The 216,620-nt window shown below is 40.5% G+C and overlaps 2 protein-coding genes across 11 annotated transcripts; both read left to right on the top strand.

Annotated features, from left to right (window-relative positions):
- The first annotated feature begins 19,575 nt into the window (after positions 1-19,575).
- On the top strand, positions 19,576-169,666 carry KIF1B (kinesin family member 1B). Of its 9 annotated transcripts, none has more exons than XM_081305729.1 (48): positions 19,576-19,919; positions 40,088-40,267; positions 62,246-62,322; positions 64,352-64,531; positions 65,629-65,694; positions 69,144-69,322; positions 69,870-69,981; positions 73,428-73,505; positions 74,198-74,263; positions 77,126-77,201; positions 77,950-78,028; positions 79,398-79,540; positions 80,793-80,834; positions 84,087-84,220; positions 92,209-92,288; positions 93,524-93,599; positions 97,263-97,342; positions 97,816-97,922; positions 98,970-99,053; positions 99,417-99,597; positions 99,717-99,789; positions 120,997-121,090; positions 122,406-122,554; positions 124,388-124,566; positions 126,220-126,357; positions 127,525-127,773; positions 133,028-133,146; positions 134,177-134,262; positions 134,765-134,894; positions 135,041-135,203; positions 138,167-138,257; positions 140,208-140,326; positions 141,733-141,788; positions 144,068-144,176; positions 144,983-145,049; positions 146,140-146,224; positions 148,591-148,696; positions 155,684-155,798; positions 156,402-156,535; positions 157,561-157,622; positions 159,958-160,103; positions 160,294-160,533; positions 162,970-163,041; positions 165,489-165,610; positions 166,640-166,789; positions 167,328-167,520; positions 167,734-167,852; positions 168,325-169,666. In XM_081305729.1, the coding sequence occupies exons 2-48, from the start codon at positions 40,162-40,164 to the stop codon at positions 168,365-168,367; spliced, it is 5,355 nt and encodes a 1,784-aa protein (XP_081161855.1). In that variant the 5' UTR covers positions 19,576-19,919; positions 40,088-40,161; the 3' UTR covers positions 168,368-169,666. The 9 variants fall into 9 exon arrangements, with proteins under 9 accessions (XP_081161855.1, XP_081161852.1, XP_081161853.1 ...); XM_081305726.1 differs by having other exon boundaries at positions 127,432-127,773; XM_081305727.1 differs by having other exon boundaries at positions 84,009-84,220.
- A 22,414-nt stretch (positions 169,667-192,080) lies between these two features.
- Positions 192,081-209,103, top strand: PGD (phosphogluconate dehydrogenase). 2 transcript variants are annotated; one of them, XM_081307335.1, is made up of 13 exons: positions 192,081-192,190; positions 192,662-192,737; positions 194,034-194,213; positions 196,732-196,797; positions 197,631-197,749; positions 199,198-199,267; positions 201,717-201,851; positions 203,599-203,788; positions 206,588-206,718; positions 206,886-207,019; positions 207,773-207,872; positions 208,026-208,148; positions 208,246-209,103. In XM_081307335.1, exons 1-13 carry the CDS (start codon positions 192,183-192,185, stop codon positions 208,363-208,365), a joined length of 1,452 nt encoding a protein of 483 aa, XP_081163461.1. In that variant the 5' UTR covers positions 192,081-192,182; the 3' UTR covers positions 208,366-209,103. The 2 variants fall into 2 exon arrangements, with proteins under 2 accessions (XP_081163461.1, XP_081163462.1); XM_081307336.1 differs by lacking the exons at positions 192,081-192,190; positions 192,662-192,737; positions 194,034-194,213; ... (1 more) ...; positions 197,631-197,749; positions 199,198-199,267 and adding an exon at positions 199,343-199,361.
- Positions 209,104-216,620: the final 7,517 nt, after the last annotated feature.

The raw sequence follows: 216,620 nt of genomic DNA, 5'->3' as shown, positions 1-216,620 counted from the left end.
GGGCTTTAAACACTCCAGGCAAGTGCTCTACCACTGAGCCACATCCCCAGCTCCTAATTTTTGTTCTTTATTTCTCTCACAAATGGATATTGCTTGTTTCCTCTCCACCTGATTATAAACTCTTAGGAGGCACAGAATTGACTTGAGTTCCCCAATCATCCCCCATGAATATAACAAGATGCTGCCTTCTACCTCCATGTGCATTTGGGGTTTTTTGAATATTCACAATTTTGAAGTTTCAAAGACCTCTGGGGCAGGAGCCAGGACAGGGTGTGGATGAAGTCATTCTCTTGCCAGACTCTCAAGAATGAAAATGCTTTGCTTTTCCATTTTTAGAGTCTCAGGGTGACCATATTGCAGAAACTCAGACTTGCCTTCAATCTGTTCATTAGAGATGTTAAAATAAATTCCAGATTATTTCAAAAGAAGGTCTTGACAAAAAGGAAAATTGTCAAAGAAAAAAAAGAATCTTCGAATCATCAGCAAAAGAGAAACAATTCTTGAGGGAAAGACGATTAAAATAACTTCTTGCGTATTGTGACTCACTGGTGTGTGGGTTCTAAAAAGGAGTTGGTAGAATGTCTTTTGAAAAAGTAACTGAGCACATGTGTTGTTCCCTTTAAGTAGTTCCGGGCTATGTACATAAAACTGCAGGAAGTCAATCTGAGGTTGGCTGATAATTTGTGATTCATGAGCATATTCTGTGTGACCTACTCCTACATTTATTAACTCACATGATAGTCAACAACCATGTGAAGGAGAATGTGGGAGAACTGGCACATGAACCTAGGCTGTCTGGCTTCAGACCCCGACCTGTATGGCAATACTCCAGAAATGGTCCAGAATGCCCAAGGAGAAACAGCAGAGCATTCTGGAAGGTGCTTTGTTCTTGGGGTCCAGTCTAGACCTAACCCTCAATTTGAATGGTTGGATTATTTCAATTTCATGGCTTTGATTCATTACCAATCACTCATGGTAGACCCCAAATTTGCATCTCCAGTCCAAGTCCCCTCTGGACTACAGACACTGGACATCTCAGATGTCTAATAGGCCTTCATCACCTGTGACCTGAAATCCTTACATGTCAACCCCAGCTTATTCCTTTTGGTCTCCTGTCTCTAGAAATGTCAACTCCATTCTTCCCAGTCCCTCAAGCCAAACCCTTGAAGTCATCATTGACACCTGTTGGGCTCTCCCCTCCGTTCAGTCTCTCCACAGGGCTCTCAGCCATACTTAAAAAAATGTATTCTAGGGGCTCAGGAAATTTAGGCAGGAGGATCATGAGTTCAAAGCCAGCCTCAGCAACTTAAGTGAGGCCCTAACCAACTTAGACCCTGTCTCTCAATAAAATATAAAAAAGGTCTGGGGATGTGGTTCAGTGGTTCAGTGCCCCTGGGTTCAGTCTCTTACAAAAAAAGAAAAAAATGTATCCCAGAATTCAGCAACCAGATGCACTGCTCTGTTCCTTGGTCTGTTGGTCTGAGTCCGTGGGCTCTCCTGGGTTTTCCAACGGATCTTCCTGCTCATCCCCTCGGCCTTTCTCGAAACGGCAGCTGGCTGCTGAGGGTGTAGCAGCTCACGGGTAGAGCTCTTGCCCAGCATGGGCTAGGCCCTGTGTTGGGTTCCTGAGCCCCACAAGGAAAAAAATTTTTTCTTTTTTCTGTAGTGAGACTTGAACTCAGGGGGCTCTCTGCCACTGAGCCACATTCCCAGCCCTATTTTGTATTTCATTTAGAGACAGGGTCTCACTGAGTTACTTAGCGTCTCACTGTTGCTGAGGCTGGATTTGAACTCAAGATCATCCTGCCTCAGGCTCCAGAGTCACTGGGATTACAGGCATGTGCTACCACGCCTGGCAAGAAAATTTTTTTTTTCATGGTGAAGATTGCTTTATTGGTGGTAGCTGTACAAGTCAACTAGTTGTACTAATCAAGTAAATATTTACCCCCAAAGAAGAGCTCAGTTATTAATAGATTACTAGTCCACAGACCACAGAGAACTGAATGAAACAACCTATGATTGCTGAGATGACTATAGTCAGTCCTGCTTCTTGGGAGATGAAGCCATAAATTGATACATGGTATATGCTGTTCCATCAACTGAAAATTCTGGTAGCTCTACACAGGAGGGCATCAGCCTTTAGATGCACTGCAATTTCACTATCCTCCCCAAATAGCTTTTGTTTCTCTGAACTTTATTTTCAAAATGCCTCTGTGAAATAGTGCTGTTGGTGCTTGGGGCAATCCAATGAAAAATCAGATTTCACAGCATCTTGAGTCAGTTCCTGCCCACCAACGTGACAATTGAATGCTAGGCAAAATATTTTTTAAGTGAATTTTATTTCAGGACAGTGGAAGGGAGAGTTAAGAGTATTGGCTATAAAAAGGAAAGTGCTGGCTGGGTGTGGTGGTGCATGTCCTTTAGCCCAGTGGCTCCGGAGGTGGAGGCACAAATTCAAGGCAGCTTCCGTAACTTAGCGAAACTTTGTCTCAATATACAAAAATAAAGGGGCTGGGGATGTGGTTCAGTGGTAGAATGCCCGGGGTTCAACCCCCAGTACCAAAAAATAGAAAAAGAACGTGTTGAATCTAACAGATTGAGAATTCTTGCTTTAGGGGTCCAGAGATATCATGTTAAAGTAGAACTTGGAAAGAATCCCTGGGTTTGTCATCCCCAAACCTGGCCCACTGTATATACCTGCTTTTCCCCAAAAAGAAATAAACCATTTCTCCATTTCTTAATTTTGGAACCACCTGTTAGTTCTCACATTTATCTATAGACGATGAAAAGTCAAGCAGTAGCTTGCGGTCCCCCAGGGTCCCCCGCGGGCTTGTTCCCTGGGGTAGCAGTACTATTGGCAAATAGGGGCCTTTAGGAGGCGGAACTTAGTGGGAGGTCCTCAGGTCACTGGGTGGCCCTCCATGGGGCTTGGGGGACCTTGCCCCTCCACTTGCTTTCTCCTCTTCTTCCTGGCCATAAGGAAGGCAGCGTTATCCCACTGTGTACTCCTGCCCTGAGGTGTACCTCGTCCTCGGCCCAAGAAACAGGGCCAACTGTCATGGACCGAATGGACCCCAAATGAAGCTTTTCTCTTCTAACATTGATCAACTTAGGCATTGGTGATGGCAACAGGAAACGGAGTGACACATGTACCTTTACTATTCTGCTTCCGAATCTCCTTACCCAGATCACGGAGTTCACTCTTTCCCACGTCGCAGGCAGCAGGGTTGACAGAATCTCTTCGACCTGAGAAGGAGGGTCCCCCTTCTGCCATTTTCCTGCCACGTTTGCTCATTTTCCTCAGTCTCCTGACTGCAATTCTGTCTTCCACCTGCCACTCAGTCCCAATGCCAGTGCCACACACATTACGCTTTGTCACATGGGCACCCAATTCTGAGGACCTGAATCTTGCTGCTGAACAGATTCCCCCGCATTTAGTGGCTTAAAACAGAACCTAAGTTTATCCTCGTCTTTGTGGCTGTGGCTGGCTGGGCTCAGCTAGGCAGGTCTCAGGAATGGAAGAGGTTGCATCCTGGTGGTAGCTGAGGCTGGAGACCCCAGTCACATCTGGCTGTTGGCTGGCACACCTCCACGTGACCTCTCTGTTGCCACCTGGTTTCCACAAGCAGCATAATGACCAGGTTCCAAGAGCTGGCACTCTACAAAGACCAGCGAGAAGCTGTTTTGCTCTGACCTGGCAGCCCCCAAATCCCATAATATGATTCTGCTACAGACACAGGAAGGCTGGGCTTCCAGAAGGGAACATAGGTCCCTCTCCTCAATGGGAGGTGTCAATGTCCCATTTTAAGAACAGCATGAAGGCTGGGAGGTCTCTTAGGCTTATTGTTTTGTTTTTCACTGCTGAGGATGGAACTCAGGGCCTCCTGCCTGCTAAAACCCGGTTCTATCCCCAGGGGCTGTGGCAGCTGTCTGAAAACACAGCCAGCCATGCAGGTTTCTCCCTTCTGTAAACTGCCTATCCTAACGTATTTGCTCTCCTGCCCTTTTTCTTGATGCTTTGTAGATGACTCTTTTTGTTGTTGTTGTTGTTTAGTATTTTTCTAGAATTTCATTTCCTAGTCAGCTTTAGAGTTGCAATTATCTTCTCCCTCTTATATCTTTGTATGATTTCCTTTTTGAAAATAGAAATTCTGAATTGTATTGTTATATCAATGTTTTACTTATAGGTGTTTTTTTCAAATTGAGGTATAATTCACAGAGCATACAATTAATCATTTTCAAGTGCACAGGTCAGTGGCATTTAGTGCATTCAAAATGTGGAGTGACCAGCTCTCTCAAAATCTTGGTCCATGTTCTCTTGATGTCACACAACACCTGAGTCTGGGTGATTTATAAAAAATAGTGGTTTAGCTGGGCGTGGTGGTGTACTTCTGTAATTCCAGTCGCTTGGGAGGCTGAGGCAAGAGGATCATGAGTTCAAAGACAGCCTGGGTAACTTAGACCCTGTCTTGAAATAAAAAAATAAAAGGGGCTGGGGGTGTAGCTCAGTGACAGAAACCCCTGGGTCAATTAAAAAAAAAAAAAGTTCTCAACACTTCTCAACACTGTTGCATTGCATCAGGAACCAAATTTCTTTCTTTCTTTGGTTCCAGGGATTGAACCCCACAGTGCTTACCCATTGAACCACATCCCCAGCTCTTTTTTTGTACTTTAGAGACAAGTTCTCACTGAATTGCTTAGGGTCTTGCTAAGATTCTGAAGCTGTCCTTGAACTTGCGATCCTCCTGCCTCAGCCTCCTGAGCCACTGGGATTACAGATGTGTGCCACCGTGCCTGGCCAGGAACCAAATTTCAACAGGAGTTTTTCAGGGATGAACCACATCAAACCATAGTCCTCTAATTTTAAAACTATGGATGTGGTATGAGAGCCTGAAGAGGTTTTTGTTTGTTTGTTGTTTTTAATCTTTTGAATGAAGAGTATGTACAAAATGCAAGAGAGGAAAAGCAAGTAAGAGGAGCATGACTTTCCCACCCAGTCCTCCACATTCCAAGGCCCCTCCCAGTCCACACGCCTTGGAACTCATCCCTCTTTCCAGCAACACATGTATTCTGCTATTACCATGTCACAAATTGACAGCTCTTGGGCTGATTCCAATTTAGGTTGTGTCCCAAAAGCTCTTCCTAGCTCCGCCTCCACCCACAACCACACCCCATCTTTTGTTCCAAGCTGCCATTACCTCCCCTCCCAGAACCCAGCCACCTGTCTGCTTAGCACGTCTCCATAGTTCCTCAGCCCTCTGCCTCCTGCTCCACTCAGCACTCTCCTGGACTGGGTTCAGTGGTGGATTACAACACCACCTACTTCTCCCAAGAACCCCAGTGTAGATAGGATTATCCATCTCCTTCCCCAGATGAAGAAACTGAAGTTCAGGGAGGTTACATCACTTGCCTGTGACTGCAGAGCTGCTAATTGAAGACACGGGGGCTCACCCGTTTCGTTCTACCCTCAAGTGGCTATAAGCTATTCTTGGGGGTGTTTTGTCTCAGATAATTAAAAACATGGGCAAAAGGTTTGCTTCAGTCATTTCCAAGCCCCAGGGAATCCTGGGATGGATAGAGAAATCTTGGCATTGCTGGTTTCCAGCAGACAGTCTCTAAATCTTCTGTCCTTTTATATCATGTATCATCTTTTATGGTGGTTTAAATAATTGATGTTGTTTTGTTGAAAGCTAAGCACATTGGAGAAATTGCCACTAATGGAAAGGCAGGAAGTGGGCAGGCATGCTGGATTGTGATAGAACATGGGATCTCCAACCGGGTGACCCTGAAACTCCTTTGGTGCAGATTGTGTGCGTGTGCACGTGTGTGTGAGAGTGAGGAGACAGACATAGAGAAATGAATGATGGTCACGGCTTGGCTGGTCACGTGGTCTTTGGTCTCTTCCATTCCACTGGTGGGTTTATAGCTCTTTGGAGATTGTTTTTCTACCTTTCAACCTCTTTATAAAATGCATGGTGCTGGGTGCAGTGGTGCACACCTGTAATCACAGTGACCTAGGAGGCTGAGGCAGGAGGATCTCAAGTTAGAAGTCAGCCTGGGCAACTCAGTGAGACTCTGTCTCAAAATAAAACAAACAAACAAACAAAAAACAGCTGGGGATGTAGTTTAGTGGTACAGCATTCCTGGCTTTAATCCCCAGTACCCCCCACCCCACCCCCGCCAAACTCACATACATGGTACCTGTCAAGAACTCGTGTCTCAAGGGTGGGAGGAAATTGCTGATGTAATGACTTCTTCTTTCTTTGCTTTTTTCTTTTCTTTTTTTTCTTTTTTAACTTTGAGCTCTTGTAAAGAAAAGCACATTATTAATAAATGGGGTTAACATTTAGCCATAAGTGCAGAGTTGGCTGTTTATATAAATGCTATAGATGTAAATGTTTGGCTGTCCCTGGAGACACTTGTCTTAGAAGGCTGTTTTGCTTCCCTTGCATGCCACACCTACCCGGCCTTGGGCTGCAGGAAAACATTTTCTTTTTCAGTGGATTTCTTTAGGATGATGGATAAATGCTTTGGCAGCTGGGAGCCTTGTCCACAGATCTCCCTGCGCTGGTGGCTTTGTACCCCAGAAATCTGGGATGAAAATTTAGAGCATTGCAGACCATCCTCCTATTAGGCCCACTTATTTTAATACTGTGCATATCCATTTAAATGCAAATAAAACAAAAGACTGGGAAGACATAAGGTGAATAAAGTTGGTGGATTAGGGCCATGAGCTGATTAATTTATAAGCACTGAGGATTTATCACAAAGGTCGAGGGTTTGCCTGGCATGCATGAGGTCCTGGGTTTGATCCCTAGCACAGAGAATGAAGAAAGAAGAGAAATTGAGTGAGTGTAAAATGAAATATTTAATGAATGTTAATAGCTTGAACTGACTGTCCATTTCTATAGAGAAAAAAAAATGTAGGTTCATTCCTAGATTAGGTTAAAGTCAAACCCCAAATCTCAACTTTGCACTTAGTTAACATGCTTGGGAACTCAGTCAGGAAGGTAGCAAGTGAGGGGAATAAAAATCAAGTTTCTTAGTTACCCATTTTTCTTTTTCCTTTTACAGTCCTGAGGATTAAACCCAGGCCTAGAGTATGCCAGGCCAGCACTACAGCACTGAGCTACACCCCCAGCCCTCATTTGCCTTTTGAGAAAGTTGAGGACAGAATCCCAATTGAAGGAGATAAGAGAAAACAAATATTTTAAAAAGATAAGCAACTTCTGTTTCTCTGACTGCCAGGAGTGGATTAAGAGCCTGAGATCCACTGCCAAGTAATCTCTTTAGCTGTGAACTAAATATATCATCTTTTCTCTTTTTACAAATTGTGTCTTCTTGTTGAAGTGCACACATTCTTGGCGGTGATGCAGCTATGACCTGACTTTGATGTAAAATGTGGGAGAATGGACTTCCAAAGCAACATCTCTAAAACTGAGATGTTTGCAAAAGAGAGGAGGGATCTGGTTGAAGAGGCCACTTAGAATGTCACCTTCCATCAATATCAAATTTCAGAATTTTTTTCTTTCTTCGTTGGTTAAGACTTAGTCAATTTTTTGTTGGTTTGTTTTGTGTACAATAATGGGAATCGGGTGCTATGCTTAAGAGCATGTGGTTTCAGAGCCAGAGATTCCTGGATTTGCCCCCCCCCCCAACTATTGACTGGGATCATGAATAAATGACTTACCTTGGTATTAGTTTCCAGGGCTGCTATTGCAATCATCACAAAACAGCCTCCTTAAAACTATAGAAATTTATTTATTTTCTCATAGTTCTTAAGGCCAGAAGTCCAAAGTCAGTATTGCTGGGCTGAAATGTAGGTGTTTAAGGACTGCTCAGCTCCCTGGGCTCTGGGGAAGAATCTGTACCTTCCAGTTTCTGGTGCCTGTGTACCTTCCTGGGCTTGTGGCCTCACCCTCCCAATCCCACCTCTGTGGGCACGCTATCTTCTCCACTCCTGTGTGTGTCACCAGAATTCTCTTCCAAGAATCCCTGTGATTGCATTTAGGAGCTACCTGGATAATTTTTGACAAACTACATAAAGTGGTATTTATGCATCCTAATTCCCAGGAATTAGGACCCAATGTGGGGAGGCATTTTTCAGTCTCCACAATTTCTCTGGAGTTTCCTTTTAAGTGCATTTGCAACAATAAAGGATATATTTTTATAAGACTGTGACAATTAAATGAAATAAAGGACACACTAGGGAATGATATTGGCCAAATTATATCATTATATTGTATGAATATCCAATATGTAACAAATCCCATCTTTATGTGCAACTGTAATGCACCAATAAAAAGCATGGAGTGGGAGAAACAAGTCCAGTAAGTGCCGAATGCTAGGATATTAGCACCTGAAGATACTTCAGTTCCTCCTTCCTTCCTTCCTTCCTTCCTTCCTTCCTTCCTTCCTTCCTTCCTTCCTTCCTTCCTTCCTTTCTTTCCTTTGCAGTGCTGAGAATTGAACCTAAGGTCTTACAAAGGCTAGGCAAGTGCTTTACCACTGAGCCACATCCCCAGTCCCTGAAGACACTTTAGAATTCAATTCACCTGCTCTGTGGTCAAATTCTGAAGTCCAGAGACATTGACTTGACCCTAACCCACAGCTAGAGGGTAGCAGGTTGGTTTTAGCACAACATTTTAGATTCTGTGTTTCTGTCATGTGTATTCAGGGAAACCCAAAGCACAGAAGCAATGAGAGATCTCTCAGAGAAAGAGAGAAGGGATATTCAGTGAGAGCCAGTCTCGATGTGGATGAGACTGTGGCTCTATCATTATCTGTGCGCAGGAGTGGACACGCTCTGTGCTCATGACTTCATTTGATTTGCACAATGAGAAGCCTGGGGTAGGTCTACTGTTCATTCCATTTTAGAGATGCAGCTGAGGGCTATGGAGATTCTGCAGCCTGCTCAACAGCACATGCAGGTGACAGAATCCTAACAGTCCAGCTATGTTATGGTTCAGATCTTAAATATCCCCACAGGTCCTTGTGCTGAAGCCTTGGTCCCCAGCCTGTGGTGCTACTGGGAGGTGGGGACCTTTAAGAGATAGGGCATGGTGGAAGGAAGTTAGGTCCCTTGGGCTGCCCTTGAAGGGGATATTGGAATCCTGCCTCTTTCTGTCTCTCTCTCTCTGCTTTCTGGTCACCATAGAGGTGAGCCGCTTTTCTTGCCACACCCTCCCACTGTGATATACTGCCTCTCCACAGGCCCAGAGCAGTCGAGCTAAGAGACCATGGACTGATGCCTCTGAAACCCTGAGCTCAAATCAATCTTCCCCTCTTAGAAGTTGATTCTCTTCCTGGGTGCGGTGGTACATGCCTGCAATCCCAGTGGCTCGGGAGGCTGAAGCAGGAGGATCCCAAGTTCAAAGCCAAATGTAGTGAGGTCCTACGCAATTTAGGGAAAATCTGTCTCAAAATAAAAAGTAAAACGGGCTGGGGATGTAGCTCAGTAGTTAAGTGTCTCTGGGTTCAATCTCTGATACCAAAAAAAAAAAAAAAAGTTGATTCTCTCAAGTATTTGGTCACAGTGACCGAAAGTTGACTAACAGACTAAGGAGGCCAGGTGCTCTCAGTCCTCTCTTACCCCTCCTTGCCAGCAGATGCTTTCTCTCAGTATGAGTCATACCCTAATCTCAAGATGCTGTAAGCCAGAGTGCCATGAGCTTTAGTTCTCAGGAGGCAGTCTGAGAACTGGCATGTTGGGGCGCGCCTGATGTCACCAGAACCATCTCCTCACCTGGGGATTTCAGGAATGATGGAGAAGAGAGTTCATCTGAGATATCATGGCTTCAGTGCCTGGGTCAGCCGTGGGCACTGTGTTCTGAGCTCTCTGTTTGGCCCAGAATGTCCCACTCTTGGGTCCCAGGGATCCCTCCTGGCGGCTGCGCTCACTCTGGGGCTGTAGGGGCCCATTCCAGGCACCGTCTCCTGCCCATGTGTTCCAGGGCCATCTGTCACTGGCACAAAAATTCCGGTAAACAACAATTTAGTTTCTTGAATCATGGCTTTAAGAGTAAGTTAATTGAGACAAGGTTGTTCCTAATTAGTAAAAATGCCTGTTAGAGAAAAATAGCGTACACACTGCAATTCAGAAGAGGGGACTCGACACAGAGTATTCTTATCTGGCCAAAATAATAGATCCCCAGCCACAAGCAGTGAAAACAGCAAGACACACTGATTACAGGGCTTACTGGATGTGGAAAGAGCCAAGAACCAATTAAAACAAAATCTTGAATAAATCATGAGGAATTAAGAAAACATGCCAAATTAAAATTTCCCATTCTTTTAGTCTTCACAAAAATATATTTTTTAATTTTGTGTTTTGTTTTTGCTAGTGCTAGCTAGGGCTTGACTGAATCCAGCTACATATATCCCCACCCCTTTCTCTTTTCTTTCTTTCTTTCTTTTTTTTAGTACTGGGGATTGAAACCAGGGGAGCTTAACCACTGAGCCACACCCCTATTTCCTAATTTTTTAAAAAATATTTATCTGTTTAATTGTAGTTGGACACAAGACCTTTATTTTATTTATTTATTTTTAGATGGTGCTGAGGCTCGAACCCAGGGCCTTGCACATGCTAGGCGAGCTCTCTACTGCTGAACCACAATCCCAGCCTCTTATTGCCTATTTTTAAATTTTGAGACAGATTCTCAGTTGCTTAGGACCTTGCTAAATTGCTGAGGCTGGTCTCAAATTTGCAATCCTCCTGCCTTAGCCTCCTGAGTCACTGAGATTATGGGTGTCACCACCACCTGGCTCCATTTCTATTTTTTAAATTTTGAGACAGGGTCTCCCTGAGTTCCTGATGCTGGCTTTGAACTTGTCATTCTCCTGCCTCAGATTCCTGAGTGGCTGGGATCACAGTCATGCACCACTGTGCCTGGCTGCTGTTTGGTTCTTGATTTGTTCTTTCTGCCTGGATTGTTTGGCACTTGCTGTGTGGTGCTCAGGGCCTGGGTTGTCTTTGTGGTTGTGCTAACCTGTAGTGCAACGTATACATTACTTGGTAAACTGACATTCCTTTAGGTATAACTGAGCATTGGACGACAAGAAAAAATCAACACCAATTGATTTTGCTGTTGCCTTTAGAGATTTCAGAAACCTGTGGTCTCGGCAGGCTCTTTTTCTTTTCAATGTCATCTATAAGGCTAGAAAGTCATTTTCTCAAAGATATCATCTTTGCCCTTTATTCAACATGTTTTAAAAATTACCTTTCTAGAATTGTGTTTATATCCTGCAGCATGATTTCAACTATTTCAGTTAGCATAGGACATTCACAATTTGTATTAACATGATTTTTGAAAATAGTCAAAAGTCATCTGGGCTCACATGTCATCATGTAGATCTTTCTTTTTTTTCTTTCTTCTTCTTCTTTTTTTTTTTTTTTAGGTCTTATGTATGCTTTTCAAATTTTAATCTTTGTTAGCCAGGCGTGTGGTGCACTGTAATCCCAGCATCTTGGGAGGCTGAGGCAGGAGGATTGCGAGTTCAAAGCCAGCCTCAGCCGGCTTTACAAGTCTCAGCAACTTAGCAAGGTGTTAAGCAACTCAGTGAGACCCTGTTTCTAAATAAAATATGAAAAAGGGCTGGGGATGTGGCTCAGTGGTTAAGTGCCTCTGAGTTCAATCCCTAGTACCCTCCCCGCCAAAAAATAATAATCTTTGTTGGAATAAGCCTAGCTTCTTCTTGTATTCCCTCTTTTTGTGTGTTTATGGGGTACTGGGAATTAAGTCAGGATGCTCAACCACTGAGCTACATCCCAGCCCTTTTAATTTTTTTTTTTTGAGACAGGGTTTGCTAAATTGCTGAGGCTGGCCCCTAGCTTGTGATCCTCCTGCCTCAACCTTCTGAGTCACTGGGAGAACTGGCATGTAGCACCACACCTAGCTATACTCCTTATTTCTAATTTTCCCTACCAACCTCTCTAGCTAAGATTTCAGGCAATGGAGCTAATTAGAATTAGCAGGGAGGAGGCTGGAGTTGTGGCTCAATGATAGAGCACTTGCCTCCCTAGCTCGTGTGAGGTACTGGGTTCGATCCTCATCACCACATAAAAATAAATAAGTAAAGATATTGTCCGGCTGGGGACAGCGGTATAGCGCTGGCCTGGCATGTGTGCAGCCCAGGTTCGATCCTCAGCACCACATACAAAAAAACAAAAGATGTTGTGTCCGCCGAAAACTAAAAAAAATAAATATTAAAAATTCTCTCTCTCTCTGTCTCTTAAAAAAAAAAGATATTATGTTCATCTACAACAACAACAAAAAAAAGAATCAGCAGTGAGGCCGACTATGTCTCAGTGATAGAGCATTTGCCCATTATGCACAAGGCCCTGGGTTTGTTTCCCAACAATGAAAAACAAAATTAGCTGTGAAATATCAAAAGAGACATTGAATGTAGACTTAAGGTGCATGAGTTTCATAACATCTACTTTGAATGATTTTCTTTCTTCTGGATTCTGAGTAGTTGAAGTTGCCAAGTCAAAAAAAAAAATCAGTCTTCAGCAAACTATAGGCTTGCAATGCGCATCTTCTGATGGGATGGACTTAAAGCCTTTTTGTGTGTGGATACTGGGAATTCAACCCAGGGGAACTTCACTATGAGAAACCTTACCAGTCTTTTGTTTTGTTTTGTTTTTTATTTTGAGACAGTGTCTCACTAAATTCCCCAGGCTGGCCTCAAATCTGCAATCCTCCTGCCTCAGTCTCCTGAGTTGCTGGGAAGATAGGTGTGCACCAACACACCCTGCCTAAACACATTTTGATTCTCTGATTCCAAATATGGCATATGCAGTGTCACTGTATATTAATATTAGCAAGTTAAGCCAAATTGCATCCTGCTTGTTAAAATACTCTCTGGGGGAAAAAAAAAAAAAACAGCATTGATTGATTTATCACAGGTTCCTTATTGTCACTATTTAACACAGTGTTTAATAGTCGGTAGACACATACTTATAAAAAATAGACACAGATTAATTAAAATTTACAAGGACTTTGTAGAGGAAAACAGATATTTTTGAGCAAGAGACTTGAGTAGAGAGACTTCTAGACTCCTAGGTCCAAAAATATAAGCAGTTCCTATTTTTAATCATGCAACGTGATCCCGAGACTTAAGTACATATGTTACCTGACCTTGGTTAAAATAACTGGAAGATACTTCTCTTTGTGGGCTTGGATAGTCCAGCACAGGATTGCAGTTTTCATTCTCCCAGAAATAAAAATGGGCTCTTCCTACATTTTTTTTTTCACTATCAGTGTTGGCATGCAGTAATTTTGAGTGTGTGGACTGAGTCAGGAAGGGATTTTCTTTACACACTTCTAAGATATTTGGCCAAGCTGAGTGAAGGCTGAGAGACGGGTGCATTTTAAAACCAGGCCAGAGAGAGGATTGTGCCTTCTGTCTCCCACCCCAGCGCCACCCCCAACCCCACCCCTACTCTGCCCCCACCCACCCCGGGCTCAGCTGCTTTCCATCCCTCTGATCCAGCTGCTTGGGATTACTGGTGGTACCACAGCTGATTGTCTCCAGACAAATATAGTTTTTTTAAATATTTATTTTCTAGTTATAGGTGGACATAAATATCTTTATTTTATTTTTATGTGGTGCTGAGGATCGAACCGAGTGCCTCAGGTATGCTAGGTGAGTGCTCTACCTCTGAGCCACAACTCCACCCCAGACAAATATAGTTTTTTTTTTTTTAGAGAGAGTGAGTGAGAGAGAGAGAGAGAGAGAGAGAGAGAGAGAGAGAGAGAGAGAGAATTTTTAATATTTATTTTTCAGTTTTCCGCGGACACAACATCTTTGTTTGTACGTGGTGCTGAGGATCGAACCTGGGCCGCACGCATGCCAGGCGAGCGCGCTACCACTTGAGCCACATCCCCAGCCCACAAATATAGTTTCAATATTATTATTATTATTATTATTATTAAGCAGTGCTGGGCATCAAACCTAGGCCCTTGCATGCACTGGGCAAGCTCTCACCACTGAGCTATATCCTCTAGCTCATGCTTTTTTTTTTTGGTAGGCAGGTGTTCCTGGGGATTGAACCCAGGGCCTCAAACATGCTAGGTGACTGCTGTATCTCTGAGCTACATTTAGGGCCCCACTAATTGCCCAGGCTGGTCTTGAACTTGTGATCCTCCTCACTCATCCTCTTGATTACAAGGTATACATGTGGCGTCCAAGAAATGCTTTTTAACAGGCAGCGACGCACATCGACTAGGTGATGGTACCTATCCATGTACCTACCTCCCAACTCTGCCAACACTTCCAACCTCATGTTTTTTGTTTGTTTGTTTGTTTGTTTCTCAATCAAGAAAACGTTATAGATTCAGTTACAGCTTCCTGTGGCCTTGTCCTGCTCCCTGAAGTCTTTCTCCCTCCTGGGATAACCCCTATCCTGAATTCCATGACTAGGGTTCTCGTGCATATTTTCACACTTGACAACACCTGAATATAGTTCTAAACGACATATTCTTCTTGTGCATCTTTCAAACTTTCTGTATAAACTGCATTATTCCGCAACTATTATTATGATCATTACTATTTTGCTCAGCATTACATTTGGGAGGTTTGGTGGTTGTATTAGGTACTCCCTCACACTAAGGAGCTGTACCTGCCTTTCTTCTTCTTTTGCCCACCCCCATCTATGCACTGGCAATTGAACGAAGGACCTCACGAATGCTAAGTACATGCTCTACCAGGGAGCTACACCCCAGCCCATGTATCTGCCCTTCTGTACTCTGTTCCTTGGGCTTCTTTGATTTCAATTTGGGTTCTGTCAATAGGAGTACTTTAGACATAATGAGGAGAGACAGTATCGTTTTTTCACTTTTTCTTCTCCCTTCTTCTGATGCTTTTTCCTAACACAGCAGCCCTTCCTCCATACCCCCACTCCGTCTGGGCCCCTTTCAGCCCTTCTAGCTTCAGTAATCCCCCCTCCTCATTTTCTACCCCAACCATAGGTTTGTGGAGTCTTGCTTCACTTAATCTCCTGTGTTCATAATGCCTATCATGGTCTGTTTTCTGACTGGACCCTGCCTATTGTAGACCTGTTTTTTTTTGTTTGTTTTTTTAAAGAGAGAGAGAATGTTAATATTTATTTTTCAGTTATCAGCCGACACAACATCTTTGTTTTGTATGTGGTGCTGAGGATTGAACCCGGGCCACATGCATGCCAGGCGAGTGCGCTACTGCTTGAGCCACAAGCCCAGCCCTGTAGACCTGTTCTTAAATGGAGCTATGAACTATTTATTCACTTTCAATTGCTACATAGTATTTCATTATACAATCAATATATCACCATGTATTCATCTATTCTCTTGTTGATGGATGGAATGTTCCCCCCCTATTACATGCCAGGTTGCAAATATTTTTTTTTTTTTTAATATATGGTTCTGGGGATTGAATCTGGGGTCTTGTATATGCTTGGCAAATATTCTAACACTAAACTACACCCCCAGCCCTTACTGCTATTTTTAATGTGATTCTTTAAAAATCATATGTTCTAATTGGCTTTTGCTAATGAAAAGGAGCACTTGGATTTCACATCCAGAAGACTTGTGTATCACACTTACAGATCTGCTCATATTACTGTCTCCCTGCACTTCAGGGCTAACCTACTGGTAAATTCAATTTTCTAGCAATTTATGTACTAATTTAAAGCGTTTTTTTTTTTGGTACAGAATTTGTTAACTGAGAAACTAAACAGCTGTGCAAAATGATTCAATTTGTCAGAGGGGCAGAAGGCTTAGGTAGAGCAGGCCCTTAGGCGGTGGGACCTCAATAGGCTTCTCCGCCTCTATTGCCTGTATTGTGTTTTTGTTTATTTCAGCTAGTAGTGATTATCACCCCCCTCCCTTCACTACCCTTCAATTTCTATTTATCATTATTAATTACTATTATTTTATTTTTCAGATTTTTTTTTTTTTTTTTTAGATTGGGCTCCACTAAGCTACCTGTTATTCAGGTTTTTGTAACTTTCCAGGGTGTTTCTCATAACACTATACAGACTGCTCTGAGCTGAGATAAAATGTTGCCTGTTGATGAATTGACTTGCTTCTGTTTATTAGCTCATTGCATTATTTTGTTTAAACAAACTTTTCTATAATGCTTATTAAATACTCAATACTGTCCTGTGTATGCTATTTTACAAATGTTAACTCATTTGTATCAGGTATCAACCTGAAGTAAATATTCCTATAATTCCTACATTTTAAGGATAGGTTCAAAAAGATTTTAATTTGTAAGTGGGAGAAAGATACCCAGAGATTCTGGCTTCAGGGTCAGAGTATACAGGTAAACCATTTAGTAGGTTCTACTATTTTATGTATTTCTTTTGTATCACGTTTGTAAACATGGTATATGTGAATATGAATATACACTCTTGATTGTTCTTTTTTCCCCCACAAAAGCAATTTTTACACTGCTCTGCTACTTGTCCCCCCTCCCCGTTAACTGCATATTTTAGAAATATTTCTATACCAATATGTAGAACACTTCCTTTTTTTAAAAGCTGCATGACATTAATATTTTGTTATGTGAATGTATCATAATTTACTTAAATAATTCCCTGTTATACTTGATGACTTCTATTCTTTTACAATTATAACTTCTATTCTTTTACAATTATATTATTTATTTTTTAAATTTTTTTCTATTTTTAATGTGATTCTTTAAAAATCATATGTTCTAGTTGGCTTTTCCTAATGAAAAGGAGCACTTGGATTTCACATCCAGAAGACTTGTGTATCACACTTACAGACCTGCTCATATTACTGTCTCCTTGCACTTCAGGGCTAACCTACCTGGTAAATTCAATTTTCTAGCAATTTATGTACTAATTTAAAGCGTTTTTTTTTTTTTTTTTGTACAGAATTTGTTAACTGAGAAACTAAACAGCTGTGCAAAGTGATTCAATTTGGCACTGAGGATTGAACCCAGGGGCTAAATCCCTGGTTCTTTTTATTTTATTTATTTATTTATTTTTTTAAAGAGAGAGTAAGAGAGGGGGACAGAGAGAGAGAGAGAGAGAGAGAGAGAGAGAGAGAGAGCGTGCGAGCGAGAATTTTAATATTTATTTATTTTTCCTTAGTTCTGGGGGGGGGGGACACAACATCTTTGTTGGTATGTGGTGCTGAGGCTCGAACCCACGCCAGGCGAGCGCGCTACCGCTTGAGCCACATCCCCAGCCCTCTTTTTATTTTTTTAAATTTCAAATAGGGTCTTACTAAATTGCTGAGACTGGCTTTGAACTTGCCATCCTCTTGCTTCAGCCTCCCAAGTTGCTGGGATTATAGGAGTGTACCATTGCACCTGGCTCTCCATAGCCCTTTAATTTTTTTTCTTCATAATGTTTTATTACTTGTTGTTAAAAAATTATTGGAAGCTGGGTGTGGTGGTGCATGCCTATAATCCCAGTAGCTGGGGAGGCTGACACAGGAGGATCACGAGTTCAAAGCCAGCCTGGGCAATGGTGATACCTTAAGCAACTCAACATAAATAAAATACAAAAAAATAGGTCTGGAATGTGGCTCAGTAGTCAAGTGCCCCTGAGTTCAATACCTAGTACTCCCCCCCCCCAAAAAAAAAAGGCAATCCCTACCTCAATAGATTAACCTGTTTTCTGGCATGTAGTAAATTTTCAACAAATGAGTTTTGAAAAATGTAAATTTATCATTATGGATTTTCTTAAGAGTTTTTTTTTTTTTTTTGGTACTGGAGATTGAACCTAGGGATGACCCACATCCCTAGTCCTGGTTGTTTTTTTTTGTTTTTTTGTTTTTTGTTTTTGCTAAAACCACTTAAATGAAATAATATTGATAAAATACATTAAAATATTTTGTTCAGCTTTTTTTTTTTTTTTTTTTTTTTTTTTTTTTGAGACAGGGTCTTGCTAATTTGCTTAGGGTCTCACTGAGTTGCTGAGGCTGGCCTGGAACCTCTGCCTCAGCCTCCTGAGCTCTGGGATTATATGCTTGCCCAGCTTCATTTATCATTTCGTTATAGTGAAAACTGAAAATTCTTTCTCCCAGCTTTTTGCTGCTATCTATAGTTAATCCTACTGTGCAATAGCACCCAGAACTTCTTGCTCCTATATAACTGTAACTCGATCAACTGTAACTGAGTTAATTGATCAACATGTATAATTGGTCAACATTTCCCTCTACTTGTCTCCTCCTACCTCCTGCTGGGGGTTGAACGCAGGGCCCCTGCACACACTAGGCAGGTGCTCCATCACTGCACTGAGCTATACCTCCAGCCTAGGTTTTTTTTTTTAGTTGTAGATGGACTCAATATCTTTATTTTATTTATTTTTATGTGGGATTGAACCCAGTGCCTCACACATGCTAGGTTAGCCCTCTATCACTGAGCTACAATCCCAGTCCTTTTAGAAAACTTTATTATGAATTTTACTATTTTAAGCAATTTAATTGTTTGTGTGCTTCATTGTAACATGTCACAACCTTTCGTAGGTGGGTGGAGTATAGATTCCAAATGAGAAATGTTCAATAAATGTCTAGGGTTTTAGTGGCAGTGGTGATTTTCCAAAATCATTAGTGTAGAAATCAACTTAGATGGTTTAGCACCTACGCTCGTCATGTGTTTTATATCCAATAATATTTCTTTGAATTCAGGGGGAAAATCTGATTTTATTTTCAGTTTCTGCTAGTAAATTCTAAGACGTTTCACAACCTTACAAAGTAGTGGTGCTTGGCACGGGCGTGACAATTGCACATATTATCACCGTGATATTTTATTAAGTACTGAATCACGCTGTTCATGAACGGTTGTGGGTTTTGCTTTTGAGCTGAGCCTTATTTTCACATCTCTTTTCTACAGCTCTTGTGTTGGAGCTGCAGAGTTCCAGCAGCCCTCCTTCAAGGCATCTCCAGAGGGGGCTCGGTTCGTTACTCAGGGGCGGCACAAAGCGTTTTGTTCCTTTTCCTCACAACCCGCACGTGGTCTCCCGAGGAGACAGCAGAATGCCCACTAACTCATGCTTTTCCATTACTCATTCCGCCTTTTCTCCCAAGGTGGCGTGTGGGAGGTGTTGTGCGCGGGTTCGACAAGAATAGGCCAGGAAGCAATCCGCGGGATGCACTCATCCCTTTGCGCGGTTCCGTTTCCACCGCGCCGTGTTCGGCGGGTTCGCCGTGTGAGATGTTTTCCAAAAGGACAATGACTCCACACTCGGCCGCTCCCCTGTGAATGCCAGCTCTTGCACTGGCGTCTGGACCGTCCAGTCCAGCCCCACCCCCGCAGCCGTCCGTTTACGAGGCGGATTACCCGGCTGCCGGGGCGCGGCCGCTGCCCACGAAGGCCCTTTGCGCGGCACCCGGGAAGGAGCTCCCGGCGCCTGCCTCGCCCACCCAGCAGCCTGGCACCCGCGTCGCCAGGGGGCGCTGAGGAATCTCCGCAGCTCCTCGCAGTTTCCCCGCCCCCTCCCTGGCTTCCCTTGCGATTGGCCCGCTGCGCTCAACTCCGCGCTCTGATTGGTTTGCTTTCACGTCAGTCCGAGAGGGGGCGGGCCGAGGTGACGCTCAGCGCCTTCGCTCGGGGCGGTGTCCGGCGCCGGCGACTGAGGGCGGAGTTTGGTAAGCGGCGACGCTGGGCAGTCAGACGGCAGCAGTCCTGGGAGGTGTCCGTGCGCGTCCGAACCGCTTCTGGTCCGCCGCAGCCGCCACCTCCAGCTCATCGCTGCACCCCGTCTTCCTGCTCTCCGGCCTTCTATCCGCCGACGCTCTCGAATGCAGAGCCCGGCCGCTGCGTGATGGGGCTGCGGAGCGGCGCCCTTCGGCTCGCGGCGGCCGCTGCTCGCGCTGAAGTGCGTCGGTGCCCGGCCCCCCGCGCCCCCGCGCGCCCCGTCCCCTGCTGACCCGGCCTGCCCGTCGGCCTGCAGCGCGGCTGAGGTGAGGCTGCGAGCGAGCGGCGGTTGGCGCCGAGGAGGGGACCGCTCCCGAAGGCAGGGACGCGGGTCGGGGTCCGGGAGGATCCAGGGGAGGGGGCGGCGGGGCCGGGCGAGGCCGGGGTGAGAATGCCGGGGAGGGGCCCCTTCCTGGCCGCGACGCGCCCCGGGCTGGTGTCCAGCGGCCTGCTGCCCCCCGCAGTGCCCTGCGCCGGCCCTGCGTTTCCCGCGAGCTGCCAGGCCCTGGCCCTGTCCACAGGGTCAGCACGCCCGTCGCGGGCCGACAGTGCCCTGGGCAACGGCGCTGCTCCGCTGGATCCGTCCTTTTCGGTCCCCTTTACTGTCCCCCATTATGGTTGGCATCGGGGTTGGGCACGGAATGTGGCTATGCCCCTGTGCCAGCTGAAGGCAGGAAAGGGCATCGCGTGGCCCTGGGGGCACCGAGGGCGCGACGCACGGGGAGGGGGCTTATTGGATGTCGGCCAGCAGTGAGCGAGGCTGGTGTGGTCTAGGCGTTGAGCCGACCAGGATTACTCGGGCAGCCATATTGGGAGGATGATCTGACAAATCCTTTAGGAGCCAAGTCCGGTTGCTGGAAGGCACCGAGTGACAGCCCTGGCAGCTTTCAGGGTGACTGGCCGCGCCAGAAGCCAAGTTGTGGGGGTTGGGAGGCCGCTGGAGCAAGCTAGTCATTGTTCATGTAACACAAAACATTCCCGGCCCGAAACACCAAAATTGAGCTCCAAAATCACCTTTTCTTCTTGGTGAATTGGTAAAGGAGCTGCCAAGATAAAGAGTCCATTCTTGTTGTGATGAAATTGTATGTTTGTGTACTCATCTGATACATCCAGTGCTGTGGACATAGAAAGCCTGTCGATGTGCATAGGCAGATCTGAGGATTGCCAAGGCCACTCTACTAGTCCAAGTAGTATATTTTATTGAATGGTTAGATTTGCAAAGTAGCTCAACAGGCAGAGATTAAGTAAACTGGAATATTTTGACAGTGCTTGTAGCGATTTTTAGAGGATGCAGGTTGTCATCTTTGTGGAATCTCAAGGTAGCTGAAATTAGATCCCTTGCTCATATATCTCTTCATGCTCCAGGCGCTCTTTGGCCAACACTGAGCATGCTGCTTTGTGTCATAATGTGTCCAGCCAAATCAAAGTGCGCGATTGGATTTGAATAATTGTTAAAAAGTGATATCATGGTAGATATTTTATTTAAAGCCTGGCATTTTGTCTGCTTAGCTTAGTCATAACAAAATTTTATCTCCTCTAAGAAGTGAGGTGGTGTTTTCTAATTTTGTTGGTATTGTTGGGTTATGAAGTAAGTGAAGTTGTTAATGTTCCGTTTGGGGTTGGAATATGAAGATTGCAAACATGGGCCTTGTAAGGCCAATCTGGAAATGATCAATAACTGGATTCTGTGTGAGTCTGTAAATCTGTCTTTTCCTACATCCAAGAGGTGGCAGGACCTGGATAGATAGCCTGCCTGCTCCTTTATTTGTACATTGCTTTCATTCAAATCCCATTTCTCTGCTTGCTCTTTATTTCCCTCTTTCTTTCTTTTTCTTGTGGTGTTCGGGATCTAACCCAGGGCCTTATGCATGCTAGGCAAGCAATCTGTCACTGAGCTAGTTCCCAGCCCTCAAACTCCATTTCTTTCTTTTTTCTTTTTTCATTCATTCTTCTTCTTCTTCTTCTTTTTTTTTTTTTTTTTGGTACTAGATTTAACCCAGGGGTGCTTTACTACTGAGCTACATCACTGGCCCTTTTTGTTTTCTATTTTGAGATAGGGTCTCACTAAGTTGCTTAGGGCCTCACTAAGTTGCTGAAGCTTTGAATTGGTAGTTTTCCTGCCTTAGCCTCACTAGTTGCTGGGATTGCAGGTGTGCCCCACCTCCTCTAGGCCCAAACTTCCTTCTTCCCTCCCTTCCTTCCTTTCTTACTGGGGATTAGAACTCAGGGGCACTTAATCACTGAGTCATATCCCTGGCCCTTTTTTTGTATTTTATTTAGAGATAGGGTCTCACTAAGTTACTTAGTGCCTGACAAGTTGTTGAGGCTGACTTTGAACTCCAGATCCTCCTGCCTCAGTCTCCTGAGCGGCTGGGATTACAGACGTGTGCCTAACCACGGTCTATTTCTTAATGCTTCTTAAGTTGAATTACTTAAAAAAAATTTTCCAGTAGGTTTTTCTAAGAAAAATTTTAACATCTTCTATTTTTTTTTTCTTTGCAATTTTTATCATTAGACATTTCCTTTAAAACTTGATTAAATTAAATATGGGTTCAACAGAAACTAGCATTTCTTGCATTATACTAATATGAGAGAAATGCAAAATGTTTGTTTTATAACTCCATGCCCGAAATAAGAAATATTTGTAAGTTTTTAATTTTTAGAGTTTATTTATATAAAGATCTGAAGATTGTGGTTAAACATAATTTGAGCATTTGGTAAAATTGAACCTGTTTGTGAATCTGATATGAAGATAAGACTTTGAGTCTAAGAAGGCTCTGCTTTGATGAATATTTTTCCAGAGTTTATCCAATGAAAAATAGCTTCTGAAGCTTAGGACAGACTCTTTTTCCTTTTCAAGAACAGATATTAATGTGGTTTTCTCTTTCTTCTTTCCCATTTTGAATTTGTGCAAGGAATAAATGCCCAGAATTCTGCCAACAGTTTCCAAGGCCAAAGCTTTCTAGTTCCTTTATCTGCTATGGTCTTGTCCCAGGTACAAAGTAAAAGACAACAATGGTCACTGCCTTGTTTGTCCCAGCTGCTAAATCATAGCAGGTCTTTTCTAGGGGTTTAAAAATATATATAAATATATTTATATATATCCCTTTCGTCTTACAAATAGGTAATTTCACATGGCTCTGAAGTTAAAGGTATCTCATGTGTACTTTATGTAGTTCTCTTTGAAAGAGGGCCTTATCTGAACAAATAAATATACACTTATCTATCTATCTATCTATATTTTTTTGTGCAGGATTGAAGAGAAATTAAACAGGTGATTGTGTTAGGAAAACCTGCAAAAGGTACCTTGGAACTGGGCATTGTGGCGTGTACCTGGCATTCCAGCTACTCGGGAAACTGAGGCAGTAGGATAGATGACAAGTTGGAGGCTATAGCCTAGGCAACTTCTTGGAGAACCTGTCTCAAAATAAAATAAAAAGGGATGGGGACATAGCTTAGTAATAAAGTGCTTACCTAGCCTGCACAGACCCTGGGTTCAGTCCCTGGTACTATAAAAAATATAAAACAAAAGACAATTGCTAGGTGCAGTGGTGCATACCTGTAATCCCAGCTGCTCAGGAGGCTGAGACAGGAGGATTGTCAGTTCAAAACCAGCTTCAGCAAGTTAGTGAGGCTCTATACTGAGTCCCTGTCTATAAATAAAATATTTTTAAAAGGCTGGGGATGTGGCTCGGTGATTAAGTGTCCCTGGGTTCAATTTCTTGTAGCAAAAAAGAAAAAAAAAAAAAAAGAAAAGGAAAGGAAAAGAAAATTACCTTGGGCCTCTCCAAGAGTTGGGATTTATTCCTAACAGCCCAATGATTCATTTTTGCTCATTTAGGTCATCACTAGTTAATTGAGAGTGCTTATAGATTTAACTCTTTACCCTCAAAGAACTTTTAACTTTACCATTTATACAGGTATGGCAAGATAAGGTTGTTAACTCCAACTCCTTTCATTTTAGTACAATCTACTGTTCTGCTACTAATCCCATGGTAGTTTCCACAATTTGCACAGCGCCTCTTTTCCCTTTGTAATGTTACTATTAGAAGCTATTGTGGGGCTGGGGATGTGGCTCAAGCGGTAGCCTGGCATGCGTGCGGCCCGGGTTCGATCCTCAGCACCACATACCAACAAAGATGTTGTGTCCGCTGAGAACTAAAAAAAAAAAAAAAATATATTAAAAATTCTCTCTCTCTCCCTCCCCCTCCCTCCCTCCCCCTCTCTCCCTCCCTCCCTCCCTCCCTCCCTCCCCCTCTCTCCCTCCCTCCCCCTCTCTCCCCTCTCTCACTCTCTCTTTAAAAAAAAAAAGCTATTGTAACATTACTATTATCTAATACACTCATATTATTATGACATTATCATATAATAAGTATTAATATGTTTGTGATTGTTTTGTGGTTATTTGTATATTTTTCAAGTTACAAGACTGTAAATATCTGATGGGTTCAAACATTATTAAGTATTTAACATGGCATTGTTTACAACAAAGCATTCCTTTCAGCTAATACTATCCTCTACCATTGGACAACTTTGATTCTTGGCTTAGTTTTCCCTTCCATCAAATTTTTATTTTTTAATTTGTTTTTGCATTCTGGGGATTGAACCCTGAGCCTTGTACATGTTAGGCAAGTACTCTACCACTGAGCTACACCCCTAACCCCCATTCAGATTTTTGACATCATCTTGGCAGATCAGATGTCAATGACTGTATAAATAAACAACAGCAGCAGCAACAATAATGATAAAATAACTTATTCATATTGAGCACTTTCTATGTGTCAGGCCTTTTTCTAAGAACTTAACATTGGTTAACTAATTTGTAGGCAACCATGTAAAACAGATACTACTATTGATCCTCTTTTTTCAGATGAAGAAACTGAGACAGAGGCTAAGTGACTTCTCTGAGGTTACTAGAACTAGTTTGTAACTACTCTGCCCATAAAATCTCTTAATTTTTGCTCAAGCAAACATTGTCTTGGTTCTGTTCCAGTAACTCAGTATTGTGGCCACATCTTCTAACATTGCTTTCATATCTGAATTTTGCCTCCCTAACTTAAACCATAGTAATTTACAGTTCTTACTGTCATGGTTTCTTTGTTTTTCCATTTCAAGTCTCTTAGCCTGTCAGTCTCTTACAGATTTTACATCTTTCCTTTCTTCTCTACACTGTGACCTGTGAGGTACGTTGCTTCAATTATTTTCTTACTAGCATTTGCAGTTTTTATTGTTCCTACCCATACCTTCTGTTCTTACTCTGTCATGGAGCAACCTCGTAGAGTATGGGGGTTTAGTGCCCCCATTAATATGGAATTGAGTTCTCTTGTCTGCTTTGGTGTCTGCCAAAGCAGTTCTGCTTAGTTCCCTCCTTGGATTTCCACAGTGGCAGTTCTAAAATCTTGATCACTTGACTCAAGCTTTCATTGCCCCAGGCTTGGCAGAAAATTTTGTCTACTGCCTCATAGGGGAGAAAAAAAAAAAAAAAGGCATGAATTCCCTCAGCTTCCCTTTCTTCTACTTAGAAACTTCGCCTTCTTTCTTCCGCTCTTTTCTCTATTCTAAGAACAAGGTTCCTCTCCCTGACTTCTGTTATTTTCTTGACCTGTGTTCTGTATATCTTTGCCTTCTAATCTTTAGGAACTCTTTGTATTAGTTACTTCTTTTTCCCCTTCACTGACCCTCTCTGTTGTTCCTTGAACTTGCCAGACACAGTTCCACCTTAGGACCCTTGCTCTGACTCTTCTGCCTGGAATACTCTTCTTCTGAAATCTGGCCAACTCCTTCACTTCTTTCAGGTCTTTGATTACATCTCACCTCCTCAACAGGCCTATGCTGACCTTGTACCTGAACAGCACCCCTTCCACCATACTCTCTAGATTCCCCTGACTTTGCTGTATTCCCTCCTCAATGCTTATTACATTCTCTGTAGCTTATTTATTATTTTTAATGCCCTGCTACTAGAATGTAAGTTCCTCCATGAGAAGGAATTTATGTATTTTGTTCATTGATTCACCCTAGGAATTTGCTATTACATTTTATTTTATTTTATATTTATATTTTAGTTGTAGCTGGACACAATACTTTTATTTATTTATTTTTATGTGGTTCTGAGGATCAAATCCAGGGCCTTGCATGTGCTAGGCGAGCGCTTTACCGCTGAGCCACAACCCCAGTCCTCACTATTACATTTTAAATACTTAATATATAGTATAGAAAAGTGCCAATCTATTCTATTATATTAAAAAAAAAGACTGGGGGAGAGAAATTCTTCTTTATTTTGATTTTCTTTTCTGATCATCACAGTGAGGTTCTGTCAGTATGGTGAATTCTTGCATTTCTACTTCCATGTCAGCCCAGGACAGAGTGGCTTCAAGGCCTCCCCTGTCTCTGACACTGTTTTTATTGTGGTTTCCAGCCTTTATTGCTGAAACTAGGGGCATGCACACTTCACATTACTGTAACTCTGGAAATGTTGCTCACCTCACACCCTCTGTCCTTGAGCTTTGGGATGTTTCTGTTTTGTAGGGCTATTTTAGTTTCCTGAACATTCACATGGCTATCAAACTTATTGAAAACAAATTTTTGTATAATTTACTGGTATTGTTTGATTTTTGTGTTTAGGAGTCAGAACTTGGACTGATATATATAGTTAAATAGTTGGAATAGACCATTATAAGACATTTTTTATTTATAATTTATACTACTTACTGCTTTGAGGAAATATTTGAGTAGCTTACTACAAATACCACATAAACTGTAAGGCTATTAAAGTGTAAGTGAGAAGCAAAAATTTATGTGAAAAGAGAAAAATGTAAAAATAAATTTGCCTAGGCTAAGGTGGTTTTTATAATTTAGGCTTGTGTGTGTGTTTGTGTGTGTGTGTGTGTGTGTGTGTGTGTGTGTGTGTATGTACTAGTGTTTGAAACCCAGTGCACTGTACTACTGGAGCTATATCCCCAACCATTTTTTATTTTGAGTCAGAGCTCCTTGAGTTGCCAAGGTTGGCCTAGAACTTTTGATCCTCCTGCCTCAGCCTTCTGAGTCACTGGGATTACAGGCATATGTCACCACCTGGTTTGTAATTTAGTTTGCTTTTTTTTTTAAACCTTTATTTTATGTATTTGTTTTTACATGGTGCTGAGGATTAAACCCAGTGCCTTGCACATGCTAGGTGAGTATTCTCTCCTGCTGAGCCACAACCCCAGCCCTATAACTTAGTTTTGAAATTTTTGGAAGTCAAGCAAAAAGGAAAAGATAAATTATAGTTTTCATTTTGGCTACAGAAAGCCTAATGGCTTTTCAAAACAGACTTTTTTTTTTTTTTTTTTGGTATTGGGGATTGAACCCAGAGTTGCTTAATTATTTAGCCACATCCTTACCCAACACCTCTTTTTTTTAAAAGTATTTTTTTAGTTGCAGATGGACACAATATCTTTATTTTTTATTTATTTATTTTTCTGTGGTACTGAGGATCGAACCCAGAGCCTCTACCCCTCCCCTTTTTTTAAAAAAATATTTATTTCTTTAGTTTTAGGTGGACACAGTATCTTTATTGCACATTTATGTGGTGCTGAGAATCGAACCTACTGCCTCATGCATGCTAGGAGAGCGGCTACCACTTGAGCCACATCCCCAGTCCCTCTACCCCCTTTTTTTAAAAAAAAATATTTTTTTAGTTGTTGTTGGACCTTTATGTATTTTTGTTTATTTATATATAGTACTGAGAATCAGTGCCTCACACGTGCAAGGCTCTACCACTGAGCCACAACCCCAGCCCCCACCCTACCCTTTTTATTTATTTATTTATTTATTTGGGAGTACCAGGGATTAAACTCAGGGGCACTTGGCCATTGAGCCACATCCCCAGTCCTATTTTGTATTTTATTTAGAAACAGGGTCTCACTGAGTTGGTTAATACGTCACCATTACTGAGGCTGGCTTTGAATTCAAGATCCTCCTGCCTAAGTCTCCTGAGTGGCTAGGATTACAGGTGTGCACCACTTCACCCAACTTATTTTTTATTTTGAGACAGAACAGGATGTCACTAAGTTGCTTAGGGCCTCACTAAGTTGGTTGATGCTGACTTCAAATTTGTGATCTCTCTGTCTCAGACTCCTGGGTGTTACAGGCATCCTAATACAAGGATGCATGTGCTAGCCGGTCAAGATGTCATACTCCTGTAATCCTGTGACTAGGGAAGCTAAAGCAGGAGAACTGGAAGTTCATTTTGGGTTCATGGCCAGTCTTGGCAATTTAGTGAAACCCTGTCTCAAAAATAAAAAATAAAAAGGGCAGGGGATATAGCTCAATGGTAGAGTTCCCCTGTGTGCATACTTAGTATTTTCAACATTTTTTAAGTGAAAAGAAGAAGTATTCTTCAAACATTACTTTAAAAAAAGTAATTACCTGGTTTCCAAACTGAGAATATAACATTAAAATTTAATGAAACTAAGTCTTCTCTATGAAAAATAAACCTAATATGGTTTAGTTATCTAACTTTATATAAAGATTAATTTGAGTATCCCAGCAGAAAACTCATTATTCAACCTTGGGGAGTGCCTGCAATACTTGTATTCTGTGTTGTTTGATTTTGTGTTTGTCATCTAAAAGAAAACATACCTATTAAACTTTGAGAACCAGTTTATTATATGGCCAAATTAACACCTTTTTATACACAGAAATGTCTAACCTGCATACTTGTCCAGATGGTGAGTTACTTCCCCAAATTGTAGTTGTAAAGGTGTAGTGAGGAGCAGATTTCAGAAAGAAAGTAATCTTGACTAATACTAAACTTGAATTAACCTTTGACTGAAACTTACCATTTCTACCCCATAGCTGAAGTAAATTCAGTCTTTACCTGGACAATTACAAATGCAATTAATTGTTTTTTGGTTCACTTCTTGGTTTATGAGAATAAAATCATGTCATTAGTAAAAAGGAAGATAATTATTTCTTAATAGCAGTGGCAGGAAGACAATGTCTGATGAATCTAAGTGTTGTCATTGATTTTGCCCATAGAAGACTGTGTCAGTGGCATGTTGGGATTTGGGTGTGGTAGAGTCTCGCTGGATTTGCCCCCCCCCCAAAAAAAAAAAAAAAGTAAAAGGTAACCAGAAATAAGAACTAGTTAACTTCCTAGAAAGGGTCTAATACTAAATATCCAAACTTTGGACTTGACCCCACGTGAAAAATTTAAAAAGAAGTGGGGTGCAGTGGTGTACTCACATAAACCCAGCTACTCAGGAGGCTGAGGCAGGAAGGAGGATCCTAAGTTTGAGTCTAACCTAGGCAATTTAGCAGGACCTGCAAGAACTGTAGATTACTTGCCTAACATACATGAAACCCTAGGTGCAATCTCTCATACCACCACCACATCCCCTCTCCCCCCAAAAAGGGAAAGAATAAATTTTATTTAGAATAGCTTATTTTACTCCATGGGCCATAAGCGCTATTGTTTTTTGATGCACTTCTTGGTTTATGAGAATAAAATCATGTCACTAGTAAAAAGGAAGATAATTATTCTTTTTTTTTTAAATATTTATTTATTTTTTAGTTTTCGGCAGACACAACATCTTTGTTTGTATGTGGTGCTGAGGATCGAACCCGGGCCGCACGCATGCCAGGCGAGCGCGCTACCGCTTGAGCCACATCTCCAGCCCCGATAATTATTCTTTTTTTTTTTGGATTACTTATTTTCTTGATAATTATTCTTAATAGCAGTGGCAGGAAGACAATGTCTGATAAATCTAAAAAATGTATTATTTTAGATGGTGGTTGAAACAGTTGGGGAGCCTGTGTAGTTGCATTGGAGACTGGAAATCTGATCTTTTAGGAGACCATTTCCATGTAGTCTGATTCTTGGCATTGAGTTAGATTAGAAAGAAGCTTTCCTAATATGATCTGTATCAGTGTGGCCCATGGCTGATTTTTATTCTAGACTCAAAGATCAAGAGTAGACGAGTATTTCATATACATACACAAATTCTTACATATTTTTTTTTAAAGAGAGAGAGAGAGAGAGAGAGAGAATTTTTTAATATTTATTTTCTAGTTTTCGGCGGACACAACATCTTTGTTTGTATGTGGTGCTGGGGATCGAACCCGGGCCGCACGCATGCCAGGCAAGCGCGCTACTGCTTGAGCCACATCCCCAGCCCTTCTTACATATTTTGAGATCATTTGTTCATTATCGTCGTGGTCATTGGTACCATATTTGGTCCTAAAATCTTCTTGGTCTTCAGAGAAAGTATTAGATGGAGAAAAGCAAAGACATTATAAAAAAGGATTTTTTTCACAGCATCTTTATTTTTAATATTTAATTTTTAGTTGTAGATGGACACAACACCTTTATTTTATTTTTATGTGGTGCTAAGGATCGAACCCGGCACCCCAAGCATGCTAGGCAAGTGCTCCACTTCTGAGCCACAACCCCAGTCCCATAGAATCTTAAAAAAAAAAAAAATTTTTTTTTAGTTGTTGACTGGACCTTTATTTTGCTGAGAATTGAACCCAGTGCCTCACACGTGCTAGGCAAGCACTCTACCACTGAGCCACAACCCTAGCCCTCATAGCATCTTAATAGGAATTCTATATGTGTGTGTACACACACACACACACACACACACACATTTATTTATTTTTTGTAGTTGTAGTTGGACACAATAACTTTATTTATTTTTATGTGGTGCTGAGGATTGAACCCAGGGCCTTGCATGTGCAAGGTGAGCGCTCTACCCCTGAGCCATAACCCAGCCCTTAGTAGGTATTCTTTAGCTATAGAAATTTATTAATTTTTTTTTTGTGGTGCCACAGATAGAACCCACATTCTCAAACATGCTAGGCAAGCTCTCTACTACTTGAGCTGCATACCCAGCCTCGCTTTTTAATTAAATTTAATATTGAGAGAGGATCTCATCAGATTTTCCAGGCTGGTCTCAAACTTGTCATTATCTTTCCTCAGTCTCTCAGTATCTGGGATAATAGTTGTGCACTACCATGCCTGACCAGAAATCTACTTTTGATATCTATTCATTCTTTATTTATTCCTTAAAAATGCAGTTCAACTTGGCATGGCAGTATACCCATGTAATCCCAGTAACTCATGAGGCTGAGATAGGAGGATCACAAGTTCCAGGACCCACGCTGGCAACTTCTAACCCTAACCCTAACCCTAACTATCCCCAAATCAAAACTTAAAAAGATAATTTGGGGAGGGGAGTGGCTGGGTCGGAATGTAGCCCAGTGGTAAAGTGCCCTAGGGTTTAATCTCCAGTACCAAAACAAACAAAAGAACTGGGGATGTAGTTTAGTAGTAAAGCACCTCTAGGTTCAAAACCCAATATAAATAAATAAATAAATAAATAAGGACTGGGGATGTAACTCAGTGGTTAAGACTCCTGGGTTTAATTCCCAGTACACCCCCATGAAATTCAGTGGAAAAGATTATTTTTTAAATACATTGTTTGTTGATGTAAATTTGTTACTGTGTAGTATTTATGTTACTGTATTTAAAAGACTGCATTAAAAAAATCTATATTCTAATAAGCATGGGGTAAATAAACAATGTATGAGTGTTGAATGAACTAACCACAACATAGGGCAGAATGAAGTCAGTAAAAAAATGAATCAATAAAGCAGTCTTAAGGAACAAAGTAAAAGGAGGTAGGTATGACTTTCAACTCAGAAAGGTAGATATTAAGGAATGTATGGTTTAATGCTTCCCACTCCATGGTGACATTTTGACCTTGTCTTTGAAAGATGTGGACTGTGTAATAGTTTGAGAAGGGAGATTGGGTTTCCAACTAACCAAATGTGTGATGTAGAAAGAGGGTGGCTGGTAGAGAAAGGCACTTAAAACTGGGCAGTAAAAGCTGAGACCAGGTAAGTAGGTTGAGTTGTGGGGGCCTTGGAATATTTAGGTTATGCTCTGAGGCCATGGAAACCAGTTAGAGATTTTTAAAAAAAATTTTTTTTAATATTTTTTTTTTAGTTTTCAGCAGACACAACATCTTTGCTTGTATGTGGTGCTGAGGATCGAACCTGGGCCGCACACATGCCAGGCGAGCGTGCTACCGCTTGAGCCACATCCCCAGCCCCAGTTAGAGATTTTTAAGGAGAGGCAATGACGTGAACTAATCTGTTTTAGGAATATAATCTTGGCAGTTTGGAAATGGATATTACAAAAACAAACCAAAATAAAACCAACCCCAAACAAACAAACAAAAAACAAAACAAAACAAAAAACAAAATCCAAAAAACAAAAGTAGTATTATTGCATTATTGTTTATTCACTTTGCTAGAAGATCAATTTGTCCTCTCAGAGTCTGTAATAATCCCATGGTACCTCTGAGAGCAAGTGAAAGTTCTGTAAGATCAAAATTAGGTAATTAGGCAAAAATTAATTGAGAAGTATTTAAATGAATTAGACCAAAAAGTTTTATTGCCCCTTTAATGTTAGTGAATGCTTCTGGAATTTTTGCTCCATTCCACTTTCCTAATGCTTCTAATTATGTGTCATAAGGAAGAAAAGCTGGTGAGAGGAATAGTCTAGAACTGAGGCTGTGTAAGTGATTTAGAGTATGTATTGTTACCTTTCCTGTCTGCCTTTGTTTATTGGCTCTTGAAAGTTTGAAAAATATATTTTATGTGAATTATTAAGAAGGGTTGTTCTCTAGTTGGACATGGTGGCCCCTGCCTGTAATCCCTGTAATCCCAGCAGCTCTGGAGGCTAAGGCAGGAGGATTGCAAGTTCAAAGCCAGACTCAGCAATGTAGTGAGGTCCTAAGCAATTTAGGGAAGCCTAGGGAGCCCCTGTTTCAAAATAAGAAATAAAAAAGGACTGGGGTTTTGACAATGGTTAAGTGCTCCTGGGTTCAATTCCTGGTACCAAAAACCAAACAAACAAATTAATTAATTAATTAAAGAAGTGTGTGTGTGTTTGTTTTGGTAGTAGGGATTGAGCCCAGGATGCTCTATCACTGAGCTGCATTACTAGTCCCTCCCCTCTTTTTTAAATTTTGAGCAAGATCTTGCTAAGTTGCTGAGGCTGGCTTCTAATTTGCATCAATCAGCCTCCTGATCCTCTTGCCTCAGCCTCCTGAGTTGCCATCACCTCTGACTTCTGAAACATTTTTTTTTTTTTTTTTTTTGTACTAGGGATTGAACCCAGGGATACTTAAAAACTGAGCTACATCCTCAGCCTTTTTTTTTTTTTTTTTTTTTTTTTGAGACACTAAGTTACAACCTCATTAATATGCTGAGGCTGCTTTGAATTTGAGCTCCTCCTGCCTCAGCCTCCCAAACTGCTAGGATTACATGTGTTCTTCCACTTCCTGTAACTTCTTAAAAATATTCTGTAATTATTGTTTCTCATTGGACTTTCAACTCCATTTAAGATTTATATAACAAGTTCTTTTTCTTTCTTTCTTTCTTTTTTTTTTTTTTGAGGAGCAAGGAGTTTCAAAACTATTTTGGCAGACATCTATTATTAAAAGTGATACTGTTTATAGTATTAGGGAAGTAACAAAATAACTTTTTTTTTCTTTTTGTACCAGGGATTGAACTCAAGGGTCACATCCCCAGCCCTTTTTTATATTTTATTTAGAGACAGGGTCTCATTGAGTTGCTTAGGCCCTTGCTAAGTTGCTGAGGGCTGGCTTTGAATTCATGATCCTCCTGCCTCAGCCTCCCAAGCTGCTTGGATTACAGACATGGGCTACCAAGCCTGGTTATTAACTCTTTTTATAATACACGCAACCATAGTTTCCAATTACTGTGCAGACGCTTTTTAAAAATATTTTTATTAATTTTTGATGACCCTTATTTTATTTACTTATTTACATGTGGTGCTGAGAATCCCACCCAGTGCCTCACACATGCTAGGCAAGTGTTCTACCACTGAGCCACAACCCTAGCCCTACTGTGCAGACTTTTAACTCACAGCGTAACTTGTGCCAGTTTGTAATCCCAGGTAATTGGGAGGCTGAGGCAGAAGGATCTCAAGTTTGAGGCTACCCTGGGCAATTTAGCAAGACTGTGTCTCAAAATAAAAAATTAAGAGGTCTGAGGGTTTAGCTCAGTGGTAGAGTTCCCCCTGATTCAATTCCCAGTACCAGAAAACAACAACAAAAACAAAACAGTAACATCAACAACAATAACAACAAAAACCTCACTGGTGAAGATGATTAGTTTTACTGAGAGAGTTAAAAAAATGGTGGGCTGGGATTGTGGCTCAGCCGCAGAGCATTTGCCTAGCTTGTGCGAGGCATTGGGTTTGATCCTCATCACCACATAATTAAAAAAAAATAATAAAATAAAGGTATTTAAAAACAATGGGAAAAATATGTATTTAGATTCAGATTGTTATGTGAAAGTAATTGTTATGTGAAAGTAATTTAAAAATTACTTTCACATAACAATCTGAATGTATTGCTTCCAAAAAGCAATCTGAATGTATTGCTTCCAAAAAAGGATGGCTATTAGCTTTTTAAATTAGAAATGAAATTGAATTAATCTTTTCCTTGTGATGACATAACCTCTTTTTTTTTTGAAATTTTTTCTTAATGCCATTTAAACATTAGTCTGTTGATACATAGTAACCAGGAACTCAACAATAAAATTGCTATCTCCAGCACCTTGTGTTTTAGAGGATTAGAAATTTAAGATTGTGTTCTTGTTTTCAGGGAATTTAAAATCTATAGCAGGAACAAAAATAATTTATTCTGCCTGGGGTAAGGTCAAAGAATTGAAAAGTTGGATTCATTCATTCGTTTGTTTGTTTATTTAGTTTTTCAGCACTAGGGATTAAACTCGGGGACTTCATATGCTAGGCAAGTATTCTACCACTAAGCGATATCCCCAGCTCTCTATAAAGTATTAGAAGAAACAGTTGCTTTTAATTCAGGAATGTGTAAAGGTCTTGAAAGAATAAATTGGAGTTTGGAAAGAACAGGAGAAGAGGAAGGCATTGTGGGAGAATATTACAGAATAGGCAGAGAACACTTGACCAAATAATCAGTCTTAACTTCATTTTTAAGGCACAGAGGCAAGAAAACACAAGAAGATTCTGAAGCTCTCTGGTGGGGGATGGTTAGGGAATGTGGATGGAAGGCTGTGTTTTGTGGTCCTGCAAAAATAGTTTGTTTATGTTTCAGAACAATTTAAAGCTAGTGTGGGGAGTTCCTCCATTGAGTGTAGGGAAAATCAAGATTTTTAAGTGGACGGTGACAGGAATAGACCTGTATTTCAGAGAGACAAATCTGACAGTATTGTGTAGATGGAACAGATAAAAATGGGAATGTTGTGTAGTATGAATGGGGTAGAAGGAAGAAAGAGATAAAGCTGCTTAAGAGGGCCTTGGAGGGGCTCAGTGGTACAGCACCTGCCTAGCATGTGCCAGGACCCCATGTCTATTCCACGGCACCACCACATAAATAAATAAATAAATAGGCAGGCCTTCAAAAGTATTGAAGGCCTAATGGGTATGTTGGTAGAAAAGGAAGAGACAGAAGTGGGAACAGAATGGTGGGTACATTAAAAGAAGTAGAAAAGAGGTAAAAGAGGGCTGGGGATATATAGCTCAGTTGGTAGAGTGCTTGTCTTGCATGCATAGGTCTTGGGTTCAATCCCCAGCACCCCCCCCCCCCACACACACACAAAAAAAAAAAAAAAAAAAAAAGAAAAAGGAAAAGAGGTAAAAGATCTGGTAGTGTTTGGAGGAGAGATAGTTTACTGATAAGATAGCTAGATAGAGGAATCAAACAGTCTCCTGAAAACATGAATTGTATAAGGACTTTGATATTGGAAATGTTAGTGTTTTGGTTCATAGTTACAAATGCATACTACCTTATACCTTATATCAGAAGCACAGTAAAAAGAGGATTTAGCCTGGGCTGTCTTGTTTATTAAGTCAGAAGTATTCAACACTCCAGTGGGCCCTGGGTAGAACACACATACACATACATAAATTAATTTAAATACCTATAGTATTTAATAACTGTCGGCTCTTTGGCAACCTTGCTTTTTCTATTCCTGATTATTTTTTAAATTTTTTTGATACTGGGGATTGATCCTAGGGTGCTTTACCACTGAGCCATGTTGCCAGCCCTTTGTTTTTTTGTTTTGAGACAGGGCCTCCCTCACTAAATGGCTTAGGACCTCGCTAAATTGCTGAGGCTGGCCTTGAACTTGGAATGCTCCTACCTCAGCCTCCTGAGCAGCTGGGATTATAGGCGTGCACCACTGCATCTGGCTTTTCTATTCCTGATTGTTTTTTAAAATTAGTTTCTATAGATTTTCTTGACTGAAAAAAAATATTTGCATATGGTTGATAATGCAAGCTTCTTTTATAACATTTCCTCCCCAATTATGCTGTTTATTGGATTAAACAGGGCAACTTGGTCTGTAGATTTTCCCACATTTTGAATTTGGCTGATTGTATCTTTGGCATCTCATCTGAATTGCCTCTTTGCTCCCTATATATCTGGTGAACTGATAGTTAGATCTAAGACTTCATTCTGTTACAACTTCATTTTTTATTTTATGTATATTTTATATTTTGCTAGTTTTCAGAATATTGAGATTTTTCTTTATTATTTTTTTTCTTTATTTTATTCACTTATATGTGGTGCTGAGACTCAAACCCAGTGCCTCATACATGCTAGGCAAGTGCTCTACCACTGATTCACAACCCCAGCCCTGTTACAGTTTCTTTCTAAGGGAGTGGGGCAAGAATACTTCCTAGGTGGTGCTGTGTATTTCTGTGTATTCCATCAAGAGGGGCTATATGGCCTTGGTGTCCTACTTCTAGTGGTTTGAGACTGATCAACTGAGTGGGACATGGTGGTGCATGTCTTGTAATTCCAGCTATTCAGAAGACTGAGTCAGAAGGATTGCAAGTTTGAGGTCAGTCTGGGAAAATCAGTGAGACACTGTCTCAAATATTTTTTTTTCTTTTTTTAAGAAAGAGAGAGAGAATTTTTTTTTAATATTTATTTTTTAGTTTTCAGCGGACACAACATCTTTGTTTGTATGTGGTGCTGAGGATCGAACCCGGGTCGCACACATGCCACGCGAGCGCGCTACCGCTTGAGCCACATCCCCAGCCTGAGATTTTTCTTTATTATTTTTTTTCTTTGGTGGTTCAAAGGGTCAAACCCAGGACCTCATGCATGCTAGGCATACCCCATACCCCAGTTGATAATTTGAGATTTTCTAAAGTGTCATTATAAACTCATAACTTCATGTATTTGATGTTTTCTAATCCATTTGCAGTTTCTTCTTCTTCTTTTTTTAATTATCCGGTTTGGTCAGTGAGAGCTCCTTTAGGCTGGCACCCCTGTCCTTTGGACACGATCCATTCATCTTTGATAGGATTTTGCTCTTGGGCACACAAAATGTTCTAGGATTTCCTTGAAATTTCTTGCCAGACTTGAAATTTTCAAGGAGTGCAAGTTCAAGGAGATTTTTTAAGAAATAAAATTTTCACCTTAAGAAGCCATTAAAAATACAGGTGTAGTGGTGCATGCCTGTAATTCCAGTGGCTTGAAAGGCTGAGGCAGGAGGATCACAAGTTCAAAGCCAGCCTTAGCAACTTAGAGAGACCCTTTCTCAAAATTAAAAATTAAAAAATGGGCTGAAAATGTGGCTCATTGGTTAAGTCCTACTGGGTTCAATCTGTGGTACCAAAAATAAAAGGAATAGTGCAAGATAGAATGCAGTTATGTAAAACGATAGCAGTGTCTCACAGTGTGTTCCAGTGTTTGAAGTGAGGAACCATTGATTGATTCCTGAAATGTTTGGGTAAGGTATTTTGGAAGAGATGAGATTGGGTGAGAGAGAGAGAAAAAAAAAAAAAAAGAGAAAACCTGTATGCCCATTGTTGGGCAGAAATAGGAGGTGTTTGTGGGATAGTGAAGGAGCTTGGCTAGAACAGAGTATTTTGACTTTGGTCTTGATCTTGGAAGCACAGGGGAATATGAGAATGTTCTCACAATTGAGAGCGACAGGGAAAGTCATACTTTAGAAAGGTTGATCTTCTAACATGGTTTAGCAGTAGTTTAAAGCAGTGGTTTTTGTGTAGGGATCTACAACATAATCTTTGAAAGAAAAAACAAAGCAAAAACCCTAATGTCAGGATTCTATCTTTAAAGTGTTGTATTAGATAAGCGACTTGTATTAGATTTGCTTCCAGAGACAATTTGTGTTTACTTTTATAAATAGATTAAGCAGTAGCATCTTTTTAAATCTAGTTTTTCCCCTTTTAATTAGTGGAGGGGGGAGTCTAGGCTCATTTGCTTTTCAAAAGACTGCTGTGTGATTTTGTTTTGTGCAACTCTGTTTGATTCTATTGAGTCAAAGACTAAAATTCAAAGAAGAGTTCATCGGTTTCAAGTATTCTAGGCATGTGGTAGTGAGTCCATGGATTAGGGGAAGGCAATGAGGAGAAGAGGTAGGAGGGACCAGAACAATGCAAATTTCTGTCTGAAAAGTTTTCCTATGGTTTGTCATGAATAATGTCAATACTAATACAAGGATTCTAAGAGAAGAAAACAAAGATGACCCCAGAACTTAAATAATGGGGCCTGGGAGAATGATGTTGGCAGAAATGGGAAGATTGAAAAATCATTAGTTTGGGAAAGAAGATATGGACATGATGAAAGTTGAGATGATGGTTATATATTAAAGGGAACTCTAGGAAGTTGAAATGTGTTTGATATCATGCTTTATCAGAATGCATCATCTTTTTGGCATGGTACTTAACTGGTGAATACAAGATATGCTATATCAATTGGAGGGTATAATAATTCCCAAAGTTTTCATTTTTTTTTAAAGAGAGAGTGAGAGAGGAGAGAGAGAGAGAGAGAGAGAGAGAGAGAGAGAGAGAGAGAATTTTTAATATTTATTTTTTAGTTCTCGGCGGACACAACATCTTTGTTGGTATGTGGTGCTGAGGATCGAACCCGGGCCGCACGCATGCCAGGCGAGCGCGCTACCGCTTGAGCCACATCCCCAGCCCCCCAAAGTTTTAATTTGATAAATGCAATCACAAAAATATTTGATATATTAAATAAAGTACTATTAGTTCCATATAAAGTGAAATGAAAAACAGATTGGAAAAAACATTGCAACATATATATAAAAATATTAGTATTAAAAATATTGTGATCATTTAAAGCAAAACCAAAAATCAGCAAATAGGCAAAGACTCAAACAGATGATTCCCACAGCTCGGTAATCCAGTTCATTAATTTATTTGTTCAACAGACACTGAGCTCTTCAAACAGGTACTGTTCTAACTGCTAGCACATAGGTCAGGAGATCTCTGAATACTTTGGTATGGCCTGAGAGATGGACATTGATACGACTGCTAGGAGAATTAGTGCACTGAGGTAGAGAGTGACTTGGGGTTTTATTTTTTGCCTTTTCCTGGGGAAAACATTGGTAGTGTTGTGCCACTGAAGGTTAGTATTTCTAAACTGTTTAATTATGTGGAAAAAAATTGGTCAGATTTAAATACTGGTTGGGTTCCCTGATAATTGGACTCATAAATACTTTTCTTTTTTAACTTTTCCCTTTTCATTTTATTCATGAATATTAATAGAGTAATGAATAGAGTGTAGACTTCTTCCTGACTAGAGAGAGAGAGAGGTTGCTTCTTGTGGAGATTACATACTTTTTTTTTTTTTTTCACTGAAGAGTGTTGATGTTGTTCTGTTGGGATGGGAATTATTCCTCAGAAAATATTAACATTTTTTTTTTCTGGCTTCTTTTAGTAGTGAAATGTAGTGATTTCACTACATTCTGCCATGAGTCCCTGGCACCTCTGAAGTGTAGGACCTGAGTCTGTGGGAATCTTCTCTGCTTATTGTGTAGAGTGCTCCTGCGGGTCAAATGGGATGCATGCCAAGGAACTTCCAAGTTAATCACTACATAGGGGTAATTAAAGGAGCCAGCACAAACTTATCTCTGTCCTTTGCTGTTTAATTACACATGGTATAACCAAATGGTTCAAACTGTAATTAAAAGTATAAAATTCAATACATTTCTTTAAAGAAAGGAAATAGGGGTTTGCAGATGGGAAGTTAGCTGTTCAAGGAACTCTTTTAACAAATAAACATTGTAAATTTTTCATTTACCTTTGAAGATTGATCCAGAAATACAGAAAGCAAGATAGATGCCTGTTTTTTTTTTTTTTTTTTAGAGTTTTAAAAGTTTAGGGACTTTTTTTTTTTTTTAGATATGAGAAGGAGATAATAGAGTAGGAAACCAAATTTCTTTCTTCAATATTTGATAATTTACTACTAGCTATATGACTTGTCGGGGAGAAAGGGAATGAGATTTCTAGAAATGAAAACAAGTAGAACTCTTAGGCTTCAGTTTGCTTGTGTTTCCTTTAATTTTGACTATCTTGTATGGAACCTTTTTCTTTTTAAAGGAAACTTGAACATAACTTAAAGAAGATTTGATACTTTATTTCTGGACTGCATATACATTACAAAGGCCATCAGAATGTCGGGAGCCTCAGTGAAGGTTGCTGTCCGTGTGAGGCCCTTCAATTCTCGAGAGACCAGCAAGGAGTCCAAGTGCATCATTCAGATGCAAGGCAACTCGACCAGTGAGTGGATATTCTTTTTTATCAGTTCTGTATCTCACCTTCTTCACCTCCCTCCCGGCCCTTCTTTCTGTAATCAGAATAAATGAACATTTGTATGTTGACACTTTGAACTTTGCCATTCTGAATGATCCATTCATTGCTTCCTCCTCTGAGATATTTGCTGCAGTACTTAAATGTGGACAGTGTATTTTGCTCTTTATAATTGGAAACCATGAATAAATGAACTGATTTAGCTATTATTAATGCCTTCTAAGTAGTTGACATCTTAATGACAGTAAAGATGTAAGCAGTGATTTTATTAAATCATGACATAAAATAGCTATGAAAGTCCCGAGAGAGAGAGAGAGAGAGAGAGAGAGAGAGAGAAAGAGAGAGAGAGAATTTTTTTTTTAAAGAGAGAGTGAGAGAGGAGAGAGAGAGAGAGAGAGAGAGAGAGAGAGAATTTTTAATATTTATTTTTTAGTTCTCGGCGGACACAACATCTTTGTTGGTATGTGGTGCTAAGGATCGAACCCGGGCCGCACGCATGCCAGGCAAGCGCGCTACCACTTGAGCCACATCCCCAGCCCGAGAGAGAATTTTTTAATATTTATTTTTCAGTTCTCGGCGGACACAACATCTTTGTTTGTATGTGGTGCTGAGGATCGAACCCGGGCCGCATGCATGCCAGGCGAGCGCACTATTGCTTGAGCCACATCCCCAGCCCTTCTTTCTCTATTTTAAATAGCATTTGAACTTGCCAAGATGGTCTTAAAATTTATCTTCCTAAATAGGCGTGGTGACACATGCCTGTAATCTCAGCAGCTAGAGAGGCTTAGGCCAGAGGATCATGAATTCAAAGCCATCCCCAGCAACTTATCAAGGATCTAAGCAACTCAGTGAGACCCTTTCTCTAAATAAAATATAAAAAAGGGCTGGGGATGTGGCTCAGTGGTTGAGTGCCCCGAGTTTAGTCTCTGGTAACAAAAAAAAAAAAGTTTCTGAGATTGGCTTCAAACTTGCAATACTCCTGCTTCAGCCTCCAGAGTCGCTGGGTCATGGGCATATGCCACTGTGCTTGGCCTTCTTCAGTAACGTTTAAATAAGGTTAAACATATTTATTTCCGCAAACATTTATTTATAAAGAAATTTTTAAAAAGGGGGCAGGTGGGCTGGGGATATGGCTCAGTGGTAAAGCAGTCCTGGGTTTAATCCCCGCTACCAAAAAAAAAAAAAAAAGAGGGCTGGGGATGTGGCTCAAGCGTTAGCGCGCTCGCCTGGCATGCGTGCGGCCCCGGTTCGATCCTCAACACCACATACCAACAAAGATGTTGTGTCTGCCTATAAATAAATAAATAAATATTAAAAAAAAAGAATTACATATAAAAAAAAGAAAGAAAGAATGTAATGTGACTTGGTTCTGTGGGCAAATTATTATTTAAAATACAGGCAGGCTCTTCTATCTTCAAATCTATAATTTTTGCAATAAAGAAGAATCATTGATCTTTCAGACAAAATTCTAAAGTAACCATTTTGACCTCATCTGTCTGCTGGTGGTCAATATTTGTTCCATAAAAGCCAGCTAGATATTGCAGTCCACATTTCAGGATAGTTAATATAGAACTTAAAGTATTTCATTGATAAATGCAGTATAACTTTTCATTTGTCCGATTGTACATGATGTAGAGTTAAACAGGTCATGTAATTATATATGTATAGGGTAATAATGTTTGATTCATTTTACTATCATTCCTACTCCAATATCCCCCCCTAATTTGACGACACCCCCCCCCCATTGGCTTCTGCATATCAGAGAAAACATTTGGCCTTTGGTTCTTTGGGATTGGCTTATTTTGCTTAGCATAATGTTCTCCATTTCCATCCATTTACTGGCTAATTTCATTCTTCTTTAAGGCTGAGTAATGTTCCATTGCATGTATATACTACAGTTTTTTAATCCATTCATCTATTGAAGGGCATCTAGGTTAATTCCATAATTTGACTATTGTGAATTGAGCTGCTATAAACATTGATGTGGCTGTGTCACTGTAGTATGCTGATTGGAAGTCCTATGGGTATAAACCTAGGAGTGGGATGACTGGATCAAGTGATGGTTCCATTCCAAGTTTCAAACTGGTTTTTAAATAAAGATTCAAGTCATGGGTGCGGTGGTGTGTACTTATAGTCCCAGCTGCTCAGGAAGCTGATGCAGGAGGATTGCTTGTGTCCAGGAGTTCAAGGCCGGCTGGGCAACATAACAAGACCCTATCTCAGAAAAAGAAAGAAAGAAAGAGAAAAAGAAAAGATTCAAAAATAGTAGTCTAGCCAGGTATGGTGACACATTGCCATCCTTTTTTGTTTTTTATTTTGAGACAAGGTCTTGCTAAGGGCCTTGGTAAGTTTCTGAGCCTGGCCTTGAAGCTGTGATCCTCCTGCCTCAGCCTCCCAAGTCACTGGGATTACAAGCATGTGCCTCCTGCCTCTCAATATTGTTACATTGGGGACTCAGGCTTCAGTCAGAGTTTTGGTGAGGACAAACCATCTTTAAACTCTTGTAAAAAGTTTTTCTGTAGAGAAATAAATGTGGGTCTGCTTGTTTTCTGATTTTGCCTATTATCCCAGGGTTGCAGGAGGCTGAAACAGGAAGATTACAAGTTGTAGGCCAGCCTGGACAATTTAGTGAGAACCTCCCTCAAAAAATAAAGGGGCTGGGGTTGGGGCTCAGCAGTAGAGCACTTACCTAATATGGGCAAGGCCCTGGGTTCAGTCCTCAGCACCACATAAAAATAAATAAAGATATTGTGTCCAACTATAACTAAACTAAATATTTTTTTTTATAATTTTAAATTTGTTTTAATTAGTTGCACATGACAGTACAATGATATTGACATATCATACATTTGAATCAGATGGGATATATTTTCTCATTTTTCTGAGTGTACAGGTTGCAGATTCACATTGGTCTTGTAGTCACGTATATACACACAGCAATAATAATTTCTATTTTAACTAAATATTTTTTAAAAATAAATAAAAAATAAAAGGGGGTCGAGATGCAGCTCAGTGTCAGGGTGCTTCTGGATTTAATCTCTGGTAACACATAAAAAAGATAGGTGTCTCAAAAGCTATACCCTTATATGTTAACTTTGTCAATTGTGCCAATGGTTCTGTGAATTATATTTTGTGAATAATTGTCAAAGAGACACACAGAAGTCAACATTGAATGTATACTTTATTCATTTATTTTTTAAAATTTGTTCTACTTAGTTGTACATGACAGCAGAATAAATTTCAATTAATCATACACAAATGGAGTGTAACATTTCAATTCTCTGGTTGTACACGGTGTAGAGACGCCCCATTCATGCAATCATATATGTACCTAGGGTAATGATGTCCATCTCATTTAGTCGTCTTTCCTATCCTCATAACCCTTTCCCACCTCTCCTTGAATGTGTACTTTAAATAGGTTAACTTTATGGAATATAAATTACACTTGAATAATCCTTTCTTTTTAATGTAGTGAGGATTGAATCCAGGGGCACCCAACCACTGAGCCAAATCCCCAGCCCTATTTTATATTTTTTATTTAGAGACTGGGTCTCTTTGAGTTGCTTAGTGCTTCGTGGCTGCTAAGGCCAGCTTTGAACTTGCAATCCTTTTGTCTCAGCCTTTCCAGCTGCTGGGATTACAGGCGTGGGCCACTGTGACTGGCTAATTTTTTAAAATTTGGAACAGGGTCTTTATAAATTGTCTAGGCTGGCCTCAGCCTCCTGAGAGGTTGGGATCACAGAAATTTGCCACCACGCTTGGCACAAAGACTTATCCTGTCACATAGTCAACCAGTTCTTTTCCTCATAAGCAACTTATATTAGATTTCCTTCCAGAGACAATTTAAATTTACTTTTATAAATAGATTAAGCAGTAGCTGCTCTGTATTTTGTTTTCTTTTTTTGGTGGTACTGGGGATTGAATCCAGGGATGCTGTATCACTGAAATTTATCCCCATCCTTTTAATTTTTTTTTTTTTTTGAGACAATTAAGGGTTTTCCTTAATTACTGAGGCTGGCCTGAAACTTGTAATCCTCCTGCCTTAACCTTCTGAGTAATTGGGAATACAGTGTGTACCTCTGTGTCCTGCTGCCTTACATGTTTTAAGTATTTGAATAATATAATCCATGTTTATAATTTGTAAAAGTTGTTTCTTTGATTTTAGCATGAAAGACTATCCATATAATTAATAAAAGGTTTTATTTATTAGCAAGTGTGTACTACATGTCTTATGGTATGCTAAGTACTACAAAAAGTGTCAAAAGTAATCTATTGACTATCTAGAACAATAAACTATTGGTCATAGTACAATTAAAAGCTTGTCTTAGTCCATTTTCTGGACTAAGACAGAAAATGTCTGGGTAATTTATAAAGGAAAGAGGTTTATTTTGACTCACAATCTTGAAGTTCAAGAGCATGGTACTGGCACTTGCTTGACTTCTTGAGTTGGTCTCATGCTGCTTCAATAATGGAGGAAAAGTAGAAGGCAAGCAGATGTGTGTGAAGGAGTAAGGGAAGGGCCAGGCTGCTTTATAGCAACCCATTCCTGTGGTAACTGACTGACTGACTCTCACAGAACTACATCAATTGCTTCATGAGGGTGGAGTTGTACTAATTAACCCCCACCCCTGTGGTACCAGAGATTGACCCCAGGAGTGGTGCTTAACCCACCCACATCCCCAGCCCTTTTTGTTTTTTATTTTGAGACAAGGTCTTGCTAAGTTGTTTAGGGCCTCGGTGAGTTACTGAGCCTGGCCTTGAAGCTGTGATCCTCCTGCCTCAGCCTCCCAAGTCACTGGGATTACAAGCATGTGCCTCCTGCCTCTCAATCTTGTTACATTGGGGACTCAGGCTTCAGTCAGAGTTTTGGTGAAGACAAACCATCTTTAAACTCTTGTAAAGTTTTTCTGTAGATAAATAAATGTGGGTCTGCTTGTTTTCTGATTTTGCTAGTATGGATTAAAACTCACTAAAATGGACCGGGGATGTAGCTTGCCTAGCATGCATGAAATTCTGGATTTAATCCCCAGTACTGGGAGAAAAAAAGAAACCTCACTAAGAGATTATGATTATGATTATATTTTTGGTACTGGGGATTGAGCTCAGGGTTTCAAACATGCAAGGCAAGTACTCCATGATTGACCCACATCCCCAGCCCTAAGAGATTGTTGATGGCTAATCAAGAAGGAGTTAGGTCTCCTATCTAGGCTAGGCAACTCACTATTTGACTTTATTATTTTAATTGTATTAAAAATGAAGTCAGGGGCTGGGGATGTGGCTCAAGCGGTAGCACGCTCGCCTGGCATGCGTGCGGCCTGGGTTCGATCCTCAGCACCACATACAAACAAAGATGTTGTGTTTGCCGAAATCGAAAAAATAAATATTAAATTCTCTCTCTCTCTCTGAAAAAAAAAATGAAGTCAGTTTAGAGGATAAAGTGAAATCATCCAAATGTGATATTCAGTCTGGAAGAATTTCAGATGTTTTAATTTGTGTCGAAAGCAAATTGAAGAAGGAAATAAGATTTTTAGTTGAAAATCTTTTGAGAATAGGTCCATAAAATTTTAGAATTGGTTGGGATATAAATTCTACTCACCCATTTTGGCTTATCTACCACAAAAATCTCCAGAATTATTAAAAATATTGATATATCTTTTTTTTTTTTAAAGAGAGAGAGAGATAATTTTTTTAATATTTATTTTTTAGTTCTCTGCAGACACAACATCTTTGTTTGTATGTGGTGCTGAGGATCGAACCTGGGCCGCACGCATGCCAGGCAAGCGAGCTACCGCTTGAGCCACATCCCCAGCCCTTGATATATCTTAAATATTATAGATGAAATGTCTGGGTTCCCAATCTTTTAAAATTATTGCATTATATTTATACATAATAATGGGGTTCATTTTGAACACAAAGTAAATATTCAGTTAGAGAATACTAGTATGTGAAATATACTAGTCCTATACTAGTATGTGAAAACCCATCTCTGGACCACCTCAAGCACATGCTGAACTGCTAATAATTTCTTTTAACATATATTGTTCAAAACTGGACTAATGGCTCTGCTCTGCCTTGCCCTTCCTTTCTTTCCCTTTTACCTTTTTGAGAGTCTGCTGTAAAATGATTCTATAGTAGTTGGAGAGACTAATGTATCATTGGACCCTGTCCTTTTTATGGCGTCCTTAAAGTTTGTGATAGGAGATACCAAGATATACACAAATAACTAATATAGAATGAAAGTGATCAAATGATAATTGCCATTAAAAAAGTGTTTTTAAAAAGTAGAAGTGTGGGGGCTGGGGAAGTGGCTCAAGCGGTAGCGCGCTCGCCTGGCATGCGTGCGGCCCGGGTTCGATCCTCAGCACCACATACCAACAAAGATGTTATGTCCGCCGAGAACTAAAAAATAAATATTAAAAATTCTCTCTCTCTCTCTCTCTCTCTCTCTCTCTCTCTCTCTCACTAAAAAAAAAAAAAAAAAAAAAAAAAAAAAAAAACTCTCTCTCTCTTCTCTCAAAAAAAAAAAAAAAGTAGAAGTGTGAGTTTGGAAAAGAGTAAATGCAAGGAGTTGTTGATGAAAAATAGTGGTTAAACTGAACCTTGAGGAATGAATAGGATTTAACCTAATATACCAGTGTAGTGGATGTTTGGAATATTAATGACTAAGCGGTGGGTTTAGATGGGGAGAGTGCATGCATTCTTGCAGAAATGAGATGAAATGAGTATGCTGTAGCCATGTGTGTTAGCTTCATTAAAAGGCTGCTGTGCTGGCAAACTGGCCTGTATTGCTGCTCACAGGGATTATAGCTGATTGCACGTGGAATGCAGTGGAATATTCCTGCTATCAGATCTTTCATGAAAAAGTAGAAAAGTATAAAGAGTGCTTTAGGGAATGCAAAATCTGAAAACTGAGTAGCAGCCATTTTACTTAAGCACTTTCTGATTTTGAAGGAAATATTTTCCATGGCCTAGATAAATATTACTGCCTTGACATTTTAGAGTCCTGAGTGCATACAAATGTCCTTGTTCAATGATATCATTATATTCCAAGTTTCTCCCACTTAGGAGGCATTTTTTATTTATTTATTTATTTTTAAATTTTGTTATTAGTTTCTTAAGACATTACAATGATCTTGACATCATACATTTGATTCAAATGGGGTACGTAGTCTTATTTTTCCACGTGTACAGATTGCAGGATCACATTGGTTATACGGCAGGAGGCATTTTTTAATTGTCTAATTTGTAAAAAGGGAGCTGGGGATGTGGCTCAAGCGGTAGCGCGCTCGCCTGGCATGCGTGCGGCCCGGGTTCAATCCTCAGCACCACATACCAACAAAGATGTTGTGTCCGCCGAGAACTAAAAAATAAATATTAAAAATTCTCTCTCTCTCTCTCTCTCTCTCTCTCTCTCTCTCTCCTCTCTCACTCTTAAAAAAAAAGTTAATTTGTAAAAAGGAAAATGGGGGAGTTAATGATTTAACTGCTCACGTTTATGAATAAGTTTTATGTGTAAATCTGGAGATAGTGAACCTTCATAAATTGAGAGAAACAGGAGGTATATATAAGCTGGTGTTTCACTTACGATGTGAGATATATACTCCATTGGGTGATTGAGTTGCAGTATTTTGTTTTATTCTTCCTTTGCCCAGGGTCTTCCACTGAGCTATATCCCCTGCCTTTTTTAGGTTTTTTTTTTTTTTTTTTTAAGATAGGGGCTTACTAAATTGCCAGGACTGACCTATACTTTGGAATCCTCTTGCCTCAACCTCCTGAGTAGCTGGAATTACAGACATACTCTGCCATGCCTGGCAAGCCCTTTTTATTTTATTTTGAGACAGGGTCTCCCTAAGTTGCTTAGCCTGGCCTTGAACTTTCAGTCTTCCTCTTTCAGCCTCCCCAGTAGCTAGGATTTAGGCCACCACACCTGGCAATCTTAGTTAATCTTGCAAATAAAGACGTTGTATACATATACCTGCTCATAGTAGGGAATAGGGCATATCATATACAAGGCATGCAAGTCCTTGCTTATAGTATGCTCATTTCAAAACCTTGTAGCCAGGTGTTTGCTCTTTTCCTTTCTAAAGTGGGGAATCTTTAATTTTTTGTATGTTTTTTCCACTTTTTAAATTGGTGAATTATAATTTTATGTAGTGATTGGATTCATTGTTACTTACAGGTACACAATGTAACAGCATAATTTGACCAATGTTATTTCCCAGTATTTTGCTCTCCTCATCCCTCCCCTGGACCCTTCCCTCTACTCTACTGATCTCTCTTCTGTTTTCAAAATATTCCCTCCATCCCCATACCTTTATTCTCCTTTTTCTTATCTAGCTTCCACCTATGAGAGAAAATATTTGACCCTTGACTTTTGGGAGTTTGGCTTATTTTGCTTAGTAGTATTCTCATGTTTTATTCATTTTCTTGCAAATGACATAATTTCATTTGACTTCTTTTTTTAAAATATTTATTTTTTTAGTTGTAGTTGGACACAATACCTTTATTTTATTTATTTATTTTTATGTGGTACTGAGGATCGAACCCAGGGCCTCACACATGCTAGACGAGCACTCTACCTCTGAGCCACAACCCCAGCCCTTATTTGACTTCTTTATGGCTGAATTAATCTTCTTTGGGTATATGTACCACATTTTCTTTATCTGTTCATCCACTGATGAACACCTAGGCTGGTTGGTTCCACAGTTTGGCTCTTGTGAATTTTGCTGCTATAAACATGGAGTAGCATAATTGGATCACATTGGTGGTTCCATTCCTAGTCTTTTGAGGAACCTTCATACTGGAATCTTTACTTTTATAGTCAAATGTTCATTGATTAAATGATTCTCATTTACTGGAATAAAAGAAGGTAAGCAACAAGAATATAAAGAGGTTTATAGGGGCTGGGGTTGTGGCTCAGAGGTACAGCGCTCACCTAGCACATGTGAGGCACTAGGTTTGATCCTCAGCACCACATAAAAATGAAATAAAGATTTTTTTTTTTTAAAAGAAGAGGTTTATAGGGCATAGGGAGAGAGTTTAGTAAACTGTATCGAAATCAGATTGGCTACCAGTGGCAGTAAACTTTTTAAAAATTCTGAAATGCAACACTTTTCTTGTGGTTAGGACTTGCAGCTATAGCAACAAGGGAGTGTGTGTGTGTGTGTGTGTGTGTGTGTGTGGAGATGGTGAGTAAAAATAAAGGTGCCTCTGAAATGATGCTACATTTACTCAACTGGAGTTGGTTAAAAGTAGTTAAAACAGGTCAACAAAGGGGAAAGTCTAGGACCTGGGCCTGATTATCGATGGCTTTCTTTTCCTTCAGGGATATTGACTGTAATTAATAGCACATTTCCTCTGCAGTGTCAGAGTTGGGGAAGACATGATCCTTGAGGCTACCTTTCTTTGTCAGACATGTCTTTTGGCCACTGATTTGGCTGGGGACTATTGTCACACTGATCCTTCTGCCCCCTTTCAGTTTTTAAATTACCACTTCCCTTCCCTTCCCTCATAATTCAACACATACTTTGTTTTCTTCTACATCCAACACAGTTTTATTTAGTAGTTCATGACTTCTCATGTGGCGGATTGCTAAGTTGACATTCTGAAATGTATCTCTATATTTATAATGTTGTTTATTCTGCTTAGATAAAGTTTATGGTCTTAAAGAGGATATTAGATTGTGCCATTTGTAGATATCGGATGTATTTTTTTGTATACATTTAAAAACACTATTGCATTTGATTACTTAGATATATCATAGAAAGGCATTTTGTTTGTAGTAAAAGGAAAATTGTTTTGGTATGTTATATGCATATCTTCTAAATTTATCTGCTTCTGATCTTCTTGATTTTGGAAATGAAGATAACTTTGACATTTGTCAATAAAATGTTGATTGGTTATATGAATACAATTTAATGGCAAATTGGTGTTGAAATCATTTTTTTCTTGGCATATCTTGCAGTTTTTCTCAAGTTCTTGCTGTAGAATTTGTATTTATAGCATTGCCTTGGGAGCAACTGAGGATTGCTGTTTTGGTTGCTTCAGTGAACAAAAGAGGATTCTTTTGACTTAAGTATGGTTTTGCAGCAGTAATTGCTCTCTGTGACTTGTCATTGTTTTCTTTACATTAGGAAAATACTGGGAGTTATTGTTCAGGGAAAAGTATTATTCTGTAATTATCTTGGGTATTTATCTGTTTTCCAGCAAATTAGAATAAGTAGCATGCTTATTTCTTATTTAACAGCTCTTTAATCTGGCTATCAGGGTCCTCCTCTTCTCTGCAGTACTTCAGTCATGTCCTCTTGGACTAAGTGCTGATAAGCAGTTTTCACTTGAAAAAAAGAAAGACAGCAGCCTGAAGGGGAAAAGAAATAGTTCTGAGGTTGTGTTTGATATCTCTTTTACCTTCCTAAAATAAGTGTTCAGTAAATTGAATTTGCTTTACCTTTCTCTTATCATTTGCTATATATAATTTTTCTTCGAATTAGTAACAACTTCTTTCAAATATCTACTGAACTTTTTTTTTTTTTTTTTGCTACTGGGGATTGAACTCAGGGGCACTTGACCACTGAGCCACATCCTCCTTTTGTGTTTTATTTAGAGAAGGGTCTCACTAAGTTGCTTAGCACCTTGCTGTTGCTGAGGCTGGCTTTGAACTCGCAACCTTCCTGTCTCAGCCTGCAGAGCCAGCTGCAGGAATTATAGGTGTGCTCCACCGTGCCTGGCTTTGAACAATATTTTTAAAAATGTTTTTAAAATAGATCAAAATGAGGCTTAGAGTCTCAGGAAACTTTTGTTTGAGGAATGCCAATTTTTTTTTTCTTTTGTAGCAAATAATAGCATATTACTGTTCTTCCAAGACATTGACTGCTTCTCTAACTCTTGTCAAGGAGTTGTCTTCTGGTGTTTTACCTAGTGTCAACTTTACTCCATCAGTATCACAGCTTAACACTGTTAACTAAAAAAAAATACAAAAGGTAGATAATTTGTTAGCTCTCATAGCGCAGGTTCTACCTGTCTTTGTCCCTTGTTTTAGAACACTTTACTGACATATTTAGTATATCCATTAATGAGATAAACCTATTAGCTCTAGAATGTAAAAATACCTTGTTAAAGTCTTTTGTTCTGAAAACAAAAGTAATTGAAAAATTGGAAAATAAAAAAGAAATAAAGAAAAATCATTTCTAATCTTACCACTCAGAGACAGTTACTGTTAACATCTCGATGTGTATGCTGCTCTTTTCCTTTCTTGTACCTGTACACATATTAAATTTTTTGTGCGCGCGCACATGTGCGCGCGCGCACACACACACACACACACACTCACACTACTTTTTAGCTTGCTTTTTCTCATCTGCTGTTTTCAGTATAACTATTTTTCTACATGACTTAGTGACTATATAAAATTCTATAATATGGTCTCTTTTTTTTTGGTAGAGTTCCTTCTAATTCATGTAACATCTCCATAACTTTTTCTTTTTTGGCACTGGCTATTAAACCCAGGGACGCTCTACCCCTGATCTATACTTCCTAGCCCACCCCTTTTAAAAATAATAATTCTATTTATTTATTTATTTATTTATATGAGGTGCTGAGGATCTAGTCCAGTGCTCCACACATGCTAGATAAGCACTCTGCCACTAAGCTACAGCCTAGCCCCCCCTTTTCTTAAATATGCTTAAAAATAAGATTTCAGGGCTGGGGTATACCCATATTTTATTTAATTCATCATGTATTTTCAGGTACTAGAGCTTTAAATTCTTATTAAATGGAGATGTTAGGTTAGGGTGTGTAGTTCAGCATTAGAGTGCATGTTTAGCAGGTGCAACAAACTGGGTTCAATTTCCAGCACACACACGCACACAAAAAGGTGTTGCATGGTTATTGTAAGGATCAAATGAAATAATATGGTATTTTAAAATATTTTGTCATTAACTTTAATTCGTCACTAAATTACTTTCAGTGAGAAAATATAAGGGCAAAAATTATTGAAGCCATCACAAAGTTGGAGGGGGCTTTTTTTTTGTTGTGTAGTTGGAATTGCTTTTTATCATATTATATAATTTAAACTTCCTTAACTACTTAAATAAATTGTTGTCACATCAAATCATCTAAGAGAGACAATGGGAAAATTTTTTTAATAGGAAATCTAGTCTTCTTTCTTTGTTGCTTTTCATCTTACTCTCTAGTCATTTGAGGTCGCTTTGATGAATATCCAAACTGAACTTTATGTTGCTTTTATATGTGCTTTTGTTGGTTTCTCATGTCCAGAGGTTGGTTCATCCCTTTCCTTCCTTCCTTCCTCCTGTCCTTCCTTCTTTGCAACTCTCAAGAGATGCTTTGGAGTTCATTTTTAAAAGTTCATGCCAGTAACATGGTGCTGATTGCTTTTGGTAGTTGCCCAGTGAAATGTGAAGTCTTGTAATGGGAGCCAATAGTCTGGAGAGTGGTTAGTTTTAAAGGAACCACTACTTCTAGTCCTGTTAGGCACAGTGGGCATTCATAGATTTAATTTTTGCTCTTTCAAGGAATGGGTATTATAATAGGCTAAGACTATTTTTAATTGTTGGATGAAGTCTTACAAGTGGTAGGAATAAGAAATATGAAATTATATTTTCAAATGTCTATGGGAAATTAGGTTTTTGATGTTTAGCATACAGGCCACCAAACTTTCAGAGTTTTTAGACTTGTCTTAGATATACATAGTAATGGAAGTAGTGTGATGACTGTTGGTAACGCACTGAGGATGGGCATCCAAATTAAGGAGGGGTGGGGGGCTGGGGATGTGGCTCAAGCGGTAGCGCGCTCGCCTGGCATGTGTGCGGCCCGGGTTCAATCCTCAGCACCACATACAAAACAAAGATGTTGTGTCTGCCAATAAATAAAAAATAAATATTAAAAATTCTCTCACTCTCTCTCCTCTCTCACTCTCTCTTTTAAAAAAACCAAAAAAACCTTAAAAAAAAAAGGAGGGGTGGGAGGGGAAAGGTAGGAAATGTCTGAGAGGCCTTTGTTTTGGAGAACAGGGAACCGAAGGGCCAGAATTAGCAGAAGCTGCACAATGAGGAAATGATTTAACTACATGTATTGTTTCCCCAGACATTGTTCTGGTCTGATACCAGAGTTCCTTTCACTGTGAATAAACTTGAGGAGGCAAAATGGGTGAAAGGAAAAACAAAAACCTTTACTTTTTAAATTGCCTTTTGTTGGGCTGGGGATGTGGCCCAAGCGGTAGCACGCTCGCCTGGCATGCGTGCGTCCCGGGTTCGATCCTCAGCACCACATACCAACAAAGATGTTGTGTCCACCGATAACTAAAAAATAAATATTAAAAAAATTCTCTCTCTCTCTAAAATAAATAAATAAATAAATAAATAAATAAATAAATTGCCTTTTGTTGAGGAAAAATACCATGATTAGTAGCTAACAACAACAAACATTTAAGCTGTGCCAGGCACACTTAGGCACCCTCACAATAATGGTACTTTAATCTTCCTATATTCACAGAAGGTGGCACTGAGGCCTGGGGGTGCTAGCCCACTTGCCTGGGCTCTCACAAATCTGGGAATCGGGAGAACCAGAAAATGTACTTGGCTGCCTGCTCCTCACTTTTTTCTTCTGTCACCTCTTTTTTTTTTTAATGCAGTTTGTTTTTTTTATTATTATGTGGTGCTGAGGATCGAACCCAGGGCCTTGCACATGCTAGGCGAATGCTCTACCACTGAGCCCCAGCCCCAGCCCCTTCTGTCACCTCTTAAGATAGTTTTTCCACTTTTCTGTGCAGCAATCCTGAATGTCTTTGTCTAATTTGAATTTTACTGTTAGGTTAATATTTATCTTGGTGTCTCTTTTTGAAAGAGGAAAGTCATGAAAAAAGGGAGGGGATCATAATTACCAGTATAGAAGTCTTTAGGTCACTTGGATTCATTGGGCTCCAAGCCTTTCAGATTGTCTCTCTTTAAAATTATTAAATTTGTTTAGGAAGAGCAGAACTGTTATGTAAGAGTTTCAAGAATATTATAACTAGTTTATTTTATGTAATAGTGATCACATAATGGCACTAAGGAATTGCAGGTTTTTTTTTCTCATGTTGCATATTTATTTATTTATTTATTTGGTGCCAGGGATTAAACCTAGGGGCACTTAGCTAGATCCCTAGCCTTCCTCGCCATTTTTAAAATTTTTACTTTGAGACTTTTTTGGGGGGTGAATATCAGGGATTGAACTCGGGGGAACTCAGCCACATTCCCAGCCCTATTTCATATTTTATTTAGAGACAGGGTCTTGCTTAGTGCCTTGCTTTTGCTGAGGCTGGCTTTGAACTTGGGTTCCTCCTGCCTCAGCCTCCTGATCCGCTGGGATACATGTATGTGCCACCATGCCCAGCATTTTGAGACTTAAAAGTTTTTTCTTTTTTTTTAGTTGTAGATGGACACAATACCTTTATTTTATTTACTTTTATGTGGTGCTGAGGAGTGAACCCAGTGTCTAAGATGTGCTAGGCAAGAGCTTACCACTGAGCTACGTACAACAGCCCTAATTGTATACCAGCCCCTTGAGACAGTTTGACCAAGTTGCTTTAGGGCCTTGCTACTTTGCTGAGGCTGGCTTTGAGCTTGTGATCCTCCTGCCTCAGCCTCCCAAGTTTCTGGGATTACAGGTGTGTGCCGTTGCATCTGGATATATATTTATTTTCTAGAACTCTGGGATTGAGATTATGATGAACACATATGGTATATTTATGCCTGTTTTGTAAGATTAGAATCTAAGTTTGTTATTTTAAAATGATGAAGGAGCTTTATGATAGGTCTTTTGCTTTATGACAATATGTTTTGTGTAAACATTTTACCTTATTTCCAGAATATATTGCTGTGAGAAGGGGAAGGGGCTGTCTATGGGTTTTGATTTTATGGTTTTAAAATATAATTGGCACACACAGTATTTTTTAATTATATACCCTTTTTTTGTATATATATTTTAGTTGTAGATGGACATAATGTGCTTATTTTATTTATTTTTATGTGGTGCTGAGGATCGAACCCAGGGCCTTGCACGTGTGAGGCGAGCACTCTACCACTGAGCCAAAACCCCAGCCCCCCCATTTATTTTATTTATTTATTTTTTTATGTGGTGCTGAGGATCGAACCCAGTGCCTCATACATGCTGTGCAAGTGCTCTTCTACCGAGCTATAACCTCAGCCCTAATTGTATACCATTTAAAAAAAATTTTTTTCCTTTTAGTTTTTTTTTTAGTTGTCAATAGACTTATTTTATTTATTTATACTCGGTGCTGAGAATCGAACCCAGGGCCTCACACGTTCTAGGCAAGTGCTCTACCACTGGGCTACAGCCCCAGCCTGTATACTATTTTTCTTAATTTTTGTTATTTGAGGATTTTGGAAGAGGATGGTTGTACTGAAGATACCACTGGAATTTTTAACAAGCCGGGAGCATGCTTTGTGAGAAAAGTTAATATAAAGTTACAGTGTTGCTATATTGATATGTTAATTATAGCCACAGACAAAATCTTACTAGTTCGCTAGCAACAGTATAATTACTACATTAGAGACTTTGAGATATTAGATAAACACATTTATCCTGCAGGATAAAAAGGCTTTTAAGTACAAATGTTGTTTTGACTGCCTTATTTTCTAGGGCTCAGTGATGAAAACATCATTTCTGCATAAAGATGGCAAGATAATGAAATTGGAAAAAAGACAAGGAGAAAAAAGGGTTAAATGGAGGCATTTAACAGACTTTATATGGCTAGTAATTTTGACTTGGAGTGGCTCCAAGAAAGAGAACGTGGTCAGCTGAGGTTCATAAGTAACATTTTTGAAGATGTTTCTCATGGATAAGGGTAAAGACAGCCTTGATAGTAAGGACACTATCCTGAGTGTCCTTGGCTTTCCTGAGGTAACCAGTGTTGGCTATAGTATGAGGACAAAATTTGAAGACAGAATGAAGGTATGAGGGTTCTATGGAGAGGAGGAATGGGGGGTCATCCTTTTGGACTTGAGGGGAAAACATTCAGGTCTTACATGTTGTGGCTGCCTTTCAGATTCATGAAGGAAGACTCAAGAAAACAGCTTTGAAAGCAGACAAGATGGGCTGGAGATGTGGCTCAGGTGGTAGCGCGCTCACCTGGCATGCGTGCGGCCCGGGTTTGATCCTCAGCACCACATACAAACAAAGATGTTGTGTCCACCGAAAAAACTAAAAAATAAATAAAATTTGGGCTGGGGATGTGGCTCAAGCGGTAGCGCGCTCGCCTGGCATGCGTGCGGCCTGAGTTCGATCCTCGGCACCACATACCAACAAAGATGTTGTATCCGACGAGAACTAAAAAATAAATATTAAAAAAAAAAAAAAAAAGCAGACAAGATTTGGATGGTTACTGGATCCAGGGCCCAAAGGAGCAGGTTAGCAGAGCAAGGGATTGGAAAATCACGAGACAGTCTGAGCAAAGACTCATTCCCTGGGGAGTCCTGAAGTTGGTTTTAATGAAGATCATTGTAGTAATGGTAGGAAACATAGCTTGCCTGCCTCCTGAATCACTTTCATATCCTGGCTGCCATACCCCGTGCCCTCCCTATTGCCTTCCTCTAGGCCACTCTCAGTTCTTCTTCACCCAAACAGTCCTTTGTCCTTATTTCTCTGTCTCCAGAGAAGACAGACCCTGCAGGTGATTTCATCCAGTCCCAAGCCTTTAAATGCCATTGGAACAATGACTCCCAGGTTAATTTCTTCTGCCTGGATCTTTCTGTAGGACTCTTCCTAGAGTTGTCCACCCAATGCCAGCTTAACTCTACTTGAAAGTCTTAAGAAGTGTCTCAAACCCAACATGTCCTAAACAGAACTGTGGTTTCCCCCTTTCTCACCCAACCAAAGTGGCTGCTCTTTCATTACCTTCTTTTAGTTGCACAGATCAAAAATAGTCATTCTTGGGCTGGGGATGTGGCTCAAGTGGTAGCGCGCTCGCCTGGCGTGCGTGCGGCCCGGGTTCGATCCTCAGCACCACATACCAACAAAGATGTTGTGTCCGCCGAGAACTAAAAAATAAATAAATATTAAAAAAAAAAAATTAAAAAAAAAAAATAGTCATTCTTGCCTTTTCCCTTTTTCTCACAGATTCCATCAGTAAGTCCTATTGTCTTTGCCTTCATAATATATCCTCAATCACTTTTTACCATTTTTACTTTAACCCCAAATCAGTATTACAATAGCTTCTTGTCTCTGCTTTCTATCCATGTCCCCATGTAGTAGCCAGACATATTTTAGAGGTATAAATCAAATATGCTGCCCCTCTGCTTAAAATTCTTCATTAGCTTCTTATTATTTTTAGAGTAAAACTAAAGATCCTTGCCTTGGTCATAAGCCTTCACTGGATTTGGCTTCTTAATTTGATGAGTTAACATCTCTCATCATTTACAGTGTGGTTGTGTTCATTAGCTTTTTGTGACTGTGACAAAAGTTTAGATAAAATCGACTGAAAGGGAGGAAGGATTTATTTTGGTTCATGGTTTCAGTCTGTGGTTGGGCTTGTGATGAGGTAGAACATCATGGCAGCCAGGAAGCAGAAGATGGGCACTGTAATACCCAGAGTCTCACACACAAAAATCTAAGTATAATATTTCTTTATAAACTTATATTAAATGATGTACTAATATGTAGGCACTGATGTTGGTCCTTTATTCCAGACCCATTTTTTTTTAATATTTATTTTTTAGTTTTCAGCGGACACACCATCTTTGTTGGTATGTGGTGCTGAGGATCGAACCCGGGCCGCATGCGTGCCAGGCGAGCGCGCTACCGCTTGAGCCACATCCCCAGCGGTCCTTTATTCCAAATTGAGTGTTCTATTACAAGATAGAATAATACTGTCATCCTCCACCCTTTTGTTGTTTTTTGTTTTGCATACTAGGGATTGAATCCAGTGGCACTTAATTACCAAGCCAAAAATCCCCAGCCCTTTTTATTTTAATTTTGAGGCAAGGTCTAAGTTAGCTTAGAGCCTCGCTAAGTTGTTGAGTCTGGCTTCAAACCTGTGCTTTTTTTTTTGCCTCAGCCTCTTGAACTGCTCCTCTTCCTTTTTTAAAAAATATTTTCCTTTAGTTGTAGTCAGACACAATACCTTTATTTTATTTATTTATTTTTTATGTGGTGCTGAGGATTAAACCCAGCACCCTGCACATGCTAGGTGAGCGCTCCACCGCTGAGCCACAACCCCAGGCCTTCCCCTTCCCTTTTAGGTCAGAATCTTCCAATTTCTTTATTGGGCTAGAGATAGGGAGGTAGACTTCAACCATTATTAATTCAGAAAGAAAAATACTGCTGGGTATGATGGCGTACACCTGTGTTTCTAGCTATTCTAAAATCTGAGGCAGGAGGATCACAAGTTTGTAGCTAGCCTGGGCAACTTAGCAAGACCCTGTCTCAAAATAAAAAATGAAAAGGGCTGGGGATGTAGCTCAGGTAAAGAGCCCCTAGGTTCAATCCTCAGTACTGGTCGGTGGGGAAGAAAAAGAAAAATTGTTTGGCATATTTAAAAACACTAACTTATTGTCCATGGAAATAACCGTGGCCTTTAAGGGCTTTTTTTTAGAGGGTTTAATGAGTGTAAATGCTGTTATTGAGATTTTATCCCTGTAAAAATTTTTTTCGTTTCCAAGTTCTGTTGTTTAAAATTTTTTATTAGGAAAAATGTATTCAAGTTATTTTATTCTTTATAATTATATGATGTATATATAATTATAAAGAATAAAATACCTCTACAGGTACTGATTTTAAGATGTAGAAATCACCAGTGCCTTCTGAAAGAGGTAATAGCGATATTGAATTTCTATATTGTTCTAAAATGTCTTACATTTCTCATTTGGAAATTGAATTCTTTTTAAATATTGTGGGTAAATTTAATGTTGTTTGTCAAATATAAAGAGGCTTTTTTTTTTCTTTGCGTTTCTGGGGATGGGACCCAGGGCCTTGCACTTGCCATGAAAATACTCTACCACAAAGCTCCATCCTCAGTCCTATAAAGAGCTTTTTTTAAAAAAATACCTTTATTTAATTTATTTATTTTTATGTAGTGCTGAGGATCAAATCAAGGGCATCATAAGTACTAGGCAAGTGCTCTACTGCTTGAGCCACAACCCTAGACCTTAAAGAACTTTTCTTTAAAAAACTGTATATTTATGTTAAAAGGTGTTCATTGTTGGTAGGTATAGATTTTTAAAAAAATATTTTTAGATGGGCACAATACCTTTATTTATTTATTTTTAAGAGAGAGAGAGAGACAGAGAAAATTTTTTTAATATTTTTTTTTTTTTTTTTAGTTTTCGGCGGACACAACATCATTGTTTGTATGTGGTGCTGAGGATTGAACCTGGGCCGCATGCATGCCAGGTGGCGTGCTACCGCTTGAGCCACATCCCCAGCCCACCTTTATTTATTTTTATGTGGTGCTAAGGACCAAACCCAATGCCTCACGCTTGCTAGGCAAATGCTCTCCACTGAGCCACAACCACAGTCCATTGTAGATTGGTTTTGAAGATATAAATAAGGAAAAATAACTGGTATCAGAATTTTTACAGATCTGGGAGAAGGGAATCCTGAGAAGGACGGAAGGATCATAGGTAGCTTGAAAAAATTAACTCGTTGGTGTACTTTTCTTTTTCTTTTCTAGAAAAAAGACAACGATGGGATAGGATGTGAGAATTGGTTCTTTCTCAAAAGTTGGTAGCTAAAAGAATGTATGAAATGTGACTTTAAAAAAATTTGCAGAGATTGGAAATGTTTTGTTTTAGAGTGGTAAAGATACTTCAGAGGGAGTACCCTGCATTTCATCTTTTTTTTTTTTTTTGCATAGGGGATTGAAACCAGGGGTGCTTAACCACTGAGCCACATCCCCAGCCTGTTTTTTATTTTATTTTTTTTTAAATTTTGAGAGAGGGTCTTGCTAAGTTGCTATGGCTGGCTTTGAACTTGTGGACCTCCTGCCTCAGCCTCTTGGGCCATGGGGATTACAGGTGTGTGCCACCCTACCTGGCTTTAATGGAGTTCTTATTGCCAAGTCACTGAAATCCAGAATCTGGATCATGCAGTGGGATGCTAATTTCCATTTTGTTGGTAGAGTTTGTATGGTATATGATCCTTGTAATTCCCAGTTTTAAATGGATAGGGGGTTTTAAATAATGGTGGTGGTTTAATTTTGAAATGGTATAATTATGCATATGCACAAAATGCCTTACTGACCTTTGTCTTGGCATTCGCTCACAGACATAAAGAGTAGGCATTTAAATGATGGTATTTGGCTAAAAGTGTGAGCTCTGGAGCCTGTTTCACCTATACAATGAGAATGCGAAAACATTTGCCTCTTGAGCAGTTGGGAGAATTAAAGAGATAAACAAAAAATACTTCTGCCTCTGAGTAACTGCTCTTTATATGTTGGCAGTTATTTAAATCTTGTATATAGTACCTTTTGGTTAGAAGTACATTTCCTTGGGGTTGGGGTTGTGGCTCAGTGGTAGAGCACTCGCCTAGCATACTCAGGGCCCTGGGTTTGATCCTTAGCACCACATAAAAATAAATGAATGGAATAAAGGAATTGTGTCCAACTACAACTAAAAATTAAATATTTTTAAAAGAAGTACACTTCCTTGCTTAGATTACCATTTGTGTTTTGAGAGATGTTCTTTCTAGAACTGTGTCCCCTTGTCACATGATTATGTGCAGTGTGAGCCTTATTAATAGTCTGTCAGCATTTGAGGTTGGAACGTAAGTGTGTGGCTGTACCCAGTGGAATCCAGAGAGAGAGAGAGAGAGAGAGAGCGAGCGAGCGAGCGAGCAATCGAGAGCAAGAGAGGGAGCTAAGCACCATAGCAACTGTTGCTATTTGTGTCCTGAGCAGCAGCTGCCTGAGACAGATTTATTTTTTAATCCTGATCTCACTGATAGTCTAGGATGTGGCCCTGTTTTAGAGAAGCAGATTTGTTGAGATGTCCAGTCTTCCAGATTTCATGACCACATGTTACAAGGATTCTGTTTCATGTGAAATATGAGGAGCTAGAAGCTTTGTGTGTATGAAAAAGGAAGATATTAAGCTTCAGAGTCAGCCCCTGAAGTTTAGGGTGGATTAAATGACAAATCACTTTTAATATGGGCAGTGACTTCATGCTTTTAAGTCAAAAAGTAACTTAACATTCTACAGAAAATTTAGTAGTCTGCAATTCCACTGTATAAACACATATATGTGCATACTTCATATGTAATAACTTACATATTCATTATTGTCAACCAAGGATTTCAACTATGAATGCTTCATTTTCAAATGCTTTTCTGAAGTAGATACTAAGATCTGTAAAAAGAGTTGGTTACAAATTGTGGTTGGATTAATGCAATATTTTTCTAATTATTTCTGATTTGTTGACATATTTCAAACTTTATGAGGTACCTTGAACTTCTAACATGATTCATTTCTAAATTTTGACTGCTACTTTCCTAGGGAGGATGATAAACATTCAATCACAGAATATTTTCTGAGAACTCACTGTATATTTGCCTCTGTTCTAAATACTGGTCAACACCCACTTAACTGTTGTTGGCCTGAGTTTTTTGAAGTTCCATATGTAAATTATGTCTTCAAAATACTTTTGAGGGCTGGGGTTGTGGCTCAGTGGTAGAGTACTTACCTTGCATATGCAAGGCCCTGGGTTGGAGATCCTCAGCACCACATAAAAATTAAATAAATAAAATAAAGATATTATACCCAACTACAACTAAAAAAAAAAACAAAAACAAAACCATGATACTTTTATGTTTTGATTGCCCTATTGAGATTCATTGCTATGAATATACTGATTTAGATATTTTTGAACATACCGTATAATATCATTTTGAATTAATGAACTTGTTACTGAGAGACTTAATGGAAACATTTTCATCCTCTAGGTATTATTAACCCAAAGAACCCAAAGGAAGCACCAAAGTCCTTCAGCTTCGACTACTCCTATTGGTCTCACACCTCGGTGAGTTTCTTTCTTCCTCTTTACTTTCATGTTAGTATTTTCCCTGCTGGAGCTGGTCTTATTCTTGGTTTGTAAGTGTGGTCAAGCATGACTTTTTCTGGGGGTGGTGGTGGTGGTACTGGAATTGACCTCAGGGGCACTCAACCACTGAGTGCGACATCCCTAGTCCTGTTTTGTATTTTGAGACAGGGTCTCACTGAGTTGCTTAGTGTCTCATTTTAGCTGAAGTTGGCTTTGAACTCTCAATCCTCCTGCCTCAGTCTTCTGAGCTGCTGTGATTACAGGCATGTGCCCTATGCTCAGCCATGGCTACATTTTTTTGATATAGTGAATATTATCTAAAGAATAAAACAAAGTATTTTATTTGATGGAAAGTTTATGTATCCCCCATACACACACACACACACACACACATATACATATAAGCATTTAGTTTACACTAAATATGGAACCTAATTTACTCTGATTTAGATATTCCTTGAGGATTTATTTAGAAGTATTTTAGGATTTGCATTATGAATGTTACTGTACTTACAGATCTTAGGTAGTGCCAAATTGCTTAGTGTATTGCCAGTTCGTTTTTTTTTTTTTTTTAGTATTTATTTTTTAGTTTTTGTAGTTGAACACAATACCTTTATTTTATTTATTTATTTTTATGTGGTGCTGAGGATCGAACCCAGGGTTTCACACATGCTAGGGGAGCATACTACTGCTGAGCCACAACCCCAGCCCCAGTGTATTGCTAGTTTTAAGTTAAAATTTTGAAGATGTATCTAGGAAGATTGGAATGACCTCAGTTAAATTGTTGTTCATTTGTTAGTTTGATTTGTGTTACTGGGAATAGATCCAGGGTTGCTCTACCACTGAGCGATATCCTCGGCCCTATCCTCAGTCTTTTTTATTTTTATTTTTTAAATATTTTTTTAGTTGTTATTGGACATAATTTTATTTTTATGTGGTGCCGAGGATTGAACCTAGTACTTCATACATGTGAGGTGAATGTTCTACTTTGCCTACAGCCCCAGCAACAGTGTCTTGCTAAGTTGCTGATGCTGGCCTCCAACTTGTGCTCCTCCTACCTCAGCCTCTAGAGTAGCTGTGGGCCACCACATCTGGCTTGTTTTTTCTTTTCTTTTTTTAAATCATAGTAGATCGGTGTGTTCTGAATGTTTGGAAAGAACCTGCAAATCCACAAGGAAAACAAGATATCATTAACATCTAGGAAAATGGAGAATAGGGGCCACCATGGCACCTTTAATCACTGTATGACCCTAGTGTTTGCTGGCTTTTAGGGATTGTTCTAAACTGGAGTTTGCTTTTGTACCATCCATCTCTGTTGTATGTTTTAGTTTTTGTTTGTCCTGTTTTACATTGAGGAGTAAGAGATGTTTTAAACTGTCAACGAGGGATGGGATTGTGGCTCAGCGGTAGAGCACTCCCCTAGCACTGGTGGGACCTGGGTTCGATCCTCAGCACCACATAAAAATAAAGGCATTGTGTTGTGTCCATCTACACCTAAATAATAGATAAATATTTAAAAAAAAAACTATCAACGAAAGCTAATTGCTAAGGAATAGTCTGGAATGAATTGTAAGCATTCTTCACTGTGAAAGCTATGTTTATTGAAAAGAGCCTCATTAGCTAAGTGAGTTCAAAGAAGTATTTTTTTAATGTGGACCCGACCTTTGATCTTTTATTCCCATTTTCTACTTAAGAAAATCTTCTTAGAGTTCCTTATGAACAGAGTAGTATAAGGTTATGGAAAATGAAACATAATTATGCCAGATAAATTTCACCTTGAAGTTTTTGTGCATGGCTGACCTGGATGCCTCTTAATAGAGCTTAGTTGGGCGGGAAGGAGAAGAATGAGAATAACAACAAAACCTTCAGGTAGTAGGTAGTTAAAAATGTGTGGCATGTTTTGGGTTTCTATTCTGATTCTAAACACTTATTTATTATGGAAGCAATCAAATAAATATGGATTATGAATAGAATGCCATTTATTTTTCTTTATTTTTAATCTTTACAGCCTGAAGATCCCTGTTTTGCATCTCAAAATCGTGTGTACAATGACATTGGAAAGGAAATGCTCTTACATGCCTTTGAGGGTTATAATGTCTGTATTTTTGCCTATGGGCAGACTGGTGCTGGAAAATCTTATACAATGATGGGTAAACAAGAAGAAAGTCAGGCTGGCATCATTCCCCAGGTAAAAAATAAGACAGCAAAAAAACTTAAATTGCTTTAACAGATATTTTTATTTTGCAAATATTTATTCAAGGACTAGGATTTGCTAGATAGAGCACTTGCCTAGCATGTGTGAGGCTCTGGTTAATTTTTTAATTAAAATATGTTTATATTAAGACATGTATTTAGGAATTGTCCTTCTTCGTATATAGTAGTCCCAGTCCTGAAAAAGCGTGTTTTTTTAAATATAATTATTATTTCAAAATTACCATTTGTTGTAAATTTCAAATTCCATTCAGACTTCTAGAGAATCACAAACATATAGTTCATTTTTCAAAGTGTAAATTGCTTTAAAGTATGATTGTCATTGTAGTATATGATTGCCTTATGCTAAAAGTATAGCAAATGAAAATTCAGTAGCATTTTTATTGTTTTTATTAAAATATCACATATTTTACAGAAGAAATACAGGGGATAGGATGAAATTTTCCGGATCAAGAAAAATTTAATGTTTCCTGTCAAGAAATGTCACTTTGCAGTAGAGTAGCATCTCATATAAGGGTGAGGAGTCTTGATGTAGTAGTAAAGGGAAAGTTTTATAGAGGAAGGATTATTCTTAAAAATTCCTTATTTGCCTCTTCCAAATAGTATAAATTCTTCCTCTGTGTCTATAAGTTTATATAGTCACTGATAATATAACAAATTGATGTATAGCATCAGCAATACATCAGTGCAAATGTTGTCCTAGTAGTTTCATTGTTACAGTAATATTGACAGTAGAGTCACAAGTACTACACAGAAGCAGATTCACATGTGTTTAACATGATGGTTAAACATGATACAACTTCTGTAAAAAGCTGACTTTCCCTTTCTCCCCCAAATGTGACTTTCTTCTTCAGAAAACAAAATCAAGTTTCAATTATTGAGGGAGAATACAGATATATAAGAAGAGCGTATTCAAAGTTTTAAAAAATTTCATTCAAAATGTTAATCCTACCTTGAGGTTTATGATGTGGAGAGAGAAAGAGAAAGGGGGTCTTGCTAATTCACTAGCACTTGTGAATAACAGTACTTCTCTGATTTGGGCAACTCATGTTTTCTTTTATTCTGCTTCCTTAGTTGTGTGAAGAGCTCTTTGAGAAGATCAATGACAATTGCAATGAAGAGATGTCTTATTCTGTAGAGGTGAGTGTAGTCGTGGTTGAAATCAGGGGCCTCTGTATTCCTGTTCTTCCAACATTACATTTACTTTTTTGTTCATTCATTCATTAACTGGTATTGAGGATTAATAAATCCAGGAGTACTTGACCACTGACCTACATCCCTAGCCCTTTTTAATTTTATTTTGAGACAGGCTCTCTCTAGGTTATCCAGGCTTACCTGTAACTTGGGTTCCTCCAGTCTCAGCTTCTTTAGTAGCTGGGATTACAGTTGTGACAAGCACATCTGGGGTAGTCCCTGATTTGCATATGTGCTTTCTGAAGCTGCTGTTACACACACACACACACACACACACACACACACACACACACACATTTTTGGTATTAATTTTCATAGTAACTGAAATTGAGGTGTTTTATTAAAGTGAGCCTGTTGTTCTTAGAAATTAAGCTGCCTTTTAAGCAAACTATTTAATAACATTTATTTAGTATGTGTTGTGATTTTCTTTTTCTCTTTGTGGTGCTGAGGATTGAATTCATGGCCTCACACATGCTAGGAAAGTGCTCTACCACCAGGCTATATCCTGCTCTGTGTTGTAATTTTCTGTAGGACTTAATTCCTCATTATTCCACTTAGTGGCCTTGAGTTTTTCTTTAACCTATAAGGCATTGCATGAATTTCTGCCTTGTGACTATCATAGACCAAAAAGTGTATGTGCTCTAAGAATACTTTATGTTGAGATGAATTTTCTAAACAGCTTGGCTCATCCCATAACCATTCTTTTTTTTTAATCAGGTGCTACAGTGTTTGAGCTTATAGATAATAAAAGAAGATGGCATTTCCTTTCAAATTAGAGTCCACAGACTTATTTTGAAGTACAAATTGGATCCCTGGTGGATACTATGGTTCCTTGTCACATTTTCTAACCCCCTTTCCTACTTCTTTCTCTGTTCTCTGCTTCAGCTATATTGGTATTTTGCTGTTTCTAGAATATGCCAGGAGCAGTCCTTCCTCAGGGTTTTTATATTTACTCTTCCTTCCGCTGGAAAGGTTCTTCCCCTGGATTTCTTTCTCTCTCTCTCTTTAATAACTTAAATATATATATATATATATATATATATATATATATATATTTTTTTTTTTTTTTTTGTTGTTGTTGTTTGTTTGTTTGTTTATTTGTTTATTTTTTTATAGTGCAGGGACCAAATGCAGGGCCTTACACATGCTAGGCAAGCTCTCCACCACTGAACCATGCTCTCTGACCTTCCCCTAGATTTATTTTTCTGACTAAGTTTCCCTCTTCTTTCATGTCCTTGCTCAAATCTTACCCTCTCAGCAAGACTGACCTTGACCACTGTATTTAACACTATAACTCTGCCCCAGCAATCCTAAATCCCACTTGTTCTGGTTTTCTTTTTCCTGCAGTATTCATCATGTTCTAATTTACTTCATAAACTATCTACTTATTGCATTTGTTGTTCCTCGTAGTCACCATTGCTAGAATTATAAAGGTCACTAGGGCAGCATTTTTTTTTTTTATACAATAACTTTATTTATTTTTATGTGGTGCTGAGGATTGAACCCAGGGCCTTGCACATGTGAGGCAAGCACTCCACTGCTGAGCCATAACCCCAGTCCCAAGGGCAGCATCTTTGTCTGTTTTATTTATTGATGTCTGTCAGGTGCCTAGACTACGTCTGGAAGATGGTTGGTGAATTGGATTTGCCAAGTGAGGTCTGTCATGGTTGGTTCATAAGTAAAATAAATGACTTTGGATGGATTCACATAGTAGAGAATAAGCAGTGGTGTACACTAACTTCTCTCAAGTTATTTGGGTTCACTTAATCTCACATTTGAGTGAAAAAGATCAACTTTTTGATAGATACATGTATCTTCTGGGAGTTCAGGATTGTGTGAATTTAAGTAGGCAAACATTAAAACAAGTCATTTCACTTTCTAGTGTGAATTGCTGTCAGAAACAAAATTTGTTGTCCTGTTGTTTTACTCCCATAATAGATGATTTACTTTCAGGATTTTTAATTTTTAACTGACTTTTAAAAACCAATATAAAAATACAGATCGAGACTGACAAAAGGAGAAAGGCAGTAGAAATGGAGATAAGGTCCAGTGCAAATACTTGGAAAATGTGTCTGTAGAAATTTAAGTTGAAAAATGCAGTTTATATTGTATTCCTGTAGCACAGTGATGCAGAAGGATCTCATTCCTGGGAAGCATCATAAAGTGGCCTACCATGGTGAATGTATCCCAGATCAGAGACTTATGTGCTTAGAAGGTTGATTTTATAGATACATTGGGAACAAAACCATCCTACAAAGTCAGACTCTTGAGTGAAGCTCATTTGGCTGATGTTAGGAAACCCAAAATATTGGCTCTTATTATTCCATGAGGAATAACTCAGACCAGAACACTCACTTTGCAAGACCTAGTTTATTATCTTTCTGTGCACAAACCTCTTTTGGAATCCTGGTAGTGGTTTGGTAAGCATGAAATTGGAAGGGAATTGATTAGAAAAATTGTGTAATTGCCTCAGGTTAAGCCTAATTCATTCTTCATCGTGGTAGGCATGGTCCTGCTGGTGACACAAGAATTTATGAATTATCTGTTTTCTGAGGCTTCCTCCTCTTTTTAGGTCTCAATTAGGCCACTATGAATTATCAGCCAGCCCTCAGTCCTTCTGGTATATATGTTGTCCGTAGTTCATAACAGTGTGCTCAGTCTTAAAGAATTAGTCACTGGTCTCTTGTCCTCCCTGCTCTGGAATATTAATATTGTTCCTTGGTTTTAACTCTGATAGAATGCTTTTTTTCCAACCCTTGGAGTGACTTCACTTTAAATTTCCATTACTGACAGTAGTATGTACATTTAAAATTGATAACTGATAAATTGCTACTAAAGTATCTTTCCTGCCTAAGACAAGTAGCAACCATTATGTGCCAGAGATAAAACCTTCCTTCCCTGCAAAGTCAGAAGGTGGGTTCTAACCTACACAGGGTGCATACTACTAATAGAAAAAAGGGCCTAGAACTTTTTTTTTTTTTTAAGTTGTAGTTGTACACAATACCTTTATTTCACTTATTTATTTTTATGTGGTGCTGAGTATCGAACCCAGGGTCTCGCACGTGCGAGGCGAGCGCTCTACCACTAAGCCATAACCCAAGCCCCAAGGGCCTAGAACTTTGACATTTCACTTCATAAAGGTTGCTGATCCCTAATTGTAGAGCTTTTTAAAAACTTCTTTAAAAATCTTTTTGCTTTGAGCTGGGGCTGTAGCTTAGTGCTAGAGTGCTTGCCTAGCATGCGTGAGGCACTGGGTTTGATCCTCAGCACCACATAAAAGTAAACAAATAAAGGCATTCTGTCCAACTACAAAAAATAAAAATTAAAAAAATATTTTTGCTGTCTGTGGTTTCTTTTTCCTGGTCCTTTAATGCACTTTAATAATATGTTCCTAGGTGAGCTACATGGAAATTTACTGTGAAAGAGTACGAGATTTGCTGAATCCAAAAAACAAGGGTAATTTGCGTGTGCGTGAACACCCACTTCTTGGACCCTATGTGGAGGATCTGTCGAAACTGGCAGTCACTTCCTACACAGACATTGCTGACCTCATGGATGCTGGGAACAAAGCCAGGTATGGTGGAAAACTGGCTAATGACTGAGGCCTTTGGCACATTTTGGGGCTCGCTCTTCCTATTTATGACTATCCCATGATGATAGTGATAAAAGTTGCTTCAGTTCACTTAGTCTCACATGCTGGAGAGTTGGGGGCCTCTGTCTTTCTTCTCATCAAAACAATACACTACTGAAACAGAACTTTGGTTAAGTTTTACCCTTAAGTTTTAATCAAGCCGTGGTAAAGTATTAGTCATCTTGTCTATGTGTATCGGTGGTAGTAATTGAGTCTGGAATAAATGAGCACCTAATAAAGAGTAAAAATTTAATGCTCTGGTGGTTTCTAAAGGGATAGCTGGAGTATGAAAAATGATTCTGATGGGGCGCTTTTTGAGTTGGAGGGTATCTTGATGGGCTCACAAATAAGACAGTATTAAGAGCAATTGTGTAAGTGACAGTCTAACAGTTTAAGGCCATAACTTGTGATTGTTATGCTTATAATGTAGAGCCTGCTGCTCCACATGTAAGAATTCCATTGTCACGTGGTCACCATTGTGTTTATTTAGGACAGTGGCAGCTACCAACATGAATGAAACAAGTAGCCGTTCCCACGCTGTGTTCACCATTGTTTTCACCCAGAAGAAACATGACTCTGAGACCAACCTTTCCACTGAGAAGGTAGGAGAACATTGTCTCTAGGTTTGAGTTGCAGAGGTGGGAATTTTGAGAAATCCCTTTACTATCCTGTGTATTTTGTGAAAGGGAGGTAGATTGCTCTTTTACTTAATGGAGGGTACTTTATAGCCTGTACTTAACATTTTTCTTCCATCTTGTATCAGTTTCATCATGGGTTCTTAAAGGAAATCACAGAATAGAAAACAAAGTTAAGAAAAAACAGTCTTAAGACTTTGGGTCTCATAAACTGCAAAGCGGATCCGTGGGGAGAAAATCCTTTTCTTCCTGACTGAACCATAATATTAATAATGTTACTACAGAATATTACTGTGGGATTAAATGGTGAAGAAAATGATTAGGCAAGCAGAATATGTTTTATTCCTGGAAAACAAATATAACTCCATGAGAACTCTGGTTTTCTTCAAATACCCGTTCTTGTTAATTTCTCACTTTGTATAGTGTTTAAATATTGCAATCCAGTTGCAGAGGTGCATACCTATTATCCTAGCAGCTCTGGAGATTGAGGCAGGAGGATTGTAAATTCCAGGTCAGTCCCAGCACTGTAGCGAGCCCCTTCAATTTATGGAGACTCTTTCTCAAAATAAAAAATAAAAGGGGCTGGGAATGTAGCTTAGTGTTAAAACACTGCTGGGTTCAATCCCCAATACCAAAACCAAAATTTATAGATTTTGAAATCAAACTTCTTGCTTTGAATTCTGACTGCTACTTTTCAGATATATTAACCTGGGCAAATTATTTAACCTCTTTGTGCCTCATTTTCTTCACCTATAACACCCTTATAGATTGTTAAAAAGGATCAAGTATTGATATAGATTAAGTACATATAATAGTGTCTAGTACAGAGTAGCCACTTAATAAATGTTAATTTTATAGTACTTAGGATGAACCCAGAGGTGCCTCACCACTGAGCTATGTTACCAGTCAGGCCCTACCTCCCCCTTCCCCAATAGTTTTTTTTTTTTTTTTTTTTAATTTTTATTTTGAGACAGGTCTCACTAAGTTGCTGAAGCTGCCTTGAACTTGCAGTTTTTTTGCCTCAGCCTCCCAAGTAAATGTTAATTTTGTTGCTCTTACTGTTAATAATAATAAAAAGTTAAATTCTGCTCTGTGTGCATTCCTAAGTGGCATGCAGTCTTAAATCTGAATTTAGATTTATTGTGCTAGCAGTTACACAGGATCCTTTGCTGTATAAAATTAGTATATTGTGTGTGATACCATTGTCACTAAAAACTAGAATCACCTTTTTTCTTGATGACATTTTATTTGCTTTCATCTAAAAATCATTTAAAAAAATATACTAGTTATAGGTGATCAAATAACTTGCTTTGCCAGAGGTAATAATGTTGATGCTATTTGGTGGTTAGTGATTTTCTGAATGGCACCAAGGGACATTCTATATGAAAACGTTTTGCCTTTTTCCCACAATGTTAAATCTGCAAAATTAATTATGTTATTCCTGTAGCTGTAGTGCTCTCTCTCCCCTTTGGTGCTGTGGTTGAATCTAGTGCCTTGAGCATGCTTGGTAAATGCTCTATCACTGAGTTATACTCCCAGCCCAATATCTTTCTTGATAATCCATTTTGGACCTTTTGTCTAGAGTTTCTTGAAATATAATTTTTTAAAACAACTTTACAGAGATATGCAATAAACTATAAATATTTAAAGTGTAAAATTTGAGCTATGTTTTGAAATATTTTTATAACTATGCAACCAGTTCCACAGTCCAGATTAAGAGAATTTCTGTTACCTAAAAAAGTTGCTTTAGGCCCCTTTGTAATACCTCTGTATACCTCTACTACCCCATTGCAGGCAATTCCTGATCTGCTGGTGTTTGTTTGTTTTTTTTTTTGGGGGGGGGGCGGAGGGGACAGTGTGGAACTGGAACTGGGGATTGAACTCCAGGTGCTTTACCATTGAGCTATATCCCCAGCTACTCTCTCCCCTTTTGAGCAGGGTCTTTCTAAGTTGCCCAGACTAGCCTTGAACTTGAAATCCTCATGCCTTAGCCTCCTGAGTTGCTGGGATCACAGGCCCACTCCATTGCATTGGGCTTCTGATCTGCTTTTGCACTAGAGATTAGCTTGTTTTCTAGAATTTTATGTACATAGAATCATATAGCATGCTCTATTTTTTGCTGGGCTTCTTTGACTTAGTGTAATAATTTTATGACTCAACTATGTTACAGAGTTTATCAGTAGTTTGTTCCTTTTCATTCTGACATATATTACATTATATAGATACATCACAGTTTGTGTATTGAGTCTTATGGTAGATGAGTATTTAGTTTCTTAAGAAACTGCCAAACTACTTTTCAAAGTGACTATAACATTTTACTTCCCCACCAACAGTATATGAGAGTTCTGGTTCCTTGTAGCTTCTTTTTTAACATACCATTTAGTACTACACTAATGAGTTTTATATATTATTTTGACATACTATAGTAAAATGTCATGTTTGTCCTGAAGTTATGAACTGGTTCAGTTTTTGTTAATATAACAAAATACCTGAGGCTGAGTAACTTAATAAAGAAAAGAGGTTGCTGGGCATTGTGGTACACTCCTGTAATCCCAACTACTTAGTAGGCTGAGGCAGGCAGATTGCAAGCTTGAGTCCAGTCTTGGCAACTTAGCAAGTCCCTGTTTCAAAATAAAAAATAAAAAGGGCTGGGGTTGTAGCTTGGTGGTAAAGTGCCTCTGGGTTCATTACCCAATACTAGTGGGAGGAAAAGAAGAAGAAAAGGAAAGTGGAAAGTGGCTTGTTTTACTCATAGTTCTGGAGGTTCAGGGCATTGGCATCCACATCAAATTTGACTCTGATGAGGACCTTATGACAAATGGCATCACAATGGTGGGAGCAGGTATAAAAAGGAGAGATCACATCTCCCACAGGAAGCCAAAGAAGCTGGGGAGTGGCTAGCCTTGTCCTTTTATAACAACTCTCCCTTGAGAACTCACTCAGGGGTCCCACAAGGACCTCCTTAATCTCTTCAAAGAGCAGCACCCCACAGACCTAAGGACTTCCCATTATGTTCCACTTCTCAAAGGTTTCGCACTCTTAATATTGCCACATTGGGGATCAAGTTTTCAGCATATGAACCCTTGGGAGACAGATTACATCCAAGCCACAGTCATTTTACTACTTTAGAACCAAGATAGTCGCTATGAATTTTATGCTCTGTGTGTGTGCGTGCACGTGTTGTGCACGTATGTGCTGAGCTTGCGGTCAGATGTTGAGTCATACCCCCAGCTTTATGTATATGCTCCTTAAACTGATTTTCATATATGTTTGTTGTCTTTGTCATCTTGAGTCATGGTTAAGAGCACTAATATTTTTAATCTTCTTCATACCTTAATCTTTAAAAGAATTTCCTGCCTTTAAATGTTTTCTGCTTCTATTTGAATTGCCCCCATGTTACTGTTCTTTACTAGGTTAGTAAAATCAGCTTGGTGGATCTCGCAGGAAGTGAACGAGCTGATTCAACTGGTGCCAAAGGAACTCGATTAAAGGTATCTATTTTACCAAATAAGTGGTCTTGTCAGTGTTCTGTAACATAGGTCAGCAGACTATGGCAAGTGGGAAAAATCCAGCTAACCACCTGTTTTGTAAATAAAATTGTATTGAAATATAGCTCATCCATCAGTTGATATGTTGTCTATGGATGCTTTTGCAGAGTTGCGACAGATATTACATGACCCACAAACTTATGTTTGACCCTTTATAGAAAATTTTGACCAGCTGAGGATCTTTTGACTTCAAAGAAAGGTTAAGTTGGATAACAAAATAGTTAGGGAAGACATGATGGTCGAGTGAGATCTGAATTGCAGTTTGGGAAACAGGCAGATTTTGACTAGTTAGAAGTAAGACAGTAATGGGAATAGGATATACAAGATCCAGATTTGAGAACAAAAGATTGTTTAACAAGACCAGAAATTTTATGTTGGTGATTTGTGGAAAGAAGGCTGCATCTGTAAGGTTTTGGAATACAAATATCTGGAAAATACTTGGAACTATGAGGTAGGTATGTGGCCTCAGCATGGTATTAAGTGTGAGGAGAAGTTACTGAGGACTAAAGGAAATTTTAGAACTTATGGATATCAACAAATATGCTAGCATATGGCAAGCTTATCTTCTATATGAATGATGTGACAGTAGTAGAAACTCTTAATCCTAATTCTTTCATGTTTGATATTTATTTTAGGAAGGAGCAAATATTAATAAGTCTCTTACAACTTTGGGCAAAGTCATTTCAGCCTTGGCAGAGGTGGTAAGTTTTATACTTCATTTTTTAAAAATAATATTTTACGACTAATATATGTATTAGTTGTAGATAGACTCAATACCTGTATTTATATGTGGTGCCAAGGATTGAACCCAGTGCCTCACATGTGCAAGGCAAGCTCTCCACCACTGAGCTATATCCCCCGCTACTTCATTTTTTATTAAGGGGAAATTGTTTGTACAGCAGGTAGACTTGATGTTACTTAATGCTTGTTTACAAAGGCTGCTGTGTTTTGACCCTATTATGTAGTCTTGCCTTTCTCCTTTTAGAACTTTTCAGGTAAGACAGAAGGTCTGACACAGTTTGAGTCTGTGCTGAACATGGAATGAAAGCACATGTAGATGTATAAAGGCTAGAGCAAAAAAATCAAAGGTTTGACTAATTTTTTGAGCTTTATTTTGTGTCTCACCAAAAAAAAAAAAAAAAAAAAAAAAAGTGTATTTATTGTATGTCCTTTTCCTGTGCAGTTTTTTTCTAGATAGAATACTGGGGATGTAGCTCGGGTAGAGTGCTTGCCTGACATGTGTGAAGCCCTGGGTTTGTTCCCTAGCACTACAAAAGTGAAAAATAAAAATAAACATCACTTAACAAGGAGTGTATGCTTTGGAAAATTCATCATTAGGCAGTTTTGATATTGTGGGTGTGTCATACAGTATGTTCACATAAACCTGATAGTATACAGTTATACAACTTGGCTTTGGTATAGCCTACTGCGCCTACAACTGTGATGAACAGAACAGCATGGGATTAAATCAAGCACAAGAGAATGGTGCAATCAGTGGACAAGGTAAACACAAGATGCATGAGGCTGCTACTGACATATGGCATACTATTTTACAGTAAACTCTTTTTAGGAAGTAGAGAATGCTGTAAAATAATAGAAAAAAGTAGAGTATGGTAAATATTAAACCAGACACTTATGTACTTAATTGTATATGCTGTGTTTTTATACAGCTGATAGTGTAATAGGTTTTAAACAAGTGAGCAGTAGTTGTACTACCACCTAGGAATTTTTCAGCACTATTATAGTTTTATGGGAGTAGCATCATATATGCAGTCTGTACATGGACTGAAATGCCATTATTCAGCACAGAAGTGTAATTTCCCTTCCTGTCTTCCTTTCTGCCTTTCTCTTTCTCTCTTTTTTCTTTTCCCCCTAGTATTGAGGATTGAACTGAGGTTCTTTACCACTTAGCTATATCCCCAGTTTCCTGCCCCTCTCTCCCCCTTCCTTTCTATTTATTTATTTATTTGTTCATTTATTTATTTGGAAACAGGGTTTTGCTAAGTTGCTTTAGGGTCTTACTGAGTTTCTCAAGCTGACCTTGAACTTGCAATACTCCTGCCTTAGCCTCCCCAGTTACAGGGATTACAGGTGTGTGCCACCACACATGGACATGACTGTAACTTCATTCTTTCCTATTCCTTAACAGTGGAACGTAAGAGCTAACACAATTTTTATATAATCATCTTTATTATTTAGGTTAGAAGCCAAGGAAGTATTCATCATGTGTGCTCTGCTGTACACTAATAATCTCATTTAAATTGCTTAAGTAGAATTAAATGTTTTCTTATCTGTGTCTGAGAAGTCATAATCTATGACTTCACTATTTTTTTGTTTGAGGTTTATCCTGTGTTCTTGTTCTCTCCCATAAATGCTTTCGTCTATAGGATAACTGCACCAGCAAGGTATGGTGGGGATTGGTAGAGATGAACTAGTTATAGAATCAACTCATGGTTTTAAATCCTCAGAGAATATATAGAAGCATGGAATGGAACCTTCAAAGAACTTTTTATCATTTGTTTTCTGGCTGTTTAGGGTGACCATAAATCATGAAACTTCACACCAGAATTACTTTAGGAACATGATGTTTTTTGGAAAAGGAATTAAGAATAAAGGAACAAGAGAAATTTGAGGAAGCTTTTACATTGTCTTATCTTATGTTTGTTCTAGTGATCTATAGGACTATCTTTTGACAGTTCTATAAACCTCTTGAAAGGGCAATAAATGAAATTTCTTTATTTAGTGGAAAAGTTTGACTCATCATTCTGTGAAGAACTGAAAGGCTAACTTATCCTAGGAGGCTTGTGCAATTTTAAATTGAGCCTACTTAATGAAAATGACTCTGGTGCCAGGCACGGTGTTAAACGCCGGTATCCCCAGCACTGGGAACGCACAGGATTCATATTTATACCTCTGTAAAAGTAAAACTTATTGTTTGAGAGCTGGAGATAAGACAGTAGTAAGGAATTACTGTTAATTTTGCTAAGTGTGATAATAATCTTTTTTTTTTCTTTTTAAGTCCTTGTCTGTTAGAAATATGTACCTAAAGTACCTAGAGTAAAATGCTGGGTTTGTATTAAACACTGAGACCTACAACAGACATGATATGGGCAGCATATGAAATAACAACATTGGATTGATGTTAAAATTTTTCTGAACTTGGTCATTGTACTCTGTAAAAGAACATCCTTATCTGCTGAAATGTTTAGATATATCTGCATCTTACTACAAAATGTTTCAGGAATATAAAAAAGTATTTGGGAGAGTAACTGAAAGATAATTATGGCAAAATATTGTTAATGGTTGAAGCTGCATGTGGGTATCTGGTAACTCATTATACACTCTCTTGACTGTTGTGTTTGTTATAATAGAAAATTCAAAATTAAGATATAAAATGAAAAAAATAATTGCATGAGATTATGAAGAATTAAAACTGAATGATAAATTTCAACAATGATGGAATTAATCTGTAATTTGATTTGCTTGGGAATTTTAGACTGATTTGCCTTTCAAGTGAATTTTTCCCCTAAACAATACTAAGTCTATTCCTTTTTCTTCAATAGAGTAAAAAAAAGAAGAAAACTGATTTCATTCCTTACAGGGATTCTGTACTCACTTGGCTTCTTCGAGAAAATCTAGGTATGTTGACTACTGACACAAATTCATTTTATAGATATCTTTTGAAATCTGTTTACATATTGGCTAATTTTTCTGTGTCTGTTTTGGGGGAGAATCTTCTTTAGTTATTCATGTTACTAATTGAATGTTCTGCTTTTTTTCATCTTTGCTTCTCATTTCAGCTGATTATATTCACTTTAAAATTTGGGTGTTCTCCTATATTTCATGTATTTCAGAGTATAAACTGTGAAGCATTATCCTCCTGATCCCCTATAGCTTCTTCAGACTTTTGCTTCTTTCTCAAAAGTTCTTTCCAAACCTCATGTTCCTCTGAGGTGCCCATAATCAGATGTTGCCAACTCTTACTTCTCCTTATTGCTGATACTTCTTGACTTTCCAGTCCTGCTTTTCATTCGCTGCTCCTTCTTCTCAGGAAGAAGGAGAGATTAGCCATGTCAGATGTTGATGACTGAAGAAAGAGACTGGGCTGATCCCCAGGCAGTGACTTTCCCATTGCTAACACCAGTTTTAATGGAGTGGCCATCTTGACTGCAGTAGATTCTAGAGAGAGTGAGAGAACAAGAACTGGACCCAGTAGATTCATAGACCAGTAGTTGAGTATAACAGTGCCTGGAATGGGGACTGGTATTTAAGAAAGTTGTTGGCCTTTGATTAAATATTAGGATATGAGTTAAAGTTGTTAGATTTGATACATTCAATAACATTCTTTCTAAATGAGTATAATTTGAGATCTGATTCATTTTCTTAGGTGGCAATTCTCGGACTGCAATGGTTGCTGCTCTTAGCCCAGCAGATATCAACTATGATGAAACTTTGAGCACTCTGAGGTACTCTCATTTGACCTTACTTCCCAAGTAGACCCGCATTCAGTCATTTTGTTATACCATGGATTTTTCTTATGCTGCATTGATAGTCATTTGTGTAAAAGTGATCCCTTTCTCTCTCTCTTTTTTTAATATTTATTTTTTAGTTGTAGTTAGACACAATACCTTTATTTTACTTATTTATTTTTATGTGGTGCTGAGGATTGAACCCAGGGCCTTCTCACATGTGCTAGGCGAGCGCTCTATCACTGAGCCACAACCCCAGCCCCCCTTTCTCTCTTAACAGGGAATATATGGCGGGGGGAATGATTTTTATTATAATGGAATTTACCTGTCTATGGTTGGCAGTTCATTGGGAAAGTCAGGAACTTTTTCAAGGAAAGATGTTCAAATTGCTCAAATGAGAGTTTTGAACAACTTCTATATAATAATAAATATTCCTTATTCATTTCTTTAAAAAGTGTTCCCTTCTGTGAATACAGCTTCTATCTTTATGGAAATGCTCAAGTTGAAAAATTATGTAATACAATTATGAGTACATGTGGCATTAAAAAAACTTTATCAAGCCAGGTATAGTGGCGCACACCTGTAATCCCAATTACACAGGAGGCTGAGGTAGGAGGATTGCAAGTTCAAGGCCATCTGGTACTTTAGCCAGATCCTGTCTCAAAGTAAAAAAGGTTGGGATTGATTGTATCTCTGTGTCAGGGCATTTTCCTAGCATGCATAAGGCTCTCTAGGTTCAAGCTCCCATACTATAAAAAAATTAAAAAATAAATAATTTACCCACAGAATGTTCACTTAACCGAAAATATTTGTATGTGAATGGGTTTTATTACTTTCATCTGGAACTCTCTGTCTTCTTGAGTTTGTAATCATTAAAAAACAAAACAAAACAAAAAAAACTTTTGAAACTGGGTGCAGGGGCACACATCTGTAATTCCAGTGACTCAGGAGGCTGAAGACAGGACAATTTAGCAAGACCCTATCTCAAAACAAAATATAAAAGTCTGGGGATATAGCTCAATGGTAGAGCACCTTGCATTCAATCCTAGTACCACCCTCGGTGGCCCCCCGCACCAAAGGAAGATACCTTGGTATAGTAAAAGAAGTGAAAAAGTACTCTATAATCTAACAAACTGGGTTTGCATTCTCTCTGCTATTTATTTATTTTGTTATCTTGGGAAAATCACTTAAATTCATCTGAGCCTTTTTCATCTTTATAAGGTACTATAAAGCTTTATATAAATATATTATTGGCATATAAAATATATAAATACTCAAGATGTTTGACTTAGAAGTAATGGTATGTTACTTTTATGAAGAAGAATACCTGAGAAATGGCAAGAATGAATTTTCTTCTTAAATCTAGATATGCAGATCGTGCAAAACAAATTAAATGCAATGCTGTTATCAATGAGGACCCCAATGCCAAACTGGTTCGTGAATTAAAGGAGGAAGTGACACGGCTGAAGGACCTTCTACGTGCACAGGGGCTAGGAGATATTATTGATAGTAAGTAAATTAAGGAACAACATAAAATATATATTTAAAATAAATGTTAGGTCTTTATATTTAAAATAAACTTAGATTTAAGGAACTTGGTCACTAGATTGTGCTAAAAGTGGTTTAATGTGTATTTTTTCTTAAAAAGATCCAGTGAGCCAGGTGCAGTCGTGCATACCTGTAATCCCAGCTACCCTGGAGGATGAAGTGGGGGAAATTGCTTGAGCTAAAGGTTTCAGACAGTCTGGGCAACATAGAAAGACCTCCAGTTCAAGAAAAGAAAAATAATGAATATGATCTCAGAATTCCTTTATATAGTATGTACCAGGCTATCCATGGATTGATTGATTGATTGATTTTTTTTAATGTAAAGCTTAATTTCACTGAGTTAATTTATAAAAATATTTATTGGAGCTGGGCATAGTGATACATATCTCCCAGCAATTTGGGAGCTGAGGCAGGAAGATCACAGTTTGGATAACAACCAGCCTCAACAACTTAGTGAGACACTGTCTCAAAACTAAAAGATAAATAAATAAATAAAAATGGATAGAGTTGTAGCTCAGTGGTAGGGCATCCTTGGTTTCAATGCCTGGTATCCCTCCAACCCCTCCTCCAAAAAAAAAGTTTTTGGAGGTTTTTATTTTTGTTTCATGGGTTTATCTGGCAATGGGGATTGAAACCAGGAACACATTACCATTGAGCTACATTCCAAGCTTTTTTTTTTTTTTTTTCATTTTGAGGCATGGTCTCACCAAATTGTTGACAGTGTCCATAAGTTGCTAAGGCCAGCCTCCAACTTGCAATATTCCTGTTTCAGACTCCTGGGTTGCTGGGATTACAGGCATGTGTCACCTCACCCTGCAGAAGTTGTTTTTAGTAAGGGCTAGGGATTTAGCTCAGTGGTAGAGCACTTGCCTAGCATGTGCAAGGCCCTGGGTTTCGTGTCCAACATTTCAAAATGTTCTCTTAAGTATGTAAAATAGATTATTTAGATAAAATAGAATGTTTGTTTAATAAAGCATATTTTTCAGTGTAAAATTAATATTATATCTTTGAAATTCTAATAGATTTTCAAGGCCTGTTTTAGTTTAATTCTTACTGGTTAGAGCTCAAGTTAATTAATATAATTTGTAAAAATGATAATCTAAGTATTAACTTTTTTTATCTTCCCAATGCCAAATATTGCTCTGTTCTTCTCTTATCACTGCTGAACCTGAACTTTGACCCTTCTTGTATTTTCCCTCCTGCTTACCTTCAGTTGATCCATTGATCGATGATTACTCTGGAAGTGGAGGCAAATGTGTGTATTTGATGTATTGGTTATTCCCAGTATGCTGAGTTGCTAATCTGCCTCTGCTGGATCAGCCTTAAAAATGAGCTTTGCATGCCAGTGATCCTAACAGGAAATCCCAGACGGAGCATCCTGTGGAATCGGAAGTTCTCCTGTTTGCCCTTTTCCATTTAGCAAAGCTATCTTTGATGAACTTCAATTTTTTAGCTTGAGTGAAGGCATAAGAATTTCTTACTGTTCTACTTTTTAGATCCCTACCCCTATGTGATTAAGTCCCAAATCATAGATTATGAGGATAGTGATAGCAGCTCACTTTTTTTTTAATTTTTACTTTTTTATTTTATTAGTTGCTCATGACAGTACAATGATCTTGACATATCATATATTTGATTCAAATAGGGTAGCTCACATTTTTTGATATAAGTCTATAATGTACCTGGCCCTGTTCTAGACACCTTAAACATATTATCTCAGTTCTGTCACTGACTCTGAAAAAGTTCCGTTATTCTCATTTTGCCAGTAACCTGGAGTAGTTAGTTTCCTTAGACTTCATGTTTCTTGTATGATCAGTTTGGTAGTATAACTCAGAGCCCTTGGCTTTTAATCATTATACTGGTTTTTGTTGTTGTTGTTGGGTTTTATTTATTTATTTTTGCCTCTTGAGTTGATTATTTAATGAAGAAGTCCTTTTTAATTAGTGTTGTAAATATAAGACTTTTAGAATTAAAAAATCATTTCCACCTGGCCAAACTCTCTGAGGAGCTCTCTTTGAAAGTTGGGTTAGCACTCACCCTATGCTTTTGCAGTTGTGTTTTCATATCTTGAACCTCACTTTACTCAAAGGTTGAATAAACATTTTTCCTCATTTTAAAATTACAGATTAATGAAGAGTCCATATGTGTGAAATGACATAACAGGTCACTCTCTCCACAGGTAGCCCTGAGCTAATGAGGAAATGATTGCTTACCCTTTTAAAATTCACGTAAGCTTTGTTATCTTACAAGATTTAAAGAATAGCCAGGTGCAGTGGTACACATCTGTCATCCCAGGGACTCTAGAGGTGAAGCAGAAGCATCACCGAGTTTGAGGCCAGCCTCAGCAACTTAGTGGGGCCCTAAACAATTTAGTGACTTAAAATAAAAAGGGCTAAGGATGTGACTCAGTGGTAAAGCACCTTTGGGTTCAATCCCCAGTGCTCACATAGACACACATGCACAAAGATGTGAAGAACCTTGTTTTGGGGTTTAATTTTTGGATTCTTATTGATTTAGTTGTGCAGTAAAGCATGTCACACAATGAGGAGAACTGGAATATAGCCCTAGTTGTTGTGATTGGTTAGCCCCCCAGACCTTTAATTGTCCTGATACACATGTGACTCTTGGACTGGAACAGCTCTGTCTGAGATTTCCAAAGGTGAACCATACTGGTGTGGAAAGGATGCCTTTTTGTTTTTGCTCTTATGCTTGAGGTGTTGCTGCTGCCAGCTTGGTGCCTATCTCTTCTCTGAGCAGCTATGGCATTTCCTGAAAATCATGCATGACTAAGTTTGAATTCCTTAACTGCAAAGAAAAGCAGTCCTGACTACTTCTCAGTTTCCATTTGGATCTACTTAACTCCCTTTAGGGCTTGCATGTGTCCATGGGACTTTCTAAGCTTATCCATCTTCCTCTTTCCCACCTTGCTACCATCACCTGGTGGCTGAATTTTTTGCTTTAGTTCCTATCTCCCTTTTAAAACATGCCTCTTTGCTTGTTTCCCTATGTTCTTCTATATTTGCAGATGGTGGTTTTCAAACTGTCTTGAAGCAACCACACGCTTTGAGGGGCTTCAAGAACTGGCTTTTGATTAAATAGTAAAAACAGAGAAAATTAAATAGTGTTTTTTTAATTGTATTGCCTCATATCCTTTAAGGAAAATTTAGTTTCGGTATGAATTTTAAGCAATATAGATTTTCTTAACTTTAAAAATGAGCTAATTTTAAAATAGTAGTGTGCCAGTACCTACAGTTTTTTTTTAAATGTAATTATTATTATTATTTTTTTTAAATTTTATTTATTTACTTATTTTTTTAGTTCTCAGCAGACACAACATCTTTGTTTGTATGTGGTGCTGAGGATCAAACCCGGGCCGCACGCATGCCAGGCGAGCGCGCTACCGCTTGAGCCACATCCCCAGCCCTAGTACCTACAGTTTTCCTCTGGTGTTCATTTAGGGAAAATGACTAATGGAGGAAAGTACAAATAAGTGAATTAATGAACTTTGTTTTGTGTGTCTTTTTTTTTTTTAACCAAAAATAAGTTTCAGAGCTAAATTTATAGTTGTTGGACACCTTCATAAATAAAATATTTTCCTAAAACTTATATATCAAAATAGAAAGCAGGCTTACTTACCAGTAACCCTATGGTCGTACTATTATGCACAGTAAAGGCCTTACTTAAATTAACAAATAATCAGTCTTATTTTTTTGTTTGCCATAATAGAAATATGGAAACTACAACAGAACTTATTAATTTGTTAATTGCCTTTCCCTGTTGGGGCAAGCATTCAGTTCTGTATTCTTAGCTAGACTTAAAATTCCTCTCATTTATACAGTTACCTCTTTTTTTGATTTAAGACATTTTAAAAATCTTTTTTTTGCCATGTTGAAATGTTATAGAAATACACTGCTTAGTGCTCAGAATTTTCTTCTAACTCTTTACATTTTTTGGAAAAATTTTGACAATTCCACAAAACTCTAACCAGGTTAATATGGATTATTATTGATAAATAAATGATCATTGTTATCCTTACTGTTACAAAGTCATGGAATTTCAAGGTAGTATAAATGTGAAGGCATTGTAGATGTGGAACAGTAGAAAGAATACAAGAAATATTCTTTAGCTGTCTTGATAGAGTGCCTTTGAGGCTTTGTTTACCTCCTGCCAGATAAAATGCTAACCCACCTTGGGATTTTTAGTTTCTAAATCCAGAAGAGATTGTTAACCTCTAGGATACCAATATTAAAGAGCCATGTTTTAGAACTGCCATCTAGAACAATTGTAACTTGTCTTTGTATTAAAACATGTCTTTGTCTTGCGCTGTAATGCTATCCTTTCTTACACTGGTGTTCCTTCCTATCTTTTTTCCTTCTTCTGTTCCTTTCCCTCTTTTCTTTTTCTGTCTTTCCTTCTTTTTATCTCCCAGATCTGAAAGATTTTCAGAACAATAAACATAGGTACTTGCTAGCCTCTGAGAATCAACGCCCTGGCAATTTTTCCACAGCATCCATGGGCTCTCTTACGTCATCTCCATCTTCCTGCTCACTCAGTAGTCAGGTGGGCTTAACATCTGTGACCAGCATTCAGGAGAGGATCATGTCTACACCTGGAGGAGAGGAAGCCATTGAACGTCTAAAGGTATGTAAACACTAGTGAAAAGCAGGCCATCTGTGTAGCTCCCCAAGGCAGAACTAGAACTGAAACTCACTGAGATTTTTGGCTTAGCACATGAAGAACTTTTAATTCTTAGAGGTATCCTGAAAACAGAATTTTGTATTTTCTCTTAATCTCTTTTCACCAAAATATTTGAGTCTGACCTGGCCAGACAAAGCTGTTACATGAACTAACTGATAAGTAGATATGTACATTAACTTTGAGATAGTTTATAAGTCACAATGAAATTGTTAGTTATAAAGTAGTTTTAAGTGAGCTAGCTGGAAACATTTGGTTTCATTTGATGAGGGGATTCTGTGTAGAGCCATTATTCTATTAGTAAATTTAGTATGAAATTAAGGAGAGTTGGACATTCATGTAGCTGTACTAGGTTTATTCATATTCTGTTTAGTTAGCTTTTTTACCCCATGATCAAAATACCCAACAAGAACAATTTTAGAGGAGTTAAAAGTTTTTTTTGTGTCGTGGTTTCATAGTTTTCAGTGCATAGACAGTTAAGCTTCATTGCTCTGGGCCCAAGATGAGGCAAAACATTATGGCATCATAGGGCTTGATTGTACCCACCTGTAATCCCAGTGGCTTGGAAAGCTGAGGCAGGAGGTTTGAAGTCAGCAACGTAGGGAGGCTCTAAGCAACTCAGTAAGACCTGTTTCAAAATTAAAAGGGCTGGTGATATGTTAAGGGACCCTGGGTTCAATCCCTGATACCAAAATAAATAAATAAATAAATAAATCAAGGCATAAGAGCTTGTGGAAGAAAGCAGTCGGGAGGGTGCCCCAAAGGCATGTCCCCAGTGACCTGCCTTCTCAGTCTCACTCTACCCGCCCACAGCTCCCACCCATTTAATCCATTCAAGTGGATTAATGCACTAATTCGGTTAAGGCTCTCATAACCCAGTCTTTTTATCTCTAAGCTTTCTTATGGGGGACACATCTAAGCCATAACAGATGCACATGAAATTGTGTCTTCTGAAAGTTCTCAGAAAGCTTGACACCCTCTGGTTACCATAGAGGAAGGCCTTTCTTCCTGTGCTGGTGCATATGGACTCAGGGCCATGGTGCCCTGTATGTAGGTTACTTGCCCATGGCACCAAGCTTTGTGTCGTGTCTCTCTCCACGAATGTCAATGTCAGAGCAAAGCCTACCACTCAGAGATTCTTCCTTTCCCTTCAATGACTACGATGAGAGCAGGCAGTTGTCACCCATGGTGCTGATACAGGTTACCAGGAATTCTGCCATCCATCAGATGACATCAAGACATAAAACTTTTTTTGCTTCCCAACTTGGTACCTCCAGGAAGATAGTTTGATCCATATCTTCAAGAGTGGTCTTTCATCTGGCAGATTGGAGCCGTGCAGCCAGTATTGGTACTCTTCATCTTTGCTCAGTGTTCCCAGGACTGCTGCTCATTCAGGGACAGTTGAACAATGACACTTGGACTGGTGATTAAAAGGCTCTTCACCACTACAAGTGAATTAAACTTAATAATTTAAGATGTCAGATATTTCATTTTGATTTTAGGTGAGGCTGAAAAAGTTTTATATGAAAAATGGGTTTCAGCTTTTTCCTTCTTGGTCATTCCACCTTTTCCCTTGGTATTTTACTCACTTCAAAAAGTGAGTAAAGGGGCTGGGGTTGTGGCTCAGTAGTAGAGCGCTTGCCTAGCACATGTGAGGTACTGGGTTCGATCCTTAGCACCACATAAAAATAAGTAAATAAAATAAAAGTAATGTGTCCATCTATACCTAAAAACGTTTTTTAAAAAAGTGAGTAAATATAACATTTAAAGTCCATATCCAGTGTGTTTTGTGTGGATATGTGCTAATTATGCAGCTTATTATATAGAAATGTTCAGTGTGTATTTATTTTTTTTAAGTTTATTTATTTTTTTGGTACCAGGGATTAACCACTGAGTCACATTCCCAGCCCCCTTTAAATAAAATATTTTATTTAGAGATAGGGTTTCGCTGAGTTGCTTAAGGCCTCACTAAGTTGCTGAGGCTGGCTTTGAACTTCTGATCCTCCTGCCTCAGACTCTTGAGCCGCTGGGATATCAGGTATGTGCCACTGAGCCAGGCTTTCTTTATTAACAGTTGAGTTGTTGCCTTTTACTTACTGTCCTCACTTGTTGAAAAGCAGAAATGAAACTTCAAAGCTCATTCCACTAGACCTTGATCTAATTGTGCATTCTACTGATTACTGTTCATGATTAAGAATCTCAGTACATGTTAAATGACTGTATCGTCCCTTGTACTCTAACTTTAAAAATACTTACCTTTAAATCTTGTGGGGGGGCAGTGGGGGGAGTGAGAAAATGATCTTGTTTCTTCCTCAGAAAGTGTGTGAAGTTCTGAAATGCCTGACAACTGAGAGTGAGTGAAAAGTCTTTCCATTCAAGGTTATAGGCTGCAGGGTGACTTCTGCTGTTGATAAAATTGACTTTGAAGTTTTACTGAGGACCTAGGTGAAGCCCTATGCAGAAGGCATCTTCATTCATGAATTTTCTCACAAATAAGCATCAGGGACTGCTGTAGTGTGCAGGCTCTGTTTGGAGCATGATGGGAAATAGGAGGCTCTGTGGGAAGGAGAAATGAGACCTCCCACTTACTGAATATTGAATATAAAGTGGTCAGTTCTTTGGGGATTTTGAATCTTACTATTTGCTTATTAAAGGCTTAGTGCACAAATGAGATTACCCTATTCTTTGACATTTGCCTTGGTACGAAAGAGAAATTTCTCCTTAACTGCCAAGTGGAACCAACTGAAAATAATGTCAGATGTTAGGAGTCAAGACATTAACTGGAATTAGGTTACCCAGTGTTTTCCAAATAGTTTCTAGGGAATAATGCTGCCATTATGCAGGGAGCTCTCTCTCCTGACCTTCCTACTTCCCATTAAAACAAAACAAAACTTTTATTTTAATCAGCAAATAAATTCCTCTAGTTTAATTCTCCTTTAAGACAACATAAATGAGATCTTCCCTTTTCCCTAGCTTTATTCTAGAGAGAAAATGGTTTCTTTACAGTGCAGCCCGGTAGTTCACTGAAGCATAAGTGCCTTCTTCTACTTTTATTTTGTGAGTGGTGAGAATTCTTTCGGATAGACCTGCATTTTAATGCTGCAGGCAGATAAGATCTTGCTTCCCTGAAGCAGGATAGCAGTTGCACAATGGACATGCCGGAGAATGTCTTGAAGCTGTGTTCCTGAGGTATGGCACTGCAGTAGGAAAATATTATAATGGAAACAGCAGTAGAGAACATGAATGCATTTTCCTAGCAGGTTATTTCTTTTTGCTTCTCGTTATGCTTTACTTAAGAAAAGATCAGTTAGTATACTAATTTTCACAGGCTAATGCTGCTTCTGTTTGTTGAATAGCCTGTTTTCATATGTAGCAAATATTTGATCCCTACAAACCTCTCTACAGAAAGAAAGTGATATGTAATTGTTGTTCATTTAAGTCACAGCTTAAACTGACTTAAATCGATTGCTTTCTTGTTCAATAGGCTTTGTGTGTGTGTGTGAGGGGGGTCTTGAGAATGGAACCCAGGGTCTTATGCATGCCTTACATGCATGAGCCACATCTCAGCCCCTTGTTGTTGTTTTCCCAGTACTGGGGATTAAATCCAGAGGTACTTTGCCACTGAGCTACATTCCCAGCCCTTTTTAAAATATATTTTTGATTTTGAAACGCCTCCCCAACTTGCTAAGACTGACCTCAAACTTTTGATCCTCCTGCCTCAGCCTCCTAAATCTCTGGAATTAATGGGCTCAATAATGTCTTAAACATGCAGCTTATAGGCATTGTGATGGCTGGTATTTATAGTCTGGCATCAAATTCAGTACTGTGAGTTCCATTGCTTAGGCTTTGCCCATAAATATTCACTACAAAAACGGGCAAGGGCAGACGCTGGGCTAAGTAGCCTGAGGGCCCCCAAACTTAGAGCTCACTTATAAGGCATGCTATATTCAGTACAATAAAACTTTGGCTATGTGATTCCTTTAAGGAATGTTTCATGTAGTAAGCATTTAACCTTTTACATATCAAAACCTAGGTCTGGGGGGCTGGGGATGTGGCTCAAGTGGTAGCGCACTCGCCTGGCATGCGTGTGGCCCGGGTTTGATCCTCAGCACCACATACAAACAAAGATGTTGTGTCCACTGAAAACTAAAAAATAAATATTAAAATTTTCTTAAAAAAAAAACAAAACCTAGGTCTGGGGATATAGCTCAGTGGTAGAGTGCTTACCTACATTGCAAGGCCCTGGATTCAGTCCCTAGCACCACCAAACAAAAACCCAAAACTCTCATTTAAGCATTTCATGGAAGTATTTTCTGTGTATTTCTCTACCTTGATAACTGAATCATCAAGAGAAATTAAATTGTGTAGCTGTATAAGCATAATTTGTTAACCAGTGCTATACAGATAACTACAGATGCAGACATGTATGATGTGAGAGCAAAGAGTTAACGCCACCTGAACCCAGCATTCCTTTGAGCTTAAAAAATTTCCTTATGTTTATTTGTCTTTGGATTTTTTTTTTTTTTTTTTTTTTTTTTTTTTTTTGGAGGGGTGGTTATCAGGGATTGAACTCAGGGGCACTCAACTACCGAGCCACATCCCAGCTCTATTTTTTGTATTTAGAGACAGGGTCTCACTGAGATGCTTAGTGCCTCACTGTTGCTTACGCTGGCTTTGAACCTACAATCCTCCTGTGTCAGCCTCCCAAGTGGCTGGGATAACGGGGGTGCATGGCAGGTTTTTTTTAAATGTAGTATATGCATATTTCCTCAAGCCCTCATTTCTGAACCATGAATCAACATTGCTGTTCCATCTCACATTAGGTTCCTTGGGTGGGTTATGGGCAGCTTTATACACTACCATACCTAGCTGCCTGCAGATGAAATTGACTTTTATACTAACAGCAGGGAACTATTGGCTACTCTGGGTTATTTGTCCACACTAAGTTTGTTGTTCAGGCTTGAAGGCAGACTATCCTTCAGTCTTTCTCTTATTGTGAGCTCTTTTGTAGATTATGTACTTGAAAAACTGTTGATTTTGCCTTATTTAAAGAAAGAACAGTAAGAGGAAACCCAGTTCAACCTGGCTCCGTGAGTAGTGTGGCCTTAGGTTAATCAATTAATCAAGTTAATCTTAAGTTGCCAGGCTGGGCAACTTAGACTGACTCAAAAATAAATTTTAAAAAGTGTGGGATGGGGATGTAGCTTAGTGGTAGAGCCTTTACCTAGCTTGCACATGATCCTGGATTTAATTGTTTGTACCGCAAAAACAAACAAAACCCCTTATTTGTCAGTTTGTATTCCCTAATCAATGTAGGTGGTTTGTAGGCTGCCTTATTTATTTATTTTTTATACCTTTATTTTGTTTATTCATTTATTTTTTTCCCACAATACCTTTATTTCATTTATTTTTATGTGATGCTAAGGATCAAACCCAGTGCCTCACATGTGCAAGACAAGCTCTCTACCGCTGAGTCACAACCCCAGCCCCTTGTGGGCTGCTTTTTACTCAGTATTAAATCAGGTGATTTGCTCAGGTCGTCCTGTACCATTGTTTTCAGTTTTCACTTTGTAGGTTCTACCTACCTCTGTTAAAAGCCTAAAATTAATGTGTGTTGTGGTGTCAAGTTGTGTTACACTTGCTGTTTAGAGTACTGTACAGGAGAATGTAATACCACTCCATTAGCTATGGAGTAAATTCTGTGGTGCTTTAGATAGGTAGCTTTGATCACTTGGGATCAGGCAAGCATCCTTTCATGGACTTCTCACTCCGTGCTGGAATCGTATGGGTTTGTCTTCATTGCCTCCTCCTAGTTTGGCATTTTGGTTCCCCGATAAGCTTTGTAGTGGCAGGTGCTCTGCCTGGTTATCATTGCTCCTTGAGGATACTGATGCTATTCAGGTAGTGGTGCTAGCCCTTCACTTCACTCTGTATGTGCACTGTGGACCAAGAAGAGCCAATTTATGTAGTTTTTGCCACCTTTGCACAACCCCCACAACAGATTTGTTCTAGCTTCTCCCGCTATGTAACCAGCTCTTTTTTTTTTTTTTTCTTAATAGCATTGGAGATTAAACCCAGGCATATGGTACCACTAAGCTACATCTCCAGCCCTTTTTATTTTTCATTTTGAGACAGTGTCTGGCTTCATTACCGAGGCTGGCCTTGAACTTGTGATTGTTCTGTGGTAGCCTTTGAGTCTCTGGATTACGGCCATGCACCACTGTGCACAGTTGCCCTGCTGTTTCTTTGATCTGGTTTGCTCTTTGCCTAGCTTTACTAGTTGTTCTTTCTCTTTTCTTTTAAACCATGCTGTCCTGTTTGTTTCTCTTGACTCCTGAAATTCCTGTAGCTGCTGCTTGAGTCTTTCCTTGTGGCATTTTAATGTGTTCCCTTTCTTTTGCCTTTGGTGTATTTTTGGTTTTGATATTAATTGGAATTAATTATTCCAATGGTGGAATTATTCTGGAAACCCAGAAGTTCCAGAAAACCATACTCTAGACACCTTAGGGTTTATTGTGTTTGCTATTCATAGTTTATTTTTATGTAGATGATTATGTTTTAGGATCTCAGAGGCCTCTTAAAGTAATCTGTTAAATGAATCATATGGTGATGTATTTTGTGGACTGTAAGACTTGTCCTCATTAATCACTACTATTACTGACATTAACTGTCATCATCATCATTATCACCTGATTTTGTGATTTTTGTCCTCATGACTAACATTTGCTCCTGCTTTTGTGTATGTTTCTTTCCCCTTTTTTGAATCCCCTTTCCCTCCATTCTTGACCCTACTTGTTCTTCATTTCTCCATGTGAGCATTACTCATCCCCAGTTCACCTCTCTCACAGACAACTGAGTGCTTCCGTTCTGGTTCTTAGCACACTGTTGTTAGCTCCTACCATACCCATTCTCAGTTCTCAGACATGTAGCCACACAGTTGTCCCTCCTCACATCTTCTTGTGGCAACTTTTGCTCCTCCCCTTATCTCTGCTCACGTGGAACCTAGCCAGTGGCCTATCTGAATAGACTCACTTTAGATTGCATCCACACCTGCCCTTCCCCATTCTTTCTTTTCCTTGCTTTATTGTACTCCAGAACACTATGGTTTGATATACTGTGTACTTTTTTTTTTTAAATTTGTACAATACATTTATTTTGTTTTTTTTATGTGGTGCAGAGGATTGAACCCAGGGCCTCGCACATGCTAGACGAGCACTCTACTGCTGAGTCACAACCCCAGCCCCCTGTGTACTTATTGATCAAAATTATCTTGGTGTCTTTACTAGAATATAAGTCTCAAGAAGGCAGGCATTTTGTTCCTGACATTCTCTAGTTACCTAGAACAGGGCTTAGCATATAGTAGGGTTATACATTATTATCAAGTAAGTTATCAATTACTTCTCTCTCTCCTTAGGATATAGTTAGAAAGCAGAAAACACATTTTAGTTCTTACATTTGTAAGATGTAACGAGTACTTGGCAAGTGATTGACACTTCAGTGGCTATAGGAGATTTAATAAAATGCCTTTTTATATTGATTATTAGAAATCCTTCCTTTTAGGGAAGGGTATTATGTTACAATGAAATTATTGTGAGTCAAAAGCAATTAATACCTTTGGAGACTTTATTCTTTTGTAGAGGTGGTTGTCAGAAAAAGTATTTTGGGATGTTAGCATTACCTTTCTGTATGTAGGCCCACACTTGGAGACAGGTATTTTAATTAAAACTTAGAGAATTTATATGTTTGAGGCTGACATATAATCTTTAGCCTAATCTTTAGCATTCTTACCTTACATGTTAAAAAAGAAAAAAGCCTCATCACTTTACATTCAGCTCCATATCCTCAAAGGGCACAATCTTTTTTTTGCTTTCCTTCTTGAACATGGTACATTAAATTGAAAGACTGCCACTTTAACTATGTACTTCCTTTCTTAGGAATCAGAGAAGATCATTGCTGAGTTGAATGAAACCTGGGAGGAGAAGCTTCGTAAAACAGAGGCCATCAGAATGGAGAGGTCAGGAGATTAAAATCTGGGAATGTTTCTAAGTTTTTTGGGGCATTTGGGTTTCTTTTATTGTAAAAAAAAGATGAAATGGAAGTTAAAAACAGCCTAGTATGGTGGTGCACACCTGAAAGGAGGCTGAGACAGGAGGATTGCAAGTTCCAGACCAGCCTGGGCAACTTAGACCCTGTTTCAAAATAAAAAATATAAAAAGAGCTGGGGATGTATCTCAGTTGTAGAGCGCCCCTAGAATAATCCTTAATACTAGGAGGGGAAAAAAGTTCAGCGAAGAACTTCCCCTCCTAAAACACAAGACAAATTATCAATCGGGCTGGGACTTGCAGCCAGTCGGATATACACTTTCAAGAGAAGTCCATATATTTAAAGGTTTTCAGTGGAATCATGTGCATAATAGTTACCATACTACCTGTTGCTGTGGCATAAAAATGGAACAAATTGAGGAAGAGTATTTCTTCGCAGAGAGTAGACTACCTTTGACAAAGGCCCAAATCCAAAGAGCTATTCTGACCACTGTCTTTCACTATATCCCTTTTCTACTGTAAAGTGATGAGCATAAGCCAAAATGGTACTTTCGCTATTGGAATAAATATATACTTAAAAAATATCAAGTTTCTTTCTTCCCCCTTCACAAGAAGATGAGGTGGGATCAAGTTCTAATGTACTGATATAGTAAATGTAACAAAAAATTTTCTTATTTGTTTTAGAGATTTTAAGCTAGAATTACTGAATCAAAATGAATGGTGGGCATGGGTATATAAATAACATTTGAGAAAATCATATTTATAGACCATATTCCATATATCCAAGTCATTTCCTTAGATTCTGGGTGTTTCTTTGAGTTTATGAATTTCTGTCTGTCTCCAAAATCAGATGAGGCAAAGGATTTTTTTGTTTTTGTTTTTTATTTTTTTGTGATACTGGAGGTTGAACCCAGGGCCTTGTGCATGCTTGGCAAGCATTCCATCCTTGAGCTACAGGCTGACAGTTATCTGGGTGACTAGAACTTTTATACTGGAGTATTTACTTTGGGCTGTTTGTCTTAAAAATAATTTTTCATTATTGATGAGATAAGCACATAATTCCATATTTGCATTACCAACTCTAGATTTGACTAATTGTTTTTTGCTTTATATACTTTATCAAACTTTATTTTTCAGTTTTTATCTGACTGATTTAATTGACATTTTGGTATAAGTATTTAATTTACTTGAACTTGTTTTTTCCAGAGAGGCCTTGTTGGCTGAGATGGGAGTTGCCATTCGAGAAGATGGAGGAACTCTAGGGGTTTTCTCACCTAAAAAGGTAGGAAACAATGTATAAATTCTGCTTGGGGGTTAGGAATTATAGCTTAGTGGGAGAGTACTTGCCTAGGATGCTCAAAGCCCTGGATTCAGTACCTCACTCTGCCAAAAAAAAAAAAAAAAAAAAGAGAGAGAGAGAGAGAAAGGGCCAGAAATGGTGATGTATGCCTATAATCCCAGTGGCTTGGAAGGCTGAGGCAAGAGGATCACAAGTTCAAAGCCATCCTTGGCAACTAAGTGAAGCCCTAGGCAATTTAGTGAGACCCTGTCTCAAAATAAAAAATAAACAGGGTTGGGGGTGTGGCTCAGTGGTAAGGCACCCCTGGGTTCCAACCCCAGTACCCAAAAGAGAGAGAAAAACACTGAATTGGTAAGTGGTTACTTTGTCTTTCAATGCTGATCTTTACTCCTCCTCTTTTTTATCTTGTTATTTGGAATAATTTCAGAAATTTCTGATTTCATTTCATAGTATGGTATTAAAAGACAAGGGCACCCTGTTTCCAAAATACCTATCCTGGTTACAAAAAAAACAAAAACAAACAAACAAACAAAAAAACACTCAGAGGCCACAAATCTGTACCTTTTGGTTGTCTTCATTGTTGCTTTCTTTTAAATTTCCAATGTAATCTAGCACACTGTGCTTCAGTTTGGCTACTCTTTCTATGTACGTTTCCCCCACAGAAGTCATCAACTCTGCTCTATAATTTTTTGGAACCAATTTCAACTGTTCAGGTTTGTGTAGAAAAATACTGCTCCAGTGATTTATATTATTTATAGCCATTATACTGAGTAAAGCAGTTCCAGCCCTTATCCTTTGAGACTTCTTTTCTCCCTTCTTTGTTTTCTTTCTTTTTCCCCTTCAATTTTCTTAAGATTTCAGTAGTTACTTTCCTAACTCCATAATCATAGTAGTAGAGTAGTTTGATACCTTTAACTAATTAGATTTGTAAGTTGTCTTTTTTTTGTTGTTTTTTCATATTAGTTGCTACTTAGTTACTGTTCAATACTGGAAAACCAATACTATAAGATTCTTTTATGTACTTGTTTATGTGACAATGATGGAACATCTACATTGATGTACAAAGCATATATTTCATACCACTAAAGAATGGCCATTCAGTGCTGGGGTTGTAGGTCAGTGGTAGAGCACTTGCCCGACACATGAGACACTGGGTTCGATCCTTAGCACCACATAAAAATAAATAAATAAAAATAAAGATATTGTGTCAATGTACAACTAAATATATATACAAAAAGAATGGCCCTTCATTTCAAATGACCTCAAACTAGCCAATTAAGACATCTTTACACATAGTTTTGGAACAGAGATCTCTTTAGGTTAGAGTAGAAGAAGGAGGGAATTTTGAATTGGTACTTTTCTGTCTCACAGTTGGAGACATTATTGTGATTTTTGTGAGAATTCTTCTGGTTAGGTTTTTTTATCATGGTCACATAAATAACATTTTTACAAATTCCAATGTGTCATTTTTCAACAAAAAAGATTGAATTAGGACAGGGGTTGTGGCTCAGTGGTAGAGTGCTTGCTCAACATGTGTGAGGCCCTGTGTTTGATTCTCAGCACTGTATATAAATAAATAAAATAAATGTCCATTGACAATTAAAAAATTAAAATACGATTGATTTAAAGATAATTTAGAGGGCTGAGTTTGTAGCTCAGTGGTAGCGGGCTTGCCTAGCATGCGTGACGCACTGGGTTCAATTCTCAGCACCACATATAAATAAAATAAAAATAAAGGTCTGTCAACAACTAAAAAAGTATTTAAAAAAATAAAGAAATTTAGAGGGGTTGGGGTTGTGGCTCAGTGCTAGAGTACTTGCCTAGCATGTGTGACGCACTGGGTTTGATTCTCAGTACCACATATAAATAAATAAAGGTTCATGAACAACTGGAAAAAAATATATATATACACACACATATTATAAAACTAGAGCAATAAGTATTTTGTATGTTTAAATATCAGTGTTTTTATTACTTTTCCCTTCAGTAACACATGTATTTATTCAGATATATTACCTATAATGGTAGATATTTTAGCAGTTACAGTTTTGATAGCATTTAGATTGTGTATATATCTAAAGGTATTTAATAATATCTTGTAGTGTTAAAAACTGAGGGGAGAGGGGCTGGGGTTGTGGCTCAGCATGTGTGAGGCACTGGATTTGTTTCTCAGCACCACATAAAAATAAATAAAATATGGGATGGGGCTGTGGCTCATTGGTAAAGCGCTTGCCTAGCATGCCTGAGGCACTGGGTTCGATCCTCCACACCACATAAAAACAAACAAACAAATAAATAAATACAAATAAATAAATAAAACTTAAAAAAAAACTGAGGGGAGGGACTAGGCTGTAGCTTGGTGGTAGGGCACTTGCCTAGTATGTGCACGGCTGGGGATTTCATTCCCAGTATCACCAAAAAAATTGTGGGGAAATTTTTTGTAACAACTTATAAAACTTATGATATTTAATGTGAATCATCAATAACTTGAACAAATATTGTGATATAAACAATAAAAGATTCCAAAGACATCTCTACTTCCAAAGCATTTTCTTGCCCACCTTGCTTTAACTTTCTTCGTTTCCTCAGGAAAGGGAGGGAGAGACCATTGACCACCTCCAAATTTAGTTTTTTTTAAAAATAAATTTTTAGATGTTGATGGACCTTTATTTTATTCATTTATTTATATGCAGTGTTGAGAATCGAACCCAGTGCCTCACATATGCTAGGCAATTAATTGTTCTACCACTGAGCCACAACCCCAGCCCCTCCAAACATAATTTTAAAACCTGTTTCTGATAATCTCTTTTTCTTAGTCCAAAGAGGAGACTTAAAGAATGCTACCCACAGAGGGCTTAGACTCTCTCAAACAAGCCGGGTTCTTAAGCACAGAGGTGGATGGTAGTGGAGATGGAGAGAGGTTTTCCAGTTTCCTTTTAACCATCTTTGGCAGTCCTTTTCTTTACCTTGTCATCTGACTCTTTTTTCGTTTTTCCACATTTGCTGGCATACTCTTGAGTAGATTTTGACCCCGAGGCCATGTGACATATTTTTGGATTCCAGTGGGGTCTTTTCACCAAAGAAGGTTGGTTTTTAAAACATTTTAGAAACATTAGAGTTAGTTGAAAAGAATTTTTAGAAGGTGTTATTATTGAATTTTAGAAATTTCAGTTTTTACATGTTTTTTTAAGGTAAAGAGAAATAAAGTAAAGACAATAACTGGGACCATGGAAGAACTGATGTTAATTATAAGAGGTGGCAAGGGATGGGGTAAATTTGAATAAAAGTAAATGAAAAATTAAATCTTTTGCAATTTTTGCCCATGCAGTTACAAAGATTATAATTAACTGACCCAGAGAATCATTCTGTTTTGATTTTTTTTCTTTGTGTTCACTATGCTTTGACCCTAAGAACTGGGTCTTGTTCTTTATCCCAGAACTCATGTAATAGAATGCATGGGTGTGGTATAGGGAGGCCTGAAGAGAGTGTTTTCTCTTTATTATAGCTTTAGAACTAGTAATGAAAGATCTTCTTCAGACTATGTGGGGAAATCTGAGAAGCCTGGCCTCCTGTGGGCTCCTGTTGTTACTGTATCCCTTCTTATGGTGCCTTTCTCCAAACTGATAATCTGTAATCTTTTTTCAGACCCCACATCTTGTTAATCTTAATGAAGACCCACTAATGTCCGAATGCCTGCTTTATTACATCAAAGATGGAATTACAAGGTATATTGGTGTCTGATTTTGGTCAATGTTTTCTTTTTTCCCTAGGTGATTGTTCTTTGAAAAACAATTTTCAAAATGATTTGCTGTTTATCGTATCTGAAACCATTATGAACTTTACTCTTTCAAAATGATGTATGCAAGTGGAAACAGCTAACAGTTTTTCTCTAGAAGACCCTAAATGAAACTTTTCCTTTTAACACCTTGTATGAATTCATTCGGGAGTTTAGTTCGCTCATATATTTATTGTGCTGTACAAGTTATATTGGTGTATGGTTCTCCCTGGTTTCTTATTCTCATGTAGGGAGGTTCATTATACAGGAGAATAGAATTTGCAATTGAAAGCTTTGGAAAGAAAAAAAGCGATAGGTTTTCTTGTACATTCCAAAGCATATTCTTTGGGAGAAAGAGGTTCATTGTTTCTAAGTGCTTTTTGTGTCTGAATTTCCCTGGGAAACACTTTCTCTTGTGTTCAGGGTTGGCCAAGCAGATGCTGAGCGGCGCCAGGACATAGTACTGAGTGGGGCCCACATTAAAGAGGAGCATTGTATCTTCCGGAGTGAGAGAAACAACAGTGGTGAAGGTGAGAGTTCCTGGTTTGAGTTTCTTTTGTAATTTTTTATTCTATAGTATGAGAAGTCCTTAAGACTTGGTATTCCCTGTCTCTGTTAGTGGTACTTGTTATATAATCTTATTCTGAAATATGGAGGAAGCTGGGATGCTTATAAATTCGGGAAAGGACATAGCTACTTTACATGAAAATAGCATGGACAAAAGGAGCCCTTTGGTTACTGCCAAGAACTGAGCAGGACATAAGCAGTTAGGCTTGGTCTTGAATGTTAATTATTTAATAGAAAAGTAAGAGAAGAGTAAATATCCAGGATAATAGGAGATTTGAAGAACTTCAAGTCATAGCTGAGTAGATTTTCTTTTCTTTTTTCTTTCTCTCTCTGTCTTTCTTTCATCCATCCATCCATAGGGGAGAAAAAGTTGATCTGATTTTTGCCTGGGCTATTAACAAAACAGCAATAATCTAATGGTATTTTTGTGTTGGTATTCTGGCTTCTTCCCTTAACTGAAATATTAGCTTTTAATCTTGAGTTTCTGGTTATTACCTACATCTCAAACTTAACATTTCTTTTTCTTTTCTTTTTTTTTTTTTAAAGAGAGAGTGAGAGACTAGAGAGAGAGAGAGAGAGAATTTTTAATATTTATTTTTTAGTTCTCGGCGGACACAACATCTTTGTTGGTATGTGGTGCTGAGAATCGAACCCGGGCCGCACGCACGCCAGGCGAGCGCGCTACCGCTTGAGCCACATCCCCAGCCCTCAAACTTAACATTTCTAATGGTTTTTTGTTTTATTGACTGAACTGTCAGAATATTATTGAAACTAATATTTCCTATCTTCTTCAGAGGTATATAAAATTTAGTTTAATACTTCTCTCTTAGCTCCAGACAACTTCTAGTGTTACAACTAATTATACCCAAAAAGAAGTACCTTATAGATGCTTTAGCCACTTGATTGGTTGTAGGAGTCTATTCTAATTACCATAAGTCCTGATGATCAATTGTTTTCCATTAGTAATTACATTGGTTTGTGGTGATAACATCAGTTTGTGTTCCTCCTAGTTATTGTAACCCTGGAGCCCTGTGAGCGCTCAGAAACCTATGTGAATGGCAAAAGGGTGACCCAGCCTGTTCAGTTGCGCTCAGGTGAGACTGGGAGAGGTTTGAAGTCTTCAGCAGTATGCAGATGGCTTGTGTGAGCAACTCTCAGATTTTTCTTTTTCTTTGTAATTTTTATTTTTTGTGGTGTTGAGGATTGAACCCAGAGAGCCTCATGCGTGCTAGGCAAGCTCTCCACTATTGAGCCACATCCCCAGCCTGCTACTCTCACTTTTGACTCTATTATTGTTGGCACTAGAATTATGTTCTTGTAAAATGTCAGAAGCTTTAAGGGAGTGGGGTTATTAAACTAGAAACTACACATTTTAAAAATTATTTCTTTAAAAAATGAAAGTAAAATTTTAAAAAATTTAAAAATGATTTCTTAACCCTATTTCTGTTTTGTGCTAGGAAACCGCATCATCATGGGTAAAAACCACGTTTTTCGTTTTAATCATCCGGAACAAGCACGGGCTGAGCGGGAGAAGACTCCCTCAGCTGAGACCCCGTCTGAGCCTGTGGACTGGACTTTTGCCCAGAGAGAGCTTCTGGAGAAACAAGGAATTGATATGAAACAGGAGATGGAGAAAAGGTAACCCACAAATATATGGCCCACATGACTTTCTCTTCAACAATAATATATTTGTGAAGCCACTCAGTGACTTCATAATTTATTCTTTCTTGTTATATACTTTTATTTTTTCCTTTTAGGTTACAAGAGATGGAGATCCTGTACAAAAAGGAAAAAGAAGAAGCAGATCTTCTCTTGGAGCAGCAAAGACTGGTAGGAATCTGTCCTGAATCTGCTAGCATTAGGAAAGGGTAGCTGCTCCATACCTTCCCTGTGCCCACTGAGGAGCTTTTGTGGCTCTCATTGTGTCACACACTCTTCTTTCATTTTCTTAATGGAGGACTAACTTAAATCTCCTGGCAACTTTAGCCTGAACAACTGTTCATAGAGGTACTATTTTGTGCCTTTTATGTCTTAAAGTCAAATCTTTACTTCTGTCACAATCAGGGGCTTTTTCTATCACAGTCTCAAATAGTGAGAATTTTTCTGGTACCTTTGCCTTTTGGGTAGTGATTTTTGAATCAATAGTGATCCTTTTAATAATTACTCTGAATATTGAATTTGGTGGGAGTTTGCCTTGGTTTTGTTTCTGATCACCTGATAGTACTAATTCTCTGCTCTTGGGCTGACTTGGGGATTGTTCTTGTGCTGGGCAGATCTTTTTTTTTTTTTTCTTTGTAAGTTAAACTGTGTCTAAAAGTGATGCTGCACAGTTGCATGTGTTAATCCTTTTCTGTTCCCCTGCATGGAGTCTGAATTCTTAATAAGATTCTCAGTGGCATGAGTGATAACAGTGGGAACAGGGGCTGCAGACCCACCTCAGACAGGAGAGGGAAGTTGCCGTCTTTGGAAAGGATTTGGGTGCACAGCTGGAAAGCCAGTTGAAGGTACCAGCTCTAATGCTAATGGCTTTAGCATTTTATTATGCAAATTGATTTCCAAGGTTTGATAGTAACTAACTCATGAATAAATTGATCTGTTAGTAGATTTTCATTTTTAAAGGCAACCAAGTTTGAATAACAAAGCTCTGGTTATAAGAAGCTCCTTGACATTCATTTGATGTGCAAGAAAAAAGTGTTAACTAACCTGTGGATGCAGATTAGGAAATTCTCATTTTTTAAGATTCACGGGTCTTTCCTTATATAAGGAGCATTAGGGAGAAAGCTGGAGCATTGGCTTCTTCGCTTAACACCCTTATGTAGCCATGTTCTGTGCTTTGAAGAAAATGGGACTATTGTTTAATGGGGCAAAAAAGCCAAGGACTCTAGCAAAAGGCAGCCTTTTCAAGGAATTCAGTTTTCAGGCTTGGTAGTGGCTTAAACTAGTTCATTTGTTGTCTTGGAAATTATAGGAAAGCCCCCAAAGGGCAAATCAGATGTTTAGGGCAAGATAATATCAGTGTTAACATATAAGAGTCTTCCTCTAGGAGGCCCACTTGAAATTAGCTTCGACAAAAACAGAGATTTAGCTACGTTATGGTTAGGGCTTGAAAGGTTTGTGTCACATGAAGAAAGCCTTTTATCATAATGATGTAGTATAATTTAATTACATGTCTCTGATGGTTTATGAGAGATCAAATGAGGACAGGTGTAATTAAGCTGTATTTGTAATTAGCAATAGGGTTTTGTGATTTTATAGTGCTTGATAATTTACAAAGAACATCCATCATTTTATTTGATCCTTGAAACCACCCTGTTTGGTACATGTGTATATAAATAAAATCCTAGTTTATAGTTGAGGAAATTCAGTTAAAAAAAATTTAAAAACTGCCCCCAAAACCCAAACTACTTTCTTGCCCTTGTCCATTTTTGAACCCTGCTAAATCATGGATCTGAGGCTTGAACCTTGGGTCTTGTGATTTGCTCAAATGTTCTGTCCATTAGAGCAGTGCTTCTCAACCTCCTGGGAATCTTGTTAAATTATAGCTGCTTGTTGAGTAGGTCTGGGGTAGGATTTGTGATTCTGTACTTCTAACTAATTCCTGGGTGATGCCAATTCTATTGGTTTGGGACTCTACTTTGGGTAACTAGGCACAAAAAGAATAATGATGCCTGGTGCTCTCTATAACCCAGAGTTAGTAATCATTCTGTGCCACAAAATAAAGACACTGACCATTAAATAAAAAGAAAGCAAATGTCTCTAAGTCATATTTAGCTTCTAAGGGATGTATATAGTCCGCAGAAAACCAGTTTTGGTTATTATTTGCTCTGTGTGTCTGAAAGTAAGCTGGTATTTCCGGAGCAGCTTTTTGCCATGGAATGTGCTTTCCTCTCCAAAAATCCAGCTGTCTATTCTACTTGTTTCTTCTTTTCTTCTTTGAGATACTAGAGATTGAACTCATGGGTACTCTTCCACTGAGCTGCATCCCCAGACCTTTTTATTTTATTTTATTTGAGACAGGATCTCACTAAGTTGCAAGGCTGTCCTTGAACCACTTGAGATCATCCCTACCTTAGCCTCCTGAGTACACCACCATGCCCAGCTTCTACTTCAGTTTCTTGATCTCAAGAGGAACTGATTCTTAACACTTTAGCCTGAAGAATATCATAATACCAATAACATTATTGTATGGAAATGTATTTTTATGACTGTTTATCAGTCAACCAAATGATAATAGTTATAATATGCCCTGTGAGTAGATTGAAAGGACAAAAAAGAAATTATTATTCAATAAATCTTTATCTAATGTTTATTATGTAATTTTTTTTTTTTTTTTTTTTTTTTTTGCCTAATGACAACATTAAAAAATCGAATTTAGGGGGCTGGAGATGTAGCTCAGTGGTAGAGCATTCGTTTAGCATGTGTAAGGCCCTGGGTTCAATCTCCAGCACTGAAAAAAGTAAATAAATGAGTGAATAAAAAGTGGAGTTCAGGCTCCTAAGTTTCTGTGTTGATAGGTTCCCCAAATGTGTCTCATTCCTATGTTACTGAGCATTCCCTCTGACAGTTGGTGCTTCATCAGATAACCTTGTCCTTTTATGCTTCTGTTTTGGGTCTCTTCTGTCATTTGAATAACCTCTTTGTAGGGTCTCTTCAGGAGACCCCACTTTGCATTTGTTATTTAATGAAAACTGAAAGGTTATTTAGTGACTTGTGAAGTGGCCAAACCTGAGTAGTTTTTCTAACCCTGTAATTAGTGAACCTAGATATCTTTAAAACATCTTTTTGACATGAGATAGGACTTACATTTTTGGCACCTAAACTTTACCTACAGTATGTGATAGAGTCAGTGTGTGATAAGGTGTTACATTTGAACTGTGAAGAGTACATATTCTACAGAGTTCATTTGGCAGTGTTTTAGAAAGAGAAAATTATGACCATTTGATATAACTTTGAGTTCTTTTGGATTTTTGTAGACTCTCATTTTATGTTTTATTTTATAGTTTAAAGGTATAACTTTTATATTATAAGCCTGGTATTAAAGCAGTGATTAGAATAGTTGTCATTTCCTAAATTAGAAAATATTCATTTCATCCCTAAGTTATTTTAAGAGGAAAAGAAAAACAGCCAGTAACAATAAATGATGGTTGTCAATTATGTGGGAAGAATCAGAGAGTTTTGTGTTTTATAAAACCCAACTTATACATATTCACACACAAAAAAAAAAAAAAAAAAAAAAACTTTTCAAGTCAGTCATATTTTTTTTCTCTAATGTTTATTAATGTCATATTATCCCTTAAGATTAGCCTCCCCCCCCCCTCTTTTTTATGCTGGGAATTGAACCTAGGGCTTAGGCACACTAGGCAAGCACTGTACTGTTGAGCTATACCTCTGGCCCCCATTCTGCTTTTTTTTTTTTTTTTTTTTAAGAGAGAGTGAGAGAGGAGAGAGAGAGAGAGAGAGAGAGAGAGAGAATTTTTAATATTTTATTTTTTAGTTCTCGGCGGACACAACATCTTTGTTGGTATGTGGTGCTGAGGATCGAACCCGGGCTGCACGCATGCCAGGCGAGCGCGCTACTGCCTGAGCCATATCCCCAGCCCCCCCATTCTGCTTTTAACATTAAAAATGAAAAGAAAAAAAAACAGTATATAATCTGTAAGTTTAGCTTTATCTTCTTTTTGTTGCTAAGTTTTTAAATAGGCAGGTGTTATAAATGGGTTTGGCACATGTCAATAGAAATAATATGTATATCAACAGCAACATCTTTAGATTCAGAAGCTAAATTATTGACATTATTGTTGAAGATTATTTTTTTCATTCCCTAGAAAGTGACAATATATATACAAATCTTTTTGGTCTAGAAACAAAGATACTATTTATCACTTTCAAGTCCTTTAAAAAACAAAAAACAAAAAAAACCATTTACCTCACACATTTTTAGTAATAACAGCCAAGAAAAAAAAGACACTATTAAGCAGGAATATTTCCATTTACTAGACTATCTTTTTTTGTGTGTGGGTCATGGGGATTAAACCCAGAGCTTTAATGTATGTTAGGCAAGTGCTCTATCACCGAGAAATACCTCAGCCCTAGTAGACTATCTTGAAATTCTAGTGAGTATTTTCTTTTCCCAGAAACCTACTTCCTGAATAGAAATTCTTCCTAATCCTATTATGTATAATTGTAAATACAACATTGCCTTCTTATAGCTCTGTGAAGTTTTTCAGAAAAGAGGTAATGATGTAGAGACAAACAGCTGAAAAATCAAGAGTTAAACATAGATTTTATAGGGGATCCATTTTACGTTTGTGTTTTATATATTCATTGGAACTATTGTCACTTAAAAGTGATATTCCTTAAATAGCTAGAAATGCTATGGGTTTTTTAGATAGAAAACATCTCTGTTTTATATATTAAAATACCCTGTTACGGGGCTGGGGTTATAGCTCAGTGGTAGAGCGCTTGCCTCACACGCATGAGGCATTGGGTTCGACCCTCAGCACCACATAAAAATAAATAAATAAAATAAAGATATTGTGTCTATCTACAACTAAAAAATAAAATAAAATAAGTATCCTGTTACTTGGGGAATTTAAATTTAATTTAAATTAAATTTAATTTCTGCTAAATTATATTTAGCAGAAGTCTATTTGCCTAGTACTTTTTGATCTGGCAAATTATTTTACAAAATTTTGAAGATGAGATTTCATTGATTTAATTGTGTGAAAAGATAAATAAGATCCACTATAAGGATCCTTTTTTTAATGCTTCTTTGTTCCCTGGGTTACAAATATACCAATTAATATGCCAATATCTGGAGCTGGGGTTGTGGCTCAGAGGTAGAGCACTTGCCTAGTACTTGTGATGATCTGGGTTCAATGCTTAGCACCACATAAAAATAAATAAATAAAGTAAAGATATTGTGTCCAACTACAACTTAAAAAAAAAAAAAAGCCGGTATCTGCTCCTGGAAGGACTCAGTTCAGAACCCTCTTGCCTGACAGAAAAAAATTTGATAAGAATCTCACACGGTCTACTAGGTATTCTTAGCACTTTTAACAACATCTCTGTTTGCTTCTTTTCTACTTTCTCATCCTCTAACTCTTTTCTAGGGCTGCTCTTTTTAGTAAAGCTAAACAAAACCTGGCGTCCTACAGCCTTACTAACCTTTGTTAACCCGCCTGCTCATCACATCTTTGTATGGCATCTGTGCTCACTCACGGGGAAGGAGAATCTGGAAGAAACAACAGCAATAACCAAGGCAAATGTGGGGATGTGGCTGCATGGGTTGTTAGCATGTGTGGGCATAGGTTTGACTCCCTTTTCTTGATACAGTGGAGATGTTATCTCACACTAAGTTGTTAAATTGTCAGATGACCTTAAAGTGGGACACTCACTCCCTATGTCACCTCCTAAGAAATATGATTGCATATTTCATCACTTAAGCCAGAAAGTGAAATTTTGGGTTAGGAATTCTAAATAAACTTTTTTTTTTCTTAGTAACCTACATAGGAGTATGTCTTAATAGACTTCCACATCATTTATGTTTTTTTTGGTTTGGTTTTAGTTTTTTTGTTTGTTTTGTTTTATTTTTAACCTGGTTAAGGCTTTTTTGCTTGCTTTTTCTTCAATTTGATTTTCCTTTTTTACATTTTAATTTTGGTTATTTTGGGGCCATTTTTTGATTTTGTTTTTCCAAAGGACGCGGATTCTGATAGCGGGGACGATTCTGACAAGAGGTCCTGTGAAGAGAGCTGGAAACTGATAACTTCTCTGAGAGAAAAGCTACCTCCCAGCAAGTTGCAAACCATTGTTAAAAAATGTGGCCTCCCCAGCAGTGGGAAGAAGCGTGAACCAATTAAAATGTATCAGATCCCTCAAAGGCGTCGCCTGAGTAAAGATTCCAAGTGGGTCACGATCTCAGATCTTAAGATTCAGGCTGTCAAGGAGATTTGCTATGAGGTCGCTCTCAATGATTTTAGGCACAGTCGGCAGGAGATTGAAGCCTTGGCCATTGTTAAGATGAAAGAGCTTTGTGCCATGTATGGGAAAAAAGACCCCAATGAACGGGACTCCTGGAGGGCAGTGGCCAGGGATGTCTGGGACACTGTTGGTGTTGGGGATGAGAAGATTGAAGATGTGATGGCCAGTGGTAAAGGTGGGACAGATGTAGATGACCTCAAGGTACACATAGATAAGCTGGAAGATATTTTGCAAGAAGTCAAAAAACAAAATAATATGAAAGATGAGGAAATCAAAGTCTTAAGAAATAAAATGCTCAAAATGGAGAAAGTCTTGCCCCTAATTGGGTCTCAGGAACAGAAAAGCCAGGGAAACCACAAAGCAAAGGAGCCTGTTGGAATTAGTGGAATTTCTGAGAATGATGTCAGTAAAGGAGACAGCAGAGAACTTGGCAAAGAAGAACGTGTTTCCCAGCTCATGAATGGGGATCCAGCTTTCAGACGTGGACGTCTGCGGTGGATGAGGCAAGAGCAAATCAGGTTTAAGAACCTGCAGCAGCAGGAGATAACAAAGCAGCTACGTCGACAGAATGTACCTCATAGATTTATCCCTCCCGAGAACCGAAAGCCCCGCTTCCCCTTTAAGAGCAACCCTAAACACAGAAACTCTTGGAGTCCTGGGACGCATATCATCATAACAGAAGATGAGGTTATTGAGCTTAGAATTCCAAAAGATGAAGAAGGGAGAAAAGGAAATAAAGAAGAGAGCCAAGAAAAAGTGGGGAGGGCAGCTTCTAAGGACCCCCCGTTGCCGTGGGGCTCCCAGAACACACGAAGTCAAGATCACATCCAAGTTAGCAAGCAGCAAATTAATAATCAACAACAGCCACCTCAGTTGCGTTGGAGAAGCAATTCTCTCAATAATGGCCAACCGAAAAGTACACGCTGCCAGGCATCTGCTTCCTCTGAATCATTAAACTCGCACAGCGGTCACCCCACCGCTGATCTGCAGACTTTCCAGGCAAAGCGCCACATTCACCAACACCGCCAGTCTTACTGTAATCATAGCACTGGAGGTCAGGTAGAAGGCAGTGCAGCTGGTTCTTGTCAGAAGCAGACTGACAAATCCAGCCACGGTAGCCAGTTTGTGACGCCTCCGAGGATGAGGAGACAGTTCTCAGCTCCCAACCTCAAAGCTGGTCGAGAAACCACAGTATAAGTTAACACTGGACAAACTGAAATGGTGTGGAGGAAACGGGCAGTGTTAATGTGAGCTCATGCTTCGAGTGTTTTCATCCCTTGGCCTTGAGTTCCTACTCTTTACGTTAAGAATTTAGTGTTGTGTTCCTACAAATATTAACTGGTTTTATATTGTTAAAACATAAAACACTGGTAAACGTTTCAACACCTCCCTTTTGCTTTGATATCATCAATGGGCAGTTTCTGGAATTTTGGATAGAACATTGAGACCTTTATTTTTTGGAGATTTTCCTCCTTCCTTGGTGCCTAGATAATTAATTCACTTACACCAACTTGTCTTATTTTGGTGTAAGTTTGTTATGTCTATGAATTGATCTGATATCCAGAAAAACCTGCCTCTTAGTTTATGCAAATACTCAGAAGGAGAACTTGATGTGTAGAATTAGAAGTCTGTTATTCCCAATGAGTGTTAGAAGTTAGTTAAAAAAAATCCATTCAACTGTGTGGATACAGCTTTGGATTTCTCATCCATGTCTGCTCTTGTCCTTAAGTATAATTGGGATTTTCATAAGCCCAAAATAAATGTCTTCAGACATATCTCCTGATATGTAGTTTTGCATCTTCCGTAGAACTTCCATTTTTTTAAATTCTGTATTTTACGTAGAATTGATTCAGTAGGTTTTTTTCTTAATGAGTTAGAATATGTATGAAATTTGTCATATTATTGAATGAAATCTTTTAAATTGACACTGTTATGGGTTTCTGTGATTTGCATTTTAAAGTTTAATGTATCATTTCTCTCTGTCTCTCTCTCTCTCTCTCACACACACACACACACACACACACACACACACACACATCCCTTATCACCAAAATTGTGCCAACAGAAATTCCAACAAGAAGACTTGAGTGCTTTGAACAGTATATATAAATTTATAAGGAGATTGTTTTTATGGGAAGAGGATGAGGTGGGACATGAGGAGAAGGCTATGGGATATGGCTCTCTGTTGCTTTTCTCAGTTGATGAAATCATAAACAAAAGTTAACTTTGATTGGGTCTGGAATAAAGAGACGATCAATGATGAACTGCTCATTGGTCAGCAGTTGCCATGCTTGTGGATACTCAGGCAAGCAAAGAGAAGGCCTGATGAACATTTCGTCTATCAATTACCTCATTTCACTCTGTGGTCTCGGTTTGCCTCACTGGAGAATCTACTAAAAAATGATGGATTTTAATAGGAAGAAAAGAATAGTTTTCTACATTCATCTTCATCTCTTGAACTTGTCAGAAACTTTTCTGAGGCAGTGTGAAGAGCCAGAGATTGCCTGACTTCGCGGTGTTGAAGATTCCCGAATCACACTAAATCATCTGTCAAATGCTTGTCTTCCAAATAGTGTAAAAAACTGCAGCCAAGATAGCAATTAGCTCAATGAAGCCTTCAAGATTGTGATTATGTGGTGTTTTTTTTTCCTTTTTGTGTGGGCACTGTGCTTTATTAGAACACATTATTTTTAATCATAGTATTTTTTCCTTGTTTCTAAGAAAATGCTTTCTTAATGCACAGAAACTTGCTTCTAATTAACTTTTTTTTCCCTTTAAAAGAAGAACCTTTGGGGATTATTTTTGCTTTCATAGCTAGAACAGTTCTAGTCTAAGTTTCTGTGGCAGATTAGAGGTGGGTGAGTGGAACTTGCAATGCATTGACTTCATCACAATGGCAATCTCCTGTGCTGTTTGGTTTAAGTGTATTCGGGAGGTTCCTTTAAGTCAGTCACTTCAGTGAATTGTTTATAAACCCAAATTGTCCTTCTTTATTCCTTTTTAGACATAATAATTCTGACTATTCCATTCTTATCAAAAATTAATTTTTTAATTCTAAAAATAGTGATTAGCTTTCAATTCTGGCAAAAAACAGGCTCTCATTTTCTTAAGGCAACATAGGCTAAGCATACATATTCTCATTTTGGGGGGTAGTCTTTTAGTCTTGTTATGGATAGGTACCTTCTTTTCCCATCAAATAGTAGGTATGAGTTACTTTCCACTGGTGATCAGGCGACACTAGAATGAAAGTTCCATAATAATTTCATTTGCAAATGTGGGTTGTGGTAAGAACTCTGCCCACAATGATATTCCAAAGAATTAGGGTTGTGTCTGTGCTTCATCTGCTGATCTAGGTGCCCTCATATTGCTGAAATGTTTGGACATCTAAAACAGACCTTAATTTCATAGATGACCAGGCTAGGCATGGTGGCCACACCTGAAAATCCCAATCACTTGAGAAGCCGAGGCAGGAGGATCACAAGTTTATGGTCAGCCTCAGCCATTTAGTAAGACCCTGACTCAAAATGAAACAATAAAGGGCTGGAGATGTACCTCAGTGACAGAGTACCCCTGGGTTCAATCCCCAGTACCCAGCCCCCACAAAAAACCAAAACAACAACAACAACAACAACAAAATAGATGAGCAAGAAGAAATGAACCACTATATATTGACTACTATATATGTCCCCTTCATACGTTTCATGCTTATTTTAGAAAATAACTGTATGAATAAAAGTGTTTCATTGAATCTCTCACTAAATAAGTAATGCTATAAGACCAAAGAGAAATAGTCATCATTAAAAGATTATTTTGTTATTAAAGTATTCCTGGCTATTATAATAGCAAAATGGGGAAAAAATGTGCTTATACTAATGAAATTATGTAATGACCTTACATTATGGGGCATTGTTGAAGAGACCTAATTAATTGGTGTACTTTCACAATTCAAAATGGCACTCCTTGGGGCATTAGACATTCTGTTATCTAATAAGTCTAAACCACAGGGCATTTTCTTTACTCTTCTAATTCTTTCTAGCACTGTGAATTTCTTTCTCTTTTTGCTGGTAATGCCATGAATAGGAATTATAACATTGAAGTGACTTGAAGTGACCTTTTGTGCTTTAGGTTGATACTAAAACAGACAAACACTGTAACACCTGTCTGTATTAAATGCTGTCAGATCCCAGGAAGATAACATTGACTTCCCCCAGACAGCCAGCTACTATGCCTGGTGCCTTCCTGGTCGTTTGTAGACTTGCCTTGATGAGGGGTACAGAAGACTGGGCAGTGGGGAAGCTGCCTGTGCCCTGGCATACCTTAATGAGATGCCTTCTTAGGCACAATGCAAAGCAAGCATTCATTCTGTATTGTCAGAGTCAAATTTGTTATAAGGAGTTTTCGTAATTGTCTAGTTCATGTCATCTTTGCTATATTTTTAATTCTTCTCTAGGTATACTTGGTTTGGACCACTTTAGGTTGTGAAATGTAATGGTTTTCCTCCCGTTATTACTGTAAAAAGAAGCTTTGAATCTTCTTATTAATGACTGTGGATTTTCCCCTCAATTTCTTAAAACTATGCTTGAAGATTGTCTTTGAGTGTAAGACCTGCCTTTTCAGAAAGGGAGAGTTAGTTTGTAATGTTAAAAAATAAAATCCTCGTTTAATAAAAGTTGAAATTCTTGATCCAAGAGTGTGGTTTCTCTGTATGGGAAGAGGGAGAAGTGAAAAAAGGAGTAATGCTCATTAAACTTACCTTTTATTTATTGCTTTTTCATTCAAACATAGTTGCATATCTAATCTTGTTTCATATTCTACATGAACTTGAGTTTTTTTTTGAAGCATTTATATTTGCTCCAATTCTATTTAACAATATTCTGTCTTATAAGGAATCTTTAAGCCCCTCCTTTTTGTTATATTTCTCTTAAGTATTTTCTCATATGAAATGAATATTACTTTGATTTCTTTGAGTTCACCTTGAGCAGGTTTCAATTTTTTTCATGATATGGTTCTTATTTGAAGTTTTTTAAAAAATGAAATAGTTAAGCTTCTCTTTAAATGACTGATGCTAGATTTCTAAAAAGCTTTGAGTAACTGTATGGATTTTACTTTCTCCCCTTTAACCTATGTTTTATCCACCCAGATTTTTAGTGTGTGCTAGAGAGAAAGCCAGACAATGCAGAATATTTCTCGTTAGTGGCCTGACTTGACTTTTTATACTGGAAAACAACAGTCATATACTATGTGGTAGAATACAATATCCACATGAGTTCTAACATGAAATGATGAGCTTTAGAGAGTGTTAGGCTTGACTTGATTTGTATCTGGCCTCATAACCTTCCTTTTCGGTATTTTGTATTTCTCTGCTATGGGAGAAACTGATGGAAAAGTTTGCAAAATCCTACCATCCTAAGAGGTGTATGTGATAATGCACTGTGGTACATGTGATGACAATGTGGACACAGGGTGAGAGTCACATCCAGAGGGGAGGGTGGGAGGAAGGTTTTCTCTTTTTGATGCAAGGCAGGGGACCTTGAGCCACGAGCAAAATCCCAAAGTACAACTGCGAATTTATGCAAGTGAAGAGTGGCAAGGGATGGAAAGAAGCAGGTCAGGCCCCGGGAACTCTGAATAACCTGAAGTGGTCAGAACATATGTGTATGGGAGGGTAAGAGACATGGGGGGAGGGTTTAATGGTTGGAATAAAGACAAGATTGTGGCATGCTAAGGAATTGGACATTATCTGAAGTGTGATGAGAAGCTGCCAAATATTTTAAGCAGGGAGATTGCTTTCTTAGATTTGCCTTTTATAATGTTCCCTATGGCCAAAGTATAGAACATGGGTTTCAGGAAGGCAAATTCAGAGCCAGGTACATCAATTGGGAAGTTGCTATGTGAACCAAATGAGAAAGTGCTTTTCAAAACAAGACCAAGAGGGAACAGGGAGGTTGGGAGAAAACAGAAGCAGTTCAGGTCTAGGAAAAAGTGTTGTGGGACCATTGGAGAAGGATAGATGTGAGATTGGCCACATAGTACTGCTGGTGATGAGGAACAAATTTAGGTGTTGAGGGCTGGGGATGTGGCTCAAGTGGTAGCGCGCTCACCTGGCATGCGTGCGGCCCGGGTTCGATCCTCAGCACCACATACAAACAAAGATGTTGTGTCCGCTGAAAACTAAAAAAAATAAATAAATATTAAAAAAACTCTCTCTCTCTCAAAAAAAAAAAAAAAATTAGGTGTTGAAAAGAACCAGGGTGTCACCTTGGTGTAGATCTCTCCCAGTTATGGCTTGCTGAATACAATCTGCCATATAGAGCCAAGTTTCTGATGTCAAAAAACAGCCTAATCAGAAAACTCAGAATAATGACATTGATTTTATTTTAAATATCACCTTCTCTGAGATGCCCTAAGTATGCCACTATCATCTCTTACCTAGTAGCCTAACTTGATTCTTTGCTTCTGTTCTTAACCCCTGCAAATCCATTATCCACATAAAACCAGAATTTTATTTTATATTTTATTTTTTGCAATACTAGGGATTGAAACCAGAGGTGCTCTACCACTGATTTACTTTCCCAGCCCTTTTTATTTTTTGTTTTGAGGCAGGTTCTTGCTAAATTGCTGAGGCCGGCCTTTAACTTGCGATCATCCTGCCTCAGCCTCCCAGGTTGCTGGGATTACAGTCACATACCCCCATATCTGGCCAGAATCAGCTTTTAAAAACTCCGGTCAGTGGCCTCAAGGGCTTCCATTGCGCTTAGAAATCTAAATCTTCCGGTGCTCATAGCACTTTCCGTGTTTTGGCTGCTTGCCAAGTTCTGATTGCATGTCTTGACACTCTTCGCTTGCAGACACCCTGGCCTTTTGTTTCTTGGATGTGCAGAGTTTCTTCCCACCTCAAAGCTCTTATGCTTCCTCCTCATTGCCATTCTTTCCCATCATGCTTAACTCTTCTTCCAAATCTGATCTCATATACTACTCTTCTTGCCCATGCGTACCCCAGGTCAACTCTCACTGTACATACATATAGGGAATTGAGCCCAGGGCACTTAACCACTGAGCTACACCCCTAGCCTTTTTTATTTTGAGACCGGGACTCGCTAAGTTGCTGAGGGCCTCACTAAATTGCTGAGACTGGCCTCAGGATTCCTCAACTTGGAATCCTCCTGCTTCAGCCTCTTGTGTTTCTGGGATTACCAGCCTGCCCTAGTTTTAATAATGATAACCTGTAATTATCTGTGTACTTGTTTGTTTGATTCTTTCATGAGAATGTAAATTTACCTAGAATAAGTACTTGATCTTTGTCACTTGACCAGTTGTCTCTTCACACAGACCCCAGAAGAGTGGTTTTTAAATGGTAAAATGCGAAAGAGTCCTCTGGGGATTGTGAACACAGACTGCTAGGTGCACCCCTAGAGTTTCTGATTCACTAGGTCTGGGGTGAAACCTGATAATTTGCATCTCTGATAAATTCCAAGTGATACTCATGCCCAGCAGGTACCTTTCAGAATCATTAACCTGGAATTGGGGTTGGCAATCATTTTATGTAAAAGGCCACAGATAATACTATCTTAAGATTTGCAGGCTATGTGGTTTCCTTCACAGCTATTCACCTCCACCTTGATAGCACGAAAGCAGCCATGGACAATCAGTAAAGGAACAGGGGTGGCTGTGTCTCAGCAGGATTGCTCACAAAAGCAACCCGCTGTATGTAGCCCAAAGGCCATGGTTTGCTGACCCCTGTGCTAGAAGATAGTCACTTTTGAGAACTGTTGATCTAGTTAAGATCAACATGTGGGCTGGGGATGTGGTTCAGGGGCTGGGGATGTGGCTCAAGTGGTAATGTGCTCTGTGCTCGCCTGGCATGTGCGGGGCGCTGGGTTCGATCCTCAGCATCACATAAAAATAAAGATGTTGTGTCCACCAAAAACTGAAAAATAAATATTAAAAAGTTGTCTCTCTCTCTTCTATCTTAAAAAAAATGAATTAAATTAAATATGGACAGTGGTTATCTCTTAAAAAAAAAAAAAAGATCAGCACGTGACTCTGTTTCTGATCTGGAAAACAGATAGGTGATAGATGCTTCAGTGGCAAACACATCATAGCCCTGGCCTTATGAAGTTGACAGAGTCGTAGAGTAGACAGGCAGAGAGCCACACCAGGAGTCAATCTACCACTTTGTGACAATGAGGGGAAAATACAGGGTGCTCTGAAAGGTCGTAACAGATGCCTCTGAGAATGAAAGGATCATGCCCTTGCTCCCAGCTGAGGATTCTTTAGTTGCACTGAGAGGGGAAAATCAGAAGAAAACTTCTTTTAACTTACAATTTTGCATGCATCCCTGTCCATCCCTCCTGTTGGTGGCCACACTTTTCTTGGTCTTCTCTTAGCTCAGCCTTAGTTCCCTGCACTCTGTACCTTCTCAGAACTTACTGTATGTTTACCCCCTTCTCCCTTACACCATCAGTTTATTAGTCTCAAAAAAGCCTCATGTCCCTTGTGAACTGCTATTCTGACTCTCTGTTCCTTCTCAGAGAGATACTCCTTGAGAAACCTCAGAGTTGACTGTTCCCAGTTGGTTCACCTCCCAGGCTGTTCTTTTTTTTCCCTATCTCCATTCTAGCTTGAACTCACATATCCAGACATTTGTTTCCTCCTCCCCATTGAAGCCACTCTTATCAGGACCACCAAAGATCTCTCTCCTTACAAATATCAGGGTGTTTTCTCAGTACTGACCTTACTAAATCAATCCCCCACCCCCAACAGAGTTGCCTACTCTGTACTTCCTGGGACACTTTCCTCTCTAGGCTTTTTATTTTCTTTCCACCTCACTAGCTGTTTCCTTCTAGATCTTTATCCTTTCTGCCAGATAATTCCAGGCATCCAGTGGCCTTACCTTCTATTTTTACACTGATGATGATAGAAATAATGACTTCTGTGTATTGAGCATGTGTTGTGGTTAACACATGCATGGTTTGAATTCTCACAACACCCCTCTTCCAAGATGGGTGGTATTATTCCCATTTTTCATGCTTTCCCAGAGTCACACAACTACTAACTGGGAAGCCAGGTCCCATCCCAGGAATCATTCTGTTGCAACCCTCTGTGCTGAGCTCTAGATGCAGGCACACAACCAAGATCTGACATCCAGATGGCCAGCAGGCGCCTCACATCTGAACTGTCTAAACCAGAACAACTAGCTCAGGCCAGAAATTCAAGTCATCCTTAGTTTCTCCTTTTTTCTCGTACCCCATGATCAAATCCCCAGAGGTTCCCCTTTCCTGTGCCTACAGAACATAGCCCAGCTCCTTTCTCTCTCCACCACCTTTGCTGTTTTCACCCCAGATGAGGCAACTTCCCTTCAGCATTGTTCTCCTTCCATAGTTCCTCCCACGCCCTATAGGTAGCGGTGTGTTTGTAAGCATAAACTAGCTAACCCAGTGATTCCCTTAGAATAAAGTCCATCATTCTCAACTGGGCCTAGACTATCTTCCATAACTCAGTTGCTACCTAACTTTCAACTGTGTCTCCTTCCCTTTCCTTTCTCTGCTGCTCCACTCACACAGGTTTCTTGCTTTACCTTAAATACCCTGTGCTGCTCTCCATCTCAGGACTTTTACTCTTGCTGTTAGTGTTAATTTGATTGAAATATCTGCCCCTGAGAGACCTCTAAGTGTTTGCTTAAACAGTTTCTAACCGCCTATCTAAGTCTTCTTCCTATTCCTTTTTCTCCCTATTATTCCCTAGTGTCTGCCCCCTCCCTTTTTTTTTCAGAGTATTTCTCTCTACTAAAATTGTAGTGCATACCTTGTTTATATTTATCACTTCTCCCTCCTTCATGTATAGGACCTTTGCCCATTGACCTCTGTATTCTTAGCATCAGGCATGCAGTAGGGACATAAAAGGTATTTTTTAATGAATGGATGGATGGATGTTTGTAAGAATAATGCTCTGGATTGCCTGGTTTAAAATCCCATTTCCATCACTTAGTAAGTATAATGTCTAGAAAGTTATTCAATTTCTGTTTTTGCCTCTTTGTCCCCCACATTTTTTATTGGAGTATTATAGTTGTATATAATGGTGTAGAAAGTTGTTCATTTTCTTTAAGCCTTTTTCTTTCCCTTTGACATGAGACTAACCAATAGTATAATTTTCATAGAGTTACAGAAGTAAGATCAGAATAACCCATGTCAAATTTAAAGAACAGTTCCTGGTACAGCTGGTTGAGATATTGCATGCATGTAATCTCAGCAGCTCAGGAGGCTGAGGCAGGAGGATCACAGGTTCAAAGCCAGCCTTAGCATCTTTACGAGGTCCTGTCTCAAAATTAAAAAAAAAGGGGGGGGTGAGGATGTGGCTCAGTGGTTAATGCCCCTGGTTCATTCCCTGGTACTAAAATAAAGAAAGAAGGAGGGGAAGAGAGAAAGAAAAAAAAAGGAAGGGAAGGAGGGAAAAAAAAACAAGGAAGAAAGAAAAAAAGAAAAGCTAAGCTCCTGGCACAAAATAGGCTTATAAATGTGTGCTTTTGTAAAATAGGGAATATTTTGAACTAGTTAGGACTTTTTTAAAAATATTTTTTAGTTATAGGTGGACAAAATATCTTTATTTTATATTTATGTGGTGCTGAGGATGGAACCCAGTGCCTTACGCATGCTAGGCGAGTGCTCTACCTCTGAGCCACAACCCCAGCCCCAAGTTAGGACTTTTTATAAACATAAATGACCTCTGAAAATATTCTCCCTCCCTCCCTCCCTCCTGTCCTTCCTTGCTTTCTTTTTATATGCTTTCCATAATTGTCCTGATTTAATTGGGGGGGGGGAGAGGAGCAGGTGGCTAGAGATTGAACCCAGGGCCTTGTGCATACTAGGCAAGCACTCTTCCACTGGGCCACATTCCTAACAATTATCCTAATTTTCACCATAAGATAAATAATACAATCTGAACCTATTTGTTCTTGGAAAATGCAATACTGATTGAATTTTTCTGGTGACGTACAAAACCTCCTTGTTGGAAATTCATAAGCAGTCTGCTTTGGGGAAGGAGCTCAGATCAAGAAATGCTGTTGATATTTGAACTACTAATTACAGATCAAAATGTAGTTGGGGGCTGCCGTTGTAGTTCAACGGTAGAGCGCTTGCCTTATATGTGCGAGGCACTGGGTTTGATCCTCGGCACCACATAAAAATAAATAAAATTAAGGTATTGTTCATCTACAACTAAAAAAAGTTATTTTAAAAAAATGTAGTTAGTTTTTTGGTGCAAGGGCAATGGCAAATCTGTTTATGTCAATTTTCCTGCTTCATTAAAGCACTACCAGAGCCTTTAGGGAAGGCTAAGAATTTTGTCTTGATTGGTAGTTTAATGAGCTTATAAACTTATTCTTGAAGAAATCTTCAGAATATTAACATTTTTTTCCAACTGGTGATTTTTCAGTAAACCAGCAGTCTTTTTCTTTTTGCTGAAAGACTCCCATGTAGTATGTAGTTCTTTTTTTAATATTTATTTTTTAACAACAGTTACTAATAGGGCATTATGTAAAATTGTGGATGTGTAACCGACGTGATTCTGCAATCTGCATTTGGGGTAAAATTGGGAGTTCATAATCCACTTCAGTCTAATGTATGAAATATGATATGTCAAGAGCTTTGTAAAGTTGTGAACAACCAATAAAAAAAAATTTTAAAAAATATTTATTTTTTAGTTGTAGGTGGACACACAATATCTTTATTTCATTTTAATGTGCTGCTGAGGATCAAACCCAGTGCCTCACACGTGTTAGGCGAGCACTCTACCACTGAGCCACAACCCCAGCCCTATGTAGTTCTTTTTAAAGGGAAAATAATTCCCCCTCCCCAACTACTACTACTACTACTACTACTACTACTACTACTACTTCTTATTATTATTATTATTATTTTTAAATATCTTTACTTTATTTATATTATTTATTTATTTTTTATGTGGTGCCAAGGATCTGAAAATATTCAGGAAAAAGGAAAGGAGGGAGGGAGGGAGAATATTTTCAGAGGTCATTTATGCCTCACAAGTGCGAGGCAAGTACTCTACCGCTGAGCTATAATCCCAGCTCCTATTATTATTATTTTAATATTTATTTTTTAGTTTGGACACGATACCTTTATTTTATTTATTTTTATATGGTGCTGAGGGCCTTGCACGTGCTAAGTGCGTGCTCTACTGCTGAACCACAACCCCAGCCCCCCTAACTTATTATTTATTTTGAAATATTTCAAACCTACAGAGAAGCTGAAAAAAATAGGACAATGCAACCTTATTATTTGTGGGGTTTTTTTTTGACTCACTGGAAAGTTGCAGATATCATGATAATTGATCCCTAAGTGCTTCCATGTGTATGTCCTAAAATCAGTGATGTTCACTTAATATCATTATCCTGTCCAAAAATTTAATTAAACTATTGTGCAAATAGTTTAATTTCAAATCTCCTTATTTAAAAAATACAAATGTTAGGGGTATGTGTATTTGTGTACCTTTTAATCCAAGATCTACTCAAGGTTTATGTTGAAATTGGTTATAGCATTTTAAAATCCTTTATTACATTGGTGTTTTTAAGAATCTAGGCCACATTCTGATTTATATGATCGTTGCCCTGAGGTTAGATCTAGGTTGAACATTTTTGCTAAGAATACTATGAAGTTGATGTTGTGTACTTCATGTGGCATCACATCATTAGACAGTTACTGCTAATGTTGAAATTTAACACATTTGGTTTCCAGCTCTCTTCATTGTAAATGTATCATTTCCCATATTAATAATAGGTATCTGGGAGTGGACTTTGAATTGTATCAATATTCTGTTTCCTGTACACCTTTTACTCCATTATTTTAGCATTCATTAATGATCCTTGCCTGAGTCTGTTTCTGCGTCTGGGGTTGCAGTATGGTGATTTCCTAGTTGTTCCTTCTGCATTTCTTAGCTGGCTTTTATATATATATATATATATATATATTTTTTTTTTTTTTTTTAAGAAGATATTTCCACTTTTTCCTCCTTTTCAGTATTCAGTATTGTTGTAAACTAATGGATTCTTCCTGTACTCAATGTGCTGTCTTCTTTTTTTGTTGTTGTGACTTACTGGCCAGTAGGAGTCTGTGTCCAATTGAAATGACCCCAGGGGTCTTTGAGCTATTCCATCTTTTCTGGCACAAGATATTCTAGGCTCACCTTATACTTTCTTACCATACACCAAACTGGGAATCTACCGTTTCCTCTCGGAGCCCAAATTTCTTTTAGTGAGGAATGATAATTTAAATAAAAAGATCTGGGTGCATGATATGCTTAGAAAATAATTTTGAAAATATTGCCCCCTGGTACACACTTGTAATCCCAGCAACTGGGGAGCCTGAGTCAGGAGGATCATAAGTTCAAGGTCAGCATGGGCAACCTGTCTCAAAATAAAAACCAAAAAGGGCTGGGATGTGTAGCTCGGTGGTAGAGTGCTTCCTTCCCTTTTCTTTCCTTTCCTTCTGCCTCTATCTCTCCCACCTGACAAATGACCACAGCCTTAGAGAATGTTGTTGTTTGTTTGTTTGTTTTTTGGCACGGGGTATTAAATCCAGGGGCACTTAACCACAGAGCCACATCCTCAGCTCTTTTTTGTGTTTTATTTAGAGGCAGGGTCTCACTGAGCTGCTTAGGGCCTTGCTAAGTTGCTGAGGCTGGCTTTGAACTTATGGTCCTCCTGCCTCAGGCTCTGGAGCCACTGGGATTACAGGTGTGCTCCACCGAGCCTGGAAGCCTTGGAGAATGTTTATATCTGTGGTGTTGCCATCAAGAGCTCCTTCTGCAGTGGAGTTTGTTAAGGAGGCTTTCTGCAGCACTCCAGTTGTGGAACCTTGATGTGTGCCTTGGAGAGCTCTGAGTGATGGAGCAGCCCAGGACTGTCTTATGACAGCCTGTGATTGGGGTCCCTCCTGGGGAACCAAAGGAAGCAGGAAGCCAGTTACAGATCTCAAGATACCACATTTATTCTGTAATTTAATGTTTCATGAAGTGAAGGATATCGCCTTTCTTAATCCTACCTGTTTGTTTTCACTGAAATTTAAAGTTATTTTTTTTTCAATAGCACCCAGATTTAAAGTGTTATTTTTTTACATTGACACCCCAAGGGACATTTTTAGGCAGTTTTTCCCTAATTTATCCCCATCATGAAGTTTTAATAGCTCAGATACACAGTTCATGTACTGTTTGCATTTATGCCTTACACATAAAACGAATGAGATTGTTTTCATTGCCCAGAACTGTTTCTTTGTCCTTTTTGAGCTGATAGTACTCTTATTGAAAATGCACAGAGTAGATGTAGAAACAGAGGATAAATCTGATTTGTTTTAATGATCCATTTTATAGTATAAGATCATATTTTAAAGTGTCTTTTTCTGAACAACAATGTAATCTGTCAATTATTTCAGTCCAGCAGTGAGCTTTTGGTCATTTGAAGGGGACACTTATCCGATCACTACAAAGATAGTAATTTTTCATATACATGAAGCTTCAAAGGCTAAATTCTAGTTGTTTACCCTTTTAAATAGGAAACTGGAACTTTTGATAATAATGGGGAATGGGGAATTTAATCTTTTCCAAAATTATCTTTCTCTAGAATTCCTTGATGGTACTATATTATTTGAATGTATTTTAATATATAAGGGACACATGCATTTTTCCCCTCAAAATCTCTCCTTTTTCCTACCTCAAGCCCAAATAAAGAACTCTTGAGTCCTTGGGGAAATAGAAATAGAGGCGCTGCAGTTAATTTTATTTTTTTGCATTATGCATTGCAGACTATGGTATATGATTTGTCATTCTCTCGCCATCCCCCCCATCCCCAAGCATTTCTCTGTAGGTCTTTTTATTATTGTTTCCTGTCTCTCTCTCTCTCGCTCTCTCTCTTTCTCTCTCTCTCTTTTAATCATTGTCCTTTGCTTTCTTTACATCCTCCAGTATTCCTTGCATTTCTGTGTTCCTTTCCTCTTCCTTCCTTCCTTCCTTACTCTCCTACATGTTGTCTCCTTTCTTTTCATTCAGGACTATGAGAGTAAATTGCAGGCCTTGCAGAAGCAAGTTGAGACCCGTTCCCTGGCTGCAGAAACTACTGAAGAGGAAGAAGAGGAAGAAGAAGGTGAAATATAGAGACTGAAACCTTCTCTTATGTCTTTTGGATCTGTATTATCACATTAATCCCTTATTTGCTATGAATACTGGGTTCCTCAAAATTGACCCACCATTTGTTGACCTTGTACTGAACCAATGTAAAGGTGATTTATAAGATGCTCAGTGCTGAGAACACAGGCTGTGATCTCTGGAGTAAAGGTGAGGCTGATAGTGTTTTATAGCTTCACAAGGTTTTTGAGCAGTCTTCACATAAATCTTTTGGGATGTTTACGTGTATTATCTCATGTTATTGTACAAACGAAGTTCATATAATCAAGTAAATACAGAGCTTACTCATTGTTAAGATAATTAATTTACTAGATCCTAACTGAAGACTTTGGAATGTATCCGTACTTTAAAGCCATTACCAGCTAGCTTAGTTAAGTTTTCCAGAATTTCTTGGCTGAATTCAGTCTCTCATTGTTAGTTATTGCCTTATAATAAAGTCTTTATTTTTAAATATCTAAGTGAAACATAACCCTTTTCCCTGTATTAGAAGAGAACTTTATCTGCATTCCTTTGTTTAGTGTATATCAAAGTGAAACATAACCCTTTTCCCTATATTAGAAGAGAACTTCATCTGCATTCCTTTGTTTAGTGTATATACCTAGAATATAGTAGACACTGATTAAATTTTTACTAAATAGATATTTTCTAGTTCATTTTATACCTGAGACTGTATTTTGACAAGAGCTGGAAGGACATTAATAGAAAAATGTTTTTCTTGGCTTTCTGAAAAAAAATCTCAACTTTTTTTAGTTTTCTACTGTTAAATTTATACCTTTAAGTCCTGTGTGTCCACCTGCCACTAATTTATTCCTCTTCTGAAATAAGAGGCAATAAATACTGTGTAGTAGACAAGTGCATGTGCTTACACCCAGATAGTGAGGTCCAGTCCCAGCTCCACAGATTGTGTGACCTAACAGTCCCCTGCCTCTGTTCCTCATCTACTAAGTGGGGTTGGCAACAGTACCTCCTATTCAGGAATTTATCATTTGCTATACCAGGAATCAGGGACTTTTTAAAAATATATAGCACCACATTAGAATATATTTTAAAATGAGAGAAATTTTTATTTATTTGATGTGCTGTTTCAGATTTTTTTTTAAATTCTGCTTTTATAATATCAACAGAATTTAGTAAGCTTTACTAAAAAGAAAAGCAAAAGCAATTTATTGAATAGAAACTGGAAAATAGCTTGATCACCAAGATAAAGTAGAGAACGGGTATAATTTCTTACAGCTGTGAGATGACCATCAAATGTGCTTCCTTTGCTCTTTCAGTACCTTGGACGCAGCATGAGTTTGAGTTGGCCCAGTGGGCCTTCCGGAAGTGGAAGTCTCACCAGTTTACTTCCTTAAGGGACTTACTCTGGGGCAATGCCGTCTACCTTAAGGAGGCCAATGCCATCAGTGTGGAATTGAAGAAGAAGGTATGCAGGGTGGCAGGAACACTGTGGTCTGGAGACAGAGCTGAGCCTGTGTGTGTTCATTTGGACATCATCTCGAACTAACCTTACCTTTGGGGGAGCTCAGCTTCTTTCTGCATTCCTTTGTTTAGTGTATATACCTAGAATATAGTAGACACTGATTAAATTTTTACTAAATAAAATTTCATAGAAATAGATATTTTCTAGTTCATTTTATACCTGAGACTGTATTTTGACAAGAGCTGGAGAGACATTAATAGAAAAATGTTTTTCTTGGCTTTCTGAAAAAAATCTCAACTTTTTTTAGTTTTCTACCTTTAAATTTGTGCCTTTAAGTCCTGTATGTCCACCTGCCACTAATTTATTCCTCTTCTGAAATAAGAGGCAATACTGTGTAGTAGAGTGCATGTGCTCTGCACCCAGATAGTTTAGGTCCAGTCCCAGCTTCACAGGTTGTGTGACCTAACAGTCCCCTGCCTCTGTTCCCTCATCTACTAAGTAGGGTTGGCAGCAGTACCTGCCAATTGGGGATTTATGAGGGAATCAAAGAATGGATACATATCAAGCACTAAAAGTCATGCCTGAACATGGTAAAAGATGTTATTGTAATTATTACCAAAATTTTACATCAAATCTTAGATTTATCCTTATGTATGTCCCACTGTTTAATAGTCTCTTGTCTGGTAAGATTATAGCCAGAGACCACATTAAACATTAGGAAGGCACATAGATGGCCTGTCTTTGGGAAAAGTCATTGTCTGCCTCTAGGGCTCTATTCTGCTTCTGCAAACTGTGATATCATTTTCTTCTCAATCTTGGAAGCCCTACTCATTTTATAATTACTTATTAACCACTGTTCTCCTTAAGTAGACTAACTAAAGGCAGGAACTCCCTCCCCTACCCTTATTTCAATGTCTAGCATTCATTAGTATTTATTGGTGAAAATACAGGGTGGTAACAAGAAATAAATTACATACCAGTTGTGGTGATAAATGCCTATAATCATATATATACCAGTTGTGGTGATAAATGCCTATAATCCCAGCTATTCAGAGGCTGAGGTTCTACTCATGAGGATGGCAAGTTCAAGGCCAGCCTCTGACTTAGTGAGACCCTCAACAACTTAGTGAGACCCTATCTCAAAATAAAAAATAAAAGGGCCAGGGATGTAGTTCAGTGGTGAAGTGCTCTGGGTTCAATCCCTGGTACCAAATAAATAAACAAATAGGGGCTAGCTCTGTGGTAGAGCACTTGCCTAGCATGTCTGAAGCTTTGGGTTCAGTCCCCAGAACTGCAGAAATAAAGTTCGGTAGGTGCTTTTCGTTCATCATACCATTGTGTATGTGTGTGCTACCTCAGCTTCCCAAGGTACTGGGATTACAGGTCTTTGCCACAGCACCTGGCTGCCATAGTAAATACTTCTCAGAGTAGTAGTCATATAGTCTTCTGAATTTAAAATTGGAATACCTTGATGTGTTCCATCAGCTCTTGTTAGTGAAGGACTGGATGTATTCTTGGTCCACCTTTTGGTCTCTGTATAAGTTCCACAGAAGTCTTCATTTAATCAATCAAAGTAGACTTACTGCAACCTTAGTTTACATTTGCAAGGCTGGGGAAACAAACTTTGTAAATAGGCTCATTTGAAACTAGGATTATTTCCTGTGTTTAACATACAGGCAGCTTTTTCTTTTTCTTCTTTTGCAGATAGTCCATAGCACATACTACAGGTTTCACCTTTTTTCCCATGGGGTATAATTATATTGTCTTGTCTCTGAAGTTTACCTGCTGAAATGTAATGTTTTTCACATTTGTCCATGGTTTATTCTTTCCATTCAGGTACAATTTCAGTTTGTTCTGCTGACTGACACACTGTATTCCCCTTTGCCTCCCGAATTACTTCCCACTGAAGTGGATAAAACTCATGAGGAGAGACCTTTTCCTCGTACAGTGGTGGCAGTAGAAGTTCAGGATCTGAAGAATGGAGCAACACATTATTGGTCTTTGGAGAAACTCAAGTATGCACACACTCAAAAGCTGCTTATTTTATTTAGGGAATAATAATTGCTCAAGTGGACTCCCTCATGTTTTCATTTGAGGATGTGGTTGCTTTCTTTCCTGTGCTTTCCAAATGCTGTTGCTGGCCTGTGATATTGCTAACCATCCATTACCTTCTAAGTGAATGAATCATAACACTCCTCAGATATCTGATATTTAAATTTACCCTCCATAGTATCTTTTCTGTCCTGGACTTCATGGTGGTGATTAATAAAAACAAAGTTATAATCTAGCTTCCTTTACATTTAATATGGTAAGATAATTCCCACTGAATGTATTTGAGATGTCACATACCACGGAACATTTCCCCTGTGATGGTTGACTCTCTGTAGGTTAGGTGGCCATTCTTGAATTTTGATGGCTTCTCTGTAGACTCAGACTTCTTAGATACTGAGGATTTTGGTTTCAGTACTTCTGGCTTTCTTTTTTTTTTTTTTTTTTTTTTTTTTTTTGTGGTGCTAGGGATTGAACCCAGGGCCTTGTGCATGTAAAGCAAGTACTCTACCAATTGAGCTATATACCCAGCCCTCATTTTTTAAAATATTTATTTAATTTTTTAGTTGTAGTTGGACACAATACCTTCATCTATTTTTATGTGGTGCTGAGGATCAAACCTTGCTCACATGCTAGGCAAGTGCTCTACCGCTGAGCCAAAACCCTAGCCCTTATTTGTTTTTAATAACATTAAATTATGGGAACAGGGGCTGGGGTTGTAGCTCATGGTAGAGTGCTTGCCTAGCATGTTCGAGGCTCTGGGTTCAATCCTCAGCATCACATAAAAATAAATAAATAAAATAAAGGCATTATATCCAACTACACCTAAAAAATAATATTTTTTTAAAAAAATTATGGGAACAGCTTTTTAAAAAAAAATTTTTTTTTGTTTTTTTCTTTTCTTCCTTTTTTTTTTTTTGTTTTTGTTTTTTGGTTTTAATATTGGAAATTGAGGAATTGAACCCAGGGGTACTTAACCCCTGAGCTACATCCCCAGCCCTTTTTATATTTTATTTAGAGACAAGATCTCAATAAGTTGCTTAGGGCATCACTAAATTGCTGATGCTGGCTTTGAACTTGCAATCCTCCTGCCTCAGCCTCCCGAGCTACTAAGATTACAGATGTGCAACACAATGCCTGGTTTAAAAACAAACTCTTGCCAAGCATGGTAGCTCATGCCTGTTAGTCCTAACCACTTGGGAGGCTAAGGTAGGAATATTTCAAGTTCAGGCCAATCTCAGCAATTTTATTTATTTATTTTTAAATTTTAAAAAAAAATTTTTTTAGTTGTAGATGGACGCAGTATCTTTATTTATTTATTTTTACATGGTGCTGAGGATCAAACCCAGTGCCTCACACATGCGAAGTAAGTGCTCAACCACTGTGCTACAACCCCAGCCCCATCTCGGCAATTTAGTGAGGTCCTAAGCAACTTAGTGAGACTCTGTCTCAATATAAAAAATAAAAAAGGCTAGGGACATACTTAGTGGTTAAGCACCCCTGGGTTCAATCCCCAGTACCAGGGGGAAAAAAAAACCTTGCATGTAAGATGCTTCTAAAACAAAAATTTAATGGAAGCTCATAATATTAACTCAGTGTCCTTCATGTTTGCTGAATAGGCAGAGGCTGGATTTGATGCGTGAGATGTATGATAGGGCTGGTGAGATGGCCTCCAGTGCCCAAGATGACAGTGAAGCTACGATGACTGGCAGTGATCCATTCTATGATCGATTCCACTGGTTCAAACTTGTGGGAAGGTATGTGATGATTTTGTTGGTTTCTTTTTAAATAATGAATACTTGTATTTTAATTTAAAAATCTTCGTTGATATTAGAAGGTTAAAAGGAATAAAAGAGCCTCATTTTATCCTCTCATAACCACCGTGTCATTCGGTATACTTCCCTTCAGCATTTTTAAACATGCATATTCTTTTGATTCTCAAACTTTTGAAAGTGTTTGACAGTCTTCTTTGGTTCTCAGCTTATTTACAAAATGTTTTGCAAGTAATTAAGATAAATTGAATAAGATATATTAAGTTATATTGTACAACTTAAAATCATTGTCTTAGCCGACTGCAGTATCTTCATAATCTGAGAAGTCATAAAGCAGTTCATCTCACTTTTGTCATTGCCAAGGGCGAATTAATTGCATATCTTTGTAGTCCTCTTGAGTCTCTTTTATATATACATTATATTCAACATTTTATGAAAACAAATATTGCCTCTGTGAGTCTATATTGAGTCGTTTAGAGGTTTAGAAATTTTAAAGCAGGAAATTTATATTTTGTGCTATTTTTAGAATTAGAATTGTTTTTCAATTGCAAAAGTAGTCTGTTTTTTAAAGGAGCAATGTAAAAATCTGTTGCTGAAGTAAGAGTATTTTGTAGAAATGAAGGAAGTCTTCTCCACTCCACTCCGATAGTAGACAAGCTTTTTTAAAGAGATGAATAGGCCAAAAACGTCTTACCCAAGCAGAGCACTTGCTGTTTTGGCATGTACTATTTCATCCATTTTTTTCCTTCTGTTTCAAGAACATGTTAGCATTTAAATAAACATTTAAATTCGTATTATTTCACCTTAATGTTGAGTAGCTCCTTTGAGGCCAAGATGCTGCTGGTCTTTCTGTGTGAATTGGAGAATGTAAATATTTGCCAGCACAGTATTCACCTGGGTTGGTCTACTCATGGGTTTCCTTTGCTTTTCTTATTCTAAGGATCCATCTTTGTAGAATTTTTCAACCTGCCCTTTTGTTCCCTTTCACCTGATCCAGATGATTTATGCTTATTTTGTCCTTTTGCTTTTCTATTTGCTTTTATTGTGTTGATTCCCCAGTAGACTCTGTCCTGTTGGCACCTATCGCTTCTTGTTTAACCAACTATTCCTCTCTCCCTGGCTGTGTCAATCGGCGTCTTACCTGGTGTCTAGCTCCCCCATTTTCCACGGCTGTGTGAATGAGCGCCTTGCCGACCGCACACCCTCCCCCACTTTTTCCACGGCCGATTCCGACATCACTGAGCTGGCTGACGAGCAGCAAGATGAGATGGAGGATTTTGATGATGAGGCATTCGTGGATGACACCGGCTCTGACGCAGGGACGGAGGAGGGATCAGATCTCTTCAGTGACGGGCATGACCCGTTTTACGACCGGTCCCCTTGGTTCATTTTAGTGGGAAGGTTGGTGAGGTTATTGTGAGAAAGGCAAAAAGGGACCAGCTCTTGTTATAAAGACCTCTTTGTTCAATTTTGGATAATACTGACTTAGTCAGTTTAATTCATGAATGCTCAATCCCAAGTCTGCCAATGCTTAGAGTCCCATAGATGCAAATCTGGCTAGAGAACTCAGGCATTATTTGTGAGCATTCTATCTCCTTAATACAGCATACAGCAATATATGATGACTATGTGGAGGGATGCTTATCTTAAAACAGAACAATCATTTTGTTTTGAAGGAGGAAATCTCAAAGGAGAAAGTAAGGCTAAGAATCAAAGGTAACGAATTCACAAATGATACTGTGGACTATGCTTCCTTAAAGGAATGTGACTGAGGAGGCATGTGGGGTTACATGGGAAAGAACACACCAAGTCCAAGGTTAGGCTGAAGAATTTGTGGTACTACAGGAATCAGAAGACTAAAGTGGAACTGGGTACTGTTAGGTTCATTTTTTTGCTTAGTCTACTGAGTCCTAAAGTGAATCAAGAAAACTTCATGTCTACAGTGGCTGCCTTTTTTATATCCAGTTTCACTAAATGCATCTATAGGCCTTTGGCTTCTGCTGGAATTTTACCTATCAGCTTTATAATGATGAATCTCAGAAAACTATCTGTTGACACCACCAACAAATGAATATTTGTTCATTTAGACATAAAACTGCATTATTTATCAAAACTTATGTTGAGTTCACCAAATTGAGGCATTGTCTTTAGCTCTCAGTCCGTGCATCCCTCTGTCAGTGATATAGAACTCTGTGCATAAATTCCCGACACTGGTGTCTTTTTCCACATCAAGTCTTCACGATGAAATGATGATTACAAGTTTGACAGTAGAGAAATCACTGGATTAACTAAAAAGTATGTTCAGGTTTTAAAATATAAAATTTAACTTCATGGCTGAACCCTTTAAAAATAAGGGAATTGTTTCACTGTTAAGTGGTAAACACAAGTTATCTAAACATTGATGTCCAGCAAGTCTCCTGACCCATTAGACAGAGGTGTTACCTACCAGGTGGGAGTTTCATAACTATTGTAGAAGATAATGGAAAGGGAAGAAAGAAAAGCTTTTTGATAAAAATGAAAACCTCAGTTACAGGTTTGAGTCATAATATTGGACAGTCTCTGGACTTTATAATAGGGAAGGGGCATTATAAGTTGTTTCTCCATGAATAAACACAATGGGATTATATACCCATGGATATTGTTTTCTACTGGTATGTCACCTGGAACAGATACTTAGAATCTCAGAAAAGCTGATTTATACCAAAAGTGAGAAAAATGTATACAGATAATGGGATAATAATGCTTTCGTTTACTCTGTGGCTCTCTGTATCCTTCAGCACATATCCATCCTATTCCAAGAGAGTTGGAAGTTAGAAACTAGTTTCTACCCATGAACTTGGCCTCAATGAACAAAGCCAGTTGCACAGCTTTAAAGCTGTTTGCTTATGTTCTACACCACTGTACTGTGAGGAGTGGACAGTTTCAGGAGAAGTGGCCTGGTCAGGAGAGGTCTTCTCTCTACTTAATACAAGCTACTTAAATTGAGGCCTGTTGGATTTTCACATATAAAATGAGTTGGTAGGAAAGAGTCTTGCCAGTCTTTCATCTTTCATATTGTGTTATCTATACTGGAAAAATGAATATCCTGGTTAAGATTTCTACTTAGAAGTGTTTGTATTTTTAATCAGTTGTTTAGAAAACTGAAGTCAGAATCCTACTTAATGTGAATATTAACTGGGTTAAGATATGTACATTATTTTCTTTCTAGTTTTATATTTCATATCAGATATAAAATATAAGTGTAAGGCAGTCAACTCTTAATTTGATTTTTATGTAAATATTTGTGATACTATGGCTCAGGAATTGACTTTACATTTGAGTTTGAGTTTCCAGATTCTTAGACCTAACTTTGCCTTGCCAGAAAGAGACAGGGGGACGTGGGGTGTTGCACACTGGTAGAACATATTCTTACCACCAAAAAAAAAAAAAAAAAAAAAAAGGAAAAGACTGGGGGTGGGGGTGGGGGTGTGAAAATCAGTCAGTAAAATGAAGGATAGCTCTCATTTTTGCCTTCAGTTATTCTCCTCTGCAAAGAAAATGTATAACAGTGTTGTTTAGTAGTCATTGGATGTGTAAGAGGAGTACCTTTTTTCCTGTTTTTGTGATTCATAGGATCAGTTTTCCCCTATTGGCACATAATTATAAATACAATTCACTTCTGAAAAATTTTGTTTTTCTAACTGCTCTAGGTGGCACATGCCTGTAAGCCCAGTGGCTTGGGAGGCTGAGGCAGGAGGATTGTGAGTTCAAAGTCAGCCTCAATGAGGAGCTAAGTAACTCAGTGAGACCCTGTTTCTAAATAAAATACAGAAAAGGGCTGGGGATGTGGCTCAGTGGCTAAGTGCCTGAGTTCAATCCCTGGTTACCACCCCCCCAAAAAAAATCCATTTTCTTATGAAATTCCATTTATAGATTTGTTTCTTGGCTGTGGCTACCTCTGATGAATCTTTATATCAAAATTAAAAGAGCTTGTCCCTTTAGCTATTCTCTTGGCATGCTGGGATGTTACGAACCATCCATCATAACTTGGGATGAAATACAAAATATGTAAGCTAGTCTTCCGGGTTGAAAATGGGCAAAGATGATTATTTTGTGGCCTCTCTAAGTACCTAACAAACATTCTTTCTGTATCACCATAATTATACTGATTTTTCTTATCTTTATGTTGACAAATTTGTTTCTATTTTCGATGTAACTTCACAGAACTTTCTCGTAATACATCTTTTATAACTTCTCTCCTCCCTGTTCTTCAGTCTGCTAGGTCAAAGTATAAGGACTTTCAGAAAAGCAGAGTAATTATAAAAATTCCTTTAAAAAACTTGAAAAGAGAAGTTTTATACGGCACTGATTTGAGCTATGGGTTGTGTCCTGTTAACATGACAAGGGCTGTTAGTGAGTGTGCATTTCCGTTGTCAGAACTGATGCCCATGTTCCTATCACAGAATTATAGATTCTCTTTTCTGAAAAGGAACATCTACAATAATGCCTTCAGTGCTTCCACATTTGGAATAGCCATTGCCATAGGCACGAAGGAAATTCTGCTCTTTAATGTGAGCTCCAATCTTACTTTATTGTGATGTGTCCATAAAATACAATTAGCTATACCAAAAAAACGGTGGCCCCTGTTTTGAATAGCTATGTTTAAGGTGACAGATTAAGTATAGTTAGGGATCAAACATGTCATATATAGTTAATATCCATCATAAATTCAGTTTTGAAAAAATTAACCCAATATGAAGTTGAATTGCTTTGCCTCTCTGCCTCTTGAGAGTTCTCATTTTTCTGAGAAACCTTCTACTTCTACTTAAAGGTAGATGACATATCACTTTGCTGTTCTTTTATATATGTAGATAGATGTTCACTCACTAGATTCTTATTGAGTGTATTTACCTTATGCCCAGCCCTCTTCAGACAGTAGTAAGGAAAGCAAATGGTTCCTGTCATCACAGACTTAGAGTCTGGTAGGTGATAGAGACACTTACGCAATCACACAAATGTAAATTTTACCAGTGATTAAAGAATTGTGTGTATTGCTCAGATCATATAACATTGGGGTCCTGTTATAAAAAAAAAAAAAAAAAAAAAAAAAAGAAAAACAAAAAAAATGGTGTTTAAAATAAGACCCAAAGATGTTAAGTCAAAGGCATGAGGCGGACGGTGAGTGCAGAGCGGCCTCCAGGTGGCCCCACCTGGCATGTGTGTAGTGGCTCTTAATGTCCTCCATGTTGGAAGTGCCATCAAGAGAGGAAGTTGTTATGTATGGTAATTCAGAAGTGAGAGGATCCCTTTGGTTCCATATGCCAAATTCTTAGTCTTCTAGACTCTCCTAGAAGTTGGTGCTTGGTGGTCTTGTTTGTAATCCTTTTTAGATGCATTTTCATTCCTAAATTTATGCATAGCAAAGCTTTAACCTTCTATATCAGCATTGCCCCCTCTCCTGCTTTGGAGCAGACTGAAAGGGAAGTAGACATCATGATCTGATTTAATGTTCATTTGCAGTTATTTTTGTTTTCTTTCATATTTCATTTATATTCTTAAACTTTAATTAACATTTGTTTTTCTGTTATGTTGTCTGTTTTCATTATTTTGAGTTGAAATCCCAAGTATCTGTCCACTCCTTCATCCTTCTAGCTTTGTTGTAAAAACAGCAGGAAAAGCAGCAGACAGGCACATGTTCCATTGTGTTTGGTTTCCTGATGCAAATGTTTATTCTTCGTCTTTTGTCTTATGTTCAAAGAGCAACATATACCAAGTGGGAAGACAGGAGTAACTATAGGAACTAGATTCTATTTCCCTTCTACTGATTAGAAAGAACACTCAGTTTTTATTGCCTTTTTTTTTTTAATCAATAGCTACAAAATAAAGAGAAGAAAAAAAGAGTGGTGATGTGACAGAATTGGCTAGTTTGTTTGAAATATAAAGTGTTAGATCTGTAATTTACCTTTTATTTATGCATTTCTGACTTAGGTTTTGGACTCTAGGAGTAAAAGCAAACCCTGTAGGGACCAGCTTTATGCTTCTCCCCTTAGCATGTATCTTGATGCCCATGCAGTCTATAAGCTTGCTACTCAGAAATTTCTGGCTGCACAGTCTTTGCCCACATGTGTCTGCCTCTCTTATCTTGTCAGTCACCTTACCTGAAGATAAAAGAGTCCTTAGAATAAACTAAAGACCCATAATACTGAGATTTGAAATTTATTTTAGTTATTAATCATATTTCAGTCACATTTCCCTGGGTTTTGTTTCCTGATTTGTGTTTTCTCTATCGGGAAACCTTAGAACTCTTGGTAATTCCTTATGTTTAAAGGTTAATTTCTTTAATGGGATTCTCACCCCACCAGCAGTATTCACAGAGCAGTATCTTGGAAGTCTACTTCCAATTGTTACTCTTCTACCTACAGTGTAGTTCTTACAGAGAGTAATTTGAACTAGATTGTTTTTTGTCAGTACTTTGTCCAGTGTTTGAAATTTTTTCACGTGTCATCAGGGCTAAAAAAGCGGCTGGAGGCAGTTTGAGAGGATAGAACCAAGAAATGATCTTAAGATAAGGTGCAGAAGCCAGCTCAGGTTCAGGAAGCTACTCTCACTGAGGCTGAAAGCCAGCCTCTCCCTCTGTAGGATGCTCTGATGTTTGTTTCCTGGTGTCTGTCTCTAGGGCATTTGTATACCTGAGCAATCTGCTGTATCCCGTGCCCCTGATTCACAGGGTGGCCATCGTCAGTGAGAAGGGGGAAGTGCGGGGATTTCTGCGCGTGGCTGTACAGGCCATTGCAGGTAGGTCACCAACTCTGCAGTAAAGGCTGTGATTTCTTGCCTGGAGACAGAGGTGGCTCTATATGGGCCTTGCTTCAGTCAAACCCAAATAGTGATATGTTTATCCATTATGAAGGCCTTTCTTACTTCCTTTCTAGCTCTTGTCCCCACATATCATAAATAGATTTTGTGGGCTGGGGTTGTGGCTCAGCGGTAGAGGCTCGCCTAGCACGAGCGAGGTCCTGGGTTCAATTCTTAGCATCACATAAAAATAAATAAATAAAATAAAGGTATCAACTACAACTAAAAAATAAATATAAAAAATAGATTTTGTTTTGTCTGGTCTACTACTACTTTGGAATATTGGCGTAAAAAGATTTCCTTTAACTTGAAGATAAGCTCTTGGAATGACTTTAAGTTATTGACATTTTAAATAATGTATTTTAACTGGTTCAGAAGTGATGAAAGATTTTTAGAACTTTTTCTTACCTAAATTTTCTTTCAGGATACTTCTAGTAGACATTTCTTTGGCTGCTATTTTGCAGCACATGGACCACTTTTCACTTTTCCATAATCCAGCTGACATTCTGAGGAAAGAATGTGGCCCTTTCCTGTATTTTTCTGTCTTAACTTCCAAATGCTTTGCCTTAGTGACTGTCACTTCAGTCTTTTTCCCATGGAAACCTATCGCACAATCACCAATATTGAGTTTGTAGAGGTCTCCTTCACAAGTGCAGTGTAATATTTTCAAATATTTGTTTTGTGTTATTGAACACAATCTTGCCAACATGGGAAAGGGTTAGTATTTCTAAGTGTGATATTTAAACCATCTCAGTGATAAAACTGATTCTTTACTAAGTAGTCTCACTTGAGCTAAGTGTGGTAAATCTACATGAGTCAAGTTGGAAACAGCCAGTGTCATTTTATTATTTTAGAGTCATTTGTCCTTATGCAAAAGGACTGTCTTGTTTGTTTTATAATCCAGTAGGAGTTACATCTCCTCTCCCCATGTATTGTCTCATTTGATCCTTGCTGATGTTTTTCCACTTAGCGGATGAAGAAGCTCCCGATTATGGCTCTGGAATTCGACAATCTGGAACAGCTAAAATATCTTTTGATAACGAGTACTTTAATCAGGTGAGAAACCTTTGGTAAGAAGAAACATCTTGAGGGAAGAGAGAAAATAGATGATTTTATCAGGAAAATGTCCCGCATTGGAGACCAGTTTTCCTGCCTAGAACTAAAAGTATAGGAGGCTGGGGCTGGGGATGTGGCTCAAGCCATAGCGCACTCGCCTGGCATGCGTGCGGCCCGGGTTCGATCCTCAGCACCACATACAAACAAAGATGTTATGTCCACCGAAAACTAAAAAATAAATATTAAAAAAAAAATTAAAAAAAAAAGTATAGGAGGCTGATTACCCCTGAGTTGCTCAGTAGTATATGGTCTATATCAAACAACTGCAGAGACCTGGCGTTTGTATTACTGTAGTATTGCCTTTTCTTAGACAGTTCTTAATCCATATAGTTTTCCAGTCATTATTTGTTGGATATATAGACATAAGAAAGAAAATAGGAAAATGTGTTTTTTCTATGTTCTCATATACACTCACCCCCACCCCCTGCTGCCTTGCTTTCAGAGTGACTTTTCTTCAGTTGCAATGACTCGTTCTGGTCTATCCTTGGAGGAGCTGAGGATTGTGGAAGGACAGGGTCAGAGTTCTGAGGTCATCACTCCTCCAGAAGAAATCAGACGAACGAATGACTTGGGTACGTAGACAGAGTTTACTATGATTGGGACATTGTCTACGAGGGAAAAATATGGGACATAGTTGCTTTCATCAACTAGTAATGGAAAGAACTCGCTCTTCTTCACATTATTTGACCCATGTGTGTGTTCCCTTGACCTTCTTTAGATTTGAAATCAAGCACTTTGCTGGATGGAAAGATGGTTATGGAAGGGTTTTCAGAAGAGATTGGCAATCATCTGAAACTGGGCAGTGCCTTCACTTTCCGAGTTACAGTGTTGCAGGCCAGTGGGATCCTTCCAGAGTATGCAGATATCTTCTGTCAGTTCAAGTAAGCCACCCTTTGTTCTGCCTATTTAGCCAGCTGTTAAGTGAGAAGATGTCCTCTAGTAGAGAGCTTTACACTCATGGAGATATTAGTACTCTTGAGAAACTGTCTCCAAAGGAAAACACTTTGTTCACTCATAATGAGAGTGGGAATCAGAAACCTTCACTGGAATAATACAGGGTTCCTCATGGGAAGAAGTGAGTCGTGTATCCTCCTGGACCATTCTGTTGTGAACTGTCCTCCTATACCAAGAATGTAGAGTCTGATCCAGATAAGCGTACTTAGTGGTTTTAGTGTTCTTTTTTTTCCTTTTTTTAAATTTTTTTTGGGGGGTAGTTTTAGAGGGACAGAATGCCTTGATTTTATTTGCTTATTTTAATGTGGTGCTGAGGATTGAACCCAGTGCCTCATGAATGATAGGTAAGCACTCTACCACTGAGCTACAGCCCCAGCCGTTTTTAGTGTTCTTCATGATGAAATGTCTGTCTTCTTCTGCTTTTTTTTTTTAAAGAATTTAACATTTATTTATTTATTTAAATATTCATTTTTATTTATTTATTTAAATATTTATTTTTTTAGTTGTAGTTGGACACAATACCTTCATTTTATTTATTTTTATTTGGTGCTGAGGTTTGAACCCAGGGCCTTGCATGTGCTAGGTGAGTACTCTACCACTGAGCCACAACCTCAGTCCCTATTTATTTTTATTTATTTATTTTTATGTGGTGCTGAGAATCGAATCCAGTACCTCACCTGTGCTAGGCAAGCGTTCTACAACAGCCACAACCCCATCCCATGAAATGTATTTTTAATAAACAAGGATTAAATCAGTGAATTATCTCTAAAGAGGAGTAAACTATTATTGTATCAACTGAGAAAAGCCAGTGTGGAGAGAAGATTGTGGTTTCATTTCTCATTTACTCAGAATCTTTTTCTATCCTGTGACTTTCCGGAACCCTAGCCTATAGGTGCTTTTTTCTCAAGACCTCCCAGGAAAACACTTTGTGAATCTAAAGTTTTCATTCCTCTTAACATCATGTATTTTTCAGTATGGGCTGCTGTATAAGAAAATTAAGTCTGACCCATTCAAACCTCAAGCCCACAGTTTGCCACTGGTACTACCCAAAGACTGCTTTAGAGTTCTATTGTCCCTTGCCACTCAATATGTGCCCCAGCCTTCCTGGGCATCCCGATGATGGAGCTTGGATGCTCCAAGCTTGTGTGTTTCAGCCAAGTCTTGAATTAAATGTGATCACTACATAGTAAGCCACCAGTATCATTTGCTGAAACTCATGAGTGTTATTGAAATACTATCCAGCCAGTTGATTTCAGCTATTTTGTGTGTTTTCACTAAGAGCCTCAAATTTAGGGTAGGATGGACATGGCTAAGATGAATCTGATTTGGGCAACTTTCACTATTATTTTAATAAGAAAAAGTGATACATCTTATGAAACAGATCTATTTGGTTAACTGATTTCTGAAATGACAATAGGAATGTAGGAATATGTTGCCCTTTGTCCTCAAACCCAAAAGAGCAGCACCTCCACCTATATTAGCTCAGGAGTTGAGAGCATGTGGACCAAGTGGTCTGAGAAGACTCAGTTTTTCTGGGGTTTCCTCATCTCTCCACTAGTCTGAGTAGGGAAGGTACAGCTCTGCAGCAGTGGCTTGAGGTCCTGACTCAGCACTGGGACCTTGGATATCTGCAGCACCCACGACAGCAGATCAGGTCCACTAAAGCCCACAGAGGGCCTTTGGCAGGTATAATGTATGATCAGGAGAAGAAAAAAATGGAGGGGAGGATAAGAAAAGAAGGAGAGAGAGAGAGGAGTAATGAGAAGAAAGAAAATATAAGGATGCATGGAATACTGGGAAAGCATGGCATCAGTGATTTGGAGCAATTGTCAAGAGCACATTGCTACTCACAGACTATGAACTAATTTGGAAGATAAGGAGTTCATCCTACTGGTCTCTCTGTCCCCCTATTCAAAGTATTTCCTTCCCCCTTCCCCTTTTTATTTTCTGAATGGGGTCAGGGAGTGTGTGTGTGTGTGTGCACACACACATGTTGGGGATTAAACCCAGGACCTCAAACATGCTGAACACACTGTCCCAGCCTGAGGGTCCTTCTGATGGATAGTTCTATGTGGCAATAAATCTGTGATAGGGATTCTTTAATTCTCTACTTTTAATTTCAGACTAATAATAGGGAGACTAACAATAAAATCTTATTATTTATGAAGATAAATAAACATAGTCCTATGATTCAGCAAGTATTTTTGGAATATTTTTCTTTGTGTTAAGCCCTATTTGCTGCCTTTTGGGAAAATAGGCATATAAAAAGGAGTGAAATCAGGTTAAGGAAAAACAGTTCCTAGGAACAAAACACTGTCAGGGTAAGTCAGAAAAGACCTTCTGGAAGAGATGACATTGGAATTTACTCTTATCTGAGTGTTAGAGACTCCCAGGCAGCTACACTATGTACAGGCTTTCATATTACCTTATAGAAACTCAAGTCTGCCAATTTTTGCTAAACAAAATGATCCCGTCACTTTTATTTTCAACAAAAACTTCAAAAAGGGAACAGGAGTTTGTTGAACTCACTTCGCATTCTCTAATGCATTCTTGCGTATACATCCAGTTAAGTGGGTCAATTATCTTGGTCAGTTAATTTTTCATTCATTTTTTCAAATAAAATCTAAAATGTTATTTGTGTGATATTGGAAATTATTGTTTGTTTTCTGGTGCTGGAGATCAAACCCAGAGGCTGGCACATGATGGGCAAATGTTGTATCACTGAGCTCCATCCCCAGCCCAGAAGATGATCTTGATAAGGGAATAAATGTAAATAATTTTTGCTCAGTTAAAGAATCTACTTACCATCAGATCCAAGTTGGGCTTTTAAAACAGAGATCCTAATGAAACTGTTTAATACAATATTTGCTTGTTTTATCTTTTTATTAAGCTTCTTGCATCGCCATGATGAAGCATTCTCCACCGAACCCCTCAAAAATAATGGCAGAGGAAGTCCCCTGGGCTTTTATCATGTGCAGAATGTGAGTGATCTAGACATTTTTGCCAAGCATATCCTGGGTTTGGGGTGCCTTGGCTTTACTGGCTGAGGAAGGATGCCAATGTGCAGCGATAGTTGGAAGCATTGCTGCTGGCCCTGCTAATCTTGCACTTAGATGAGAGAATGGACAATAGAGGGAGTGGCCAAAGTGGTGAGGCAGTCGTCAGGGAGGGAGCTGCCAGCCTCTTGTCTGCATTACAATGGTGTGAGAGCTGGTCTACCAATGAGATCTTCTATCAGTTTGAATGCCCGAGTTGTTTTAAATTTCTGTCCTATAAAAATAAGCCTGTTTAATATCAGTTTTATTAAAGTTAATACATTGTCCTTAAAACCCATGTATATTTATATTATTTGGTTGCAAATAATGTAGAAGAAATTAAATATGTTCTGTGGTTAAATTAAGATTCTGTCTGTTTCTGTTTTATCGGATGTTGTGATTAACTCACTAGGGCCCCTTACAGCCTTCTTCACAGATGGAGTAAGAGGTCGCAAGTTCAAGGCAAGCCTGGAGAACTATGAGAGCAAGACCCTGTCTGAAAATAAAAAGGGTTAGGGATGTAGCTCAGTTGTAGAGCACCCCTGAGTTCATTTCCCAGAAAACATACACACACACACACACACCCCCCACAGAATGTGGCTCTAGCCTTCAGGATTTTCACTACTACAGGATGCTGCTTTGATTTTTCTTGCTAACCGTGTTCACTCTATAAAGGAAGAGAGGAAGACAACTCTAGGGGAAGAACAAGTGAACACCAAATATACTTGTGTATATATGTGCGTATGCACACACCCATGCACATGCAATGCTCGGAATTAAACCCAACAGTACTCTACCATGAGCTACACACACAGCCCTTTTTTAAAATTTTGAGACAAAAATCTCACTAAGTAGCCTAGGCTGGCCTGGAACCTTCCATCCTTCTGCATCAGCCTCCTGAGTTGCTGGGATTATAGGCATATGCTACTGCACCTAGCTCAAAATACAGTATTTTATTTTTATTTTTTAAATATTTATTTTTTAGCTTTAGGTGGACACGATATCTTTATTTTATTTTTATGTGGTGCTGAGGATTGAACCCAGTGCCTCACACATGCCAAATGAGCGCGCTACCACTTGAGCCACATCCCCAGCCCGAAATACACTATTTTATTTTTATATTTATATATATGAAAACATATTTGTGTGATAAATATTAATTGCCTGCTATGCATAGAATTGTGCTTGATATGTTTGGGGAATGCAGATGAGTCATATAGATGCCCCCCAAGGAGCTTACAATTATGAGAGACTAGATAAAATGCAGTAGTAGAACATAAGATATGTGAGAAAAACATTTATTAAATGCAGTGAGAGTGGAGAAAGAAAATGTTTCTTCTGTATGCAAAGATATGTTAACTTTGTTGGGGAGCATGGTTAAATGGAGGAGAGAGGTAGGAGCTTCATGATGGATGTATTATAAATAAGAAGTCATGTCAGATTTGCCTTGCTCGTAGTCTACAGTCAGTATGTGTTTTTCTTATTAATATTACTGTTTGAATGGGGCCTTGAAGTATAGGAATGACTAAGATGTGTGGAGATATGGGAAGGGCCTTTCTGGCAGTGCGCCTGGGCCAGCCCTCAGGCACAAGAGAGGAGAAAGCAGGTAGAAGGAGCCCCAGGTGAGTTTGAGCTGAAACATAAGTGTGTGAAGGACAACAAGGTCATCAGTTGGGGGACATTGTAGACGGTCTTGAACATCTGGAGCTTGTTAAAGTTAACTTAGAATGATAAGAAGAGGGAGCCCCTGACTTTTGGTGGAGGTGGCCTGTAGAGCAAAACACCGAACACATGCTGGGAGCCTAATAGTACTAATGCCCTCACTGAAGTGCAAAAATGTGTATTTTTCTTATGATAAATCTCTCTCTAATCTTGTATGGCTTTATTCCTTATTAGATTGCAGTGGAGGTCACTGAATCATTTGTGGATTACATCAAAACCAAGCCGATTGTATTTGAAGTTTTTGGGCATTATCAGCAGCACCCACTTCATCTGCAAGGACAGGATCTTAACAGGTTTGGACCAGATGAGCAAAGACTTTTGTTGTTACTGTTTTGATGATTATTCCTCAGTTGCAGGAAAGGAAGAAATCTTTTGAGGGTTGAAGATGAGTAAATAATAGTTTTATATATTACCTTATGTTTCCTTTTTAGAAATCTCACTACCTTTTTCTAGCTCCCTAATCACTAATGTTAGAGCAAATTGAACGTTGCCCCCAGATGACTTTGAATGCCATCCTTTTGTAGGAAGAGACTTTGAATAGTGTTTTAGTCAGCTTTTGTGTTGCTGTGACCAAAATACCTGAGTAGAACAACTTACAGGAGGAAAAGTTTTATTTGGGCTCACTATTTCAGAAGTCTCAGTCCATAAATGGCCAACTCCATAGCTCTGGGCCCAAGGTGAGGCAGCACATCATGGAAGCAGAGAAAAGCTGCTCAGCTCATGATGCAAGGTCAGAAAGCAAAGAAACAGAAAAGCAGGAAGGGGATGCAGAGATGAACCCTTCCACAGCATGCCCTACATCCTCTAGTCAGGCCCACCTGTCTACAGTTACCACCTAGTCAATCCTTCAAACTAGGATTGACTAATGAGGTCACAGCTCATAATCCAATCATTTTACCTTTGAGCATTCCTGCATTAGCAGTGGCTTTCAGGGGACACCTCATATCCAAACCATAACAAATATGGTAGAAAGTTGGGGGTCTTAGGATTATAACATGGAAATTGTGTATAATTGTTCTAACCACCCTCAAATTCATAAAGCAGAAACTCTTTAAGTGGAGTCAAGACTGATAAGAAGCCGGGCGCAGTGTCACACACCTATAACCCAGCAGCTCCGGAGGCTGAGATAGGCAGATCACAAGTTCAAAGATAACCTCAGCAAGTTAGCAAGGCCTAAGCAATTTAGCGGGACCCTGTCTCTAAATAAAAAATATGAAAAAGGCTGGAGATGTGCCTCAGTGGTTCAGTACCCCTGGGTTCAATCCCAAGTACCAAAAAACAGATTGATGAGAAGAGCAACTAGAGGGGCTTTTTTTTAATATTTATTTTTTAGTTGTGGGTGAACACAATATCTTTATTTTATTTTTATGTGGTGCTGAGGAGCCAACCCAGTGCCTCATGCATGCTAGGCGAGCACTCTACTTCTGAGTCACAGCCCAGCTCTAGAGGGGCTTTTTTGATAGTATCAATGTCAGTGTTAACAGGTGAATTTTTTTGATCTCATTTAGTAACTGTGATTTATGGAGGGCTTTTTAAAAAATACATTAGTCTGTTCACTATGTGGGATTATATGTGGTAAATGATATGCCAGAGTTGAAAATGTAGAAAATTCATTTTCTTAAAGGGAATTAAACATGCCATTAAAATGAACATCTGATTCTTTTTGGTCCTGAATTAGTTTGTATTTCTGTCTTTACAGTCCACCCCAGCCCTCTCGACGATTCTTCCCTCCACCCATGCCACTCTCCAGGCCAGGTGAGCATCTGTATTCTTTGCCTGATAGTCTCTGTGTGAACACATCCTTATTCTAAATGATTTCAGAAACCAATCACATCCCTCCTTTTCTGTACATCCTTATATATTCCTGCTTCTCTTGTACGCATCTACGGGAGCTAATATTTTTGGTTCCTGATCTACAAGTAAGCTGGGTGTGGGGATGCACACCTGTAATCTCAACTCTTTGGGAGGCTGAGGCAGAAGGATAGAAAGTTTAAGGCCAGCCTCTCTTAAAATAAAAAAGGCTGGGGATTTAGTTCAATGGTAGAGTGCCCCTGGGTTCAGTTCATAGTACTGGGGGAGGAAAAAAAGAAGTAAAAAAGCAATGTATCTCTGTATTTGCCAGTTCTCTGGTCTTACTGCAGATTTTTATAATCTCTCTCTTCCTAAATATCTCTGCTTTATTTGTAAGTCTCCCAAACTATCAGTCACTGGATATTTCTTTGCATATTAAACTTATTCTGCATGTTCATTTATCTTGGTTTTTTTGTTTTATTTTATTCTTGATTGATTACATAATAAGTACATACTTATGAGTTCTCTCCAGTTATTTTGAAATATGCAATACATTATTGTTAACTATAATCACCCTACTGTGCAGTACAATACCAGAACTTGTTCCTCCTCATTTATATTGTTTGATTTTTCTTTATTTTTGTCCTTTTTCCTCATTGCCCACTTGTCAAATTCCCATCCCACCCTGTTCTCATTCTCCACCCTCTATACTCCTCATCTTCATCGGCCTTCAGACCACGAGAGAAAGATTGAGCTGATTCGGTTTCTCGTGTCTGGCTATGTGAATGTGCATGTATTGGACATGTTTTCTGAGCACGCCAATGTGCTTGCCTCCTCTGCTGTTGCCACCTTCCAGAACAAGGCTGACCCAGTGCCGCCTTTTCTTTTTCTGCCAGTTCCCAGCTGCCAGAGCGAGAGGGTACCCAAACGAGATGGTTAGTAGCTAAATTAGCTGTCTTAGATGTAGAACCAACTCAAGGGCTTGTCCTGAAGCCTGGCTCGCCGTGTATGAAAACATCCATGTTTTTTTGCTCCTTGAGCTGAAAGTAGAGTTCACCATATTGTCAAGATCACACCATGTTTCTTTCAGAGAGCTTTTAGGAAGCACCTTTGCTGCCTGTGCTTCTTTCATATCACCCTAGGGGTGAGGCGCTCCTGATACTTTTTGTTTGGATTCTTTGAAGTAGTAGTTTTAATTTTGAAGATTTTTACTAATAGTTGGTTTTGTTTTGTTTTATTGTGTATCCAGTCCTGAGGTTAGGGTTGGAACCCGGGGCCTTGCACATGCTAAGCAAGTGCTATACCACGGAGCTGTACCCCTACTCTTTGTTTGCTTTTTTAAATACTCGTGGTTGTTCTTTCTGACCCTCAGATGACTGCCAGAACCATAATCCTATTTTCTTCCTCACCAGCATCACCAGTGCATGTGAAATTCATCTGGGGTGAATACACCTGGTAGGATGCACATATGATTCATAAAGCTCTTCCTATCTATTATGTTAGTGGGGCTTTATGATACCTTTTCATGGTAGCAGACTAAATATTATTATGTGCTTTTTATACATCAAGGAGACAGAGGTTAAGCAACTTAATTAAGAGTTGCACAGCATCAAAACCATTAGGAACCTGGAATTTAAATCTGAAGGAAACATGTAACAGGTCATTTAGAGATTCCTGTATTTACAAATTAGACCACTGGTTTCCAGATTTGTCTGCATGTTGTAATCCTAAGGAGGAAGTCCATAGACTGATGTAGATTATTGGGGACATGGCCTAGGTTTTGCCATCCTTAAGATCCTTGGTGACCCTTGGGTGTAGGAAGATCTGCAAGCTGTGGGTTGAAGGATAGATCTTCACTTCACCTCTCCAGCTTCCATGGAGCCTCATGATGTGTGAAGTTCCCCCCTACATCCTTTTTAAGCACTGTCTCTATTGCCATTCTACAGTGATACCATGCCACAAAATAAGATTCTAGAATTGAAGGGGTTTTAGTGATTTTGTGAGCACATTTATTTTGCATAAATCTGTTTTCTTATCTTTGAGGACAGTCTGTTAAGAAGGAAAAAGATTCTCTCCATTTTTCTTGTTCTCGAGGTACTAATATGGTTAATATTGGGTCATCTTTGAAATCTGTCTTCTGACCTGCTGCTTTTCCTAAGTGTGTCCTTGAACGCTAATATTAGAAAAGCTTAAGCTTTTGCTTTTGGACCAGATTTGATATTTTCTAAAATTTTTTTTTAAAGTTCCAGCCACCAAATTAAACACCATGAGCAAAACCAGCCTTGGCCAAAGCATGAGCAAGTATGACCTCCTAGTTTGGTTTGAGATCAGTGAACTGGAACCTACAGGAGAGTAAGTCCAACTTTCTAAATTTTAATATAGAGCAAAGTGTTTCAAAATTAGGAAATGTAATATTTGACTCTCCTATTTGAAGAGATCCTGTATGTGGTTGTCAGCAGTGATGTCACTTTGAAGATTATCAGGGGACAGATCATTAATGCACTGCAAGGAAGATATAGTTACAGTGCTGGTTTCTACCAGTTAGTTGCTTTTTGGATCTTAAAAAAAAAAAAAAAAAGATCTAGAACCTGAAACTATCTCTTTCAATGGCTTTGCATTTATACAGTATTTACTGGACTCTTATGTGAGGGCCAGAGGTGAGACCAAAAAATGTTACTGTCCTTTGAGTATTTCAGTCTAGTAAAGATGATGAGACACCATAGACATGTGGAAAGGGTTGTAAAGGCCAATGGTTTTGTGATTAAATGCCAACATAGGTGAGAGAGAGAAGAGATCAGAGTTTTGAAAAACAAAGATCACTGGGGCTACAGTGCTTAAACATAGCTTTGCTTTATATATATTTTAGAATAGCTATTTCAAAAAAGTTTTATTTTCTTCAATTATTATTTTGATGTTTCTTCCTCAGATCTTAGTTTATATATATGCTTGCTTTTTTATATATTTTAGAATAGCTATTTCAAAAAGAGTTTTATTTTTTCAATCACTATCATTTGTGAAGCTCCCTTGTGATTTTTATATACTTATCATGATGTTTGGAAATTCTATGCTTTCACAGCCAGAATGTCTTAAGAGGGTTAAGGAAGGCCTTGTAGATGAGATAGTACTGACTTCTGTTTTTTGCATTTCTATTTTTGTAGGTATATCCCAGCTGTGGTTGACCATACAGCAGGCCTGCCCTGCCAGGGGACATTTTTGCTTCACCAGGTACGAAGACAGGGGAAAACACCTAGGAGCAAACCAAATAATTTAGAAAAAGAAATAGGGGGCTGGGGTTGTGGCCCAGCGGTAGAGCACTTGTCTAGCTCATGCAAGGCCCTGGGTTCAGTCCTCAGCACCACGTAAAAATAAATAAATAAAGGTATTGTGTCCAACTACAACTAAAAAATAATAATAATAAAAAAGAAACAGAACACCCCCCTCCTCCCTTCCTCCCTTCCCCTCTCCTTCTCTCTCTCTCTCTCTCTCTTCTCTCTCTCTCTCTCTTTCTTTCTGTTCTTTTTTCCATATCAATGCTTTGTAATAATATAGTGATATTCATGTTACATATTCATACAGACACACAATATAAATTTGGTCAGCATCATTTCCCAGTATTTCTCCTTTCCTTCCTCTCAGAACTCTTTATTTTTCTCAGCTTTTCATCTCTATTTCAGGGATAGGGAGCTGAGAGGAAGAATGTTTTCCTCTCTTTTTTTATGGTTGCTGGGTATTGAACCCAGGGCTCACAAATTGTTTTTCTTTTGTGTGCATGTGTGTGTGTGTGTTTTTTAAGGCCTTGGCTTATATATACCCTTGCTTTTATATATATTTTAGAATAGCTGTTTCATAAAAGGATTTTGTTTCATTCATTTACTATTATTTTGTGCAGCTCCTTGTGATTTCATATACTTACCATAATGCTTAGAAGCCCTGTGCTTTCACAGCCATAATCTCTAATGATGGGTAGAGGATGAAAGTTGTGATAGACTTAAATCTGATTTTTCAATTTACATCTCACTTGGGTAAATCAAAAGTGAATTCAGTCAGTGCTCAAAACTGCTTGGGCATGGAGCAAGGAGTTCCATAGTTGGGACACACAATCATGGCATCTCTCTTGAAACCTTATCGGAATCTGAATATTGCTCAGTTCCTGGCTCACCCCACTTTGTTTAGAATAATAACATGGAGAGATTTTCCCCTACTTCTCCATCTTTCTCCTTCCTGCCCATTCCTATGCCATACAATTCAGAAAACAACAAATAAGAGGAAATGATAGATTGCCCCAGCTAACTCACAACCCTATTCTATTACCTAGGGTATCCAGCGAAGAATCACAGTGACCATTATCCATGAGAAGGGGAGTGAACTCCACTGGAAAGATGTCCGTGAACTGGTGGTAGGTAAGTATACATCAACTAAGAATAGAACCTGGCTATTTATTTATTTGTTTATTTATTTTCAAATACATTTATTTATTTTTCTTTATTTATGTTATGCTGACGATTGAACCCAGTGCCTCACACATGCCTAGCCAGTGCTGTATCACTGAACTATAGCTGCAGCACAAACCTGGCTTTTTAGACATGTCATTATTCTCTGTTTGGGACACTGGTAATATTCTGTGTTCTCCAGTATAGAGAACACAGTATATGAGGAAGATAGAGTCCTTGAGTTTGAAACCCTTCAGGGCTAGGAGTGTAGTTCAGTGGTAGAGCACTTCGCTAGCATGCTTCAGGTCCCAGTTTTGATCCCCAGTTATTCTCTGGCTATACATGAAAGTGAAATTCTGGTTTCTCAGTTCCCATTATTGAGTTAACAGTGAAAACGACTTAGGAGGACTGGGTTAACTTTGTGAGAAAGGTCCTGAATGGATTCAAGAGAATTTGTTTTCTAAACATAAACATTTTAAGTAAGAGAGGCCTAGCATGTATATGCCTAACATCAAATGGCTAGAGATCCATGACCAAAGTGGAAAAATCAAGCATCCTACAGAGTAAGAGCTTCAGAATGGTAGTCCAAGGAACCTTTGTTGCCATGGACCTATTTGGCAATGGTAAAGCCTTAGAAAATAAATTACTTAGGACTACAAAAGAAATTAATGATACTGGAATACAACTGGTAAGATTAATTAAACACATTTGCACTACAATGTATTCTTCGTTGAGGCATTAAATCACAAGATCTAACATGAGTCTGATGACCATAATTCCACAGTGGTGATGGATGAATGAAAATCAGTTTGATGTGGAAACATCTGTGGTTAATACAGGGGACAGAGTCAACAGGTACTGCTAATTCATATGTGGTTTATTGCCTTCCATAATTCAAGGAAATGTCAAATTTCAGTTAATTATTTGTGAAAATAAAGACGTAATTTTCTCTCCATCTAAGCTGATGGACTGCTTGAGTTCTATCTACGGACCTTTTGTGTCCCCATGAACCAGATTAAGAACCCTTAATCTGGGCTGGGATTGTGGCTCAGTGGTAGAGCTCTCATCTAGCATGTGCGAGGACCTGGGTTCGATCCTCAGCACCACATAAAGATAAATAAACAAAATAAAGGTACTGTGTCCAGCTACTTCTAAAAAATAAATATTTAAAAAAAAAAGAACCCTTGGGAGGAGATTATACTCTCTTATCTGAGGCAGTGGTTTTTAAGCTTTTTCAAAATTATTTTTTAAATATTTATTTTTGGGGGCTGGGGATGTGGCTCAAGCGGTAACACGCTCGCCTGGCATGCGCGGGGTGCTGGGTTCAATCCTCAGCACCACATAAAAATAAAATAAAAATGTTGTGTCCACTGAAAACTGAAAAATAAATTTTAAAATAAATAAATAAATAAATAAATACTTTTTTTTTAGTTGTGATTGGACACAATAACTTTATTTATTTATTTTTATGTGGTGCTAAGGTTGAACCCAGAGCCTTGCACATGCTAGGTGAGTGCTCTACCACCACAACCCCGGCCCTCAAAATGATATTATTATGGCATATTAATGTACAAAACAGAAGAGATGTTTTTAGATTAGAAAGGAAGGGGGAAGATCCAGAAGCAGTGGTCCCTCAGGCTTCTCTGAGGAACTCTACAGTTTAGTTTGACAGACTCCTGTGTAATGTTTATCAGGTACCATGTGCTTTTCTGAGTAATAGTCACATAAGGGAGAAATTGTTACTGTCATGAACTGAGGCTCAGAATCAGGATGAGTGTTAAGCCTCACAGCTAGTGAGAGTCAAAGCCACTACTTGAACCCAGCTGCCCAGCTCTCAAGGCTGTGCTCCTATCTTCTGTGGAGTACTGTGTCCCCTAGTTTTATAGCATTTAAAACAACAGAGTTGTGGCATTTTGAGCAAGAAAGTGGTAGAATAAAGTCAGTGGCTAAAGAACACATTGGAATGGAGGACATGTGACTAGCAAGGAGACCAGATGAATGGCTGTTGCCAGTTCCAGATTGAAGGGGAAGATGGCCTTTGTGAGCAGGGCAACAATATTGGAAGTAAAAACTGAGATCAATACAAAAAATTCTTTGAACAAAGAATAAGGTTTCAGGGATGGAATAAGGTTTCAACAACTGACTAAATGTGCAAAACAGGGGAAACAAGACAGACTGGAGAAGCCTTCAGGACCCTGCGCTTAACCAGTTACAGTGAAAACGACCTAGGAGGACTGGGTTAATTTTGTGAGAATGGAAAGTTTGTTTTGGGCTTAATATCTTAATGTCTGGTTTTTAATGTGCCTTTCTTCTGGTTTCTTTATTATTTCTGTTAGGCCGGATTAGGAATAAACCTGAGGTGGATGAAGCTGCAATCGATGCCATCCTGTCCCTGAACATCATCTCTGCCAAGTACCTGAAGTCTTCCCACAACTCTAGCAGGTGGGGCATCCTAAGAAATGCATGCAGATGAAGAAACTAATTTACTTCTCACTTCAAAATTCCCTATTTCTTCCTTTGCCTACCCAGATCTCAAAAAAGAAAGAAAAGTGATTGGATTGTGTGTGATCATTTACCTTTAGAGAATGGAAGTTCTACTCCTACCTTAGACTTTGAGTGGATGTTGCCACAGTGGTAAAGAAAAACCAGACCAAAAAACTCAGCATACTACCCAAGGGTTTAAAAGTGCCCATCAATTATTGCTAAACCTAAACATTTTCTGGTGAAATGGTTACTGAGGAGAAAGATTTCTCACTGCTGAGTAGCATGGAAATTTGTCCTCCAAGGAATAGTAAAGCCTTTTGCATTCAGTTTTTGCTGCTGCTAGTATAGACTTAGTTGTTACAGGGCTTCTCTGTACCTCCATCTACTGAAAAACTTGTTCAGTATCTATTTGGGAAGAGGGAGGGGGAAATGAGAAGTTTTGCATACAAAGAGGAAAAAGGAATAAACTTCTGCTTGCTTTTTTGCATGTAAGGTTAGCTAGCAGGGACTGTGGAAAGGGAGGAAGGAAAGTGTAAGTAGGTATGTATCTGGGGAGTGGATAGAGAGATAGGGGCGTGTGCATTGACCCTCCCTGAGCAGAACTGTGAATAATCCCACTTCCCTAAAGTCAGTAGTAACTCCACATAGCTTTCTCTCCTGCTAGACATTATTTATAGTCAATATTCAGCTGGCATTCACTAGTACTGTTTTCTTTGCAGTTTTAAAAAATGTATCTTAAATGTTCTTAGGATACTTAGCAAAATACCAGGGAATGATGGTGTTTGGTTTAAATGCTGGTTGTGCTGAGTTTACCTGCGTTAGAGTAACATGAAAGGTTCTTTATATTCCCCCTTTGGTACTGGGGATTGAACCTAGAAGCATGCCATCACAGAACTACATCCCCAGCCACCCTCACTTAAAATTTTATTTTTTAAATTGTGAGACAGAGTCTTGCTAAGTTTCCAAGGCTGGCCTCAAACTAGGCAGTCCTGCCTTAGCCTCCCAAGTAGCTGGATTATAGCTGTGTGCCACCACCCATGGCTTGGAAAGGTCCTTTGGCTCATGCCCAGCAGCAGATCAGGCTGTAAGAAATTAATTTGCCTTCTTTAGAAGCAGCTTATCTTATATAATAGAACCTTAAAATTAGTTAATAAAAAAGTTGACTAAAGTCAAGAATAATGAAAAGATTGTTTAAAGGTGTCTTTCTGTTGTAACTTAAGTGAATATACACTTATATAGCTTATCAAGCTTTTGCTGTAGGACCAAGGCCTTTTCTTTAATTGCAGAATTATTTATTGGAATTCTGTTTGTTTTCTTATAAAACCACACTCATCATCTATGATTTTCAGTTTGGTAGAACTGGAATTAGAAAGCCTATAAAGAAAATCTAAATCCAAAATTCTTTCAAATTTTTATCATTTATCTCATTAACATTTTATCACTTAAACATCTTATAATTTTACTCTTTCTTTTACATTTATCTTGCTCAAACTTCATTGAAACAGCTGTTTTTAAACAGTTTTAAAATTCAAAACTATTGAATTTTTAGGGGTTGGGGCTATAGCTCAGTGATAGAGCACCTGCCTTGCACATGTGAGGCACAGGGTTTGATCCTCAGCTCCACATAAAAATAAATAAAAAGATATTGTGTCCATCTACAACTAAAAAGATATTTTAAAAAAACTTGGGCTGGGGATGTGGCTCAAGCGGTAGCGCGCTCACCTGGCATGCGTGCGGCCCGGGTTCGATCCTCAGCACCACATACCAACAAAAGATGTTGTGTCTGCCGAGAACTAAAAAATAAATATTAAAAATTCTCTCTCTCTCTCTCTCTCTCTCTCCTCTCTCACTCTCTCTTTAAAAAAAAAAAACTATTGAATTTTTAGAATAAGAATTCTTTTTATCTTCATATTTTATTAATTTCCTTAATGTTTCATTAGATAATAATAAGCACAACTGGCATAAATAGGTTTTGGGCCAGAAATCATCATTTTTTTTTCTTTTGGTACCAGAGATTGAATCCAAGGGCACTGAACCACTGAGCCACATCCCCAGCCCTATTTTATATTTTATTTAGAGACAGGGTCTCACTGAGTTGCTTAGCGCCTTACCATTACATTTCCTTAATTGAATGTCTCAGGAAAAGGGACCATGCCATTGTAAATGCTGTATCAAATTGGTCCCATTATCTATCAGTTGTCCACTTGAATTCACTTTGCTTATTAGCAATCGACTTTTCCATGTTTTTTTTTTTATTGTTGTTGTTGTTGTTTCTGCTGCTTTTTCTTTTTCTTTGTTCCCTCCCTTCTGTTGCTGCACTAACAAAAGCCCTTTCTATGTTTTTGCAGGCTCTTTCTTGATAAGGATATTCCTAGGTATTTTCTGTTTGTTTCTTTGCACATAAAGATTCTAGTTTATCAGAATGCTTTGTGTCTTATGTTGCTTTGATTATTATTTTAATTTAGTGGTTTGTTCCCCATGTAAACCTAAGCTGTGCCTAGGATAGAGCAAGACCTTTTTCTTTGTGTCCTGGGTTTTTCTGATGTGTGTACATTTTCACATGTAACTTCATAATTTTAGAGTTCTAAATTATTTTCTCATTCCTTTTACTAAGTTTGTCCATTTTATTCTTATGCCCTTGAAGCTTTTCTTCTCTACTTTGCAAAGTGGAATGCCCATCTCTCCTCACTTTATATGGAATATCAGGCCTTGTTCTCTGTTCTCTTTTGTCCCTCCTCTCTCTCTCTCAGAAGCTTGAGAGGTTTATTGCTCTACCAAAACCTTTGAAAACTGCTCACATTCTTCTTTATTTTTTTCTGCATGGTAGTAGAGACCACTTTGGCTAGCTGAGTCTGTGTGAAGAAATGTTAAACGTATTTGTAAACATTTTTCATTCTTCTGTCATAGGTCCTTATCTTTCTTATTTTGGAGTGGAAAAAAGTCTGGATTAGTAGTAAAGAAAGTTTTTCCCATCTCTTCCTTTATTTGATTTAGGGAAGCAAGCTGAAAGAAGCAATGCATGACAATATAGCATGAATGTTTTTTGACTGATATTATTAATATGAGTTTACATCTTATTTATTTGTTTGTTTGTTTTTGTGGTGCCATGGATCAAACTCAGGTCTGGGACTGCACTCCCGCTATACTGCCAGATCCAAGTTTTTTTTGTTTGTTTTTTGTTTTGCCGTGTTGGGAATGGAACCCAGGGTCTTAAACTTGCTAGGCAAATGCTCTACCACTGAGCCACATCCCTGGCCCCAAATTTATATCTTAACCTGGACTCCATCTAGTTCGTATTTCAGAGAGTCTCTTAGTAAACTCAAGAGGGTCCATCAGGGGCTGGGCTTAGAGTACTTGCTTAAGCACACATGTGACCCTGAATTTAATCCCCAACACACACACACACAAAAAAAAAAATCCTATTTTATATTTTATTTAGAGACAGGGTCTCATTGAGTTGCTTAGTGCCTCACCATTGCATTTTCTTAATTGAATGTCTCAGGAAAAAATTAGTTATGACCATAAGAAGTTGGTTTTTAAATTGTTCACAATTAATAATTCAAGTGAATATATAATTTAAGCAGTCACCTTGAAACCTGTTTCTTACTTTGGTCCTGTGTTGGTCAGCACATCTTTAGGAATGTATTTGGAATCATTTTTCACTACCTCCTGAACCATACAGGAAAAAGCATGCACTGGGACTCAGCTCTGTTTCTAACTCCAGGTTCTCTTGCCAATTATTATTATTATTATTATTATTATTATTTCTCCTCTTCCTCCCCCCCCTTCTTCTTCTTCACCAGGATTTGAACCCAGAGGCATTTAACCACTGAGCCACATTCCCAGCCCTTTTTAATATTTTATTTTGAGACAGGAGACTTTCTACGTTGCTTTAGGGCCTCACTAAGTTGCTTAGGCTGACTCTGAATTTTCAATCCTTCTTCCTTGGCCTCCCCAGCTTCTGGGATTACAGGCATGCCCCACCACACCTGGCTCATGCCAATTTCTTTTAATTGATATTGCTTACCAATCTCAAGAGTATTTCTTATAACCACCTCTCAAGAATTGCCACCTTTGAGCTGGGCACATTGACCCTACAGCTGGACCAATTTGGTACTGGGTTCAATCCCCAGTACCAAAAAAAAAAAAAAAAAAAAAAAAACCTGCCATTTTTGGTGGGTATTCCAATAGAATGTCTTGTAGCAACTACAAAACAAAACACACAAATTTTTTTCAATATAGCAATGTTTTAGTGAAGTCAAAATTTCCTTTATGTTAGCCAGGTTTCTGCCGGTGAAATTTTCACTTTAGGTTACGTGAAAACACAAATGTGGAGAGGCTTTCCTGTACAAGTGTAAAACATTGCCTCAGCTGAAAGACCCAGATGAGAAACTGAGGCACAGAGATTTTTCAAAACAGGGATTTGAACTCAGGGTGGAGTTCTCTGAAACTCAGAGCAAATCACTAAGTATAGGCTATAGGCAGCAGTGATAGGAATTTCTCTCAGCTGTCAGAGGGGCTTTTTTTTGGGGGGGGGGGGGGGCTAGTACAGGTAGTGGCTGTCCCTGTACCATCTGATAGGTAGGCCCTAGTCTAGGCACCTTGACAAAGGCTACAACACAATAAAAGAACAGCTGTTGAGGTGATATAGTTCTTATGTAGCTTCTGCTGAAATGGTGAATATTGTCACCTAATGTTAGAATCTGTCTTAAACCAAATTAAAGTGAAGATTGTATCTAAGCAGGGCTATGTGGATGCCTCCCTGAACCCAGAAGCCATGGAAAGTTTCCTGTTGTCTATCATTTCATTTGCTGTTTGAGCCCCTTGGTGACTTTATCTTATTAGCTGCTTCTATGTGTAGTCCTTCAGTGTCTTTTTTGAGAATTTTTCTGACCCAAGCTTGTTGCTTTAAAAGCTGGCCATTTAAGAATTAGTCCTGTAAAAGTTAAATTAAAAAGCAGCTATAAAGGGGCGTGACCACACCTTACAGGCACTTGGAGTATGTGTAGTCCAGGAGCTCACTTTCAGAGATGTGTCATTTCCTTTGTTCATTCCAGAGGATGAAGCATTGGGTATGTTTAGAGAGGACTTGCCTGCTAATTATCACAGGAGACCTAGAGAAGGCAGAACCAGTCAGAGCACCATTTGGGCTAGACTAAGGAGGAACCTAGTGGTAGGGTGCAGACACTCTTCCTAGGTGAGTCAGATGTGCTATGGAGAGCTAGTGGTGGTGGAGTAGACGAAGCATCTTCCCTGACACGTGTCATGGTCACAAGGAGGGAAGGGTGAGGCAGAGCCTGAGGCTAATCTGTAAAACTGCCATCAAACCCAGCAGTGTTTCAGATGAGACTTGCTAAACCGAAAGGGTGAATGTCAGCTTGTCTGTATTTTTTGTCAGTAGGGAAAAATGATATTAGAACAATTAAAAAAAATTGGGGGGGTATCTTCTAAGTTTAGCTTCTGATTCTTTCTTAAATAAAAGATTGGCTGGGGGCTGGGGATATAGCTCAGTTGGTAAAGTGCCTGCCTCTCATGCACAGGCCCTGAGCTCAATACCCAACGCCAAAAAAAAAAAAAAAAAAGATTGGTTGGGTGTGGTGCACACACCTATAGTCCCAACAGCTTGGGAGGTTGAGGCAGGAAGATACAAGTTCAAGGCCAGCCTCAGCAACTAAGCAAGGCCCTAAGCAACTTAGTGAGAACCCTGTCTCAAATAAAATAAAAATAAAAAGGGCCGGAGTTGTGTCTAAGTGGTTAAGCACCTCTGGATTAAATCTCTAATACCAAAAGAAAATGTATGAGATACAAAAAGTAACAAATGATAACAGCTGGCTCTTGTTAAAAAAATCATCCTTTTTTGGGGAGTACAAGGGATTGAACTCACGGACACTCAACCACTGAGCCACATCTCCAGCCCTATTGTGTATTTGATTTAGATACAGGATCTCACTGAGCTGTTTAGGTACTAACACCTTGCTGTTGCTGAGGCTGGCTTTGAACCCTTAAACCTCCTGCCTCAGCCTCCCAAACTGCCTCCCAAATTACAGGCATGCACCACCACACCTAGCTAAAAAAAAAATCATCCTCTTTTATTGAAATACCGGCTCTTATTCTTTTATTTAGAACAAGGCTCTCCATATTTAAAATTCTTCTACCTGTTCCCACCAGCAAGCCTCCCAGATGTATTTTTTGTTGTTGTTACTGGTGATTGAACCCAGGGGCACTTAATCACTGAGCTACATCCCCAGCCCTTTTTTAATATTTTTATTGTGTGTATATATATATTTTTTTTAATTGTCAATGGACCTTTATTTAATTTATTTATATGCAGTGCTGAGGATTGAACCTAGTATCTCACCCATGCTAGGCAAGTGCTCTGCCCCTGAGCCACAACCCGAGCCCTTTATGTTTTATTTTGAGACAGGGTCTCAGTAAGTTGCATAGGGCCTCACTAAATTGCTGAGGTTGGCTTTGAACTTGATCCTCTTGCCTCAGCCTCCTGAGCTGATGGGATTACCACACCTGATCCCAGATGTATTATGTTTCTGAGGCTTGGCAGTGCAGGCCTATGAAGATCAGATCTGGTGATGTGAAGATTAGATCTGCTTTCATCATTGAATGACAGGGGAGCTTGCTTAATTTTTCTAGGATTTTAGGCATACTCACTTATTCTTGTCATCTTAATGTCTTTAGTTTCTCACAGTTTTTATGTTCATAGACAGAAGCTTGTCCTAAAAGAAGGACAATGTGAGCACTGCCAATTATACCTTCATGATGGGTGGGGCAAGAGGATGAGGACCTACGTTTCCTCCTAGGAGATGAGGGTAATAAATAAAAGTGTTGATGGCTGGTGTAGATTCCTTAGGATTACTGACAGTAGCAGAACCTGGACTACAGTATCAACAGCTGCTCTTGGCTGATGCCCTCATGTGTTTCTGACCTCAGGACTTTCTACCGTTTTGAGGCAGTATGGGACAGCTCCCTGCATAACTCCCTTCTTCTGAACCGAGTGACACCCTATGGAGAAAAGATTTACATGACCTTGTCAGCCTACCTAGAGGTGAGTAGACTCAGAACTTCAAGGACTGTGAGTAGCCAGCCCAGAGCATTGGGCAAGTTATAGAGTCAGTCAGGGAAGATTGACGTATTTCATCCTCCTTTCTTCCTCCACATCCTTAAATTATATGCTTCATTATACTTTGTTGATTGTTATATTAGTTTGTGTTCTTGCTCTCTATTTAGTCAAAAGATCCCAAATTTTATGATGGCTTATGCTTTAGTAACCCAGTTACCATTCTTTCAAAGAATGTATGACTTTAAGAAAATAGCACCTCTTTGTTTTCATGGTTGTGGCAGAGCATAGGAGTGGTTCCACAGTCGAAAGCCTGAAAACACCCTGAGTTCAAATCCCTTTTTGAAAAATCTCTGTGCCTCAGTTTGCTCATCTGTTGAACGGTGGTAGGGCAAGTGCTCTAACACTGAGCTATATTTTCAGATTATATGCTGACCTTGCACATATTATCTATTCAGTTTCTGTTTAAATAATTGGTGGCTCTGAAACCTTGCCATCTCCAAATCTAGCTTTCCAAATATGCTACTGCACAGCCTGTGGTCACAGGTACTCTGCTGCATTTACATAGCACCTGCTTTTGTGTGCTTCCAGTTGGATCATTGCATCCAGCCAGCTGTCGTCACCAAGGATGTGTGCATGGTCTTCTATTCCCGAGATGCCAAGATCTCGCCTCCACGCTCTCTGCGCAGCCTCTTTGGCAGTGGCTACTCAAAGTCCCCAGATTCGTAAGTTTTTGAGATGTTTACCTGTCAGTTCCTTTGACCATTACAATAGAATCAGCAGTCATTAGTCTTCCCCAGCTTGCTGTTTCATGGTTAGTTTACAAATTATTTGAGTAACTGATAGCTGGAGTACAGTGACGTGCATCTGGCATTTAATAAAATGTTGATGGATGGACAAGCTAATAAAGAAAGGAAGAATATTTACAAAATTACATATAAGAGGAAATGAGGGGTAAGAGAAGAATAATACAAGTGGAAGAAATGATTTACAGTAGAGGGGGTAGAGAGAGAAATGGGGAGGGGAGGGGAGGGGAGGGGAGGGGGATAGTAGAGAATAGGATAGACAGCAGAATACATCAGACACTAGAATGGCAATATGTAAATCAATGGAAGTGTAACTGATGTGATACAGCAATCTGTATACGGGGTAAAAATGGGAGTTCATAACCCACTTGAATCAAACTGTGAAATATGATATATTAAGAACTATGTAATGTTTTGAACGACCAACAATAAAAAAAAAAAGAAAGGAAGAATATTACATTGTAAACACTTCCCAAACAGCTTTGCAGGGACTGAATGGCACTATTACTATTTCTAACAGATTATCATTGGGATTTTTTCTTTTTAATATTATGCATATTTAAGGTATATCCCTTCTCACGATCCCCAGAATGTGTTGTATGTCATTTCATTCCAGTCAGACATTTTCCCCCTTATTTATTCTCTCTTATGTTAACAAAAAGCAAATTTTTTAGTTTTTACATTTGTGTTATGAATTTTCTAGTTTATTATCCTTATTAATGTAGTTATCAAATGACTGAGATGAAAACAAGCTCCTCCTAAGAAAAGATATATATATACTGCTTTAGTTCAGAATAGGAAAAGAACAGTGACTGATAAGAAATATCTGTAGTTATATTTGAGGTGGGTTACAGTCCCTACAGAAGAATTTAAGTAGGTGGAATTGATATTTTCCTATTTTTGTGCTATAAGAAATGAAGCAGTTTTACTTTATTTTCAAATAGCAATCGAGTCACTGGAATTTATGAACTCAGCTTATGCAAAATGGCAGACACAGGCAGTCCGGGTAAGTGCCTATGGATTGTAGAGGTGATAATATCTTGATATGTTTCAAGTATATTACAAAAAAAATTGGCTGGGCTTGGTAATGAATACTAGTAATCCCAGCACCGTGGGAGGCTGAGGCAGAAGGATCGTGGTTCAAAGCCAGCCTCAGCAACTTAGCAAGGCCCTAAACAACTCAGCAAGACTCTGTCTCTAAATAAAATGCAAAAAAGGGCTAGGGGTGTGGATCAGTGATTAAGTGCCCCTGGGTTCAATCCCTGTTTAAAAAAAATTTAAAAATTATGTGGATAGATGAAAAATTTTTAGAAACATGTATATTTTACAAACCAGCTTTTAGTGATGGTGGTAAGAATTACCTTTTTCAGAATTGTAATATTGTTTGGTCTATGATATGTAAAATAGTTTCAAAAATTATATCAAACAAAATGTTGGTAGGCCGGGAAATATAAAACTTTTGAGTGAATTAGAATGAATTTGACTTCAAAACTGTAACCACTTCCCTCACCACCTTAGCCCAAAGATAACTTGGTGTAATACATTATTGAGCAGAAACAGCAGCAGCTTCACCTGGGAAATTGTCAAAAATTCACATTCTGAGCTGGGGATGTAGCTCAATAGTCGTATGCTTGCCTAGTATTTGCAAGGCCCTAGATTCAAAAGAAAAAAAAAATCAAATTCTTCAGACTCTAACCCAGACCTATAGCATCAGAAACTAGAGGAGAGAGGGCCCAAACTCTCCCTTTCATAACTAGCTCACTCCCAAGATAACAATATTAAGCTATAATCACCTTTTAAAGGTCTCACCCCTTAATACTATCACAATGGCAGTTAAATTTTAAGATGAATTTTGTGGGAGCTTTTTGGTACTGAGGATTGAACCTCAAGGGCACTTTGTCATCAGCTGTATCCTCAGCCCTTTTTTATTTTGAAACAGGGTCTCGTTAAGTTCCTCAGGGCTTTGCCAAGTTGCTGAGGCTGGCCTCCAACTTGGAATCTTCCTATCTCAGCCTCCAGAGTTACTGGAATTAAAGGTGTGCACCACCATATGTCTCAGCATAAGTTTTGGGGAGATGTTCAAACCATAGCACAGGGTTTTTTGTTGTTTACAATGCTGGAGATTGAACCCAGGGCCTCACACATACCAAGCAAGCACTCTACCACTTATACCCCTGTTCTTGCACAGGTTTTTAAAAAATATTTGATTTGGGTTGGGGATGTGGCTCAAGCGGTAGCACGCTCGCCTGGCATGCGTGTGGCCCGGGTTCGATCCTCAGCACCACATACAAACAAAGATGTTGTGTCCGCCAAAAACTAAAAAATAATAAATATTAAAATTCTCTCTCTCTCTCTCAAAAAAATCATTTAAAAAAATATTTGATTAATGAGCATTTGAGTTATTTTGTTATATTTTTTGTGGTTCTGGAGATCAAACCCAGGACCTGCCTTGCTCATGCTAGGCAAGTGGTCTACCACTGAGCTATATTCCCAGCCTAGTAGTTTGAGTCATTTTAGATAACATACATGGAAAAGGAGTCAGGGCCCACAGGAAAGATTTAGATAAAGAATAATATAAGTTCATGTATTTCCTTTGTGAAATTAGTGTATCATTTATGAAAAATAAATGGGAAGCCAGGAATGGTGATTCTCATATTCCAGGTACTCAGGAGGCTGAGACAGGAGGATTGCAAATTCAAGGCCAGCCTGGGCAACTTAGTGTGAGATACTGTCTCAAAATAAAAAAATAAAAAGGGCTGGGGTGTAACTCAGTGATAGAGTACTTGTATAGGATGCATAAGGCCCTGTGTTCAATTCCTGGTACTGCAATAAATAAATGAAGGAATAATTAGAAATGATGGAGGTTAACGCCATCTGTCATCTACCACCATTGAACTACTAAATGTGTGTGTGCAGTCCCTTTCCACTTTTTTCATATGGATATATTTTAATGCATTTAGAATCATAGTGTACAGACTTCTTAACATCTCTGTATTTTCACTTAACACAAAACTTGAGCATTTTCTCACATTGTATTTCAATTTTCATAATTATCAAAGAATATAAAACTCAGTTTTTTAAAAAGTTTAGCACCACACCAAAAAAAAAAAAAAGTTTAGAGAGTTACTTTGAGAGAAATGTATGAATTTTTATTAATAAACAAAATTTTATGGATCTTGAAATCATAGTTAGCTTATTATGTATAATGATTAGTAATTCTCATGTGTGGGACCCTGGATAGGATTTACAGCACTGCCAAAAAAAAAGAATTAACAACTCATTTGACCTAAAGTTGGAATTGAATTTTTCTCTGAGAAGAAAAAATGTTCCCTCTGTCTTAGGCATGCAGAGGAGGAGGAGAAAAGTCTTGGATACCTCAGTGGCATATGTGCGGGGAGAAGAGAACTTAGCAGGTTGGCGGCCGCGTGGAGACAGCCTCATCCTGGAGCATCAATGGGAACTGGAGAAGCTGGAGCTGTTGCATGAGGTATCCAAGGGCAGGAGGGGCCAAGGGCAAGAACTCGGCTGTAGGATGGCACAATCCCAATCCTTAACCTCTGGCTTTGCCATGTGATCATGGCTTTTCAGTTTTCTGTGATGATGAAGTCATAATATTTTGCTTCTTAAGACCCTCATGAGCCTTGTGTTTGCTGAGGCAATAGTGTTGATCTTCTTAGGTGGAGAAAACCCGCCACTTCCTCCTGCTGCGTGAAAGACTTGGTGATAGCATCCCCAAATCCCTGAGTGACTCGCTGTCCCCCAGCCTCAGCAGTGGGACCCTCAGCACCTCCACCAGCATCTCCTCTCAGATCTCAACCACAACCTTTGAAAGTGCCATCACACCTAGTGAGAGCAGTGGCTATGACTCCACAGACATTGAAAGCCTAGTGGATCGTGAGAAAGAGCTGGCTACCAAGGTGAGAATTCCTTCCTCCTGGCTGAGCATTCCTACCCCAAGGCTCTGAGCTATTCTTGCAGTTTGTTCATTTTCATCACTTTCTTTGAGAGACACTGGTTCAAGGTCTGTGCTTATACTCTGAATGTAGAAGTAAATAAGACTCAATTCCTGCTTTATGCATAAGATTATGGGCAACGAACATACAACAGAGGCGTGTTTCTCTTAGGGGAAGGCTTATAAGGACATACAGGACAGAGCCAGCAGACTTCTCTATAATCAGTCTTAGGGAATTCATGTGCAAGAGGGGTGGGAGATAAGAGAGGGTACTGTGTGTGACACTTAAGTTTCAAGTGGATCTTGGGAGTGGTATAGGCTTTTTCCCCACTCCCAGTACTGGGAATCACACCCAGAGTCTCATTCATATTGAACCCAGAAATACCCCTGAGCTATACTCTTAGCCAATGTGGAAATATTTTAAACATTATTTTTTTTTAATATTTGTTGTTGATAGACCTTTATTTTATTTATTTATTTTAATGTGGTGATGAGAATCCAACCCAGTGCCTCACACATGCCAGGCAAGTGCACTACTGCTGAACCACAGCCACAGCCCCTAAACATTATATTTTTTTATTATTTTTTAGTTGTAGATAGGTACAGTACCTTTATTTTATTTATTCATTTTTATGTGGTGCTGAGAATCAAACCCAGTGCCTCAAACATTCTAGGCAATCACTCTACCACTGAGCCATATCCCCAGCCCTTAAACATTATTTTTTGAGAAAGATTTCCCTGGCAGCAATAAAAAGAATGGAATAGTAGTGAAAAGAATCACTGAGAAAGGAAGACCTCTTTTCATATAGTAATCCAATAAGAAATTATGAAACTTTTTTTTCTGGTGGGGGCTCAGTACTGGGGATTTAAACCAGAACCTGATCATGCTAGGCAAGCACTCTGCCACTGAGCTACATCCCCAGACCCATCTTGAAACCTTTTTTTGTTGGGTGGTAGAAGGGGTCAGTTCCCCTGGCCCTTTTTATTTATTTTTTAAATTTTGAGCAGTCTCACTTATTGCTGAGGTTGACCTCAAACTTGGGATCTTCCTGCCTCAGCCTCCAAAGTTGGTGGAATTACAGGCATAAGCCACTGCACCTGGCATGTTTTAAGCCTTTTAAATGAGGATGAAGTGGAAGGGGGAATCTGATCAGATGTGGTGGGAAAAAAAGAGGGTTATTGAGGATGATTCCCAGGTGTATAGTTGTTAGGCAACTTCGTAACCTAATAGTCTTCTACTTTGTTTAGGAAAACTTCTCCATCCAGAAGTCTCCATGTATTGAGAATTAAAGGAGTACTATTACATTCATAAGCATTTACATACTATGGTGTTTGCAGTAATCCACTTTTTGTTTGAACCCCTCCAGGCATGGTGGCACATGTCTGTAATCCCAGCGGCTCCAAAGGCTGAGGCAGAGGATCTTGAGTTCAAAGCCAGCTTCAGCAAAAGCAAGGCATAAGCAACTCAGTGAGGCCCTGTCTCTAAATTAAATACAAAATAGGGCTGAGGATGTAGCTCAGTGCTTGAAACCCCCTGAGCTCAATCCCCAATAACCAAAAACAAACAAACAAACAAACAAACCAATATTGAACCCAGAGATACTTAACCTACCCTTTTTTATTTTGAGATGTGTCTTGCTAAGTTGCTGAGACTGGCCTTGAATTTGTGGTCTTCATGCTTTAGTCTCCCCAAATGCTGGGATTACAAGCATGCACCACTATGCCTGGCAGTAATTCACTTTTGTTGTGTTGAGAATGGCTATTTATTTAGGCACTTGGAATTGAACCCAGGAGCGTTTTGTCACTGAGCCATGTTCCCAGCACATTTTATTTTTTATTTTATCTTGCTGAATTTCCCATGTTGGCCTTTAACTTGGACTCTCCTGCCTCAGCCTCCTGAACAACTGGGATTACAGGTGTATGCCACTGCATCCTACTGAAAATAACTTTTTAAATCTATTTATTTATTATTACGTATTTATTTTGGTATTATTATTAGGTATTTATTTTGGATTGAACCCACAGTTGCTTAACCACTGAGTCACATGCCCAACCTTTATTTTTTTATTTTGAGACAGGGTCTTACTGAATTGCATAGGGCCTCACTAAATTGCTGAGGCTATCCTCAAACTTGCAATCCTCCTGCCTCAGCCTTCCAAGTTGCTGAGATTACAGGCATGTGTCACTTTGCCCATCTAGATCTATTTATTTTATTATCTTTATTATACATATACTGGACTTCCCTTGTTGTATATGTAGTTAATTTCCATAGCTGTCTGGGTAACATCTGAGCCCCAGCATGAGTTTTAGGTGTGTCAGTTCCCCTCCTACCTTGCATCCCAGGCTTTGTTTAGCCAATGAAGTCTTAAGTTCAACTTCATTTTCTCTTTCTCTTCTTTAGTGCCTGCAGCTTCTCACCCATACTTTTAATCGAGAATTCAACCAAGTTCATGGCAGCATCAGTGACTGTAAGGTGAGCACCTTGAAGCCATCATCATTAGCTAGTGTGTTGGTTACCAGTTTCTCTTCAGCGTTCCAGATTTTGTCCCTGGCTTTTGATGCTTTTAGATGGCTTGATATGTGACCATTATGTCTGAAAATGTATCTGGTTTTTGAAAGTCAGAACACTGACTTCTGAAGATAACAATGTATGTGTCCCTTACAGTGATTATCGGAGGAAAAACATTTTGGGATTCTCCTTAAATCCCTTGGAGAATATTCTGTAGACGGTGATATGTTTGTGTATGACAAGGCACAAGAAAGTCTTAAGGCTTTTTCTTAGTGGCAAAAAAAACCTAGTGTGTTCAGCAAAGAGTGAGGAAAACACTTCAGAGAACTATGTCATTCACTCTGTCTTCATCAGCATGAGCTTTTTTGCTGTTCTTTAAACACTCCCAGCTCATTCCTGCCAGGGGTCTTTGCAGGGGTCTAAGATTGTCTGTGTGGAGCAGGCCTCCTTAACTGCCCAATCGCAAGCTGGCCGCCCTCTCAATTTTCCACACCACACTGTGTTATTTTTCACTGTAGTGCTTATTATTACCTGGTACCTTTTTTTTTTTCTTTACCTTTTTGCAGTACTGGGGATTGAACCCAGGGGTGCTGTACCACTGAGCTACATCCCCAGCCCCCATCCCTTCTACCTTTTTTAAATTTGGAGACAGGATCTCTCCCAATTGCTGAGTCTGGCCTCGAACTTAGAATTCTGCCTTGGCCTCCTAAGTTACTGGGATTATGGGCATGTACCACTGCACCCAGTTACTAAACAACACTCTTTATTTTTTTTTTTTTTTAAATATTTATTTTTCATTTATCGGCGGACACAACATCTTTGTTTGTAAGTGGTGCTGAGGATCGAACCCGGGCCGCACGCATGCCAGACGGGCGCGCTACCGCTTGAGCCACAGCCCCAGCCCCTAAACAACACTCTTTAAAAAAATATTTTTATTAGTTATTGATGGACCTTTATTTATTTATTTGTTTATAAGTGGTGCTGAGAATTGAACCCAGTGCCTCACATATGCTAGGCAAATGCTGTACCATTGAGCCACATCCCAGTCCCCAAACAGCACTTTTAAAAGCGTTTGTTCAGTGGTTTATTGTCTGCCTTCTCTACTAAAATGTAAACTCCAGAGCAGGACATAGGAGAGCAGGACCTCTACTGTGTTCTTAGTACAACACATAGCATGTGGTGGCTGCTTGGGTTCATGCATGCATAATGTTATTTAATTAATGTCAGAGGGCCATAGTAATATTTAAAAAACAGCTGTACTTCTTTTGTAAATGTCTTTCTTTTTTTTTAAAATGGTGCTGGGGATAAGACCCAGGGCCTCTTGCATGCTAGAAAAACATTCTACCATTGAAATACACCCCTCAATTTTTTTTTTTTTTTGAGTTTGTGTGTGTGATGCTAGAGGTTAAACCCAGGGCCTTAACATGTGCCAGGCAAGTATTCTACCACTAAGCTGTATCCCTTATCCCTAAAGCTTTATGAAGGGAAGGCACTAATTGTTAATGCCTATGGCAGAGGCAGCTTGTATGCATTTATTTATTTATTTATTTTTATTTTCTTTTATTTTGCTGCTGGGGATTGAACCCAGGGGCACTTACCACTGAACTACATTCCCACCCTGCTTTTTTTCCCCCTCTTCCCTTCCCATCTTTTTTTCCCCTTTCTCTTATTTCTCCTAGGGACTCCCACATGCTCAGCAGGTGCATTTTAGCCCCCTCTTTTGTAAATGTCTTGATTCCTAATGTTGTGTTCAGTCTATAAAATATTTGTAGACTTATTTACTTTCTCTTTTTGAATTTTTGTTTGATTTATTTACTGACAATAATAATTTTTTATGTGCATGCTTTTTATTTTTGGCAGCTCTTCAGACTGAGCCTAGGGATGCTCTACCACTGAGCTACATCTCCAGCCCTTTTTATTTTTTTTATTTTGAGACAGGATCTCATTAAGTTGTTTAGGGATTTGCTAAATTGCTGAAGCTGACTTTGAACTTGCAATCCCTCCTCTCAGCTCCTGAGTAGCTGGAATTACAGGTGTGCACCACTGCCCCATCTGTAGGTTTATTTTATTAAGTGATCTTCTGAAGATTTATGAAAGGAAGTCAATGGTTATCAAAGACTATGGCAAAGGTAGCTTTTCAAAATTTATTTTTTTATTTACTTGTGATTTATTATGGTACAGGAGATTAAACCCAAGGGTGCCTTGCCACTGTAAATTCCCAGCCCTTTCTATTTTTGATCTTTAACAGGGTCTTGCTAAGTTACCTAGTCTAACTCAACTTGCAGTCCTCCTACCTCAGCTTCCTGAGTTGCTGGGATGGCAGGCGTGCCCCACTGTGCCTGGCGAGAGGAAGCCGTTTGCTCCTGAATCTCACTGGCTATTTTTTGTTCTTTGGTTTTTTTTGCTTCCAGTTGTCTGATATCTCTCCAATTGGGCGGGATCCCTCTGTGTCCAGTTTCAGCAGCGCTACCCTCACTCCCTCCTCCACCTGCCCCTCTCTGGTAGACACTAGGAGCAACTCTGCGGATCAGAAGTAAGTGCCCAAATTTCACAGAGAAGTCAGTCTAAGAACCAAGGAAAATGTCAGCCTTCCCCCAGCTCTGGTTCTCAGGGAGGGCAGTGCCATCCCCCTGGCAATGTTCAGAAATGTACTGGAGCCTTTTCTCATTAAATGATATAAATTTAGGATGCCATCAACTATAAAATTATTTTATAGGCCACTAAGAAAAAAAAAACTAATTCAGTTTAACATGCTATCACCTGTAAGAGGCATCGCAATTTAAGAAGTGATAAATTATGAAAAAAAGGGTTTCTTACAATCAGTGAGATACTATCTTAGGCTAAGCTGCTCTATGAAGATACCACACAGAACCTAGGAGATTCTTTCTCAGTAAAGAGAACTGGTCTAGCTCAGTGTTGCAGCTCTGCTTGCACAGCCATTAGGAACCGAGGTTCTTCCCATTTGTTGACTTTATCTGCTACTCCTAAGGCAGATTGAGATCTCAGATTGAGTGCATGGTATCCTCTAGAAGGCTTGTAGATGGCCAGGCCCCACCCAAAGTTTCTGATGCTGGAGGTATCTGTTAGAATCTTAAGAATTTGAATTTCTGACAGTTTCCCAGATGAAGCTGTTGCTGTCAGTCAGAGACCACTTTTTTATTCTCTGTGCTAGGGCTAGAACCCAGGACCTCATGCATGCCAGGCAAGTATAGAGACCACATTTTGAAAACCACCCTAGGTTTGACTACAGAACTAAAAAGAAACATAAGGGAATAGAGTTCACATTCAGGAACTTGTGTTCAGAGAGCCTTAGGCTAAGAAGATAAACTGAGACTCAGTGATTATCAGTGACCTCTTGCAACTCTAGGAGGACACCAGTAGAATTCAGTGTTGACTTTCTGATAGGAGCTTGTCTACTCGGCTGAGTTCTCTGAAACTGACATTTGCAGCTGGTGCTCAGGGAGAGGAGCCATATCCTCCTGGAGAGGTGGCTGTGCCCAAGATGCCTTGGCCTTACTGAGACTCTCATTACCCTTTTCTTTCTAACCTCTCTCTTTTAAAGGACCCCAGAAGCCAATTCCCGAGCCTCTAGTCCCTGCCCAGAATTTGAACAGTTTCAGATTGTTCCAGCTATGGAAACACCTTATTTGGCCAGAGCAGGAAAAAATGAATTTCTCAATCTCGTTCCAGATATTGAAGAAATTAGACCAGGGTAAGTACTCTATTCTCCAGGGATGCTAGATATAAAAAATTAGCAAGAAGAATTGACTTCCAACTCGTGTGTGTGAGCCTGTTGTAGTCTAGTGCACTTTGAATCTGGGGAAGGAGCCAGACTGGATTTCTGCCCCAGCTATACCTCATCAGGCATCGGCATCTGACACAGCATGGTGTTGGGGCACTTTTTGCTGTTTTGCTGTATTAATTTGGCAGAAAAGAATCTAGGGCAAAAAGACTATTAATAGTGCTCAGCTCATGATTGTCTGTCTTTTTTCTGGTTTTGTGGAACTGGGTACTGAACTCAGGGCATTTTACCACTGGGCCATATCCTCAGCCCTTTTTATTTTTTATTTTGAGACAGGGTCTCGCTAAGTTGCTTAGGACCTGCTAAGTTGCTGAGGCTGGCCTTGAACTTGCAATCTTCCTGCTTCAGCCTCCCAATTGACTGGAATTATAGGCATTTATCATCTCATGCTCAGCATATGATCATTTTCTTTTTGTGAGAAACTAACTTTTTTGTACTGTCCTTTTAGCTCAGTTGTCTCTAAGAAAGGATATCTGCATTTCAAGGAGCCACTTTCCAGCAACTGGGCTAAACATTTTGTTGTGGTCCGCCGCCCTTACGTCTTCATCTATAACAGTGACAAGGACCCTGTGGAGCGTGGCATCATTAACCTGTCCACAGCACAGGTGGAATACAGCGAGGACCAGCAGGCCATGGTGAAGGTCAGTCCTGCTCTGCCCTGGCTTTTCACTGTTATGCATGCCTTCCCTTTTGAGTTTAAGGTTCTGTTGTGTGGTATGGATCCTCCTGTAGACTTGAATTCCTTGAGCTTTCAGCCTGAAGCTCTTTATACCCTGTGAACCTGGCAAATGTGGCAGGATGGTCCCCACTGCTTGTTCCATGCAGCAACCTTCTTCTCTACCTCTCTCTTTCAGACACCTAACACTTTTGCTGTATGCACAAAGCATCGTGGGGTCCTTCTGCAGGCTCTCAATGACAAAGACATGAATGACTGGTTATATGCCTTTAACCCACTCCTTGCTGGCACGATACGGTAAGAAGTTCTTCTGTTTGCTTTCTCCCCTGGACTTTTGGCTTCAGAGATATCCACATAAATAGGAAACGTTGAGGTGCAGGAAGAGCAGGACTGCAGTGAACTGTATAGTGTTGATGAGGCAGGCCTCTCCTTTCCTTAAGGTACCTTTTTGTATCCTGGTCACCAAGGAGACTCTGGTCACATGTGTACCTGTTGATCTCCTTTTTTTGTTCTCAAGGTCTGCAGGTGGGGTTCAGGGCACCAAGGAAAGGGAAGATTGTAAGGACCTTAATATCTCCCACCATTCAGCCCTGTGATTCAGCCACAGGTCCTCAGTGGGGCTAGTGTCACAGGGTCCCCAGAGTTGGCAGGACCTCAGCCTAGCATTCATTCAAGGTCCCAGAAGACCTGGGCCTGCAGAGGAAAAAGACCTGTGAGATGAGGACACCTAGATCCAGTTTGCTGATCCTGCCTCCCATTTGTCCCACAGGTCTAAACTCTCCCGCAGATGCACAAGCCAGCCGAAATACTAAGCTGCACTTGCCTTCGAGAGATAAAGGAAGTGTTACCTCTCATTCTCTTTGTGATTCTTGACGGTTGCTCCTGTATGTGACCCTGTGCTTAACTACTTTTCCCTCCTTGTCCAGCACTTTTTCTAGTTCTCCTGTTGCCCATCTTCATGGCTCTGTACTCTTTCCTTTTTTCTTGTGCTAAGAATCTTGTTAGTAGCATGTGGCCTAATGAAAGGAAAAAAGATTAACAGCAGTGCGCACCCACATACACACACACCTGAGGGGATCCAGTGAGTCTCCACGTTATTTTTTTGGTGTACTTTGGCTGCCTTTTGTATGATAGGGCCCATCATGACCACCACTGAGGTCTCGCTGTTGTCTTTGGATAATACCTCTGTTTTTCAAGGTTCCTTTTTTTTTCTTTCTTTTTTCTGTGATAGCATTAATATTTTCTTGGGTGGCTTAGAGACTAAGGGAGGAAAAATCTGGCCTTGTTAGACCCTGAGAAAAAAAATTTATATTTCCCCCCTTCGGTCTCTTTTTTTCTGTGGCCAATCCCTGTATTTCCATTCAGGGAAAAAGTTCTAGTGGGCTCAAGAATGGGACAGTTAAGATTCTGAGTCAAGCTGGGAGCTTACCCAGAGCACAGTTACAGGATTTCATGGAATGGGAGCTGCAAGAGGAGCCTTTTCAGTAGGCTGGGGCCATGGTTGCTGTTGGCCTTGTGGGAAGGGACAGGCCGAGGGTGCAATGGGCTCAAAAGACACAGGACCTGCAGTGGGCCATGAAGGCAGCAGTCAGAGGGACCCTTGTGAACTGCTTTTCCCTACTGAGATGAAGGCTCTTGCTCAGGAGTTTCTTGAGTTCTGTTGTTGGCATTAAGGATGACAGTGGACACATTATCAATTAGAGCAGCGTCATGCACACATTTCCCACAAGGGGGAGTGATAAACTTGATGCTGAGTAGGGACTTGATGTTGTAGCTCCTTTTGATCAAAGTGCAGCTTTCAGTATAAATGTGGAAATCTGCCTGTGCATCCAGTAGCTCATCACCCTGTACTCATAAATGAGCAAACATGGAAGTCTTGACTTTCTGGATCCCAAGATTAAGACCAACTCCCACCACCTCTCCAAACAAAACAAGACAGACCTGGGGACAAAGAATAGGGTGGAGTGAGCCCTTCCCCACAGTTTGCTGCTGTACCCTGCCCTGTCTCTCCTCCTTTGTTACTATCTCCTCCATGTAGTGTAGAAATACCACCTAAGGAGAAAGGAGGGTGCTCACTGCCAACAGACAGACCAGATCCTTCCATTTCCAAAGACCAGCATAGAAGATAACACTGGTCCTGTCAATTGCCAGTGGGTTCTGTAAGAATGACTGGGGTTAAAGAAAGCCCCCATGTCCTTGAGTTGCTTTGCCAGTGACTCGGGGTTGCTCCCTGCCACCCTTCACTCCCCTGCTCACCTCTACTTCACCACTGCTCAGGCTTCCAGGAACAGGCCTGCGCTCTCCGTCTGACAGGAGTGAGGGCTCTTGGGCACTCTTAGGTAGTGGGGGGCTGAATTACTTTCCAGTAGGTCAAGAGCTCTCACATCCAGTCACTAGGGAGGCTTGTCATCCAGGCTCCACTTCTGAACTCTGTCTACTCTGGGTTGGGGTCGTCTCTGAGGAGCCAGTCTCCGTGCCTCACTTATGATTGCCTTGGAAAGAGGAGGAAAGAGAAGTCAGACTTATCTGAGAGGTGATCAACAAAATTTGTGGATTTTTAAACATGGGTCACTAACTTTAATATTGTTGCCTAAGCGGTGTGTGAGGTTTTAATGTAGTTAGAAGTCTTCATGGTCTGCTGGACACACACGCCGTCCAGCAGGATCTGTCTGCTGAGAGACAGCTTCATGGATAGCAGCTGAAGATAATTTCAGGGAAATGAAGATGAAATTTGAAGGTCACTTGTAAAATTAAATCAGCAATGTTGCTGCTCTTGAATTAGACAGAAGGATCGTGTCTGTGGCAGGGGGAGGTAGGAAGAGTGAAATTGGGATACACTGAAACAACTGATTTTTTTTTTTTTTTTTTTGGTCTAACTCAAAACTGGCTTGGAAAGTCTTTGCTTTGGAGGGTCAGACATTAGAATGAGCCAAATTGGACTGTATTCACCACACACCCAAATACGAAGGCCTCATTGGAAAATCAGAGGTAGGAGAGTGGTCATGTCCTGCAAGAGGTCTTGGTCAGGCATGCTTTCCCCCATCCCAGGAGCCTCTGCCATGGCTGATGGGTACACACAGCCGTGGGTTCCACTCCTTTTCTTGGGGCCTATATTCAGATCAGTTGAACAGTTCCAAGATGCATCTTTCCCATTTCAAACAGGGCTGTCTCTGCTTAGAAGCTTGGGGAGAGGGTTTAGAGTAGACTGTTTATGGAGCTCCAGCTGTAGCTGTGGTGGCAGGAAACTTGAAGAGATCTGACCCATCAGGTAGCTACGTTTTCAGGTGGCTTATTTATTTTTTCTTACTTAAAGCATTCATTCAAATAAACAAAAAGGCAAGAAAGAAAACTCAGCCACAGAAAAACGTGTGATAGTTAAAACTTCTCTCCCTTCCCCATCCTCCTTTCTCCTACCAAAGTGAAAGATGGCCTCACAACCAGCCCCAAACCAGTGCTCAGACTGTCCCTGTTTCTGTGTGCCAGCCTGGGAGTCAGTCAGCTCTCAGGCCAGGACTGTGGGGGGCCAGCCAGCCCCTGCACACAGTCAGGAGCGCAGGCCAGGCTGCTGCTGGTGGCTGGGTGGGCACCTGGACCCCAACACATGGTTAAAAAGGAGAAATTGTTGATGTGAGGAAGGAAGTTTTCCCAGCTAAGAAACCACTATTATTTTACTTGCTCCACCCAGCTACATAGAATTTAGACAGCTACTCATATTAGAGATGGATGGATTTTTCAGCTTTTTAGTTGAAGGAGTAAATTAGATCATTTTGAAAGGTCTTCGGGGATCTAAAATTGAGGTGACTTCTCCTGGCACAAATCCCAAAGCAAAGACTTTATTGCCTGCTGCTTCTTATCTAATTTACAGGGATATTTAATTTTGTAAGGTATTTGTATATTTATACAGCTATAATGAATTGCACATTGGACTGGAAGAGAAGGATTCTCTTGGGTGCAGCACCTGTGGGAACTCTTCCTGTGTCTCCTGCTCTGGTGCTGGGCTCTGCTCGGGATCTCCTGGACAGTGTCAGGGGTTGTTTGACTTGGGTCCTGTGCATTTCCTTTGGGTTTCCTTTTCAAAATGTGATTATTAACTTGCTCTTTAAGAAGAAAATAATAATTCTGCTGCTGCTCTCAGGAGATTGCTGGATGTGTTTGAATAGGACTCTGCATGTGTGCACTGCAGCCATCCGCCACGGCCCGCGACCCATCAGCTTTGCAGGCCAGACCGTGACCCTGTGGAGCAGCTCAGAGATCATTTGCTGAGAGATTATTTGCTGCTGTTGTTCAAAAGGCCATTTATGAAGTTAGTATTTGAGCCCTATAAAATCTTATGAAAGCCCCCAATCATTTAAAAGAAGAAATCAGATTGATAAAAGTTAAAAGCACAGCCAGAGGCTGGGCTGGGGCTCAGTGGCAGAGTGCCTGCCTGTCATGCCTGAGGCCCTGGGTTCCATCCCCAGCACCACAAAACAAACAACTCACAGCCAGAAGGCTGCTTAGGTGGGAAGTGCAAGCCGAGGTTGGCCTCCTGCTGATCCCTGGCTGCTGTGTGCTGCTTTTCCGTGTCTTCCAGTTCATTTCTTTTCATGCTGTGTATTCTGGCATCAGTTCACCTGAGGAATCCACCAGCCTTCTTGTGTTTAAGGCATTGTCTTAAGACACTGTGGCTCTAAAGTACTTGTCTGTTGAGATTGAAGTCTCTTGTCACCATCTTCACACGCTATAACAAAACCCATGAAGCATAAGTGGCCTTTTTGAACCAAGACTTTTGCAAACTGATCTCTCCCCAGTGAAGGAGTTGAGCACATTAGCAACAATGTACATTATTAATTTTGGATTTTCATTTTCATGTTTTATTTTGTAAATACTATCTGATGTTTGGAGCTTGAGTATACAGAATGTAAATATAGTTCTTGTATTTGTACTAATTCTGATTCTTTTGCTGTATAGCCTTAGGTGTGCATTGCAAACATTATCTAACTGTGTATGGTAACCTACATCACAGAACTATTAGTGAACAAGGTAAAAATAATAAAGGTACAGCCAGTGCATCAGAAGGCTCTCAATGTGCATTTATTCTCACACCCTTTAGAAGTAATTACACAGATTTCTTCTCTTGACTTGCAAAGATTAAACGAAAATCACAGTGCTATGACCTGCAGGTTCCTTGCTGATACTCAAAGTAGTGCTTCTTGGGCTGGGGTTGTGGCTCAGAGGTAAAGCGCTCGCCTAGCGTGCGAGAGGCACTGGGTTCGATCCTTAGCACCACATGAAAATAAAATAAAGATATTGTGTCCACCTATAATTTTTTAAAAAAAAGTAGGTGCTTCTTATATAACCAGGAAAGCTAATGTGGTGGTGGTGTTTAAAAGTATTTTCCTCTTAAATATGTTAGTTATTTTTGCTAAGAGATTTGGTGTTTCTCTCCTGCAACACAGGTACTGTGGTACTGGAGAGCAAACACAGGGTCTCCAGCATGCTAGGCTAATGCTATACCACCCAGCTACATACCCAGTCTTTTTCTATTTGTTTTGTATTAGGACAGGGTCTTGCTGAGTTGACCTTAAACTTGCAGTTCTCCTGCCTCAGCCTCCCACATTGCTGGGATTACAGTTGTGTGCCATTGCCCAACTGAAGCCTTTCTTTGTATATAACTACCAATGATGTACTAGTGTTATGTTGAGTGTTGGTTTTTGTTTGTTTTTTCTTTCTTGGGAAGAGGATTTGAAAAAAAAATCAACATGTCAGTTTACTTTAACAAGCTCTCCTATGAGCAGCACTTGAGAATGGGGATCCTGTGCTGATACAGTGTGGGGGCCAGTGATTCTGCAGCACACGGAGCAAGCACCTGTGGCCTCTGTTCCAGTGGGGGACAGTATCTGCAAAACACATTCACAATGTCGAGCAGTAAGGGTCACGGTGGACAGTAAAACCAAGTGGAAAATGAGAGGGATGGGGAGGAGGCCTCTGCTTACACCATGCAGAAAGGAAAGGCTCTCCTGGGAGATGGTGTATAAGCAGAATCCTGAATCGCCAGATGGGGAGGCTGCACAGATCCCTGGGCAAGGAGGTCTCAAGCAGAAAAATTAAGCCCCAGGGTTAACAGTGTCCTAAGTAGGTTCCAGAAGTAGCAAGGCTGCTGGTGTGGAATGAGTACTAGGGGAGTGATGGGGACGTCAGGAAATAGCCAGCTCCCAAGGGTCAGAGCTTAGGATGGACTTGGGTCTTCATTAGAGTGAAATGGGAAGCAAGTGAAGGTTTCTGAGACGAGGAGGCAGGTCCTGTTATTTGTGTTTTTAAAAGACCATTCTGACTGCCGAGTGGAAGATAGCTTGCTGGGGGTTGAGGGAAAAAAGTAGGAAAGGAACAAACTAGGAGTATTCCAGGGGAGATGATGGTGGCTAGACCAAGGTCAGAGCAGGACGGGTCCGGAGACACCAGCATTGTCAAGTCGGAACCAACATTTGCTCAGAGCCTTTTTGTGGAGTCAGAAAGAAAGGAGGAAAGTAGTTCACAAGATGCGTGCCTGGGCAAAGAACAGCATTGAAATTTCCCAAGATGAAGAAAATGGTAGAAGAGCAGCTGTCGGGTTGGTCGTGTTTGTTTTGAGATGCCAGCACTTCCACCTGCATGTGTACTCTGTGGGAGAGTTGGGTAAACTGGTGGTATTCAAAAAGGGTCTTTGACGAAGGAAGGCAGAGGCTGGAGACCTGGGGAGAGTCCAGAGCACTCCAGCGTGTAGAAGTCAGGGAGAGAAGACTGGTCCAGCAAAGAGGAAGAGGCGTGGCCATGAAGAGTGACAGGCGGCTGCCGGGTTTCTGTTCTCGGACTAAAAGGTTCAGGGGTCACTCCAGTTGAACTGGGCTAATTGGGCTGTGCAAAATAACCACACAAGAGACACAAATACCTTTTTTGCTGTGACAGCTCCTCTGACCTTAAAGGTCCATAGGAAGAGAGCGAGAGCATGCGCTGACCCCTTTTATTGAGGAGAAGCTGTTCAGATGAGGCCAGGGGTCAGGTTTCAGGGGGCTGAGTCAATCTTCATGATGTCCACTGTCAGCAGACTGACTGACACCTGGGTAGGCCACACCCAAGGACACAGTAAGAGAAGGGGACATACACAAGGCCCTTCCATGGAAGATTCTATCCTAAACAGGGCAGGGGGTTATATTACAAAGGAACAGGTGAGCGTAGCTCCACTCATGGGGCTGTAGCAAGACACACCCATGCACAAGACACCGACCCTCGAACCCAAGAAGGGTGGGGAAAGCCCTGCCACATTTGTATGACTGAGCGCTTCAGCACGCAGTCAAGTGCAAGGTTGGTCCCCCACAGGTGGCCACTAAGCGTTGGAAGATGCAGGGTGCCGTCACTGTGTCCAGTGCAGCCGATAAACTGAAGCAGCGAAGCACAGGTTTCAGCAACAGGAAGGTGGAGGAAGTTTGGGGGAGCCAATCTTATCACTATTTCCCAGTTTCAGAACCAAGTGAGATAAGGCCAATTGGAGACCAAAATATCACCTTTATTAGTGATAAAACTGCTATTAGAGGATGCAACTTATGTCTGAGGGAAAATGGGTTTTCTGATACTGAAACTCAGTTTTCAAGGATTTGGAGTAGCACCTCTGAATCACCTGGGATCACCATGCCAAAATGCAGATTCTGATTGAGGTGGTCTTGGTAGGGCCTGGGACGGTCTGTTTCATGATCTTCCAGGTGATGTCAGTCCAGTGTAATCCCTGAAGGCAGCAGAGGTCCTGAGGAGGAGAAGGCAACGGGCCCACCCAGGTCTGAGGTCTCATTCCAAACTTAGAGAAGGGTCTAGAATGGAGCCTCAGGAGTGCCTCTGCCAGGGGGCACTGTGAGTTTGAGGCCAGTTTCAGCAACTTGGTAAGATCCTGTTTCAAAATAAAACAACAACAACAAAAAGCTGTGGGTGTAGCTCAGTGGTAAAGTGCCCCTGGATTTGTTTCCCAGTGGGGGGGGGGACAATAAGTGCCTCTGCCAGAGCAAGGTCACCTGTGAGCAGAGTATTGTTGGGAGAAAAACTCCAGCGGCAAGTTCCAAGGGAGAACAGGCAATTATTTCAGAGATGCTTACCGAAAACGGGAGAAGAAAAGGGTTAACCTTCTGGAAGGGGACATGGGGCCACAGCCTGTTTGTGTGCTAATTGTAGTGAAATGACTGGGAAGGAAAACTGGCTTTGGGGAGGAGACCAGGATGGAGAGATGACGGGAGTGACCCACTTGACTGGGTGCCTTCACAGTCTTGAAAGTTAGGTCAGCTCTAGAGAATAGAGTACATCGGGCCCCTTGAACCCTGCTGGACGTTCAGTTTGAACTGGATCATCATCCCTGAATTTGTTCTCAGGAAGCTGATTGTACCTTACAGCTAGACCTCAACCAGGACAGCACATTGCTGGCAAAGCTGATGGCACCGAGAGTCAGGAGGTCAATGGAACAGGGCTCATGTTGCTACATTACTTGTTGGTCTGACTTTTCTTGTCATTCCACTTATGATCGCATGGGGAGGGTCCCAGTCTCCCTTCAGGCTTCCTTATCCCTACACAGCCGGGTAACTCTTCTGAGCACCTTACGTGCTTGCTCCTCTGGCTTTTGGATTCGTGTCTCAGGAATTTTTGAGCACTGCGCCTTCTTGCATGCATCCAGCCATTTCAGTTCAGTAATAGGAATTGCAGCAGGGCTGGGATTTTCACGTCTGGACAACCCAGAGTGCTCACGCACAAAGGGTTCCTCCCTGGGAGGTATGCCTAGAATGCTGTTTTTGTAGAATTCAAGCCCTTGCTTTGATCTGGGATCTGGGAGTCAGCAAGCCAGACATTTTTTAAGTGAATAGTAACATGGGTTGATTTTCTTAAGCATGACATGTCGAGTATCTGTGGATTTTCTAAAAACAGCAGGTCAGGGTGAGATTCTGGCTCCAGCATGATGTGTGTCTCTGAGGGACACTCACTCCGGTCCCAGCCCCTCTCTCCTAAGCTACTTGGCCATAGTTTTCAATACTCTGGGAAAGCAGTTTTGGGTTTTTGTTTATTTCTGCTGCTTAACATAGAAATGGTAAGTCCACATAGTATGTGACAGTAAAGAAAGAAACCCCAAATGGCTTTATGATTAGATTTCTACTTGTTTGCTGGAGCAGTCGGTGCCTACCCAGAGGTGACTGAGGAAGTTCAGATGTTTAGTCACATTGACTCAGCATAATTCCTGCCTTGCCAAATCTCAGACTAGAGCAATCAATTTGTTTCCTCAGCAAAGTCTGATAGCAAGCTTTCCTTGTAACTGAGCCCACGGAAAGGGGAAGTAGTTGCAGTACAGTTGAAAGCTGTGCCCTTCAGCAAGGGCCTCTTGAGGGAGCCACTGTGGGTTCTCCAGAAACTAGTCACTCAGAGCTCAATCCACATTTCCATTTAGAGTCAACTAAACATGGTCAGTCCACAGGTATGCCCAGTTTTGCTGGAAGTCAGTCGTGAGCATGCACAATTGAGTCCTGCTCGCCCTGTTAGGAAAGGGCTGGATTTGGTTCCTGAAGACTTGGGTTAAAGTTCAGGTCTGCCGCTGACTGGCTGGGATAGTCAACTTCCTGGAGCTGTTTCTTTGTCACATGGGTCATTTTGACATGCCCGTACCTGGCAAGCAGCAGGGTCTCTGCAGTCAGGCAGGCTGTTACAAGCCCATAAAGCTCCAGCTTCTTGTCTTCTAGAAGCTTTTCCTTGCCTTTTCTGATCCTGGTCTCTGCCGTGAGGTGAGATGCTAAGCCTAGTCTGGGGGGCAGAAATGCCAGTGGTGGTGGCACCCAGCACCGAACCGACTCCCAAGAGCTTTGTACCTTTAGGCACAGCCTATGGACTCCAGAAGACCTTAGCCACAGACAAAGGAGGGACAGTGCCATGGAGGCGCTGGCTGTGGCAGTGTAAAGGAATGCGGGGGGGGGGGGGGGGGATGAACCACAAAAAGTTGAAAATTTAAAAAGCATAAAATTGAAAAAATAATTCTTTTTTTTTTTTTTTTGGTTGTGCTGGGGATCCATCGAACCCCAGGCCTTGCAGATGCTAGGCAAGGGGTGGGGGTGCAGTGGACTACACTGGTGGAGCCTCAGGCAAGAGCTGCAGACTCCTGCCTGGGACAGCTCCACTTGCTGCACCACCTCAGGGGGACAGTCTCACTAGCTCAAGGTTGGTGTGTGAAAGGTTTGGGCGATGGGAAGGCAGGGACCTGGGCTTCATCAGTCTAAATTGGGAAGCTTGGTGAGAAAGGAGTGGGAAAGCCCTAAGTTTGCTAGCCTAAGGCTTCCAAGGCAAGCAGCAGAGGAGCTAGAATCAGCATGGCAAGGCAGGAAAGGTGAGTGCCGAATTCAAGGATGACTGGGAAGCCATCTATACATGGCATGTGCCCAGTGGGACTCCAAGGCCCAGGGAGACTGAAGAATGAAGGCAGCTGAGAATGCACTTCCCAGCCCAACCACAGTGGTCAAGGTCTGAGCATAACCTCTTCCCAAATCTATGGCTCTGAGTGATGGAGACACACACAGGCAGCTCTCTGAAAGTCAAGCTCAAAAGAAAAGTAGCCTAGGCATGATGGCCACACTTGTAATCCCAGCAACAAGGAAGGCTGAGACGGGAGGATCACAAGTTAGAGGCCAGTCTGTGTAAATTAGCAAAATCCTGTCTCCAATAGAGCTGGGGATATAGCTCAGTAACAGCACCCCTGGGCTCAATCCCCAGTACTGGAGTAAAAAGTTACAGTTTACCAGAATTGTCAGTTAAACTGGAATATGGTATAATAAATGAAAGATACAAACTGCAATCCCTACACAACCACAAAGAAAAGAGAGGAAACAAAAGAGGAAAAAAGAAATACCAACCATAGGATTCAAATAGCACACACAGGCACAAAATGTAACAAAAGTCCAGGCATCGGGAGGCACACACCTATAATCCCAGCTACTCAAGAGGCTAGGGCAAGAGGATGGCAAATTCCAGGCCAGCCACAGCAATCTACTGACACCCTGGGATGTAGCTCAGTGGTGAAGCACCCCTGGTTCAATCCCCAGTGTGTGTCTGGAGGAGGGGGAGCAGTACAAAGGAACAAAGGGAAGATCTATAGAAAACAAATAGCAAAAAGCACCCACATATCAGTAATTATAGCAGCTGGGCATGGCAGTGCTTAGCTGCAGTCCCAGCACTCGGGAGGCTGAGGAGGGAGGACAGTTTGAGCCCAGCCTAGATAAAATAGCAAGACCCCCATCTCTAAGAATTTATTTTATTTATATATTTTTTTGGTACTGGGAGTTGAACTCAGGGGCACTCAACCACTGAGCCACATCCCCAGCCCTATTTTGTATTTTATTTAGAACAGGATCTCACTAAGTTGCTTAGTGCTTCACTGTTGCTGACGCTGGCTTTGAACTCATGATCCTCCTGTCTCAACCTTCCAAACTGCTGGGATTATAGGCATGTGCCACTGCACCCAGCTCAAAGAAATTTTTAAAAAAAGAAAAGTCACAGGCTGTGGCTATGGCTCAACGGTAATGCACTTGCCTGGCATGTGTGAGGCATTGGGTTCGATTAATAAATAATAAAAATATATATAAATAGAAATACATATAAATAAATAAAGGTCTATCAACAACTATATATATAGACTGGGGATGTGGCTCAGTGGTAGAGCACTTGCCTGGCATGTACATGACCCCAGGTTCCATCCTAAGTTCCATAAAATAAATCATACTTACAACCCAGCAACTGCACTCCTAAGTATCTATCCAGGGGAAATGAAAACATACACGTGGACAGCAATTTGAGTTTAAAACAATCATATTTTTCTTTGATGCTCATTTAGAAACAATCCAGATGTCTATCAGCAGATAAGCACTTGGCCATGAGGGGCAATGAAGCACGCTGTACGCCACAAACCTCTAGAAGAGCAAATGCCACAGCTGCTTCTACGCTCTCACCACACAAATCGCCCCAACCCCAGATGCAGGGGTTTCCCCCTGTACCCAGCAAGCAACTCCAGTGTTCGCTCTCGGGTGTCCCCTAATTCAGTGAACCTGTGAGCTCACAGGTTGAGGGCTTAGTCCTCAAGACTTACCCCCACTTCAGATGTCAACTGCAAGCCCCTGTGTTTCTGACCAACCAGCTACAAATCAGTGTTCCCACAGCCTTCTCCCCAGGTTGGACTAATTCACTCAAGCAGTTAACAGAACTCATAGAAACGTGTCTTCTGGTCCATTCTCAAGGAAATTTCAAAGAATATGGATGAAGAGATGCATTGGGCAAGGTATAGCTTCCTTGCCCTCTCAGTTGTGTGTCCTTTTGTGTGTCTGAAGCATGTACAGCCATGTCAAAATGTGATTAGACAGGTGCACCTTGTAATCCCAGCAGCTTGGGAGGCTGAGACAGGAAGATCACCAGTTCAAAGCCAGCCTCGGCAACTAAGTGAGGCCCTAAGCAACTTAGCGAGACCCCATCTCTAAATATAAAAAAAGGGACAGGGATGTGGGGATGTGGCTCAGTGGTTAAGTGCTGCAGGCTTCAATCCCTGGTACCAAAAAAAAAAAAAAAAAAGTGATTGGACAAAGTCCTAATGGAGTAAGGAAACCTGGTAGGACCTACCTGTTGAGATCATCTTGGTCCCTCTGCAAACATTGCTGTCTCCAGGGGCTTACCTGTCAGAAAGGCAGGGGAAGATTCTACTATACAACAAAGTAAATCAGAGGTTGCCTGGGACTGGGGAGGGAGCTAACAGGTGAGGAAACCTGGGCAGCGGGAGTGCACTGAAGCTGGATTATGGTGAGGCCTACAGGGCCACAGAAAGCCGACTCCAGCCTATACTTACAGCATACAATGATATAGCAATTAGTTGACACCTCCATAAATATATTTTCTAAAAAGAAGTCTGACGTTGGGACATAGGGTGGGTTTTTATTTGTTTGTTTTTCTTTTCCCGGGGCCAAGGACTAAACTCAGGGCTTTGCATGTGCTAAGCAAGCATTCTCCACCAAGTCCCCAACCCCAGGACATATGGTATCAAAGTAGGACACCAATATAATTTATCATCCAAGCAGAACAGTTTTTAGAATGAAAGAAATTGTTATTCATAGGTACACAAGGAGACGGAGGTATAACTAAGACCACTTTCACCAAATGGAATTGAATAGTTAGTGCCCCTTTCTGTCCCTTTTTTTTTTTTTTTTTTTTTTTTTAACGTGCTGAGGATTGACTCCAGGGCCTCTGCAGGGGCTGAACAAGCACTCTATCCCTGAGCTCCAGCCCAGTTCCAGTAATTCCCCCTTTAAAAAGCCAATGTAAACCAGCCATTCACCAGCAACAGGTAGTGCTGCCTGCCGTGCACAAGGCATATGGAGGAGGAGAGAAACACACTGAACACGCAGACACGCCACTGGCCTCTCACACTGAATGGTCTAATGGGAATCAGAGCAGAAGCCAGCAGTGACCAGCACCATGCTAAGGATGCCAGCCAGGAAGAGGGGACACCTCCTGTGAGCTGAAACGGCAAGCTGGAAGGAGCCAGAGAGGTGAGACAAGTAAAATCGTGTGTCAGAACCCCAGGCCCAGTTCTGGAGCCAGAAAGCAGTCTCTGGAACCTAGTGGACTGCAGGGAGAGGGGGAGGCAGGCGAGTCCTTGCCTCACTGGTGTGTCTGGTGAAGAGGCGCTGCACAGCTGGTCTTGCAGAGTGGTCAGTCACCCGCAGACCACCATGTGGGGCTCGAGCAAAGACAGGGCTGCTCCTCCACCTTGGCTGCGTCTCACCCCTGGGACGTAAGCCCAGATGGAGGCCCGTGGTCCCAGTCATTGTACTGGAATGCTCTAGAAAACAACAATAACTGAGTGGTGGTGCATGCCTGTAGTCCCAGTGACTCAGGAGGTGGAGGCAATCTATGGAGCCTAGGGGTTCCAGGCCAGCCTGGGCAACACTGCCAGATCCCATCTGAAAGGAAACAAACTAAAACCATGGATATTTGTAACAGGACATGCTGGACACCCCACTCCCAAGGGAATGCAGAAGCGGCAGTGAGTGAGGGGAGAGGCAGTGATGGGGGTGTTGGGGGTGAGGTGTGCCTGGCTCTGCCATCATCAAATGGGAATGTTGTTTTTTCCAGTAGAAAACAGATGATGGAGCCATGTGTCCCCAGCTCAGGACAAGCTCTGGGAACCACTTAGGAGAGCCATGCTTTTACCTCTTAGGAAGGTTTCAAAGAAAGCTGGGAGAATTTTCTTCCCAATGTAATTTGTGACTCCTCTATTTTTTTTTTTTTTTTTTTTTTTTTTTTTTTTTGCGTGTGTGGTACCAGGGAGCTGGGCACTCCCTCACTGAGCTAAATCCCCAGCACTTTTTATTTATTTATCTTTAGTCTGAGACAGGGTCTCACTAAGTTGCTGAAGCTGGCCTCAAACTTGTCATCCTCCTGCCTCAGCCTCCGGAGTCCCTGGGATTGATGGCATGTACCAACATACCCAGCATATGTCCCTTCATTCTGAGTACTATCCATTAAAAAGTGAATGGGGATAAGAAAGGATGGTCCCTCTCCTCACCCACCATGAGGGTCACAGCAAATACCTCCTGTAATGAATCACTGGTTAACAAGACAAAAGCATAACAGATTTATTTAAGCCAAGTTTTACACAACACAGGAGCCTTCAGAAATGAAGATTCCAAAGACCCTGGAAAACTGGTTATTTTTATGCTTAGGTCCAGTGAGGAATGGACAGCCATGAAGAAAAGTGGTTGCACAGAGAGTCTAACCTAGTGGTGACAGACTGAGAGGGGACTCAGCAAGCCCTGCCCAGCTTCTTTCTAGGCTTCTCTGCACAGCACTCCTTCTTTCCCCAGGGATGGGTCAGGACCCCTCTGGAATGAGGGGCTATCAGACAAGGTAGGCTGTGGAATTCCTGCCCCAAAAGGTAGGAGAACCAGGCTTGGGGGGTACTTGAGTGGTACAGTGCTTGCCTAGCATGTGTGAGTTCAATTCCCAAAACACCAAAAAAAAAAAAAAAAGTAGATTTGAGTAATATTTCTAGGATTTTATGGCTGGCTTTAGGGAAGTGGGGGGTTCTAGTCTCTATGACCCACTTTAGGGAAGAGGAATTCTGGTTTGCAGAATTCCCTCCAAAGGAGTAAGAGAGCTGAGACAGAAGACCTGAGGTCAGAAAGACCTTGATCAGGCCTTTTAGGTTTCTTCAGTCCAAAGTATTCAGCACACCAAGGTGCCGGATTTGGGGGGTTTGGTGCTCTGGGCCTCAACAATAGAAGCTAATACACAAGTACCAAATGCCAGGCACAAGTTCCCATTTGCTTAATTTAAACTTCCAGCTACCATGTGAGGTTGTATCATTTCTCTTACCGAAGGACTCGATAATTTGCCCCTGGGATGAAGCTCAGTGGTACAGTACCCTGGGTCAATCCCCAGCACCAACAAAACAAACTTTCAAAAACTTTCCCAAATCCCACAGCTAGAAATGAATGGAGGGCTGGGGCTGTGGCTCAGCAGTAGCACGCTTACCTGGCATGTGTGAGGCACTAGGTTTGGTTCTCAGCACACATATAAATAAATAAAATAAAGGTGTATCAACAACTAAATATACATATATGAAATGAATGGAACCAGAATGAGCTATCAGCGTGAACCCAAACCCATTCTTTCCCCTCTTTATCAGGCAGTCTCCAAGAACTAAAGTCCAGCATCTGATCTGACATCTGTGAGAACTTACTGCCCTACCACATGCATCTGTGTCTGAAAACCAGATGTGAATGAAGGGAACCTTGGAGAGCAAGCTGTCTCCAAGAGGCTGTTCTCCAGTAGCTCTGTCACCACGGGACTCAGCGAGTCATCTCTCAGATATAAGTTGATGCTAGGAGCCACAAGCAAATATACGATGTATGGCACCTTTGGTTGTAAAGTGACGCCAGCTAGCCACTGAGATGATTATGTTAAGATTTACATTCATATGGAAATTGGACTCCCGCTGTTCACCTTGGCCTGCACCGGACTCATGTTACGGACTCATGTTACCAGACTCTTGGAGAGTTCCCATTGGTTGGGGAAGGATAGTAGGAGGAAATTCCGGGGGAGGTCCGGGGGACCCCGGGTTCCGGGAGACGCACGGTTCCGGTGGACGCCCGCGTGGGAGGACCGGGTTTGGCTTGCCGGCGGCGGTTTTTTCAAAATAAAGTTTTGTTCCTGCTTGAGTGGCTCGTGATTCTGTGCCCAGCCAAGACTGCGGCATTTGGCGGCCCGCACGGGGAACGCCTGGAACTTAGAGGTGAGTAAAATTGCTCGCCCCTGAGGGAAGGCGACAGGACGGGTGCCCATCTCAAAAAACAATGTGTTCTTGTTTTGATTTATTTTGTTTTTATTTCAAGCTCCCTAGCCCTAGAATTTTCTCAGGCGAACTGGGAAAAATGGTTGGCTCAAGGTTTGAAGTTATTCGGCCCTGAGAAAGAGAAAATTGATACAACCATTGTCTGTTCCGTTTTTGTTTCATTCTGTTTCGGCTTTGTTTTATCCTATCTTATTGGGTTACGTTACCTTTATAGTAGATTAGAATCCAGTAAAAAACAAACCGAAAAACTGCTAAGTAAATTGTTAGAGGTCCAGACTATGGTAGAAAAAACGCTAGGTCAAGCAAAAGAGAAGGTCTCTCAAGCTAGTCAGACAGAGGAGAATTTAAAAAAAGCAAGCTTAGAGGAAAAGCAGCCATCAGGTGGAGAATTACAACAGGAGGTTGCTACTAACTCCGTTCTATCACCAGAGGGCGTAACTCAACCAACAGCTCCATCTACCGCTGAGCGGCCCTCAACTCCCGTAGTTGATGGACGGAATTCTGAGGCAGGACCCCAAAGATTAGCATGCCCTGTACTTGAGCAGGCAGGAGGGCAACAAATTCACCGTGCTTTAGATTTCAAAACAATAAAGCAATTAAAGGAGGCTGTAACGACCTATGGGCCGCAAGCTCCCTTCACAATAAGCATGGTCGAATCTGTTACCAACTTGGACATGACACCAGCAGATTGGGCTAACATGTGTCGATCTGTGCTAAACGGAGGACAATATTTGTTATGGAAGGTTGCCAATGAGGAATTTTGCATGGAGACAGCTAGGCGAAATGCAGAAGCTGGTTACCCTCAAAGAAATATAGATATGCTATTGGGAAAGGGACCTTATGAGGGTCAAAGACAGCAAATTGAATATGACCCTGGCGTATACGCACAAATTGCTGTAGATGCAGTTAGGGCATGGAAAACTTTACAGGGGCATGGAGACTTACAAGGTCAATTATCTAAGGTAATACAAGGAACTAATGAACCTTACGCTGAATTTGTAGATAGACTTATTCAGTCAGCCTCTAGGATATTTGGTAATACAGAACAGGTAATGCCATTTATAAAACAACTGGCTTATGACCAAGCAAATCATTGCTGCAGAGAGGTCATTAGACCATGGAGACATGAAGATTTAAACACATATATTAAATTATGTAGAGACATTAATGAACAAGGGCAAGTCTTAGCAGCAGTACAACAGGCTTTAGATGCCAGGCCAAAAACATGCTATAATTGTAATCAAACAGGACATTTTAAAAGGAGTTGCCCCGTAAGAGGAGGGTTTAACAAAGCTGGATATCAAAGGAATAGAATACCAGGTATTTGCCCACGATGCCATAGAGAGAAACATTGGGCTAATGAATGCCGTTCTCAAACCACCATAGAGGGTATTCCGTTATCAAAAAACGGACAAGGACCAAGTGTTTACCCACAATATCGTGGAGAAAGGTATCAAGCTCCATTGCCAAAAAACGGACTAGAGGGCCCAATGCCCCGGGGCCCCAAACCACAAATATATGGGGCAATGGAGGAACCCAACAGCACCATCAAGGTAGTGCCCAGGACACATTATCCATTAAATCCCTCATCAGACAAACTAGAGGGAGCGCAGGGCTGGACATCTGCGCCTCTGCCAGAGCAGTACTAACCCCAGAGATGGGAATTCAAATCATTCCCACAGGAGTAAAAGGACCTCTTCCCCAGGGAACAGTAGGCTTATTATTGGGACGCAGTTCTTCTACACTAAAAGGACTTATGATAAGTCCTGGGGTAATTGATCCCGATTATGAAGGTGAAATAAAAATTATAGCTAGTTCTCCAAGAGGTATATCAGTAATTTCACCAGGAGATAGAATAGCACAGTTATTAATAATACCCAGCCTGCATGATAAATTTTCCAGTTGTAATGTAGAAAGAGGTTCCAAGGGATTAGGCTCCACAGGTGTAGATTGGGCTATGCTGTCTTTGAATTTAGATTCTCGCCCAATGCTAAAATTAAATATTCAAGGACATGACTTTAATGGGCTGCTGGACACAGGAGCTGACCTTAGTGTCATCTCTCGTCAAGAATGGCCAAAACATTGGCCATTACAACAAGCCACTCAAACGCTTCGAGGCCTAGGAGTGGCAACAAATCCCCATAGAAGTGCTATGGTATTAGATTGGAGGGATCCTGAAGGATGTGAAGGAACTATACAGCCCTATGTATTAGATCATCTTCCCGTAAATTTATGGGGACGAGATGTCCTAGATCAATTAGGATTGACATTAACAAATAACATCAATCCTAACGCGCCCACTACTAGGGCTAAACAAGGCTTTAGGAAAGAAAAAAGATTAAGAGAACAAGAACAAGGTATGACAGCACCTATTCAAATAGATCAAGAAATAAATAGACATGAATTGGGTTTTCAGAAAGGGCCACTGAGACAATCAAAATTACTTGGAAATCAGAAAGACTAGTGTGGGTTCCTCAGTGGCCCCTGACTAAAGAAAAGATACAAGTAGCCCATGACTTGGTCAGACAACAATTAGCGGAAGGACATATACAACCTTCCGTATCCCCCCATAATACTCCCATTTTTGTCATTAAAAAGAAATCTGGTAAATGGAGATTATTACAAGATTTAAGAGCCATTAATAATGAGATGGTTATTATGGGACCTGCTCAATCAGGGATTCCTCAATTGTCTGCTTTACCAAAAACCTGGCATGTTTTAGCTATAGATATTAAAGATTGTTTCTTTTCAATTCCAATTCATCCCGAGGATAGTCCACATTTTGCATTTACTATCCCTGCACTGAATCATGAAGGTCCTGATCAGAGATATGAATGGAAAGTACTCCCTCAAGGGATGGCTAACAGCCCAACTATGTGTCAAATTTATGTTAATAAAGCAATCCAGCCACTTAGAAACCAAAATCCTGAACTACAAATATTTCACTATATGGATGATGTGTTATTGGCACATAAAGATAAAAACACATTACTAGAATGTTATGCCACACTTACAAACTTATTGAAAAATTATAATCTAGAGATAGCAATAGATAAAGTACAATTAAATCTTCCAATTAATTATTTAGGAGTTCTATTATCCTCAACCATGGTCCGTCCACCAAAAATTCAAATACGAGTAGATCAACTCAAATCACTTAATGACTTTCAAAAGTTATTGGGAGACATAAATTGGATAAGGCCTTATCTAGGCATACCAACAGGAGAGTTAGGACCTTTATTTGATATTCTAAAAGGTCCATCAGATCCAAATTCACCCCGCATGTTAACGCCTGAAGCAAGAAAAGCATTAAAAATCATTGAAACATATATGGAAAATATGCATTTGGATAGAATTGATATAAGTTTGCCTTTATTATTTATTGTACTACCAACAAAAAATATTCCTACAGGAGTATTTTGGCAGGAAGGTCCATTATTGTGGATACATTTATCTTATTCTCCTAATACTATTCTTACTAGATATCCTGAGGCTGTAGGACAATTAATACTCAAAGGAATAAAAGCAGCTAAGGGAGTATTTGGGATTTCTCCCAATAAAATTATTACTCCATATACTATGGATCAAATTGATGAGTTAGCTAATGAGTTAAATACTTGGGCAATAATCATGTGTAAAACTAGTGTTTCTTTTGATAATCACTTACCATCTAATCCTTTGTTGTCTTTTTGGTCTAAGCATCCTGTAGTTTTTCCAAAAATGACAAGAAAAACCCCTATCATGAATGCTCCAAATATATTCACTGATGGGTCAAACAATGGCACAGCAGCAGTAGTTACTCCTGATCAAACTTTTACATTTTTAGTACCCAAACAATCAGCTCAAAAGGTAGAGCTTAATGCAGTATTACAAGCTTTTATGATGTTTAAAGATTCTGTATTTAATTTATTTTCTGATAGTCAGTATGTAGTTAATGCTATAGTATCCCTCGAAGATGCTGGTAGGATTTCACCTTCTTCTACTGTTTTCTCTTTGTTTTCCGCTATACAAAGTCTAATCTGGGACCGAAAAGATCCATTCTTCATAGGTCATATCAGGGCACATACAGGATTGCCTGGAGCCCTTAGTATGGGCAATGAACTAGCAGATAAATCTACACATGACATACATATTTTCTCCACAATAGAAGAAGCTATAAATTTTCATAAAAGGTTCCATGTCAATGCTAATACTTTACAAAAGCGTTTTAAAATAACTAAAGAACAGGCCAGACATATAATAAAACAATGTCAAAATTGTGTGACATTTTTACCACAAGTTAATCTTGGAGTCAATCCTAGAGGACTGATACCTAACCATATTTGGCAGATGGACGTCACACACTTGCCAGAATTTGGAAAATTAAAATATTTACATGTTACAGTTGATACCTCTTCCGGATTTTTGATGGGCTCCCTTCATGCCGGAGAAAAAAACTAAAGATGTTATAGCTCATTGCTTACAAAATTTTGCCACTGTGGGCGTTCCAAAACAGTTAAAAACGGACAACGGTCCTGGTTATACTTCCTCCTCTTTTAAACAATTTTGCTCATCATTTGGTATTACTCACATAACAGGAATTCCATACAATCCACAAGGACAAGGCATAGTTGAAAGAGCTCATCAAACTATTAAAATGTACTTATTAAAACAAAAGGAGGGAATTGGAAAGGGGTATATATCCCCCAAAGATAAACTTAAAATAACCCTTTTTACTCTAAACTTTTTAAATTTAGATTCATCGGGACTTAGTGCTGCGGAAAGACACTTGTACCCCAAAAATGTACATAAGCCTAAGGTACTTTGGAAAGATATTCTAACAGGACAATGGAAAGGCCCGGATCCAGTGATAGTCTGGAATCGGGGCGCTGTCTGTGTTTTCCCACAGGATGAACAGCAACCGATTTGGATTCCAGAGAGATTAACTAAAACAATTTCTACAGAAAAAGAAGATGATTTGACTCAAATCCATAACAGCTGACATCCAGAGCTCCAGCTTGGCTATTCTTACATCTGCGACAGTGATTAACCAAGGTGGTTTTTTTTTTTTTCAATATCTATTTTATTATTGCATTTTTCCCACATCATAAAGTTCTATTTTATTTTATTTTATTTATTTATTTATTTATTTTTTGAGCTCATACAAACCTAGGTTAATGTTTTTCTGATCAGTTTTATTTTTTGACTGTGTTTTATTTTTTGACTGTGGAGTTTTTAAACATTGCAATGGAGATTTCACCTAAGTATAGTTACAAGGCCTTTATTTACTATTGTCTTATGTGTTGTATGTTGTGTGCACACTTCTGTTTTGTGTTGTATGTCTGTATGTGTGTATGTCCATATTTCTTATATGAGGAGCACTCATGAAAAAATGGATCCGAATTTTTTCTTTATTCACGTGATTTATATGGTTTAATTTAAATTAGGTAAACAGCTGTTAAGGATTGTTTTTAAAGGAGTTTAACAGATCTGTTTGTTTACTTTCACCTTTCCTTTTCATTATATTTAATAATTCTGTTCAGGATAATGTCTCTTTAGCATCATTGCCAGAATTTCCATCTCCATCCCAATTCCGGTGAAGACTGAGATAAAACCAAACTACAGCTTCTATGATAGCTATCACAGTAAACTGTATAAACTGATGCATCAATGAATATAACTCAACAAGTAATGCTCAATCAAGGACTTAATTTACTTTGGGAGGAAATGGACATATTGATAGACTCCTCCAATTTGAACTGCTTACAGAACTTGCCTGGACTATATATCAGTTGCATACATTGTAAAATATCATCTGGTGCACCGAATTGTGGTACTGCTGGCATATCTTTGCTGATGGTGTCACCAGTGACGCAATTTTTCCATAGGAGCCATCAATTGGCTTGGTGTCGTGGCATTTCTGTATCCTCCTCCCTTCTACTAGTGATGGTCTAACATTTGGGGGCCAACAGAGGTGAGGCAAAGAACCTCACCCCCCCACTGGCACCAAGGCAAAATTTGGGGGCCAACAGAGGTGAGGCAAGAACCTCACCCCCCCCCCACTGGTGCATAGGCCTATCCACAAGCATGGCTGAATGCTGGACCGGTAGTCAGTGACGGGTTGCTCTGATTACAGTGGATTCAACCTAAGACAGGAAGCTGACGCCTAAAGGTCAGTTCTCCCATGACCGGTAAGAACCATATGTTAAATTGGACAACCTACCAGGCACGGTCCCTAGCCACATTGCTTGTTGCTTAATTAAACAGAAGGGGGCAGATGCTAGGAGCCACAAGCAAATATACGATGTATGGCACCTTTGGTTGTAAAGTAACGCCAGCTAGCCACTGAGATGATTATGTTAAGATTTACATTCATATGGAAATTGGACTCCCTCTGTTCACCTTGGCCTGCTACCGGACTCATGTTACGGACTCATGTTACCAGACTCTTGGAGAGTTCCCATTGGTTGGGGAAGGATAGTAGGAGGAAATTCCGGGGGAGGTCCGAGGGACCCGGGTTCAGGGAGACTCCCGCGTGGGAGGACCGGGTTTGGCTTGCCTGCCGCGGTTTTTTCGAAATAAAGTTTTGTTCCTGCTTGAGTGGCTCGTGATTCTGTGCCCAGCCAAGACTGCCGCATTGAGTTGAGCTAGACAGTGGTTCTCAAACTTCTTGGTCTTAGTACCACTTCACACTCTTAAAACTTATTGAGGACCCAAAGAGTTTTTGTTAAGTAAGTTATATCAGAATATACAGTTTTTAAAACTGAAACTCAGAAACTTTTGAAAAACAGTTTCCTGGCACTGATCATGGTGATGCTCACCTATCATCCCAGCAACTCTGGAGGCTAAGGCAGGCGGATGGGGAGTTGGAGGCCAGCCTGGGCAATTTAGTAAGAACTTGTTTCAAAAATAAAAGGGGGCTAGGGTGTAGCTCCGTGATAAAGCAGCCCTAAGTTAAATGCACACACACACACACACACACACACACACACACACAGAAGAAAAACAATTTCTTTAAAACAAGAAATTCACTAAGATCAATACTGTTGACATTTCCCAAATGTCTTTAATGTTTTGGCTTAATGTTTGCCGTTCCCGTATCTGCCTCTCCATTTTTTTTATAATTTTATTTATTTATTTATTTATTTTAGAGAGTGAGAGAGGAGAGAGAGAGAATTTTTAATATTTATTTTTTTAGTTCTCGGCGGACACAACATCCTTGTTTGTATGTGGTGCTGAGGATCGAACCCGGGTCGCACGCATGCGAGGCGAGCGCTCTACCGCTTGAGCCACATCCCCTGCCCCTCTGCCTCTCCATTTAATCGGGCCCATTTCCTAGGTCCTGTGGCCTCTGTAAAACGGGATCGGGTGGCACATGCCTGTGATTGCACCGACTAGGGAGGCTGAGGCAGGAGAATCAGAAGTTCAAAAGCCAGCAATTTAGCGAGACCCTGTCTCAAAAAATAATTTAAAAAGAACTGGAGGCGTGGCTCAATGGTTAAAGCGCCCCTGGGTTCAACACCCGGTATCAACACACACACACACACACACACACACACACACACACACACACGCTGGACGGGGCTGCATGGTACCCAAGTCTTGATCAGCAAGACTCAGTCCTGGCCCCATCACACTCCAACCCCTACGTCTACTGCCTGCTCTCTACACCTCATTTTCTTCACCGGCAGAAAGCGGGTGCCCGGTTCCCACACCGGATCGCTGAGGGTCCACACTTCCTGTCCCCACTCCCCGTGCCGCATGGCAGGACGAATAGACCTGGCCCCCTGCCCGGCAGTCGAGGGACACGACGTGAGTGCCCCACAGTGCGAGGCAGTGATGGGAGGAAGCAGCGATGGACTCGAGCAAAAGTCATCTAGGTGCTCGGTGGTCGCTGGAGCTCCTCCGCCGCGCGGCGCTGCAGACCCCGGCCGCGTGCGCCAGCGGGGAGCCGCGGGCCGCGGACCTCGTCGACTTAGCTGGTCGCGGGCGCGGCGCTGCGGCCCGGCGCGCCCGAGGTGTCATCGAGGTGCTCGGTGCTCTACTGATTCGGCCCCGGGGGTAGGCGTGCCCGTTTGCCCTCGGGTGGTGTAACAGGCGCCGGAGAGAACCAATGGCATGGCTAAAGACTCCGCCCCTTCCTTCCTATTGGCTGTCGCTGAAAGCGGGGCGGGGAACGGCGCAGGCTCCGGAGGCCAGCGGGAGCCGGACATCAGCGCGCTTGCCCGCGAGCTGAGAGCTGGCCGTACCTCTCCCTCTTCGCTTCTGCTCTGCCTGTCGCCGCCATGGCCCAGTGAGTGACCCTCCCGCGCAGCAGGGTTCGGCTCGGCCTGCCGGGACGCCCCGGGGGCGGGTCGGCTTGGTCCTCTCCCGCGCGGGTCGCCTGCGCCTGCCGCGTGGGGCCCGGACCCGCACCTAGGGCCGGGGAGCTCCCAGTGCTGCTCTCCGGACGCGGCCTGGGGCGGGTCCCTTCTGGGAGCGGTGGAGGCTTGGAGGCTCCAGTCCCGCGGGGACCGCTGCGCGACTGCCTGCTGACCAGACCTGACCGTGCCCTGCGCCTGCATGAAAGTGATGGCCAGAGTCTGGGCAGGAGCGAGGCTTCGCGGGCGCTAGCCCCCATTGCAGCTCAAGAGGTCCCGCGGGGGAAGGTGCCTGGCCTCACAAGTGCAGATGGGGAGGGGTACGAGGGAAAGTCCGTCACCAATCCCGCCGAAGTGATCAAGTGGCACTGACAATTTTCTTTGTTCTTTCTCTGGCTTTTCAGAGCTGATATTGCACTGATTGGATTGGCCGTCATGGGCCAGAACTTAATTTTGAACATGAATGACCATGGCTTTGTGGTAAGTGGTGGGAATACAGTGCCTTCCCTGTGGATCCTCGTGTGCATTAGCACAGTCAGCCCAGTTCCCAGATCCCACGGAATCCGAACGTGCGTTATTCAAGATTGCTTTTGCTTGCGCTCATGGCTTGCTTTTTTTTTTTTTTTTAAGTTTTAGTTGTAGGTGGACACAACGCCTTTAGTTTATTTATATGTGGTGCTGAGGATCAAACCTGGTGCTAGGCAAGCGCTCTATCACTGAGCTACAACCCCAACCCTTTATTTCTTATTTTGAGACAGGAACTTTTTAAGTTGCCCAGGCTGTCCTCGAATATGTGATCCCCTTGTCTCAGCCTCCTGAGTTACTGGGATTACAGACATACCCCATCAGCATTTATGGAATTTTTTAAAAGAAGAATTGTCACTTTAGTTGTGGGTGTGGAAGGGTGTGCTTTAGAGGAAGAGGACTCCTGTAAGGTTCATTATTTTAAGTAGAGATGAATGGGAGGGAGGAGAGCTCCTGCTGGGTGTACAGCTTTGATGCCCTTTTTGGTGCTGGGGATTAAACCCAGGGTTCTGCACAAACTGGACAAGCCCTCTACCACAGGGCTAATCCCCATCCCTTTAAAAAAATAAAAATTGAGATGGCTAACTTGCAGTTCTCAGCCTATCCAGTAGCTGGGGTTACAGATGTGTGCCACTATGCACAGCTAGAGCCAACCTCATTCCCTAGTGAGATTGGGGGAGAATTAATTTTATTTTATTTATTCATGTTTTCTGAGACAACTTCTCACTGTGTTGCCTAAGCTGGCCTCAAACTCCTGGCTCTAGTAATCCTCTTGCTTTAGCCTCCTGAATTGCTGGGACTACAGGTGAGGGCAACCAGTGAGATCTAAATGTTATTTCTAGATACTCAAATGGCTTAGCTGCCAGGATTATCAGGGACAAAAGGGGTTAGGGGTGTAGTCAGTGGTGGAGCACTTGACTTATGTGTGTTAAGCCCTGGGTTCAATCTCCAGCACTGGAGAAAAAAAAATCAAATACAGAGACTGAACCCCATGTTCCTAGATTCAGTTCTGATTCTGAACCAGTAGGGAAGGTTCAGCCTGATGTGCTATGGGCAGTGGGTCTTTGCTTCAGTCCTCTGCTGTTGTGTCCCAATGAGGGGAGTTAACCATTGGGATCAGCCTGCAGGTGGGGGAGGGAAAGGCAAAGGCAGATGGGGCCTCCCCCACCTGGGGCTGAATAGAACTTGCATTGTCACTTGGTCTCTGTTCCCAGTGTGTCCTGTCACTAAGCACGTCTTTTGTTGCTTTAGGTCTGCGCTTTTAATAGGACGGTCTCCAAAGTTGATGATTTCTTGGCCAATGAGGCCAAGGGAACCAAAGTGGTAGGTGCGCGGTCCTTGGAGGAGATGGTGTCCAAGCTGAAGAAGCCCCGGCGCGTCATACTGCTTGTGAAGGCTGGCCAGGCCGTGGACGATTTCATTGAAAAACTGGTGAGGCCAGTTGCTCTCAGCTGCTGCTTCTGTCACAGTTGCTGTTGTGTCCTCTAGCTGTTTTACTTCAGAGATTTCTTTAGTTTCCATTTCTGGATATGAACTGTTCAGCTCTCTGTGTTGGTTAACTTGATTGGTGCTGATTAAGTCCTAGTATATCCTTGGGGTAGTCAGGGTGGTAATAACTAGAGGACACTTAGGAGACATTTCAATAAGAATTTGCTGACTGTAAGAATCTGAACCACAGCAGTCTATTAATGGTCTTTCTGTCTTTGATATTCAAAGAGATCTTACTAGTGTCCATTCCCCAACCCCACGACAGGGGGTGAACCCAGGCCTCCTGCCTGCCAGGCCCAAGCACATACTCCACCACCAACCCCGAGATCTTGCAGTTTGATTGCATAATACAACAATTCTTAACGAGTTGCATAATTTAGTATGAACCATAAGAGATTTCCTTAGGGAATCCTAGGAACTGGGTACTTATTTTGTACCAATTTGTTGGCTTTAGCACTTGTATTTTTTGAGGGGTGCTGGGGATTAAACTGAGCCACATCCCCAGCCCTTCTTATTTTGAGACAGGATCTTGCTGAGTTGCCCAGCGTGGCCTCGGACTTGCAATCCTCCTGCCTCAGCCTCCCAAGTCACTGGAATTACAGGCATGCTTGCTCTGCTAGCAGTTATATCTCTTTTGAAATAAAAAATAATACTCATGAATGCTGGGAACGAGGGCAACTAATTTATTTAAATACTCAAAAACGCTACAGTAACAGCTCTGAAAAAAAAAACAAGGCACTACTGCCCAACATGTAGTTGTAAGAAAGGCAGAGACGAGCAAAAAAGGGAAGGGGAGGGTTTTTTTGTTTGTTTGTTTGTTTTGTCTTTTTTGGTTTTTTTGGTACCAAGGATTGAACCCAGGGGTACTTAACCATGGAGCTACATCTTCAGCCCTTTTTATTATTTGTTATTTTGAGACAGGGTCTCACTAAGTTTTTTAGGGCCTTGTAGTTGATGAAACTGTCTTTGAAACTGTGATCCCCTGCCTCAGCCTCCTGAGCCACTGGTGCCAGTTTTCTGTTCTGGCGACTAAAAGGCTCAGGGGTCACTCCAGGTAAACTGGGCTGACTAGGCTGTGCAAAATAACCACACAAGAGACACAATACCGTTTTCTTTGGGGTCGCTGTGACGGCTCCTCTGACCTTAAGGGTCTGCAGGAAGAGATCGAGAGCATGCGCTGACCCCTTTTATCGAGGAGAAGCTGTTCAAATGAGGCCAGGGGTCAGGTTTCAGGGGGCTGAGTCTATCTTCATGATGTCCACTGTCAGCAGACTGACTGACACCTGGGTAGGCCACACCCAAGGGCACAGTAAGAGAAGGGGACAAACACAAGGCCCTTCCATGGAAGATTCTATCCTAAACAGGGCAGGGGGTTATATTACAAAGGAACAGGTGAGCGTAGCTCCACTCATGGGGCTGTAACAAGACACACCCATGCACAAGACATTGACCCTCGAACCCAAGAAGGGTGGGGAAAGCTCTACCACATTTCTGTGACTGAGCGCCTCAGCACCCAGCCGGGGAGTGTGACTCAGTCATGTGCAAGGTTGGTCCCCCACAACTGGGATTACAGTTGTGTGCCACCATGCCTGGCCTCAAGCCTTCCTTTTTGAGAAAGTGGTGTTAACAGTGGGTTTTCAACAAGAAGAGGAATTTGTAACCACTGTGCTATCATTTTTTAAATAAATGGCCTAGAAAGGAAGGACTCTTTGATAAAGAAAAGACATACTGAGCCATTTGTGTAGCGAGAGGCCAAGCTGCCCATGACTAGCTTCAGACACAGTGTGCTGTGTCTTCAACATAGGAAGGTATTACAGGTGGGAGGGGAGACTGAGCAAGAACTAATGAAGCCCGCCTGCTGGGTGCTCTCTGGGGGTGTTGTTGAGTTCTTCCTGCCAGCAGCAGCTGGGGAGCTGCATTTACCCCGACACTGACCCACTGGGGGAGTACTGACTCGAGCTTGCCTCTGGTGCAGCACAGGTTATACCAGAAGCCTTTTCATCTCTTGGAGCTAGTCCCCCCTAGACTTTGAGTTTGTATAGGTGGTACCCATGGAGGTACAAATTTTCCAGGTAAGTTTTAATTTTTGTAAAGTCTTTCATTTATTTATTTGGTTCCATGGATTGAACTCAAGAGTGTTTACCACTGAGCCACATCCCCAACCAACCCTTTTTATTTCATTTTGAGACAGGGTCTTGCTAAGTTGCTGAGGCTGGCCTCGAACTTGTGATCCTCCTACCTCAGCCTCTTGTTATTGGGATTACAGGTGTGAGCCATCACATCCTGCCCAGCCTTACACTTTTAAGCAAGATGTAGCTGTAGCCATAGAGGATTATTGAAAATTAAATAATGTATGCTTTTTCACAGTGTTTATTTGGGATAAATTCTTGTTTGTTTAAACTGGCCAAGGTATATTTTATTTCTGTCTTGGGTATACCCTAATGCTAATGTCTGATTACAGGTACCATTGCTAGATGCTGGTGACATCATCATTGATGGAGGAAATTCTGAATATCGGGATACCATAGTAAGTGTTCTTCAGGCCAGATCCTTCCACGTCCTGACAGCACTCTAGAAAGAGGTGTCCGAATTGCTCATGTGACATCATGGTGAACTGCCCTGTGGTCCTGATAGTTTGGGGCTTGGTGCTGGTGTGCTAGTACTCAGCCTTTTCCTGCTTAGACACACCTGATGAATAAGGTTCTCAGTCACACCTACAGCTGGGAATGACAACTGCGTAGATTCGGCAGGCTGTGTCTGCCGTCCCCTCCCTTTCTGTCAGCGTGTTATGTGTTTGAGAACCTCTGAGCTGACGTCCAGGGCGTCCTGCGTGGTCGGAGGCGCTGAATGGCGGTAAGGCGTGCTTGTAGTCAGCCTCCTCTGTTTTGTTGGTGGGTTTATTTTGGCACTGGGTATCGTATCCCGTGCACCCCTAGGTGCCCAGCCCTTTTTTTTTTTTTTAACATTGAGAGGTCTCCCTAGGTTGCCCAGGCTGGCTGTGAACTTGGGGTCCTCCTGACTCAACCTCCCGAGTGGCTGGGATTCCAGGGGTGCGCCACCGTGACCAGCTAAACCCACTCTGAATTCAGTGCGTCTCACTGTGCGAGACCTTTTCCAGTAAAGTGTGGGGGGGTGGCTTTATTATTTTCCCCAAGGAGACAGGATACATATCTAGAATACTCCTCGAGCTATTTGTTTATTTTTAATGGCCACACTGAGGGGATTAAGGTTCCGGATACATCAGTTATTCACACATCTGTGGGTCACTCCAGGCAGCAGGGGATGTCTGGACCTGCCTTGTACCTCATCTCACTCACTGGAAGGAAGTTAATTTTTTGAAATTGTTTTTCTCTCTTTCAGAGGCGATGTCGAGACCTCAAGGCCAAGGGAATTCTGTTTGTGGGGAGCGGAGTGAGTGGTGGCGAGGAAGGGGCCCGGTATGGCCCCTCACTCATGCCGGGAGGGAACAAGGAGGCGTGGTAAGTTCCCTCGGCACCACCCAGAGCAGCTCTGAGCCTGGCCTCTTCCTCCTGCACCTGCGTTCCTCTGACGTGGTGCCTGTGCACGCGCCACCCTTGCCCTCCTTCGCTTACTCCCTGCGAGACGAGACGATGCTGGGGGTCCGACAGGCTTGTCTTGGGCACTGACCGTGGGAGTCAGGCCCACGGTCACTAGTGTGGTCTGGAAGTGACTCCAGTAATTGCGAGTAATGGGAAAGTCTGATGAGACCTGGGAAGGAGGCAGACATTCTTTTACTTGGGGGAAAAAGCAAACTTGACGCTGTTCACTCTGCTCCACCTAGAGGAAGGGGAGGCCTTTGCTGGGTGGACTTGGGATGCGGAGACCTAAGAGGCGGCACTGTGGGTAGGAAGATGCAGACAGAGGGACGCGAGTAGCAGACCGTGCACAGCGTGGGTGAGGCAAACCCTGCTGCCAGACGCAGGAAAGAGGAAGCCAAACGGGTGCTCAAAGCAACAGTGAAGGAGGGACCCTGTGGGGGGGTGGGAAGGGAGTGTGACTCCAGGTGTCGATTCCCAGGTACCCCAGAGCTGTATCAGGTAAGCGCAGGGCCACTGACAGCTAACCCTGAGCCATGGAGGGTTGATTTCAGAAGATTGCCTTTAAGTTATCTCTGATGCATGAGTCTGGGAGTCTTTTCAGCGTGTTAAAATGTGGAGGTGGAGAGCCCTCCTGCTTGTCAGAATCTTGAACACCCTAACCCTGGGGCGCCTCCTGTGGCTCTTGGATGGTGGCTCCTGGAGACTGCTGGGGTGCAGAAGTGCTCCTGTCCTCGGGCTGCTCTGGCACCAGCAGAAATGGCCCTTTCGGGGCTGGGGAGTAGCTCAGCGGCAGGGCGCATGCCTGGCAAGCATGAGGTCCTGAGTTCCATCCCCAGCGCGACAGAGGAGTAGGGGAAGAAATGAAAAAGAGAGAAGTGGCTCCTTCACTGCAGGACGCAGTAACTGTCAGTGGCGCTCAGAGGTTCAGGTGTGCCCGTTGCAGCCCAGTCCTGGGTGAACCCTGTCGGATTTTGTGTCTGCTGAGGACTTTCTTTCGCGGTGCTGGGGATAGCAGCCAGGCCCCTGTACGCTGGAGGTGACCACTGTGCCCTGGTGCTATGCCCCAGCCTACTGAAGCTCAGGCTTTCCTGGTCAGCAGCGGGTAGGGCAGGGAGGGAGTTAGTGGAGCTCTGGAAGGGACCACGAGGAGCTGCTTGCTCTCCGAATAAGAGCGGCTCTTAAAATGTTGCGCAGTCTGTCTGGACTTGGATGGACGGCGCAGGATCGTGCTGTGCCTGGTCTTAAGGAGCTGTCGTGAGGCCTGCTCTTGGGAATCATGGCTCATTCTGATGCTACCGTGGAAATTTCTCCTGGTGTCTGTGTACGCGCACGCGCATGTGAGCTGAACCATACCGTTCTCTCCGCAGGCCTCACATCAAGACCATCTTCCAAGGCATTGCTGCAAAAGTGGGAACTGGAGAACCCTGCTGTGACTGGGCAAGTTCCGGGCCACCCTGGAAGCCAGCTGGCAATGCGAGCGTGTCTGAGTGCCGAGTCAGAGCTGAGTGCAGAGCACCTTGTCATCCCAGTGGTTAGCTGTGTGACTTGAGGCCCTGGCTGATGCTGAGCGCACGCCTGTGTCTTTATGTGTGCATGTCTGTTGGCCCTTGCAGGGTGCCGAGCGGCTTTCCTCACTCAGCTGAGAGTCTGTAAAAAGGAAGAACTGCTTAGCCATGTTATTTCATGGCCAGAGAAGTCAAAACCGAAGTGGGGTTTGCTGCTGGGGTGAAGGAGGGGCTTGGATGGCTCCTGCTGCCCTGTCCTGCCCAGCATGTGGGAGAATCCTGAGCCTGGGGATTTGGGTTTTCTGAGTGACAGCGCATCGACCCTCACTGCATGGCGGAGGCCAGGGCCAGCTCAGACCCTCCCCTTCCTGTGTTTCCTGTTGCTGGAAGAAAACTCTTTATTCCCATCTGTGGCTCTAGCCTGTGTCGTAGGTGGGAAAGAACGCCAGCCTGGGGCAGACAGGCATTTTTTTTTTTTTTTAAGAGAGAGTGAGAGAGGAGAGAGAGAGAGAGAGAATTTTTAATATTTATTTTTTAGATCTCGGCGGACACAATATCATTGTTGGTATGTGGTGCTGAGGATCGAACCCGGGCCGCATGCATGCCAGGCGAGCGCGCTACCGCTTGAGCCACATCCCCAGTCCAGACGGGCATTGTTGTTCTGGTGTCCATTATAGCTGGTGTTGTGACAGCAGGCATGCCAGTTTCCCCATGGGCTTCGGTTTCTTTTTCTGGACAGCATGGGGGTTGGGCTAGATGATCCTCAAGGTCTCTCTAGCTCCTGACCCCTTTCTTTTTCTATCAGCTGTTTTATGTGCTGCGATTATTATTGTAGTTTTATTTGAGGTGAGGCTCGAGGGATGTGCTCCCTCCCGGGCCTGCCAGGGCCTGGGGCGTGGTGACAGCAGCTGTTTCCCCAGGGGCCAGCATGGGTGCAGCCTCTGCTGAGGGTGGAGAGTTTGGCTGTGAAGGGCTGAGCAGTCTTCTCCTCTAAAGGGCTAGAAGGGACTTTTGTTCCTTGACTACACCACAGACACAGTGTGGCGAGAGCAACTTCTGCTTGGATACACCTAAGATAAGTCACAGGACACAGCAGACTGCACTGTCTGGATCAAGCCAGGTTGACCTTCATGGCTTCCAGGGGTAGGCTCAGGTCTCCGAAAACAATGTCAAGAGACTAAAGCAGGCGCCCCTCAGCTCACTGTTGAAGCAACAGGAAGGGTGAAGCAAGATGTGATTGGCCACAGCGCTGTGTGGCCAGTGTCACCATCAGAAGGGGCTGGTCAGCCAGTGGGAACGCAGGCAGATGAGGTCTCGGTGAACAGCATGGTGTAGATCCCTGTGACCACAGGGAGAGACCCCACGCCCCAGGCAGGTGCATCCCTGTCGTGCAGTGGTGCATGTGACTGCAGGCCCTGGGCCAGGCAGGATTGGACTCCTTACTTTGTGCTTTTAACTTGCCCACAAGACAATTTCAGAAATTTTGGCTTCCCAGGTAGCGTATCTGTAGGGACAGAATGTATTGATCTTGTCACCACTAAGATCCCTTGTTAAGTTTCCCATTGTAAATTCAGATTCTGTGTTCTGATTTTACTCCCACATCCAGGATGGGAGCCAGGAGAGCACACTCCAGATGTCCCAGGGTGGGGCCAGAATGTGGCACCAAGGCCATTATCCTCAGCAGTCATTACAAAAAGTACACTTATGTCCAGAAGAAAGTGCAAGTGGTTTAATTAGCCTATTTATTTATTTATGTGGTCATAGCGTAGCTGGGCACAATATCTTTATTTATTTTATTTTTATGTGGTGCTCAGGATCGAACCCAGGGCCCTACACGTGCTAGGCAAGTGCTCTACCGCTGAGCCACAACCCCAGCCCTAGCCAATTTATTTTAACATCCAGTTGCCAAAAAAAAAAAAAAACCACATAAGTTTGGGGCTGGGGCTGGAGTTCAGAGGTAGAGCGCTCGCCTACCATGCGTATGGCACTGGGTTTGATCCTCAGCACTACATAAAAATAAAATAAAGATATTGTGTCCATCTATAACTAAAAAGTAAATGTTTTTTTAAAAAGTGTAAGTTCATGAAAAAGACAACTTCTTTTGACCTGTGGGCGGGTGCTGGGAGGTAGCTTTAAACTGCAGTCAGAAGAAATGGGCTAGAGCTGGAGAACACGGAGGATCCCTGAAGGCCTTTCTTTATGGGACAAGTCAGGGATCAGCTTAAATGACGTGAGACTGAAGGAACTGAAGCTGGCATTGCATTGCTGTGTGATTTGGTGTCACGTCTGCTCTTGTTTGTGTGGAGAGGGAGCTTTGCCGTCAGGACTTCTCGGGTGTACCGTTTGTGCCCTGAAGCTCTTGGTGCTTGCTGTCGTCACAGGTCGGGGAGGAAGGAGCCGGACACTTCGTGAAGATGGTGCACAACGGGATAGAGTATGGCGACATGCAGCTGATCTGTGAGGCCTACCACTTGATGAGGGACGTCCTGAGCATGGGGCATGAGGAGATGGCCCAGGTAGGTCCAGGGCACTGCCCCGCCTGCAGGGAGTAATCACTGCCCAGATGAGAGGGGCTGGCACCCGCAATCAGCCCTTCTTCCTTCCTGGTCTCCGGGCTGGTCTGCGTGGCCTCAGCTAATCTAAGGGAAGCGATCAGCAATGGGACCATAAACTAGGATAGCTGTGGCGGAGCACGAGTTCCAGGAGTCCTGTGGGTGAGCTGCCCTCCTGGACCCTGCAGTTGGGCCCCCTGGGAGGACTGGCTTCCTTTGCCCGTCAAGCTGGCATTTGATTTTTTTTTTTTTTTTTTTTTTTTGGTAACTAGGGATCAAACTTAAGGAACACCTGACCACGAGCCACACCCCAGCCCTATTGTATTTTATTTAGAGACAGGGTCTCACTGGGCTGCTCAGCGCCTCGCTGTTGCTGAGGCTGGCTTTGAACTCGGTCCTCCTGCCTCAGCCTCCAGAGCTGCTGGGATCACAGGGGTTGCCACCACATCTGGCTGGGATTTGCTTTTTGAGAGTTAATTTAAAAGTCGGTCCAAGTGGAAACAGAAGCAGTTCCCTGGCATTTTATTATGAATATATTCAAAGAGCGGGAAAGGGTCCTAGTGTGGGTGCACCCTGCTCTGCGCCGCCTCTGCCAGTTTCATGGATTTGGTTGCATTTCAGTCAGCTGCAGGCAGGGGCACTGCTTCTGAGTCCTCCAGCAGCATGAGGGGAACAAACACAGGAAAGCACGTTGATCCACCGTCATAGAGCCAAGGCCTTTTTTCTTCTGACTTTTCCTGAAGTGCAAGGACAGAGCCCAGGCTTCCTGGCTGCTATGTCTGGGCCCCAGCCCTGGCCAGCTCCTCACCCTCTTCTCTTTACTGCACCCTGTTTTGCTCACTTGCCTTCATTCTTCCCAAAACATTTAAGTTTCCATAGAAGTGGTACTTTTCCTTTTGTATTCATATTTAATTGGTTTACATACTTAGTGCATTTATTCAGTAAACATGAGTGTTTAACTACATGTGGAGCACTATTCCAAATTTTGAATATAGCCGAGCTAGTGGCGCACACCTATAATCCCAGCTACTCTGGAGGCAGAGGCAGGAAGATCTCAAATTCAAGGCCACCTTACTAACTTAGGAAGACACTGTCAAAATGAAAGATTTACAAGAGGAGTGGGAGGCTTGGGGTGTTACTCAGTAGTGGAGTGCCCATGAGTTCTGCCCCTAGTACTGCAGAAACAAACAAATAAATGCACAGTAGGAAAGGAAACAAAGTCCTTAGCCTCATGAGCTGGGAAGACAGACTTTAAATGAAGTTATATAAAATTTGCTAGTGATAGGTGTTAACAAAGGAAAGAAAACTGGGGTAAGAGGTAGGATTTGTTTATCTGTTTATATTTTGAGGTGCTGGGAGTGGAACCCAGGGCCTCACCCATGCTGGGCAAGTGCGTCACCACTGAGCCCCACCCAGCTCTAGGGGCGGGTTTCAGGTCTGGGGTCTTGTAGGCTTCCTGGGAGGTGATGTATGTTCGGAAATCCAAGCGAAGCAAGAGGCTTGCCCCTGAGGAGGGAGCGGCTTCCCAGGTTGACACCAGCACAGCCGAGTGATGTAGGCACAAGATTCAGTGGGCAGGAGTGGACGTTGACAGGCCTCCTGCCAGAGCTGCTGGCCACAGTGTTGGCCATGTGAGCACAGGACGGGGCAGTGGGCAGCAGGAGTCAGCGGGGACCTGCCTGCCTCTCCCTCACTCTCTGCTCTGCACCAGGCATTTGAGGAATGGAACAAGACAGAGCTGGACTCATTCCTGATTGAAATCACTGCCAATATCCTCAAGTTCCAAGATACGGATGGCAAACATCTGCTGCCAAAAATCAGGGACAGTGCGGGGCAGAAGGGCACCGGGAAGTGGACCGCCATCTCAGCCCTGGAGTACGGCGTTCCCGTCACCCTCATTGGTAATGTCCTGCTTTACCCCTGAGCCCTTTGGTCCCAACGTTGGGTCTTGATATCCTTCAGGAATACTGATCTAGACGGATCTCCAGTCAGCTTTCAGAGTTTTGTTTTTTCTTTTTTTAAAGTTTTGAATTGAACCCAGGATGCCTACCACTCGGCTGTATTCCCAGTGTTTTGTTTTGTTTTTTAATTTTGAGACAAGGTCTGGCCTTGTACTTGGAATCCTCCTGCCTCGGCCTCCTGAGTTGCTGGGATTACAGGTGTGTGCTACGTTGCCTGGCATCAGGCTGCTTTTTGATTTTTCTGCACATGAGAAAACTGACAGTGTGAGAGGCTAACCCTGCTTCCGAGTCTCCCATGATCCTGTTGTCCTTGTGGGCTTGGGGGTAAATGCGGAAGTTCCTGTCCTTCTGGTCAATTTTACTTTTGGTATATTTTAGCATTTGTGATTTAGTTGTAGCCAGTGACCTAGGATCTCTGTAGCTGGTCAGGTAACTATAATTTTCGTAGAGAAGTTCACAGAATAACATGTTTATGTACTCAGAATATTGTGCAGGAGTTTTCTCCCAGATATTAAAAAAGTAGAGCAGAGTCTATACATTTGAAGTCCTTGAATATCCTTTTCTTAAGTTCCTTCCTCTTTGACATCTAGAAGGAAGTTGCAATCCAAGCTAAGCATCAAACTCAAAAAGACAGAAATAGCAAAAAGCAGAAGTAAACAGAAGACAGAGGATTAGGGAAAGTAAATGCTGGTTCTTAAGAATAAAGCAAGAGCCAGGTGTAGTAGTTTCACCAGTAAGCCCAGCTGCTGGGGAGGCTGAGGCCAGCCTGGGCAATTTAGCAAGATCCTGTCTCAAAAGTCAAAAAAGGAAGGGCTGTGTTGTAGCCCAGTGTTTGTCTAGCATGTGTGAGGCACTGGGTTCGATTCTCAGCACTGCATACAAATAAAAGTCCATTGACAATTAAAAAAAAAAAAAAAAAAAAAAATATATATATATATATATATATATATATATATATTGTGTGTGTGTTGCTGGGGATTGAACTCTGAGCCTTATGCATGCAAGGCAAGCACTCTACCAACTGAGCTAAATCCCCAGCCCAACAACTAAAAAATATTTTTATTTATTTTTTTATTTTTATTATTTTTAAGATTCTTTTCTTTTTTTTTTAATATTTATTTATTTATTTATTTTTAGTTCTCGGCGGACACAACATCTTTTTTTTTTTTTTTAAGAGAGAGTGAGAGAGGAGAGAGAGTGAGAGAGAGAGAGAATTTTTTAATATTTATTTTTTAGTTCTCGGGGGACACAACATCTTTGTTGGTATGTGGTGCTGAGGATCGAACCCGGGCCGCACGCATGCGAGGCGAGCACGCTACCGCTTGAGCCACATCCCCAGCCCTAAAAAATATTTTTAAAAAGTTAAAAATGGGCTGGAGAGGTAGCTCAGTGGAGGAGCACTTGCCCAGCGCATTTAGGACCTGGGTTCAAACCCTAGCACTGCAAAAAAAAAATGCAATCGAGGTACTTTTGATAAGACTGAAAAGAGGAATGAAAGCAGGGGCCACGCCCATGGAGAGGGGGTCTTTGCTCCTGGCTGAAGGTCTCCCCGAGGCCACACACTTTCCTGTTTGCTGCTCCTGATTCCAGTACCCCTTCCCCGTCTCCTCTCTCCATCTCCTGATGAGTTTGCCTCACCTTGGGCATGCACTGGGTGGCAAGAGACAGGCAAGGAAGAGGGGGGTCCCTGGGTGGTGAGCTCAGGGAAGTGAGTCTGATCTGGCCAGACTTGAGTAACGGGAGAGTTGGCACAGTCCCTACGAAGCTTCCTTCCACAAATGCTAAGTCATCCTGAGTGTGCCTGCAAGGAAGGAAAGTGGTTGGGCAAGGGCAGGCAGATATCTGCTTAGGATATGTTTGGAGTTCAACTGGTGTTCTCAGGTTATGGTGATACTCTTTCCTCAAAACTAAAATCTGTTAGTCCCAGAGATTTCAATGTGTCTGGGTGGGGAGCGGTTAAAGAGTAATTTATTAGAATTATTACCAATTAAACGTTATATGGGATAATTTTTGAGGATTTTTGAATGTTTTAATATTAAAATTCTATATTGAGCCAGGCACGGTGGCACACACCTGCAATTCCAGCTACTCAGGAGGCTGAGGCAGGAGGACTGCAAGTTTGAGGCCAGCCTCAGCAATTTAGTGAGATGCTGTCTCAAAATAAAAAGTAAAAAGGGCTGGGGATGTAAATCAGTAGTGGAGCACCCTGGGTTTGATCGCCAGTACCAGAAAAACAAAAACTTGAAAGAAAGAATTTTTTTCTTTTAAGGGAAGACCAATATTGGGTCAATATTGAGTAATTCTGAATTATAGCTGTTTTGCTCCTTCATCTTCCACAAAACTCCCTTGAGTCTCAAGTTGGTCTTTTTTTGAATATTTATATTCATGTTGGGAGACTGATGGGAGGTTTGGATGTCAAATGAACTGTTCAGACGTTTTTATAAAAATCTATTCCGACCAAGGTTGAATTTTGTGGCCAAAGGTTGAAATCTGAGCTTTTATATATATATCTTTGTTATCAATTTATTTTTTATGTGGTGCTGAGGATCGAACCAGGGCCTCACACATGCTAGGCAAACACTCTACCACTCAGCCCCAGCCCCAGCCCTTGAAATCTGAGCTCTTTTAAAACTAGGGTTTCTGGCCGCCACCCTTCACCCCCCCACCCCCTCCCCCGCTCCCTCCTTCCTCCAGTTGGTGTGAACTTTGCTGATGTCCCCCACCTCCATGCCTCCGCAGGAGAAGCTGTCTTTGCACGGTGCTTATCATCTCTGAAGGACGAGAGAACCCAAGCAAGCCGAAAGCTGAAGGGGCCCCAGAAGGTCCAGTTTGCGGGTGATAAGAAGTCATTCCTGGAGGACATTCGAAAGGTGGGACATTTGCTGGCCACAGGCTTCAAGGGTCCCTTGGAAGGTGGTGGGGCAGGGCAGCTGGCAGGAGGCACAGAGGTCAGCCTCCTCCCGGCCCTGGACTCCAGCCTGTTCCTGTACTGTGCAGGGGGGTTGCTTTGCGTGCTAACAGGCCCTGTGTCCTCTAGGCCCTGTATGCATCCAAGATCATCTCCTACGCCCAAGGCTTCATGCTGCTCAGACAGGCAGCCACTGAATTTGGCTGGACCCTCAACTATGGTGGCATTGCCCTGATGTGGCGAGGCGGCTGCATCATCAGGAGGTGAGCGCGTGGCCCCCTGGGGCTGCTGGAGGGCCGGGACCTCCCCACACCTGGGGCCGCGAGCATGGCACATGGGGGTTACTTTTGTCCCATGCAGTCAGCCCTTGGTACTAGCGGATTCCACACCTGGTGATTCAACAGTTGCAGATTGAAAACGTTAAAAAAATACATATATATTGAGTCTAGGGCTGGGATGTAGCTTAGTGCCAACTGCTAAGCATGTGCAAGGCCCTGGCCCAGTGCCCAGTGCCATGGAGAGAGACCCATGTCTGTGTTGAACACACACAGGCCTTTTTCCTGGTCTGTTCCCCAACAGTGTGGTATAGCACCCGTTTGAGCAGCATTGACACTGCAGTAGGTATTTGGTGTGGTACATCATCCAGAGGGGAGTTATCATGGGGGAGGATGTGCAAGGTCACATGCAGACACTAGGCCATATAAGGACTTCAGAGTCTGTGGATTTTGGTGTCTGCGGGGTCCTAGAACCCTGCGCTGTGCAGACTGAGGGGCAACTGTGCTGAGCTGCTGAGTGCCTGCCTGGGAAAGCTGCTCTTAGCTGCCCCGTGTCTCTGGCCTGGCCTCCCCAGGCTTGGGCTCTGTACTTTTCACTGACCTTTCAGCCAGCCCTGAGGGGTGGGGATTGTGACTCTGGGCTCTTGAGGGCAGACATCAGTCTGTTCCCCTGCCTCCTGCCAGGCATTCAGCTGGCTAGGGTTAAGATCCATTGATTTTTTTCCCCCTCCATTATTTCAGTGTATTCTTGGGAAAGATTAAAGAAGCCTTTGATCGAAACCCAGAGCTGCAGAACTTGCTGCTAGATGACTTCTTTAAGTCGGCTGTTGAGAACTGCCAGGTACATAACTAACAGAGAGCTGTGGCCTGTGAATCGTGTTAGTGGGTTGCACCACTGGGGCATCTGTTTCATCTGCCTGTGAAAATCTGTCTTTTAGAGTGGAATCTGTCCCTCAGAATGTCCTTTGTCCTTGACTTTGCTTTCTGTGTGCAGGACTCCTGGCGGCGGGTGGTCAGCACCGGGGTCCAGGTGGGCATTCCCATGCCCTGTTTCACCACTGCCCTCTCCTTCTATGATGGCTACAGACACGAGATGCTGCCAGCCAACCTCATCCAGGTAAGCTGCGGAGAAGGATTGGAGGTTCAACTTGAACCTGGCTGGTCCTGAGGGTCCATGCCTGCATATCACCCTCACAACTTAATTTCTTTCCTAGGCTCAGCGGGATTACTTTGGGGCTCATACCTATGAACTCTTGGACAAACCAGGACAGTTTATCCACACCAATTGGACGGGCCATGGTGGCAGTGTGTCATCATCTTCATACAATGCCTAATGGAACTGTCCTGCTCATGTGATTATGTGCACCAGGACATTCCAGGTGCCACATAGCACTCCTCACCTGGCCCTTGCCCTGTTCTCTGCTCGGACTTTCAGCCCAGTGTTCAAGCAACTCCTGAAAAAAGCCACACATTTATTTGTAAAGTAGTTCTGAGAGTCACTGTGCCCTCTGCCTTGCTCTTGAGACCGCCCAGGAGCTGGCCAGATGTGTGGCAGCATGAACCACTTCTTGAAGCAGCTGTTGCCAGCTGTGCCTTGCGTGTGGGTGAGGCAGCAGCTCTTGGCACATGGGGAAGGGGCTCATGGGGTTTGATCAGACTGGAAGCTTTATATTCTGCAGGGGAATTCCCTGTGCCCTGCTTAGTCGCAGCCACCTGGATTTATGCCTTTCCTCTCTGAGTCTCACCTTGGCCACACTGAGCCGTTACCTATTTAGCAGAAAGCTTTGCAGTGATTTTATTACATTTGGATTGAGTTTTTCCTTGTAGCCTTGTAAATTTTTCCTCTTTCTTTTCTTAAAAATAGAGACTCCAGAATAGCACAAGGAACACAAAATTAAGGGTAATGATCAAATGTAGTGGGAGATGGGAGAGTCCTTCAGGGACAGGGCCTTCGGGTTACATTTCCTTCTTACCTTGGGCAACAGGTACACGGATGTTCGTTGTAACATTCCTTTTACGCCTTCTTGTCTGTCACAGGCTTCATAATAAACTTTTTAGAGAATTCTACTCAAGTGCCGGGCTCGGCGTGGTCTGGTCTTGTCCTTTCCCACGCCCGTCTCTGTGGCTCGGTCAAGCCCTGCTTTGCCTTGGGGGTTTGAGCAGGTCAAGCTGCTCCTTGAGCCAGGCTCAGTCACTCTGTCTTGTTTACCGACGGTGTCATGTGGCTGGGGCCTTGGGGCTGCTTCATGCCAGCAGTTTAGTTCCATTCCAAGATGATTTTTCTGGAATGCTTTAGAAAGTGGCCTGAGAATAGTGAGAGAAAACAGGTGTGTTTCAACAGCTGGGGTTTATCATTTGACCTCTGGCCCAATCAGAAGATTGCAGAGATAGCCAGAGCTGTCATGGAAGAGGCAACGGTGTCCATTAATTGTCAGCTTAGAACTTTAGCCCAACCTGTGCCTCTCCCACTGCAACTCTGAGACAAGTTCCTCCTTAAGGGACATGAAAGACTTCTGGTAGGTGACCTCCTGACCTGGCACTGAGGCAGATGGGAGCTTCCAGAATGAGAATGAATTCTTTGAAGAGGAACAGTAGTGCCACTGGGGGCTCTGTGTCAGAGGACCTGAAGGAAGGCTGACTGCTCCAAGATGAAATGCTAACCATCAGAAGGGGAACCAACTGCAGCCCCTCCCCGATAACTGTGCAAGTAAGGAAACTGAGGCAGGAGGATGGCAAATTTGAGATCAGCCTTGAGGGCTGGGGTGGTGGCTCAGTGGTAAAGCGTTTGCCTAGCACACATGAGGCACTGGGTTTGATCCTCAGCACCACATAAAAATGAAATAAAGATATTGTGTCTACCTACAACTAAAAAATAAATATTAAAAAAATATATAAAAGGGGCTGGGGATGTGGCTCAAGCGGTAGCACACTCGCCTGGCATGCGTGCGGCCTGGGTTCTTTTTTTTTTTTTTTTTTTTTAATATATCAGCCTTGACAACTTAGCAAGACCCTATCAAAACATAAGTGCTGGGAATGTGACTCAGTGGTAGAGCATCTGCCTAGCATGGGTGAGGCCCTGCGTTCAACCCCCAGCACACTGGGGGAACAAAAAAAGCGGTGAATGGGGGCTGGGTTGTGGCTCAGTGGTAGAATGCTTGCCCAACACATGTGAGGCACTGGGTTCGATCTTCAGCACCACATTGAAAAAATAAATGAATTAAATAAGGTTAAAAAAAAAAGCTGGGCTGGGGATGTGGCTCAAGCGGTAGCGCGCTCGCCTGGCATGCGTGCGGCCCGGGTTCGATCCTCAGCACCACATACAAACAGAGATGTTGTGTCCGCCGAAAACTAAAAAAAGAATAAATATTTAAAAAAAAAAAAGCTGTGAATGATGGAATTTGGTTTCAAACCCAACTCCTTTATTTGCTGTGTGGATTTTGGGGAAATTATTTACCATCTCTGGTCTCAGTTTCTCTTTGTAAAATGGGGCTAAGAGCACCAGCCTCCTGAAGGCTATTTGAAGCTGCTCCAAGAGAAAACAGCTCAGTGCTTGGTCTGCACTGGGCACCCACTCGAGCGCTGGGTCCTGTCCCAGCACCCCCACCTCCGTCCAGTACAACAAACCACTTGGCTTTAGTGACAGCCTTGCCCGATGTCTGGGAGCCTGGGTTTGGGTCTGTGCTGCCCTCTTGGCTCCTTCTTGGATTTGCTGCCTCACATGGTTGTTAGCCTCTTTGGATGTGTCTTCTCCTCTTTGAAAAAGGCTGAAACAACACCCATCTCAGAGCTGCTTGAGGGTTACCGACAAGCCCTTGGAAAGGGCCTGCCACTGCTCCCTGGTGAGTGTCTGCCTCCTGCTGAAGGTGAGGTCATTGAACAGTACTGGGCCTGGGTGGAGGTGGACACAGGCTACCCTCAGCCAGGTCAGTCCTGCCCAGTCTGACGGGCATAGTCCAGTGGCTACTCCAGCAAAGGGTTTCCCTCAGGCAGAAACCGTAGGCTTATCCAAAATAGACCATATTTTAGGTCACAAAGCAACTCTTAGCAAATACAAAAAATAAATATATAATTCCTTGCATCTTATTTCATCCTGGAATGAAATTAGAAATTAACACAAAACCCTACAGGAGCTATATAAATACATGAAAATGGCACAATAGGGATTTGAATGATGAATGGGTAATAGAAGAAATCCAAGGAGAAATTATAAAATTCTTAGACTTGAATGAGAATGGTGATACAATACACCAGGACCTCTGGAACACTGTGAAGGCAGTTCTAAGAGGAAGGTTCACAGCTATGAGTGTCTCCATAAGAAGATCAGAAAGCTCCCAAATAAACAACCTAATGATGCATCTCAAGGCTCTTGAAAAATAACAAACCAATTCGAAACCCAGTAGAAGGAAGGAAATAATTAAGATCAGAGACAAAATCAATGAACTTGAGAATAGTAATAAATAAAAAAATATAAAGGGTCGATGAAACCAAGAGATGGTTCTTTGAAAAGATAGATTCTTTAAACAAGATTGATAAGCCCTTAGCCAAAGTAACCAAAAGAAAAGGGGAGAAAAACCAAATTAATAAAATCAGAGATGAAAAAGGAGAAATCCCCATGGACATCTTAGAAATCCAGCAGATCATAAAGGATGATTTTGAAAATTTGTACTCTAATACATTAGAAAAGCTAGAAGAAATTGATACATTTCTAGACAAATACAAGCTGCCAAAACTGAATCAAAAGGACATAGAAAACCTAAACAGACAATAACTAGTAATGATGTACAAAGAACAATAAAAACCTTTAACAAAGAAAAGCCTAGGATCAGAATAGCACCTCAGCTGAGTTCTACCAAAAAAAAATTTTTTTTTTTAAAGAGAGAGTGAGAGAGGAGAGAGAGAGAGAGAGAGAATTTTTTTTTTAATATTTATTTTCTAGTTCTCGGCGGACACAACATCTTTGTTGGTATGTGGTGCTGAGGATCGAACCCGGGCCGGACGCATGCCAGGCGAGCGCGCTACCACTTGAGCCACATCCCCAGCCCAAGTTCTACCAAAATTTTAAAGAACTAATACCAATACTCCTAAATTATTCCATGAAAAATATTTTTTTATGGAATACTTATGAGTTTATTCTATAAAGTCATATCCCCCTTTTACCAAAACCAGATTAAGGACACATCAAGGAAAGAAACTACAGACCAATATCCCTGATGAACTTAGATGTAAAAATACTTAAAATATTAGCAAATTGTGTTCAATAATGTAGCTCAGTGGTAGAGCACTTGCCTAGCATGTGTGAGGCAGTGGATTCATCCTCAGCACCACTTAAAAACAAAAAACAAATAAAGGTAAAAATAATAATATTTTAAAAACTACACTATGACCAAGTTGGTTTTATTCTTGAGATGCAAAGATGGTTTAACATATGCAAATCAATAAATGTAACTGATCACATTAGCAGAATTACGACAAAAATCACTTAGTCATCTCAATAGATGTAGAGAAAGCCTTTGACAAAATTCAATACCCATTCATGATAAAAAAAAAAAAAGAATTGAAAAAACTAGGAATAGAAGGAACCTACCTCAACATCATAAAGGCTACACAGGAAAAACCCAAAGCTGACCTCATAGTAAATTGGGAAATACTGAAAGCATTTTCTTTAAAATCTGGGACAAGCTGGGTGCAGTGGTACACGCCTGTAATCCCAGTGGTTCCAGAGGCTGAGGCAGGAGGAATGCAAGTTCAAAGCCAGTCTCAGTAAAAGCGAGGCACTAAGCAACTCAAGTGAGATCCTGTCTCTAAATGATACACAAAATAGAACTGAAGGTGTGGCTCAGTGGTTGAGCATCCCTGAATTCAATCCCAAGTGTCCCCCCCCAAAAAAAAAATCTGGGACAAGACAAAGATGACCACTCTCCTTTCTTTCTTTCTTTTTTTTTTTTTTTTTTTTTTTTTTGGTGATGGTAGGGATTGAACCCAGGGCCATGTGCATGCGAGGCAAGTACTCTACCAGCTGAGCTATATCCCCAGCCCAAGGATGGTCACTCTCACCACTCCTATTTAATATAGTGCCAGGAGTACTAGCTACAGCAATTAAGCCAGAGAAGAATATAAAAGGGATAAAAATAGAAAAGGAAGAAGCCAAATTATCACTGTTTGCAGATGATATGATCCTATACCTAGAAGCACCCCAAAAAACTTCACTAAAAGTCTGCTAGAGCTAATAAATTTGGCAAAACAACATACAAAAATCCATAATTTTCCTATATACTAGCAATGAATCTGCTGATAAAGAAATCAGGGGCTGGGGATGTGGCTCAAGTGGTAGCGCGCTCGCCTGGCATGCGTGCGGCCTGGGTTTGATCCTCAGCACCACATACCAACAAAGATGTTGTGTCCGCCGAGAACTAAAAAAAAAAAAAAAAGAAAGAAATCAAAAAACAATTCAATTTACAATAACCTCAATAAATAAATAAATAAACTAGGAATAACTCTAACCAAGGAGGTGAAAGCCCTCTACAATGAAAACTGTAGAACATTGGAGAAAGAAATTGAAGAAGACCTCAGAAGATGTTCATGGATAGGCAGAATTAATACTGTCAAAATGGCCGTACTACCAAAAGCAATATACAGATTCAATACAATGCCTATCAAAATACCAATGACATTCTTCACAGAACTAGAAAAAACAATCCTAAAAGTCATTTAGAAGAATAAAAGACCCAGAGTAGCCAAAGCAATTTTATTTTATTTATTTTTTTTAAGAGGGAGAGAGAGAGAGGGGGAGGGAGAGAGAGAGAGGGGGAGAGAGAGAGAGAGAGAGAGAGAATTTTAACATTTATTTTTTAGTTTTCGGCAGATACAACATCTTTGTTTGTATGTGGTGCTGAGGATCGAACCCGGGCCCCACGCATGCCAGGTGAGCGCGCTACCGCTTGAGCCACATCCCCAGCCCGCCAAAGCAATTTTAAGCCAAAAAAGCAATGCTGGAGACATCACAATATCTGCCTTCAAATTTTACCTCAAAGTTATAGTAACTAAAACTGCATGGTACTGGCACAAAAACAGACACATAGACCAATGGTAGAATATCAACAGTCATCTGATCCTTGACAAAGGTGCCAAAAACAAACACTTGAGAAAAGACAGCCTAAAAAACAAATGGTGCTAGGAAAACTGGTGATCCATATGTAGAAGAATGAGACTAGACACTTATCTCTTACCTTGCACAAAAACTCAAAATGGATCAGAACCTTGGAATGAGACCAGAAACTATGCAACTCCTAGAAGAAAACATAGGGTCAACTCTCCAGCTTTTAGGCACAGGCAAGACTTTCTCAATAGGACCCTAAAGCTCAGGAAATAAGGCCAAGAGTTAATAAATGGGATGACATCAATTAAAAGTTTCTGCACAGCAAAGGAAACAATTAGAAATTTGAAGAGAGAACCCACAGAATGGAAGAAAATCTTTGTTAGCTACTCTTCTGAAAGAGAGTTAATATCTCAAAAAAATTTACACTAAAAAATAAAAAACCCAATTAATAAATGCGCAAATGAGTTAAACAGACACTTCTCCAAAGAAGAAATACAAATGGCCAACAAATATGTTGAACAAATATTCAACATCATTAGCAATTAGAGACATGCAAATCAAAACAACAAGCAGATTTCATCTCCTACCACTCGGAATGGCAGTCATCAAGAATACAAATAAGGGGCTGGGGCTAGGGCTCAGTGGTAGAGCTCTTGCCTAGCATGTGTGAGGTACTGGGTTTGATTCTCAGCACCACATATAAATAAATAAAAAAGGTTTATCAACAACTAAAAAATTAAAATAAAAAAGTAAAAAAAAAAAAAAAAGAATACAAATAATAGAGCATTCTTGTAATCCCAGTGGTTTGGGAGGCTGAGGCAGGAGGATTGTGAGTTCAAAGCCAGCCTCAGCAACTTAGTGAGGCCCTAAGCAACTTAGTGAAACCCTGTCTCAAAAAGGGCTGAGGTGTTCTTCGTGGTTAAGCTCCTCTGGGTTCAATCCCCAATACCAATAATAATACGTGCTAGAGAGGATGTGGAGAAAAAGGAGCACTTTTACACTATTGGTGGGACTGCAAATCAGTCCACCACTATGGAAACCAGTTTGGAGGCCCCTCAAAAGACTAAGCATAGAACCACCATCCGACCCAGTTTTACCATTCCTCAGTGTCTATCCTGAAGAATTCAAGTCATCACACTGCAGTGATACATGCATACCCATGTTCACAGCAGCACCGTTTATAATAGCTTAACTATAGAACAGCCTAGGTGTCCATCAACAGATGAATGGATAAAGAAAATGTGGTGTATATACACAATGGAGTTTTATTCAGCCGTAAAGAAAAATGAAACTATGTCTTTGCAGGAAAATGGATGTAACTAAAGACGATTATGTTAAGTAAAATAAACCAAACTCAGAAGGTCAAGGGTCATATGTTTTCTCTCATATGTAGAAATTAGAGAGGAAAAAAGAAAAAGGTGGGGATGGATCTTCTAAAGATCAAAGGGCGATCAGTACAGGATAGGAACCAAGGGGCAGGAGGCAGGGAGGGAGGGAAGAGGTACTGGGGAGTGATATTGACCAAGTCACATTGTTCTATTATGTGCATGTAGGAATATGTAACAACAAATCCCATCAATGTGAACACTATAATTCACCAATAAAAATGTGGAAGAAAAAAAACTGAGGTGTTTACTTAAAAAAAAGAAAGACACTGTATGCTTATCAGGACTTCAACCTCAACTTCCTCCTGCTGTATGTGGCACAAAGGGGTCAGTAATAAAGACATGGGTCAGAGGGGATTTCTTTTTTTTTTTTTTTGAATTTTTAATATTTATTCATTTTTTTAGTTCTCGGCGGACACAACATCTTTGTTGGTATGTGGTGCTGAGGATCGAACCCGGGCCACACGCATGCCAGGCGAGCGCGCTACCGCTTGAGCCACATCCCCAGCCCTCAGAGGGGATTTCTAAGCAGTCTCCAGGCAAGGACCTGCAAGTCCTACCCATTCTTGGAGGCAGATGTGGGACCCAGCTTTTTGGAAGAGACCTGCAGCAAACTGTATTTAGATTATATGTCACATGCTGTTCCAGTTACCCCTGACTGGTGTGTAACACACCACCCCAAACTCAGTGATGAAAAATAACCATTTTTTAAAATTATTCTCTTAATTCTGTGGGTTGGAAATCTGGAAAGAGGACAGGGAAAAGCTTGTATTTGCTCCATAATGTCCGAGGACTCAGCAAAGAGACAGCTGGGGTGACTGGAGGGATATGGGGACCTCACGAGGGCTACCCGTTGGAAGACTCTCCCAGGTGGCCTCCCCATGTGGCCATGGGCTTCACCTCACGGTGGTCTTGGGCTGGGCAGACATGACATGGTGGCTCAAGGCTCTGCAGGTAAGGCTTCAGCAGAAGTACACCACTTGCACAGTGCTTCGCACCTGGCCAAGGTGCCAGTGCTGAGAAGTCACACTGACTGAGCCGAAGCAACTACAACCCTCAGATTCAAGGGGAGGAAAATCAGACTGTCTGTCTAATGGGGGCATGGCAG

This window comes from Spermophilus citellus (assembly GCF_964194105.1).
Source record: "Spermophilus citellus genome assembly, chromosome: 9".
NCBI lineage: Eukaryota > Metazoa > Chordata > Mammalia > Rodentia > Sciuridae > Spermophilus > Spermophilus citellus.
Note: the sequence above shows the minus strand (reverse complement) of the source record. Positions and strands in the feature narration are given on the sequence as shown.

Coding starts and splice junctions, on each gene's coding strand:
- PGD (XM_081307335.1), top strand. Junction 207,873..208,025: donor CGGCTGTTGAGAACTGCCAG/GTACATAACTAA, acceptor TTCTGTGTGCAG/GACTCCTGGCGGCGGGTGGT. Junction 208,149..208,245: donor TGCCAGCCAACCTCATCCAG/GTAAGCTGCGGA, acceptor TTTCTTTCCTAG/GCTCAGCGGGATTACTTTGG.
- KIF1B (XM_081305724.1), top strand. CDS start 40,162: ATGTCGGGAGCCTCAGTGAAGGTTGCTGTCCGTGTGAGGCCCTTCAAT. Junction 65,695..69,143: donor AGATGTCTTATTCTGTAGAG/GTGAGTGTAGTC, acceptor ATATGTTCCTAG/GTGAGCTACATGGAAATTTA. Junction 99,598..99,716: donor AAACAGGAGATGGAGAAAAG/GTAACCCACAAA, acceptor TTTTCCTTTTAG/GTTACAAGAGATGGAGATCC.